Below are 288358 nucleotides of genomic sequence, written 5' to 3'. Positions count from 1 at the left end.
TCATGTAATTCCTTTTTTTTCTTGGTTTTCTTTCGCTTGGATCATGCAGATAAGATCCTTCCTGCACCAGTGCATGTAGGATCTTGCACCCTGGTTCGCTAGTTTGTTTACAACAAATATTTCATTCTTTTTCTTTTACATGATTTAATCCATTTCTGCAAATCAAGCGTTATCATCTGAAGGAGGCATCCCTAATACTGAAAGTTGAATTCTTAAAGATTAAAGATAACTTCAGGAAATAGAAAAGAACGTTGTTGCATATCTCAATTTGTATTTTCACTTCACGATTTAAGGAAAAAGACTAGAAGTAATCTAGAATATTACAGTGAACCGTTTTGAGTTATATTTGTTTACATGCAAAACCCCTTTGACTGAAGAAAGTTTGCTTTACTTTCGAAGATTGTTTTTATCTTAAGAGTTTATTTCTATTTTTGAGATTTAGTTGATTAAAGCATTCTTTTTGTGTGCAAGATTATTTCAGATTCTACTCGCACTTGCAATTATTTTTATAGTTAACATGCTCTTTTATTTTCCCAAAAGCAAATTGGAATATTTGGTGTAGGAAGCTCTGCTATGGTACAATGGCTAATGTCTTGTTACAGGAACAGAGTGCTCCAAGCCTTGAGGCTTAGAGTCCCTATAGGAAAATATAAGTCTTCAGTATAAGTGTAAGTTATACTTCTCACATAAGTTTTGTAACTGCACTAGTGCAAGAAGATTGCAAGAGTACAGGAACAACTGTTTAGTGTGAGAAGGAAAATAATTTAGAAGGTATATCTTTTCAAGGGCCCACTTGTTAAACTACCATCACCTATACTGAGGATAAACATAGAGTGTCACTTTAGAAATTAAGTTTGTTTACAGTAGTGTGAAAGTTCCTTTATTTCATTTCTTTGCAAATGCATTCTTTTACATTCCAACACTAGAATTACTTTGGTGTTAATCGCCTTTGAGATTTTACTGTTTGATTTTGAAAAGTTTCAGTTGAGTAGTAGGAATAGAAATAGGAAAAGTTCATACCACTTCTGGCATTACCTGTGCTTCGTCTCTAAGTTTACGAAACCCCTGGGTTGACAATTAAGTGTTGAAGGAGCTTGCTTAAGTGCAATTCCTACACCCAACATTTTGGCGCCGTTGCCGGGAGGCGATTTGAATTGGTAAGAATTTTCCATTTTTTTGCAATAGGGGTAAGTCTGCTATTTATTTTTCCTGCAGTGTGCTTCTATTTCTTGAAGGAATTTATAGGTGTTTAGTTATTTTTGAGTTGTAACATTTTATTGGAATTTTGTTTTGTCATTTTTTGAAATGAATGCCTAAAAGAGGTAGGGGTCCGAAGCCCACTAGGGCCAAAGAAATACTGATAAATCTGAAATCAAATCTCATATTGGGCCTTCTTTTGTAGGTAGAAAGTCCAAACAAACCCAGACTCATCATGTAGGAACAATCTACTTGGGCTCTGGTAGCAATGGTCTAGGTGTGACACAACCCACAAAGGGGAAGAAGGGGACTATTGGAACCCATAGTCAGCCTTCTCAGCCTGTTGAGAGTGGTTTGCATGGAGGAGAAACAATGGTAGATCAGGAAGACCATGCAGAAGGAACTGGTGAAAATCAGGTAAATGAGGAATAGTCCACTTTTGGATTCCCAATTGTGGATCCTGATACACTAGTGCAAATGAAAAATATTTCACCATCAGCTCTTCCTCATTTATATGGTAAGGTACATGAAGACCCAGACTCTTTCTTATTTGAGTTTGATATTTTGTGTAGAAGTTATGATTATTCATTTGATGCCCAGAAGTTAAAGTTGTTTCCTGGAACTCTGAGGGACGCAACACTCCACTGGTTCATGGGACTAGGAGGAAACACTATATCTTCTTGGGAAAAAATGAAGAGAGTGTTCTTCTCAAAGTATCAGGAATATTGTAAAACTAGAGATATTCAAGATGAAATCTTTACTATTGTGCAAAATGATGATGAGACTCTAGAGGACTACTTGGAGAGATTCCTATACATCCTCTAAAGGTCAAAGCACAAATTTGATCTAAGCACCATTAGAACCTTGTTCTTACGAGAATCATTGTCTATTTTTTGTCCAAAATGTAGAAAAAAAGCATCTTTTAAGAGAATGTCCTCTCGATATTAAAGGAACTAATAAATGTGCAATTTGTACAGAGAACCATGCCACATAAAAAAGTCCCTCCATACCTGGGATGAAAGCTATACTTGAAGGAGGACAACCTGAAGCCGAATCATTGCATGCTATGGGAGCACGAAGAAACTGGCCTCAGGTAAGTGCAGGTATGGCTCCTGAACTCCCACCACTTTTTTTAGTTATAATGCACATTCATATTCCTATCCCAACACTAGCCACTCTCAACATTGGCAGCATGGGAACCAATATCATTATGAAAAACCCTCCCAATCTTGGCAAGAAGGATGGAGAGGGCCAAACCATTCACACTGTTAGCTCTGCTATAAGACTAAGCTTTTGATGGGTAACAAACAGGTTTGGCAGTGCCGGTTGTGCCTTCAAGGGGGTCGCAGCAGTTGGTTTTCCTTCCCTCCATTTTCTTTATAACTCTATAGTTCCCGCTACCTCCATTTTCTCCTTCCCCTTCTTTCTCCTTATTCTCCCTTAACCCTGTTATTTCTGTTTTCCTCTATAATCCTTTATAAACCCCGTATAAACCCTTTTTCCCTCGGGTCCCGTGCGCAAAGCTAAACCTATAAAACCATGGTCATATAACCGCACGCATACAAAAAACATTACCGCCGAGGCCCTCCCCTGTCACATCAATTAAATCACGCGCTTTAAACCTTGGCCGTTCGATCATTTCCTATGAGATCTGATGGTAGTCGCTCTTCCCGACACCGCAACCTGCGCATTCGTTAATCCGTGGGGAAAGTGGTTTTCCTCCGCCACGTGTCACACAAAGACTGGATCGTGCCCTCGCGTATGAAAACCACCCGCCTTCGATAAGCGGTGTGGGGAAACTGCTTACCGCCGTCCGCCTGTCCTCCCGCCCGTTAATTTCTGCGCACCTTTCGTGCCCGATCACCGTCGGATCTACCTGACCACGATCTGACCGCTCACAATTGTCTCCGCCCGCTTCCTCCTGATGGCTCCCTCCGATTCAATCTCCACCGTTCGTTTGTTGGATCCAATGACTGTTGTTTGTTCCTCGACCTGCTCTTGCCTCCACCATATTATCCCTGTTCATAGCCTGTCCTGTGCTCCCGAAAGACGAAGGTGGCCAGCTACCTGTACCCAGCACAGTTAGTCTTCAACCACCGCATTCAAAGAGCAGTATGGCCGAAGGACAAGAAGGACAAGCCTCGAGCAGTTAAAATGTTTATCAGGCATGGAATTTCATCCATATTTCATTCCATCTGCTCAAGAAGGACAACAGAATGTCAGGAAAGGTCAAATTCATTCATTGAAGCAGCAAATTGTATCAGAGACCCATATCAGAGAATTAAGGTGGTTGGTGGTCCATTATGACCCCTCCACGCATAGGATAGCAGATATTTTGTAAACAAACTCTATATATACCCAAAAACAAGATGTAATGAGGGTTGATGGATATTGTTTTGATGTAAAGTTCAACTTCTGGAGACTGTAACTACTATGACACCTGCAGCATCTGGTCTTCATTTTCTGCTAATACAAGCTTCTTTTGCTGTTAATTGCCCACTTTCCACTTCTTCTTTGTTCTAGGCTGTGCCTGTTATGCATTTTTCAGGTGCTCTTGATGTTTAACATTAGAGGGGCTGTCATCCCACCTCTGTGTTAGAATCTTCTAAGTATTATTGAATGTGTATGCAGGTTTCTATTGTTTTAATGCTAGAGTGTTGTCATCCTGTCTATGCATTAGGAAATAGATTTACATATCTTTCTACTGGTTGCAACCGGCCATCACATGGTCTTGTGCATCTGCTGGTGTGGTCAGTATTCTCCATCTTCACCTATTCCTCAAACTGTGAGTAATTGGTGGTCTAAAGCCTTGTATTCTGGGGGTGTTCACCCATGTCTGGGGTTAAGCATAGTAGAAGTGGTTATCTGGCTTGAATATGCATCATTCCTTCCATTCATCCACCATTTTCCAACATTTTTGTTGAGTTTGTAATGTTCCCGAGCATCTCTGAGATACAACCTAGGAGAGTTTCTTGGGGTGATAACATTAATTGGCGCTGTTGCTAGGGAGAGGAGATTGAAGCTCAGCTTCCCTGGGAGAATGACACAGTTCCAGATTTTGATGATAGACAAGGTCTGGGCACATTTCTGGTTGTAATCATCTATCTGGTGACTCCACTGGAGGAAGACCAACATTTGGCGACTCCACATTGAAGTTCTGGCTCAGTTTGTGAGACATACTCGAAGAAATCCTTAGAAATCACCAGCTGAACCAGTGCCTGACCCTGAGAGGACTGTCAAATCGAAGAAAGCATCTCAGAAAGGGGCATCAGGATCAGGCAAGCCTAAGAAATCTCATGCATCTTTGAAAGATAGAGTCATAGCTGAAGATATACAGTTTGAAGATTTAGAACCCAACACTGTTAATAAGGAAATTCCTTCAGAGATTAATACAGCCCCTTGTTCAGTTAGTTCCCTTTTGAATCTTAGTCCAAAGAAAACTTCCCGTATAGTCCATAACATCCCTTTACCTCTGCCCTCCATTTCATTGTTTCATACTGCTCAATCTGTCAGCGTTCCTCCACGTATCCCAATCATGGCAGGCCAGCAAGCACCTACGAAGATAGAAAGAATTGTAGTTTCCAGGTATGGACCCTTGGTCTTGCCCGTTCCTTTGAATCCCATGCCTGTGGGAGAATATCAGAAATATATGCCTAAGTTCACTGGTACAGAGGGAGTAACAACAGAAGAACACCTTGAAACCTTTTACAGTTATGCTGATAATTTAGATATAAGTGAAAATGATGTATGGATGAGAGTTTTTGTCCAGAGCCTTGATGGAGAGGCCAGGAAGTGGTTCATAGAACTAGATCCTAGATCTATTGCTGATATTGAAGCCTTAGATGATGCATTTTGAAGCACTGGGGAGATAAAAAAGACTTGCTATATTACCATACTGAGTTTGGTAACCTGAAGAGAGAAAATGGTGAATCATTGCCTGATTTTAATAAAAGATTCAATCGTATGTATAGTAAAATACCAGCTGAGGTAAATCCTACCCCCACCTCTTCAGAACTCACTTATGCCAATGCTTTTGACTTTGATTTCTACCTGTTGTTGAGAGAAAGAAGATACATGCAGGATGCAGCCCTCGAAGTAGAGTCTAATGTCATGGCTGCAGAAAAGCTCAAAAGTCAAGTTGACAGAAGGAGGCAGAGAGGTCAGGCTTCTACTTCCTCTACATCATCTTCAGAGCCTAAGTTAGGCAAAATGACTAAGATGATAGAGTCATTGGCTGCTGAAATATCTAAGCTGAAGGTTGAGCAGAATTCAGGAAAGACAAGGCAGCAGAACACATTTGCTCCAAGAAATCCAAATCCATTCAAAAGAGCAAATGAACAGTTGCAAATAATTCAGAGGGAAAAAGAAACAAATGAAGAACAGAAAGTTAAAGCCCCCTTCCAAAATGTAGTCATGGAGGACGAACAATTTGAAGATGAGGATGAAATTCACTGCATGGAAGATAAAGGCAGTGCTTCATTTTTGACATTGGCTGCTTATGAAGAATCTTTGATGCAAGAACAAGACAATCAGGGTTGGGACAGAGAGGTTGTTCTACAGACTGGTGAACAACAAAGATACAATTTGAGGTCAAATGCAAAAAAATGTCAAGGAGAATGCTGCCCAAAGAGCTGCTATCAAAACAGAATCACAGAATATTAGACAGAGAAGGCCAGCAGCTGACCCAGTCATCCTCAAAGCTCCAGTTCAAGAAGTAAAAGTTTCTGATAAGTTATCTTCTTCTTTCAGCTTTGAGTTAGAAGTTCAAAAATTGAAGATATCTGTGCCCCTGATAGAGTTGGTGAAGAGTGAAGTATTTAGAAAGCCTATCCTTGAGGCCCTTGAGCTGGAAATCACACAAACCTCTACTGACTCTGTCAATTTGCAAGATGACAAGCCTGCTGTTGAGCTCAGCTCTATGATTGAACCCACTGATAATAATTCTCCATCTTTTTATGTCTCCTTGACCATTCATGACAAAATCCTCCACAACTGCCTGCTAGACATAGGGGCTAGCCACAATTTGATGCCTAAAGCTGTCATGGAAGAGTTAGGCCTTGACATCACTAGACCATACCATGATTTATTCTCTTTTGATTCAAGGAAGGTGAAATGCCTAGGATTAATCAAAGACCTGGCCATTACCTTAACTCAGTTGCCCATGAAGAGTATGATGATGGATATTGTGGTAGCAGATGTGCCTCCCAAGTTTGGCATGCTGTTGTCCAGAGGGTGGATTAAGAGGCTGGGTGGGACATTACAGAATGATCTATCTTATACAACAGTCCCAGTTTTTGGAGGAGAAAGTAGGAGATTGTACAGAGAAGCACAATTGGCATACATAATCAGTGATGAGAACAATCCTACTAATCTTCCCATATGCTGTGGACACTGATTTTGGAGCATGTATTCTCCAAATAGAGGAATCTCAAAAGGCCTCAATCCAGATCAAGAAACCAACATTTCAGGCCGGGGAAGAGAAAGGAAGTTAAGTTTGGGAGATGTTCTTTGATGGAGCATGTTCCAGGGAGACTGCAGGGGCAGGGGTGTTGCTAGTATCTCCAAAACAAGAAAGAATTCAGCTGTCTTTTAAGCTGGATTTTCAAGTCACAAACAATATAGCAGAGTATGAGGCTCTGATATTGGGCCTTAATGCAACAAAAAACAAAGGAATCAGAAACATAAAGGTATTTGGAGATGCGTATTTGATCATTCAGCAAGTAAATAAAACATTTCAGGCAAAGCACCCAAGGCTGAAAGCATACATAGATGAGGTATGGAGAATCAGAGATTCTTTTGATTATTTCTGTATTTCATATATCCCTAGGGCCAAAAATCAGCTTGCCAATTCCCTTACTATTTCTGCTAGTCTATTTATCCCTCCCATGCCTCCCAGACTAGTTTATGAAGTCCAAATGAAATATAGACCATCCTTGCCTGATAATGTCTAGCATTGGAAAGTTTTTGATGATGATGATGAGATAAATAGGTTTCTACAAGTCATTGATGAGTTTTATGAAATGAAAATTGACCAAGATAATGAAGCCTTGTTAGAAAGCCCCAAATCCTAACTTAGAAATAAAATTGGAAAAAATAGCATTGTCCAGCTTCCCAGCAATCATATTCCTAAGGGTTTAATTCCTCTTGAAAGACTGTTTGACCAGAATGATGTGCCTTACAAGGCTGCCCAGAAAAAAGATCAATCTGCAGTCTGTAAGCATGATATAGGAAGTCCACGTCAGCCTAGATACATAAATTTTTCCATCCATTTTTCTGCTGACCAAAGTTCAGAATACTGCAAACTAATGAAGCAATTTGCTGATGTGTTTTCTTGGGAGTATAGTGACCTGAAAACTGTAGGAATTTACAGGGTAAGTTCCTCAGAAAGAACACCAAAAGGACACCGCTCACAACCAGATCACAGATCAATACACCAGTATTTTTGACGTGGTTAAAACCCTCAAAGAGGGAAACAGTCCACGGCCTGCACCAACGTGGCTACTACAGGCAATTTATTAATCAAAGAATGAAAATTTACATAAGCTTCTCTCATGCACGGATTACCCGAACAATGACCCTCCATGCGCTTTAAATAGAACTCATGGACCAATCGGGTGTCAAGCCACGGATCAAGTGTCGGTAATACCGAGGAGAGAGTGAACCGTCGGATCACTACATATCGTGACCGTCGGATTGTAAGTTACAAAATGTACAACGGTAAAGAAACACACTTTACCTAACTCTATACCTAACTCTAAACTAGACCAAGTTGTACTTAACTATTTCCTATGTGTCGGAATATCCTAACATCCCCCCTTAAGAACAACTTGGGATAGGATTGAAGGATTTACAAATATGACACAATAGGAGAAGGAAGGAGGCACTAGAGCCTATCCCCCCTTAGTGACAACTTCCTGAACTCCAAGCATATATCGAAGTTTAGTGAACTTCGCCTCTGTGAGAGCCTTTGTGAAGATGTCTGCAACCTGATCATCTGTTGAACAATATTGCACTTCAAGAACATGGTCATGAATGAGCTTTCTGATGAAGTGCATGTGTAGTTCAATGTGTTTGCTGCGCTGATGCTGGACTGGATCTTTGCATAGCTGAATGGCACTTTGATTATCACACCAAAGTGTGGTTGGATGCTGCTGCTCAAAGCCAAACTCTGATAGGATCTGACGAAGCCACAAGGCTTCCTTACTAGCTTCAACGGCACCACGATACTCTGCTTCTGCTGACGAAAGAGAAATGGCAGCCTGTTTCTTACAAGCCCATGTAATAGGTCCTGAACCAAGAGTGAAGACATAACCGGCAGTAGACTTCCGATCATCAGGGTCACCAGCCCAATCAGAATCAGTGAAACCAACTAATAGAGGAGCTGCTTTGGCACTGTAATGAATCCCAAACTGAACTGTACCTCGAACATAACGAAGTATTCTTTTAGCTGCTTTCCAATGACTTTCACGGGGGTTTTGCATAAAACGAGCAACAAGGCCAACAACAAAGGAAAGGTCAGGACGAGTATGGGTTAAATACAAGAGTTTTCCTACAAGTTGACGGTATAAGGTAGCATCAACTTCAGGAGAAGTACAAGAGACTGAAAGTTTGACTCCAGACTGAAAGGGAGAAGGGGCTGGCTTACAGTCTTCCATGTGAAAATGACGAAGAATATCACAAGCATACTTGGACTGGGAAAGGGAAATACCCTCCTTGGATTGCAAGACTTGAAGACCGAGAAAATAGTGTAAGTGTCCTAAGTCTGTCATTTCAAATTTCCTTTTGAGGCTAGACTTCACATGGTTTATAAGGTTGGGATCACTACCAGTAAGGATAAGATCATCAACATAAAGAACAAGGATGATAAGAGAGTTGCCCACTTTCTTGGTGTAGACAGTATTGTCAGAATGACACCTAGAAAAGCCAGATTCTAAAAGAAAGCTATCCATTTTGGCATACCAAGCCCGAGGAGCTTGCTTGAGACCATAAAGGGATTTCTTAAGTCGACAAACAAGGCTGGAGTCTGTTTGTATGAAGCCAATGGGTTGTTCCATATAGATTTCTTCCTGCAAGTCCCCATGCAAGAAGGCAGATTTAACATCCATCTGATGGACTTCCCATTTTAAAGAGGCAGCAAGGGAAAGAACAAGGCGGATAGAGTTCATTTTGGCAACAGGGGAGAAGGTTTCAGTGTAGTCAATGCCTTCAACCTGTGAAAAACCCTTAGCAACAAGACGAGCTTTATGTTTATCAACTTTCCCATCTGGTCCATACTTGGTTCTGTAAACCCATTTACATCTAACAAGTTTGCGTCCCTTTGGTAGAGGAACAAGATCCCATGTATCATTTGTCAACAATGAATGATATTCTTCATTCATAGCTGCTTCCCAATGTGGATGGCCTGAAGCTTCTGCAAAAGTGTCAGGATCATGATTTACTGGAGCTTGAGCCAGTAAAGAAGAGGCTCTTTCAAACTGAGAACGTGTACGTCGCTGATCTGTAGGATCACCGGCAAGATCACCTGCTGCATCCCGAGTAGCACGGACCCATCTTGGAAGTTGAGGATCCTGAGAAGGTGGGGGAGGATTATCATCCTCACTTTCATCATCTGAAGAAGAAATGTTTTCAAAAGTAGAAGAGATAGGAAGAGGTGGCACATCCGCCGGACTAGGCTCGCAGGCCGATTTATTTTCATCAAATTTTACATCTCTTCTAATGATAACATTTTTGGACTTAAATGGAATAAGTCTATAACCTTTTACATCTTCAGAATATCCAACAAAAGTACATTTCTCACTCTTAGGTTCTAAAGCTTTATGCTTTTCATCTGGAATATGGGCCCATGCTTCACTTCCAAAAACACGAAAGTGACTTACATCTGGTTTAATGGAACTCCAAGCTTCTTCTGGAGTGATATTCTTTAGAACCTTAGTAGGAGTGCGATTGATTATATAATTTGCACAATTAATTGCTTCGGCCCAAAAACTAAGACTGAGTCCTTTAGATTGCAGCATACAATTAGCCATTTCCTTTAAGGTGCGATTTTTCCTTTCAGCTACACCATTTTGTTGTGGAGTGTATGGAACAGTATGTTGCATTTGAATTCCATTTTCGGTGCAAAAGTTGATGAATGTGTTTTTAACATATTCTCCACCATTATCAGTTCTTAGCTTAAGAATTTGATGTCCAGATTGTTTTTCAACAAAGGCTTTGAAGGCCAAAAATGTGTTAAATACTTCGCTCTTGAGTTTTAAGAAGTATACCCAAGTGCGTCTGGAGAAATCATCAATGAAAGTTAAGAAATACTTGCAGCCAGAGAATGAAGCAACAGGAAGTGGACCACATAAATCACTGTGCACAAGCTGTAAAGGGGCTGAGGCGTGCCAAGAGGCACGTTTGTCAAAACTGTCCCGATGATGTTTTCCGAGTACACATCCGGAACAAACACCATCTCTGCAAGATACCATAGGAAGACCTGTCACCATATTTTCTTTACATAGATGCTGAAGGGAGCGATAGTTTAAGTGACCAAATCGCTCATGCCAAAGTTTGCTCACTTCATCATTATGAGCAACAAATACTGAGGGAAGATTTGATGACCCAAAGTTGTGAAACTTATACAACCTTGTGGAATCATCAGCAATACCAGTAGCTAGAATCTGTTTAGGATCTCTTAGATCCTTGATTACAACATCATGAGGTGAAAATTCAACAATTTTACCTTCACCTGAATGAGTTATCTGATATACAGATAGAAGGTTGCAGGATAAGGTTGGAACACATAATACATCATTAAACTGACCATTGTCTAGATGAACAGTTCCAGTCCCTACAACATTAAGAGATCTATCATCACCAACATATATATTTTTGGTGTTACAATCATTTAAAGAAGAAAACATGGCTTGGTTTTTGGCCATGTGATAAGAGGCTCCAGAATCAATGAGCCACTCATGAGAAGGAGAAGAAGAAGATACATTTAATGCATAACCAGACTGAGATGATTGACAACGACATGCAGAAAGTGCCATTCCGGAAGTTGAAGTTGAAGTATGCTCCACATGGATGTTATGTTTCTTCATTGCGGCTTCCAAGGCTTCCATCTTCTTAAAGCATTTAGATTCTAAGTGGCCATCTCGATTACAAAAGTTACAATGTCTATCAGTCTTCTTCCATTTGTTTTTATTGGTCTTATCATTTTGCTGAAATGATCTTTCATTTTGAGGCTGACTTTGCTTAGGACCCTTGTTTGGTTTAGGACCATTCTTTTTAGGATATGACTTCTTAGGATTCTTTGAATTTGGTTGCTGATGGGCGGCTAACGCTTTCTTGGAAGAGTTTCCAAGATTAAGAAGACCAAGGTGTAAGAGTTTTTCTTGTTCTCTTATTAAGGAATCACAAAAGGAGTCAAAGGAAGGGGCCTTGTAGTCTTTTCCTTGACAAATGAAAGCTTCCCTTGTAGAATGGAAAGTGGAAACAAATACAGAGTAGGCTGGTCCCAACTTAGTAAGGATGGAATAAATAAGGTTACCATCTTCTTTCTTAACCTTAACACCTTCCAAGAGATATCTAAGGGTCTTGAATTTGGACAAGAAATCTTCAATGCAAGAAAAATTATTAGGATCCAAAGTAAGCAACTCATTTTCAATTTGATGGGCTCTAATTTCATTTTTAATCCCAAAAACTTTAGCGATTTTTTCCAATGTTTCATGAGGAGTCTCAAGTTCTGCAATATGGAATCTAAGATCAGGAGAAATAGACATCCCTATCAAACCACGTGCTTGATCTTGTCTATTTTCCCATTTTGCAGCCTTGTCTTCATCTTTTGGTTTCTTCTCTTGGTCTGTGGCTATTCTGTAGAGACCTTTGCTTCTAAGTAAATCTTCCATGTAGGCTATCCATTGGAAGTAGTTAGTGCTGTCAAGAATGACTTGGCATGGACTTTCCATTTAAAAAAAAAAAAATTGAAGCTGAAGATGTTGAAAGTAAGTGTTCCAATGGATAGATCTCGAAAAATTAGGCAGTTTTAAAAAAAACGGCTCTGAAAAATGCTTCTGGATGAAGAAGTTATGGCTTTTTGAAAAAAAATTGTTGAAGTTGCCGGCAAAGTGCGCGAATGTGCGGGAATGAAAAAATCCGCCCCCACAAAATGGAGACTTGAACCCAAGACCTCTACTCTCTTAAAATGAGAGAGAGAGAGAGAGAGAGAGAGAGAGAGAGAGGGGGGGGGGGGGGGGGGGGGGGGCTTGGTTTGCGTGCTTGCCTTGAGAAAGCTCTTTTTCCCTACAAAACACAAAACACAAAACCCAACACAAATATGCAAAGAAAAACGAACCTTGCGGCTCGAAGTTAGCTTTAGCCAAAAAACTAGATATTTAAAAAAAAATCTCAAAGTTAGATTTAGCCGAAAAACTAAATATTTTTCTCAATGTTTCTGATTTTCCGAGATCACACTAAGGTGCAGGGAAAAGAGCATATGCATGAGAAAAATCCTTCCTTTCTGTTTCTGATTTGCCCAGATCGCACAGAGTCGCAGGGCAAAGAGCATACGCATAAATGAAAGGTATAGATCCGGTTAAAAAAAAGGCTAAATAAACCGAAACCGAAATAAGGAGAGAGAAAATAACAGTAAACTGCAAAAACAATGTATACCTCCCGATCTGAAAAATGACGCAGCTAGGGCTACCGGAAACCTTTTCGCGTGAAACGAAAGGGGTTCCTCACTGGAACAGATGCTCCGAATGCAACAGAGCAGTCCTCTCAGCCCGAAAGCAGTCAGAAACAGTAGATCTAGGAAACAACAGCCGCATGCAGTTCTACCGACTTCAGATTTGGATCACCAACGGACGGGGCCCTCAAATAGCTCTGATACCATGTAGGAATTTACAGGGTAAGTTCCTCAGAAAGAACACCAAAAGGACACCGCTCACAACCAGATCACAGATCAATACACCAGTATTTTTGACGTGGTTAAAACCCTCAAAGAGGGAAACAGTCCACGGCCTGCGCCAACGTGGCTACTACAGGCAATTTATTAATCAAAGAATGAAAATTTACATAAGCTTCTCTCATGCACGGATTACCCGAACAATGACCCTCCATGCGCTTTAAATAGAACTCATGGACCAATCGGGTGTCAAGCCACGGATCAAGTGTCGGTAATACCGAGGAGAGAGTGAACCGTCGGATCACTACATATCGTGATCGTCGGATTGTAAGTTACAAAATGTACAACAGTAAAGAAACACACTTTACCTAACTCTATACCTAACTCTAAACTAGACCAAGTTGTACTTAACTATTTCCTATGTGTCGGAATATCCTAACAAAAACGTATGTAAGAAGATAATCCAACATAAGATCCCTCTGGAGAAAGACACTATTCCTTTCAAATAGAAGCTGAGACCAATAAATCCTATTCTTCTTCCTCTAATTGAAAAAGAAATTAAAAAATTGCTGGTTGCCAAGATTATAGTTCCTCTTAGATATTCTAAATGGGTAGCCAATCTAGTAGTGGTGAGGAAGAAAAGTGGAGAAATCAGATTGTGTGTTGATTTTAGAAACTTGAACAAGTGCTCAAAGAAAGACAATTATCCCCTACCGAAGATGGAGCATTTGCTACAGAAGGTCTCAGGAGCCAAAGTGATGTCTTTCTTGGACGGATTTTCAGGTTTTGATCAGATTGCTGTGCATCTAGATGACCAAGAAAAGACTGCATTCACCACTCGTTGGGGCACTTTTATGTATGCCAAGATGCCTTTTGGGTTGAGGAATGATGGAGCTACCTTTCAGAGAGCTATGGATATAGCATTTGTGGGAGATAAGGATAAATTTGTCCTTATCTACCTAGATGACATAACTGTATACTCCAGCAGCCATCAAGATCATTTGGAGCATTTGAAAAAAGTGTTTCTGAAGTGTAGAAGGTTTGGGATTTCAGTCAATCCTAAGAAATCACAATTTGCTTTAGCAGAAGGCAAGCTGTTAGGACATGTTGTTTCTGCTGTAGGTGTCCGAATTGACCCAAAAAGAGTAAAAGCAATACAAACTTTGTTTGTCCCGAGATCAAAGAAGGATATTCAGTCCTTTCTGGGAAAAATTAATTTTGTCAGGAGGTTTATACCAAATTTTGCAGAATTAGTGAAGCATATTACCTCCATGTTGAAGAAAGGGGCATAAATCAAATGGACTGATATAGCAAGAAAATCATTTGAGTCTATTAAAAAAGCTATTATGGAAGCTCCCACTTTAATAAGTCCGGATTACAGCAAGGAGTTCCATATATTTTCATTTTCCTCTGAAGATACCATTGCAGCAATTTTATTGCAAGCAGACGAAGAAGGTTCAAAGCATCCGGTGGCATTTTTCAGCAAAAACTTAAGGGATGCTGAACTGAGGTATGACATTATTGAAAAACAAGCATATGCCCTTATCAAATCCTTGAAAGCTTTCAGAGTTTATATCTTGCATTCCAAGATAATTGCATATGTACCCTCTGCTGCAATAAAAGATGTCTTGACACAACCTGATGTTGATGGAAGAAGGGCTAAATGGATTGCAAAATTAATTGAATTTAATATAGAATTAAAGCCCACAAAGCTGGTCAGAGGACAGGGTCTTGCCAAGTTATTGGCTGAAGAAAATTGCAGATCATTGGATATTGATTTCCTGTGCACAATTGCAGAAATTGGTCAGACAGATAAAGAAGAGAAAGCAGCTGAACCAGAGAGAAAGCAGTCAGTGGCCGAAAATCTAGCTTCTTGTGATTGGTATTCTACAATAATTAATTTCTTGTTGAAGCTAGAAATCCCTTCAGGATTTACTCAAAGTCAAGCCAGAACTATTAAGCTTAGGGCAGCTAAATATTGCATCAATGAAAATCTGCTCTATTGGAGGGATCCATCTGGAGTGCTTTTGAGGTGTCTGGACAAGGAACAGTCAATAGAATTCATGCAACAGTTCCATTCCAGTATGTGTGAAGGGCACCATTATTGGAAGACTACAACCCATAAAATTCACAGAGCTGGGTACTATTGGCTCACTTTATTTTCTGATATATTTTCATTTGTTAAGTCTTGTGACAGGTGCCAAAGATTTGAAGGAAAACAGTAGTTGAAGTCCCTGCCCTTAAAACCAATATAGGCAAAAGGACCTTTTCAGCAGTGGGGCTTGGATTTTATTAGAGAAATCAATCCACATTCTAGTGGCCAGCATAGATCGATATTAGTAGCCACTGATTATTTTACCAAGTGGATTGAAGCAATTCCTACCAGAAACGCTGATCATAATGTGGTCATGAAGTTTTTAATTGAAAACATCTTTACCAGGTTTGGTTGTCCACATAAATTAGTTACAGACAATGCAGTAGCCTTCAGGGCAAAAGAATTGGTGGGAATGTGTGATTCAATGGGTATTAAACTTGTTCATTCCACCTCATATTATCCTCAAGGCAATGGTCTAGCAGAATCTTCAAATAAAAACCTGATAAGGATAATTAAGAAGTTGCTGGAGGACAATAAAAGGAATTGGGATGCTAAGCTCAGATATGCACTGTGGGCTGACAGAGTAACCATTAAGAAATCCACAGGAAATTCTCCATTCAGGCTGGTATATGACATTGAGGCTGTATTTCCCATTCAGTTAACTCTCCCTGTGGCAAAATTCCTTCAAACAGAACAGAATGAGGAAGAAAACATGGCAAAGAGGATCAAAAATTTAGCAGAGGTACATCAGATTAGAGAACAGCTGGTTGAAAAGGCTGCAACACATCAGAAAAAGATCAAGGAAGCCTTTGAAAAGAAGGCAAAAAAAGATAATTTTCAGGTTGGTGACTTGGTTTTGAAGTGGGATGAATTGAAAGAAAAGAAAGGCAATCATGGGAAGTTTGATGCTTTCTGGACAGGCCCTTTTATTATTTCACAGATTCAAGGGAACAACACCTTCATACTAAAAAGTATGGGAGGAGAGCAGTTTTTGATGGCCCAGTTAATGGGTGTTTTCTGAAGAATTATTTTGTTTAAGGCTCTTTGGCCTTAAGGGTTGTAAATATTTGGTTTTATCAGTTTTAGTCAGACTCCATGCCCAATGGAACACTAGGAATTTTTCTAATTTGTTTTTATCAGGAAGGCATTGATCTGCAGGTTCTTGAGACCTCACAGGGAGGATCTCATCCCCAGAAGGAGCCAGTGTTAGCTCTGCTATAAGACTAATCTTTTGATGGGTAACAAACAGGTTTGGCAGTGTCGGTTGTGCCTTCAAGGGGGTTGCAGCAGTTGGTTTTCATTCCCTCCATTTTCTTTATAACTCTATAGTTCCTGCTACCTCCGTTTTCTCCTTCCCCTTCTTTCTCCTTATTCTCCCTTAACCCTGTTATTTCTATTTTCCTCTATAATCCTTTATAAACCCCGCATAAACCCTTTTTCCCTCGGGTCCCAAGCACAAAGCTAAACATATAAAACCATGGTCATATAACCGCGCGCATACAAAAAGCATTACCGCCGAGGCCCTCCCCTGTCACATCAATCAAATCACGTGCTTTAAACCTTGGCCGTGTGATCATTTCCTGTGAGATCTGACGGTAGTCGCTCTTCACGACACTGCAACCTACATGTTCGTTAATCCGCCGGGAAAGTGGTCGGATCGCGCCCTCGCGTATGAAAACCGCCCGCCTCTGATAATCGGTGCCGGGAAACGCCTTACCGCATCTACCTGTCCTCCCACTTGTTAATTTCCACGCAAATTTTGCGCCCGATCGCCGTCGGATTTGCCCGACCGTGATCCGACCGCTCACAATTGTCTCCACCTGCTTCCTCCTGATGGCTGCCTCTGATTCAATCTCCGCCGTTTGTCTGTTAGATCCAACGGCTGTTGTTTGTTCCTCGACTTGCTCTCACCTCCACCATATTATTCCTGTTCATAGCCTGTCATGTGCTCCCAAAAGACGAAGGTGGCCAACTACCTATACCCGGCACAGTTAGTCTTCAACCACCACATTCAAAGAGCAGTATGGCTGAAGGACAAGCCTCGAGCAGTTAAAACGTTTATCAGGCATGGAATTTCATCCATATTTCATTCCATCTGCTCAAGAAGGACAACAGAATGTCAGGAAAGGTCAAATTCATTCATTGAAGCAACAAATTGTATCAGAGACCCATATCAGAGAATTAAGGTGGTTGGTGGTCCATTATGACCCCTCCATGCATAGGATAGCAAATATTTTGTAAACAAACTCTATATATACCCAAAAACAAGATGTAATGAGGGTTGATGGATATTGTTTTGATGTAAAAGTTCAACTTCTGGAGACTGTAACTACTATGATACTTGCAGCATCTGGTCTTCATTTTCAGCTAATACAAGCTTCTTTTGCTGTTAATTGCTCACTTTCCACTTCTTCTTTGTTCCAGGCTGTGCCTGTTATGCATTTTTCATGTGCTCTTGATGTTTAACATTAGAGGGGCTGTCATCCCACCTCTGTGTTAGAATATTGTATTATTGAATGTGTATGCAGGTTTCTGTTGTTTTAATTCCAAAGAGCTGTCATCCTATCTGTGCATTAGGAAATAGATTTACAGATCTTTCTACTAGTTGCAGCTGACCATCACATGGTCTTGTGCATCTACTGGTGTGGTCAGTATTCTCCATCTACACCTGTTCCTCAAACTGTGAGTAATTGGTGGTCTAAAGCCTTGTAGTCTGGGGGTGTTCACCCATGTCTAGGGTTAAGCATAGTAGAAGTGGTTATCTGGCTTGAATATGCATCATTCCTTCCATTCATCCACCATTTTCCAACACTTTTGTTGAGTTTGTAATGTTCCCGAGCATCTCTGAGATACAACCTAGGAGAGTTTCTTGGGGTGATAACACACACCATTCCTGTCCTGCACCTATGCAACCATACCCACCTACATATGCACCTTACCCAATGCCACAACCATCATTACCTCAGCTGAGTCAGCCAATGCCACCATTGCCTTTACCTCCACTGCTTTGACCTCCTCAAATGCCTTCCCAAGCTTTACCCAACCCCAATAAAAAAGTGATGCAAATGATCCATTCTATGAACCTGCTTTCCTCATCTAGATATTAGTCCATGCTAGCTGGAGTCAATGATCTCCAATTGAGATTGGGGAAGATAGTAACTTCAGAAAATAAAAAGCAGCCTATGGTGATTATCAACGAGAAAGGTGAGGAGGAAACTCCTTACCATTCTAAAAAATATGTCACCATCCAACATATCCCTGTACCTTCTGAGCCTTTTCCATCTTCCAACTGACATCCCTATCGGGAGAGGTTAGTTGTGGAGAAGAATGACCCCATTCCTGAGTCTAGCCTGACCTTTGAGCTTAGAAACCTTTTCATAATGGTACCTTTGCTCCAAGCTATTAAAGTATCCCCATTTGCACAAAAATTATTAGGGAGCTCTATCTTAAGAAGCTAGGAAGGAGAATATTAGAACCTCAAACTATTCAATTTGTTGGTAGAGAAGTAGAGTTAATGACAGGATGTATGCACATGGAGAAATATACCGACCCCGGAAACCCTGTTTTCTTTGTTCAGATAGGTGATGTCCTTGTCTCCAATGTACTTATAGACCTGAGGGCGTCCATTAATGTTATGACCAAGCAAACCATGGATCAACTTGGATTGGTCCATATTCGTCCTACTCCCACTATGCTTGAACTAGCAGATAGATCTAAAATCAAGCTGGAAGGGGTGTTGGATGATGTGGTCATTTCTTTAGACTCTTGGGAATACCCCAGAGAATTCATTTTGCTTCAGCCAAAGAATCCTATGGGAGGACATCCCTTGAGCTTGGGATGACCATGGCTTGCTATGACCGATGCTTATATTAGTTGCCGTTCTGGGGACATGTATATTTCCCATGGATATTCTAGGAATAAGGTCACCTTGTATCCACCTGCTCGATCCATTCAGGAGCTTCGAGACACTTTATGGTTAAAATATAGTAGTGATGAGGAGACTTATCCTATTTCCTTGATACATCAGAATGCTGAGTTCTCGCGGGAGGGTGAGATTCAAGACTTCTTGAACAATCTAGACACCATGCCCAATTTTGAGTCAATGAGTCAGATTTTTATCTAGATTTTCAGGACAGTCATGACTCTCTACCTCCCTTGCCACCATCTCTAGCAACACCTCTGTGTACTCTTGAGCCTGATACCACTCTTGTTGAGATTAGTCCAGGAAAATCCTTACATATCAGTTCAGACTTGGATTCATCCTAGCAAGAGCAGCTTGTGAATTTGTTGCGAAACCATCTTGATGCCTTTGCATGGGGCTATGAAGATATGAAAGGCATCCCTCCTGAGAATTGTACCCACCATATCTATATTCAGGATGGATCCCGACTTGTCTGACAACCCCAAAGGTGTATGAACCCAGCTCTAAGAGATGTTGTAAAGGAAGAATTGCAAAAATTCTTGGATGCTGATTTTATCTATCCTATTTCTGACAGCCAGTGGGTCTCTCCATTGGTATTAGTCCCAGAAAAAGATGGGAGATGGCGCATTTGTATTGACTACATAGAATTGAACAAAGCTACTCTCAAGGATTACTTCCCCCTCCCTTTCATCGACTAGGTACTTGATACCCTTGCTGGTAAGAAGTACTTTTCTTTTCTAGATGGCTTTAGCAGTTATAACCAGATACAGATTGCACCCAAGGATCAAGAAAAAACCACTTTTACATGTCCATGGGGTACATTTTCTTACCGAGTGCTTCCCTTTGGGCTATGTAATGCCTCAGCTACCTTTCAAAGGGCAGTCTTGGCCATTTTTGCTGACCTTGAGTGTGTGGAAATCTATATGGATGACTTTTCTGTGTTTGGTGATTCATTTCAGGAAGCCCTCAAAAATCTAGAAAAAGTGCTTCTTCGCTGCCAAGAAGCTCATCTTGCCTTGAGTGACAAAAAATGCAGATTAATGTGCAAGGCAGGAGTGGTTCTTGGCCATCTTATTTTTGACAAAGGTATCTAGGTTGACCCTGCAAAAATAGAAATTATTTTGAGTCTTCTTGTACCCAAAACTCAAAGGGAAGTGAGAGGTTTTCTAGGACATGTGGGCTACTATAGGAGATTCATTGAGAATTTCTCAAGGATAGCTACCCCTCTTTTCCAACTTTTGGCTAAAGATAGTGAGTTTTCTTGGTCCATAGCTTGCCAACAATCCTTTGAGACATTGAAGGAAAAACTAGTTCAGGCACCAGTTTTGAGAGGACCAAACTAGTCCCTGCCATTTCATATTTCCTCTGATGCCTCAGATACTACTATTGGCGTAGATTTAGGACAAGAAGAAGACAAACAATCTTATGCTATTTATTTCATTAGTAAAAACTTGTCACCCGCTGAGCTAAATTACCAAGAAAGAGTTTTTAGCTGTAATTTTTTCCATTAATAAATTCAGACATTATATTATAGGATATGAAGTATTGGTGCATACCGACCATTCCGCAATTAACTATTTGATGAAAAACCATTAACTAGCGGTAGAGTGACTAGGTGGTTATTATTCTTGCAGGAATTTAATATTACCATTATTGATAGACCGGGGAAATATAATGTAATAGTAGATTATATTTCAAGATTAAATAATCTTGGTGAAGCAATTCCTGTTGATGATGATTTTCCTGATGAAAATCCTTTTACTGTGTCGACCAAATCCCTGTGGTTTGCTGACATAGCTAACTATTTAGTCACTGGAAAATTACAACCTCACTTATCCGCTTGTGAAAAGAAGAATATCACTGGAGCATATCTTATTATCCGTAGATGTGTAAGAGAGGAAGAAGTGTTTGATATTTTAAAATCTGCCCATGATGAACCTTGCAGAGGTCACTTCGCCGATAAGCGGACTACATACAAAGTGTTACGAGCTGGCTATTTTTGGCCCTCCTTGTTTAAGGATGCCAAACAATATGTCAAGCGATGTGACAACTGTCAGCGAATTGGCCAACCTAATCAAACCAATGAAATGCCTTTATGTCCTCAGGTTATGATTGAGCCTTTTGAAAAATGGGCCATTGATTTTGTAGGACCAATAAATCCAACATCATTAAATAAAAAACATATTTTGGTTTGTACATATTTTGTTACTTTTCTTTTGCTATTGAAAGATTTGTTATTGATTTTCTTTTTGCTGAAATCTTTACTAGATTTGGTGTGCCTAGAGAAATTGTTTCTGACAATGGACCACAATTTATTTTTAATATGGTACAAGGTGTGATGGAGCAGTACAAAATTCAGCATAGGAAATCTACACCGTATCACCTGCAAGAAAATGGTCAGGTGGAGTCCACAAACAAGGTGATTGAGTCCATCCTCACAAAGACAGTAAATATTCATAGAAAGGATTGGACTGAAAAATTACCAGAAGCCTTGTGTGCATATCGAACCACTTGGAGGAACAACACAGGACACACACCATATGAGCTAGTGTATGGGAAACAAGTCCTCTTGCCGATAAAATTCCAGATCAAGACTTTCAGGACCACAGTCCAATTGGGGCTAGATCTCTCTGAAGCACAACAACATCTTCTACAGTTGAAAGAGTTAGACGAATTTCGAAGGGATGTTGTTCAGCAAAACATCTTGATTCAACAACAACCCAATAAGTGGCATGAAAAGTATATCCAGAAGAAGCAATTCCAACCAGGTGATTGGGTACTCCTTTACGATTCTAGATTCAAATATTTTAAAGGGAAATTCCATACACGATGGATGAGACCTTATGAGGTGGTTAAAGTGTTTGAAAATGGACGAGAGAAATTAAAACTATTGATGGACAGAATTCTGTGTTCCTGGTAAATGGGCATAGATTGAAGGTGTATTTTCAGCCCCTTACTAAAGGAGATTTTATGTAGAAAGTCCAACAACAATCTGAAAAGGAGTTGGTAGGTGGCAACACCAACCTGTTTAAGATTTGATTCTTTCTTTCTTTTCCTCATTGGATTAATAAAAAAAAGTATAATTTTTTTTCCTATAATTATGAAAATTAGTTGATTGACATGATTGCAGAAGGATCAACCTGAAAACCAGCATGTTGACAGGAAGATCGAAATTTCAATAAAAAGGGAATGTTACTTGATTTTTTTAGATATGATGGCTGTCACCAAGAAGAAGTAGGCTTAAGGAACCCAACCCTTACCCAAGTTTGGGGTAAATAGCATGGAAATTTTTACCCAAGTAAACGCTTAATTCCCGCTGCAATTACTTTTTCCGGCACCAGTGAAAGTAGATCTTGAAGATAAAATTATGCCTTTATTCTATTTTCCCGTTTCATAATCTCCCTTGGTAGTATTATTCTTGGAATCCCTGTTATGAAATTCCTTCCCATTCTAAAAATTACCCCTTCCCACTTCTTTGTTCCCTCATGGATCAATTGCAGGATCTGATACAGTCAGATCAAAAGGCATGCTCAAGAAACACCAAAGAATGGCGAATAAAACTTCTCTTGTATATTCAGGAATTTTTTTAAAAGTCCAACCAAAGAACTAAGTTCTATCATAATTTTTTATTATTATCCCCTCTTTCTTCGATGCTACAGAAATCCCTGGTGCAGGAACACACATGATTGGTGCAGGCAAGTTCAGTGCAAGAACATTGCAGTGCAAGTAGGCTTAGTGCAAGCACGTTGCAGTGCAAGAAGGATTAATTCAAGCACAATTAGTGTAGGCATGTAAACAAAGTGCAAAGAGTTTTTTAAACACAGTACAAAAGAACTTGATGGAGAATGTTTATTGAGAAATGTACATTTTTTATTCCTGCAGATGAATAACTACCACAATGATAGATCATAGCATTGTATTATTTAATTTTTTGTTTTATCATTTACTAATTTAGGGAGAAATCATTTAAGTACAAGATATTTTAGGTTCTAAAGTCTAATATTTTTAATGAGTACCGAAGTACACCTTATGTGAATTATGAGGCAACCGGGGATAGTACAGATCCACCTAAAATCCTACACTTACCTCCATTGAAAAGATCCTCCATCACTCGCTCATGATAGCCTTACCTCATAATCTGATCCCCCACGACTGTTACACTGCCACCGCAAAAATTTCAGCCTCCTCCAATTATCATTGCCTACTGTAGAAGATTGATACATGTGTGCATCCGTCCCGAAGGGGAGATTTTAATGATTGAACGTGATTGGATGGAAGCGATCAACAAGACGGTGGAACGGTCAGATCTCCATCATAAAATTCTCGGCAGCTCCCTTGCACTCCGCAGTGTGAAATCTTCCCAAGGCTGTGACAGAGAATTGAGGTGAATTCAACATAGAGATGGTGCCTGTGAGACATGAACCATCATCTGTGAAGGAGATAGAGAAAACGACCGAGTATCAAGGTAGTCTTACACTATTGCAAGAATCAAGATTTCTCCCATTTTTGCAGAAATTCAATGAGTTCGATACGGCCGTGGCTTTGGAATTTGTAAAGACATTCGAGGAGGGCTGAGCTAAAGTAGGCTCACTGGAATTTGAGGTCACAGGGAATCTATAGCGCAAGCTATAGTCTTGTCGACTGTGGGTGAAAAATGGTTCAAAAAGGAGAGGACCAAAAGGAAAATATGGCGTCAATTTGTGGTCGATCAAAAGCTCAAAGCCGAATGGAAGAAAGGGCTTCCGCAGAGCGCCATGCTTGAAAAATAGCGAGACCTCCTGTACATATTACAAAAATTTTTGACCTACAAGGGACGTTACACATTAAAATTCGTGTACCATATCAGGTTGTTGTTGCATTTTGAATTAGGGAAACACATCAATTTCCCTTATTACCTGCTCTGAAGTTTAGAGAAAATGGTGAAAGGAGTGTAGAACGGGAGTGCCAGCCGGGTTGTAGATAAAATGTACCATCATGGGCTCATTGCAAACCTGGTCAAGAAAGAGCTGGAGGCTAAGGGAATAACCTAGGAGGTTTTCTTGAAAAAATATCGAGAAATAAGTGCAGGGGAGTCAGCTGGAAAAATTGCAGGCAAGAAGAGAAAAGCTGAGACAAAAAGTAAGGACAAAAGGGTGCAAGTAAGGGAGAAATCTGTTGAAGAAACCTTGTCTCAGTAAAAAGAAGAATGACTAGGACCTCAATGAAGCTAAGGATTGTCTCTTCAGGGAAAAGTCACTCTTAGTCGAGCTCCCCAATTTTGATTGAAGAAACACCCCAGGCTTCACCTAGAGATCATAACCTCTCGGTTCTCGCAGATGCAACAAATCACACAGTGGGGAACGAAGAAGATGCAGAGAACGAGGATGACATACTCTTGTTGGCCTTCATTCATAATTTGAAGAAGAAAATAATGACAACAAGTGCAAGTAAAGACTCGGCAGAGGGTCAAGTAGATGACGAGGCACAACACATAGAAGCCCTCGACAATTTTGATGAACAAGGTATTGAAGCCCTTGACAATTTTGATGAATAGGGTACTGAAGCCCCTAACGAGATGAATGAATAGGGTAATGAAGCCCATCCTGAGTTGGGTGTACAGGGCATTGATACCCCTGATGAGTTAGACGCATACGGGAATGAAACCCTCGGTGACATGGAAGCCCCTGGAACTGGAAACCCTGGTGATATTATGATGCAGACGCTAGATGACCAAGATGACTTTGATATTGGCAACGACGATACATGTTTCAAATCAATTGCAGAGAAAGTGCTCGCACGAGATGTGCTGGAAACAAAGACCTCTACCCTCTATCTGAATAACTGGATAGTAGAGCTCAAGCAACAAATTCATGATTTGGAGGCACTAAACTAGGTCATGAAGGAGCAGACTTGGTAGAAGCAAGGCAAGATAGAGTTGGCAGAAGAGGTCAAAGAAAAAAAACGTCAAGTGAAGATATGGAAGTTTCAGGCTTATAAATGTTACAAGCGCCTCAAGAAGGTGACCAAACAACTTAATAAATCCCGAGGAAAGAAGACAAAGGTAGTGAAGGTAGGAATCAATATCCAAGTGCTGGATTGAAATATGGCTTCCTATGTTGAAGATTTTTGCAACAGGTAAAGGTAGTGTGAGGACACACAACAACTTAGGGATGAGAGGATGTTGGTAGGTAGAAATGCCCCATTTTTATCCCCTTCCTATCACAAAACCACAATCATTAACCTCTTTTTTTCTACATAAACCTCCTCATTCCTGCACTAGTCCAAGAATACTGTCCATTCCTACATAACTTCATATTTCATGTTTAAGGTTTATTAGGTACTTAATCAATCATTTTAAATAGATTTTGTGCCTTTAATAATTTTTGTAACTTATATTTACTTTCCTAAATTATTTGATAAGCTAAAGTATTAATCGTTATGGTAGCTTGATCTAGTGCAGGAAGATTCCTGCACCGCCAGCAACTATCCATTCCGTGATCTCGATAACAATTCGATCACTTCACGCAGGCATCTTGGTCCACGTCATCTAGTTCGGTTGTGGTCATCTGGAGTTGAACTCAAAACAGGGGAAAATCAGGTATATGGACGAGGATTAGTCTACGACCATGAATAGTTTGCACGTTATTATAGGCATCGACTTAATTTTGTAATTTTGTTTTTTATTTTATTTCACCCAAAAGGCTTGATTTGGAATGACTATAATTTTTGGTTACGGCCACAGGTTGAAGGGTTTTATAAAATGTAGATTTCAGATAGAACTAAGCTAGCAAGCGATAACATTAATAGATCATTGTAATTTTTGGTTTATTTGTAATTTTGTTGTCGCCCTCGTTCTGGGCTGGACTTGAACTCAAATGTATATTTTTTGATCGGAATTAATACAAGGAGTTGCACCATGATTTTCTCATTCTGCGTTATAATTCTTCATTGATGTGTTGATAACGTGCTGAAGGTTTTCGTTTCCTAAAACGAGAAATGAGCTGGTTGGCTAGGGCCCAACCAACCCAACTCGTTTACCCTCTTGCTTTGTTATCTTAAAGGTGTGTTAACTTTATTTATTTATAGAAGCGTGGTTTGAATCTTGATTTCGTGCTTGCTTACGAATTCTGATTTGTCTCATTAAAACAGTCAAGTGTGAATGGATCTGTTGTGTGAAAGTTAAATTCACTCACTTCATGTAATTCCTTTTTTTTCTTGGTTTTCTTTCGCTTGGATCGTGCATATAAGATCCTCTTTGCACCAGTGCATGTAGGATCTTGCACCCTGGTTCGCTAGTTCATTTACAACAAATGTTTCATTCTTTTTCTTTTACATGATTTAATCCATTTCTGCAAATAAAGCGTTATCATCCGAAGGAGGCATCCATAATATTGAAAGTTGAATTCTTAAAGATTAAAGATAACTTCAGGAAATAGAAAAGAACGTTGTTTCATATCTCAATTTGTATTTTCACTTCACGATTTAAGGAAAAAGACTAGAAGTAATCTGGAATATTACATTGAACCGTTTCGAGTTATATTTGTTTACATGCAAAACCCCTTTACTGAAGAAAGTTTGCTTTACTTTCAAAGTTTGTTTTTGTCTTAAGAGTTTATTTCAATTTTTTAGATTCAGTCAATTAAAGCATTCTTTTCGTGTGCAAGATTATTTCAGATTCTACTTGCACTTGCAATTATTTTTATAGTTAACATGCTCTTTTATTTTCCCAAAAGCAAATTAGAATATTTTGTGTAGGAAGCTCTGCTCTGGTACAAGGGCTAGTGTCTTGTTACAGGAACAAAGTGCTCCAAGCCTTGAGTCTTAGAGCCCCTACAGGAAAATATAAGTCTTCAGTATAAGTGTAAGTTATACTTCTCACATAATTTCTATACCTGCACTAGTGCAAGCAGATTGCAAGCGTACATGAACCACCGCTTAGTGTGAGAAGGAAAATCATTTAGAAGGTAGATCTTTTCAAGGGCCCACTTATTAAACTGCTATCACCTATACTGAGGATAAACATAGAGTTTCACTTTAGCAATTAAGATTGTTTACAGCAGTGTGAAAGTTCCTTTATTTGATTTCTTCACAAATGCATTCTTTTACATTCCAGCACTAGAATTACTTTGGTGTTAGTTGCCTTTGAGATTTTTCTGTTTGATTCTGCAAAGTTTTAGTTGAGAAGTAGGAATAGAAATAGGAAAAGTTCATACCACTTCTGGAATTCCTGTGCTTCGTCTCTAAGTTTACGAAACCTACGAGTTGACAATTAAGTGTTGAAGGAGCTTGCTTAAGTGAAATTCCTGCACTCAACAAAGAGCATTCTGATATATAACCAACTAGCACAATCGAAAGATTTTGAGAGGTATACCTTGAGAATCATACCTTTCAATTTCTTTGTCTGTACATAATGCAACACCTCTTGTGTAGTTCCAACAACTTCATGGATCTGACGGTCCTGAAGGAAAGCGAATTGTTCAGAGGAGATATGTGAGGATAAAATGGGACGAAGGCGATTAGAAATGATCTTATAGATATAGTTATAGAGGGAGATGGGACAGAAGTCTTCAAAAGAGCCAGGGTTATCACATTTAGGGATGAGCGCAATGAAAGTGGTGTTGTAAGCTTCATACATCTGCCTAGAGATTTTGCAGTCTTCAATGACCTTGAGTAGGTATTCTGCAAGATGTTTGACAAAAGCAATGTAAAACTCAACCGATCAGCCATCTGGTCCTCGACTCTTGTCTCTCTTGAACCATTTCAAAGTGGCTTTGAGCTCCCCCATAGTGACAGCCGTTTTGAGCTCCAAAGCATCCTCCTGGTCCACAAATCGGGGAAACAATTGTGCCACTCTGATGATTTCAACCAATGATGCATTGGGGGGAGCTTTGTGTTGATTTGGGGTAGCATCAGATTTTCTCTAGCCATGAAATTTGGTGTAGAGGCTAGGGCACATGAGATCTCCAATACCCAGAAAGGGTTTGGGAAGATTATAAACAGATCAGGAAATATTAAAATAATTAATATTTTTTATGGAGTCCCTAAGTCTAAACTTAGGGAAAATAAAACATTAATGTGTATTAATATGAATCTGTGTTAGAGTGGTCCAAAAGATATGGATCAAGCTAGATCTAATCTTAGCCATTGATTAGGGACTTAATCTCAGCCGTTGAGATGTCAATAGGAAAAGTATAAGAGGAGGCTTGAGGGTCACTTGGAGAAAACACCAAAGTGATTTGTAATTCTATTCTCTACATCAAGGTTCGCTAATAGAGATAAAATCAGTGATCGAGAGAGCAGCTGAGGGGCATTGAGTACAGAAAAATAGGGAAGGCAAGGAGAGTGACGTAGAGCCACCAAGGGCTCACACAGAGGTAGCCAAGTGCTGCGCAGAGCACCAGAGGGGCTAGCATAGCTGATGCAGAGGCTCCTAGAGCTGACGCAGGGTCTCTTGCGGCTGGCGCAGGCAAGGGAAGGCTGACGTAGGGCCAATGTTGGGCTAGGAGAAGTTGATGCAATCCAGATTGAGCAGACGCTCAGGTTGCAGAGTAGTTTTGCATTAAGGAACTGCCAGAAGGATTTTTTGGGGTTTCAGCCAGGAGATTTCTCTCAAACTGTGAGGTATAGCTGCTAAGGAAATTCTTTGTTGGGTAGGCCAGTTTCAAAACCCATATTGTACTTTGATATTGCTTAAAAAGAAAACCCTTAAATAGTTGCACCAATTTTCCCACGTTGGGTTTTTCCGGGGACATCAATCCAAAAATAATGGTGTCATGTGGTGTGTTTGTTCTTGTTTCTTTTAGTTGTTGATCTGTAATATGTTGAGCATGCACTAATGTTTATTTTCAGTATTTACATTGTAAATAACTTGTTAAGGAAGATAACAAGTAGGTAGGATAAATCAGATAAAGTGCATGGAGGGTTTCTAACTAAGTAAACTCAAAAACTTCAACATGGTATCAGAGTGTGATTGCAGATCACAGGAGGACTAAGAGACATTAGCCAAGCAGAGCAATAGCATCAGAAAACAACTGTTCCGAGATGACAAAAGCTGTTTCTAGCAATGCAAAAGCTAAGAAGTGTGATGCAGATCTAGCTAGAGCCACACAGAAGAAGTCGAGAGCTACGTAGAGCCTCAAAGAGGCTAGCGTTGTTGACGTAGAGGGCTAGAGGGCTGACACAGGGCATCCTAGGGTTGACGCAGACCCATCCGCGGTGACGCAGAGCCAGTGTGAGGTAGAGAGGGGCTGGCGAAGTTCACAGAGAGGCAGTTGCTAGGGTCTAGAAGGCTGCAAGAATATCGCAGAGTGGAGCTGGTGAGGTACTGCAGTCAGAACAATACCTGACAGAGCAGGGCCAGAGGAGTTGTTACCGAGGGTTTCTAGCCGAGGAACCCAGATCAGAAGTGTAGTTGCACAAGTAGATCAGAATATGAGACATCTCGACAAGCGGCATAAGGATTTATAGGAGGGAAATCAGGACTTAGAGGTAGTCTAGAAGAGGACTTCCAGACGGGAAGTAGAGACTCAGAGGAGTCGAACAAAGAATTTCCAGGATGGAAGTAGAGGGGCATCGTGGCACTACACAGTGTAAGAGACTAGGATAGGCTGGACGAAGGATCGAACTTCGCAGTCTGGAAGGCCAGAATCTTATCAGTGCTTGACAAGAATCATGTCAAGAACTTCGCCTTGAAGGTTATAGCTATCCCAGTTGACCTCAATGATAACGACAAGTACAAGGAGACAATGGTGAGGGCCAAGAGCATCATCCTTGACAGGGTCAAGGACCATGTAGTTCCACACATTTCCAAGAAGGAAATGACATATGAGATGTAGGAGGCCCTCAAGAAATTGTACTAGCGTACTTCTGTGTAGAGAAGAATGCTACTTGAGAATCAGTTAAGGTCTTATCATATGAAGAAGGGAGAACTAATTGACACCTTCTTCAGAGCACTGAATGAGATCCGAGATCAGTTGACTGCTATAGAAGCCACGACAGATCAGGAGTTGATGGTGAGGACAACCCTGAATGCTGTCTCAAAAGAATGGGAAGCATTTGTCCAAAGTATATTGGCAGAGGGACACTTCCACCTTGGGATGCTATGTGGGCAGCTCTTCACCAAGAAGAGATCAAACGACAATCAAAGACGGGTAGTAGCAAGGGGATCAAAGTCAAGCAGGAGGAGGAAGATGTGGCCCTAGCATCTGAGGGAAAGCTGGAGAAGTGAAAGAAGAAAGATCTCTTCAAGATCAGGTGCTTCCACTGTGGGGAGCTGGGTCATTATGCGACCCAGTGTCCAAGGAAGAAGAGTAAGGGAGTCTTCCAAGACTAAGGCAGTGCTAGCACGGGTAGAGAATGAAGTTTTGATAGATGATGGGTGTGCCATGAGTTCACAAACACCACTTGAGTAGAAGTGGGGAGACATCTAGCTATATTCAGGTGGACTATAGGCGATGAGGGTAGGATCCTCGAGGTACAGAACCTCTTGGATTAGACCTTGCTACGGGAGCCCCGACAAGGAGTAGTAAGATTGACTAATGTGGGTAGAGACGGATGCGGATGGAGCGGCAGAGAGAGCTATAATGCAGTGGTCCCTAGACAGCATAGAGCTTGTAGGCTGCAGTAGTACGAGAGGCACATGAGTGTTTCATCAATGCAGGAAGGCACAAGAGGTGTGAAACGGTGCGAGACGCAGGGAGTTGTTGCAACTATGCAAAGGTTAGAGAGAGGGAGTACTTGTTAGCGGTAGAGGGAGCTTCAACATCAGTGGGTGCTTCTAGCCCAACATGGAGGTCAGATTGGGAGATCAATTACTTACTTCTTAGTAACTAAGTTGCAGTGCAGTAGTGGGCGGCAAGATGCAACTTGATGAGAAGAGGTGCAGTGCGGATGTAGTGTTGGGAGAAAGGACTAGCAACAACACGGATGCAGAAGGAGCTATCGTACAGATGCAGTAATGGCAGTGGCAGAACCATGGGAAACAGTACAGGAGGCAGTAGTGCAGAGGATGTTGGGCAAGAAGGCCTAGCATCAGCATAGGTATTGATGTCAGATGATTTGAGTAATACTCAGTGAGGAGTATTGTTAGAGCACAGTCCTCGCTAAGAGGGAGTGTTTATTTGGGGTAGCATAGGATGTGCTCTAGCCATGAAATTTAATGGAGAGGTTGGGGCACATGAGATCTCCAATACCTAGAAAGGGTTTGGGTAGATTCTAAATAGATCAAGAGATATTAAAATAATTAATATTTTTAATGGAGTCCTTAAGTCTAAACTTAGGGAAAATAAAATATTAATGTGTATTAATATGAATCCGTGTTAGAGTGGTCCAAAAGACATGGATCAAACCATATCTAATCTTAGCCATTAATTAGGGACTTAATCTTGGCCTTTGAGATGTCAACAGGAAAAGTATAAGAGGAGGCTTGAGGGTCACTTGGAGAAAACACCAGAGTGATCAATCATTCTATTCTCTAGAGTGCGGTTTGCTAAGAGAGGTAGAGTTAGTGATCGAAAGAGTGGTTGAGGGGCATTGAGTATAGAAATATTGTGTTAGGAGAGCAGCAGAACAACCAAGGAGAGTGACGCAGAGCCAGCAAGAGCTCACTCAAGGCCACACAGAGGTAGCCAAGTGCTGCACAGAGCACCAGAGGGGCCAGCGTCGCTGACTCAAAGGCTCCCAGAGATGACGCAAGGTCTCCTCGGGCTGACGAAGGCTAAGGAAGGTTGACGCAGGGCCAACGCTGGGCTAAGAGAGGCTGACACAGTCCATATTGGGCAAACGCTGGTATTGCAGAGCAGTTTTGTGCTGAGGAACTGCTAGAAGGATTTTCCGGGGCTTCAGCCAAGAGATTTCTCTCAAACTGTGAGGTATAGCTGCTAAAAAAATTCTCTGTTGGGTAGGCCAGTTTTAGCACCTATATTGTACTCTAATATTGCTTAATAATGTTGAAAATTTTGCAACAAGAAATTCTTGTTGAGAATGCAACAAGATGTTGGAGCTTAGTGGAAAGGAGTCGCCTTCACTAAGTGGGCCCGCAGGAAAATTATGGCGCAAAGTCTATTTTTGGATCACAGCAGGAGTGATCATAGCAGGAGTGATCACAGCAGGGGTGATCACAGTAGGAGTGATCACAGCAGGAGTGATCACAGCAGGAGTGATCACAGTAGGAGTGATCAGAGTCTATTTTTAGACTGCTAATCAAAAATAGAAAAGTCAAATATTATTGTCTCATAATAATATTTGGACTATAAACTTGATCTTATTCTCTTGGAGCACTTCAGTTTGAGCTACAGATGTGGCACATGCAGCTGTCAGAAGGAAGTACGCTTTCTTTGTGGGTCAGTTGAGTTGTTGCATGCATGACTTCAGTTAGAAATCAATCAGTTGAGTTTGGTGGAGTTGATTGTGGAGTTGATGGAGTTGTGTTCAGTTTGACTTGGTTAAACTAGTTGTAATTAGTCTAACTGCAAATAGACTAATGATGAGTTGTTAAACTAATTATTAACTCATAATGCAACTATAGAATACATTAGTTAACTCAGTTGCATGTCAGTGCATGTTCAGTTCAGCAGGGACAGGTGTTAGAGGATCAGATTGCTATCAGTTGTGACTATAGTTGTGCATGAGGATTTGCACAATCAAAGGGATTGAGTATGCCAATGAATTGGCCAATACCAAGTATTATAGCCTCTGCTCACGTCTTTCCCAGTGTGAATGATTCATTGGAGGTTAAATACGAGTTTGGTAAACCATTCCCATTCATTCTTGAGCAGGTATTGAGCTGTGGAGGCAGGCAAGCAGTGGAATAGATTTGGAGATCAGATCTGAGCTGTATTGTGTGTCGCATGTGGAGATAGTACTGATTACTTGTGAGGAGTATTGTACTATGTATTGTTACATGATTCAATCACTATAATATACAGATAGTTGGGGTTTTTAGCGAGATGCTTTCCCCGGGAAAATACTGTGTTGATATGTGTGATTGATGCTTCTATGTACGCCTGTGAATGTTTCTGCTTCTGTAAATTGATGATCAACGTAGAGGAGCTTATGTATTGTGTGTGTATTCTGCAATAGTACATGATCAGGATAATCTCCATTGAATATGCGTTAAATTATTCAAAATTTCTACATGGTATCAAAGCTGCTTGATTTGTAGAAGAGATTTTTACAGGATATCAAGCGAGGATTGATCATCAGATCTATTATTCAGAAAGTGTTTACATTTTATTTCTTCAGGCAGAGTCTGTAATCGGGCCAGGCAGCCTCTAGATTCATCCTTATTTTGGAAGGTGAGATATCCGGTGAATTCCCAGACAGTCAATCTCTGTACTAGAAATACTTTGTTCTCACGAATTCTAGATCGGAAGTGGTTGAGTTTTTGAGCTGGTGGAATTCGAATTTAATTCCAAAGCAAGAGATAAAACTCAGAAACATTAAGTGTGAGAATGGATACAGTATTCCCAGTATCTCACAAAGTTCACCCAATGCCGAGATGAGCTGGGAAGTGTGGGGGTGACTGTCGGATGAGGATGGTGAGTCTAGCACTCCTTGGCCTTCCTAAGAGTTGGCATAGCTAGCAGGACTCGGTGAATGGAAGGGAGAAACTGACAGGATGGGAGAGACTTTGGTCAGATCTTGTGCAGGAGGAGATTAGACGGAGCACCAGAGACGGTTCTTCATCCATGCAGGATGAGGAGAACTGTGCCTTAGTGAGTAATGTAAAGAAGGGGAAGGAGAAGGGTTCTCTTTCCGAATCCAGTTCTTCCATGGTGGGAAGTGGTTGGTTTCTTGACAGTCGAGCTTCTTTCCACATGACCGGTGACAAAAGTTTGTTCAGTACTTTGGAGGAGAAAGATCTCCAGATACTCATAGGGATGGGTAATGATGAGAAGTATAGTGTCTCAGGTGTAGGCACGGTTACTTTTCAGAGGGAGCATGGAGCTCACCTTACCTTGACCGCTGTCAAGTATGTACTAGGACTGAAGAGAAACTTGGTGTCGATCGCGATGCTGGAAGACAGAGGCTATGATGAGGTCTTCAGTAAGGGAAAGGTTTTCCTTAGACACATCATCACTAGACAAGTGAAGCAGATTGGTTCACAAGTCAAGAACCTGTATGCTCTTGAGGTTCAAGATGCATGCAAAGCCTTGAGCAGCGAGGCAACTGATGGAGACTTGGTGGTTGAGAGGGAGCGTATATTACCTCTCAACATGCAAAGCCAGAAGAAGTCTCAGACGATTGTGGAGGAGCCACGATTGGTGCAACAGCTTCAGGAGGTTGTGGAGCAGCCACAACAAGGGAAGCTGAGAGGAGATCAAGTAGAGACATCTACTCATGCAGAGACCTCCATTAGGGGGAAACTTTGAGCCAGGTGGGCTGAGGGATCGCATGCAGCCATACCTCCAGGTAGGAGGTGGGGTGATGTGGATTGATCGTCCCAAGGAGGAGAGGTAGGATCCTTGAGGTACCCAACCTCTTGGATGAGACCTTGCTACGGGAGACCCGATGTGAAGTAGCAGGAACTAACTGATTGGGTAGAGACAGATGCGGATGGAGCGGCAGAGAGAGCGATAGTGTAGGGAATCCCACGACAGCACATAGCATGCAGACTGTAGCAATGCGAGAGGCACAAATATTTTGCAAAGTGCTAGGTGGTACAGAGAGGTGTGCAATGGTGCGAGATGCATGGAGATGTTGCAGTAGTGAAAATGTCAAAGAGAGAGCACTTGTTAGCAGCAGGTAGAGCTTCAACATCAGAGGGTGTTTCTAGCCCAACAGGGAGGTCAGTTGGGAGGTGCAGTGCGGATGCAATGCTGGGAGATAGAACCAGCAGCAACACGGATGCAGTCAGAGGTCAAAGTGACAGAGGCTAGAGCAGTCAGATACTGAAGAGCACAAAGATGCAGAGTTTTCAGTTGACAGAGGCAATAGCAGTCAGAGACTTTGATGACAGAGCAAGTGGAGTGGGCAGATGTGTTGCATGCAGAACATTCCAAAGTTACATGATCGGGTTTGAGAGGAATCCTTTCTTGTTGAGAGGGAGTGTTGAAAAGTGTGCAACAAGAAATGCTTGTTGAAAATGCAACAAGATGTTGGAGCTTAGTGGAAAGGAGTCGCCTTCACTAAGTGGGCCCGCAGGCAATTTATGGCGCAAAGTCTATTTTTGGATCACATCAGGAGTGATCATAGTAGGGGTGATCACAGCAGGAGTGATCACAGCAGGAGTGATCATAGTAAGAGTGATTAGAATCTATTTTTAGACTCTAGTCAAAAATAGAAAAGTCAAATATTATTGTCTCATAATAATATTTGGACTATAAACTTGATCTTATTCTCTTGGAGCACTTCAGTTTGAGCTACAGATGTGGCACATGTAGCTGTCAGAAGGAAGTATGCTTTCTTTGTGGGTCAGTTGAGTTGTTGCATGCATGACTTCAATTAGAACTCAATCAGTTGAGTTTGGTGGAGTTGATTGTGGAGTTGATGGAGTTGTGTTCAGTTTGACTTGGTTAAACTAGTTGTAATTAGTCTAACTGCAAATAGACTAATGATGAGTTGTTAAACTAATTATTAACTCATAATGCAACTATAGAATACATTAGTTAACTCAGTTGCATGTCAGTGCATGTTCAGTTCAGCAGGGACAGGTGTTAGAGGATCAGATTGCTATCAGTTGTGACTATAGTTGTGCATGAGGATTTGCACAATCAAAGGGATTGAGTATGCCAATGAATTGGCCAATACCAAGTATTATAGCCTCTGCTCACATATTTCCCAGTGTGAGTGATTCTTTGGAGGTTAAATACGAGTATGGTAAACCATTCTCATTCATTCTTGAGCAGGTATTGAGCTGTGGAGGCAGGCAAGCAGTGGAATAGATTTGGAGATCATATCTGAGCTGTATTGTGTGTAGCATGTGGAGATAGTACTCAGTACTTGTGAGGAGTATTGTACTATGTATTGTTACATGACTCAATCACTATAATATATAGATAGTTGGGGTTTTTAACGAGATGCTTTCCCCGGGAAAATACTGTGTTGATATGTGTGATTGATGCTTCTATGTATGCCTGTGAATGTTTCTGCTTCTGTAAATTGATGATCAACGTAGAGCAGCTTATGTATTGTGTATGTATTCTGCAATAGTACATGATCAGGATAATCTCCATTGAATATGTGTTAAATTATTCAAAATTTCTGCAAATAACAAAACTCTCAGATAACTGCATCAGTTTTCCCACATTAGGTTTTTCCGGGGACATTAGTCCAAAAATAATGGTGTCATGTGGTGTGTTTGTTCTTGTTTCTTTTAGTTGTTGATCCGTAATATGTTGAGCATGCACTAGTGTTTATTTTCAGTATTTACATTGTAAATAACTTGTTAAGGAAGATAACAAGTAGGTAGGAATAAATCAGATAAAGTGCATGGAGGGTTTCTAACTAGGTAAAATTAGAAACTTCAACATGGTATCAAAGCGTGATTGCAGATCACAGGAGGACTAAGAGACATTAGCCGAGCGGAGCAATAGCAATATAAAACAACTGTCCTGAGGTGACATAATCTGTTTCTAGCAGTGCAGTAGACAAGAAGTGTGACACAGAGCCAGCTAGAGCCACATAGAAGAAGTTGGAACTGCGCAGAGCCTCAAAGAGGCCAGTGTTGCTGACTTGGAGGGTCAGAGGGTTGACATAGGGCATCCTAGGGTTGATGCAGAGCTAGTGTGAGGTAGAGAGGGGCTGATGCAGTTCATAGAGAGGCAATTGCTGGGGTCTAGAAGGCTACAGGAATATTGCAGAGTGGAGCTGGTGAGGTACTGTAGTCAGAATAGTACCTGACAAAGAAGGGACAGAGGAGTTGTTACCGAGGGTTTCTAGCCGAGGAACCCGGATCAGAAGTGTATTTGCACAAGTCGATCAGACTAGGGGACATCTTGACAAGAGATAGAATGATTTCTAGGAGGGAAATCAGGACTCAGAGGGAGTCTAGAAGAGAACTTCCAGACGAGAAGTAAAGACTCACAAGAGTCAAACAAAGAACTTCCAGGAGGGAAGTAGGGGAGCATCATAGCTCTACATGGGGTAAGAGACCAAGATAGACTGGACAAAGCATCGAACTTCATAGTTTGGAAGACCAAAATATTATCGGTGCTTGACATGAATCATGTGAAGGACTTCACCTTGAAGGTTATAGCTATCCCAGTTGACCCCAATGATAACGATAAGTACGAGGAGGAAATGGCGAGGCCCAAGAGCATCATCCTTGATGGGGTCAAGGGCCATGTAGTTCCACACATTGTTGAAAAGGAAATGACATATGAGATGTGGGAGGCCCTCAAGAAATTATACTAACATACTTCTGTGCAGAGAAGAATGCTACTTGAGAATCAGTTGAGGTTGTATTAGATGAAGAAGGGAGAATCGATTGACACCTTCCTTGGAGGACTGAATGAGATCCAAGATCAGTTGACTACTATAGAAGCCACGCTGGATTAGGAGATGATGGTGAGGAAAACCCTGAATGCTGTCTCAAAAGAATGGGAAGTATTTTTCCAGAGTATATTGGGAAGAGGGACACTTCCACCTTGGGATGAGATATGGGCAACTCTTTGCCAGGAAGAGATCAGACGATAGTCGAAGATGGGTAGTAGCAGTAAGGGGATCAAAGTCAAGCAGGAGGAGGAAGATGTGGCCCTAGCATCTAAGGGAAAGCAGGAGAAGCGAAAGAAGAAATATCTCTTCATGATCAAGTGCTTCCATTGTGGGGAGTTGGGTCATTATGCAACCCAGTGTCCAAGGAAGAAGAGTAAGGGAGAGTCTTCCGAGATTAAGGCACTGCCAGCACGGGAAGAGAAGGAAGTTTTGACAGACGATGACTGTGCCATGAGTGCACACACACCACTTGAGAGGAAGTGGGGAGACATTGATCTGTAGTCAGGTGGACTACATGCGATGAGGGGTAGGATCCTCAAGGTACCCAGCCTCTTGGAACTTGCTACGGGAGCCCCGACGAGGAGTAGCAGGACTGGTTGATGTGGGTAGAGATGGATGCGGATGGAACGACAAAGAGAGCTATAGTGTAGGAGTCCCGAGACAACATAGAGCTAGTAGGCTACAACAGTGTGAGAGGCACAAGAGTGTTGCACCAGTGCAGGAAGGCATAGAGAGGTGTGCAGCGGTGCGAGATGCATGGAGTTGTTGCAACAATGCAAAGGTCAGAGAGAGGGATCACTTGTCAGCGATAGAGGGAGCTTTAGCATTAGTGGGTGTTTCTAGCCCAACATGGAGGTCATATTGGGAGATCAGTTACTTACTTCTCAGTAAGTGAGTTGCATTGCAGCAGTGGGCAACATGATGCAACTTGATGAGAAGAGGTGCAGTGTTGGGAGAAAGGAGAACCAACAACATGGATGCAGAGGGAGATGCCATACAGATGCAGCAGTGGCAGTGGTAGAACCATGGGAAGCAGTACAGGAGGTAGCAGTGTAGAGGATGTTGGGCAGGAAGGCCTAGCATCAGCACAGGTACCAATGCCGGATGATTAGAGTAATACTAAGTGAGGAGTATTACTAGAGCACAGTCCTTGCTAAAATGGAGTGTTGATTTGGGGTAGCATCAGATGTGCTCTAGCCATGAAATTTGGTGGAGAGGCTGGAACACATGAGATCTCCAATACCCAGAAAGGGTTTGGGTATATTCTAAACAGATCAAGAGATATTAAAATAATTAATATTTTTAATGGAGTCCCTAAGTCTAAACTTAGGGAAAATAAAATATTAATGTGTATTAATATGAATCTGTGTGAGAGTGGTCCAAAAGACATGGATCAAGCCAGATATAATCTTAGCCATTGATTAGGGACTTAATCTCGGCCGTTGAGATGTCAACAGGAAAAATATAAGAGGAGGCTTGAGGGTCACGTGGAGAAAACACTAGAGTGATTAGTCATTCTATAATCTAGAGCAGGGTTTGCTAAGAGAGATAGAATCAGTGATCGAGAGAGTAGCTGAGGGGCATTGAGTATAGAGAAATAGAGAAGGCATAGATTATGTTAGGAGAGTGGCACAACAGCCAGGGAGAGTGACGCAGAGCCAGCAAGGGCTCACGCAGGGCCACGCAGAGGCAACCAAGTGCTGCGTAGAGCACTAGAGGGGCCAGCGTAGCTGACGCAGAGGCTCCCAAAGATGATGCAGGGTCTCCTGGGGCTGATGCAGGCCAAGGAAGGTTGACGCAGGACTAGTGCTAGGCTAGGAGAGGCTGACACAGTCTAGATTGGGCAGACGTTGGGGTTGCAGAGCAGTTTTTTGCTGAGGAACTACCAAAAGGATTTTCTGGGGTTTCAGCTAGGAGATTTCTCTCAAAATGTGAGGTATAGCTCCTAAGGAAATTCTCTGTTGGGTAGGCCAAGCTCGACAACTAGATTGTACTCTAATATTGCTTAATAAGAAAACCCTCAGATAGCTGCACCGGTTTTCCCACATTGGGTTTTTTCGGGGAAATTAGTCCAAAAATAATGGTGTCATGTGGTGGGTTTGTACTTGTTTCTTTTAGTTTCTGATTTGTAATATGTTGAGCATGCACTAGTGTTTATTTTTAGTATTTACATTGTAAATAACTTGTTAATGAAGATAACAAGTAGGTAGGAATAAATCAGATAAAGTGCATGGAGGGTTTCTAACTAAGTAAACTTAGAAACTTCAACATGGTATCAAAAATTGATTGCAGATCACAGGAGGAATAAGTGACATTAGTAGAGCAGAGAAATAGCAACATAAAACAACTGTCCTGAGGTGATAGAAGCTGTTTCTAGCAGCACAGAAGCCAAGAAGTGTGATGCAGAGCTAGCAAGAGCCCCACAGAAGAAGCCAGGAGTTGCCTTGAGCCTAAGAGAGGCCAGCGTTGCTGATGCAGAGGGCTAGAGGGCTGACGCATGGCATCCTAGGGCTGACGCAGACCCATCCAGGGTGACATAGAGCTAGTGTGAGGTAGAGAGGGGCTGACACAGTTAACAAAGAGGTAGTTGCTAGGGTTTAGAAGGCTGCAAGACTATTGTAGAGTGGAGTTAGTGAGGTATTGTAGTCAGAACAATACCTGACAGAGCAGGGCTAGAGGAGTTGCTACCGAGGGTTTCTAGTCGAGGAACCTGGATTAGAAGTGCAGCTACACAAGCTGATCAGAGCAGGGGACATCTTGACAAGCGGCAAAAGTATTTCCAGGAGGGAAATCGGGACTTAGAGGGTGTCTAGAAGAGAACTTTGAAATGAGAAGTAGAGGCTTAGAGGAGTTGAACAAAGAACTTCCAGGGGGGAAGTAGAGGAGAATCATGGCACTACATGGGGTAAGAGTCCAGGATAGACTGGACGGAGCATCGAACTTCGCTGTCTGGAAAGCAAAAATATTATCAGTGCTTGACAAGAATCATGTCAAGAACTTCACCTTGAAGGTTATAGCTATCCCAGTCGACCCTAATGATAACGATAAGTATGAGGAGGCAATGGCGAGGGCCAAGAGCATCATCCTCAATGGGGTCAAGGACCAAGTAGTTCCACACATTACCAAGAAGGAAATGACATATGAGATGTGGGAGGCCCTCAAGAAATTGTACCAGCATACTTCTGTGCAGAGAAGAATGCTACTTGAGAATCAGTTGAGGTCGTATCAGATGAAGAAGGGAGAACTATTTGACACCTTCCTTGGAGGACTGAATGAGATCCGAGATCAGTTGACTGTTATAGAATCCACGTCGGATCAGGAGCTGATGGTGAGGACAACCTTGAATGCTGTCTCAGGAGAATGGGAAGTATTTGTCCAGAGTATACTGGGTAGAGGGACACTTCCACCTTGGGACGAGATGTGGGCAACTCTTCTCCAAGAAGAGATTAGATGGCAATCGAAGACGGGTAGCAGCAACAAGGGGATCAAAGTCAAGCAAGAGGAGGAAGATGTGGCCCTAGTATCTGAGGGAAAGCAGGAGAAGCGGAAGAAGAAAGATCTCTTCAAGATAAAGTGCTTCCACTGTGGGGAGCTGGGTCATTATGTGACCTAGTGTCCAAGGAAGAAGAGTAAGGGAGAGTCTTCCGAGACTAAGGCAGTGCCAACACAGGTAGAGGAGGAAGTTTTGGCAGACAATGACTGTTCCATGAGTGCACACACACCACTTGAGCATAAGTGTAGAAACATCGAGCTGTATTCAGTTGGACTACAGGCGATGAGGGGTAGGATCCGCAAGGCACCCAACCTCTTGGATTAGACCTTGCTACGGGAGCCCTGACGAGGAGTAGCAGGACTGGCTGATGTGGGTAGAGACAGATTCAGATGGAGCGACAGAGAGAGCTATAGTGTAGGAGTCCCAAGACAACACAGAGCTAGCAGGATGAAATAGTGTGAGAGGCACAAGAGTGTTACACCAGTGAAAGAAGGAATAGAGAGGTGTGTAACGGTGCGAGATTCAGGGAGTTGTTGTAGCAACGTAAAGGTCAGAGAGAGGGAGCACTTGTCAGTAGTAGAGGGAGCTTCAACATCAATGGGTGTTTCTAGCTCAACATGAAGGTCAGATTGGGAGATCATTTACTTACTTCTCAGTAACTGAGTTGTAGTGTAGCAGTGGGCTGCACGATGCAACTTGATGAGAAGAGGTGTAGTGCAGATGCAGTGTTGGGAGAAAGGACCAGTGACAGCACAGATGCAGAGGGAGATGTCGTAAAGATGCAACAGTGCCAGTGGCAGAGCCATGGGCAACATTACAAAAGGTAGCAGTGCAAAGGATGTTGAGCAGGAAGGCCTAGCATCAGAACAAGTACCAATGTCAGATGATCAGAGTAATAGTCAGTGAGGAGTATTGCTAGAGCACAATCCTCGCTAAGAGGGAGTGTTGATTTGGGGTAGCATTGGATGTGCTCTAGCCATGAAATTTGGTGGAGAGGTTGGGGCACATGAGATATCCAATACCCAGAAGGGTTTGCACAGATTCTAAACAAATCAAGAGATATTAAAATAATTAATATTTTTAATGGAGTCCCTAAGTCTAAACTTAGGGAAAATAAAATATTAATGTGTATTAATATGAATATGTGTTAGAGTGGTCCAAAAGATATGGATCAAGCCAGATATAATCTTAGCAATTTATTAGGGACTTAATCTCGGACGTTGAGATTTCAACAGGAAAAGTATAAGAGGAGGCTTGAGGGTCACTTGGAGAAAACACCAGAGTGATCAGTCATTCTATTCTTTAGAGCGGGGTTTACTAAGAGAGATAGAATCAGTGATTGGGAGAGCAGCTGAGGGGCATTAAGTACAGAGAAACAAAGAAGGTAGAGATTGTGCCAGGAGAGCAGTGCATCAGCCAAGGAGAGTGACGCAAAGCTAGCAAGGGCTCATGCAGGGCCACGCAAAGGCACCCTAGTGCTGCGTAGAGCACTAGAGGGGCCAGCATAGCTGATGCAGAGGCTCCCAGAGCTGACGCAAGGCCTTCTGGGGTTGATAAAGGCCAAGGAAGGCTGATGCATGGTCAGCACTGGGCTAGGAGAGGCTGACACAGTCCAAATTGGGCGGACGCTGGGGTTGCAAAGTAGTTTTGTGCTGGGGAACTACCGGAAGGATTTTCCGGGGTTTTAGCCAAGAGATTTGTCTCAAATTATGAGGTATAGCTGCTAAGGAAATTCTCTATTGGGTAGGCCAGTTTCACCACCCAGATTGTACTTTGGTATTTCTTAATAAGAAAACCCTCAGATAGCTGCACCGATTTTCCCACATTGGGGTTTTCTAGGACATTAGTCCAAAAATAATGGTGTCATGTTGTGTGTTTGTTCTTGTTTCTTTTAGTTGCTGATCTGTAATATGTTAAGCATGCACTAGTGTTTATTTTCATTATTTACATTGTAAATAACTTGTTAAGGAAGATAACAAGTAGGTAGGAATAAATCATATAAAGTGCATGGAGGGTTTCTAACTAAGTAAACTTAGAAACTTCAACACTTTGTAGAGATGCTTGAAGTGAGATGTGCAAAGGGAGGCTAAGTGCTGAAAGGAATTCTCTCTGATGCCCTGTTCATTATTCAAGTGCCAAATGGTATTAATTTCTTTTTGTCCATTAGAAAAATTGTGATAGAATGTTTTGTTATCATCACCTTCAAGAAGCCAAATGGCTCTACTTCGCAGCCTCCACGATTCCTCTTTGTCTTTCAGGATTTTTCCTCTCTGTGCTACTAAGGTTGTGAGCCTCTCCTTTTTTTCAAGTGTTGTGTATCCCCTTCCATGCTCATCCTCCAACTCTGCAATGTCAGCTTTAATACCTCTCAGGGTTTGTTCATCCATGAATCTCTTGTTGTGTGCCCATATTTTTGATAGCCTCTTAAGCTCGCTTAGATTGTTGCAAATTCTTCTGCTATATTCCCACCCGCAGCAAGAGGGTGGGACTTCCAATAACTAGTTACCAGTTTAATGTAGTATGAATCTTTTAACCATGTTGAGTTGAACTTGTATGGTGCTTTCGGTTTGATCATACCACCTCTGAATTCAAGGTATATTGGTGAGTGGTCTGATAGTCCCCCCGAACCAACCCATTGCCTATAGTTAAACCCCATACCCAGCAGTCTCTCTTTAATGAGGAAGCGATCTAGTCTTCTAGCCAGCCTATCCTCCCCAGTCCTTTTATTCCTCCAGGTGGGTTGTAATTTAGCAGAAGGGATATTGATTAGGCTATGGTCTTCTAGTACATTTTCGAAGAAATCTGATAGTGGGTCAATCTAAGCATGATGATCCCATGATTTTGAATATCTAATAGAGAAATTAAGATTTCCTCCTATGATAAGGTTATCCACTTGTAGTAGATTGGAGCTTAACAGATGCTCCCAGAAGGATCAGTTCTGGCATGGACCATATACATTGATGAGTCTAATGTTAATACCTAATTCAGATGAGTAGATATCCACCCCAATATGACCAGTTCCTCCCAAAATGTTACATAGCTTGATAGTCTTGGTATTGTACCCCATCGCAACTCCTCTTGAACGCTCGATAAAGTCAAGGGAATGAAACAACCATCCGGGAAGCATGGATTCAAGGAGGTGAGTGATGGGTTTTGCTAACCCCAGGGTTTCCTGAAGGAATATGACATCTACCAACTCAATACTTAGAAGCCTCCGAAATGCTAGTTTTTTTCTTGGGACTAGCTAACCCATGACAGTTGTAGGAGAGAAAATTCATGAGGGAGATGTCCCTAGGGTGTTTTCTACTATAAGAACCTGGTCTATGGCTAGCTGATGACCTGAGACGACTTCCACACCCGCCTTCTCTTTAGCTTTAGAGAGAGAGGAGGGTCAACCCTAAGGAGGTTTCAGAGGGATGGGAGGGGATACGATATCAATGCCAATCGTATCAAGAGTCTGTGACCGAGATAGAGATATGAGTGAATAGTTGTGAGAGTGAGACCCCTTCTTAGATTTAGAGAATAGGGTAGGGGGGGTGAGGCTGCAGAGAGCAGGCCAAGGAACGAAGAGTTAGGCAGGAAGATACAATACCATGATGATCAACAGAGGATGGTCCAAAAAAACAAGACGAAGTAATGAAATTCAAAGAGCAGGGAGTAGAGAGAGGCAACCCGAAGATAGCACAACCGCCCTAGCCCTGGTCATAGGAGGAGAAGGAGGCCGAATGGGAGAATTTCCATGCTTCTGCGGATTCTCCTTGCCCACCTTTTTCACTAATGCTTCAATGCTGATTCACTCTTAAAGTACCTGGGTTGCTTTGGATGGGATTGTCTTCCCTTGGTTTGTTGCTTTAGCTGTCCCGTTTAGAGGGAAATCCTTACATAAATGTCCCACCTTGTTGCACCTCTTGCACTTGAAAGGGACCCACTCATAATCAAGGATCTGTACTCGAGGGTAATGTTTCCAGTGCAGGGTAATTTTCTCTTGCATTCCTTCCCTAATATCAAGATGATCCAGAATCCTTGCATACGCCATGAGCATTCCCGACCTAGGTGCATCGGGAATGCTCTGGGAAGTTTACATCCTTTAGAGCATCCTCTACCTCTGTGCAAGGAAACTAGAGAGGAAAGGCAACAAATATATGCTCCTTAAAGGGGAAACCATAGTCCAAGTTTTTGAAGTAGTTTACTTTTGAAAATGGGTTGACAGTGAGAAAAATTTAGAATAGTTAGCCTGCCAGCATTCTGTCGCTTGCTCATGAACCAGCGTTGACAAGGAACAAAAGTTGAATTGGTGAGCATAATGACTCTGTACCAAATTCCCATGAACAAAAATAAAATTATGATTTTATGACATTAACTGGTGAGCTAAGCCAAGCTAAAATTTACCAACATGTTGCGTGCCATGGTGCTTGAGAGGTTATCGCTTGCTAGCAGAGAGACCGCACTAGATCTACATAGATGCCATGCTAGAATAGACATGAACTTGAGTGCTTCCATGAGCTTGCCCATTGCTGGAGTTCACTGGAATTTCTTCCAAAATGTAACATCCATAGGGACTAGGACAGGGAGGTGAAGTGGGGGGGGGGGGTTAAATGTTAGATGGGAGGCGATATGCATAGACAGGGGAGGGGCCATTGGAGCTTGATTGACAGGTGGAGAAGATGATCCAACTGGAGGGGAGCATGAGGGTGACAAAGCAAGATGTTATGGAGGTTGATGAAGCCTTGAGTTAGCGAGAAAGGAGGTTATGGAGGTTGACGAAGCCTTGAGTTGGCGAGCAAGGAGGTTAGGAGGGCCCAGAGTATTGGAAAACCTTTGCAAGTCTCTTCTTCCTCCATAATAAGCACTTATCTTCTAATGTGAATTGGAATTCCATAGTCAAAAAGAGTAGTGACGGGCTTCATCAAAGGTGGTGGAGGTACGTCCACAACCTCTTCCCCTACCTGGGCACTGTCCCCTGCCTTTGTCGCGATTCATGGTTGGATGACAGGAGTCAAATGAAACAAAAGCAAGAGATGGAAGGAGTGGAGTGAACCTTGGGAAAAATGATCAGGGGGAGAAATTGCCGGGAGGACATACCTCTTGGCATTTTAATGTTGGACTTGAAAAGTGAGAGAGCAGGGTACAGGGAAAAAGTGTGTCTACAAAGGAATTTTTGATTCATGGATGCCACTTGTTGGGAGACCCGCGCCATGTGGTGAATGCCACTAATTGGATTGGGGGTCATGTCAATTATTCATCGAACACCTGGATCTAGGGGATATTTAATATGTTACTAATAAATGTTTGGTTTTTATTTTTATTTTTTATTGAGATATACATAATTACTTAAGTATAGGATAAAGATTAAGGTGTAGGGTTTTAGATTAAAGGGTTAGGGTTAAAGGCTTAGGGGTTTACATTTTGATAATATGGGGTTTAAGAGAAAAGTGCTGTGGTTTGAGGATTGATATAATTTTATATTTAGAGTTAAAAGAGTAAAATTGTAGGTTAAAGGTTAAGGAATAAGGATTTAAGTATTAAGGGTAAGGCTAAAGGTTTAGGGTTAATATTTTTGTGTCTTAAAATATAATTCTAGAGTGACGAAATTCAACTATTTATGATGGATTCTAAATTCTTAGAGTTAAGGTCTAGGGATTAAGGCGTAATGTGTAAGGTTAACTTTTATGATTTTTAAAGGATGTCATTGAATAATGGGAAAACACAACTCAAGCATATTATAGTGATGTTGATTCCATTGCATGTAGCGATAGTGGCTAGGATTTATATTTGGTCACTTGTAGAGGTGACTTTGGTTCCATTCTAGGTGATCCTTTGAGTTTTATAGCCCCCTCTTTGGTGAAGGTGGGATCCCCATCTGTTATTAGAAATGCTTAAAGCCATAGAATTTCTCACTCTGAGACAACTAATGGTAAAATTTTGTGCCATTTCAAGGGCTCTTCCTTTGGTGTGGCTATCATTTAAGGCATTTCTTCCAAGATATAGTCAAGGGAGATACCTTTTTTCACACTTTATTGGTACAAGAGGCTCCCACTTTACATATTCCCCTAATGAAGGATGTAGTTATAAAGGAATATCTTTATATATCCAAAGCTTTATTTTTCCATTTAAATTGTGTCTATCATCATTTTTTCGATATACATGCTTGGATCTATAGATTTTAGAAGCTTGTTCTAAAATATGAAGCTTTTATTCACCCTTGTGAAACAAGGTATTTTATTCTTTAGTTCAATATTCCTGAAGATAAGGGTTTAATTTATAGTTATAGCCCATGGTTTTTGGGTAGAGATTGTTTATGCATGAAGACTTAGACTTACTCCCTTAAATCATTGCATGGTGTCTTAATCTCAGATCTTGTTTGGTGAGGCTACCAAAATTTCCCTTGCATTTTTGGGGTTTACCCCCTCTCCAAGCCATTAGTAATGCTCTAGGAAAGTTCCATTTTATAATATTTGAAATAAATAATTTCAAAATTTGTGCATATGATTGAATATGTGTAGGAATGGACTTCAACAAAGAGTTTTCAGATCAAATAAAATTGACATGAGAAAAATCCTCGAGTAATCAAAAGATGGATTATGAAAACATTTCTTTAGGATGTAGAACTTGTTATGAAACATGCCATCTTACAATTGAATGTCCTAATGGACCTAGGAAGGTTTGAAAGCACTAGCATAAATCAACTTGGCGGGTTGACTCTATGATAAAACATTGACTTATTTACAAGGAAAATTCTCTTAATCTCTACTCACTTGATGAGTGATCCAAAGACACCTTATTGAAACACAATGCAAGCCTACCATGGAGGAGAAATCTATTTTCAACCCTTTTTGGAAGAGCCAAAATTTAAAATAAAGGTTACTAAGGACATATTAGTGATTTCATAGCAAACTAGAGACCCTCCTATAAAATAAGAGCATTGTTAGCGCAAGGTTCATACAAACTTGGGTTTGGCACGTAGTGTCAGCCAACAAACCCACTCAACACCAGCCCTTTTAGCGTCACCTACAGAGTGGATGAGATCTCAACCGAGGTGCCATGGGGGACTGCTTAGTGCTAGAACCATGTTTTTGTAGTTGGATGAGATTGTTGTGTTTTCATGACAGTAGTGGCTTAAATTATTGCGTGAAATTTGTGACATATAATAAACAAACATGTGACAACCATTCCGAGATCCTATACTGCGTAGGTCTCACAAAACTTTATTCTAACTATTCAATTTACTATTCAACGTCTATAATGGTAACCTGGCAAGAACACCACACTTATACCAAATTCTCTTGCTGCACAGGTCATTAGAGAGTACTGAATTAACATTATCAAACCATACAAACAATAGTGAGAAAATAATACATCCATTCATAAAAAAAGGTAGGGGAAATCCATTAGTTCTCCATTACTTCATAGTAGAAAAATATGTGCAACGAAATACAATAGACAATCTTACAAACCCGACTCACCAACATTACCATCATCAAAGATAACACATTACATGCTTCTATGTCGCAAACTATAAAAGAATATGAACATAATATCTTCCTATGACAAGAATTAACCTACAAACTCCATCCACACTTAAGTTGAATAACATCCATAGACATATGAAACAACAAAATAACTACAATCGATTAACAATGGCTACACTAACAAAAGAATGCAATTTTGATGAATCTCCAATTCGCTAACCAACCCATGAACTATGGAAGTCGGGTATTCTTATCGTTCCTTAGTAGTTCCTTGGTCGTCCTTGTCCCAATTCTCATCCAGTTCGGTTGTTCTCCACATCGATTAACTGTATGGATATTTTTTGACAACCCTTTTCCAACTGTCCCACGCTTTCCAACTGATAGTTGCTATTGGCTTAGAATATATGCTAATGGGTCTTCCTCCACTTCGTCAACCTATATCCTATTGCAAATATGTTCTATGCCTTTCATTATGGTGAACTCCCTCACCTTCACCAAATGTCTCTAAATGCTAAGTGTCAAGATTTGCTTTGCATGTGTGCTTGTTTACTTGGCACTATGACAATCTATGTGCAGTGCCTTCCTGTGCTGCATCTAGTTGTGCTGCACTAGACTCTATACTTTGCACTAGGTTCCATCCTTTTGCTCCATTCTCTTCTACATGTGTTCCCTCACACTACTACAAAAATTCAAAAATTTCGGTCTCCAACAAATCCCCAACATAAAGTTGTGGCTCATCTCGAGCCACTCAACCCTTCTTCTATCTCCATGGGTTCAAGAATACTGATGTTCCCTGAGGTTAACCTTATATTCCCATAGGAAAATTTTCATGGGTCATCAGATGCCCTAGTTGTTGTTGGAATCCATCTCCACATAATAAGGGAGTTCCATACCCATCTTCCTATGGTTCCTATTGAGGAAAAAGAGTGTGATCTCCCACTGCTTCTCCATATGGATTTGTATGATTGTCTCTGACCTTTTCCTTCTTCATGCTTCTCCTCCTTCTCTTTAATTAACAATGTTTCCAATAGATTGGTAAAGACCTCGACTTTATATATATCCAATTGATACCTAGAGGGTGTGTAAGTGGCCACCAAATTGGGCACACTTTGCTTGGTACACCACTCCCCTAGGAGGTATTAGTCTATGCCATTTCTTGTCTAATTGACAAGGAAAAGGTTCTTTCTTGGGGCTTCTCATGCCATCCTTATATTCATCAGAAACAAGTCCCATTCCATTGTTGCATCCCCCATTACAGTGACTACCTTGACACTGGTATATTAGATATGTTCGCACTGCCCTCCCATAAACAATGTCGGGTTAGCTTAACTGGTGCAATAAAAATATGCATTTTAAAACATATCTTTGAGTGGATGGGGATTCCTTCATCCGAGGCCACTTGGCACAATTAGGGTTCTATCCATACATCGAATACTCCATCTACTATTTTCCCTCTCTCTGATTCATGACACTATCTAAATTTCCAGTGATGCTTGGTGCTGTATCAACATGGGATAAAAAATCATCTTCATCATGTCCCCTCAGTTAATTTTAAATTCTTATATTCACTCTCCAATACTAGCATGGCTCCATCTCCCCCTTGCACCATTCTTGCACTATTCTTCCTCTCACAATCTTTAGTCTCTCTAGTTATCTACACTCTTAAATATCCTCAGACTTCCTCTATTGGCTCATTGCCACCCCTACCTGCTTGGTCGAAGTTTTATAACTATATTTCTTGATGTCTCCTTCATCACACAATCATTTCACTGACCCCTTCCATCACTGTCTGCAAATCCGAATCACTGCACCCCTAAGCTAAACTCATGTTTTATCTCTATTATTTAGCTTGAAGAGATAACATGCATGTGCCCATTCTTGGAATAACACCAATTCATTCCAATTATGTCTAAACCACCTCATTGTTAACCCCTTCAATCTCGTTGTCCCAACACCCAATGGTTTGAAAGGATAGTTTGTGTGTTCTCGTTCGCTGCAAAAATCTTATTTGGGATAAATCCACCACTTTCATTCAATTCAGTAGCCATTGCTAATTTGGGGATGATCATTTTTTTGCCTATGCACCTGATTACTGTCATTTTATTTTCCGTTGTTGTGATTCTTACTTGATCCCGTGGATCGATTAATTTCCTATACATTGCCAATATTGTGTCGAGGATTAAAATAAGGTTTTTTTGTCTAATACTATAATACAATTTCCGAACCCCTATGTGTAGGTTTTCTTTGACTAGGATGTCTCCAACACTACATGCTGCATGCTATGGCACTGATATCGTGAACACTTCCCTTGGTGCATAATATTTTTTCCACCTCATGTAGTTTGTTTATTCTGCGACCACCCAACAACTCCTATTGTTGAAAACAAATGATAAATTGCTAAAAACTTACTTCAATAACCAACTACAACTTAAATTGAAAAAACAAACAACATACTTTATTTATGTACAAAAGGTAGAGTTCCCATGTTCCCTTATGTATGGTGCACAAGAGTTTGGTTGTCCCTGTAGAACTTCAACCGTATCCCATTAAAAAATCCTTCTCGTGGGGTACCATCCATATTTTTTTGCTGCACAGTTCTTGCATTAGTCACTTGTTGGATCACATATGGCCCCAACCAATGCATCTAGAATTTTCGTGGGTGCTTACAAAATTTGCTATCATACACCAACACTAAAATCTAGGATAAAACATTTTTTGTTGGATTCTCCTGCCATGTGATGCTTTATCTCTTGCTTTCTGCACCTCCTGGTGTAACCTAACTATTGCACGGTCTTCTTCTAGCTACATAGCTCCTACAATATCTGCTCCATTGTGCAAGGTTTTTTTCAACTGTGTGGCTGTTCCAATACGAAAATTGGGTACCAAAAATTCCATGGGAATTACCTCCTACCCATACACTAATAAGAAATGTGTATTTTTGGTCAAATTCTTTCATGTGGTCCTAGATTCCCACAAGACCATTGCTATCTCCAAATCCTAATCATTTCATTACACATTGCATACCTTAGTGAGCACGATCTCTAATACTTTGTTAAACGCCTCCACTATATCATTATCTTGTGGATGCTGGGGAGTGATATTTTGATGGTAAATATGAAACTCCTTATCAATTATCAACCGTGCAATGGTATTATTCAGAAAATGAGTTCCTTGGCCACTAATAAAAATTCATGGACCCTCAAATCTAGTCACTACATTGTCAAATAGGAAATGCATAGATGTCTCTGCACTACAATCCTTGAATAACATGGCTTCTGGTCAGTATATCAAATAATCAATAATAGTAATTATGTACCCTACACCATTCCCCCTTGTAGGTGGGCTAATCAACCCCACAAAGTTGATTACCCACTTATCAAATGGATGTGAGGTGAGCTGGGGAACCAACGGCATATCATCTCTCCTAGAAGGTTTCCCCACTTGCTGGCATATGTCATAGGCCTTGAAAAATTCTTTGGTGTCGCCATGTAAGGTAGGCCACCATAGTCTTGCACACAAGGTTTTCCGTACTGTGGCATTTGTCACATAATGTCATTTAGCAGCACCTATGTGTGCCTCGAGAAGTAACATGGGCTGCTCGTGTTCTAGCGCATATTTTTTTAGTATCCCATTTGCATCTAGATGATATAAAAAACCTATGATGAGCTGGTAATCAATGAAATTTACCACCAATTAATTCCTCTGAATGAAAGTATACCCCTTTGGTGCCATCCCTATACTAAAACATATTGCAATTTCTGCAAAATGATCATCTACCATAGTCACAACAAAAAACTACACATCTAGCAGATTGTCTTCTAGATTCTGTGCATCCTCTCCTATGGTCATTCACTACAAATGATCAAGGCATGTGTTCAATTTTCACAGATTGTCTTCTAGATTACATGCATCCTCTCCTATGGTCATTCACTACAAATGATCAAGGTATGTGTTCAATTTTCCTAGATTGACCACCACTTGCAAATCATATTCTTGAAAATGCAACAACCATTTGCAAACCCCCCTCCCCAACATGGGCTTGTTGAGGAGGTACTTTAGTGCAGAGTGGTTCATGTACAGTTTGAACTTGCTACACAATATACTTCTTTAAATTTTAAACTGTATACACCATCGCGAGTACCTCTCTTTCCATTATGGTGTAGTTTTGATCTTCTATAGACAATTTCCTACTAGAAAAGGAGATGGGATGCTCTATTTATCCATCTCCATGCTGTGCTAAAATCACACCCAATGAAATCAATGAACAATTAGTGTGCACATGGAATTGATTATTCCAATCTAGGAATACCAGAATCGACGCGGTCACGAGCTTCTTTTTTAAGGTATTCAAGGCTTGTTGAGACTCCTCATCCCACTAGAATGTTGTCTCCTTCTTCAACAAATTTTCCAATGGAGCATTAATTCATGGGTATCCTTGAATAAAATTTCGGTAATAGCCGATATGTCCTAGGATAGATTGCAACTTCCTGACTAATGTATGTGGTGGTATATCCAATATGAAAACAAGATTGGCTATATCCACTAGTAAGCCTTGCATGCAGATTACACATCCCAAAAAAATGCCAAAAGGTGTGAAAAATACACACTTGATATTTAGTGAAATATGCAACTCTCTGCACCCGTCCAAGATCAACTGCAGAACCTAAATGTGCCTTTTTAAAAGTTTGAATACAATCCATTCATCCAATTAAACTTCCAAGAAATTGTGGATGAATTCTTTGAAGGTTTTGACCATTATGCGCGAGAAGATAGATGACACATTTTTCATGTTGAATGGCAGGACAATATATTGAAAAAATCCTCATTCTATCATGAAGGTGGTCTTATGTCGATATTCCTTTGAAACCTTCACCTGATGATATCCTAAAAATCTATCGGTGAATGAATAGGTCTCCTGTCCACCCAAGTTTCTTCAATATATCATAAGTAAATGGAGTAAAAAAGGGACCATGCATGAAAGCATCATTCAGCTTCCAAAGGTCCACACAGATTCTTATTTCTCCTCTCTTCTTGTTATGGACTACCATAGGCTTGATCCACTCTGACTCCACATGCTCAATGAACCCTGGTTGTAACATTTTTTCCAGTTCTCGTTTGACCTTCTCCTTGTATATTGGATTCAACTAATAGGGATGTTACTTTACAGGCTTTGCATCGGGCTTCAATGGGATTCTCATCTCACCTAACTCTTTAACAATTCCTTTAATTTCATCAAATGTGTTGGGGAACAAATCTTGATACTCATGCAGTAAATAACTGATATTTGCTATGGTTTGATCATCCCAGTAATCTCTTATGACCATTATTTTAGGATTATCGTTTGTCCTACTATTTTCCTTCCTGGTTTTTATAAGCTGTGCATAATCAACTGATTGTAACTTTGGTCCACTCACTGCATGCTCCAATTCAACTTTAGGAATTTGTATTTTTCTTGGGTCGTCATCATCCTCTTCTAGCTCTACCAAATTATAACACCATGAATTTTTAGACTTTATATAAGTGCTTATGCTTAAGACATAGTCGTACATTTCTTAGTAATATTGTTGGCTCTCCTATGGTGAATATATTCTACTGCAATAACTTCAAAGCCTTGTTAAGTGCTGGCCTTTTTTTCTTCAAAGCCAAAAGTGGAATTGAAACTTTGTGCCATCTCATTCCATTCCACTTTTCCTCTATGAACCTCTAGCTCAATATACCAATTCATGGGGATAGTGTCTAATGTATGTAAAAATTAGTGCACGGTATACATTCTCGACTCCATGCCGCAACACATTATTTCAGGTGAGGCCTTGGAAACTCCATTCTCATGTACTTGTCTCCTGAGACTTCTGTATTTATCCCAAACCTAATGCACAATAGCTATCTACACTACTCCCATCCCTTGATCTGACTCTTATGTGTGGTCCTCCACCTGGATGGGGTTGCGTGCAACACAACATCTAGTGCAGAAATTCTCAATCACTTTGATACAGGGATTTCAAATTCTTGCAACTGTTTTTTTACTTATGTTATTCGATCAAAGCAAGGCAAGCTATGCACTTCTATTCCTATCCAGTGCACTTTCCTGGTGAGGTGCGCACACCTTTGAGTACTTACTTTGTGCAATATGCTTTACCATTTTTACAGTGCTAGTAGCTTTGATTCAAAAGTGTAGGATCCCATGCTATGCCAACTCAAAATTCGATCAGAAGTAGGATTCACATAATCCTACCTATAGGATTTAACGTTGTAAATATTATATATTTCTTCTTGGTGTATCTCCCCTTAACCGGTTCAATGTACTGGTCTCCTTCCCGCGGGTCCAAGGAAGCTATTGCTTGAACTTCCCCTCCCTCAAAGATCATTTGCCTCTTCTTTAGGTTGATAATCACCTGATTTTTAAATTCCCAATCAGTCCCCAAGGGAGTAGGGCATGGATCAGTTTCATCCACAATTTCAATAACCTCAAAGTCAAAAATACTTCTAACTCCACATATATCTATCGACACACTCATCAATCTACGTAATAATCATAAATATGCGATGTTGATTGGCTAGCCTTAGATAAATAGGAGAATATTTCATCTTTGGACTTCCCATCATCTTCCATTTGCTCGTCGATAGAATATTCACATCAGATCCAATATTCAATATGATAATGTCCATCTCATAATCTCCCCCCTATGCGGTAAACCTGGATTTCTTGCTCGTTCTCTTCCTTCGCACTACTTATTTAACCACACATGGTGATATTTGCACTAAAACCACCTCAATATCCTTGGTGCAATGTTCTACCATTCTCCTAAATTTCTTCATTGCTTGTTCATTCCATACCAACTCAAAGCAAGTCTGCAGTAAGTTATGTGTTAGAGTCCTATGCTATAGTAACCAAAGTTAAGTTTGGTCCTTTTATTATTTTGGTCAATTTGTAAAGTGTTTCTATGATCTCATAGAGATCATGTCTTAGTTTCAATTTAGGATAGGATATACTAAAGTTTTGAGTGGTGAAAGAAATCAAGTTATCAATTTCTTAAAAGGTCTAGGTTTAGTAAGTCCAGGGTTAATGTGTCACCCAAGTCATAGATAAAGGTAATAATGGGTTTGGTTTTTCATCATTGGGAAAATTTAGTGGTGTCTTTTCAGTTAGTTGCATAGTCAAATCATATAGTACATCATATCCTTGTTACTACTTGTAAGTACCAAAGGTGTAAAGTTGTTTCTGCGCTTCTCCCTTGCGCTGCGTTTGAACATTTTAAATGAAAAGTCATCATTGCAATTAAAGGAAGTTATGGACCGCATGGAGGATTATAAAGACATGTTTTGGCTTTCAAAAATACATCGAGCATGTTACTCATCCTCCCGAGATGCCATAGATATCAAACAAGAGCTCGCTGTGTTTGGCTGTAGGCGATCCACAACGATTCTATATAGTGAGGGTTTTCTCACCACCACGACCACCTTTAGGTTTCAAATTTTTCTTTTCTGGAATTATTCGTGTTGTGTATTGCTCAAATTATCTTAAACAGTTGAGGAGAGCACCCAGATGGTATTTTAACCCTTAGAATCTTAAACTTGTTGTGCTTTCCTCGACATGCCTGTGTTTTGGTAATTTCGATGCGTGAATAAATACTTGTTGCGTTTTTGCGTGTGACAAATTTCTTGTAGTTTAATCTTTTAAACATAAGATTTTTCCATTCAAATGATCACCAAAAATTATCATTCAAACCCTAATTCCATTATTGTTGCATTTTTGCTGGGCTAAGATTTTGAGTGTTGTCACTATATTTTAAAACTCTAGAAGTTTTTCATTGTGAGTCATGACAACACCAGATAGGAAGAAAAGGTACAAAGAGGGTGACATAGTAAGCTTTGAGCCTCAATATCTTACCTTGGTGAATTTAGATCTAGCTATCAGGGTTGCATTTGAGCAGACTAGTTGCATCAAGTTTTGTGAAAAGATACAAGGTTATAGTGTTCAGGTGACTAGATAATTTGCTTTAAACTTCACTTGTGTGGAAGCCAATGTTGGAGTATTAAGGTTCCCAATTTAAGATGTTATTATCTCAAAAACTATAAAGATTCCTTTTCATGGAGAAAAATGGTTCAAGGGCATGGCATTAGATATGGTCAACTATAAAGATTTTCTAAAGTTGAAGTATAAAAACAAAAAACATGGGGTTATCGTGCCAAAGGAATATCTTCTTGAACCCTAAAACAAATTACTCAAGGTGATTCAAATATTTTTCACTTGTGAAGGAATATTTGGGAGGGTTTATCAATACCACTTCAGGCTGTTGATTCATTTCACAGGTAAAAATCCTTTAAATTTACCTTTTTACTTGTTTAGGAGCATTGGTAAGATGGTAGATAAGGTTCAGGCTAAAAAGAGTCAAGTGGAGCCTAGTCTCTTTCATTTCTCCTTGATCAAATTGTTGGTGGTGGAAAAGCCAAGGAAGAAAAAACAGTCATGACAAGAATTTTTAGATTCATCCAAGTTTGCAGTTGAAATTTCAAATATTCTCTGGAGAAAAAAATATACACCCTCATCAGTGGAAAAGGATGTTCAACCAACAGTAGAATGCTAAGTCAAAATACCATAGACTTCAGTTGACCAATCCGATAGGAAAAATGAAAAAATATTCATTTCTCTCCTGAGGTGGTGGAGGTTTCTAAGAAACCACACACAAGAGCTGCTACAAAAATATTACCCATTGAGAAAATACCTGAACAACCTACTGAAGTTCAAGACACCATATCAGAGAATATTGATTTAGATGACAAAGATAAAGAGATTATGGAACTGCAAGAGCAGTTGAAAAAGGCCCATTTAGTTATTGCTCAGATTCAACATGATAATAGGGAGTTGAAGAAGAATATTTTGGAAAAGGAATCCAAAGCTGATGAAGTAGAACTAGTAATTAAGACAAATCCACTTGCCACCATATCTAAAGGTAAAAGGAAGGCAAAAATAAAGGACATCCAGGAGCTAGAGACCTCATAATCAAGGATCCATGTAACCAGATCTTGAACTGGGAAATTAGAGCTACAGAAAGAAAACTCAATGAAATAAAAGTCAATGCAAGAGAAGAAAAAGACTGAATTGGATGAGGGATAAAAAAATTTCAATAGGCTAAGGAAGCAATTGAAGAAAGCTCAAGATGAAATCATCAAGCTTAGAGAACAAGATGAAAGGGCTAAATAGAAGATACATGATCACCTGAATAGTTATGGGCCAACACTATTTAAAGCTATGGATATGTTGAGGAGAACTCTGCCCCTACATAAACAACTCAAGAACATTTACATGCAACATCTCACCTTGAAAAAGGAGTCGAGGGATACAAAACAAGAATTACAAGGGGAATTGCAGGGAAAAAAAGGAAAGAAGAGAAACGTTGGACTTGTTAGTTGAGGTAGCTAAGGTTTGATTTTGACAAGTGATGGTTCAAGAATAGGGGTTTACAGTTTGAACATATGTCTTCTAATAGGTATATCTACACAATCAACAATTTAACCTTTCAACTTGACTCCAGACCTCTTGAAATCTGTTCATATGGTTATGAAAAGTGTCTTGAAGTGTTTTGGAGATTCAAAGTTTCATCCTTATGCCAGCATTCAATGTATTTTTTTAAAGTTTCCTCTAGTCAAAATAATTTGCTAATTTGTAGAAGGTGGTTCTATATTCGTTGCTACAATCAGAAAATTATGTCTTTTTGGGGAATTCAGTTCCTAAAGGGAGGATCTAATATTGTTGATGTATATATGATGTAATTTTGATTAAGAAAGGGTTGGTCAGTGTATGATAGAGAAAATACATTGTGCATTGAACAATTCCATTTGAAAATTTCAGTGAATGATGAAGGCCGAGGTCTACTTGTTCAAGGATTCCTGTGTCAATCATTTATGGTGATGTTTATCTCCTGTATCTATTATTTCATATCTTATGTTATGGTAAACTTAAATGTTATGTCTTCAGTTTTTTGTTAAAAAAAATCATTTTAGAATTCATTTTCAAGTTCTCTGTTATAAGTAACTAAACATTTCAGTTTTTTTCCTCCACCATAATATCTAAAATTCATCCTCAACTAGATGCTTTAGATATTATCAATTTCATTATTCCTCTACTCACATCTCTACAACGAAATTTGACAAAGACTCCATAAATAATTTCCTACCTTGCCCATGTCTAAGGATTCTTCATTTTCCCATCATAGTACTGAAAATCATTAGCTTAATTTGACTCCATTCCCAATGGATTTTCCCTATCCCCTTCCATAAAACTATCAAAATTATTCTACCTTAATTTATAGCCTAGCCTAAGATCCAGAAGATTTCATAAGAGAGATCTCTCTCTGGGTTTGGAAGGGCCAGCTTCCATCCATAAAGATTCGTTTGTGATTACCTTTGGGTTCCTCTCATCATCCTGGAGGAATTACAAAGTGCTAACATTATGAACCATATCTACCTCAATCATGGGATCTCTATGAGCAATGTGATCATGTACAACTAGAATTGCAACTTCTTAAAGTACCTCCAGGGTATCCCATTCCATGATGACCATCTTCCTTTAGGATTACTTGTAAGTTGCCTTCTCTTTGGCTGGATTGAACCGTGGAGGAGGTTTGGGCACCTTTCTAACCTAGTACGGTTGTTGATCCCCATGTCTTGCAACATCAAATATCATCCTAATGCCTCCTCGTGTTACTACACCAAATTGTGGCTGAGCTCTACGAGGCTCGATCACTATCATTTGTACATTCATCCCCTTCTTCTCCTACCACTTAGCAATTAGTTGTGGGGAATTTTATGTTGCATGATCCAATGCTCTACAATAGGTGCACATGAAATAGGTGTTAGGGAGATCCCACACAAGGTGTCCCTGCTGTCCAAAGTTATAATAAGAACAATTGGCCCCTAACCTCTTCCAAATCCACCTCTTCATTTTTCTATTTCTCTAGGACCTCTAGCTACCATTCCTTTTCCTCGGCCATACTGATTGTAGGGACCTGCTTGATTTTACCTTGGTTGATTGAAACCTGTTGTCACAACTTCATTTCCCTCATGTCCCTATAACTGAAATGAATCAAATGTATGCTCACGCATAAGATCCAATGCATGGAAATGGTGGATATCATGTCCAACTAACTTACAAAATCACATAATACATTGCACACAGTTTCCTCATATTTCTGCATCATTGGGAAGTTCTGTGGGGTATGGCCCCACACTCAATAGATATTGCACCGAAATCCTCTACCCTACACCAATAGATTAGCTGCATTTTTTTCCATGTAATATGTTAATACTTTACACTTGTTCCTATGGTGACCTTCCATCATGTAGGTTGTGCACTACACCTATTCTCATTTATCTTTTCTCTTTTTTAAATCTTGAAACTATTGGGTCAACACAACAAGCTGGGACTGCACTTGCACCATGCCATTATTTTCTCCATTCTTAGCTGGAGAAGCTTCTAACTTCATCACAATATCCAATGCTTTTGATTGCAAGCTGAAATGCTATTGCTTCAAAGAAATTCTAATGTGTGGAAGTAGTCTAACAATAAACCACTCCTTGTGTTGCGCATCCAAGATCTCAAATGTCAACCTATCCTTCAAGATCTTTAATCTTTGATCGAAATCCCAAACAAATTTGTTCGAGCCTTGTTTAATTTCTTTCAACTCTATAATACATTAAGAATCTGAATTTGGCTTATGAAACTCCCTGGTCAGAGCTTGCATGATCTCATTTAGGGACATGGTCTATGTTGAGGAAAATTAATTACCCATCATTTAATTGTGAACCCGGGGCTTTCGTAAAACTTGTGAAGCATGCGTGCACTGTATATGCTAGAAATTAACTTTCAATTTAGATCAATCTAATTACAAAACCAAATAATGACAAACCAAATTCACCTATTCTAATTCAACACTCAATTCAAAAGAAATTATAGTACAATTATAGTATAGCGCACAGAATTGAAATCTTAATATTTCAATCTTACAAGTACTGAAAAGCACACCACTCTTTCAGAAATGAAAGCAAAAAAATCATTCTTAACCTCTCACACAAGAAAAGATATGAAAGCAAATAAAAACAAATGTTCTTAACTTCTAGGTAGAAAGCAAATAAAAACAATTACTCTTAACCTCTCACACATGAAAATATATGAAAGAAATAAATCTTAATCTTTGAAAGCAATAAATCTTAATCTATGAAAAACAATAAATCTCACACATTGTAGGTGGCCAATCCAAAAGCATGAGAGATGGAAAGTTGAGAGGCTCCAAATGCAAGCATAACCAAATCAAAGTGAACATCACTCATGAGCATGGTACCAAATCCAAATTCTATATTCAAAACATGAGCATTTCCCCAAATTTACACATGCCTTTAAAAGGAGAAGACTCTCCTATTTATACAAAAACATAAGAAGATACCTCATTAATGGAGCTCCATTATTCTCTCCCTAGATCCCTAGAAAATTTGATAGAGTTACAACTCAAATAGGTAATGATGAGACACATATCCTCTTTGACCTTTATCCAAATCTTCTTCCATATCTTGAAGATAATTCGAATTTGAGTATTGGAGGCCACATAAGGGTGCCTTGGAAGCTTCCAAATGACCTACACATGTCATGAAACTCAAGCCACTTTTAAGTATTAGCAAGTATATGCCATTTTTCTAAATTTTAACTATTTAATTCACTTATAATACTAGAAATCATTAACTTTTGGAAAACACAAAGGTAACCAATATAATTATTAAAATGGAGGCTAATGAAAGGTTATATGGTAATGGAGTTGTGACATGTGAGTGAAATGGTGGTGATAAAGGTGAAAGTGGATGATATTTTGAATACATTTTGGAGACTCTACATCCCCCCCAACTAACGTTATTGCATGACCTCATGCAATATACTGCATTGGTTAATCATGATTTGCTTTTGAATGAGCTTGGATTATATCATATGCCCTTAAACTTTGCATTTGATAGTATTTGACAATTTTATTTCATTTTGCAAAGTATTCCTTGTCATACATTGAATTGCAACATGTTTGGTTGGTTCTTGTGTGACAACCAAATCTTAATTGGTATTGGTTCTTGTGTTTCAATACCTTGTTTCTTTTTGTTGCAACAAGATTCATTGAACATGTTTAAGAATGCATAAATCAACCATATAATATGCTCATCATTTAGACATTTATTTGCAAATCACATAACTTTTGAACCATAATGCAATCATAATTGTTTCGATCAAGTATGTTAGGATGAAATGAAGTGAAATGGAATGAAGTGATATGGATGTGATAATAAATGGATGTCCCTTCCCCCCAACTAAAGGTGTTTACGGTTTTTTTCAAATGAGAAAGGAAATATGGTGAAGTATTTTCCAAAAATTATAATTTTAGTATTCAAGGAATTTTATGATTAAAAGCTAGAAAAGAACATACCTTTACTTACCTAGGAAGTGGACAAATTGTGCATATGTAGAGAAGTTGTAGCTGCTGCTGGATCATGGAATAGAATGTAGAATTTCATCTTCTTCTTGGTTGCATAAATAGTGGATGAGGTGGTGAAAGTGGATTCTTTATTGCTACTATTAAATCTGCTGTATCCACTACAAAATGTTGAATTATATGGTATTCTCCTGCTACAAAACCCGATGGTAAAATTCTAGTCATGCGAATGAATGTGTTGCTGTCGAGCATGAAGAGAAGTCATTGGATTACCGGCCATTGATGAATGCCATTAACCAATGCGAGACAAACTCGCCATTAATGTCAACAAGTGCCAAGGTACCTAAGTACATATTGCAAAGTGCGAATAGATGAGTTGATGTCGAGCCACTTGCAAGATCCAACGATCAAGGGACATTGATGTATTCCCATGATTGTCAGCGAGAGAACTTGTCATTGATGCATACAAGCCTCAAGGTACTAATAAAGACTCTAGCTCTGAACCTAGATAATGTGTTGATGTCAATAGGCCAAGACTTGCTAGAAGGGAGGCATTAATGAATCCTCCATCATCTAACACGAGTATGAAATGATGATATTGGAAGGACTATGAATGGAAATTTTTGCAGTGGATCAAGGTTTATTTAATGGAAAGGAAAATGAGAAGATGGTAAATAAGCAAACAGAAAGCAAAAGGACAAATCAACATTTAAGCGAGCTGAATGTCTCTATTAATGGGTTAATGAATGGAAATTATGGAAAATGTAAATGGAAAATGTAAGTGGAAACATGAGACTCTTTGCAAGGAAAATGGTGATGGTGATGCTTAGCGAAAAGGCTTGGATATCTTGTGAGTTTGGAGAGGAAAAATGATGGCATTTATGGATGATAGAAATGGATTCAATTGGTTTATGTCTCTTGAAATTGGTTGTAGAAAACCAATCATGCATAAATTGGCCTCCTTCAATTCTTCGATTGTCCTGGAACCTGAAAACAAACATGGCACTAACATTGCAACAAACGTAAGTGTGTTCAAAGAGAAGTGATCAATTTCTCTAGGTACATATGAAAATTTTTCATAATTAACAGGTTCATGATGTGTGTTCATTTCAAATGGTTAGTCCAATTTCATAATTGCGATAATAAATCCAATTTCTAAAATGATGATATGCACAATTTCCTCAATCATAGCATTTTATAAAGATAAAGAAATATTATTTGCAAATGCTTGATGATTCCTGCAAAACAATCTTGGATAAAAAATTCATCAATCGATCCTGCAGATAAAGTGCCTTCATAGTTATTCTTTTTTTCTACATCATGCTTGAAAACATAATCATTAGACAAAACCAATAAATTTTGATGATGATTTTCTGATTAGAATGCATTGTTGACAAGTAGATCATTGAGTTAAATACATAGTTGTAGAATTGTGGTTCAACTGCAGAATTGTGCAGTTTTTGTAGCTAAAATTTTGAATAGACAATTAAGTACACACAACTATGCATTTTTGTTATGAACAAATAACTAGTCCAATCTTCAAATTGATCAATACTTCTTCCAGAAAAATTAGCAAATAGAACATTTTATTTTTATTTTTATTTATTTTTCTTTTTAGTGCTTACTTCGACAGGTGTGTTTGAGTGGACTATCACAACAACTTTTTCTCAATTTTCTCCAGTCACTAAATGAATTTCAAATCAATTTTTTTATGAAAATTTTCCATGGCAATTTTCTTAAAAAAAATAATAAAACACACAATCTAAAAATTAATGAAATATTTACAAAACTAAAAAGTAAAATAGATATACACAAAAGAAAAACAAAACAAGAAAAACTTACATACAAACTAAAATATACATACGAACAAACGTAACAAAAATCATAACAAAACCTATAAATGTACAAATATTATAAAAAAACAATTCATTAAAAAAATAAAAATAAAAAAATGAAAAAAACAAATATTATACAAAACATATACATGCATTTTAAAAACATAACAAACATTATACATAACATATAACATTAAAAAAACATAGCTTAACAACAAAAAAATAAAAACAAACATTCTACATAAAAAAAAGAACATTATATACAATATAACATACGGAATTTGCCATTATCAAAAAAAGGTTCAGCAAGGTTCCGATCAACAAATCACATATATAATGATTTGTAGCAGATGGGCATGATGAAATCATGTCGTTCAAAGAAAAAATGAATTTCAGCAGATTAAAACTTGTTCATAAATCAAGATCTACTTTAAGCAGTCGAACAATATGAGAAAATGACGAACAATGTGAGAAAACAGTGATCTAGAGAGAGAAATAAAAACTTGACAACCTTTTGATCGAAAACCAATCTCCAACTGCCTTTGCAATTGTTTGGGAATGTAATTCTAGAGAAGTGTTTGGTGAGTGCCACAAAACTTACAAAGTGGTTTGGCAATGTGCTAAGCATGAATTGATAAACAACCCTCCGGTCTGTTTGCTATTCATCATTGCTAAGGCATTGATCACATTATCCATGGATTCTTGCATTATATTCAATTGTCATGGAGCACAATGCGTGATATTCATTCTGCAATTCTGCCAATGATTGCCGGGATCTGCTACAATAGGTGCCACTATGCTTCTCATTTGCGATGAATCATATGTTGTGTTTAGAACAAAAAGAGGGGTTTTGATCGACTGTAAGAGGTATTATGGGAATAAACACAAAGTTGCAAGATTCATTGTTAATGTGCAAGCAACTAGCAGATGTTTTAAAGATCCATGAAGTGTGACTATATCATTGAAGTAAGATCTGAACTAATGTCCTCATGACAAATACCCATCAATGAAGCGGATCTACCTCTTGTAAATCAGGAAAATCAGATCAGGGCCGCAACTCCTGTCTGTGTATTAATTGAAAACCGTTTTTTTCTCACGTAATTTTCCAAGTAAGGCTCCAGAGAACCCTAAATATCTCCCAATCGGTTACGAATTTGAGAAAATCGTTCCTAGGTTTTATAATTGACCCCGTTCTGAGAAAAACCCACATTTTAGTTTTTTGAAATTTGTTTTCATTTGGCCAGAAATCATGTTTTAAAAATGACATTTTTAAGCTGCTACGCATTTCTGGAAAATGCTCAGGTATTTCTTCCAGAATGACTGCTAGATCTGGAGATTTGGCATGAAATGAATACTCCTCAGCAGCTGACAAAGGTGGCACCCCCAATCTGTTCCTTCCTGATCGATCTATCAGTAGGATGCCAGCAATTGTGCCCAATGCATTCACACAGCAACAAAAGCATTCATGGCTCCACTACGACTCAAACCAGTCCAAATTCATATGATTTTTTTTTTTTATTACAAACATCAGAATTTCTCAATGTTTCTGGGCAACTGACCCCTAATGTGTACCTTTCTAATGGCCACTAGTAACCTTCAGAATTCGAGATATTCATCTTGGAACTTCACAACCTTGATATGCCTCCCATTTGGGTGGACTCTGAGAGATATGCATACCTCAATGTGCCCACCATTCGAGTCTGCGATTTGGGTGAACTCGAGGGAGCAGTTTATTTGGGTAACAAATGTTCCTCTATGGCTGATAACCTGAATGACAGAATGAAATTTTCAATTTCTCAGATTCTGACACCGTAGAAGGATTCCCATGGTCCTATTCTCAGTGGAACATGGAGGCTGTTTGCTTACATGAATGGCCTATTTTGAATTGGAGATATGCGTCGTCGATCTTCGCAATTTTGGTGCAAATGCATATTGAATTGCAGGCAGAAGTTGAGCTACAGATGATTAACCAAATATGCAACAATTTAAAGCAAGATATAATTTTATTTCATTTTTTTTTAATGATGAATTTTGGATTTTGGATTTGATTTTTAAGCTAATGTAATTTTTTTCTTTACAGGTCACATGAGAACCTAAATTGTCAATTCTTTTGGGAATGAAAGACACATAAGAGAATTGATTTCAGAATTTTCATTTTCCTTATTCAAAAACATATAGATATATATATATATATTTAATGAAAATCTAATATGATTTTTTTTATTATTTAAAATCAAAACATGATTTTTTTTATTGAAAATATTTGTGATATTAATGAAAAAAATGCAAGAAAATAAATAAAAACCTAAAGATTTTAAAGTCTAAAAAACTTTAAAAATGCAATCAAGAACTTAAAAAAAAATGTAATCAAGCTTGATTTTATTTTTCCTAATTTATCTACTTGAAAGATTATTTATTTATTTATTTTATTTATTATTATTTTTAAGTATATGAATGTTTCCAATGGAGCCATTTATGGATTAGACTTTCTAAAATGTTTATCTCCAAATTTGCAAAATGCACCTGATTGTGTATGAGGACATGAGAAATCGTTTTAACCTTTATATTTGCCGCAAAGATCTCTTGAAGAACGGATGAATGTCATGGCGCAATTGCGTTTCGATACCATTCTTCAATGTAGTCCTTGTGCTCCAAATAATGTTTAATCTGCATTCTACATCATTTGTCCATAAATGGTTAGTACATTTTTTTTATTTTTATTATCTTTTATAAAAATGATATGCAGCTAAATGATTTATGCATCTACATGCTTTAATTATGCATTTAGAATAAAACTGAAAAAAATGAACTCTAGACTGAAATCTAGTGTAGAAATTCCCATCTGTAGATCACCTGGTAATGCAATATACTAAAGCAAAACACTTGATCTACTTCTATAAACAATTTAGCAGAAGCTTAATCGAACTGAGAAACATCAATAAGAACACATATAACTAATATGGAGAAATCAATCACACATAACACAGAAAAATTTACCCGGGGAAAGTCTCAGCCTAAAACCCTAACTCTGTATTATCATACAAGTGGAAATATAGCTAGTATTACAAAAAGAATCAGCTCAAAAGCTATCCTGCTCTCTCTGCAATACCTCTGCTACTCATAGACAGTTAAAGGCTTCTCTCTATCCTCTGGTCTGCCCTCCAAGCCTCCTATTTCTTTGCGCAATTTTGATCGGGGTCCAGTGCAACCACTTGTGTGAATTGGCCTCTTCACACACTCACTAACCTCTGTTCCAACTACACAGTCCTGAAGGAGATAAATCCTCATCATCGATGAGCTTCCTTTAGAAGAAAAATATTCATCCAACTGATAGTACACTGTCCCTTCTTTGATCTCAACTAGATCTCTATTTGAACTGACATGCATGATTTATTCATGAGAGAATATTCAGTTACCTGAAGTGCATCAGTTATATGCTAGCATGCATTAACTAACTGAAATTACTTAATTTAAACAAGCTGTTTAAATCAAATATAACTGGACTTGACTCAGTTAATTGAGCCAACTAATTACATCTCAAATTAGAACTCATACTTATCTCTTTAACTGATGGATAAATTCCCCAATTAATGGATAAATTGTTGCATGTCCTCATATAGACTTCATATTTGATTTTTCACAACTAATTAACTCATGGAGAATTAATTAATTTATTTTTAAATAGCTGTTAAGTTCAAATTCGAATTTTACTTCCTATTTTTAGTCCAGGGACTGACTAAAATAGGAATCCATCCTGAACTGCTAAAAATAGAATGCTATTTTTAGCACTTCCATTTTTCATTCCCTATTGCTCAATCCAGCACTGATACCCAAATTGCTATTTATAGCAATGCTATTTTTAGCAATTTTTTGTTGCCATTTTCAACACTCCCTCTCAACAAGAAAGGCTTCCTCTCGAACTCGATCCTGTACCTTCGGAATGTTCTGCATGCATCACTTCTACCAAGTGTGGTTGCTCCAGCAAATCTAGGAACAGAAAAAACTCCCAACTGATCTCTCTGTTGGGCTAGAAATGTACTCTGATGCTGAAGCTCTACTTGCTGTTGACAGGTGCTCCCTCTCTGACCTTTGTGCCACTGCAACATCTCCATGCATCTCGCACAATTGCACCCCGCTCTATGCCATCTTGCACTGGTGCAACACACTTGTGCCTCTCGCATTGCTGCAGCTTGCTAGCTCTGCACTGTCTTGGGTTTCTTGCATTGTAGCTCTCTCTGTTGCTCCATCTGCATTTGTCTCTACCCAATCAGTCAGTCTTGCTACTCCTCATCGGGGCTTCTGTAGCAAAGTTGAATAAAAGAGGTTAGGTACCTCAAGGATCCTGCCCCTCCTCCTTGGGACGATCACTCCACATCGCCCCACCTCCTACCTAGAGGTATGGCTGCATGTGATCCCTCAGCCCACCTGGCTCGAAGTTTCCCCCCTACTGGAGGTCTCTGCATGAGTATATGTCTCTACTCGATCTCCTCTCAGCTTCCCCTATTGTGGCTGCTCCACAACCTCCTGAAGCTGCTGCACCAATCATGGCTCCTCCACAATCGTATGAGACTTCTTCTGGCACTGCATGTTGAGAGGTAATATACCCTCCCTTTCAACCACCAAGTCTCCATCAGTTGCCTTGCTGCTCAAGGCTTTGCATGCATCTTGAACCTCAAGAGCATACAGGTTCTTGACCCCTGAACCAATCTGCTTCACCTGTCTAGTGATGATGTGTCTAAGGAAAACCTTTCCCTTACTGAAGACTGCATCATAGCCTCTGTCTTTTAGTATCGCGATCGACACTAAGTTTCTCTTCAGTCTTGGTACATACTTGACATCGGTCAAGGTAAGGTGAGCTCCATGCTCCCTCTGAAAAATAACCATGCCTACACCTGAGACACTGTACTTTTCATCATTACCCATCGCTATGAGTATCTGGAGATCTTTCTCCTCCAAAATACTGAACAAACTCTTGTCTCTGGTCATGTGGAAAGAAACTCCACTGTCAAGAAACCAACCACTTCCCACCATGGATAAAACCATGCATGTGAAGAGTGTGAAATCCCACTCGAACTGTGAAGCAAGTGCCTCACCTTTAGATCCTTCCCTGGATCCCTTCTTGGATTTCCTCCATGGACAATTTGTAGAAAAATGGCCCACTTCATGACAATGAAAGAATCGCACTTTCGATTTGTCAAACTTCTTCCCACCATGGGAAGAACTGGATTCGGAAAGAGAAACCTTCTCCTTCCCCTTCTTCGCCTTACTCGTTAAGGCACAATTTTGTTCATCCTCCATGGATGAAGAACCATCTTTGGTGCTTCTTCTTATCTCCTACTGCATCAAATCTGATCAAAGCCGTTCCCAATTTGGCAGTTTATCTCTTCCATTAACTGAATCCTGGTAGCTATGCCAGCTCTTAGGAAGACCGAGGAGTGTAAGACTCACCATGTCATCATCAGCTATCACGATCCCTACACTTCCAAGCTCATCCCTGCATGTGGTGAGCTTGTTCAGATACATAGAGATCGTGTCGCCCTTTTCCCACTTGATCTTTTAGAGTTTGTCCTTCAGTGCCAACTTCCTCTGATCACTACTGTTCTGATAAATATCTTTCAATGTTTTCCACATCGAAAACGGAGTCTCCTTCCCATGGAGGCTTGAGACAATGTGATCTCGATCTCCCTCCAGGAGGATTCTCCTTGCTTTAGCCACACACTTTTTCCATTCCACAAGTTGAGTAGCATCAGTCGGCTTTTGGACTTCTTGATCAATGAAGTCCTTTAGACCGTTATCTTCTAATATTTCCTCCATGTGATCCTTCCAAGCTATATAATTCGAATTTCCATCAAGGGCATATTCGAGTCTCAAACCACTGAACTCCATCGGTGAAATAGATGTGATAAGGACTCAATTCAATATTCAGAAACCACAAACTTCAACTTCTCCATTCTTGTATATTGTTCTTCCTTGATCACATGTGCTCCGATACCATGTAGAAATTCCCACCTGTAGATCACCTGGTAATGCAATATACTAAAGCAAAACACTTGATCTACTTCTACAAACAATTTAGCGGAAGCTTAATCGAACTGAGCAACATCAATAAGAACACAGACAACTGATATGGAGAAATCAATCACACATAACACAGAAGAATTTACCCGGGGAAAGCCTCAGCCTAAAACCCGAACTCTGTATTATCATACAAGTGGAAATATAGCTAGTATTACAAGAATAATCAACTCAAAAGCTATCCTGCTCTCTCTGCAATACCCCTGCTACTTGTAGACAGTCAAAGGCCTCTCTCTAACCTCTGGTATGCCCTCCAAGCCTCCTATCTCTTTGCGCAATTTTGAATGGGTCCAGTGCAACGACTTGTGTGAATTGTCCTCTTCACACACTCACTAACCTTTGATCCAACTACATAGTCCCGAAGGAGATAAATCCTCATCATGGATGAGCTTCCTTTATAGGAAAAATATTCATCCAACTGATAGTACACTGTCCCTTCTTTGATCTCAACTGGGTCTCTGTCTGAACTGACATGCATGAGTTATTCATGAGAGAATATTTAGTTATCTGAAGTGCAGTAGTTATATGCTAGCATTCATTAACTAACTGAACTTACTTAATTTAAACAAACTGTTTAAATCAAATATAATTGGGCTTGACTCAGTTAATTGAGCCAACTAATTACATCTCAAATTAGAACTCATACTTATCTCTTTAACTGATGGATAAATCCTTCAATTAATGGATAAACTGTTGCATGCCCTCACATAGACTTCATGTTTGATTTTTCACAACTAATTAACTCATGGAGAATTAATTAATTTATTTTCAAACAACTGTTAAGTTCAAATTCGAATTTTACTTCCTATTTTTAGTCCAGGGACTGACTAAAATATGAATCCATCTTGAACTGCTAAAAATAGAATGCTATTTTTAGCACTTCCATTTTTCATTCTCTGTTGCTCAATCCAGCACTGATACCCAAACTGCTATTTATAGTAGTGCTATTTTTAACACTTCTATTTTTAGCAATTTCTTGTTTCCATTTTCAACAATGAGTTCCTATGTACACTTCCCCGACAACGATGCCAAAATGTTGAGGAAAATTAATTACCTATCATTTAATTGTCAACTCGGGGGTTTCGTAAAACTTGCGAAGCATGCGTGCATTGTATATGCTAGAATTTAAATTTAAATTTAGATCAATCTAACTACAAAACCAAATAATTACTAACCAAATTCACTTATTCTAATTCAACACTCAATTCAAAATAAATTATAGTACAATTATAATACAACTCGCGGAATTGAAATCTTAATCTTTCAATCTTGCAGGAATTGAAAAGAACACCACTCTTTCAGAAATGAAAGAAAAAACAATAATTCTTAACCTCTCACAAAGGAAAATATGAAAGAAAATAAAAACAAATGCTCTTAACTTCTAGGTAGAAAGCAAATAAAAACAAGCACTCTTGACCTCTCACACAGGAAAATATATGAAAGAAATAAATCTTAATCTTTGAAAACAATAAATCTTAATCTATGAAAAAAAATAAATCTCACACATTGTAGGTGGGAAATCCAAAAGCACGAGAGATGGAAAGCTGAGAGGCTCCAAATGCAAGCATAACCAAATCAAAGTGAACATCACTCATGAGCATGGTACCAAATCCAAATTTTAGATTCAAAACATGAGCATTTCCCCAACTTTACACATGCCTTTCAAAGGAGAAGACTCTCCTATTTATACAAAAACATAAGAAGATACCTCATTAATGGAGGTCCATTATTCTCTCCCTAGATCCCTATAAAATCTCACAGAGTTACAACTCAAATAGGTAATGATGAGACACATATCCTCTGTCACCTTTATCCAAATCTTCTTGCATATCTTGAAGATAATTCGAATTTGAGTATTGGAGGCCACATAAGGGTGCCTTGGAAGCTTCCAAATGACCTACACATGTCATGAAACTCAAGCCACTTTTAAGTATTAGCAATTATATGTCATTTTTCTAAAGTTTAACCATTTAATTCACTTATAATACTAGAAATCATTAACTTTTGGAAAATACAAAGGTAGCCTATATAATTATGAAGATGGAGGCTAATGAAAGGTTATATGGTCATGGAGTTGTGAAATGTGAGTGAAATGGTGGTGATAAAGGTGAAAGTGGATGATATTATGAATACATTTTGGAGACTCTACATTCTACCCATATGGAGTCACATTTTTATACTTCATGTCCCAAGTTAATGCACGGTCCCTAAAGGTAATTTCCAACTATTCAATCTTTGTTGGCTCAGGACTTGATTTGTTGTCTAGATAGTTGAACAAATGAAAAAAAATTGTTCTGGATCCTCATTCCCACCACCATGGAACATAAGCATCCTTAGCTATACTCCTTCCATTGTGTTTTGTGTAGTGTTTCCTGGTGAAGGGCTGCCAGACACACCTCTTGTGCCACTAGAGAAATGTGTGCTATTCTGCACAACATATTGAAGTAGAATATTTTATGATACTCTCCTACTACCTAGCCAGTTCCATTATTGCTACTACCTCCAAACCCTTGGCTATGATTACCATCTAAAGTATTCATCACAATATGTTGAGTACTTACCTAGATATTCATAAAAGCACATGAGGTCATGGGTTTGACACCATACATGGTTTGAATCTACTATCCAAGGTTCATGAACTATGTATTGCATGGGCTAAGTTTCTGGTATTCCTCCTCCCCTACTTCAGTGTGTAGTTTACCAAACTGTGTTCCCTCATAGCTTTGATCACTTGCACTGCTTCTCATCCTTCGTTGCCATTTTCTCTCCCTCTCCTTAAGCTTCTCCTTGTGGCAGGCATTGATGTTGATCATAATCCTCCCATATCAATCCATCGAAACCTCCAACCACTCCTTAATGTGCCACCCTAAAAATTCTCTATCTCTGATCTGTCTCTTCATATTCACAACCACAGTCATGTACTTACTATCTACCTCTACCGTAGTGTTTCCCACTATTTATCCACTTCCTCTTCCTTCAAACTACCCCCTAGTTCTCCCCCACCATCCTCCTAGTGTTTGAGTGGTTTAGCTTCTCATAGTGTCAGATTCCATAGGCAGGGTTTCGTGGTCAGACAATAACATCTTGAATAACAACGACAGTGACCGATTGAATCTTCCTCATGGACCCTGCAAGAGTTTCCTTTGTGCTATGTTGTGCAATACTATATCTTCTATTGCAAACTTGACATTATATCCTTCCAATACACTTTCAAACCAAAAATTCATAACACGAGAAACTTTATTACTTACCACTTGCAACTGATGCACCTCCTCTAGGGTCCACCATCTTGGTTCATCAGGGTGATAAATCATATTATTATCTTTGAATCACTAAATACAATATGTAAAGATAATCAGGAAATCCGTAAAGAATATTTCATGGAACTTGGTGAACATGTACTTCTGCAGCCAATATTTAGTACTAATCCTTCGATATTTGATATCAATAGCTGCAACTCGTGTTTCTTATGGTTAAACCAATAGGTGAATTCCTCTTTCGTCAGATTCCCTAGTCTCCACATTCTTGTTACAGAGAAATCCCGCCATGCAACGATCCCAGTCCTATTAGTGAAACCATTTGTTGGTGCAGGTTTGGACAAACCTAGGTTTGGTGCAAAGTGTCGGCCAACAAACCCACTCAACACTAGCCCTTTCAAAATCACCCATAGAGTGGATGACGTCTCACCTGAGGTTCCATGGGGGACTGCCAGAACTAAGCTTCCATAGTTGGATGAGATTGGTGTGTTTTTGCGATAGTAGTGGCTTAAATTATTGCGCAAAAGTCATGAAATCTAACAAAGATACATATGCTATCCATCCTGAGCTCTTATACTGCACAACATCTCATATAAATTTATTCTAACTATTCAATTTCCTATTCATCATCCATAATGTTAACATGGAAAGGGCACTTTACTCATACCAACTTCTATTGTTGCACAGGTCATTAGAGAGTACTGAATTAACATTGTCAAAGCATACAAATAGTATCAAGAAAAAAATACATTCGTTCATAAACATAGGTAGGGGCAATCCATTAGTTCTCCATTAATTCATAGTAGGAACAATGTGCTCCAACATATATTCTTACGAACCCGACTCACCAACCTTATCCTAAGCAAAGATAACATATTGCATGCTTCTATGTTATAGAGTATCAACGAATCTAAATAAAATATCTTCCTACAACAAGAATTATTCTACATGTTAGCGCTTGAGATTTCACCCTAGGCTGAGGAAGGTAAACCTTCAAGGCAACATCAAACCATTTCACCTCGTAGCTAGCCCTACGAGGTATGAGAAGGCTCTCTCGGGTCAGATTTGATAGATCTTATAATATAATTAGGCTGACCAAATAGAAATAAAGATTTTAGGCTAGTAAATTGATAGGGGGTTTGATTTGATGATTTTTGGGGGTTTTGGTGGCAATTGGTGGAAGTGCCATTCAAGGTGCGGGGATTGAGCGCAGTTTTCACAGGGGAATCTAAGGGGCAAGGTAGGAAGCGAGTGCTGATGCTTTAATCTGATGATGGATGATCAGAGATGATAGAGGAGGAGCTAAAGAGGGCAAACACACAATTTGAATCCTCTCTAGACAGTAGAAAACATTAAAATTGAACAAACTAAAAAGCTGAGCATGCTAAAACATGAATTCAACTTTACCACTTCATCTGTCCAATTTAGAAGCACAAGAGAGATATGAAATACATAAACAAACTTACAAGAACATGTAGAGAACACACCATCAACACATCAATCCACAAGAATCCTCAAAGATGACTGTAAAACCCTGGCTTTCCTTGCCTCAAATTGCAGAAATAGATGCACAATATACAATAAATCTTCCTTCCACAAGAGTCCAACCATCAAAATGAGAAGGAGAGAGCATAATATAGACCATCTAGACCATCTAACTCCTTTCCCCACCTCTAGGGGTCGAGCTCAGCTTTCTAGGAGCAGTTTGAAAAAATTCTAAACTAAGAACTAGAAAATAGGCAGCCAAACAACTTGCCTCTATTACTTAGCTAACTCATCCATGCATTAATTTTTCACTTTTTACATCAAAGAAGCTTCTAGAAGAGTAAAGAAAGATAAAACCTATCAAAGTGCCATGAAAATATTACATTCATCCATCATCTACAAGTAAAAATGGTCAACCATAGTCAAAACAGTGTTTTTTGACCGAAAATGGCAATTCTGGCAAATCTGGAAGCTCTGGTCGCGCCCCTGGAAGTTCTGGTCGCGCCCCTTCACAGCTGTTTTTGAGTGGGTTCCACTGGTCCAAATCAGGTGCAAGATGGCTCATTGGAAAGCTTGGCCTGTCTACTTTCCATCCCAAGTGGAATTTCTGAATTTGGTGTTGATTTGACCCCTCAAAAACCATTTCTCCCAAGGTCACTTTCTGCAACTCAAAAAGTGGGCAGAAAGTCATTTTTTAGGTGTATTTTGAGCTTTTGGAGGCTCAAAACTCAAAATCAGGCTTCTCCCAAGTATTGGTAATTTTTATTTTTGAATGCCCTTTCCAAAAATGCCAAGTTTGCAAAATTCCGAGCAGCCCTTCAAACTGGTCTCACCCGGGGTGAGACCAGTTCTTGGGAAAAACCTGTAATTGGCACAAAAAATTCACAAATGACAAAATTTTCTCCAAATTTCTTGAAATTTGGGCTGGGAGTCCCCAATCAAGTACCATGCTCAGTCAAAGAGGCTTTGGCCAAAATTTGGAGTGGATCGGGCGTTTTCCTTCGTTTTTGTGCTTTGGCCAACCGTCCTTGGAGCACCTTCGTTCTCGCCGGTATTTTTGACATTTCTCTCAAACCATGACACCTGTGTAAAAAGTGAAAGAGGTTTTTCTTCCTTGGCATGTTGTGGAAAAAAACCTCTCTCAGTTTTGCAAAATTCATCTTTGATTGCTCAGAAACAACTTTTGAGTGAAACTTGTCCCGATGTGTGAAACAAGGGATTTTGTCGAAATGGAGCGAAATGAAGGGGATAGAGGGCTTCTAAATTCTTGGGGAAATTTTTGGGAGTGGGGAGGGATGTTAGGAAGTAGGGGAAAGTGGAATCTTAGAGATTGAGTGAGGGGAAGGGGTCGAAAAGGACAAAACACAGGCCAAACCTAGAAAATTGCCATGTTGTAGCTAGAAACTAGGGTTTGTGCAAAAATGAGGAATTTGGCAGATCTAAGGGATGGGAAGTGTTTGATAAGGTACTTTAAGGATAGGGAAAGGTGTATGAACATCAGGAAACAAGTTTTGCCGGTGATTTGACCGCCCAAGAGAAATTGCTTTCAAAACCCTAGGAGAGGGAAATGAGCTTGCCTAGGCACAACTGAAGCATGAACATGGTGTAAAATGACCCATTAGACACTGACATGATAATGACAACCCTCTGAATGATGATAGGCTCAGCTGAATGATTACTGTTGTGGGGAAAAGTATCCGACTCGGATGACCCTATCCCTACTCTAAAGGTGACAGTCTTTAGCAACAACTGAAAGTAAAGCTTTAATGTTTTCCTTTATGAAAGTACAGAGAGAAGGAAGAAAAGATTAACCAACCGGTGTCTTTCGCTTTTGTCGATCCTTATCCTCTCTCTTTGTCTCTTGTTCCCAGCTCCTTGCTCCCTTCGCCGGTCCAGCTACACACAGATCCTGCACAACAGAGAGAAGAAAACTACAAGATACATGTACTCATAACTGATGCATGGATTAGAGTGAATCAAATATACAAGTAAATACAATACATCAATGCAATACAAGTATATAGGAGAACATTCAAAGCTTTATTGATAAAAGTAACAGGGTTCTGAGAAGGTTACAACCATCAATGGCTCCAATCCAGCAGCACCTCCCCAGCAGCAAGAAATCTCCTCTTCACCTCTATAAAACCAATCACCCAATAGCTCTAACTGTAAACCAACAGCACTTCCTTGCTTTGCACAAAATTCCAGCCTCCTTAGACCTCATAGAAGAGCTCTATATATAGGATAGAAGAAGAGAGGATGAGTCAGCTTGAGACTGACATAAAGCTGCCTTGTGTCCTCTCCCTCTTCAGTTAATCTTCAGTTCTTGAGTCCACTTGGAGATCCTTGCTTACACATGGAGATCAAGTACCTCTTACTCATCACAGGGCGAATCCTTTGAACCAAGTGTCAGTTTGGAAGCTTCCTGGGCAGTTGACACCTTGCAGAATGACTGTGCCACTTGGCCAATCTCGCCCAGCGCAGGTAGCCTTCATTGGATTTGACTTTCAGCGCAGGTACAAGGAGGAGCAGTTGCATTCCAGCGCAGATGCTCAGTGGAGCAGCTGACATGATCCAAAAATAGCCTGTTTTTGAGTGTTTTCAGGTGGAGAACTGATGGGAAGTACTGTGGTTTGCTGACCTTGTTCTTCTAGGGGTAAGAACAACATGTTTAGGGACTGAGGATCCCTGTAATTATCGACATTTCATGCTCCATGTTACGAGGCACAAAAATGTCTATAACAGTTGCCACCTAAAGTATGAGGCCGTTTATCGGGTGAAATGCTTTATCTAGAGGGTCCGAAGTTCATTCCAGTGCTGAGGAGGCGCCCTGTAATACAATACAATACAATACATTATTTTTCATTCTGTTTTCATGATCTAGCTGAGGTGGGCATTCCCACGCTCAGCTTTATAAATACATTTTGGTACATAGAACAGACGATCGTCTGATGGTAGACTGATAATTTTCTGCTGAAATTATCATCCTTTGAGTAGGATGATCATCTGCTGCAATGATGTACATGACAAATGCTTTTATATTTCCTGAATATGTATCGCAGCCCGGATGGATGAAACTAGATCCGGGGTCTTCAAACTCGTTCGATCTTCACTCTAAGTACAAGTCGATCCATGTGAGAATTTCACTGAAGTCGAACATGGAAAGACCTCGCTTGATTACCGGCCAATAATGAAAACCGTTAACAAGCGCGAGAGGAATCACCGATAATGATAATGACCCTCAAGGTACTGCAGTACAATTCACGTGGCGTGAATAAAGGACTTGGCGTCGAACGCCACGCAAAATCTTCTGGTCGAAGGTCATTGATGTATACCTGTCGCCGGAAGTGAGAAACTTGCCATTGAGGCATGCAAGCTTCAAAGTACTGATGGGGTTGTTCCTAGATCAACTTCTTGGATAATGAGCTGAAGTCGACAAGAAGCGACCCGTCAAAGGAGGGCCTTAATGAATCCCACATCAATGACACGGAACGGAGCTAATGATTTTAGCGGAGGTGAAAACAAACTGTGATATATGATTCAGGGTGGCGATCATGAATGGATGAAGGATAATGTATGGCAGTGGATGGGACACGGTTGACACTTTCAGAATGACCCCTCTTGAACATATAACGACACTGATGCGATGGATCGGTAGCATTACCCCAAATGTGGATGGTGTGGTGAAGACCATGGTGATGAGACCGGTGAATGAAACAACCCAACCCGATGTGGAACGGAGGAAAAGTGTCATGTTCAAGAGTGACTTGCTACCATTAAGCTTTGATGTTCTCCCAATTTTTCCCCAGTCATTTCTGACCAGTACCTCTTTATTTTTGTCAAGCTTGAGGAGGATAACATATGCTTGTTCTATAACCTGCCCTTCGGGCAAGCCCATCGCTATGATTTAACGAGCCTAGCGATAGGGAAACTCGTTCTCATCTAAAGACAAGTTTGTCGCTATTTAATCATTTTAACGAGTCTAACGACAAGGAAAACTCGGTCCTTTTCATTTTTAGAGAGTCTGAAAAGGTACAAAAAGTTAACTCCATAATTCCTTTTTCGTCATCTAATCCCTTAAGTCCGAAAAAGTATAAAACAATACAGAAGGGATGAGTTTTCGATTGCTTTAACGAGCCGAACAAAACAAGCGCTCGATCTTTTTGTGCAATAATCCCTCAGGTCCAAAAAGATTAAAATCTATAGGAGGGATAGCTCTTCCGGTCCTTTTAACGAGCTGGAAGGCCAAAACTCGGCAAACTTTTCATATTTTACGAGTCAGTGAAAAGAGCTCAAAGAAGACTCGTCTTTTGAGGAACGAGTGATAAACAGGGATAGCAGCAGATTCCAGGTACAGGTTGGAATATTCCAATCACGGCAGTGTCACAAGGATGGCTAGGTGAAATCACTCTTCGCAGATGTTCCTCAAAAGGGGTAAACACACAAATGGAAGTGAATGATCGGCCAAATGACGGTGGAGGTGACGGTGCACAAACACGACCAAGGCTTTTATGGCTGATGAATTTACGATCTCAGAAGGGTATTTACAGGTTCATTTTTTCTGAATGAGCTTGAACTCTAAAGGAAAGCCTGCTCATAAACTTATGTTTATTTTTTAACGAGCATGAACTATGCGCTAAAACTGCTCGGATCTTGCGTTTATTTTTTAACGAGCATGAACTATGTGCTAAAACTGCTCGATATACCAGTCATAATAAGAACGCCCCCTGTGAGATAGCTATTTTTTAAGGAGCTTTATCTCACGAAGCTATGCTCCAATTTGGCAAGTTTTTACCTTTGCCCCACAGGCTTTCTTCATGCAAGGTCGGAAACGGCTAATCCTACGAGTTTAAAGGGTTAGACCTACAGGTTTAAAGGGAGGACCTAAAAATTTAAAAAATAAATAATCGCTCCTTGCTTACATTCCAAAAGTTTGCATGCCCCCAGGTATAGGATAGAATTTCGAGGCTGCCCCTCCTCTCCCCTACCTCTGATTTTCTTTGGGTGTTCACAGCTACTTGTCATCTTGCTAATCTAATGTTAACGATACTAGTCTTCTCGTTATTTTAAGGGGTCTTATGCGGTACTCAGGCTTCCCGTCGGCCCAACTTTTAACGAACAGCTATTTGTGACAAGAGAAGAACACTACTCAAAGACAAAACATTGGTATTAATTAGGGAGGCTTGCTTCTTTCTTATTATCCGAAGAGGGTTCTATTCGCTACCGCAAATCAATCTCTTTCTTCGGCGATGTCTAACATTAGGTTACTAAAGATGGTGGCCACTTGATGTAGCAATAGAATCTCTTTCTTTGGAGACTGCCCCTACTTATCCTTTAAAACATATGTTTTAATGGGTGAGGCTTGACTTCAAAGATGGTTACTACTTGATACAGCAAATGGTCCTCATCCTCGGTATCCTGATTATCTAGACAAGGGGAGCGAGAAGCAGATTATCTCACTCGCATAACTTTGACAAAAGAATATTATTCTAGAACAACCCCTCTTCCACCGCCGGACGGGGTACGGACTAGTCCATTCTTCTGCGGAAATTCTTCCTTATACCCAGGGTTTCTTCTGCCCGAAGCAGACCAGGGTGCATGCCCCCTGGGTTCCAGTCTTTCTTTCCGAATCACTCGCACTCATCGGGAAGGAGGACTGGGGGTGGAGGCGAATCTTGAGTGAACAGACCATTTAGGATTGGTATTTGACTATTTGCGATGCGAGATCCCGGAAATGAAAGTTGGTCTACGAGCTTGACCATCCTTCCTTCGTGTGGAAAACACATTACTCTAAAGAGTGAGGAGACTATTGCTCCCATGCAATAAATATAGTCGCGTCCAAGGAGTAGGTTATAATCCAAGGGTCCTTGGACGACCAACACGTTCATATTAACGGTCTTCCCTTTCAATGTAACAGGTACATTGGGGAGGATTCCTAATGGTCGACTGGTTCCTTTATCAAAACCTGAGAGATTTCTTAACTCAGGTAAAAGCGCTGGGGAACCCAGTGCTTTCCAAGCAATAGAGGAAAGGATACTCACAGACGCCCCTTCATCAATGATAGTACCAGCCATAATCATTCTATAGATCTGGACAATGATTCTGAATGGTATACTGGCTGGTAACCGGGGTCTGCCTAGTTGATTCCAATCAAAGGATACAACCAGGTTGCTTGGTGGTGGGACCGAATATACGGCCGGGTATGACCCTGATGATGTTCCTTCCTGCGATAAAGGAATGGGCGCATTGCCCTGATGCTCATCAGAGTCGGTGCTGATGAAAAGAACCTGGATGGTGTCATCCTTATTCTCTTCAGTGAGGGTGTCGCATGAAGCTGACTCTTTGGCGACGGTGTCATTTGAAGACGGGTCTTCAATGACGGAGTCATTGGACGATGAAACCTCTGAAGGAAGAACCGGGTCAACTGCCGTTTCGACTTTTAGACTTGCGTCTGGTCTGGATTCAGTAGGTTCATTCTCAATGACCGACACTTCAGCTGACCACTTGAGCGGGTCAACTGGATTTTCAACTATCGAGGGATTAGGCGCGAGTTTTTGGTATCCAGGAGGAAGTCGCAACGGTGAAACCGGGCGATCTTCCAAAACTCTCTTTGCCTCATCTAAGAATGGACATTTGTGGATGGCATGATTGCCTTCACACAATAGACAGGGTGATCTTGGTCCCCTTCTTCGTCCTTCACTCTCGTTAGTTGACGGACTGCAATCAACATGACAACCAGAGGTTGATGCTACCGGATTGTGCAACCTTGGGGACCAGTCCCTTAATATTCGGGGAATACAAGGACAATCACGATGGAAGTGGATCCCTTTGCAAATGACACATGGCGATTTAGGCCCGGTCGGTGCAGTGTGTGGGTTTTTGTCAGCTTTCTTCTGCTTGCCCCCAGTCGCCTTCGCCAGAGGCTCCTTCTGCTTCTTTTCTCTCTTCTTCTTTTCCTTCTTCTCCTTGGGAGGCTGACTCTTGCCAGCTCTACCTTGCGAAGATGAAGGATCAGAGGAAGTATCGTAAGAAGTGGAAGGCTGGTGGGTAGTTCTAGATTGTTCTGACTGTTGATTCGACTGCTCAGGATTAGTGGCGATCTGGACTACATTAGTTGAAAAGAGCCATACAGGTAGGCCGATTGTCAATCCTGGAAGTGACAATGTTGCCATATGAGGCGCACCAACATCTCCCCAAGAGGAGAAGGGATTTGGACTTCCGCCAAGGTTACTTCCTTGGTTGGTGGGCTCCATACTTTTCAACTGAAAGATCAACGTGGGAATAACAGGTGATTATGTTCCGCTTAAAATAAATTTTATTAACGACGCTTTTAGACACAAACTTGCTTTTTCATGTTTTAAGAGTCGAGAAAAAGCTAAAGATGACTCTAGTCGCCTTCGATGTATTAACGAGCCCGAAGTGACAAATGCTCGGTTGGACTTTTTCAGTTATAGAGTTTGAAAAAGGCCAAAAGAAACTGCTCTGGAGATCTAGGCAGAGGGTGTGCCAAACCTTTCGCGAAACCACAGAATACGTTTTACGGTACGGGTGGTCGATCTTCGTGAATGCTGTGTTCACTGCATCGCGATCAGTAGGGCGGCCGACACGGTTTCCTAAGGATAAAGGATAAAATCCTATAGGGGTCTCCCAATATACGCGACGGTACGCGGGAGCTCAAGTCCGTGTTAGTGCCACCGACTCTCAGGAGGAATCACCCACCTTCGTAGAGATCGACAGTCACTATGTTTAACGACGCCGGAACACGTCTCTACCTAGACCTCTAGATGTTTGCGTTAAGTTACAAAGCGTTGGTATGTAAATTGGGTTTATTTTAATGTTGATCTTTCTTAACAGTTTGCCTTTCAGGTTCGCCACGAGATGTATATATACAACTTACTATATGCAATCTAAGAATGAGAAGCAAATCTTTTCAATCTTTCAACTTTGAAAACCTTAATCTACTGAGGGAAAAGAAAGACACAACTTTTTCCACAGATCATAGAACACACACTAAAATGCACATTTTCCTAAATCGCCAAGCACACAGTCAAATGCAAAATGCACAATGCATGTATTTCTTTTCGTTATCCTTAATGTTGATGTAAGACAGAAAGGAAAACTGTTGTATGACTTTTGAATCTAATTTCAAGCGAAAAATAAACAAGCTTGTCCAAAATCAAAAGACACCTTAAGATCGACTTGTTTAGACACTGGAAACGTATAGATTCAAACCATAAAGTGAAAAACAAACAAACTCAAACAGCCATGAACAGTAATAAAACTAGCTCTTAAGATCATAAAGACACTCTTACAGTTCAGGATCTAAGAGGTCACCGCTATACTGGTTCGTTTTTCACAATGGGAAACTGTAACTGAAGCAAGAAATACTGAAAGAACAATCACAGTTTCATCACACAACTGAGGCGGAATAATTTCAAGGAAAATGGTTTACAGTAAGTACAATGACCAGCAAGCAATCAGCAAAAAATCAATGAAAACAGGGCTCAGACACTAAGGGAAACCTCAGCAAGACACTGGCTAACTGGACCAGCGCAGGCTCTGGTCTGTCAGTTTGATTCTCAGCGCAGTTCCCGAAGGGAGTACCTGCGCTGAAATGCAGACTGCCTGTGGACAGCCTGCACTGAGACACGAGAGTTGCGTTTACAAGGAATTCCGGGTCATAAAAAGCTCAAAAATGCACTGTTTTTGCTGAAATAAAAAGCTATAGGTCAAGTACAGGTTAAGGGATGATCAAGAGGATGAAAAGCTATCACAAAGAGTAAAGAGTCTTTTGTAGATCAGCTCTTCAAATCTTGAATTTGCTCAGTAAATGAGCAAGAGCAGCAGTCCCTCTACTTCGCTTTTGATATAGTCAAAAGCTTTTCGATTTGGTACTCTTTTCTTCAAGAAATGAATAGCAAAATACTACAAACACCAACAAGATACTAGGCTCCCCAGCGGAGTCGCCAGTTTGTTGTGGGGAAAAGTATCCGACTCGGATGACCCTATCCCTACTCTAAAGGTGACAGTCTTTAGCAACAACTGAAAGTAAAGCTTTAATGTTTTCCTTTATGAAAGTACAGAGAGAAGGAAGAAAAGATTAACCAACCGGTGTCTTTCGCTTTTGTCGATCCTTATCCTCTCTCTTTGTCTCTTGTTCCCAGCTCCTTGCTCCCTTCGCCGGTCCAGCTACACACAGATCCTGCACAACAGAGAGAAGAAAACTACAAGATACATGTACTCATAACTGATGCATGGATTAGAGTGAATCAAATATACAAGTAAATACAATACATCAATGCAATACAAGTATATAGGAGAACATTCAAAGCTTTATTGATAAAAGTAACAGGGTTCTGAGAAGGTTACAACCATCAATGGCTCCAATCCAGCAGCACCTCCCCAGCAGCAAGAAATCTCCTCTTCACCTCTATAAAAGCAATCACCCAATAGCTCTAACTGTAAATCAACAGCACTTCCTTGCTTTGCACAAAATTCCAGCCTCCTTAGACCTCATAGAAGAGCTCTATATATAGGATAGAAGAAGAGAGGATGAGTCAGCTTGAGACTGACATAAAGCTGCCTTGTGTCCTCTCCCTCTTCAGTTAATCTTCAGTTCTTGAGTCCACTTGGAGATCTTTGCTTACACATGGAGATCAAGTACCTCTTACTCATCACAGGGCGAATCCTTTGAACCAAGTGTCAGTTTGGAAGCTTCCTGGGCAGTTGACACCTTGCAGAATGACTGTGCCACTTGGCCAATCTCGCCCAGCGCAGGTAGCCTTCATTGGATTTGACTTTCAGCGCAGGTACAAGGAGGAGCAGTTGCATTCCAGCGCAGATGCTCAGTGGAGCAGCTGACATGATCCAAAAATAGCCTGTTTTTGAGTGTTTTCAGGTGGAGAACTGATGGGAAGTGCTGTGGTTTGCTGACCTTGTTCTTCTAGGGGTAAGAACAACATGTTTAGGGACTGAGGATCCCTGTAATTATCGACATTTCATGCTCCATGTTACGAGGCACAAAAATGTCTATAACAATGACATAGGCTGACATTTGGGCAAACTTTGAAAAGAGTGAAAGCAAACCCTAGACCTAATACCTAGTGACCAAATTTTGCTTGAAGACTCACTGAAATGACAAAATTTGACCTTGACATTTCAAAATCACTATGTAAGAGCACATTTGATCACTGGAGGAAGGCTGTAAAGACTGACACTAACACTACACACTCCATCCACACTTAAGCTAAATAATAGTAGCAAACATACAAAACGATAAAATAACTACAATCGACTAACAATGGCTACACTATCAAAATAACACAACATCAATGTCTCTCCAATTCGCTAACCAACCCTTGAACTAGGGAAGTTGGGTCTTCTTATCGGCCCTCAGTGATTCCTTAGTCATCCTGGTCTCAATTCTCATCCAGTTCAACTATTCTCGAAGTCAAAAAATGGTTTTGATATTTTATGACAACCCTTTTTCAGCTGTCCCATGCTTTCCAACTGACGGTTGGTTCTGGCTTGGAATATCTTTTAATGGGTCTTCCTGCACTATGCTAACCTATATCCTCCTACAAATATATTCTATGCCTTTCATCTTGGTGACCTCCCTCATGTTCATGTAGTGCCTTCGTACACCGCATCTTCCTATCCAATGCTATTGGATTAGGGGGTCTTGATCCAGTTTCAGAGTTAGTTGCACCAACCAACAAAACCCTACACTACTGGCCCTTTCAGAAACAACTCACATAGCACAGGCTGCAATATCACCTGAACCAGTATGGGGGGGTGTTGGAACCAAGTTTCTGCATCTAGAGATCAGTGCGATGTCTTTTAGCACCTAAGATTTTCCTTCGCGCAAATTTGTAAGCCCTTACATCTCGGTACTGCAATTCTACTGAAACAACCTCCATACCTTCGCGAAGGTCTACGATCGACTTTTTCAGACCCTTATTAGTTGATTTAAGAACATCGGGATGAACATCACATTGCTCCCCAACGATATTATTCACATGCTGCATGCAAGGGTGACAGAGGAATTGAGAGCTCTGGAGCAGAAGTTTGTTGAGAAGAAGTAGGCCTTGGAAGAAAAGGAGACATTGCAGGCACAAAGTTTCTAACTGGAGTCCGTAGTTGCAGAGGCATGCAGAATAGTTCCTGGGCTTCACATTCCCAAGGACGCACAACCAGAAGCAAAGATCAAGAAGTTAGCCACTGGTGTGCGCGAGGAAAAGGCAGAGGTTGGCCAAGTTCAATTCGATCTCAACATGAAAATAACTGAGTTGTAGTTAAAGTTGCAGCCCAAGACTCCGCCCGAGGTCAGGGAGCAACGCAGAGCCTCCATAAAAGAAGGGATGGCTACCTTGGATGTCACCGTCGCTAAATGTTTGACATTATTTGAGCAGGAAATGGAGTTGGTGACAACTTTGTAGGAAGACTCGAACTCCTCAACAACAGAAGCATTTGTTGGCTTAGGGGGTCCTGACCTAGGTTTAGAGTTAGTTGCGCCAACCAAAAAACCCTACACTACTGGCCTTTTTGGAAACAACCCGTGTAGCGCAGGTTGTAGTCTCACCTGAAGTAGTATGGGGGATGCTGCAACAAAGTTTCTGCATCCAAATATTAGTGTGATGTATTTTAGCACCTGAGATTTGCCTTCACGCAGATCTATAAGCCCTTAGGGCTCGATACTACAATTCTTCTGAAACAGCCTCTAGACCTTGGTGAAGGTCTGCGATTGTCTTTTGTAGACCCTTATCAGTTGATTTACCCACTTACGCGCATCGGAGAACAACCCTTAATTAGTGTTCACGTAGATCTACTTAAGTTATTCAGTAAACATAAAATAATTCAACACAATCCTCGTGGAATTACATAACATGCATTGCGTACATCTATTAAAGCTTATTCAAATGAATCGTGCATCATTAGATCAATATTTCATACACACAGTATTCATTCACAACATATATTGAAAGTGGAAATAAACAACGATAAACAGATATACACAGAATTTCTTTAGTAATCCTCTTTATTTATCTTCAGTTTAGGTTTACAGACTTGACACTGCCCTATGCACTCAGCTGCAGGGGTCCGCACACTTAGCTGCAGACTCTACCTAGGCCTTTACGCACTCAGTTGCAGAGCCTTTCTCTCCTATATGACCCATTTCTTTGTGCTAATAATTCTCTTTTATTGGCCTATTACATCCTCCATTATCCCTTAGATTCTCTAAGACACAGCTACTTATAGCCTTTCACATACAATCCCATGGTCCTCGGACCATGGGTGGGTCTCAAAGCTGACTCAAATTTTACATAAACAAGGGGCTAAAACCCCTTTGACTCTTTACCATCTACCCACTTTTCATCCACAAATCGCGGAGACTTTACATCACTTACAAAAAAATACATCAAACTTGGGTTATCCTAACCCAAAAATTGACCTAGGGAACCCCATCCCAATAGGCCCCCAACACAAATATCATGACTCGCCATCGAGTCACTCGACTAGTGTTGCGATATTGCTACGAATATCCCCTAGCTCCACCTAAATTACAACAACTTCGGTAGTGATCTTAGTGGCTGCCTACTTGACCTTCTCAACTAGATTCTCTATAGCTGTCCTTCTGCAACCACCTTCATTATCTGCTGCGTCTACTACAAGCCCATTAGCTTCTCCTGAATTTTGGTCGTGACCTAGAAAGCATCGTCTAACCAAGGCTGCTGTCTGGCCTTAAGAAAGGCCTCCTTCTTCTGTGCCAGCTCTACTTGTGCAAGGAGATGCTTCCCCTCCTGCAATTTGGCCAGGCGCTACACTGGTGCAATGGAGCGTGCCGTTGCCCTAACTTCATCATACTGCTTCTGCAGTGCCCTGACCTCTGTATTCAGTATCTGCAAGTTTTGGTCTTCCTACACAAATGTCACCAACTCCATTGCATGCTTAAACAAGCCATCCCTTTACAAAATAAGGGGCTTTGACTTTCCAAAAAGGCCCTTTAACTCTTAACGTTCTGCATTATTCACACTCCACTCCTCAAAATGTGGAGACTTCACAATATTACATAAAAATTGATTCAAACTTTAGAAAAAAATTAGACCTGTGGGTCCCCATCCCAAGAACTCCATTTCGTGGATCACTATCAAGTCTTCGATTTGCTGGGAAATTTATTAGTCCTATAGATGCTTGCATTCTTCTTCAAGTAGTTGATTATGTTATTCTTCTTTGACTTGTTTGTTGGAAATAATACTGAGAAGGGGGCATGAATTAGTATTAGCAAGTCAATAATATTTCATTTTAGATTTATATATGCTACTTCAGTTAATCAAACTTGCGTGTATACACAACTGTATTTAAGGCAACTAGCGTATACCCTTCAAACTTATAACTTAGTTAATTCATCATATGTTAATCTTTAATCTATGCATCAAAACCATATAAACAGTAACCAGGTGCAGTGAAAACAAAATAGACAATCACACACATGAACACAAGATATAAGGTGGAAACCCAATGTGGGTGAAAACCACCTACTACAATCGTCACTATCTTCTTTTAATAAGAAACTTCCTTTTACAATTTTTGTACTGGTGCAGTCTTATACCAATACGCAGGCTTCTACCTGCGGAAGGCTACAATCTTCTCTCATTCTACATCTTCTCCTGGAAGGGAGCTACAACCCCCTAGCTCTTGTACTAGCTGATGTGTTTACTAGTACGTAGGTGCTTGCCTACAGAAGGCTACAACCTTCTCTTTTCTTCCAGGGACCACGTTTCATAAATTTTCAGAATGGATCCATCAATAACATCAATCAAACATCAAATATATCTTCATCATTCAATCTCCTTTGCACCAACCAAAAACGAATCAATCAATCACTTCTCAGAATGCTATAACCAGAATATAGTAACAGTAACCAAAACCCAAGCTAGAACCTAGAACACTGCAACAACAAACAGAAGTAGCTAAAGCATATTTTATTAGGTATACGCTACTTCAATGTGTCGAACCTGCATACATACGTCGTTTTCTCAAGGTGAACCTGCGTATACGTTGTTTTGATATGCAGAACCAGCATGTATACGCGCCTTTGCTAAAGTGAACCTACATACAGATCTGTAAATGATGATTTAAATTTTACAACAATTCCAGACATCAGTTATACCCAGATCATCATATTTATAGATTACAACATGTGCCAGTTATTCAGATAAAAGATCAAAACCACACAAAGATACTTCTCTTCAAGCCTTAAGATCTTGACCCATCAATAGAACTTATCCTTCATCAAGCGCTCAGGTTCATCCTTGATTCAGATCCAGCTGTGCACCATAACCCAATAACCTGTATTCTAGATCTTGCTCTTCATTAGATATTCAATTCATAAGTGCCTTTGCCTAATGATCTTCTCCTCCTTTTATAGTCTTAGGCCTTACTCAATACCATGGTCCAAAACCACTTAGAATCAATACCTTGGACCAAATACCTGGGGTCAACACTTCGGACAAGATACCTTGGACCAATACCATGGATCAAAATACCATGGACCAAATACCACGAACCAAAACTAAGTTTTCCAACATGTACACACCTTTCCTTTCGTGAAAGTGCATGTGTACGCTATACACACCTTTTGGTCTGCGAACCCGTATGTACACATGGCTTGGTCAATGGGGAACCTGCATATACCTCTCTTTCTTCATTCTGTGAGCCTGAACTGTGATCTGTCATCTGTGTGAGTTGCCATCAAGGACAACACCTGTGTCATAGTGCCAAATCTGTATCATAATGCCAACAATCTCCCCCTTTGGACTTGATGGCAACCCCAAGTCACTCTCCCCCTTTGTCATCAAGGGCAAAGGGTTATGCTCCCCCTGAGTACATGCTGAATTCTTTGATATGCTGAAGTGTGTTGTCCATGCTCCCCCTGAATATAAGCAAGGTCTGCAAAAAGATGACTCTATACATACATCATAAATGACCTTCCTATCACTAATGACTCATACATACATCCATCTCCCAACCAAGTGGGGATATACCAAGTTTGACTCATCCACCCAACCAAGTGGGTATATACCAAATGATTATACATGTCAGAACAAGAACATTACATCATCCATCCCATGCATAGTGGGGAAACAAAATAGGTCGTTTCATGACCTTGACAATAAAAGATATACATGACATAGAGACCAAATATCTAAAACAAGACTATGATAGTTATTAGCAACTATCATCAGCAACATCTATCAATCACCATCCAAACCAGCAACCATGATCTCCCCCTGAACCTGTTCCACCTGAATAAAAAACAACTGTGAATTTGTACCAAGATCTTCTAAGATAATGCCAACAATGCATTACTATAAGTATATGCTCCCCCTGAACCTGTGCCAGATGATCACTGTCAGACCCATATCAAACTCCTTTCATCCACTGTTTTTCTTCAAACCAACATATACACGACTGTATCCACAGCAACCGGCGTATGTACGTGGATACACTTCATGAAACTCGCGTACAACCACTTTTCTCTAAAATAGATAAGTTTTAACAGCAAGATGATGCATCAACTACTCCCAGCTTTTGTCTGAGATATTCAAATGTCTCTCTGGGCAGTGGTTTGGTGAATATATCAACAACCTATTCTTTGGAGGGAACATACTCCAATTTTACCTTTTGTTCAAGCACTTGTTCATGTAGAAAATGATATTTGATGGGTATGTGCTTGGTGTTGGAATGCATGACCAGATTCTTTGAAATACTGATTGCACTTGTATTATCACATAGAATGGAGATGGGTGGAGTACATGTGATTTGAATGTCTTGCAATGTTTGCATCATCCAAAGGAGTTGTGTGCAGCAAGATGCAACAGCCACATATTCTGCTTCAGCTGTAGATAATGCAATTGAACTTTGTTTCTTGCTGAACCAAGACACTAATCTGGAACCCATATAGAATGCACCACCACTAGTGCTTTTTCTGTCATCCATGCTTCCTGCCCAATCTGCATCTGTATATGCATGAAGTGTAAGATCTATATCCCTAGGATACCATAAACCAAAATTATGAGTTCCTTGAAGATATTTGAAGATCCTTTTGACTGCCTGAAGGTGTGATTCCTTTGGATTTTCTTGGAATCTTCCAACTATTCCCACTGCATGCATGATGTCTGGTCGGGTACCTGTTAGATAAAGCAAACTGCCAATCATGGATCTATAGGTTGGTTGATGTACTGTTGCTGATTCATCATTTGAGCTGAGACTGCATCCTGTTACCATGGGGGTACATACTGGTTTAGAATCTTCCATGCTGTATTTTTTCAAGATCTGCTTGAGATACTTGGTTTGTGATAGAAAAATACCATCTTTATTTTGTTGAACTTGTAGGCCGAGAAAATATGTGAGCTCACCAAGCAGGGACATTTCAAATTCTTGCTGCATTACCAAAGCAAAGTTTTGACTCATGGCTTCTTCATTGCTACCAAAAATGATATCATCAACATACACTACAAGTATTAGCAATTTATCATTATCAATATTTTTATATAGATTGCTATCTACTGATCCTTTTGAAAAACCTTGTTGATGGAGGTATTTGTCAAGACGGTAATACCAGGCCCTTGGAGCTTGTTTTAGACCATAGAGAGCTTTTCTGAGTCAACATACAAGTTTTGGATAGTTTCCAAGGATGAATCCATTTGGTTGCTCAATATATACTTATTCTTCTAAGTCTCCATTAAGAAAGGCATATTTTACATCCATTTGGTATACTTTGAATTTCTGAAAGCTAGAAAGAGCAAGGAACATTCTTATGGCTTCAAGTCTAGCAACAAGTACAAAAGTTTCTTCAAAATCTATACCTTCTTGTTGAGCATATCCTTTACAAACAAGTATGGCCTTGTTTTTGATAACTTCACCATTTTCATTCAGTTTGTTTTTAAATATCCATTTGGTTCCTATGATATTCTTATCATGAGGTCTAGGAACTAATTCCCAAGTATTATTCTTTTCAATTTTCTCAAGTTCTTCATTCATGGCCTTGACCCAACATTCATCTTTGCATGCTTCATTTACATTTTTATGTTCGATGGAGGAAAGCAATGCTATATAGTTTGAAGCTTCTGTAATAGTTCTTCTTGTCTGCACACTTGCCTCTTTCTATCCCAAAAATTTGAGTCTTTGGATGATTTTTCTGAACATACCTGGATGGAGTCTTTTCTTCTGCCATTATCTGTTCTTCTGGTGCTTCATTGGTTTCTTCTTTAGAATTAGTCTGATTTGATGTGGAAGGATAATCCTCATCTTCTTCACACTCTTCAGTTTTTACCTTCTTTGGATTTTTGCCTGCTTCATCAACCACAACATCAATACTTTCAATAATTTTCCCAAGTCTTTTATTATAACACTTATATCCTTTACTTCGAGAAGAGTAACCAAGGAGAATGCCTTCATCTGCTCTAGGTTCAAACTTGCCAAGTTTTTCATCAGTCCTTTTGATGTAACATTTGCTTCCAAAAACTTTGAAGTATTTTACAGTAGGAGTCTTACCATACCAAATTTCATGTGGAGTTTGAGCGCTGTTTACTCGAATGTTTGCTTTGTTGAGGATAGTGACAACAGCAAATGCAGCTTCACCCCAGAAGGTTGCAGGAGTTCCAGACTCATCTAGCATGGCACGAGCCATTTGTTGAACAGTTCTGTTCATCCTTTCTACCACTCCATTTTGCTGAGGAGTCCTTGCGGTGGAGAATTCTCTTTTTATTCCATGTTCTTCACAAAATTCAAAGAATTCATCCGAGGTAAATTCCCCTCCTCGATCAAATTTGAGGCATTTGATTTTGCGATCTGATTCATTTTCAACCAAAGCTTTGAAGGCTTTGAACTTTTCAAATGCTTCATCTTTATGCTTTAGAAGTCCTATCCAACACATTCTGGAAAAATCATCAATGAACAATATAAAGTATTCTTCTCCACGAGGTGACTTTTTCCTTGATGGACCACATAAATCAGTATGAACAAGTTCAAGAGGCTTACTAGCTAATCCTTCCTTCTCAGGGAAATGTGCTCTGGTTTGCTTACCAAATTGACATGATTTGCATATTTTATTTTCTGGAATGCTGATATCAAGAAGATCACGAACAACTTGGAATTTGCATGCTTTCCTTATTTGTGGGAAGCTTAGATGCCCCAATCTTCTGTGCCATAGCCAATGTTCATCATTTTTGCTTAGATAGTATTGTTGTTTTCCTCCCTTGAGTATGTATAAGTTGTTTGGAGTTCTTATGCCTTTGATCACGATTTCTCCTATATCAAGCTAACGAACAACACATCCATTTGATCGAAATACTACTTCATTTCCTTGATCACACATTTGACTGACACTCAATAGGTTATGCTTTAGACCATCAACATACATAACATTCCCATATTTAACCTTTTCTTTTAAGAGAACAAAACCTTTACCTTTTATGACAGTAGGAGTGTCATTTCCAAATGAGACCTTCTTTTCCTTTTCTAAGGCATTGTATGACTAAAGTTTTTCTTTATCACCTGTCATGTGTTTCGAGCATCCACTGTTGATGTACCACTAATTTTCTTGTCCTTCTGCATACAAGGCTATACCACATCTTTCTGTTTGTGGTTCTTTCTTTCTCCATATTTTGGGACTCAATGAAGTTTTCTCCTTCTGAGATGTTTCCCGAAATTTACTCCTGCATTCAGAATCTTCATGACCGAAGTTGTTACAGATAGAGCATTCTATTTCATTTTCAAGAAGTGAAAAGTTATTGTAGGTCCTTTTCATGATCCCTGTCACATTTCTTTGATTTCGTGCTTCTCTAGTCATGATGGTCTTGTAGGCAACACATTGAGCAGCTTTGTGTCCAAAGTTATGACATGAAAAACATTGGCCATTAAAGAAGTTCCTACGATTATCGAATCTACTGACCTAGTGATTGTAGTTTCCATTGACATTCATTCTTGAAGCAAATTGAGTATGATTTACCTGAGGTTGGTTGTAACTTCTGTTCATCCTTGAAGTAGATTGAACCCGATTTACTTGGTGAACTGCTTTATGCCTTCGCTGACGATTGTCAAACTGTTCACTGCTCTTTGCTGCATCAAGATAGCTTTTAGTGGAGGTTGACGACTTCTGTGCTTGAGATGCTTCTTCAGTATATCCAAGACTTGTCTTTATCAGAAGAGAACACCACAGTTTGATAATTTCATCTAAAGTTTCTTATCCTTTAGCAAATTTGAGATTGAGAGCTTTTGTTTTCTCAATATCTTTTCTTAGACCCACAATTTCACATTCTAGTTTTTCATTGTGTTTTTCTCTTTCAGCAAGTTGGAATGTCAGAGTATCTATAATCATATTCTTTTCTTCTAAACAGATTTTGAGTTTAGAGATTTCTTCATAAAGATTATCTTCATCTAAATCATCTAAGAAATCATCATCTTCAAAATCCATCAGAAGTCTATAGTCATTATTATCTTCATCACTATTTGATAAACCATCGCTATCTTCATGCGTATAGTAGCTCTTCTTACTTACACTTTGTTTTCTATTCCATTTTGCTGATTCCTTACCTTTATCAAGCTTATCTTTATGAGGACATTTGGCAGCATAGTGACCGACTCTTCCACAAGCAAAAAATTTGAAAGGTAGTTTACCTCTAAATCTTCCAGAACCCCGTTGAAGGTTCTTGACAAAGTTTTCTTCTTCCTCTTCTTCTGAAATATGTCCTAATTCATTGAGTTTTTCTCTTCCTGAAGCTTTGAATGTGGCTTCTCTCATGTCTGATGGACCTCCTTTTCTCATTTCGAAAGAAATTAAGATTCCGTGCAGCTGTGTCATAGTGATACTATGAAGATCCTGCTTTTCTTCTATGGCAGAAACTTTTGATTCAAACTTAGTAGACAAGGATATTAAAACCTTTTCAACTAAAGTAACTTCTTTTATCTCTTCACCCAAGTTCTTCATGCAATTAACAATCTCATCTATACGTAAGAAGTAATTAGCTACACTTTCGTCATTGTGCATATTGAGAGTTTCATATTGAATCTTGGGAGATTGCAGTTTTGCACGTTTTACTTGATTGTCTCCTTCATAGCTTAGAATGATCTTGTCCCATATTTCCTTGGTGGTTTTGAGCTGCATAACTTTGACAAATTCTGATTGTGACAAACTCCCCAATAATGTATTGAAAGCCTTGGCATTGGTTTCATATTGCTTTTTACCTGCCATATCTGTAGGAATTGCTGATGGAAATTTATATCATCCTTCCACGATTTCCCAGACATCTGTTCTAAGAGATTGAAGATAGGTTGTGGTTCTTACCTTCCAATAAACAAAGTTTCTCCCATCAAAGATTGGTGGTCTAATGGATCCCTCTCTTTTGTAGTTACTCATGATGATAGATCTTCCTTCAAGCAATTAAGCTTCTTCTGAAGGACCTGCTCTGATACCAATTGTGGAAATAATACTGAGAAGGGGGGAGGGGGTGAATCAGTATTAACAAGTCAATAATATTTCATTTTAGATTTATATACACTACTTCAGTTAATCAAACTTGCGTGTACATACGCAATTGTATTTAAGGCAACTAGCGTGTACCCTTCAAACTTATAAATTAGTTAATTCATCATATGTTGATCTTTATTCTGTGCATCTGAACCATATAAACAGTAACTAGGTGCAGTAAAAACATAATAGACAATCACACACATGAACACAAGATATAAGGTGGAAACCCAATGTGGGTGAAAACTACCTGCTGCAATCATCTCTATCTTCTTTTTAATAAGAAACTTCCTTTTACAATTTTTGTACTGGTGCAATCTTATACTAGTACGCATGCTTCTACCTACAAAAGGCTACAACCTTCTCTCGTTCTCTAGCTTCTCCTGGAAGGGAGCTACAACCCCCTAGCTCTTGTACTAGCTGATGTGTTTACTAGTAAGTAGGTGCTGGCCTACAGAAGGCTACTGTTAGAGTCAGTCTGGTCAGCCCTCCGTCAGAGATCAAAACTCTTTGTGCATTTCAATTTTAGGTGTCCCGCTCCATTCACTCAGTTGCATTTCACTAGGGACATGCCATGATCTGATGGAGAAAGTCATGCTAAGTCATTTTCCCTCATGTCTGGCCCCTGCTGGCTCAGGTCCTTGTCCATAATCACCGAAGCTCATGACAGTCCAGGTCTAGTCCTTTACAGGACAAAGCCATTTTTATGTTTGGGTCTAGGAATTCATGAATTTGGTCTTTGAAAACATGTCCAGAAAAAGCCATGCAGGCCATAGGGAGGCCTTACACAGCTATGGTTTAGAAAGCTTCATCATCACCTGAAGAGACTTCGACTCTTCTTCAAAACTCTGTTTTGAAGAAAAGTCAAACAAGGTCAATTATGACAAATTTCTTTCAAAAACTCACCAGTTGACTTTTCAAATGCAGTTATGATTTACATGGCCCAATGCTCTGTTGTACAGTCCCTGCAAAGAGGTGCCGAAAATTTCATCATTTGAGCCAAAATGTCAAAGGGAAAGTGAAAATCAGTGTGTTTAAAGGTCAATGAAAAAGTGCAAAACTCAACATTAGAAAAGGGGTTTTCAAAGAGACAACAATCAAATCCATCTCCTCCAAGGTTATAAATACATGTTTTGACCCAAATCAAAAGCATTGTGCTCTTGCAAGACTTGGAGAAAGCATTTCAAAGGCGTGAGGGTGAGATTGGAGAGTTTGAGTGATTGGAGGCAGGTTTTGGGAGCGCGTGACGCATATAACTAGGGGTGCGGCGCATTCATCGGGCACGACACACACGCAGCGAGCCCGCTGTTGAAAGAATACACAGGCACGGTGCATACAAGGTGCGCGGTGCACTGGGAAGAGCGCGCGACGCACACAGTCCAGCGGCCAAGAAACGGTGCCAAATCACTGCAAACCTTGGGGAAGGCTATCAAATTGAGAGGTAAGCCTTATAACATCGCCTGCTCATCAAATTGTGTCAAGGATATGGTGTTTGTGAAGAGGTTAGAATGTCACCCAAAATGCATAATGTCACCCATGAGAAAATCAACAAGAAAACGAAGGCTGAGGTTATAAATTTGTGTTGATATTGCCAAGGTTTCGCTCCACCCACTTATTCCCCTCACCTATCATTTTTTCCCCATCCTCCCTTGTCATTTTTCCTAAACCCCTGCCCTAAGTCACTACCATACCCTCCCCCTATTCCTCCACTATTTGGTTAATGCAAAATCACCATAGGACCAGCTTACTGGGCAAGCAAAGCCGTGGGAGAGGGGTGTGTGGCCGAAGAGTCAGAGAGTTAAACAATTAGGAAGAAATTTGAGGGTTTTCATAGTGCGCGACGCACACACCAAAGAGCGCGGCGCACTCATGGTGTGTGGCGCACACAGGGCCCGCCCACTGTGTAAACATAACACTGGCGCGGTGCATACCCGCTGCGCGGCGCATACCCGCCGCGCGGCGCACTTGGCATAGCGCGCGGCGCACAGAAATTCAAGGCCCAGAAACTATCCAATCTGCCGAAAAACTTTTGAATGCTCACCAAATTGGAAAGGTAGGCCACCTACCTCAATTCTTGCATCCAAAATTGAAAGAGATAGCATGGTTGTAGGGGTAGGAATCAAATGCAAAATTTTTTGTAAAGCAAACAAAAGGGAAACAAAGAAATCATTGATCCTAGGGTTTATGCTACAGTGACAAGGCTGCCAATATGTTTCAAACCCTACCCCATCAACCCTATACCCAAAATACTCCCAAATCCATGATAAATCTCTCCCTTTAAACCCCTATCCCTATTTCATCATTCCCCTCCTAATACTCCTTGTTTTATTGTCCCCTTGGTGGCAGATTTTCAGGGCAACTACCAGCTTCATTGGAATTCAAGGGCAACATAAAATTCAGGGTACAAACAACAGTAGTGGCATCAGAAGTTGCATTAGAATATGAGGAGGAGACCCACAGTGACACAACTTCGAGAGAAAGGGCCCAAAGGAGACATCACTGGAGTGGCAGACATCTTAGAGACGAGCCAAACACACTCACCGAGTTGCAGGAATGCCCTCTTGCTATGTCTTGTTTCCAACACTTAGCATGTTTCGAATTTTTTCAGAGGGTGGCGAATGTCAGAGTTCATCATGAGTTGGCCCGAATTTTTGCACTTCACCTACATGGAGGACAGTCCATCTTGGCTGGGGTCACTTTCAGATTGACACCCGAGACCATATCAGTGGCGACATGCATACCCAACATTGGAGAGCAGTAGCACAAAAATAAAAAGGTGGAGAGGCATCACTATGAGCCTTACATCAAAGACAGCTATTTGAGCCAACTCACGAGAGTGTTTCCGTTCATATTTATGAAAGATGAGTAAGCCCCGCTCATGAAATTGATCATGAAGTACTTCAGTTGCGAAGGGAGGTTTTCTTGCCTCTATGCCTATCACATCAGGTTGCTCATGCACTTTACCAGGGTGCGGATGATGAACCTCCCATTTTTCATCTGCGGGAACATAGAGAGGATGAGGAACTTCATGCAGCACAAGACCCCTCGACAGTAGCTCAACAGTGTGTATCACTTTGCCCTTATCCGGATTTTGGTAGACCATCAGTTGGGATTGCAGGGTATTGCTTGGGAGGACTTCATCTCCTGTGACTTTTTCAGCACTCCACAGGTAGTTTCAGAGGTAGAGCATGAGGTAGGGGGCCCATCTCATCAGTATGAGCGACATGAGACTACCACTATGCCAGTATACATCGCCTATCAGAAAGGCAGTAGACCCTTATTTGCAGTAGGAAAGTGAGTGTTATCTCCACCCGGGGTGGAAGGGGCCTCGCTTCCTACATCAGCACCATAGAAGCAGGGTAAGGGTAAGGAGCTAGTGCAGGAGGAAGGACCATCAGGTGAGCGAGAGACCGAGTTTTTTCTCCTCCAGGATGATGAGACAGATGCTGAACCAACAAATGAGGAGCTCACAGAGATCATCCAGGAGCAACAGTCAGTGATTGACTCCTTTTCCCTTTACTTGGAGAGGGCCAAATGGAACATGAACTACCTGGAGTGGAGGAACAAACAGCTTGAGGACCAACAGACGATCATGGAGCTTCAAAACATTTGTGAGCATCGCCAAGCTACTCAAAGGAGAAGAGTTCAACCCACATCACTGGAACAGGCGATCAATGAAGATCGAGAGGCCTATCTCAAGATCAGGAACATGCAGTTGGAGAGACTGTTGGACAACGTCGACCAGGACCTTACTCTATTGAGACATATGGCTTTCCGTTACAGGGTGCGAAACATGAGTGCACAGGCCCGGATAAGGAGTTTAAAAGCAAAATTGAGGAAAGCAACAAGAAGGGAAAAACGGGAAAAGGAGCAAGATAGGCTTAGAATCTTAGCTGAGGCTTCCCTAGCTTAGCATGGCACCCCATAGAGAACTTCCAGCCCAAATTTCAAAAAATTTTGGTAAATTTTGGTCACAGGGAAATTTTTTGGGCAAAAAATAGGGATTTTCTCCCTGTGCGCCGCGCCACTGGCGCGACACTAAACTTCTAGGGCTCGAATGGAGAAACCACTTGCATATTTGGATTCAGTATCAAAAATTACGACTAATGGTGTCCGGGAAAGAGATTTGGGCAAGGTCTAGGTCTCCTAAAGGTCAAAAAACACCCGAAAATGGCCTCTCTGCCACTTTTTTGACACACAGAAAGCAGTCTTGGGAGAATGAAGATTTGGAGGGGAAAATGAGCACCAAATTTGGAAATTCTAGTGGGGTTAGAAAGTAGACAGGACAGGATTTCCAACAAGCCTACTTGAGCACATTTTGGACACTTGCAAGTGCCCTAAAACAGGCCCCAAAGTAGCACGATGCATAGAGAAAATGGCGCGATGCACAGAGGAAAAATTGCCAATTTTTTTCCGTTTCGCGAAATTTCGGTTCGCGACTTCTCCAAGTGGGCCCGGTCATCTACACTTCGGTTTTTTGGCACCAAAGGCAGAATTTAAAGAGTTTTTTCTCCAGATTGGCTTCTATCCAAGTGGCGAAGGAAGGTAAACGGTCACCCAATGCCAAATGTCATGTTTGCAGCGCTGCTCCTGTAGCTGATGGTTGGCTCTCCATCTCCATTTTGTAATGATTCGAGTAACTTCCCAACCGCTGGGAATTTTATCTCTTCCTCACACATTCTATATATTGTATGCGAGTTATTTGCAAAGGGTTGGTTGGCTTGTAACTTCTGGGAGACTGTGGGAAAGAAACTTTGTTTCTTCACTGTGTATTTTTGACAGAGAATTAATGAAAGGCAGCGGCTCTGTTTCATGAGATTCTTGTGGTTGTGAGTGTAGCGAATGTGTCTCTTATGTTTTCATATGTATTTCGTTATGTTTCATTATTCATTTCATGTTCATTTCCAGTGAAATTTTCTAAGTGAGATTAGGTAGAATTCAATTTTATTGCTCTGCCTGTGGGAAAATTTCATGTTCAGTGTTATTCTTATGTTGAAAAGGATTCATGTTAGCATGCCCTTTCACTTTCTTCAGCAATCTATTCATGCTGCGGTACCTCAAACTAGCTTTGTTACATTTTCCGCCTACCTTGCCTCACGAAATAATCTGTGCCTTTGTATTAAATTCTCTGTTTGTTGCTAAGCGCTAGTCCCATAAACATCCCAGAAGCTTGGTCATTCATAAAATTGTTTCCAGAATCCCTATTCACTTACTAGCCTAAGGTAAATAGTTCATTTTAAGTCATCTCAGACCGTTTTCGATTATCTATTCACTGAGCGTGACTCGGAGAGAGCCCTCTCCTGCTCTGGTAGGGCTAGCTACCAGACTGAGCGTGGTTTGTGGTTACTCTAATTTTTGCCTTCCTTCACCCTAAGGAAGATTTAGGTGCTAACATAGTGGCGACTCCGCTGGGGAACTAAGTTGAAATCAAATCCCCTTGTTTCATTATAATTCTAGGCTTCCGGATGATGAGCTTAGGATTGGAAAGGTTGAGTAAGTCGGTCGTGTCCTGTGATTTTTCTCAATAGCATGCTGGCTTCGAGGCGATATACCAGAGCCAATCCAGACCCGGATCCTCCTCTTATTTACAAAAACCCTAGTTTGATCCCAAGACTCCTTCGCCAAGAGAGCACCATAACTCCCGTCTTCAAATCCCATTCATGTCCTGACATTTTTGAGTATCTTGAAGAGCTTGAGTTTGACGAGCGATTTGAAATATCACTGTTTGAGTCTAAATTCGAAAGGGTTGTTGATTATACTGTCCCCAGTCTACAATTTCTTGTAGACTTGAAACAAAAAGAGCTAATAGATTAATTGATAATTACATTGCAACACAGCCCCAAACTCCAATTGCAAGCCCCTTGCAAACTGTGCACACTCCTCCAACACCTCCAAGACCAAATCCACCAAGAATGATGGCTGCCCGTTTTGCTCCTCTTGTTCTGCCCCAAGTTCTAGATGACATGCCAACGGATTATCAAAGCAAAATCCCATTTTTTGATGGCACTCCTAACAACATTACTGCTCAGCAACATGTAGACAAAATGGCAGACTTTTATGAACTTCATGAGATCGATGCGGAGAACGTGGCAATGAGGCTCTTTGTACAAACATTTGCAGGTGATGTGAGGAAGTGGTTCAGAGGTTTGACGGATGTAAGTATCACTACCTTGGCTGAACTACAAATAAAATTTTTGAACCGGTGGGAAGTGAAAAAGAATCCCCTTCAAATTCTGGCCGAATATGAACAAATCAAACGGAATGCCGGTGAGTCGGTCCAAGATTATTGTGTTAGATTTAATGCAGTCTACAACGAAATTCCAGACCATCTAAAGCCACCTGTGGGACTAGCAATGATGAAGTTTCCAGATGGTTTTGATGCTAACATGGCATACCAATTAAGAGAGAGAGAACTAGCTACAATGGAAGACATGCAGAAAATCACGGTCAACGTTGAGGAAAATCTGTTGTCCAAAAGAGCTAGAGCGAAAGCAGAGAAGAAAACCACTGTGAAAGAAGAATCTTCTTCAATGGATCAGTTGCTCAAAAAGGTAGAGCAGATGCTTGAAAGGGTAAAACTTGACAAGCCAAAGCCACAAGTTAGGAATCCTAACTTTCGTGGTCAGCAGTAGCCACAATATAGGATAAGACAGAGAGATCAACGAACTCAAGAGCAGATAGCACAACAGCCGGTACAAACACCTTTTCAGCAGAATTTTGTACATGGACCGGAGTTAGATGAGGACGGGAATGTAATAGGTGAAGAAAACCACCTCTTTACTCCAGATGAGCTGCCTACTTACATTACCGAAGAGGAAGAATGTGCAGTGAATTCAGCTGCACACCAAGACACTGATTTTATTCTAGCTAGCGACACCGTGTTGGAAGAAGAATCAGAAGAATATCAAAGGGGGTATATGAATGCTCTGTCCGCACAACAACAGTGATATTCACTTAGAAACAGAGATGTGCCGGCCAAACCAATTCAGAAAAAGAAGGAGGGTGAAACAACAAAAAATGATTCATCAGCTACACAAAGAAAAGGAAAGGAGGTGGTTGGTCCGGAGAGCAGCAAATCAAAATCAGCAGAACAATCACAGCAACCTGCCACATCAAAAGAAAAGGAAAGGAAAGAGATCCCAGTCAAAGAGGTAGAAAAAACTCCCGCTTTTAGCCTAGAGGATGAGATTTCTAAGTAACGGTATCCATCCCCTTGACTGAAATAATGAAGAACAACAGTTATAGAGGACAAATTTCTAAAATGTTAAATTTGGACCCAATGTCCGACATGGTAAATGTAGAAGATGATCAGCCTGAAATGATTTTTGGACCAACAACGAATGGTGAGTCTCCTGATAGCGATGTGCCACCCTTCCATATCAGTTTATAATTGCATGATTTTGTGTTACACAATGCCATGTTCGATTCCGAAGCTCCTCACAATCTCATGCCCAAGGCTATCATGGATAAGCTTGGTCTGGACATCACCCGGCAATATCATGATCTCTATTCATTCGATTCCAGCAGAGTAAGGTGTATAGGACTCATCAAAGACTTAGTTGTGAGTTTGGATCAACTTCCTATGAAAAATGTTCTGATGGATGTGGTGGTAGCAGATATTCCTCCAAGGTTTTGCACGCTTTTTTCCAGGTCTTGGGTAGCGAAATTGAAAGGGACAATACAGTTGGATTTCTCCTATGCAACAATCCCGGTGTTTGGACAAATGAGGAAGTTATATCGGGAACAAAAAATGAAATATATGATCACAAGCAAGGAGAAACCTATAAATCATCCTATTAATTATGTACATACAAATTTAGAGTCTTTTGTTTTGTTTTCAGATAGTTTAAATGAGATAGATAGTCAGATAGTAGAAGCAGATGACATTCCAGAAATAACAGAAAATTTCAGAGAAATTTTGAAGAAAGAAAGACAAGAAAAGCAGGAAAACGTTGGGCAATCAGCTGAAAGTGATGGACAGCAAGCAGACAAGGCACGAAAAACAGATTTCCAACACTTACAAGAGGAGGAAGAAGGTTTGTGGACCATGGATTTCGATGGAGCAGTAGGGAATGATGGTGCTGGAATTGGAATTTGGGTACGCAGTCCTTTCTCCATCCCAAACAAAGTGCCTAGCAGTGTGAGAGTTTTCTCTTACAAGCTGGCCTTTGAATGTTCAAATAATGAAGCTGAGTATGAAGCTCTGATTGCTGGCCTGAAGATTCTTAGAAAGCTGAATGCAAAGAGGATTTCGGTATATGGTGACTCCGAGTTGGTAATAAAACAGGTCAGAGGTGAGTATCAAGCAAAACATCCTAGGATGCGGGCCTATCGTAATGCAGTTTTAGACATCTTGAAGTTATTTTCAGAATACACCTTGACATGTGTGCCTCGTATACAAAATAGTATTGCTGATGCTCTTGCCAAGGCAGCGAGCAGCTTGAAGATCCCCATGAACTCCAGCAATAAATTTGAAATCCATGTCAAGCATCGTCCAACCATTCCAGACAATCAATGATATTGGCAAGTGTTTCAAGATGATGAGGAGATTAAGGATTTTCTGCTCAACAAAGGCAAGTTCAAAGAAACCTCAATTGATGTAGAAAACGATGAAGGCAAAGGGAATGGTACAGATGAAGTGCAGATCAATCAAATGGACGTATTGCAGCTGAAGAATAACATCATTCCTAAAGGCTTGATACCTCTAGAGGAACTTTTTGATCAGGATGATGTAGCCCGCAAGCCAACATTGCAGCCGACAGAGAAGGGTGTAGAAGAAGTCAACATCGGTACAACTGCCAATCCAAAGTTGGTAAAATTGTCCAAAGCATTACCGCCAAAGATCAAGGACAAATACATCAGTTTGATGGCTTCATTTGCAGATGTATTTGCTTGGGATTATTCTGATTTAAAGACCTATGATACAAATATTATTCAGCACACAATACCTATCAAGCCCAATCAAAAACCATTTAGACAAAAGATGAGAAGGATAAATCCAAAGTTGCTGCCATCTATCGAAAAGGAGGTAAATAGGTTGTACAAGTCAGGTATCATTGTGCCTATCAGATTTTCAGATTGGATATCTAACTTAGTGCCTGTACGCAAGAAGACCGGTGAGATCCGCCTATGCATTGATTTCAGAAATCTAAACAAGGTCTCATTGAAGGACAACTATCCACTGCCCAAGATGGACCATATACTTCAGTGAGTAGTGGGGGCATCTCGTATGTCACTGCTTGATGGTTATTCCGGATATAACCAAATTTCTGTCCATGAAGATGATAGAGACAAAACAACATTCACCACTCCATGGGGAACCTTTCACTATGCCAAAATGCCCTTCGGTTTAAAGAATGCAGGCACCACATTTCAGCGGGCAATGGACTTGGCTTTTGAAAATGAGAAGGATGTGTTTTTGGTGGTGTACTTGGATGATTTGACGATATTTTCCAAATCTGATGAAGAGCACATGCATCACCTAAAAATTGTCTTTCAAAAATGCAGGAAATATGGTCTATCGCTGAATCCTAAGAAGAGCTTGTTCGCCATGGAGGAAGGAAAATTACTTGGGCACATCATTTCAAAGGATGGCATTCGTATAGACCCAGCACGTGTGCAAGAAATTCAGCAAATCGATCTGCCCAGGAACAAAAAGGAAATACAATCATTCAATGGTAAAATGAATTTTCTGCGTCGTTTTGTGCCTAATCTTGCAGAACACTTAAGAGAAATGACCAACATGCTTAAGAAGGACAGCCAGGTGAAATGGACAGAGGAGGCTGTAAAATCTTTCAACTTGGTCAAATTGGCCCTTTCTTCAGCTCCAGTTCTAGTCAGCCCAGACTACACTCAGGATTTCATATTGTTTTCATTTGCTTCTGAGCACACTATGGCAGTGGTATTATTGCAGAAGAGAGATGATCATGAAAGACCCATTGCATTCTTTAGCAGGGCTATAAGGGATGCAGCTTTAAAGTACAACATCATTGAGAAGCAAGCCCTGGCATTGGTGAAGGCATTGAAGGATTTCTGGGTATATATCCTACATTCTCACATTCTGGCCTATGTTCCTAATACTGCTGTAAAAGATGTTTTAGTGCAGACTGATCCGGAAGGGAGAAGAGGCAAATGGATTGCAGCCTTGTTGGAATATGATGTGGAGATAAAGCCTACAAAGCTGGTCAAAGGACAGGGGTTGGCAAAGCTAATGACCGAATCAAACTTGCATGCCTTGGACATAAATCTGATCGCCGCCATGTCCGATGAGAATGAGGAAGGAACATCAATTTAGGTATCCAAAACGTTTGCTTTGTCCCCATGGTATTCAGATATAATATATGTGCTGAAAAATCTATCACCACTGCTCGACATGACTAGAAACAAAGCGAGAACACTCAAATTGAAGGTTGCCAAGTTTTGTATTTTGAATTCTGCACTGTATTGGAAAGATCCTGGTGGCATTTTGTTAAATTATCTGGTGGAAGAGGAGGCAAAGAAATCCATGGAGGATTTCCACAGAGGAGAGTGTGGTGGTCATATTTTTTGGAAATCAACAGTGAACAAAATTTTGAGAGCAGGGTACTACTAGCCTACTTTGTTTGCTGATGTGCATAAGATGGTCAAGCGCTGTCATAAATGTCAGATTTTCGAAGGAAAACAAAAATTACAGCCTTTGCCACTTAAGCCTATTGAAGTGAGTGCTCCCTTCCAGCAGTGGGGGTTGGATTTCATTGGGGAAATTCATCCCGCCTCTTCCGGACAGCATAGATGGATCCTTACAGCGACAGACTATTTCACAAAATGGATTGAGGCAGCCCCTACCAGACAAGCCACGGACACAGTAATCATTTCATTTCTCAAAAATAACATCTTGTCTCGCTTTGGTTGTCTAAACAAATTAATCACCGATAATGCAACAACTTTCAAATAAAAAAGGATGGTAGAATTTTGTCATAAGTATCACATAATTTTGGGTCATTCAACTGCCTATCATCCGCAAGGCAATGGATTGGTAGAATCTTCGAATAAATCTTTGGTCAACATCATCAAGAAGTTGCTAGAAATAAATAAGAAGAGCTGGAACAAGAGGTTGGTCCATGATCTTTGGGCAGATCGGATCAGTCAGAAAAATTCTATTGGTATGTCACCGTTTGAGCTTGTTTATGGAGTTGACACAGTATTCCCCGCCTCTCTTGCTGCCCCTGTGGTCAGAATTCTTCAGGAGGCCGACAGTGAAGAAGATCCCATGCAAAGAAGGTTGAATCAAATGATCCACTTGCAGCAAACAAGAGAAGAAGTTTTCGATAACACATCCAAGTTGCAGGAGAAGATAAAGAAAATCTATGACAGAAAAGAAAAAGTAGAGAAGTTTCAGTTGGATGATGTGGTGCTAAAGTGGGATGCAAGGAATGAAGAGAAAGGCAAGCACGGAAAGTTTGAAAATATGTGGAAAGGTCCTTTCAAGATTGCAGCATATAAGGGTCAGAATGCCTTTCTTCTGAAGGAAATGAATGGGGAAGATTGTCCTGGAGGGCCGATCAATGGTCGGCTGCTCAAGTGGTATCGCTGTTGATCTATTAATGCTACTTCCACTGTCATTGTAAAAACCATTTTTATTTCAGTTTGGTTTCAGTCTGTAAAGTTAGTTTTTAAGTTATTTCAATGTCAAGTAGAGCCAATTTCTTGGTCATTTCAGTCTCATAAATAAGTCAGAGTCCTGTGCTATTTATCGAAATGATGACTCCATAGCCCAATGGACAAAAGGCACTGTCTAGCTCCTCCAGAGATCTGTTGTTCCTGGCACCTCCAAGGAGCTACCATCCCCCATTGGAGCCAATGTTAGAGTCTGTTTGGTCAGCCCTACGTCAGAGATCAAAACTCTTTGTGCATTTCAATTTTAGGTGTCCCGCTCCATTCACTCAGCTGCATTTTGCTAGGGACATGCCATGATCTGATCGAGAAAGTCATGCTAAGTCATTTTCCCTCATGTCTGGCCCCTGTTGGCTTAGGTCTTTGTCCATAATCACCGAAGTTCATGACAGTCCAGGTCTGGTCCTTTACAGGACAAAGTCATTTTTATGTTTGGGTCTAGGAATTCATCAATTTGGTCTTTGAAAACATGTCCAGAACAAGCCATGTAGGCCAGAGGGAGGCCTTACACAGCTATGGTTCAGAAAGCTTCATCATCACCTGAAGAGACTTCGACTCTTCTTCAAAACTCTGTTTTGAAGAAAAGTCAAACAAGGTCAATTATGACAAATTTTTTTCAAAAAATCACCAGTTGACTTTTCAGATGCAGTTATGATTTACATGGCCCAATGCTCTGTCATACAGTCCCTGCAAAGAGGTGCCGAAAATTTCATCATTTGAGCCAAAATGTCAAAGGGAAAGTGAAAATCAGTGTGTCTAAAGGTCAATGAAAAAGTGCAAAACTCAACATTAGAAAAGGGGTTTTCAAAGAGACAAAAATCAAACCCATCTCCTCCAAGGCTATAAATACATGTTTTGACCCAAATCAAAAGCATTGTGCTCTTGCAAGACTTGGAGAAAGCATTTCAAAGGTGTGAGGGTGAGATTGGAGAGTTTGAGTGATTGGAGGCAGGTTTTGGGAGCGCGCGGCGCATATAACCAGGGGCGCGACGCACTCACCGGGCACGACACACACGCAACCAGCCCACCGTTGAAAGAATACACGGGCGCGGTGCATACAAGGCACGCGGTGCACTGGGAAGAGCGCGTGGCGCACACAGTCCAGCGGCCAAGAAATAGTGCCAATCACTACAAACCTTGGGGAAGGCTATCAAATTGAGAGGTAAGCCTTATAACATTGCCTGCTCATCAAATTGTGTCAAGGATATGGTGTTTGTGAAGAGGTTAGAATGCCACTCAAAACGCATAATGTCACCCATGAGAAAATCAACAAGAAAACGAAGGCTGAGGTTATAAACTTGTGTTGATTTTTTCAAGGTTTCGCTCCACCCACTTATTCGCCTCACCTATCATTTTTTCCCCATCCTCCCTTGTCATTTTTCCTAAACCCCCGCCCTAAGTCACTACCATACCCTCCCCCTATTCCTCCACAATTTGGTTAATGCAAAATCACCATAGGACCAACTTACTGGGCAAGCAAAGCCGTGGGAGAGGGGTGTGTGGCCGAAGAGTCAGAGAGTTAAACAATTAGGAAGAAATTTGAGGGTTTTCATAGTGCGCGGCGCACACACCAAAGAGTGCAGTGCACTCATGGTGCGCAGTGCACACAGGGCCTGCCCACTGTGTAAACATAACAGTGGCGCGGCGCATACCCGCCACGCGGCGCACTTGGCATAGCGCGCGGTGCACAGAAATTCAAGGCCCAGAAACTATCCAATCTACCGAAAAACTTTTGAATGCTCACCAAATTGGAAAGGTAGGCCACCTACCTCAATTCTTGCATCCAAATTTGAAAGAGATAGCATGGTTGTAGGGGTAGGAATCAAATGCAATTTTTTTTGTAAAGTAAACAAAAGGGAAACAAAGAAATCATTGATCCTAGGGTTTATGCTACAGTGACAAGGCTGCCAATATGTTTCAAACCCTACCCCATCAACCCTAGACCCAAACTACTCCCAAATCCATGATAAATCTCTCCCTTTAAACCCCTATCCCTATTTCATCATTCCCCTCCTAATACTCCCTGTTTCATTGTCCCCTTGGTGGCCGATTTTCAGGGAAACTACTAGCTTCATTGGAATTCAAGGGCAACATAAAATTAAGGGTACAAACAACAGTAATGGCATCAGAAGTTTCATCAGAATATGAGGAGGAGACCCACAGTGACACAACTTCGGGAGAAAGGGCCCAAAGGGGCATCACCGGAGTGGCAGACATCTTAGAGACGAGCCAAACACACTCACCGAGTTGCAGGCATGCCCTCTTGCTATGTCTTGTTTCCAACACTTAGCATGTTTCGAATTTTGTCAGAGGGTGGCGAATATGCCAGAGTTCATCATGAGTTGGCTCGAATTTTTCACTTCACCTACATGGAGGACAGTCCATCTTGGCTGGGGTCACTTTCACATTGACACCCAAGACCATATCAGTGGTGACAGGCATACCCGACATTGGAGAGCAGTGGCACAAAAAGAAAAAGGTGGATAGGCATCATTATGAGCCTTACATCAAAGATAGCTGTTTGAGCCAACTCACGAGAGTGTTTCCGTTCAGATTTCTGAAAGATGAGTATGCCCTGCTCATGAAATTGATCATGAAGTACTTTAGTTGCGAAGGGAGGTTTTCTCACCTCAATGCCTATCACATCAGGTTTCTCATGCACTTTACCAGGGTGCAGATGATGAACCTCCCATTTTTCATCTGCGGGAACATAGAGAAGATGAGGAACTTCATGCAGCACAAGACCCCTCGACAACAGTGTGTATCACTTTGCCCTTATCTGGATTTTGGTAGACCATCAGTTGGGATTGTAGGGTATTTCTTGGGAGGACTTCATCTCCCGTGACTTTTTCAGCACTCCACAGGTAGTTTCAGAGGTAGAGCATGAGGTAGGGAGCCCATCTCATCAGTATGAGCGACATGAGATTGCCACTATGCCAGTATACATCACCTATCAGAAAGGCAGTAGACCCTTATTTGCAACAGCAAAGCGAGTGTTATCTCCACCTGGGGTGGAAGGGGCCTCGCTTCCGACATCAGCACCACAGGAGCAGGGTAAGGGTAAGGAGCTAGTGCAGGAGGAAGGACCATTAGGTGAGCGAGAGACCGAGTTTTTTCTCCTCCAGGATGATGAGACAGATGCTGAACCAACAAATGAGGAGCTCACAAAGATCATCCAGGAGCAGCAGTCAATGATTGACTCCTTGTCCCTTGACTTGGAGAGGGCCAAATGGAACATGAACTACCTGGAGCGGAGGAACAAACAGCTTGAGGACCAACAGACAATCATGGAGCTTCAAAACATTCATGAGCATCACCAAGCTGCTCAAAGGAGAAGAGTTCAACCCACATCACTCGAACAGGCGATCAATGAAGATCAGGAGGCCTATCTCGAGATCAGGAACATGCAGTTGGAGAGGCTACTAGACAAAGCTGACTAGGACCTTGCTCTATTGAGACATATGGCTTTCCATTACAGGGTGCGAAACATGAGTGCACAGGCCCGGATAAGGAGTTTAAAAGCAAAATTGAGGAAAGCAACAAGAAGGGAAAAACGGGAAAAAGAGCAAGATAGGCTTAGAATCTTGGCTGAGGCTTCCTTGGCTTAGCATGGCACCCCATAGAGAACTTCCAGCCCAAATTTCAAAAAATTTGGGCAAATTTTGGTCACAGGGAAATTTTTTGGGCAAAAAACAAGGATTTTCTCCCTGTGCGCCGCGCCACTGGCGCGACGCTAAAATTCTAGGGCTCCAATGGAGAAACCGCTTGCATATTTGGATTCAGCATCGAAAATTACAACTACTGGTGTTCAGGCGAGAGATTTGGGCAAGGTCTGGGTCTCCTAAAGGTCAAAAAACACCCGAAAATGGCCTCTCTGCCACTTTTTTGACACACAGAAAGCAGTCTTGGGAGAATGAATATTTGGAGGGGAAAATGAGCAGAAAATTTGGAAATTCTAGTGGGGTTAGAAATTAGACAGGACATTCTTTCTAACAAGCCCACTTGATCACATTTTGGACACCTGCAAGTGCCCCAAAACAGGCCCCAAAGTAGCGCGACGCACAGAGAAAATGGCGCGGCGCACAGAGGAAAAATTGCCAATTTTCTTCCGTTTCGCGAAATTTCGGTTCGCGACTTCTCCAAGTGGGCCCGGTCATTTACACATTGGTTTTTTTGCACCAAAGGCAGAATTTAAAGAGTTTTTTCTCTAGATTGGCTCCTATCCAAGTGGCGAAGGAAGGCAAACGGTCACCCAATGCCAAATGTCATGTTTGCAGCGCTGCACCTGTAGATGATGGTTGGCTCTCCATCTCCATTTTGTAATGATTCGAGTAACTTCCCAACCGCTGGGCGTTATATCTCTTCCTCACACATTCTATATATTGTATGCGAGTTATTTGCAAAGGGTTGGTTGGCTTGTAACTTCTGGGAGACTGTGGGAAAGAAACTTTGTTTCTTCACTGTGTATTTTTGACAGAGAATTAATGAAAGGCAGCGGCTCTGTTTCATGAGATTCTTGTGGTTGTGAGTGTAGAAAATGTGTCTCTTATGTTTTCATATGTATTTCGTTATGTTTCATTATTCATTTCATGTTCATTTCCAGTGAAATTTTCTAAGTGAGATTAGGTAGAATTCAATTTTATTGCTCTGCCTGTGGGAAAATTTCATGTTCAGTGTTATTCTTCTGTTGAAAAGGATTCATGTCACTATGCCCTTTTCACTTTCTTCAGCAATCTATTCATGCCACGGTACCTCAAACTAGCTTTGTTACATTTTCCGCCTACCTTGCCTCACGGAATAATCTGTGCCTTTGTATTAAATTCTCTGTTCTTTGCTGAGCGCCAGTCCCATAAACATCCCAGAAGCTCGGTCATTCATAAAATTGTTTCCAGAATCCCTATTCACTTACTAGCCTAAGGTAAATAGTTTGTTGTAAGTCATCTCAGACCATTTTCGATTATCTATTCACTGAGCGTGACTCGGAGAGAGCCCTCTCCTGCTCTGGTAGGGCTAGCTACCAGACTGAGCGTGGTTTGTGGTTACCCTAATTTTTGCCTTCCTTCAGCCTAAGGTAGATTTAGGTGCTAACAGCTACAACCTTCTCTTTTCTTCCAGTGACCACGTTTCATAAATTTTCAGAATGGATCCATCAATAACATCAATCAAACATCAAATATATCTGCATCATTCAATCTCCTTTGCACCAACCAAAACTGAATCAATCAATCACTTCTCAGAATGCTGTAACTAGAATACAGTAACAGTAACTAGAACCCAAGCTAGAACCCAGAACACTGCAACAACAAACAAAAGTAGCTAAAGCATATTTTATTAGGTATACGCTACTTCAATGTGTCGAACCTGCGTACATACGCTATTTTCTCAAGGTGAACCTGCGTATACGCTGTTTTGATATGCAGAACTAGCGTGTATACGCGCCTTTGCTAAAGTGAACCTGCGTACATATCTGTAAATGATGATTTAAATTTTACAACAATTCCAGACATCAGTTATACCCAGATCATCATATTTACAGATTACAACATGCGCTAGTTATTCAGATAAAAGATAAAAACCACACAAAGATACTTCTCTTCAAGCCTTAAGATCTTGACCCATCAATAGAACTTATCCTTCATCAAGCGCTCAAGTTCATCCTTGATTCAGATCCAGCTGTGCACCATAACCTAATAACCTGTATTCTAGATCTTTCTCTTCATTAGATATTCAATTCATAAGTGCCTTTGCCTAATGATCTTCTCCTCCTTTTATAGTCTTAGGCCTTACTCAATACCATGGTCCAAAACCACTTAGAATCAATACCTTGGACCAAATACCTGGGGTCAACACTTCGAACAAGATACCTTGGACCAATACCATGGATCAAAATACCATGGACCAAATACCATAGACCAAAACTAAGTTTTCCAACATGTACGCGCCTTTCCTTCCGTGAAAGTGCGTGTGTACGCTATACGTGCCTTTTGGTCTGCGAACCCACGTGTACACATGGCTTGGTCAATGGGGAACCTGCGTATACCTCTCTTTCTTCATTCTGTGAGCCTGAACTGTGATCTATCATCTGTGTGAGTTTCCATCAAGGACAACACCTGTGTCATAGTGCCAAATCTATATCATAATGCCAACATTGTTTTCATGTTGTTTCTTCCTTTTATTTTCTTTGCCTTTCTTCTTCATGTATTTGCCTCTCTATTATTTATTTTTGTTCTTGTTCCTCCTTCTGCCTTAATTATTCCCCCTTCTTCTACTTCCTCCTTCTTTCCTCTACTATATCCTCTTTCAAGATGATTAGATCTTCTTTAAATTTGTAGCTCTGCTCTTCTGTTGTACTGTACGCTACGTTTCTCTTACCCTTTTCACATACTAGGTTTCACCTTTCTGATGGTTCTGCTTCCAGAGTCACTTCTTGTTGAGGAGTAACCTACAATGTACTTGTAAAGCTAATTAGTGCACGTGGCTTAGAGGCATTATAAAAATTCTTTATATTTTCCTCCTTTGGCCTGGAATAAGTCCTGCTCGGCCAAATGAAATGTATCTTTGCACAATGTTGCTTGCAAACACTCCTAGGATCGTATGGGTGGTATTCCATAAGACTGAACCCACATTTCTCTAACTATTTTCCCTCGGTCTCTGCAGCCTTCATATTATTAATCTCGTATGATCCAATCTCCAAATGAAGAGTGGGCCAAGGCGCTTTCTTCTTCCTCTGCAAGACTCCCGATAAACATGTGAGAAGATGATAAGCTAATTTCTTCATGACCAATTTGTCGGTGGTATACCTCAGTAGCAAATGAGAATATTTCTGACCACTAAACACCTTGAGTAAGTGCTATTTGATGAGGTAATCCAGTCAACAACTTCTGTTATTGCTTCCATGGCTTCATGGGACATGGAAGGTGGCTCTTCCTCAAAGATCATCTTGAATAACACTATGAGGAAGTTATCAAAAACTTCTTGATGACTTCTTTGTAGCTAAATTTTGAGAGAGACTTGTAATAAATGTGTACAACAAACTCCTTCAGTGTCCATTTTCAGCTCATGTCATCAAAATAATTCTAAGCACATATCGCATCCAAAAATTAAGTAAACCTATAGAATTTCGCTTGCTTATCCTTAGGAAGATTCTTCGAATTAGTCACATGGATATTTAACTGTTGGTCCAACAAATACGACCAGTTAAATTCCTTCCCTTCATTCACAATATGATGCAACAAATATGTCAAGCCTTCAGGAAATGTCTCAGTACTCTTTTGACCATAGATCCAACAGCATAGAACTATCAATTAATGAAATTATTTTCTAAGATATTTTCTCTTATATGTAATATTGGGTGTCAAGTCAAATTTGGTAGCTCTTTCATCCAAAATTTGATGACATATTTAGTGCTCAAGTAGTTGGTGACTGCATAGAAGTGAGAATCCATGTAAGATTTTTGCAAGGGAAAATTATACGTCAACTGATAGTCATGTGTCATGAGTGAGGAAACACTTTTTTCACTGACATTGTTGACGATAATGCTCTTTGCTTATATGTATGATAGGATCAGATTGATAATGTATGTGCAAGAGAAGACCAAAAACCTGCATGCAATATTATGCAATCCTCACTTCTAGACATTGATATTAATTTGTCTGTCTTCAAGATATTTTACATACTGTGCCATGCTATATCTGAATCTTTCTCAATGAAGAGTGTCTGATCGAACTGGCATGGTGACGGGGATACTCTCAAATACTTCACCGATGTTGATCTCTATGGTTTCTTTTGATGAAGATATATTTGGTTGCATGATGAAAACAACTGATAAAAGAGAGATAAGTTCAAAAATTTGCAGTACTTGTATCACAAGATGCACTGATGGCTAATAGAAACCAGCTCAAGAAAAACAATTCATTCAACAAGATCAAAGAAACAATTAAGTCAATGAAGGGAGGGATTGAACAATTTATGGGTTGAAGGTGATACTATTGGCTCATGAAATTCACATTTCACAATCTTAGTAGGCAAGGGGTGATATAGGGGCTTGAGACTGTGCATTGCGTAGTCTTAGCTGGGAAGGTTGAGGGAAGAGACTGTGCATTGTGCAGTCTCAGTGCCCAGCACTGAGGCTTGAGGCCTAGAACTACGTAATGGAAAATTGGGCAAGCTAGTGACTATGCATTTTGAAATATCAGAGGCCAAGCATGAAGTTTGTGCCTTGAGAATGCACATTGCGCAGTTGCGAGAGGCAATTGTTGGCCAAGTTTGCGCAGATCTTCCTCGAGAGGAGAGAGAAAAGTGATAGATTTGAGTGATGGGTCAAGAAGGAATGTAGATCGGGGTGAGAGAAAGTTCGATCAGTGAAAACTAAGTTCCAAAAACAAGCATGCAAAACAAAAAACAAACATGCATAAAATGACCCAGCAACAACAACTGGAGGTGGGAAAAATACAAGAAGTCAATGTGACACTAGTAAAATGTGAATGATGGACCGAACCAACACTTTTAAAACATAATAATAGTTGAAATACTAGCTACCATGAAAGGAAACATGAATAACAACCCCCATAGAAGTAAAAGAGACAAAAGCAACAGAAAAAAAAGATAAAAATCAACACAAAAAAACTTACTCGGAAAGGTGCTGCAAACTTATCTGAAAGTTCCTTGACCTTGTTGGGGAGGATAAAGCTCCAAGATAGAATGTGAAAATTATCTCTAGAGGCATCTATTATATATATCTATTCAGGTTAGGGTTTATGACATGCATGCTTAAAATCAAGTAAAACACACCATTTGTCTTAAGATCAAAATTAACAACTTAGTGCCACTTACCAGATATTAATTAGGAAATCCCTATTTTCTAGGAATGGTAACTCATATTTTTCTTGGAAAATGCTCATTCACACTAGCAGAAAGAACTATGCAATTCCAAAAAACAAAGAATTGCGGAGTTCACTGCCTCAGTGAATTTCACAGTTTCTGACTGGAGGAGGAGGCTTAGTGCATTTTTTGTCCTCAAGGGATGCATGTCTTCAAGGATTGCATAGTTGTGATCCTCAAGGCATAGTATAGTTTCTAGAGATAGTGGATTGTGCAGTTCCAAGAGAGGAGACTAGAAGTTGCTGCAAGATTAGGGTAGGAGATGGATTGTGTCTGAAAAAGCTCAGTTAACATGAAATCAAGTTAATCAAGTCATCACAAGATCTACATGCAAAGATAAGTTTTTAAAATCAAAAGGAATACTCGATGACAATGAAAGATGGGTCCTTTTGGACAGAAGGTAAGCTCCAAAATCAAGGCATGGGAAAAATTTTGGAGGGGGGTTGTAGCAGCTACAACAAAATACGAGGCTCTACTTTAGGAAGAATTTGATCTCTACTCTAAAGGATATATGTTGGCTTATTGGGGCTTGACCCAGGTTCGGAAGTGTTTTAGCCAAACAAATCTTGTACTACCGGCCCTTTTGGAAAAAATCCACGGAGCGCAGACTGAAGTCTCACCTGAGGTAGTATGGGAGGGTGCTAGAACCAGGTTTTCGCAACCTAGGGATGTCTTGATGAGGTTTGGAGGGGTCACGAACTGATCTACACACTCGCGCTACTCTGCACATTAGTCTGGCCATCGTGTAGCTCTGTGATAAGGCACTTCTTAGATTCCTTATTATTATTGTGGTTATTATAGATCTGATCTAATTCTTAGGGTCTTAATCAAGCATTCAATAGTTATAACCAGCGCACACAACCATAAATCTTAAATATATGCATAAAACCATAACATAAGAACAAACATACAGATCTATGACTAGATGCACAATAATTCAAAAACACTTATCTTATATTAATCTTTTGTTTCAGTACAATCCAATTCCACCCTGCGCACTCAGCTGCAGGGGTCCACGCACACAGCTGCGGACTCTACCAGGCCTCTGCGCACACAGCTGTAGAGCCTACACTAACTACTACCAACCACAACACGGACTTACAGACTCAGAGCAATCTTGCCTTTACAAACCCATAACACTTTAGATCTTAGCAAAAATCTTCCTTTTACCCTTAGAGCCTCACTCTATTTATACATTCCCATGGTCCACGGACCATGGGTAGGCCGACATATTCTATATTATCTTTACATTATTTTCAGGCGGACAACCCTTTGACTTGACTCATTACAATTCGCGCTCCGCGCACTTCGCGGAACTTTTACAATATCAATACCCAAAATTGTGGGCTTTAAGCCCCAAAACCATTACGCGGGGGATCCGCTGCCCAACAGGCCCCCAACACAATCATCGTGACTCGTCCCAAGTCACTCATCAGTGTGGCGAGACGCACTGCCAAGGTGTCACGGTCCACCATCCCTGTGAGTGACGCACTACGTTCTGTTGCTCCATCCTTGCCTCCTGCAAAACTTCTTCAAGCTCCTGCTCCATTTCCCCTACTAATTCGCTCAACTGATGATGCTCATTCTGCTTTGCTCGGTTAACACAAAGCGACCCCTCATAGGATTTTAGCTCTAGCTGAGATGTCAAAGGTGGGAATTCTTTGTGCCAGAGCAGCAAGTTTCCAATCTCTGGTCTAGTATACGCACTGTCTGCTGAAGCTTGTGTTGCATTTTTGCAAGAGAGATGTTGCTGTCCACGAGGTCCCAATCTTCAAGGTGTGTCAGAGACGAACTGTTAACCAGAATTATGTCATTTGTCTCAAGATTCACCATCTTTCCCTTATCTTTCATGGATCACCTGCTAGACGGTGGTTTATGCAGCAACATTTGGAACAGTCCTACTACTTGTTTGAGAATTTCTGGTACATCTCCTACCGTCGGTGTTGAGCTCAGTGCATCGTCCTCAACCGTCGACATCACGCTATCCAGAAGGTCCTGCGTCTCTTTCGGCAATGTTGAGAAGATCAGGCTTACTCCCCCATCGTCAAAGTTCAATGACTCAATACCTATTGGAGGGCACAATAGCTTAAATCTCCAGATACCACAGTTTGTTCGGTGGATGCCCCATTGTGATTTATAGGCCTGTTGAAATTCAAATTCAGTCGTTCCCTCCTTTTCTGGCTCATTAATGCTAGATTTATGGTAGATCGTTCCGAATATGGCTTGTACTTTGTATCTTAATTGCCCGCCGCCTGCTGCTTTTCACCATAACTCGGACATCTTGTCATGAACAGTGAAAACAACGGTTGCTTTCGTATTTATCCACGCAGTAGCGCAGCCCTGTCTGCGCAACTGTAACCCTTGTTACATACCGATCTTGCGCGCGCCCCTATTGTCACACATCTCCCTAACAGACTGTTTTACCGTCCCGTGCTCTCTTTCAACTGTCTGGAGTGGTGAGACTGTGCTTCGGTCGGTTAGTCAGGTAGCCGGCCCCCCCGTGTAGGGCTTCAGGTGACTGCCATTTACTTTTCCTGGGAAGGGCTCCCCATTTAGTTTGACAAGTTGGACTGCGCCTCCGTTTGTGACCTCTTTTACCACATAGGGTCCTAACCAATGCATTCTAAATTTTCTAGGAAATTTTTCGAACTTACTGTCATATAGCAATACTAAATCATTTATTTTGAATGTGCACAACTTGATATGGAAATTGTGCCAAGATTTCTCGCGCTGTCTCTTTACCTGTTGATGGAACCCTGCCAGAAACTATTCTTCTTCCAGTTCTTCCTATTGTGCGAGCCTGTCTTCCAGATCTTCGCGATCTTCCATGCATATCATTGCTATGATCCGTAGATTGGGTACAATGTATTCCATTGACATAACTACTTCCGTGCCATAGACTAACCTGAACGGTGTCTGACCTGTCAATTTATCACACGTGGTTCGGTAGGCCCATAATATGGTAGGTATACAAAAGTCCTAGTCGTTTCATTGCATGTTACACACTTTAGTCAGCGCATGCTCTAGAATTTTGTTAAAGGCTTCTACTGTCCCATTGGCTTGTGGATGATATGGCATGCTCTACTGATGATACACCTGGAACTCTTCGGTGAGTGCGCTGATAGTTTTATTTAGGAAGTGTGTTCTGTGGTCACTCATGAGAATTTTCGGACATCCAAACCATGTCAGCACGTTGTCGAACAAAAATTTCACAGTCGTGGCAGCTGTGCAGTCCTTAACTGATTGTTCTTTCGCCCATCGAGTTAGGTACTCAGTCATGGTGATGATGTAGCACGCACCCGTTTTCCCCTGAGGCTTGATCGGCCCTACAAAGTCTATTGCCCATTTTTCGAATGGTTGCAGTGTCATCTGTGGATTGAGTGGCATCTCATCCCTTCACGATGGTTTCCCAGTCTGTTCACATATGTCGCAGGCTTGTCAGTATGCTTTCGAGTCTTGATGTAGGGTTGGTCACCATAGGCTAGCACAAAGAATCTTCTGTGTGGTTGCCTGTCCCGCATAGTGTCCTCTTGCAACCCCCCAATGTGCTTTTGCGAGGATCTGTCCTCGTTCAAATTCAGGTACATATCTTTGTAATATCTCGTCATTTCCCATTTTATAGAGGTGCCCTGTGATGATAGAAAAATCCGCTGCTCGTATCACCAATTCTTTCTTCTGCTAGACTGAATATCCCTGTGGTGCGGTCCCTATGGTTAAGAAATGGATTATATCTTCGAAGTGGCCATCTGGGACCTGCACTGCATAAAGCTGTGCATCAGGTAGTCCTTCCTCCAAATTTTTTGGCTCCTCGTCAGTCTCAATTCGTGACAGGTGATCTGGTCCTGCGTTTAAGCGTCCCAGTTTTACGATGACCTCGAAGTCATACTCTCGAAACAAGAGAAGCCATTCGCATATGCGCCCCCCCAACACAGGCTTATTCACTAAGTATTTCAACGCAAAATGATCAGTATACATCTTAAAGTGCCCACCCAGCAAATAGTGGCGGTATTTCTGGAGTGCGTATAGCATCGCCAATCCTTCGCACTCAGTAGTGGAATAGTTCTTTTCAGCTTTGGACAGCCGCTGGCTTGCGAACACGATCGAGTGATCGATGCCTTCTGCACCTTCCTACGTAAGTACAACACCCAACGCGATACATGACGCATCAACATGTACATGAAATTTGATGTCCCATTTTGGAAAGACCAGAATGGGAGTGGATGCCATTTTTTCCTTGAGAACCTCCAGACTTTTCTTACATTCCTCATTCCAACAATATGTAGTGTCCTTTTTCAACAACTGTTCCATTGGTGTTGTGATTTGTGCGTAGCTCTTAATGAACTTCCAATAGTAACCAGTGTGTCCCAACGTGGCGCGTAGTTGTTTGACACTTCGCAGCACTTCCAGATTGAGAATAACAACAATCTTCGCTAGGTCCACCATCAATCCTTGTTTACAGACCACATGGCCTAGAAAATGTCCAAAGGGGATGAAGAAGGTGCATTTCTTGAGATTCAGGGCAATCTGGTGTCGGCGGCAAGTATCTAGCATCAACCGTAAGCTTGCTATATGGTTTTTAACTAACCCAAATACAGTCCAATCATCAAAATATACCTCCAAAAACTTGTGTATGAATTCCTTGAATGCGGCCACCACGATGCGCGAGAATATCGTTGGCGCGTTCTTCAGTCCAAAGGGCATAATAGTGTACTGAAAACAACCCCATTCGGTTGCGAAAGTTGTCTTACTCCTATCCTCCGGTGCGATCTTGATCTGATGGTACCCTGAGAAACCATCTGTGAATGAGTAGGCTTCCTGTCCACCAACATTTTCCATTACTTCATCTGTAAACGATGTCGGGAATGGGTCGTGAACACATGCATCATTGAGATTCCTGAGGTCCACGTAGATCCAAATTTTTCCCTTCTATTTTTTCTCCTGTACTACCATAGGACTCACCCATTTGGATTCTTCCACTGGTTCAATTATTCCTGCTGCAAGCATTTTTTCCAACTCTTCACAGACCTTTTCTTTATATTTTGGATTCAACCAGTAAGGCCGCTGCTTAACTGGCTTCGCGTCCGATTTCAAAGTAATCTTCATCATCCCTAAGTCGCCAATGATCCCCTTTAAGTCCGTGATTTTGGTTGGGAACAAATCTTGATATTCACGGAGTAACTCGGCGACCTTATCCACCGTAGCATCATCCCAATAGTCCCCAAGCGTCGCGTACTTTGGCTCTGCATCGGTACCAATATTTACCTGCTTTGTTTTCAGCGGTGCCGTGATGTCGGGGTCCTCAATTGATGGTCTGCGAACTTCACAACTCCCTTCTATTTCTAGAATATTAATGTTTCAGGGGTCGTCATCATCCTCCTCTACCTATACATTATAACATTCGAGTGCATGGCTTAATTGGGTTGACCATACTGGTTGAACTACTTCCTGCGGTTCTTGTGGTATTTTGAAGATAGCAGCCTTCACAACTTGTAGCGTGTTAGTGTCGGTATCTTCATCCCTCCGTCAGAGATCAAATCCTCTTGTTTCATTTCATATTAGGTGTCCTACCCTGTCATATGCATTCCATTAGGCACATGGATCATCTGATGGTAGTGGATTTCCTATAGTTTCCCTCATGTCATCTACCTGCTGATTCATGTTTGTTCATTAAAAATCTTATATAGTCCTCTTTTGTCTTAAAGATTGCAAGAGTCTTTTAGGGTTTCATTGTCATCTAGGTCTAGGGTTTCACTAGGGTTTCATCAAAAAATGTTTCAAGTGTCCCATAACCACTAGCAGGCACATGAGGAGGTTCCAGCATCAATAAAATTCATCATCAAGTGCTCAGAAATGTGTCTTTCCTCAAAGCTCTGTTTTGAGGAAAAACAGAGTATTTTTGCTTTTATTGTATAAATTTATGTAACTTGATTCCTTCCATATGTAAATTGCTTCCCCTGCAACCCTAGTTTCTTTCCTTAGCCCCAGTAGTTCCAACACCTGCAAAACAAGCAAAAGCCCAAGTCATTTAGTTCATCACAAAACTTAAAAGAAGTGAAAAAGTCCATAAAACAGAGTTTGAAAATAAAGTCATTTGCAAAACATTATGAAAGTGGGTTTGGAAAAATTAAAATTGAAAAGCTCCATGTATAAATCATTTCTCCAAATGTTTGAAGCTCATTTGCACTCCAAGAGCAAAGAGAAAACAAAGCAAAGTGGTTGTGGTGAGCAAGTGAGAGGTTTGGGTGAAAATCGCTCCAAGTTGACCGGCGCGGCGCACTAGGCAGGAGGCGTGGCACATTGGGCCGCATTTCGCACTATAAAAAGGTATGGGTGCAGCGCATTGGGTTGGATGCATGCCGCACATAGCCAGAGAGCATAAAAACTGCCAAAACTTGCTCCAATCGCCCAGAACACACGGATTTGTCTCTTTACAAGTAGGTAGAGCCTCCATCATTCTTGTTTTTATCCAAGTTTGGTGTTCGTTTCATGGTGATTGATGAATCGTGAATGGTTAAAAGAATCAAACCCTACCATTTGAAATTCCTCAAAGCAAATTGCTGCCTAGGGTTTTGATTAACTGTTTTGCTACCAAGTCTATCATTCCTCCATCACTCCCTTATCCCATTTGTCCATTGATTTCCTTATTCCCTAAGTTCTCCTACCCCCTAAATTCACTAATCCCCTAATCCCCTATCCCAAGTTCCCTTTCCCAAAATCCCAAATGCACCAAACCCTAGTCTAATCCCAAACCCTAGCCCCTCCTAAATCATTCCCTAGTTCCCTATTTCCCTAAATCACCCCTCCACAGTCCCTCGTTTCACTGTTTTCCCTTGGTGGCAGAGGTCAAACACATCATCAAAGATAGTTTGAGACAGTTTAACATATCAGTGCCTATTTCTCCAAGACAGTTTATCTACAGCAACCATGGCATCTGATCCTTCATATGATTATGAAGAGGAGACCCAAAGTGACTCACCCATAGAGGGACATGCACCCAGGAGGCCTCATAGAGGTGGCAAACATATCAGAGAAGAACCAACCACTCTTGCTGAATTATAGGCCTGCCCTCTTGCCATCTCTTGTTTCCAACATCAGTCATGTTATGAATTTTGTGAGATGGTTGCTAGCATTTAGTTTCATCATAAGTTGGCTCGTTTGTTCGTGCTGTATTTACATGGTGATAAAGCCACTTTAGCTGGTGTCATTTTCACATTAACACCAGAATCCATTTCACTAGCAACTGGTATTCCCAACATTGGAGAGCCATGGAACAAGAGGCAGAAAATTGACTGGCAGCATTATGAACCATACCTTAAGCCCGGCTTTTTGAGACAACCCAAGAGAGTGTTTCCTTTTCGGTACCTCAAGGATGAATATGCTCCTTTAATGAAACTGATCATGAAGTATTTCAGCTGTGAGGGCCTGTTCTCCCACTTATATGCTTATCATATTAGGCTACTGATGGATTTTACCCGAGTATGGATGATGAACATCCCTTACTTCATGTGCCGAAACATAGAGAAGATGACCACCCTTGTGCAGCACAAGACTCCTCAGCAGCAGTTCAACAGTATTTATCATTTTGCTCTCATCAAAATTGTGGTCGTTCATCAGCTTGGTTTACAGGGCATAACTTGGGATGAATTCATATCTCGTGAGTTTTTCAGAGCTTCACAGGGACCTTCAGAGGCTGGGCATGAGACATGTGGACCTTCCTATCAGCATGAGGGCCATGAGACACAGACCGCTAGTGTGCCAGTGTTCATCACCTATTAGAAGGGCACTAGACGGTTGTGAAGTAGCAAAGCGAGTGTTATCTCCACCCGAGGTCAAAGGGGCCTTGCTTCCATCATCAGCACAGCAGGTTCAAAACTGAGGCAAGAGGCCACTATAGGAGGAAGGACCATCAGGTGAGCGGGAGACTGATTTCATCCTCATTGAGGGTGATGATACTGATATGGGCCCGCAAAGCACAAATCTTAGAGAAATCATTAAGGAGCAGCAGGTGGACATTGATGCCTTGTCTACCAACTTGGATAGAGCTCAATGGACTATACAGTACTTGGAGCAGAGGAATAAACAACTTGAGGACCAGCAGGTGATTATGGAGTTGCAAAACATTCGGGAGAATCGCCAAGTTGCCCAAAGGAGGAGGGTGGAGTTCACTTCATTGGAGCAAGAGATCAATGCCGATAGGGAGTCATGGCTTGAAAGAGTCAATATCCACTTAGAGAGGAAGCTGGAGAAGGCCATCAATGAAAATAATATGCTTAGAAACCTGTCATATCATTACTTGTCACGGAACTTGGTGTGCCAAGCGAGAATCAGAGTTTGAAAGAAAAGTTGAAGAGAGCATCAAGGAGACAAAAAGAGGATGAAGGACTTCAGATATTGGCTGAGGCTTCCTTGGCCCACCATCATTCTTGATAGAGAAGACTCAGCCCAAATTTCAAGAAATTTGGAGCAATTTTTGCATTTTGGAAAATTTTTGGCACAAAAATAGATTTTTCTGCCCTATGCGCCGCGCCACGTGGCGCTCGCTTTTTCTAGGGGCCTCCAAATCACAAAAACTCAGCATTTTTGGATTTTTCATGGAAAATTATGCTTGCCTACCTATGGCCAAGAAATTTGGGCAGGTTTTGAGCCCTCAAAAAGGTCAAAAACACTCAAAAAATGACCTTATTGCCCCTATTTTGACACACAGGAAGAAGTGTTGGAGAAATGAATTTTGGAGGTGCAAATGGAGGCCAAATTAGAAAATTCTACTTGGGTTGGAAAGTATACAGGTAGACCTTTCCAAAAAGCACACTTGGAGCGAATTTAGACATCGGGAAGGCCTCCAAAAGTGGGTCCAAACAGGCACTACGCATAGAGAATCAAGCGCGACGCATAGAGGAAATTTTGCTAGTTTGACCAAGTATTACTCTATTTTTCACCCAGCTTTGGCCAGTTTGACTTTGTCACCTTCTTAATGTCAAATTTGTGATGTAATTTAATGTAAATTTGTGGATCATGATGTAAATATGTCAAATTTTCACTTATGGAGGTAGATTCATCTGTTTAAAAGTTGTTTGAAACTGAATGAATCAGTTCCCTTGTTTATAGAGGCAGGCAGTTCTATTGCCTAATTTCTAGTTCTTAGTTTAGAATTAGTTGGAACAACTCCTAAAATGGTGAGATTGACCCCTAGAGGCTAGGATGAGTTATGCTTTGTCTATATTATGTAGTTTTTCAGTCATTATCATGGTTGGACTCTTAAGAAAGCCTTGAGCTTCATTGTACACTCATATCAGCATTTTGGCTAAGGAATTGAGACCAGGGTTTGCAACACTCTTTGGGATCCATGTGGCAATTTTTCTTGGTATAGTGTTTTATTTTGTAATTGTGTATTTGCTTATGTGTTTATGTATGCCATTCTCTATCTTGTTTCTTCTTAACTAAACAAACAACAGTGTAAGTAGAATCCATTGAAGTTGCAGTGCTCTACTTGAGGTTTGATTTAGTTTCTTGATGTTTTCAGTTATTTGGAGAGGATCCATGACTACCTAGCCCTCTTCAGATCCTCACCTATCTAAATCTTTCCATCTCATTCAATTTTAAGTGCCAAAAATGATTGCTTACCTTGCCCCATTGAGACCTCTGCAGGACTGTGCCTCATTCCCTGCACCCAAAATCTGCCTTTGCATCTGAGCCAACAAAATCATCATTTTATTCAATCAAACTCTCTTGCACATATACCTAGCCTAATATCAGAAGATATTTCAGTCATCTCAAGCCCTTATCGATCATTAGTTGCTGAGATCGACTCGGAGAGAGCCATCTTCTGACCTGGTAGGGCTAGCTACTAGGCTGAGCGTGGTTTGATATTGGCCCTAGATCCTACCTTTTCAGCCTGAGGTAAATATAGGCACTAACATAGCATGTTGTCAACAGTATCGGCCCATGGGTCTTCAAATGTAAATGTTAACAAAAATCCTTCGCGCAAGACATCCCACTCGCCCGTACCATGTTGGAGTTCTGTCTCGGTATACCAGTTCCTAGGTATGACATCCAAGGTATGGTAGAATAAGTGCACCCATTCAGGCTGAGGTTCCTCTCCATAGGCCTTGGTCCATTTTATGAGGTGCACGCACAGGTCATCACATCCATCGTATTTATCTGCCATTTGTAGTTCCAGTTCCCCAAACCGTAGCCGCATCATCCTCCTGCAGCCACGCTAGTTTTCAAAAGTGCCTTGATGTGTTCCCCACCAATGCGCAGGTGTTTCTCACAAAACCCATTTTAATGCTTCGAACTGCTATTGCTCCGGTACTACGTTTTCAAACTTGTTCAAGAATTCATCCATCGCTGTCAGTCCATCATATGTCGGTAGATCTTGAGCCTAGGCTTTTATGCAATGCAGCGACCTAGTCATCATGTTGCAATTTAGCGTTGTTACTTCGTTCAACCGATTATGCCAGCGTTCATCTTCTTTGTCTGAATCCAAGGTGCAGGAATCTGCACACTCCCATGATATTCTTCCCTCTGCAGTCGGATTCACCCAATCTTGATCTCGCGCAGTTATCTTGTAGATACAATCCAAGTCATCATCACTTCCCTCATTGCGCACGGGTTCAGTGTAGCACGCTCCTTCGGCTAGATCTAGCGGAATGACTACGCGTAGGGACTTTTTCTCAAATATCATTTTCCACTTCTTTAGGTTGATGACTCCATTCATATCCATGGCCCAATCTATTCCTAGCAATGCAGGGTAAGGGTTGCTGTCATCCACAATTTCTATTACCTCAAAATCCGTTTGTGTGCTCGCGCCTTCGATATCCACTGTTACTCCTTGCAATCTCCCCATGGGCAAGATCTTTTGTTGGTTCGCCATTCGTAATTGAATAGGAGACCACTGTAATGTGGGCCTACCCATGCGTTCCCATGTCTGTTTAGGTAGCACATTCACATCCGAACCCAAGTCCAGGATGACCTGATCCATCTCAAAGTCGCCAATCTATGCCATCAATCACATTTCCCGCCCGGTGCGCAAAGCATGCTTTCCTAGTTTTAGGATCACGCGTGGTTCACCTAACCCTGTGCACCTAGTTATCAGCTCTTGTAATCCCTACACTGCCTTATTGTCACATAGCAGCTTTATGCATGTCTCTAAAAAACTAGTTAGCATAGAGGGATCCATTTCTGGTTGGGTTGATCCTTACTACCTAAAGTAGAGACCTCCGTGAAGCTCTTCTTAGCTTCCATAAATGTCTCCTTTGCGCGTTCCAAGTCGAACTCAGGTTGCTTTGTAGGGGCCTTGTGAACCCATGTATTTTCCTCGGGTTGTTTCCCCTTATCTTCCCCTGTGGCTGTGCCACTTCTGAGCATCATGTTCACGTTGGGGTCTTCTTCGCGTGGTTCAGACCTCATCATTTGGATGTTTTGAGTCGGTGTAGGCTATGCTAACCTTTTCTCGCGTATCTATGCTATCAACATGGGAAAATCTATCATTTCATGATTGAACTGCTCATAGTACGAACACGATATTCTAGTTGGGTTGGTACAGTCGCGAGCGTAGTGCCCTGGTCCTCCGCAGTTATAACAGATTAGCTGTCCGCGGCCCCTTCCTGGCCCCATTCCCCCTCGTCCTTGACCTCGCCCTTGAAATCCAGCACGCACCATCCCCACGGCTGGATCAAGGCCTTGCGTCTCCGTTTGCATCCTGTAGGCAGGTGTCCTATCCATTAACAATTCATAACTTCGACAGTTTTGCTCATCATGGCCTACTGATCTACAAAAATTTCAAAATAGCTACTGGGGGGTCTGTGTAAACTTCTGCAATAGATGACAATTGTCTGTCATGTGTTTTCCTCCCACCTGACATATTGCGCACCAGAGCGCGGGTGCCACACTTGGCCCTGCTTGTGCCTCTGGTCTCAATGGAATTGGTCCCCCCCCTTGTTAAATAGTTCATGAATACCGGACAATGATCCTTATCGTGTCCTTGGCTTTTACATTTTATGCACCACACTTCTTCTCGCGCTTCTGGCCGGGGCACCCTAGCCTGTTTCAAAATCTGCATCTCTAAGCATAGGTTTTGTAGTTGCACGTGGATCTATTAGACTCCCAACCCAGGATCCTGTATCGAAGTTTCATGCAACCTCATCGCTATTTCCGATGCTTTTGCCTGGGTTGAAAGATTCTGCTGGGATAGTGCCATCCTCAGATGCGGTGTCAAATAAACCAAAAACAACGCGTGGTGCTGCGCATCCATTAACATCATATTAGCCTCGCGGATGGTACTCTTCAGTCTCTGGTCCAGATCCCAGGGGGTTTTTCCTGGAAGCATCGCGATCTCCTTGAATCCGATGATCGACTGCATCTCCGATTTTGGCCGGCTAAATTCTTTGTTTAATGCAATTTGGATTTCCGTTATTCCGGCATTCAGATGATCATTCAAGTGCTTGATATACCAAGTTAGCACACGATCCTGCAGTGCACTTACCAATGTGGCCTTCTTAATGTTATCATCCGTAACTCCATGCACTTCCCACACTGCTCTTACTACAAACCAAAACTGATCTGTATCTTCGCTCCCTACTCCTCTGAACACACGCAACTTGATTGCGCTCGCCATGCTAAATTGCTGGTTTAGTGGAGGTGGTGTGGAAAAATATGGGGGTGAAGAAGGTGACACGAGTGGTGGGGTTAGCAGAGATAATAGCTGCAGAATGTGTTGCCTTATCAAACTGATCGTACTCCTTGGAGAAGCCCAAGTGCGCTTTTCTTCGCCTGCTCGCGGAAGTGAAATTAAACAATTGTTTCCTAACCCTTCGATACCTTTGTAGGCCCTTCCACTTCGTGTTGTTCCACTCATTAATGGATTGGCATCACCCATTTTTCACATAACAACATCTTAATCCAGGTATTCAACGATTTGATGTACTTACTTCGCAGTCCCTTGAGAAAACGTCTTTCTACTTCGCTGTAGCTAATAGTTGTGTCTATCGTGAACTCAGTGATAAACCCTCCTATTATCCGATCCAGCCAATGATCTATGGCCTGTGTGATCTTATCTTCAAATGCCTCTAGCCTGCGCACCAACTCTGGAGTCCACACTATGGGTTGATCAAGCTTGCACCTTCCCTAGCTATCTGCTAGCCTTGTGATCCACTCATACAGCTCTGAAGAGAAAGATGCAAAGAAGATCTCGTGAATTTCCGTATATACGTAGCGATCCAACCACCTCTTCTCAGATATCTGTGGGGTTTTGTTTTCCTGTACCATGAACTCGTGAAGCTTCTGATCCAACCAATCTTCAATCTCTTTCTTCATAGGGTTCCAGTGTTCCGACATCAGACATCCCTTAGGCAGATGTCGGTCCCGACAATGGAACCATTTGTTGGCTTATTGGGGCCTGACCCAGGTTCGGAAGTGTTTTAGCCAAAAAAATCCTGCACTACCAGCCCTTTCGGCAACAATCCACGGAGTGCGGACTGAAGTCTCACCTGAGGTAGTATGGGAGGGTGTTGGAACTAGGTTTCCACACCCTAGGGATGTCTTGATGAGGTCTGGAGGGGTTGCGAACTGATCTGCACACTCACGCTACTCTCCACAGCTGTCTGGCCCTCGCGTAGCTCTATGATGAGGCACTTCCTAGATTCCTTATTATTATTGCAGTTATTATAGATCTGATCTAATTCTTAGGGTCTTAATCAAGCATTCAATAGTTATAACCAGCGTGCGCAACCATAAATCTTAAAGATATGCATAAAACCATAACATAAGAACAAACATACAGATCTGTGACCAGATGCACAATAATTCAAAAACACTTATCTTATATTAATCTTCTGTTTCAGTACAATCCAATTCCACCCTATGCACTCAGCTGCAGGGGTCCGCGCACACAGCTGCAGACTCTACCAGGCCTCTGCGCACATAGCTGCAAAGCCTACACTAACTACTACCAACCACGACACAGACTTACAGACTCAGAGAAATCTTGCCTTCACAAACCCATAACAATTTAGATCTTAGCAAAAAGCTGCCTTTTACCCTTGGATCCTCGCTCTATTTATACATTCCCATGGTCTGCAGACCATGGTAGGCTGACATATTCTATATTATCTTTACATTATTTTTGGGCGGACAACCCTTTGACTTGACTTATTACAATTCGCGCTCCGTGCACTTCACAGAACTCTTACAATATCAATACCCCAAATTGTGGGCTTTAAGCCCCAAAATCGTTATGCGGGGGATCTGCTGCCCAACAATATCATGGAGCTATCAAACAAAATCTCAAGCAAAAGGAGAATTTGCATGAATATGAGCTTGAGAATGAGAAGTTGAGCAAGACAATCATAGGTTTAAATTCTCAATTATAAAAGGCTATAAGATTGAATGGGAGGTTAACCAATTAGTTCAATGAAAGAGAAGCCCTTTGTGAGAGATTACAAGATCAAGTTGTCTCATTGAGACAATACCTTGAAAAGGAAGATAAAAAATTGTCTGAATGATAGAAGCTTGAGGAGAGCAAGAAGGCCTTGGATGAGATGCTTTCTAAGCAAAGATAGCCTCTCATCAAGGTTGGTTTGGGCTTCATAGAAGAATCATGCTGCAAGAAAGCAAAGGCTTAAGGGTCAACTACCCAAACAAAGGAAGTTCGAGGTTCCAACAACAACAAAGGAAAAGAAGTTGTTGAACTTCAGCAGTAGAAAGGAAAGAAATAGTAGCAAGAGAATAAAAGGCAGGAACATAATGGTGAGAAGCAAGAACAAGGAGAGTAGCAGAAGAGAGCCACATAATAGCAATAAATAATTTAAGGAAGTAATGTAAAATACCATGGGAGGCACATGAAGAACTAGTAGAGGTCCTTTCCTCCTCAAGGAAAACTCCCTCAAATAAAATGTATCTTCAACCCTCAAAAGCCTTTTTATGGTTATTATTTTTATTGCAAAAGATTTTGTCATAAAGCCATGGATTGTAGATGGCTTGGAAGAAAATGGAGTTTTTTGGGAAACAACAAGGGCAAGCATGCTAGTAGTAGAAATGGATTTAATAAGAATGTTGTCATTTATGGAAATTCCTCTACCCCATTCTTAAGAAAAGTCAAATGATACAACTGTGGTAAGTTTGGGCACAAAATAACAAGCTACAAATATAAGAAGATGAAGCATGCCTCTCAACATGTGCATGAAAATTCAGCAACGCAGATTTCAAAGAAAAAAAGGAACAATAGAACAAAGGATTAAGAATATGTCTTTAGTTCTCTATGTCAAAAGAGCAAGCTGAAAAAAGGAGGAAAAAATCAAAAGAATACCAGGAATAATGATCCTCTTATCCTTGCAATGGACTCCTCTCCGAGGTAGAAATCCAACAACAATATCTAGGTAAAGAAAGAGGAGGTGAAGGAGAAGTTCCCTCTAGCTCTGTGTAGCCAAGAAAAATCCCAAACTGAGGAAAAGAAGGAGACGCTAGAAACAAATTCTGCTATTTGGACTCGACCAAAGAAGATTTGGGTGAAGAAGGACAATATAATCAAGGGGAGAATAACCTCTAGTTATCTTCAGTTAAGGAAGAGAGTGGCCTCAAGGTATAGTTGAGTTCTCATGCTGATTACAATAATGTATTTGTTTATTTCAAATGTATCAGCATTGAAAGAGATAGGAGAGTGAAACAAACATGGTTTCAGGGGGAGTACACAAAAAATTTTATGTTGTGAAAAGAATATGAGCTACAACATAAGTGTGGAATGACAAGAATCCCTTAGACAAGTCAGGTCCACAAGATCTATCCCTACGTAGATGCAAGGAAACAATTGCAGGGAATCATAAGGAATTAGCTCATGGGGAGCTACTTTATTAAGCAACAACAAGAAACATTTTTAGCCTCGGGAAGAAATATTGCATAGGAAATAGAAGGTTTTCATCCTTGGTGAAATACCCTTGATTCATTTAAGTTGTGAATCTGATTTTTCCTAGCAGTCTTATGTTCATGAACCACAATGGGTACAAGATTTGAATGTCCCTTAGCTTTCAATTTGTATTGCTATGTCAATTGGTGGTATGGGTTCATATGGAGCATCCTTTTGTGAAAATGGGAATTTCTTTCTGAAAGGAGGTATTAGAGTTTGCCTAGTACAATATTAAATTTGTATAAATTTCTTGGTGCAATTGGTACTATTTAAGCAACATCGCATATTTGGAGTAGCCTGATCTTAGTGGGGAAGAGTTGGTTAATGAAGATGATTAGGAGAATTGAGAAAATTATTGTTGGCTTGAGGGGGCTTGGACCCAGGTTCAGAGTTAGTTGCACTAACCAAAAAAACCCTACACTACCAGCCCTTTCGACAACGGTCTGATTAGCATAGACTACAATCTCACCAGAGGCAGTATTTGGGGATGCTAGAACTAGGTTTCTACATCCAGAAGGCTATGTGATGTAGTAGTTAGGTGTTTCCTTAATCTAGGTCCATACTTTGTGAACCCTTATCTTCAGAACCACATACTTAAATTGATTTCTACTTAATTAGATCTACGAGCTTCACCTAAGTGTTCTAACATGCATAAGTTAACCTACAAAAGTAGATCTGAACCTTCACGATGCACTTAAAAAAATATCATAGAGAACCAAATTATAGCTAAGCATAAACACAGAAACAGATAAATATACATAGAACATATAGAATTGATTCAAATATGTTTTATTATTCTAGATCTTAAATGAATACACTTCTTCTGACCCTGTGCACACAGTTGCAAGGGTCCATGCACTCAACTGTAGACTTACTAAGGTCTCCACACACTTAGCTGTAGGAGCCTTCCACTTTTCCGGAATATAGAATTACAGATTCAAAATCTTACTCATCAACTATCCATAATCTACCTAATGACTCCTAGATGAATCCCTTTTATATTTTTTACATTACATTACCATGGTCCACAAACCATGGGCGAAGCTCATTGTATAATCAAGACAACCCATCCCTTTACAAGGTAAGGGGATTTGACCTACCTAAAATCCCCTTTGAATCTTAATGTTCTGCATGCTCCACTCCTAAAAATGTGGAGTCTTTAAAATCTTACATCAAAATTGACTCAAAAATTAGACTTAGGGGTCCCCATCCCAACAAGTCCCCAGCAAAAAGACGTGACTCATCTCGAGTCACTCTATTGATACATCTTCGACGCATGATTTAAGGCCACTGAACTCTGCCTTCAATGCTTGAATCTCTACTATGCACTGCGCGAAGACTTGTTGAACCTCCTCGACCAACTTCTCAGTAGTTGGCCCCTCTACTCATAAGCCAATGGTCATATTCGTCTATTGCATCCCTTTCAGTTTACTCTCAACAGACTGAGAGAGTTGACTAGATTCGCCGGCCCAAGGCTGCGTTGTCACTGAAATGATTGAGGCTTTTCATTGCAGCTCGTCTATCGAGTTATGAATAGCCTTCCCTTCTTAGATTCTGGCGAACCATTGCATAGGTGTTAAGGTCTGCGTTGTTGCCCTGATTTCATCAAATTGCAGTTGTTTATCTCGTATGTCTTCTTTAATCTTCTGTACATGTGGGTCCTCCTACAGTGAGGCCCATATCTCCATGGTGTTCTAAAAAATCTGGTTGTAGTCCTTAACTACAGCTTCTAGTACTTCCATACATGCGTTATTAGCAGCCTTGTGCTGCTCTCAAACTTCTAGAGGTGTTGTTGGTTGTATCTTCATTTGCAGCTCTACAACTTGCATCTTCATCTCAAATTTGACTCATTCAACCTTCGCTTTGGACTCCTTCACCATGGTTGCCAACTCTTGGAGCTTCTCTTTAGAATCTTCTTCAGTTTGTATGAGGAGCTCTGGTATCTCAATGCAAGCCTGAGTGATGGCTTCCTCCAATTCCTGCCTGCATGCAACGTTTTCATTCCTATCCCAGATGGCCCTGGTAACTTCATCAGCTAACTGCTAATTGTCACTCTTGATGTCTTTGATTATGAAGAGTGCTTGCTCTTCCTAGATTTTCAATTTGGTAGATACTCCCTGGTGGAGTTTATGTAATGCTTGAATGGACAACACTGCCAAGTTCAGCTCTGAGTTCCTCCCATATTGCGTTGCAACCTGATTCACCACGATAGTAAAGCGTAATGATCCTCCTGGGATGGGAACTGTGTGTACCTTAGTGGTTACCACCAACATCGAAGATAATGATGGTGTCACACTTGTCATGACCATGCTCACTTGATTCTCGCTCGATTGAACTATGCTTGCTTGAATCGTGATCACTTGCACTTGTAGATCTTTGAGGCCCTGTTGGACCTGCATTAGTACAAACTTGTACTAATCCTCTATGTGTTGCCACATGTCCTCGGTGATGAAGTGCATAGTGTCACCAATCTCATCAATGTCCCCCTCATTGAGGACCATCGATTCATTGTTGGAGGTCTTGTCAGAATTCTGCTTCTTGCATGCACCTCAAGTGGTGGGTTTCTTCCTCTTCTTTATGATGAAAGGAGAATCGATATCTGTTGTCTCCTTAAAAGGGTCTTCTCCACCTTGCTCTGGTTCCTCCATGTCTGTCTCCTATTCATCTACGCACTCTAGCTCCTATGCGGTATTCTTCCCAATGTCAATAGTGACCTTTTGAGGTACCTTCTTGGGGTTTTTCATTGGTATACCTTTTGTTTTACTGGTACCTACATGGTATCCTTTAGCTTGCTTGCTGGGGTCTAGCCACATGCTTGACTAGTTAAATATAGCTGAAAAAATATCCTACTCTGTGACCAAATAAGGAAACTCATACCATCTGTCCTCTGCATCTTTCTTCACCTGTATGGATACATTGTGGAAATCTGCTTTGAACTTCGCAAATCTGCGATATTGAGAAAATAACACCGGTGATAGTCGTGGCTTCTCGCTGACTATGGTGTGCAAATCCATCTCAAACAACACCCAAAACAACTAATTCTTGACCACATGAGTGGGATCTTTCGATGCCCACAGCGAAGCATACCTCGCATCTTCACACAAGTGTGGATCAACATTAGGGAACAGTGACTTGTCGGGGGTTCTCCAGGCTATCAAAGCAATCAACAACAACAACCATTCATAATTAAATGGTTTCCCATCTTCCTAGACCTCACGAGAATCATCCAGAAACTCCTGGTAGAGGTATCCTGCCCAATTAAACTGCACCCCTTGTCTGCATTGCACAGCCAACTGAATTAATGGTTTTGGCACCTCATCTTCCCTGCACTTACTCATAATTTACCGGGCAAAATGGATGTGGAAAAGGCAACAACCTTATCATAAATTGAGCTAACAACGTAGTCTCACGACTTATTTATGACATTGAAATATTTCTTCACCTCATTTGCGAGCTTCTTTTCTTGAGACTTGCCAACAAAAGCATTGGTAGGGTCTGCTCCAGCACATGGAGCACGGTAATACTCCTTATCAGCATAGCATCAATTGGGATCCTCTCCCCAAGCTATAAGGCACCATCGTGCACCAAAGTCAGTAACTCGGGCACACATATTGTATTGATGTTACTGTGCCCAAAATGAGGCACAATCAACATGTTCAGTAAACCGACATGCTGAATCCCAACCGTCCATGTCATTGGTTTTACACGTGTTACACCAGCCTCCTCATAGTATACCATCTTCAGGTATTTGCTTGGCTAAAGGGAATTTGGCCCTATCCATCAAATCCCAATCCTCCATCCACAGTTGCGGTACCTGCACCAGAAATACTCCTTCATAAGGCACATCTTTGGGCAACAAAGGTGTAGAAATGGAAATTTTCACAGCATCAGGGTCATTTTTCACCTTAGTAGTTGGCTTTCGTGGTGGCATATATGGAGGTAACCATGAAATTGGCTTGGCCTCGTTGACCCTTACATCCTCGACTCTTGTCCCAAGTTCTCCTCCTCTAAGTCAACCAGTTCCATTGGTTGGTTATTTCTCTCTTTTTCCATATTTTCCTTGCTCTGCTGCTCAGCAGTCACCTTCCTCAATGATTGTCTTACCAATGGCTTCTTCGGTTTCTTTTGCTTCTTCACTGCTACTGCTTCCATTGGTTCTACCGCTTTTGTTGTTGCTCCTGCATATGCGGGCTTCGGCCTTGGTGATTTAAGATTTTTGGTGTGTGTAGGAGGGGTAGAAGTCATGTTTGTTAAACCTTGTTCCATAGATTCCTAGTAGACATCCTGCCAATCCCTACCAAACATTCAATACTTCTCTCGGCTCAGACTTAGACGCAAAAACTCACCATCTTTCTTCAAGAGGCAAAGTTTCCAAATGTAGAGTGGGATTCCATATTTATAACCAAATTCAACTTTGAACGCCTTGAATGCCTTCAGATCCTACTCATAAATGCGAATTTGGCAGCAGATTTTCATATATATGCTCCTTAAATGCACTTCCCCAGCTCCCTTTAATGGAAAAATCGTGGTCAAATCAACTTTAGCTTTTCCAACGATCACATTTTGGGTAGGATACGTTGGGCTGCCCCTTATGGCACAACTACATTGTTGTAGCTTTCTCCACCTTTGCCATCTCCCTAAACATCACGCAACCCTCCTTCTTCGACGAAACCATTTCTCAGCAGAGTAGTTTATAGTCTTGCGCTTTATTTCAGTTGCTTGAAGCACTAAGACTTTCCTAATGTCATATAGTCACCACATACTTGTAGGTGTGGGATTGTCCTATATACCTTCAATATGCTTCCATTAATCCTTCTAGGAAGCAACTCCTGATTCACCTTTCTAAGTTGAACTGCGCCACCATCAGAAATATCCTTGATCACATAAGGTCCCATCCAATGCATCTGAAACTTCAATCGAAAATTTGTGAACATTCTGTGATACATCAAGACTAAATCTCTATTCTTAAAAGTGTGTTGCTTAATGTGGCGATCATGCCATGAATTTTCCCTAGATTTCTGCACCTATTGATGAAAACTAGCCAAAAAAGAATTCTACTCCAATGCAAGTAGTTGTGCTAAGCGTTACTCCATACAATTGCGATCTGCCATCTTAGTTACTGTTAAGATCCTTAAGCTGGGCACTATATACTCCATTGGCATCACTGCAACTTGTCCATATACTAGTCTAAATGGTGTTTTCCTTGTCAATTTCTTGTAATCATCCTATATGCCCGTAGAACCACTTGTATGCACACATCCCAGTCAGTCCTATTAACATTGCAGATCTTTGTTAAGGAATTCTGCAATATTTTGTTAAAATCTTTAACAGTTCCATTCACCTAGGGATGATATGGTGTACTCTTCTGAGGGTGCATTCCAAACTCTCTGGTCAACGTCTTAATTGGTTCATTCAAGAAGTGTGAACCTCGGTCACTCATGAGGATCTTTGGGCATCAAAATCATGACAAAATATACTCGAATATAAAATTCACAACAATTTCCATGCTACAATCCTTCACGATTTGTGCCTCGGCCCATCCGGTCAAGTAATCTGTCATAGTGATAATATAACGTGCACCCATCTTCCTCCCTAGTGGATTAATTGGTCCAACGGAGTTAATTGCCCATTTATCAAATGCTTTCAATGTGACCTATGGATTTAAGGGTAGTTCATCCCTTCATTATGGTCGGCCAGTCCTTTGACACACATCGCAGGTACTACAATATTCCTTAGAATCTTTATGTACCATAGGCTACCATAATCCTACTCGCAAAATCTTCTGCGCAGTTGCCTTACTTGCATAGTGTCCTCCTGCGACACCACCATGTGCTTCAGCCAGAATACTATGTTGTTCATACTTAGGTACATATCAACGAAGAACTTCATCTGATCCCATCTTATATAAGTATCCTGCAATCACTAAAAAATATGTAGCCCTGACTACTAATTCCTTCTTTTTCTGTGTTGTGTATCCTTAAGGAGCTACCCAGTAGATAGAAAATAAATAATGTCCGAAAAATGTTCATCGACAACTCTAACAACGAAGATATGTGTGTGAGGTAACCCTTCATCAATATTAGTGGTTTCTTCGTCGTTGTCGATCCTAGAGAGGTGATTAGGTCCAACACTTAACCTCCATTGCTTAATTATCACCTCAAAATCAACCTCCTGGAAGAGAAGAAACCATCTACAGATCTTCCCCCCAACACAAGCTTATTGACAAGGTATTTCAATGTAGAATGATCCATGTACATTTTAAAATGCACATTTAGTAGATAATGCATAATTTTTTGTAGTGCATATACCATGGCCAATCCTTGTTCTCTGGTTGAATAGTTTTGCTCCACCTTACATAGTTTCCTACTTGCAAACATAATCGGATGGTCAATATGTCCTTCACCTCGTTGAGTTAAAACAACACCCAATTCTATATAATATGCATCTATGTGCAGATGAAATTCTTTCTTTCAATCCTGGAATACTAGGATTGGTGCAGTGATCATCTTCTCTTTAAGAACATCTAATCTCTTCTGACAGTCATCATCTCAGCAAAACGTAGCATCCTTCTTCAACAACCACTCCATTGGCATAGTGATCTATGCATACACATTTATAAACTTCCGATAATGCCCTGTATGACTCAAAATTGCGTGTAGCTATTTCACATTCCTAGGTGGATCCAGATTGATAATTACAACAATATTGGAAGGGTCTACCATCAATCCATGCTTGCATATGACATGTCCCAACAATATTCCATAAGGTACATAGAAAATAGATTTCTTCAAATTCAAGGAAATTTGATACTTCCTACCCATATCCAACATTAGGTGCAGACTAGAAACATGTTTCTTAACTGGCCCAAATATTGTACAATCATCGAAGTAGACCCCCAAGAACTTGTGAATAGATTCCTTGAATGATGTGACTCCCACCCTTGAAAATATTGCAGGAGCATGTTTTAGTCCGAAAGGCAACATTGTATATTGGAATGAACCCCACTCGGTTGTGAAGGTAGTCTTTCTTCTATCCTCTAGCGCAATCTTAATTCGGTGATATCCTGAAATTCCATTTATGAAAAAATAAGCCTCCTGTCCACCAGTGTTTTCTAGAACTTCATCTGTAAAAGGCATAGGAAACGGGTCATGTACGCATGCATCATTTAGCTTATGCAAATCTACACAAATCCTTATATCATCCTTTGTTTTATTTTCCTAGACCACTATCAGACTGACCCATTCTGACTCTTCTACTAGCTCAATTATACCTGTTAGCTCTGCTACAAAATTCAGCTTTGGAAGGTCTAACTTGAGTCTGATGGTGTGTTTGTGCTTAAAGAAAGCTTGTGGCCCTCCTTTTCCTCCTTCCCCTTCATGCTCCTTATTCTCCCTTAACCCCATTATTTCCATTTTCCTCTATAATCCTTTGTAAAACCCGACCATATAGCTTGGCACTTTCTTTTCTCATTGCAGTTGCATTCGCAGCTGCCAGGGGGTCTTTCTTAAGTCATGCATTCTGTATCGCCGATTGCTGATCGCTCCTTTTGGATTCGAGTTGATTATAAACCGCAGTTATTTTCTTATCGGGTCTGGGCTTCATCGCTGATCGGAATAGCATCTATGTGTATAAAGCCACTCCCTTATCTACCGCTAATGCGATATTGCGATCGCTTCACAGCCGTTGATCTACCGCGCCCAAATCTAACGGTCTCTATTGTTTTTGCCCGCGCATTAAACCTTCTGCACCTTTCCCGCCATCCGACCGTCCATCGTGCGATCGGACGAAAGTCGCAAGCCCCGCTCGCGCGTTAACCCGCGATCGCGGTGGTTTTGTTTGCATCACGTCGTCCACACATCGTAGTTCCATTGCGTCGCGCCCCCACGTACGTTTACCGCCTGCCCTCACGAAGCGGTGCGGGGAAACCGCTTACCGCTTACTTGTACGGTCCCTACTCGCTAGCACTCTCCCATATCTGCCACCCGTCGACCGTCCGATCATCCGCCCGATCGCGATCCGACAACCCACCTTTCTCCATCTGCGTCCTCTCTCGATTCCTCTTGTAAACGATCTTTGTCGTTGATCTCTGCGATCCGACGGCTCACATTTGTTGTTGTCGCCTCCTCCCGATAACCCATCCGATTCGATCTCAACCCTCCGCTCAGTTTCCGTGTTGTTTTCGTGCCCCGACTGTTCTTTGCTCCTGAAGGAGGAAGAAGGCCAGAATTCAGCTCCCGGTGTATCAACTCCTCACCAACTGCATTTAAAAGACAAGATGGCCGAGGACAAACAGGATGACCTTGAGCAGTGAAAAGCATTTATTAGGCATGGAATTTCATCCATAATTTACTCCAGTTGCCCAAGAAGGACATCAGAATACCAGAAAAGGTCGATTTTGTCCATTAAAATCAGCAGATTGTATTAAAGAGCATATCTAAATTGTAAATACGATTGGTGGCCCATTAAGATCCCTCCACGCATAGCATTGCAGAGCAATTTTGTAATCAACCTCCATATATACCCTGAAGTAGAATGCAAGAGGTTGATGGATATTGTTTTGATGTAAGGTTGAACTTCTGGAGACTGTAACTACTATGATACCTGCAGCGTCTGGTCTTCATTTTCAGCTAATACAAGATTCTTTTGCTATTAATTGCTCACTTTCCACTTCTTCTTTGTTCCAGGCTGTGTCTGTTATGCATGTTTCATTTGCTCTTGATGTTTATCATTAGAGGGGCTATCATCCCACCTTTGTGTTAGAATCTAGTTAGTATTATTGAATGTGTATGCAGGTTTCTATTATTCTAATGCCAGAGAGCTATCATCCTCTCTGAGCATTAGGAAATAGATTTACAGACCTCTTTATTGGTTGCAGCTGGCCATCATAGGGTCCTGTGCATCTGCTGGTGTGGTCAGTATTCTCCATGTTCACCTAATCCTCAAACTGTGAGTAATTGGTGGTCTAAATCCTTGTAGTCTGGGGGTGTTCACCCATGTCTGGGGTTAAGCATAGTAGAAGTGGTTATCTGGCTTGAATATGCAACATTTCTTTCATTCATCCACCATTTTCCAACATATTTGTTGAGTTTGTAATGTTCCCGAGCATCTCTGATATACAACCTAGGAGAGTTTCTTGGGGTGATAACATTAATTGGCGCCGTTTCCGAGGAAAGGCAAATCAAAGCTCAGCTTCCCTGGGAAAGTGACACAGTTCTAGATTTTGATGACAGACAAGGTCTTGACACATTGCTGGTTGTAATCATCTGTCTGGCGACTCTACTAGAGGACCTACCTGGTGGCGATTCCACATTGCAGTTCTGGCTCAGTTTGTGAGACATACTCGAAGAAATCCGCAGAAATCACCAGCTGACCAGTGCCTGATCCTGAGAAGATTGTTAAGCAGAAGAAAACTTTGTAGAAAGGAGCATCAGGATCAGGTAAGCCTTAAAATTCCCATGTATCTCTGCTAGTGAAGAAATCACCTTCAGAGATTCATAAAGCTCCTTGTTCATTCATTTCCCTTTCGGATCTCAGTCTAAAGAAGCATCCATACTGTCCATCATATTCCTCTGTCTTTGTCATCCTTTTTCATTGATCCATACCACTCAGTCTACTAGTATCCTTCCACTTACCTCAGTCATGGCAGGCTAGCAAGCCCTTACAAAGATAGAAAGAATAGTTGCCACTAGGTATGGACCCTTGGTCTTGCCTGTTCCTTTAAATCCTATGCCCGTGGGAGATTATCAAGAATATATGCCAAAGTTTATTGGTACAAAAGGAGTATCAACAGAAGAGCATCAAGAGGCCTTTTATAGCTACGCTGATAACCTGGATATCAATGAAGAGGATTTGTGGATGAGGGTTTTTGTCCAAAGCCTAGACAGGGAAGCTAGAAAATGGTTTAGAGATTTACCCCCTAGGTCTATTGCAGACATTGAGGCCCTAGATGATGTTTTCCTAAAGCACTGGGGAAATAATAGAGATCTGCTCTTTTATATTGATGAATTTGGGAACTTGCAGAGAGAAGATGGTGAGATGTTGTCTGATTTCAACATCAGATTCAATCATATGTATAGCAGCATGCAAGTTGAAGTAAGACCTACCCCTGCTTCTGCCATGATAACTTATGCTAATGCCTTCTACTCTCAGTTCTGCCTGCTATTAAGAGGAAGAAGATCTGCTTCTTTGGCTGATATGCAAGTTGCAGCCTTTGAAGTAGAAGCAAACATCATTGCTGCAGAGAGACTTGAAGGTGATGCTGAGAGGAGAAGACAGGGAGAAGAACCCTAATCATCCTATGACCCTAAAATAGATGAATTAGCTAGGATGATTGAGTTTTTAGCCTCTGAAGTTTCCAAACTAAAAGCTGAGCAACATTTTGATGAAGCAGGAGCTCATTGTTCCTTTTCTTTTCCAACTCCATATCCATGTAAAGGAGCACATGAACATTTGTAGATTTTGCAAAGAAATAATGTTATAAATGAAGATAAAAGGGTGAAGACCCTTTTACAAAATATAGTCATGGAAGAGGAGCAGCCTAAAGAGGAGGAGGTCCATGGTTTGGAAGCTGCTCCTTTCCTAACCAGAGCTACTTTTGAAGAAGCATTATCCAAAGGCACTGCTTAGCAATTTGTTGTAGCTGCAGAACAACAAGTTGACCAGTAGGGGCAGCCAGCAACAGATCCCTTCTTCCTCTAAGAATCTGTGCTCGATGCTAGCCCAGCTTCCAATGATTGTGCAGATATGCAAATTCATCTACCTGCTTTTGTTCCCCGCCCAGTGATTAAGAAGGGAGAATAATGCTCCCCATCATCTTTTGTCCCTCTGCCTGCTCAAACAACAATCCCTCAAAGTTGCCACTTAAACACTGAGGTAGAACATAATTCAATGCTCAAGGCTAGAGCTGATCATCTCAGTCTTGATATTCTAATACCTGCTCAGATGGACTCCACACAGATTGAAAAGTCAGCTTTCCAGAAGACAGAGGAAGAGGGTGTACAGTTGTGGGATTTTTCCTTGGATGAGCATTGTTCAAAGAAAAATTAAGGAGCATAAAATGTCTCTGTGTCCCCTGCATAAGAATACAATGGTGCATCTTTCATATTAGTTGTGTAGACTACAAAAGACACAAACATGTACAAAACAGACATGGTTATTCAGCAGGTGTACAGAGGCTCCCATGAAGAACATCCAAGGAGAAGAGCACACAGAAGGGAAATGAAATTTGATCCCTATCTACCCATCAAGGTCAAACCTCCTAAACTCTTCGAGGTAGAGGATCAAATAAATCCGGTTTTTCTGATCTATGATGAACCGGATGACAAGAAACAATTTTGATGGCCTAGCAAATGGGCAGTTTTTGAAGTCTTAAGTTTTCAGGTTTTAATGATTGTAAACAGTTTCTTGTTCACATTTTAGTGTAGACATAGTTTAACTCCATGCCTAATGGATACCAGGCACTGTTTTTAAGCTGGTTTTGCATGAAGGCATTGGTCTGTAGGTTCTTGAGACCTCACAGGGAGGATCTCATCCCCAGAAGGAGCCAGTGTTAGCTCTGCTACAAACTTCAACATTGGAAGGTCTAACTCGGGTCTGGTGGTGTGTTTGTGCTTAAAGAAAGCTTGTGGCCCTCCTTTTCCTCCTTCCCCTTCATGCTCCTTATTCTCCCTTAACTCCGTTATTTCCATTTTCCTCTATAATCCTTTGTAAAACCTGACCATATAGCTTGGCGCTTTCTTTTCTCATCGCAGTTGCATTCGTAGCTGCCAGGGGGTATTTCTTAAGTCATGCCTTCTGTATCACCGATTGATGATCGCTCCTTTTGGATTCGAGTTGATTATAAACCATAGTTATTTTCTTATCGAGTCTGGGATTCATCGCTGATCGGAATAACATCTATGTGTATAAAGCCGCCCCCCTGTCTACCGCCAATGTGATATTGCGATCGCTTCATAGCCGTTGATCTGCCGTGCCCAAATCTAACGGTCTCTGTTGTTTTTGCATGCGCGTTAAACCTTCTGCACCTTTCCTACCATCCGATCGACCGTCGTGCGATCGGATGGTAGTCGCAAGCCCCGCTCGCGTGAGCTGCCCGTGTGTTAACCTGCGATCGCGGTGGTTTTGTTCACGTCACTTCCACCATGCATCGTAGTTCCATTGCGTCGTGCCGCCGCGTACGTTTACCAGATGCCCTCTTGAAGAAGTGCGGGGAAACCGCTTATCGCTTACTCATACGGTCCTCGCTCGCTAGCACTCTCGTATCTCTGCCGCCCGTCGACCGTCCGATCATCCACCTGACCGCGATCCGACGGCCCACCTTTCTCCATCTGCGTTCTCTCTCGATTCCTCTTGTAAACGATCTCCATCGTTGATCTCTGCGATTCGACGGCTCACATTTGTTGTTGTCACCTCCTCCCGATAACCCATCCGATTCGATCTCAACCCTCCGCTCAGTTTCCGTGTTGTTTTCGTGCCCCGACTGTTCTTTGCTCTTGAAGGAGGAAGAAGGCTAGAATTCAGCTCCCGGTGTATCAACTCCTCACCAACTACATTTAAAAGACAAGATGGCCGAGGACAAACAGGACGACCTCGAGCAGTGAAAAGCATTTATCAGGCATGGAATTTCATCCATAATTTACTCCAGCTGCCTGAGAAGGACATCAGAATACCAGAAAAGGTCGATTTTGTCCATTAAAATCAGCATATTGTATTAAAGACCATATCTAAATTGTAAATACGGTTGGTGGCCCATTAAGACCCCTCCACGCATAGCATTGCAGAGCAATTTTGTAATCAACCTCCATATATACCCTGAAGTAGAATGCAAGAGGTTTATGGATATTGTTTTGATGTAAGTTTCAACTTTTGGAGACTGTAACTACTATGATACCTGCAACGTCTGGTCTTCATTTTCAGCTAATACAAGCTTCTTTTGCTGTTAATTTCTCACTTTCCACTTCTTCTTTGTTCCAGGCTATCTCTGTTATGCATGTTTCATTTGATCTTGATGTTTAGCATTAGAGGGGTTGTCATCCCACCTCTGTGTTAGAATCTAGTTAGTATTGTTGAATGTGTATGCAGGTTTCTGTTATTCTAATGCCAGAGAGCTATCATCTTGTCTGAGCATTAGGAAATAGATTTACAGACCTATTTACTAGTTATAGCCAGCCATCACAGGGTCCTGTGCATCTGCTGGTGTGGTCAGTATTCTCCAATGTTCACCTAATCCTCAAACTGTGAGTAATTGGTGGTCTAAAGCCTTGTAGTCTGGGGGTGTTCACCCATGTCTGGGGTTAAGCATAGTAGAAGTTTTTATCTGGCTTGAATATGCAACATTTCTTTCATTCATCCACCATTTTCCAACATTTTTGTTGAGTTTGTAATGTTCCTAAGCATCTCTGATATACAACCTAGGAGAGTTTCTTGGGGTGATAACAATACCTACCGCGAGCATCTTGTCTAGCTCTTCTCTTACGTTTTCCTTGTACTTGGGGTTCAGTCAGTATGGAAACTGCTTAACTGGATTTTCATCTGGCTTTAAATTGATCTTCATCACACCCAAATCACCTACTAGACTCTTCAATTTAGAGAAATTTGTTGGAAATAAGTCCTGATATTCATGCAGTAATTCAACAACCTTGCGTACCGTGTCTTCATCCCATCTATGATATATTAGGGATCTTTGCATTATATATTGCAATTTCACGTCGTCCCTTTGACTCATGAATATTGACATTTCACAGATCCTCATCACCTTCTTTCACAATAACATTGTAGCATTCCAAATAATGTTGTAGCTATGCACTCCAGTTAGGCTGCATCCAAGGTATGGGCTCGATTGGTGTTTGCAAGATCACTGCCTTAATCACCTGAAGTGCCCCATCAATGCATTCGAACCCATATTCAAAGATGAATGTAAGCAGAAAACTATCATTCATTTCATCCCAATCATCAGTCTCATGTCGCAACTTCGTCTCCAAATACCATTTCATCGGTATAACATTTAAGGTATGAATAAAGATATGTACCCACCTCGGTTGAGGTACCTCACCCCAAGCCTTAGTCCATCATACCAGATGTTCACGCGGGTCATTCTTACCTGTGTACTTTTCACTGAGGCATGTTATTGCGGAGCCAAATCTTAATCTCATCAGTATACAATATTCCTTCCAATCAACAATATTATCCTTATGGGTTCCCCACCATCTTGCAGCCGTAGCTCTTAAAGCTAAATCTAGAGCCTAGAACCTGTGCTCCTCTAGTACGTCTCTTTCAAAATGGTCAAGAAAAATATTGACATCATTTATCCCATCATAATAAGGTAATTTACATACCTCAGTTGATATACAATGCAAATACTTTGTAAGCCTATTGCATCGTAGTGTAGAGACCTCATGCAACCGATTCTGTTAGTTTTCTAATTCTTCATCTGAGTCTGATTGGCATGAACTATCCTTCTCCCAACTGATCCATCCATTTGTAGTGGGATTAATCCAGTCTTCATCTCACACAGTGAGCTTATATATGTGATCAATGTCTTCATCATCATAGTCATCATAGACTGGCTCTGTGTATCATGCACCTTTAGCTGGATCCAATGGAACAACCACTCTGAGGCCATTCTTTTCAAACACCATGCTTCGCTTCTTCAAATTAATAATAGAATTCATGTCGAAAGCCATATCAATCCTGAGCAAGGCTCGGTATGGATTACTGCCATCTACTATTTCAAGAACTTCAAAATCTTCGAGCACACTGGCTCCCTCAATATCTATAGTCACTCCATGCAGGCGACCCATCAAAATTATATTTTGTTGGTTTGCCATGCGCAACTTTAGAAATATCTTTTATTGTGGCCAACCAATTTACAAAACTTGAAAAATAGTTTCTTTGGTGACTGTACAAACTTTTGCAGCAAATAATAAGTGTTTGTCGTATGCATTCCTGACACATGGCAGATACTACACCAGACACTTGATCGAGTAGGAGACTCTTGTTTGCACTGGTTGGGACCTCCTACAGCTATATAGTCCCAATACACAGGGCACTAATCCTTATAGTGGCCTACATCCTTGTCTTTAGTGCACCAAACTTGAGGGCGTAGTCCTGACTGAACCTCCTTTCCCTTCTTCAGATCCTGCAATTCCATATGCAGGCTTGCTAAATGTGACTAGATTTGTCTAACTCCTATATTCATATCATGGATCGGTGAAGCCTCTAGCTTCATCACGATCTCTAATGCTTCGACCTCAGATCCGATCTTCTGTTGAGACAAAGGACGTCTTAATTGTGGCAATAGCGAAGCAATGTACCATTCCTTATGTTGTTCGTCTGAAATATAAAGATTAGCTTGTCTCAATAATCACTTCAACCTATGATCTATATCACACGTAGACTCATTAGTTGTCTAGTTGATCTTGTATATTTAAGTGACACACTTACTTCTAATTTTGGCTTTCTAAATTCTACATTCAGCACAGCCTTTTTCTTAGCCAATGTGGCATTTAGATTGGTTGTATTATATTTGATATACCATGTAAGTGCTTTATCCTATAGCGCTGTAACCAGTTGTGTTTTCTTCATGTCATTATAACTGATCTACTTCCCCTTCCACATACCATCTGCTACGAACCAAAACTGATCAGGATCCTCTGATCCCTGACCCTTGAATACAGGCATTTTCACTGTATTCACCATACTGAATAATGAAGGTGGATGTGGAGGTGGAGGTGTAGGTGTATGAGGTGGTGATGAAGGTGGAGATGGGGTGGATGGATGCGGAATCCCAAAATTTCCCTAACCTTCTACTTGCGACACACCTCCAGGTGAGTTAGGGCTGGTCCTTTCTGCTTCATTGTCTGATTCTCACAATAATGGACTATACGCACCCTCACTATATTTTTCCCAATCGGATCTGAATATTTTTCCACTTCACATAAATCCAGTCTGACCTCTTTTGAACATCAATTCAAAGGCATAACACCCTTTTCGTACAACAACATTTTAATCCAAGTTTTTAGCGATCTCAGGTAATTACCTCTCGGACCCTTAAAGAACTGGTGTTTAGCTTCCCTATAAGATACAAAGGTATCAATTGCAATTTCAGTGATGAAACTACTCAAAATACAATCGATCCAATATTCGATAGCCCTTGCAACCTTATAATCAGACCCTTCAAGATGCTTGATCAGTTCAGGAGTCTGTTAGTGTCAGTCTTTGCAGCCTTCCATCAGGGATCAAACTTGCTCTTTGCATTTTCATTTTAGGGGTCCCATACTGAAATTTTTACATTATTTCATTAGGTCATGTCACAATGATCCACTGATGGTTGTCTTCTCTTGAGAAAATCTAAATTTCTCCCTCATAGAGTATACTTGCTGACCCTTCTTCAAGTTGTTTTTAGTTAAGGTTTCATGGTCAATTTGCAATCATGTTTCATTAGGTCATAGGGCATGTTTTCATTAGGTCTTAGGGTTTCATTTCCAAGGTCAAGAGCCTGATTTTCTGTGTAAATAAAGGTTAGCAAGGGTATGAGGATGATAAGTAAGTCAAGCATGATGTCTTGTAGGTCATAGTTACTGAATAATTATCTTTTTACCTAATGTAATTTTCACCTCAAAAACATGTTTTTGAGGTGAAAACAAAGTATTTTGAGTTTATTTGTCTTTCATATGTAATTTTAAGTCACTATATGTAATAAATGTTCCCAGCTTCACTAAGGCATCTCTCCTTGCTGCAAGAGAATGAAACACTGCAAAAATCAGTTCAAGTTGAGCATTATCCGCCTGAAAGAGACAAAGAAGAAAAGGCATTAAAACAGAGTTTTGAAGAAGGAAAAGAAACATTAGAAAGTGGGTTTTTCAAGTGAAAAATCAAAATCTACTCCTATTTAAGTTCTCACATTTCATTTTCATGTTCATCATTCTCATTTGGCAAGAAAGGAGTCAAAAAGTGAGAAGGAGAGGCAAGCTTGAGTGAGTTTTGGGTGAAGGAAGGTTGGCGCTGCACTTCTGGAGCAGTGGTGGAGTGGCACTGTGCGTTGGCAAAGCGGTGTTGCGCTTCTGAGGCAGGAAGGGTTGGCGCTCCGCATTTAGAGCTTGGTGCTGTGCATTGAGGCTGGTGCTATGCGTCTGGAAAATTTTTGCAGTGTAATTTTACACTGGAGCTGCGCTTCTAGGGTGCAGTGGCGCTATGCGTCTGTGCAGTGGTGCTGTGCGTTGAGAAGAAGGCTTAGAAAGCCCTCAAAACTTCAAGAAACCTCCAAATTTCTCTCTCTTACCTTCATTACAAGTAAGTTGACCTCCTTTGCTACAATTTTGGTTTGCATATCAACATCATAAGCATCATTCTCCATGATAAATATGAAACCCTAAAAATCTCCCTAGTGATGCCTAAAACCCTAAACCCTCATTGTTCATCCTATCACCTATCAATACAACTCTAGACTCTTTCCCTATCCCTATTTCCATATCCCCTTATCCCTTTATCCCTTTATCCCTATTCCATATCATTTCCATCCCTTTATCCCTCTTCCCCAAGGGAAATTTCTCAAACAAAACAAGCCCTCTCTCTCATTTCCTACTCCCTCATTCATTTTTAGACCATAAATCCATTTCCCATCCCCTCACTCCTAAAACACTTTCACTCATTCCCTTCATACAACCTCAAGCCTTGTAAACATGGACACAGAGGATTGAGACTATGAGGAGGAGGAAAACACAGACAGTGATACCTCAACAGATAGAGCTAGGCAGTAGAGAAAACCACACAAGGGAGGCAGGATTGTCAGAGAAGAGCCATCAAACCTTAGGGAATTGCAGGCCTCTCAGTTGGCTGTCACATGTTTCAGATATCTTGGATGTTGTGAGTTCTATGAGTAAGTAGAGAGAGTTCAACACCACCCTGAACTCACTAGACTTTTTGTAGCTCATCTTCAGGACAACAAGGTGACTCTTGTTGGGGTAACATTGACAGTCTCACCCTCCATCATTTCAGATGCCACCAGGATTCCAAATGTAGGGGAGAAGTGGTGGAAGGCCCAGGACCTGGATGAACACTATTATGAACCTTATATCAAACCCTGGTATAGAAATGAGGTGAAGAAACTTTTTCCTTTCAGATTTCTCGAAGGCAAGTATGTCCCTATGATGAAAATAATCATGAAGTATTTCACTTGTGAGGGCAGATTTTCCAGGTTGTACACCTGCCACATCAGGCTCCTCATGCATTTTACCAGGGTGAGGATGTTAAAACTCCCTCACTTCTTGCTCAAGAATATTGAGAAGATGGCTCATTTTGTCTAGAAGAAGCCATACCCTCAGTCTCTATCACTATTCCCCAAGGAAAATTTTAAGGATGGAAATTTATCTTAAAGTTTAGAAACCTTGGCGAATCCACTAGTCCATCATATGGAATCTATAAAATGTTCGGAGATATTTTTGTAAAAATATTCAAATTTATAATATTTTTATGTAGAATATATATAATTTTTTGGCTATTTTTAGGGTAAAATAATTTCACCCTATAAAATTTGGACAAATCATTTTTACAAAAAACTGGAAATTATAGAAAAAGTATAGAAAATTAGCCCATGGGCGAATATTAGCCCCTAAAATTTTCCCTGCTATTCCATGATGAAGATGATTGTGCTTCATCATCTCAGTCTCCTCAACATCTCTTGGGAGACCTTTATTTCTCATGACATCTCCAGGGGTCCTCAAATTCCTCCACTAGTGTCTCAAGAAGCATGGGGACCTTCTAGCAGTGCTCAAGTGAAAACAGATGAGTAGGCCAAGGAGACTAGAACTACTGAGGTCCCCTTTTACATGACATATCAGAGGGGCACAAGGCAATTATTTGTAGCCTATAAGCAAGTGTTTTCTCAACGGGATGTGGAAGGGACTTTGCCTTCTTCATTGACACAACAGGTAGAGGGGCAACAACTGCACAAAGGGATGGGAAAGATGCCAGAGGAGAGTTTTGATGATGAGGAGGAAAGATACTTTGACTTGACTGAGCATGATGAGCCGGAGCAGCATTATACTCATCATGGAGTGGAAATCATTGACTTAGAGGCTCAAGATGAAGAAACCATAAAATACATCATCATACAGGAAAAGGAGGCTCAAGTACAAGCTTTGGTAGAAAATTTGGAGAGGTCCAAGTATGTCATCACATATTTGGAGAGGGAAAACAAGTAGTTGAGTGACAAACAAGTCCTCATGGAGTTGGAATGCTCAAGGTAAAATGAAAAAGTGGCAAAGAGGCACAAGTCACTTCAACTCCCATTGAGAAGGAGATTGAAGATGATAGAGAGACTTGGCTTGAGAGAGTCAACTTGCACCTTGAGAAGCTACTATAGAAGACCAATACAGACAATCAGATGATCAGACACATGGCCTATCATTATAGGAGCCGAAACAAGATTTGCAATATGAGGGTAAAGAAAATGAAAACTAGGCTTAGGCAGGCTTTGAAAGGCAAAAAGGAGGAGGATAGGCTTAGGATGCTTGCTGAAGTTTCCTTGGCTCATTAGGACACTTGATGATGGTGCTTCTCACCAATTTTGGGTAAGTTTAGAAGAAATTTTGTTACTTGCAAATTTTGAAATTCTACACACAGGAAAACTGCCTAAACGCGCAGCGCCACCGGTGCTGCGCTTTTCCTAGGGGCACCCAATGGGCAAATGGTTTGCATTTTTAGATTCCGAGTGATGAGTAAATGTACTCGAGATATTTTAAAAGTTTTTAGAGCAGAAATGGTCCACCAAAAGGTAAAAAACACCCTAAAAATGACCTTTCTGCCACTTTTTGGACACACAGAAGCAGTCTTGGGAGAATCACGTTTTGAGGGGTCAAATGAGCTTCAAATGCAGAAATTCTAGGTGTTTTGGAAAGTAGACTTGAATACCTTTCCAATGAACTATCATGAGTGCAATGTGGATGCCGGGAAGGCCTCCAAAAGGGACCTGAAAGTGGTGCTACACGTTGGGCTAGTGGTGCTGCATGTAGGGCAGTTTTTGCTTAGGATGGCTATTTTTCCAGTTTTTGACTATGTTCTTGGATTCTCTCTCATGGAGGTTGTTTCACCATTGTAAATGATGACTTGGCATGTAACTATGATAGATAAATAGTAATAGAGGGTAGATTCATTGCTTTAGAAGTCAGTTTGAGCTCAAATGAATCAGTTTTTCACTTTTAGAGGCAAGTTGTTGAAATGCCTATATTCCTGTTTCTTGTTCAGTATTAGTTAGATTAGCTCCTCATCTTAGGGATTCAACCCCTAAGGATGGGAGGAGGTTGAATTCATGTCTATATCTTCTTCTTCTTTCTCATTGTAAAGGGTTGGACTCAGTTGGATGCTCAGACCTTGATTGTACACCATTTTGTAGCAGTTTAGCAGGAGATTAATAAGAATTGCAGCTATTTTTATGGGATCCATGTGGTTTCGAGTTTTAGTACAGTTTCTTCTTATGTGATCATATGTTTATGTGTTTTGTATACTTTTTTCATCATTTCATTGCTTCTAAGTGAATGCTTTCAAGTTGATAGGCATAATTCATTATATCAGTGCTCTGCTTTGGGAAAACATTCACCATTTCATGTTTTCTGCACTCTAGGAAGGGTCCATGGTTTTCACATGCTCTTCTTAGTTTCTCACCAGTCTAAAACATCTCACCCCATCAAGCCCTAGATTTCTAAACCTTATGCCTACCTTGCCCCATTGAACACCCTGCAATTCTGACCTAATTCCCTAGCCCTAAACTGTCCAGCTCCTCCTGATCCGATGAAACCCCTTCAAAATCCAATAAAAATTTTCGAGCTACTATACCTAGCCTAATATCATTTACCTGATCTAGTCATCTTGGCTGAGATCCTTACTGAGATAGCCCTCTCCCGGCCTAGTAGGGCTAGCTACTTAGCTAAGCGTGGTTTGTGGTTACCCTGGCATTGCCTTCCTTCAGCCTAAGGTTCAATCTAGGTGATAACAGAGTCCACATAATAGGATCATCATGTTTCCAAGTAGGTTCATTATCCACTAACTTAGACATCCACTCATGTAATTCACAAGGGAAATATGCAAAGAAAACTGCATGCTATTCTATGTAGAGGTATATTTGCAACCACCTCTCTTTAGACCAGTGCGGGTTCTGATTTTACTTAGCTGCAAACTCGTGCAACTTTCGATCTACCCACTTCTCGAGTTCTTTCTTAGTTGGTATCCATAAACGCCACATCACACATCCCTTAGATAGATCCTAGTCCTAGAAATAGAACCATTTTTTGGCTTGAGGGGGCTTGGACCCAATTTTAGAGTTAGTTGTGCTAACTAACAAAACCCTATACTACTGACCCTTTCGGAATAAGTCCGCTTAGCATAGACTGCAGTCTCACCCGAGGAATTATTGGGGGATGCTAGAACCAGGTTTCGACATCTAGAAGGCTATGTGATGTAGCAGTGAAGCATTTCCTTAATATAGGGCCAGATTTTACCTTCACAAACCCTTATCTTCAGAACGATAGACTTAAATCGATTTCTACTTAATTAGATCTACAAGCTTCGCCTAAGTGTTCTAACATGCATAAGTTAACCTACAAAAGTAGATTCGAACCTTCTCGATGCACTTAAAACAATATCACATAGAATCGAATTATAGCTAATCATAAACACAGAAATAGATAAATATACAGAGAACACACAAAATTTCTTTATATATTCTTTATTATTCTAGATCTTCAATGAATACACTTCTTCTGACCCTATGCACACAGCTGCAGCATTACGCACACTCGGCTATAGAGTTACTAAGGTCTCCACGCACTCAACTATAGGAGCCGCTCAGCTGCAGGAGCCTTCCGCTTCACCATAATACAAAATTACAATCTCAAAATCTTACTCATCAACTATCCATAACCTGCTTAACGACTCCTAGATGACTCCTTTTTATGTCTTTTACATTATATTACCATGGTCCGCAAACCATGGGTGGACCTCATTGTATAATCAAAATAGCCCACCCCTTTACAAGATAAGGGGATTTGACCTGCCTAAAATCCCCTTTGACAATTAATGTTTTGTGGGCTCCACTCCTTGAAATGTGGAGACTTTACAATCTTACATCAAAATTGACTCAAAATTTAGACAAAAATTAGACCTGGGGGTCCCCATCCCAAAAATTCCTAATAGCAACAATAGTGAAGAGTAAGCTAAAATGCATCATTAATGGCTATTATTTTCATGCAACACCAATACCATGAGAAATATTAATTATTATAAGTTTCCTTTTAATGGGTACAAAAGATGCATTGGCAAAAATAGTACTCATCCAACATCCATAAGGTGTCTAGGACCAGAGGATTATCAAGGAGGAGGTAGAATAGTTTAGGGGGAGCATATCACATATGTCTAATTCATAAAGCAACAACAACTATGAGAGAGCTAAACATGGGTGGCATACTTCTAATTCCTAGTTAGATATATCAACCCTTGAGAAGAGGAGTTTGAAAAAGTAGATTGCACATCAACATCTAGACACTCAGTCATTGATTGTGTTGTCATTTTTTTAGCACCTATAGCACAAGTGCTTGAAGAGATATGAAATATTCCTAGAGATAGCCCCAGGATGAAGGGAGATACCAGTTCCTAGTACATCTTAAACAATGCTTGACATATTTATATTAAAGACTTGCAAAACTTTGGTTTGCCACAAATAATGCAAATGGGTTTGATTCAAAATCGTTCGTAAATATACCAAACATGAAGCAAATTGTGTAGAGGAGTATCCAAGAAATAATCTTCAACTCACAGGTGGCCAAATTAAATTAGGAATGTTCAGTGGTGTAATTGTTGAAACATAGGTAATGGGAGAAGACAATAGAAGAGGAGTCCATCATATAAAGCTTAAGTTCTAAGAATTATATATATCAAGGCTCGGAGAGAAAATGAGTGAGAGAGAGAGATGTGAAATGCTAAGATGCATGGATCACTTTTTAAAGACTCAATTTCCATCATGAAATAGGCATTAGCCATCAATGTTTTGACTTAAATGAATCAACATCTGAAGCTAAATATAGCTAGCTGCTACTTGACATTCAATATGTGAATAATTTTAAACATATATGATAATACAGAGAGAGAAGGACATACTACAAATCTAATGAGTTGGAATCACCTAGAAATTTGTATTAATATCTTGAAGAAAACCAACATACAAAAAGCCTCAGATTGGCCTTTAAGAAAACAAGAAAAGGTCTTGTAAGAGAGAAGTATTTCCCAAATATTCTGAACCTTTGTTAAGTGTTTCTTCCTTCCTTTTATAAGGAGAGGGAGAACATAGAAATTAGTTACAAAAATATCTCAAACCTGAGCTTCCAGCTATCTGCATGACTATTAGTCTCAATGTGCAGACTCTATTGCCTCAAATCATTACAATAGAAAGATGTTTTTCTTTAAAATAAAACTGAATAATAGACTAAAAAAATAATTGAATAACAAAACATATGAAAACTGAATGATGATTTTAAAAATATCTCCACACCTCTTCCTCTGATGGCCTCTGATCCAACCATGTTTTTTCCACATTACTCTTCAAACTCTCTTGTTCAGCTCCCTGTCGCTTTCGGTCCCAACAACTTTAATTCTTTACCTACAGGAGTCGGGAGCGATCCCTCATGATGGCCATGACATATTTTGAGTACAACTACCAAATCATCCATCCCTTTCAACTTCCCGTAGAAGATTATCAAAGTCATGACATGCCTAGATACATGGTTGTAATATTATATTGAAGGCTCTCAATATTGGCACTTTATACTTAGAAACATTACGAAAAAGGCAAGTCCCGTGATCTGTGGCCCCTTTTTTTTGGACCCTTTTCAACATTTTTCTCCATAGGACTGAGGGTCGTGACCGAAGTATTGGCCTCGAGGTGCTAGAGTCTTTTGTTCCTGTACAAGGGATATCATCCCTTTGTACACTTCTCTCCACCCTTGGTCCTTAAAGTTCTTCTTGTCCATGGGCCAACCCTGTCGGGATAGGGTCCCCATTAGGGGAATTTTGAGGCCTAAAATGGGCCTCCTAAGAAAAATGTATAACCAAAATAAAATTTATAAGAGCTAATAGGATTCAAGATGATGATGTCAACCATGGGGGATGATTCACCATTTTCGGAGTAAAAAAATAAAAATAATAAAATAATAAAACTACTTTTTCAACTCGTATTTTCAAGTTATCTCCCTAAGGTTTTACACAAATTTCAAGTGGGAGTACTCGTTGGACACAAAATTTAATTCCTCATCCAAGGAGTACCCATGTTGCATACTTTTGATGGACCCTGCTCCACGGAAAATGAGAAATGCACGAAAAAACGTTATTGCAATCACATTTTTTTATATATTTCTCATTTTTCTTGTAGTAGGGTCCATCAAAAGTATGCAACATGGCTACTCCTTGGATGAGGAATCAAATTTTGCATCCAACAAGTGTTTCCGATCAAAATTTGAGTAAACCCATAGGGCGATAAGTTGAAAATACGAGTTGAAAAACTAGTTTTTCTTTTTTCCCTCTAAAATTTGATGATGTAATCTAATCTTATTTTATTATTTCCACTATTATTTTATAATTTCCTTAGGAGGCCCATTTTAGACCTCAAAATTCCCCTAATTCCTGGGGTCAATTTTGCAAATAGCTTTGTTATTTTTGCAAAGTCTCCGCATTTTGAGGAGCAGAGCATGAAGGTCGTTAGGAGTGAAAGGGGTTTTAGGAAAGTCAAAGCCCCTTAGTTTGTTATAAGTTAAGTAGTTTTGTGACCCGCCCATGGTTCGTGAACCATGGTATTGTAATGAAAGAAACTATAAAAAGGAGTCATAGAGAGTCATAGGAGAGAGCTATCCATTGATTATCTATGTATCGACAACTGACCTATGTCAGAAGAGTTTGTTTTTTGTACTTAGGTGAAGGGGAAGGCTCCTACAACTATGTGCACAGAGACCTTGGTAAGTTTGCAACTGAGTGCGTGGGCCCTTGTAGCTGTGTGCGTAGGGAAGGAAGAGTCTATAACAGAAGAATTGAACATAATAAAGACCATTTTGGAGCAATATCTGTGTACTTGTGCATTTATGCTTACTTCTGAATTTACTATGTATCCACTCTATTTACTACATCTACCATAAGAAACACTTAATGAATGTGTGAAAGTAGTAGATTTGTTAGTTTACTTGATGTCATGAATTTTTAAAGCAATCAGCATAGAGTTAGAATATATTAGCTGTAAGTTATTGTAATTTTCTCATTTTAAGGATTATGGTTTGTGAAGGTATACATAAATCCATAAAAGTAACAGAAACCCATAACATAGTCCTCTAGATGCAGAAACCTAGTTTTGTCATCCACCAATACTGCCTCGAGTGAGACTGCAGCCTGCGCTATGCGGGTTGTAGCCGAAAGGGCTAGTAGTGCAGGGTTTTATTAGTTGGTGCAACTAACTCTAAATTTGGGTCCAAAACCCCTAAAGCCAACAAATGGTTCTATTTCCAGGACCAAGATCTGTCTAAGGAATGTGTGTTGTCAAATAAATGGTTCCTAACTAAGAAGGAGATCGAGAAGTGGATATATTGAAAGCTACACGAATTTTGATCTCAAGAAAAAAAGAATCATCGCCTGTCGAAGGAAGAGTTTTTGAATAGACACCTATATATAGACGAACATGAGATTTTCTTCTACTCTTTTCCATGCGAATTATACGAGTGGTTGTCTAAATTAGTGAACAGTAAAGGTATGTGGAAATTGGATAACCCTATTGTGTGGACTCTAGAGTTGGTGAGGCACCTGGAAGCTTCAGAAAACAAGATCGCGAGGGTTGTCAATTACTGGATCGATAGAATTTTGGGCGTTTCGTTATGGAGTTCACGATCGATACATCTGTCAGTTGTAGTGAAGCTTAATACCATTTTTTCAAAGGACCAAGAGGTAAGTATTTGAAGTGCCTAAAAACTTGGATTAAAATGCTATTGTGTGACAAAAGTGTTATGCCATTGAATTAATGTTTAGAAGATACTTTATGGGAACTACGTGAAGTGGAAATACGTTCAGAAGAGATCTAGATTCAGGTGCTGAATACGGTCCTCAGTTGGGAGCACCTGATAGTGACGATGAAAGTAGTATTCTGAAAACAACTCAAGGTGCACTGCAGACAGTAAATTAGGGCATCATGGGAATACTGCATCCATCCACTCCACCTCCGCCATCACCACCACCTCACACACCTACACTCCCACCTCCACCTCCACCTCCACTATTCAACATGGAAAATGTTATGAAGATACCCATATTCAAGGGTTTGGGGACATAATACCTTGAACAATTTGGTTTGTAGGAGATGATGTGTGGAAGTCACAGCATATTGTAGATGATGACCTGAAGAAATTGCAACTAGTCACAACATAGAAAGATAGAGCGCTAAGCTAGTATATTAAATATTTTTCGACTCATCCAAATGTGACCCTCAAGGAAATGAAGGAAGCACTAAACAATGAATTCAAGAAGCCTATGTTTCAATCCGAGTCAGTAACAAAAGTCAAAGAGATCTAGTAGAAGGTGAATGAGTCCACGTGGGACTTTGATCAGAGGTTGAGATTTCTACTCATGCAGATCACAGATGACCAACACAAGGACTGATATATTTCTTCACTACTACCCTATCTGAGATTTCCACTGTCTTAGAAGAAGAGTGGAACACAGACAGAGGTGCTAGATATTTCTATGAAACTGGAAGCCTCACCTATTCATGATACGAATATGGGAGTGCAGAAGATTCAGACACAGTTGGCTAGCCTACATATGGAGCTGCAAAGCCTCAAAAAGGGAAAAGAAGTCCTAAATGAGGTCCGAAAGGAAGTATGGTGTTTGAAATGTAAGGGCCATGGTCACGATAAGGACCATTTCCTGGTGTATCAGAATTATCTTGTTGGGGGAGGACCTATCCCCCTAAAGCCAAAAGACATCGTTGGGCGAAGTACAGGAGTGGTACCATGGCACGTTATTTGTCAGATTACAAGAAAGCACATGAACAATTTTCATTTGCTACAGAGGTTTGTGCAGACTCCCTAGTAGTTGTTCTATAATTTCTATAAGTCTATGGGTCATGATGAGCACAACTGCTGAAGTTATGAATTGATGATTGGAAGAATAGCCACATATAGAGTACAGATGGAGGCCCGTCCTTAAGATGAAGGCATAAATGTAGCATGCAGAGGATTCTAGGATCGAGGAAGAGGAGGAGGAGGAGTAGATGGAAGAGGTCGTGACCAGATCATTTGTTACAACTGCAGAGAACTGGTCACTTCATGCGAGATTGTCAGAATCAAACGCACCCCTCATGTCAATATTGTTGATAGTTTGATCATGTCATAGAATATTGTCTTGTGCTCATTGCGAAGATGCAATAAAAGAAGATGTAGACTCAACAACCTCATCAGAACATCCAAATGTTGAGATTAGAACCGCGCGAAGAGGGTCCTAGTGTTAATATCATCACAAGAAGCAGCATAGCTAGCGGGGAGGATAAAGGGAAACAATCAGAGGAAAATGTATGGGTTTGCAAGGCTGCTAACAAGGAGGTTGGATTCAGTGTAAAGAAGGTAAAGGAAATGTTTATGGAGGCAAAGGGGAGTTTTACAGATGCAGGAGCTTCTACATCATGAACACAAAATAGGCTCACAGAGAAACCTGAAGGAGTCAATACTATGCCAAAAATAGATCCATCATTGTTGGCATCTTTCTTACAAACTACATGAAGCTCCCGAGGGACCAAAAAGCAGTAGAAGGACTACAAGAGTTGATAGATAACTGCACTAGCAAGAATAAGCCACTACTGGAACACCACACAGTACATAAGGTGGACAAAATTAAGAAAAGAACTGGTCGTGAAATGAGATTGACTTCCCAGATAGGAGAATTCGAAATGGACCAGGTAATCCTTGATTTAGGGTCTGATGCAAATGTTCTGCTTAACAAAACCTAGGAAGGAATGGGAAGACCAGTGCTATAGTGGTCCCTGATCTAACTAAGAATGGTGAATCAAAAAAGGATTAGTCCTATGGGGTGCCTACATGGGGTGACTGTGGATATTGAAGGGGAGTGCACCATAACTGATTTTGAAGTCATATAAATAGTGGAAGATAGTAACCCATACCCAGCACTTCTTGGAATTAATTGGGAATTTGATATGAATGCAATCATCAACCTTAAGAAGCGCAATATGACATTTGAAAAGAAGGAACTAAGGGTTATTGTTCCATTGGATCCAACCAAAGGTGCATGATATATTGAACCAGTTCGAGATTATTATAAGGAAGATGATTTAAAAATTGGAATGAGTTTAATGACCAACATCTACATGACTGTTGGCAGGAGATTTGGCCAATGGTCATGTGACATAGCGGTGAGGTGACGTGGAATAGGAGGTGACATGGACGGTTGCAGTAGGGTGTAAGATATGTTGGTGTGCTATGATTGGAGCAAGAATGGTGTGGTGGCATGGTATGATTGGAGTGGGAGCCAACAAGAGAGAGGTGTGATGGGCCTCTAAATTAGACATAAATTAAGGCCCATGCCTACAAATTATGTTGGCATTATGACACAGGTTTGGCATTATGGCAAAGGTGTTGTCCTTGATGGCAACTCAAATGGTAGATCATAGTTCAGGCTCTCAGAATAAAAGAAAATAAGGTATATGCAGGTTCATCTTATCAAAGTCACGTATACACGCAGGATTACTAATCAAAAGTCGCATATGCGTATGCACGCACTTTCATGCATGGAAAAGTGCGTACATGTGGGAAAAATTATGTTTGATCCATGGTATTTAGTCCGACATATTTGAACCTATGGTTTTGGTCCTTGGTATTGCATCCAAATTATTGAACCCAAGTATTGGGTCCCTAGTGTTGGTTCTCAATGGTTTTGGACCATGGTTTGAGTGAGCCTAAGACTATAAAAAGGGAAGGAGATCATTTGGCAAGGGTATTGATTCAAGTATTGAATATCTTAAGAAGAGCAAGATCTAGAACACTGGTGATTGGTTTATGGTGCATTGCTGAATCTGATCCAAGGAGGAACCTGAGCGCTAAAAGATGGATAAGTTCTATTGATCAAGATCTTAAGGCTTGAATAGTAGTATCATTGTATGGTTTTTGATCTGTTGTATTTGGTGCATGATTAGATCTATAAATCTGATAAACTGGGTATATTTGATGTCTGAATACTTGAAAAGAGAAAATTGTCTTTTATAGATCTGTACCCAGGTTCCGCACATCAGAGGCGCGTATACACGCAAGTTCAGCGAAATAAGACAGTGTATACGCTGGTTGGCATTGATACAACTGTGTATGTACGTAGGTTTCTGCATAGTGAAGTAGCGTACATTTCATGAAATATGCTTTAGCTGCTTCTGTTTATTGCTGTAGTGTTTTGGGTTCAGAATTGGTGTCTGGTTACTGTTACTGTTTTCTGGTTACAACATTCTAAGAAGTGTTTGGTTGATTCTATATTGGGTTGTACAAAGGAGATTGATTGTTGCAGATATACTTGATGTATGATTGATGTTATTCATGGATCCAGTTTGAAAATTTATGAAACGTGGTCCCTGAAAGAAATGAAAAGGTTGTAGCCTTCTGCAGGTAGAACCATGTGTACTAGTACCTCAACTAGTACAAGAGCTAAAGGGGGTTGTAGCTCCCTTCCAGGTGAAGCTGGAGAACGAGAGAAGGTTGTAGCCTTCTGTAGGTAGCAGCCTGCTGATGAGCCCCAAATTTGGTAACATTTTGGGCTCATTTGGCCTAACTACCTTTGCTCAATCCTTCATTTTTCATAAGTTATGCATCACTTTTTTGTATGTTTATGTCATTTGTATGAATAAGGGCAGTCACTATTCCTAGGTGGCTAACACGTGCTCATTTCAGGTTTTTTGACACACGATTGGAAAAAAACCGAGCAGATAAGGACCAGGAGACAGCCAAGATGGGGTTGAGGATTTGTAGGAGGGTTGTCCAGCATTAAATGGCCTTCCTCGGGATCTTCACCCCCAACTCCGAGCTCCAACAGCCACCACAACCAGATTTAGAAGGCAGCCAAACGGATTTTGAGGAAGCAGCAGTTCACTCCTAGTTTGGTCAGCCAAGTCCCACTGATTTAGGAGGCCAGCTTGGGGCCTCGTGATGTATAAATGATAAGGCTTTAGCCTTCAAGAAGGACTTTTGAAACATTGTTGCACATTCTGCACTACGAGCTGCTAGCTTTGTTTTTGCTCTTTTGTAGCCATCATTGGCATACTCTTTGAATTATGATTATTATTTTTGAATGGGAAGCAGTCAGATTTGATCTCAGTTTTGAGTTTTTAAAAGGAGCCATAGCTCTCGGGGTTGGGCCCAACCTGAGAGCCTAAGGCCTCCTTCTTTTGTATTGTTATCTTTTCTTTCAGCATTATGGTTTTTCTTTACATGCATTTGAAACGCAGTTTGTTGAGTTAGATTTCTTGGTGTGGTTAAGTAGGTCATTGTTAGAAGATAGAGTTGCTTCAGCTATTTAGAATAGAGTGAAGAGATTGGAGTTGATAAAAGTTCCAGAAAAGGGTTGCCTGCACACTCATTTTCACCTCTTTCTAGGGGCTGGAATTGCAGACAGTGCTACCCACCAAAAACATTGGTTTACGTATTCATGCAATCTTTGGTGCAATATTTTCGTTTGTAGAAGTTGTCCATGCGTTCAGACCTCTTGGAATGTTTCTTTGCTTCAGTACCATACATGGTTTTCCTTAGAAATAACGTTGCTGTTCATTGGTTCCATTAAACAGTTAGGAATGTTTTGATTATGTGCAGGACGTGGATGATTTGGTTCAGTTTACACTGTGCAGTGCTACTCCCTCACCCTCTCATCCTTCTAAGCCTTGCCCAGGCCAACTGCTCATCTCCCAATTAGACCCCTTGTCTCTCAGCTACTCTACTGCCCACGTTATCCTCCCTTTTCGGCCTTCCATTCCCTCTACCCTCCTTCAGACAAACTAGCTTAGCACACCCCCTCATCATCTCATCCCTCTATCACTAAGTCATTACAAACCCCTCTCCTACCTCCCTATCCACCCATGCAGCCTCTTCCACTCACCCATCACCCAAAATCCGATTGTAGAACATCCTGTAGGAATTACTGAACATCCTGTAGAAATTCTGAAACATCCTGTAGAACCCCTGCAAACTTCCTGTAGAAGCTCATAAACGCGGTCTCTTGGTAGCCAAACTTTGTGAAACTCTCTGGAAGGGTGTTAGGGACCCCATAGACCCTCTCTGAACTTTCCCAACCTTTTTCAAGCCTTCCTCCTCTTTGATCCACCTCTGCACAATAAAAAGCTAGTTAAAAGCACATGCATGATAATTCTAATAATTGAAACAAAAATACAAAAGATGTTTTCTTCAGATAGAGGTAGTCTAGACACATGCATTTTACCTTCATAGAAGTAATGGCACCTCTTTCAGTAGTTTGCATTCCCATCTTTGCATCAGTAGGACTAGCTGGTAGAATTAGGGTTTGCTAGGGTTTGCGTTTCTTGTTGGCTTTCAGTTCCTTTCTGCAAATAGATTAGCTTCCTTTGAGTTAGCTTTCGTCCATTAGTTAAAAAGCTTTTTCTAAGAGCTCATAGAAGTTGGCTTGAGCCCCTAGCAGAATTGTGCCAGCTGACCAAGTGACAGCTGCGGCAAGAGCTAGTACTTGTGCATACAACATCGTCGCTTCCAAGTTTGTTACGAACTACCGGGTTGATAAAATTAAAGAAGGAAGCTCTAGGAGTTGTAGCATTATTGCTACAATACTGGAACCCACCATCTTTTTGGCGCCGTTGCCGGGGAAGCGTCAGAGTATTGGTGATTGCTGCTTTTCTTCTATTTTCTACTACAACCTTCTGCTAAGTAGTATTTCATTTCCATTCTGCAATTTCCTTTCTGCAAAAGTAGCATAGACATTTCCTTCTTTCATAGATTAACATTTCAATTCCGCAATTTCATTTCTGCAAGTGTAGATTAGCATTTCAATTCCGCAAGCGTAGCCTAGCATTTCATTCCTGCAATTTCATTTGAGCAAAATAGATTAGTTCTTTCATGCTTTCATTTCAATTCCGCATTTCCATTTCAGCAAGATAGTTAGTTGCAGTTCAATCTGTTTTAGTTTTGTAGGTACCAGAAAAAACCAAAGCAATCAGAAGTCTTTTCATTTCATGCCTCGTAGAAATCGAGATAAAACAGGCAAATTCTTACCCAACACCCCCACCACATCACTGAGTCACCCTTCTCTCTTCTTTGGTGACAGTGATCCAGAAGAACCTATAGGCGAACCTCCTGAGATATACGAAGATCCTATAGCAGAAGAAGAGTTAGAGAACACTCCATCTGAAGCTATGGCTGACAATAGGGGAGAAGATGAGAGAATTGAAGGTGCCTTCCCCATCCGAGAGACCAATGGAGACATGAAAATGAAGAACATCAGCCCCTCCGCTTTACCTCACTTCCATGGACTGACTACTGAAGACCCTGATACCTTCCTGTTTGAGTTTTCTGTCCTTTGTTGAACCTATGACTATACCGAAGATGAGAAAAAACTGAAACTCTTCCCCTCTACCCTTAAGGATGTAGCATTACGCTGGTTCATGGGCTTACCTGGGAATAGTATCACCACTTGGGCCCAGATGCAGCAAGCTTTCAATACCAAATACTGGGACTACTGTAGGTCCAAGGAAACCAAGGGAGAAATCTTTTGGATGACCATGGGGAATGATGAGTCTTTAGAAGATTATGAGGAAAGGTTCCAACTTAGCTATAAGCAGGCTAGGTGCACACTTGACCCTGAATCTCTTAAGTTGGTCCTGCTCTGAGGAGTCCCTGAAGACCTCTTAGATACCCTTCACATGCTAGCTGGAGGAGATATTTACCAACTGCCTTATGAGGACATAAAGACTGTGTTTAGAAACCACTCTAGGGCAGCCTGAAAAAGAGGTAGAGGAAACCTCCTCTTAGCTGGTATTCCTTTCTCCAAACATGAGTTTGCAAATCAATTAGAGGACCTCAAGAGTGAGGTGAGACAGACCATCGCCATGCAACTTGATACATTCCGAATCCAGCAGAAGAAAGAGGAAGCTGAGATGGCTTTGGCTATCTTCTGCCCTAGGTGTACAAGGAAACACCCTAAGAACGAGTGCCCATTACATTCGATTGAGGTATGTTTTGTCTGTGAGGAGGACCACCCCACAAACCAATGTCCAACCTTACTTGGGCTTAAAGCCATGTATCAAGGGACAGAAGCACCCACTGAACCTCTCTATTTCCTCAACCAAAGGAGGCCACATGGACCTAGACCTTACCAACAGGGGATGCAAGGGACACCCCAAGCTTATTACAGCCCCAACCAATCCGCTCCTATGCCTTCCTGGGGACCCCCTATTCATCCTTCCTGGTCTATACCTCCTCCATGGTCTTACCCACCTCAGTACCATACTCAGCCCACTACTCCTTCGTTTCACTCACATGCCCAGCCACAGCCTCAGTGGAATGCACCTCAAGCGGGGTGGAGGACCCAGTACAATACTCCTCCTGCCATTTTTCCTCCACCACCAGATCAACCACAACCATTACCTCCTGCTCCTCCAAGGCAACCCAAAATGCCTACTCAACCGAACCCGAATCCCAACAACCGACAGGCCCAACAGGTATACACTGGGGAAACATCATGCCCTACCTATGCTGTGGAGATCCAGGAGATCAATCTGCCATCTGGAAAGACTCTTCCGGATCGCCAACCTCCTCCCCCAGAGGATGAGGAAGATAAACAGGAAAGTGAAACAAAGGCCATTCCACCCTTTCCTGAGAGACTAACGGCCACCACACAACCCAACCTAGAGGAGGATGAGCTTCTGGGAGAACTCAAACAGTTGTGTGTGAGAATACCACTTCTCCAAGCCATCAAAGATGTACCGATATACAACAAACTGGTTAAGGAAAAGTGTTTCAGACACCCAGGCAGGCGAAAAAGAGATGCTTCAACCATCAATGTCATAGGACAACTGTCTGATCTTATGTTGGGGCAGGCCATCTGCCCAAAGTATCTGGATCCTGGGAGTCCTGTAGTGGATGTCCACATCAATGGCACCATCATACCTCACACATTGATTGATCTGGGGGCTGCCATTAATGTGATGACCAGAGATACGATGCTCAAACTCAACCTTCAGGGTTCCTTGAGAAAGACCTCGACAGTCCTGCAACTAGCAAATCGCTCCACCGTGACTCCCGAAGGGATTGTAGAGGATGTCTTGGTCTCTGTTGACTCTTGGGAGTACCCTGCAGACTTCTTGGTTCTGCAACCAAAGGAAAAGCTTACTGATACCCCCTTATTTTGGGAAGGCCTTGGTTAGCCACTGCAGATGCTTACATAAGCTGTTGTGCAGGAAACATGACCATCAAAAATGGTCCTATGTCCAAGCAGTTAGTCCTGTACCCTCCTGCCCAACCCTTATTAGAGCATGACTTACCACTTTGGTTGGAGGAAGGAGAAGAGGATGAGGTGTACTCAACACCTTTGTGCACCCTAGACACCACTAGGGGAGGCCTCCCAACCGAGGATGATTTGATTGAGACCTTGATCCAGAATCCACCTCCCAGTGCATTGTCCTTAGAGGAATTGGTGGAGGATGCCCAAGCCAACACCTTAGTGGATCTTTGTGTGACCAACCCTGTCACTCCCAGAGTCAAAAATGTGGAGTTCGGCCCTGAGAGAACGTTAAAGATCAGCTCCTCCCTATCTCCTTCCCAGGAAAAGGAGCTGTGTAGTCTGTTGGCCAGTCATCTAGATGCTTTTGCTTGGAGCTATAAGGAGATGAAAGGAATCCATCCTTCGGTCTGTACCCATCACATCTACATCAAAGAAGATTGTAAATTGGTTAGGCAACCCCAAAGGAGAATGAATCCAGCCCTTAAGGACATCGTCAAGGAGGAATTACAAAAACTGTTGGATGCCGAATTCATTTACCCCATCTCGGATAGTGAATGGGTGTCCCCTTTGGTGTTGGTTCCCAAGAAAAACGGGAAGTGGAGAATCTGTGTGGACTACCGAGAACTGAACAAGGCCACCAATAAAGACCATTTTCCTCTACCCTTCATAGATCAAGTGTTGGATGGACTGGCAGGAAAGAAGTTTTTCTCTTTCCTAGATGGGTTTAGCGGGTATAACCAGATCCAAATCAGCCCGGAAGACCAAGATAAGACCACCTTCACTTGTCCTTGGGGTACCTTTGCTTACCGAGTTCTTCCCTTTGAACTATGCAATGCTCCTGCCACCTTCCAGAGAGCCGTCTTGAGCATCTTTTCTGAGCTGGTCCATGATTCAGTGGAAATCTATATGGATGACTTCACTCCTTATGGGTCCAACTTCCAAGAAGCATTGTCCAATCTGGGAAAAGTCCTAACCAAGTGCATTGAGATGAACCTGTCCCTTAGTCCCGAAAAGTGTGAATTCTTGATGACTGAAGGGACCGTGCTAGGCCATACCATTTCTCGCCAAGGATTACAGGTGGATCCCAACAAAATTGCTCTCATCAAGAAGGTTCCACCTCCTCAGAAGGTAAGAGATGTTCGAAGTTTCTTAGGTTTAGCAGGGTATTATAGGAGATTCATTAAAGACTTCAGCAAGCTAGCCTTGGCATTGTTCAGCCTCTTGGCAAAAGATGTTGAGTTTAAATGGACTGACGATTGTCAAAAGGCTCTGAATGAATTAAAGGACAAGTTGGTGTCTGCCCCAATCTTGAGAGGTCCAAACTGGGCCCTACCTTTCCACATCCACACTGATGCCTCGAACAAAGCCATAGGGGCAGCCTTAGGACAAGTTGAACAAAAACTTCCATACGCCATATACTTTGTCAGCAAAAACTTATCCAAGGCAGAATTGAATTACACTGTAACTGAGAAAGAATTCTTGGCCGTGGTCCATGCACTGAAAAAATTTTGACATTATATCACTGGATATCAAACATTTGTACATATTGATCATGCTGCAATTAGATATTTAATGAATAAACCGTATGTGAATGCTCGTATTATTAGATGGTTACTTTTGTTGCAACAGTTTGATTTGACTATTGTTGACAAGCTAGGTAAAGAAAATGTTGTTGCTGACTTTTTGTCTAGATTGGATTTACCTGCAGGAGAGGATGGAACAGTGGATGACCAGATGCCAGATGAACATCTGTTTGCTATTTCAATACTCTCTCCATGGTTTGCTGATATAGCAAACTACCTTGTCTCAGCACAGTTTCCTCCGCACCTATCCTCCAGAGAGAAGAGCAGGATCATACGGAAGAGTGCCTAATTCACTTGGATCGGGGGCAACCTGTTCAAGCTTGGCCCTGATCAGATCTTAAGGCGTTGTGTAAGGGAGGAGGAAGTCTTTGATATCCTCCTAACCTATCATGACGGGCCTTGTGGAGGACATTTTGCAGCCAAAAGGACTGCCTTCAAAATCCTGCAGGCAGGCTACTATTGGCCCACGCTTCATCAAGATGTCAGAAGGTATATCAGCCAATGTGACCAATGCCAAAGAATGGGGAAACCGGCTCCAAGGGATGAAATGCCTCTCCAACCTCAAGTGACTCTTGAGCCATTTGAGAAGTGGGGTATGGATTTTGTGGGTCCAATCAATCCTCCTTCGAGGCAAAGGTCTTACATCATTGTGTGCACAGACTACCTGACAAAGTGGGAAGAAACCAAGGCAATCAAAGTAGTGACAGAAGAAAAGGTGGCCGAGTTCTTAAGAGAGAACATCTTCTACAAATTTGGGTACCCAAGAGAGCTAGTCACCGATCAAGGAAGCCAGTTCACCTCCAACTTAATTGAAGACCTACTTGCTCATCACAAAATCAAGCATAGGACTTCCACCCCCTATCATCCTCAAGCAAATGGGCAGGTGGAAGTCACCAATAGAGCATTGGAAGGGATCTTGACTAAGGTGGTGAGCAGCAGCAGGAAAGATTGGGCAGATCGCCTGGTTGAGGCCACATGGGCTTACAACACCACTTGGAAGACCACAACCGACTTCACACCTTATGAGCTGGTCTATGGGAAGAGAGCTTTACTGTCAATTGAGTTCGAATACAACACCTTGAGGATGGCAGCTCAGCTGGACCTGGATCTCAGCCATGCCCAACAAGAAAGGTTATTGCAGTTGAATGGATTGGACGAGCACCGAATGCAGGCCCTTCTCCACTCAGAAGTGGTTCAACTTCAGAGGAAGGTGTGGCATGACCAACACCTCAATAACAAGCAATTTCAGCTGGGAGATTGGGCGCTGTTGTATGATTCCAGGCATAAGGATTTCAAGGGGAAGCTGAGAACCAGATGGCTGGGACCATATGCAGTGCAAAAATGTAATGACAATGGATCTGTTCTTATTCGGACCATTGATGAGGAGGCCATCCCTATGCTTGTTAATGGGCATCGACTAAAGAGCTACAGAAAACCTCTTTCGAGGCAAGAATTCATCAAAACTGTGGAAAATTCAGTGCTAGTCATAGAGAAGGGTTCTGCCTCTGTTTTGGGCATACCCTGAAGATCTTAAAAAAAAAAAAAAAAAAAAGAAAAAAATAATAATAAAGATCCTTGGGTGAAAACCTTTCTGAGGCTCCCAAGGCAGATGGTAGGGGTGAAAACCTCATTGAGGCATCCCTGCTGTCTTTCTGAAAATGTTTGAAAAAGACCCTTGAGTGAAAACCTCTCTGAGGCGCTCAAGGCAGATGGTAAGGGTGAAAACCTCATGGAGGCGCCCCTGCTGTCTTTCAAAAAAAAAAAAAAAAAAGAGAGAGAAAAAAACAAACAAAAAAAAACAGGGAAAGCAAGTTCACAATGTGGCAATGCATGTAGGTTGCAGGTATTCCATGCAGGAAAAGAGGCCCCTCAACTCAAAGACAAGGGTCCCTACTATGCTACCAGGTGACCTCACCAGCACTCCCTCCAGAAACACTCATCTCTTCCAAGGTCTGGGCATGATTTGATCACCGTTTAGCCTTCTACAGGAAGCTACAGGACTTTCTACAGGAAGTTCTGTATTTCTACAGGAAACTTCCTGTAGAATCTTTGGACGGCCCAGAACCGACTGTGTGGGGAGATCTAACGCCCGAGGTCTGACACGGAGGCATGCAAGCTAATGTTTTCTCCATCACGCACTGCTGTCGCCTCCTTCTACCACCCCAGTTGCCATGCAATGGAAATACCTGCACAGTCAAATCAGAACATTGAATTATCAGAGGAAGCGATTCTCAAATGGGAAAAAAGGATGCAGAGACACCATGCACTACTTATCAAAGCCATCTGAGGGCCTTGCGATCGTGACCGTGATGCCACCGTCTCCACCATTTCAGCATGCACCTGAGGAGGAAAAACTGCTACAGGACATCCTACAGGAATCCCGTAGCAGTTCATCCAGCTAGAGTGTACACCATCAAGGCGCCTGCAACACATAGAGCGGGCACATGCACCATCCGCAGCCAGGTAATAAGCGTCGTAACCAACAGCAGTCTGCGAGGAGGAACCCCCGTGCCTGTGCATGAAGCAGCAACAAGCAAATCCAATCACCCTCGTCCTGAAACCTGAAAATAACGTCGCGGCCGCACAGGTAAGTGCCTCACCCTTTTTTTTGTCAAATTACATGAACAATGCTCTGAAATGTTTGCAAGTGTGGAAATGAATGGGTTGAGCAGTCGGGTAGCCATTCAACTGGCCACCACGACCAGTCAGATGGTCTCGTCAGATTTGGAAAGTGTTGGTCGTGGCAAGCAAAACGGGTAATGGACACATGAGAAGCGTCCAGTCGGGGAGAAGTGGCGATTACGGAAATGGGGGCGGCAAATCTGCAGGGAATGATGCAGAAGTCAGGGAGACTTGCAGTGAAATGAGTAGGTGACGTCGTCCAACGGTCCGGCAGGGACAGCTCACCCCCGCGCCACGAGTTCAGCCGGGATTCAAATCCACCGGCTAGATCGTCACTCCACTCATTTATCACCAGCCGTTTTACAGTCGAGTAAGCGTCCGAATTTCTTTGAAGCTCGTTACTCCAAGTCCTCATCTCGTTCAAACGTCTGGTGGTGGCACAGAAGGCGCAGAACCACTGACGTGCTCTTCGGAACCTGTGCGCGACTTCTACAGGAAGCTGCGTTACAGGAAGCTCGCCGCTACGGAGGAAAATTGATCTATTCACGTCAAAGGTGGCGAATTGAAAAAGGTAAGCCTGAACCTGTTCCTCCCATGCAATTGGTTTGAAGGGTGGCGAAGTCGACGTCCTCAAAAATGTAAAACTACAGTTTGAGCATAAAATTGCAAGCGTCGTCTTCCTTTTGCGTGAAAATTGTCGTCGTAGTATATGCGGAGTTTTCTACAGGATTTGGTTCGTAATTAAGGCCCTGTCGAGGCTCATCTGTAGATAGCCAAGAATTCACGAATTGTGTGCGTGACAAAGGCGTAGTTCTGCGCTCTGTCTCAAGTAATCTGAAAGGCCATCTTTTGATACGCACCCACCACCTCCGGCTAACATAGAAGGCTTTCACCATGCCAGGTGGATTCATCAGAAAGGAACCGACAGACTCAAAGAAGCTATGGGAAAACCCGGAGGTGGTAGAACTATTCACTCGTGCACAATGGATGTCGTTCTGCAACAAGCTTCAAGGTTATGATGATGAGGTGGCAGAGGAGTTCCTGCGAGCTTTGAAGCCAAAATCAAAAACGCTGGCTGTTGTCAATTTCAGGGGTTTGAATCTCAGACTCACCCCACAGTTCATCAACAGAGTCACTGACCTCCCAATGGGGGTACCATGGGACAAGGAGGAGAGGAAATTAGGCTAGAAGGCTAAAAAGGAGTTCTTTCCACCGGAGGAGCAATTCTTAGAGGATAAGAACGGGGTTTGTAGAGCTAGCCTACAGCCGCTTTGGAGTGAGGTCAGCCTCCAAATTATGAAATATATCACGTGTGAAGGATGGTTCAACATCGTATATGGGTACCATTTCCGGCTGCTCACAGAATTGAGGCACCAAATGGACCTACCTTCAGAAAACAAGCTAAGTATTCCTTACTTCCTCCTACAGTCCATGACTGAATGTGCCACCAAATTACGAGAGGGAACGCCAAACCAGGTAGCCCATCATGGGCTCATTAAGCTCCTCATGGAGGATGCACTCCACACATACACCGTCCCTCTCTCGTGGGAAGCCTTCCGAAATCTGACTAAGGATGGCGATATTGAAATGTTGACTGAGGAGCTCACCTCCTCCAGCAGCGAGGAGAAGGAGCCAGTACACACAGAGAAGAAAGGGAAAGGCCAAGAAGCCGCGGCCAAAGCACCGAAGAAAGAACAAAAAGGGAGGCAAGAGAAACCCCAGGTTGCCGAAAAGGAGGGTGACAAATCCACATTGACACCCAGAGAGAAAAGGCTACAGAGTAGGGTGGAAAGGACAGAACAAGTCCACGTCAGTAAAGGCACCTCGAAAGCAGCCTCAACCAAGTCAAAAGGCAAAGCACCCTCAGCTAAACAGGCTAAAACGGTGCCACCTGTTTCTATAGGAAAACCAAAAACGGCTTCTACAGGAAGCCAGAAATCAGCTGATACAGGGCCTTCTACAGGAAGCCCTGAGAAAGGAAAACCAAAGGAGAAGACATCCGAAATTATTGCAAGGGAGGCAGCAGCCGTGCTGGCCACCCTTAGTACACCTCCTAAGCCGAAGGAAAAACGAAAGAGGGAGACCCCTCTGTATTTCAAAGCCAGGAGAAGTGTGAGAATCAAAACGGGCAGGCCCCAACCTCCATCCAGCAGCCCAATTACTATAGAAGATACCCCTACCTCGCCAAGGGAGAGGTCCCCCTCAAAAATATCAGTCACTTATGAGCGGGGGAGCCCAAAGACAACTACTTGGAAGGAGAGAATGGACAGGTTGGCTTCAAAAACCCGGCTACAGGATGCTGAGGCCGTTCTACAGGAGACATTAGCCCGGCTTAAGGAGACAGAGAGGATGGAGGGAGAGGCACCCACATCACCACTTAGGGATGACGAAGTAGAGCCACCGAGGGAAGAAGAGAAAGAGCATATTCCGGAACCTAGTCCCCAACCAAGCTTGAGCTCGTATTATAACTTTTTGGAGGCTGGGAAAATTATTCCACAAAAATTCACAGTGCCGCTTTTCTTTGCGTTGAAGGAAGAAAGAGTGAGAACCCACACGTGGATGAAAATAGCTAAATCAAAAGGAGTGGAAGATATAGGCCCCTTGGAGGAACAACTCAAGGAGGCACGAAAATAATTAGCTATGGCCAAACACGTGGCAAACTGCCAGCGGGTATTCCTACAGGAAGAGAACGAGAAACTTATACTGTAGCTACAGGAACTGAAGAAGGAAAAGGGCACATCCTCAGGGGACACTACAACAGAACATCAAGGCAGAGAAGGACTACAAGTTGGTCTTGGGGAGCCAACCTCGCATCTACAGGAAAGGGAACTGCAAGCACAAATCGAGATACAAGCTCTCAAACAGCAGTTGCAGCAAAAGGAGGCAAAACTGGCTTGCATGGCCAGTTGGGCCATGGATGCTCTACAATGCAGACAGCTGGCCAAATCCTATGGCCTGTACCTACGAGACTAGTGGCTGCAATTTCAGATTAGGCATTGGCACAGAGGGGTATCTCCCAACTCCAAGACCTCCAGCAGTTCACAGCGTTATGCAATAACAGTTCATCAGAGGATAAGGCCAAACTCTCTGAGTTATATCTCCATAATTTGGCCCTTCCTAATGTGACTTCATGGGATCCCAACACAGTTGTAGGGGATATGTAGTTGATGGCATTTGCCTCATGGTTGAACCATGAAGAAAAGAGGGCAGCAGAGGTCAAAGAGGTCATGGACCGAGAATTACATGAGCCACTGCTGATTAGAGCAGAGCCAGGGGATCCCACTGCATTGATATCGGCCCACCAACACTTAGCCACCAACCCTCAAACTTTATTGAAATACATGGATCAATAGGCTCAGGCCATAGCACATTTCGAGGATATGGAGCGACTATTAGGGGACAACTGTGTTCATGCTTGCACCCGCCGATGGAACACATTGTCCCACAGCCTTAAAATCAGAGAATATCATACTCCAACTCGAATGAGGGAAGCTCTAGCACGGGTGCCCCTCTACAAGAAGTCGATACAGAACCTCCAAGCCAGCTGGATTGGCCGCAAGCTAAGCCCACCTCTGCTGTTAGGATTGATGGAGGGCAGCACAGAGAAAGAAGAGCATAAGCAGTGGGAAGAGGTGGAAAGGAAGGCTGGGTTTCATGCCAGTGAGGAGGAGACCACTTCAGAAGCCTGGGATGTGAGGGTGGCGGTGAAAGAAATGAAGGACGAGGAGCTGGATTAGTTGCTCAGGGATGAGCAATCATTTTAGCTGGGGGGTGATGATGAGCCCCAAATTTGGTAACATGTTGGGCTCATTTGGCCTAACTACCTTTGCTCAATCCTTCATTTTTCATAACTTATGCATCATTTTTTTGTATGTTTATGTCATTTGTACGAATAAGGGCAGTCACTATTCCTAGGTGGCTAACACGTGCTCATTTCAGGTTTTTTGACACATGATTGGAACAAAACCAAGCTGATAAGGACCAGGAGACAACCAAGATGGGGTTGAGGATTTGTAGGAGGGTTTTTCAGCATTAAATGGCCTTCCTCGGGATCTTCACCCCCAACTCCGAGCTCCAACAGCCACCACAACCGGATTTAGAAGGCAGCCAAACGGATTTTGAGGAAGCAGCAGTTCACTCCTAGTTTGGTCAGCCAAGTCCCACTGATTTAGGAGGCCAGCTTGGGGCCTCGTGATGTATAAATGATAAGGCTTTAGCCTTCAAGAAGGACTTTTGAAACATTTTTGCAAATTCTGCACTACGAGCTGCTAGCTTTGTTTTTGCTCTTTTGTAGCCATCATTGGCATACTCTTTGACTTATGATTATTATTTTTTAATGGGAAGCAGTCAGATTTGATCTCAGTTCTGAGTTTTTAAAAGGAGCCATAGCTCTCGGGGTTGGGCCCAACATGAGAGCCTAAGGCCTCCTTCTTCCGTATTGTTATCTTTTCTTTCAACATTATGGTTTTTCTTTACCCGCATTTGAAACGTAGTTTGTTGAGTTAGATTTCTTGGTGTGGTTAAGTAGGTCATTGTTAGAAGATAGAGTTGCTTCAGCTGTTTAGAATAGAGTGAAGAGATTGGAGTTGATAAAAGTTCCAGAAAAGGGTTGCCTGCACACTCATTTTCACCTCTTTCTAGGGGCTGGAATTGCAGACAGTGCTACCCACTAAAAACATTGGTTTACGTATTCATGCAATCTTTGGTGCAATATTTTCGTTTGTAGAAGTTGTCCATGCGTTCAGACCTCTTGGAATGTTCCTTTGCTTCAGTACCATACATGGTTTTCCTTAGAAATAACGTTGCTGTTCATTGGTTCCATTAAACAGTTAGGAATGTTTTGATTATGTGCAGGACGTGGATGATTTGGCTCAGTTTACACTGTGCAGTGCTACTCCCTCACCCTCTCATCCTTCTAAGCCTTGCCTAGGCCAACTGCTCATCTCCCAATTAGACCCCTTGTCTCTTAGCTACTCTACTGCCCACGTTATCCTCCCTTTTCGGCCTTCCATTCCCTCTACCCTCCTTCAGACAAACTAGCTTAGCACACCCCCTCATCATCTCATCCCTCTGTCACTAAGTCATTACAAACCCCTCTCCTACCTCCCTATCCACCCATGCAGCCTCTTCCACTCACCCATCACCCAAAATCCGATTGTAGAACATCCTGTAGGAATTACTGAACATCCTGTAGAAATTCTGAAACATCCTGTAGAACCCCTGCAGACTTCCTGTAGAAGCTCATAAACACGGTCTCTTGGTAGCCAAAATTTGTGAAACTCTCTGGAAGGGTGTTAGGGACCCCTTAGACCCTCTCTGAACTTTCCCAACCTTTTTCAAGCCTTCCTCCTCCTTGATCCACCTCTGCACAGTAAAACGCTAGTTAAAAGCACATGCATGATAATTCTAATAATTGAAACAAAAATACAAAAGATGTTTTCTTCAGATAGAGGTAGTCTAGACACATGCATTTTAACTTCATAGAAGTAATGGCACCTCTTTCAGTAGTTTGCATTCCCATCTTTGCATCAGTAAGACTAGCTGGTAGAATTAGGGTTTGCTAGGGTTTACGTTTCTTGTTGGATTTCAGTTCCTTTCTGCAAATAGATTAGCTTCCTTTGAGTTAGCTTTCATCCATCAGTTAAAAAGCTTCTTCTAAGAGCTCATAGAAGTTGGCTTGAGCCCCTAGCAGACTTGTGCCAGCTGACCAAGTGACAGCTGCCGCAAGAGCTAGTACTTGTGCATATAGCACCGTCGCTTCCAAGTTTGTTACGAACTACCGGGTTGATAAAATTAAAGAAGGAAGCTCCAGGAGTTGTAGCATTATTGCTACAATACTGGAGCCCACCACCTACATACTGGTATAAGACTGCACCAGTACAAAATCATTGTAAAAAGAAGTTTCTAATTGAAAGAAGATAGAGACAAATTGCAGCAGGTGATTTTCACCCACATTGGGTTTCCACCTTATATCTTGTGTTCTTGTGTGTGACTGTCTGCATTATTTTTCTGTTCCTGGTTAATGTTTATATGGTTCTAACATCAGCATCTGAAGAATAATTAAATTATAAGTTATACGCTATTTTCCTTAACTGAAGTTGCGTATATACGTTGGTTTCACTAACCTAAGTAGTGTATACAAATCTGTGTTTGAATTGAAAAATAATTGACCTGATAATACTGATTCACCCCCCCTCTCAGTATTATTTCCAACAATTGGTATCAGAGCAGGTCCTTCAGAAGAAGCTTGACCGCTTGAAGGAAGATCTATCATCATGAGCAACTACGAGAGAGAGGCATCCATCAGGCCACCAATTTTTGATGGGAGCAACTTCGTCTATTGGAAGGTAAGAATCACAACCTATCTTCAATCTCTTGGTACAGAAGTTTGGGATATTGTGGAAACAGGATATACATTTCCATCAGCAACTCCTACAGATCCGGCTGGTAAGAAGCAGTATGAAACAAATGCAAAGGCTGTCAATACTCTATTAGGGAGTCTATCTCAATTAGAATTCGTCAAGGTTATGCAGCGTAAAACTGCAAAGGAAATATGGGACAAGATCGTTCTGAGCTATGAAGGAGATGAATAGGTAAAACGAGCAAAACTACAAACTCTTAGAATTCAATATGAAAGTCTCAAAATTCACAATGATGAAAGCGTGGCTAACTATTTCCTACGTATAGATGAGATCGTAAATTGTATGAAAAACTTGGGTGAAGAAATAAAAGAAGTTGTTTTGGTTGAAAAGGTACTAAGATCTTTGTCTCCTAAGTTTGATTCAAAAGTTTCTGCCATAGAAGAAAAACAGAATCTATAGAGTCTTACCATGTCACAGCTGCACGGAATTCTAACTGCTTACAAAATGAGAAAAGGGGGACCATCAGATAGGAGAGAAGCTGCATTCAAAGCCTCAGGAAAAGGAGATTACAATGAGATAGGACATATGTCAGAAGAATAGGAAGAATCAAATTTTGTCAAGAACCTTCAACGGGGAACTAGAAGATTCAGAGGTAAGTTTCCTTTCAAATGCTTTGCTTGTGGAAGAGTCGGTCATTATGCTGCCAAGTGTCCTCATAAAGATAAATTTGACAAAGGTAAGGAACCAATTAGATGGAACAGAAAATAGAATGTAAGTAAGAAGAGCTATTATACTCATGAAGACAGTGATGGACTTTCAATTAGTGATGAAGATGAACAAGGTAATGATGATAGACTTTTGATGGCCTTTGAAGATGATGATTTCTTGGATGCTATAAATGAAGAAGGTCTTTATGAAGAAATTTCTAAACTTAAAATTTGTTTAGAGGAAAAGAATATGATTATAGATACTCTGACATTCCAACTTGCTGAAAGAGATAAACACAATGAAGAGTTAGAATGTGAAATTGTGGGACTTAGAAAGAAATTGAGAAAGCAAAAGCTCTTAGTCTTAGATTTGCTAAAGGATCTGAAACTTTAGATGAGGTTATCAAAGTGCAACATTCTCCGCTAATCAAGACAGGTCTCAGATATTCTGAAGAAACATCTCAAGCACAGAAGCCATCCACCTCCAAAAGTTATCTTGATGTAGCAAGGAGAAGTGAACAGGTTGACAATCGATAGCAAAAGCATAATACAGATTACCAGGTAAATCAGGGACCATTTACTTCAAGAATGAAAAAAGATTACCAAGTAAGTCAGGGGCAATCTACTTCAAGGATGAACAGAAGCTTCAATCAACCACAGGTAAATCATTCTCAATTTGGCTCAAGAATGGATGTCAATAGAAACTACAATCAATTGGTTGTTAGGTTTGATAATCGCAAGAATTTCTTCAATGGCCAATGTTTTTCTTGTCATAACTTTAGTCATAAAGCCGCTCAATGTGTTGCCTACAAGACCATCATGACTAGGGAAGCTCAAAAACAAATTAGTATGACTGGGATCATGAAAAGGAACTACAATAACTTTTCTGCTCTTGAAAATGAAATAGTATGTTCTATTTGTAACAACTTCAGTCATGAAGAGTTTGAATGCAGGAGTAGGTTTCGGCAAAAAAATCAGAACGAGCAAGCTTCATTGAACCCCAAAACATGGAGAAAGAAAGAACCACAACCAGAAAGATGTGGGATAGCCTTATATGCAGAAGGACAGGAAAATCAATGGTACATCGACAGTGGATGCTCGAAACATATGACAGGTGATAAAGAAAAACTTCAGTCATATAATGCCTTAGAAAAGGAAAAGAAGGTCTCATTTGGAAATGACACCCCTGCATTCATAAAAGGTAAAGGTTCTATTCGGTTGAAAGAGAAGGTCAAAGTTGGAAATGTTATGTATGTTGATGGCTTAAAGCATAATATATTGAGTGTCAGTCAAATGTGTGATCAAGGAATTGAGGTAATATTTCGATCAAAAGGATGTATTGTTCGTGACCTTGATACATGAGAAACAATGATCAAAGGCATAAGAACTCCAAATAATTTATACGTACTCAAAGGAGGACAACCACAATGCTATTTAAGTAAGAATGATGAACATTGGCTATGACATAGAAGATTGGGACATCTTAGCTTCTCTCAGATAAAGAAATCATGCAAATATCAGGCGGTCCGTGATGTCCCTGACATTAGAATTCCAGACAATACAATATGCAAATCATGTCAGTTTGGTAAACAAACCAGAGCTAGTTTCCCTGAAAAGGAAGGATTAGCTAGCATGCCACTTGAACTTGTCCATATTGATGTATGTGGTCCAACTAGGAAAAGGCCACCTCGAGGAGAAGAATACTTTATATTGTTTATTGACGAATTTTCCAGGATGTGTTGGATAGGACTTATGAAGCATAAAGATGAAGCTTTCGAAAAGTTCAAAACATTCAAAGCCTTGGTGGAAAATGAATCAGATCGCAGAATCAAATGCCTCAGGTCTGATCGAGGAGGGGAATTTACCTCAGATGAATTTTTTGATTTTTGTGAAGAAAATGGAATAAGAAGGGAATTTTCTGCTGCAAGGACTCCTCAAAAAAATGGAGTAGTGGAAAGGATGAACAGAACGGTACAACAAATGGCTCGTGCTATGCTTGATGAATCTGGAACTCCCGCAACCTTCTGGGGTGAATCCGCATTTGCTGTAGTTACTATTCTTAACAAGACAAACGTCCAGGTAAACAACACTCGGACTCCTCATGAACTTTGGTATGGTAAGACTCCCAGGGTAAAATACTTTAAAATTTTTGGAAGCAAATGCTACATTAAGAAGACTGATGAAAATCTTGGCAAGTTTGAACCTAGAGCAGATGAAGGCATTCTACTTAGCTACACTCCCCACAACAAAGCATATAAGTGTTACAATAAAAGACTTGGAAAAATTGTTGAAAGTATTGATGTAGTGGTTGATGAAGAAGGAAACACTCCTAGGCAAGTAAAATCTGAAAATCTCGAAGATGATGAAGACTATCCTTCAACATCAAATCAGATTCATGACAAAGAAGAAACCCGTGAGGCACCAGAAGAACAAATAAGGATAGAAGAAAAGACTCCATCTAGATACGTTCAGAAGAATCATCCAGAAACTCAAATTTTGGGGCAGAAAGAGGTAGGTGTACAAACAAGAAGAACCCTTTCAGAAGCTTCAAGCTATCTATCATTGCTCTCCTCCACCGAACCACAAAATGTAAAAAAGGGCATGCAAAGATGAATGCTGGGTCAAGGCCATGGAGGAAGAACTAAAACATATTGAAAAGAATAACACTTGGGAGTTGGTTCCTAGACCAAAAGATAAGAATGTCATAGGGACAAAATGGATTTTCAAAAATAAGTTGAATGAAAATGGAGATGTGGTTAGAAACAAGGCAAGACTTGTTTGTAAAGGGTATGCGCAACAAGAACGAATAGACTTTGAAGAAAATTTTTCACTAGTTGCTAGACTTGAGGCTATAAGAATGTTCCTTGCTCTTTCTAGCTTTCAACATTTCAAAGTATTTCAGATGGACGTGAAATCTACCTTTCTGAATGGAGACTTGGATGAAGAAGTATATATTGAGCAACCAGATGGGTTTATCCTTGGAAATGATCCAAAACTTGTATGTAGACTCAAAAAGGCTCTCTATGGCCTTAAACAAGCTCCAAGGGCTTGGTATTATCGGTTGGATAAGTACCTTCATCAACAAGGTTTTTCAAAAGGATTAATAGATAGCAATCTATATATAAAAATTGACAAGGATAAATTGCTAATACTTGTTGTGTATGTTGATGATATCATTTTTGGTAGCAATGAGGGAGACATGAGTAAAAAATTTTCCTTGGTGATGCAAAAAGAATTTGAAATGTCTCTGCTTGGTGAGCTCACATATTTCTTGGTTTACAAGTTCAACAAAACAAAGACGATATTTTTCTATCACAAACGAAGTATCTCAAGCAGATCTTGAAGAAATATGGGATGGAGGATTCGAAATCAGTATGTACCCCTATGGTAACAGGATGCAGCCTCAGCGCAAATGATGAATCAGTAGCTGTACATCAACCAACCTATAGATCCATGGTTGGTAGTCTACTCTATCTAACTAGTACCCGACCAAACATTATGCATGCAGTAGGGATAGTTGGAAGGTTTCAGGCAAATCCAAAGGAAACTCATCTTCAGGCAGTTAAGAGAATTTTCAAATATCTTCAAGGAACTCAAAATTATGGCTTATGGTATCCTAGAGGTACGGATCTCACACTTCATGCATACACAGATGCAGATTGGGCAAGAAGCGTGGATGATAGGAAAAGCACTAGTGGTGGTGCATTCTTCATGGGTCCTAGATTAGTATCTTGGTTAAGCAAGAAACAAAGTTCCATTGCATTATCTATAGCTGAAGCAGAATATGTAGCTACTGCATCTTGCCGCACACAACTCCTTTGGATGATGCAAACATTGCAAGATCTTCAAATCACTTGTACTCCACCCATTTCCATTTTCTGTGATAATACAAGAGCAATCAGTATTTCAAAGAATCCTGTCATGCATTCAAAGACTAAGCGCATACCTATCAAGTATCATTTTCTCCGGGAACAAGTGCTTGAACAAAAGGTCAAATTAGAGTATGTTCCATCTAAGGAACAAGTCGCTGATATACTCACCAAACTATTGCCTAGGGAGACATTTGAATACCTCAGACAGAAGCTGGGGGTAGTTGATGCATCATCTTGCTGTTCAATCTTCTCTATTTCAGAGAAAAGTTGCTGTACGTGAGTTTATGAAGGAGTATCGTGTACATACGCCGGTTTATGAAGATACAGTCGCGTATGTGGCTTGAAGACAAACAGTGGGCCACGATCAGGATGAAAAGAGTATGATATGGGTCTGACAGAGACTACCTGGCACAGGTTCAGGGGGAGCATATATTCTACTAATAATGCATTGTTGGCATTATCTTAGAAGATCTTGGTTCGAATTCACAGATGTTTTGATTTCAGGTGGAACAGGTGCAAAGGGAGAACATGTTTGCTGGTCTGAATGATGATTGACAGATGCTACTGATGATAGTTGTTAACCATCCTAATCTTGCTGTAGATATTTCATCTCTATATCATGTATTTCTTTCTTATCAAGGTCATGTAACGGCCTATCTTGGTTTCCCCACTATGCCTGGGATGAATGAAGTAATGTTCTTGTTTTATCATGTGTAAATTCTTGGTGTATCCCCACTTGCTTGGGTAGATGAGTCAATTCCCACTTGGTTGGGAGATGGATGTATGTATGAGTCTTGGTTGCAGGTCATTTATAGTGTATAAAGTCATGTTTCTCTTGCAGAACATCTTCTTGCAAATCTTTCCTACGGTCAGGGGGAGCTTGGACAACACTAAAAAGTAGAAAATTCAGCATGTACTCAAGGGGAGCATAACCTTTTTCCCTTGATGTCAAAGGGGGAGAATGACTTTGAGTGACTTGGGGTTGCCATCAAGTCCAAAGGGGGAGATTGTTGGCATTATGACACAGGTTTGGCACTATGGCACAGGTGTTGTCCCTGATGGCAACTCAAATGGCATATCACAGTTCAGGTTCTCAGAATAAAAGAAAATAAGGTATACGCAGGTTCATCTTATCAAAGTCGCGTATACACGTGGGATTACTGATCAAAAGTCATGTATGCGTATGCACACACTTTCATGCACGGAAAAGCGCATACATGTGGGAAAAATTATGTTTGATCCATGGTATTTAGTCCGACATATTTGAACCTATGGTTTTGGTCCTTGGTATTGCATCCAAAGTATTGAACCCAAGTATTGGGTCCCTAGTATTGGTTCTCAATGGTTTTGGACCATGGTTTGAGTGAGCCTACGACTATAAAAAGGGAAGGAGATCATTTGGCAAGGGTATCGATTCAAGTATTGAATATCTTAAGAAGAGCAAGATCTAGAACATTGGTGATTGGTTTATGGTGCATTGCTGAATCTGATCCAAGGAGGAACTTGAGCGCTAAAAGATGGATAAGTTCTATTGATCAAGATCTTAAGGCTTGAATAGTAGTATCATTGTATGGTTTTTGATCTGTTGTATTTGGCGCATGATTAGATCTATAAATCTGATAACTGGGTATAATTGATGTCTGAATACTTGAAAAGAGAAAATTGTCTTTTATAGATCTGTACCCAGGTTCCACACATCAAAGGCGCATATACATGCAGGTTAAGCGAAATAAGATAGCGTATACACTGGTTTGCATTGATATAGCTGCGTATGTACACAAGTTTCTGCATAGTGAAGTAGCATACGTTTCATGAAATATGCTTTAGCTGCTTCTGTTTATTGCTGCAGTGTTCTGGGTTCAGAATTGGTGTCTGGTTACTGTTACTGTTTTCTAGTTACAACATTCTGAGAAGTGTTTGGTTGATTCTATATTGGGTTGTACAAAGGAGATTGATTTTGCAGATATACTTGATGTATGATTGATGTTATTCATGGATCCAGTCTGAAAATTTATGAAACATGGTCCCTGAAAGAAAAGAGAAGGTTGTAGCCTTCTGCAGGTAGCAGCCTGCGTACTAGTACCTCAGCTAGTACAAGAGCTAAAGGGGGTTGTAGCTCCCTTCCAGGTGAAGCTAGAGAACAAGAGAAGGTTGTAGCCTTCTGCAGGTAGCAGCCTGCGTACTGGTATAAGACTGCACCAGTACAAAATCATTGTAAAAAGAAGTTTCTAATTGAAAGAAGATAGAGATGAATTGCAGCAGGTGGTTTTCACCCACATTGGATTTCCACCTTATATATTGTGTTCTTGTGTGTGAATGTCTGCATTATTTTTCTGTTCCTGGTTAATGTTTATATGGTTCTAACATCAACATCTGAAGAATAATTAAATTATAAGTTATACGCTAGTTTCCTTAACTGAAGTTGCATATATACGCTGGTTTCACTAACCTAAGTAGCGTATACAAATCTGTGTTTGAATTGAAAAATAATTGACCTGATAATACTGATTCATCCCCCCTCCCAGTATTATTTCCAACAAATTAAACATAAATTAACGCCTATGACCATCCTTCAACACATTAAACCTCTCTTTTTGCATTAGATAATTTATTTTTAACTTTAATATATTCATTAGGAAGGTTTATGAATAATTGCATATTTGTGCCTAATATTATTTATTTTTGTGGAATATTATGAGAATATTGGGTAGATTATGAAGATTTGGAGGAGGACATAATTTAGGGACTTTCTCCCTACTAATAGGAGGATCATTATTAAATAATAAATCAACAAGATATTATGGAATTATGGCACAAATTGTGGAACTCCAATGATTGAGAAAATCTAGGAATGTGTTCCTGCCATTTAATGCAATTTCCTAGTATTGGGAACCAGATCCATAATTAAGGGGATTTGGTGGGGAAAGATTCCTCCATTCATGGGCAATTATTTATAATAATTTATTATAAATACCAAGTCGAATTTTCCTCTTGGGAGAGATTTTCATTAGTGTTCTTGTGGAGAGAACTCATATTTCTGCAGTTCCATTGTATTTTCTTGCAGGGATGCAATTGTATTGATGAAAATAATGAATATTGGTGTCATGTTTAGCTTCTAAATCTTGTTCTCCTCCATAGGTCTATGAGTTTCCTTGGTCTTGGCCATCCCAGGAGCCTCAGATCCCTTTTGTATCATTTTCTTTCCTTCTTTTCACTTATTATTCACATGCATCTCTTGTTTTATTTCTTTCTATTTTTGCATTTAGCATAAATGATTTCTTGTTGTAGGATTGGGCTAAATGGTTGATGTAAGCTCTTTTGTAGGATCACAAGCATCATGTCATCCTTGGAAAAGCTACTTGGATTATCTTTCTGTTGGGGGCCCTGAAATCGGGTCGACAACAAGGGGGATACCCACCCGGTCCGAGAACTTGGTTGGCAGCTCCTTGTCCATTTGGTATAGCGGGTCCGACTGGGGATAATGGGACCAGTTTCCCAATCTAAGGGGTGTGTGTGTGTGTGTAGAGTTTGATGATGCTGATCTAGAAGTCTTTTAAGCTAATTTAATTGTAAATTCTAAACTGACTCTATACTATTGTAATCTAACCAAAACAACACATCTAATCTACGCTAACCCGGGGTAGATTTCCTCTATTATGCGATCTAAAAATATTTCGAACAATAACTAGTAATAAATATCATTCAGCTATCATAAGAATAGAAATCAATTAAGATAAACCATTCTGCATAAAAAGTTAGGCAAAATATTTGTGAACAGCATATCGCATAATAAGTTATTCATATGTAAAGCACAAATAAATGACTCCACCGTACAGAAGTGCCATATGGTAACCCACACATTCATACATTAACATATAAAAAACTCAACTGCATATCACTCTAAGAATATAAGCAGAAATTGGTCAAGAGATAAAAGTACCATTTATGACTGATTTCACTCACAAACTTCAAGCAATAACGATTTATCTCTACTTGTTCTAATATCTACTAAGAGTACAGAAGTGCAACATTAGTAGCAGACATTAAAATGCAAACATAAATAAATCTCGATCCATCCATTCATCAAAAACCCCCTCTGAGGGTGCAAAAGTGCATGTTCTGAGGACAAGTTTTTTGACAAATTTCCGGACCCTTCTCCAAATGCCATGAGAAGGGTTAAATACTACTAACTAATTAATCTTAATTACACAAATTTAGGAAACGGCTTCAAATGACCGCCCTTTTACTAAAACAAATTTATTTCTAAAAATTGAATCTAATTTCTAACCGTTTCTGTATCTGCTCCTTAGTGCTGTAAGCAATGCAACGTTCGCTTGGAAAGGGTCGGCTAGTTGTCTTTTCTTTTCGTTCGAGCGATAAAAGTAGAAATAACAAGAGCTGGCGCCTCTTTCTGACAAACTAGAAGATATTTTCGAAAATCTTCCTTTGGCCGGGTGTATTCGCCGTGTGTATACTTAGTATAACCCAGATTTCTTTCAAACTGATTGTGCTGTTGCTATTTCGGTTTCCGGCCGTGCGAACGACTCAATGAGTTAGGGATTTCGTTTCCTGAACAATCTTCTGTATTGAAAATTGGTTCCGTTCTTTGTTCCAGGCTTTTCTGGAGCGTCCTCCCTCTTTAGCATTTTTCTTTTTGCTTTACCCAGTCTGAGCTTCAGGATCTTTTGTAAACATGCTGCTTTTGTGCGCCTTTGACTCTAAGTCTTGGATAGTCTATTTCCATCAGTATCTTTTGAGTGATACTCTGGAATCTGTGGTCCTGCTGCATGCGGCAACCATTTGCGAAGGCATCTCCTCTCTGTTCTCCTAGTATTGGCGCTTTCCCCTTTTCCTTAGATGTTTCCTGCATACTGATTTATATTAGTTGCTGTCTTACAGTTTACGCAAAGGAAAAGAGAGGTGACGAAAAGATTGTCATGAAAGCTTTAAGTTCTAATGAATGCATAATCATGACACTCATAATGACTTGACTCTTCAAAAAACGTGACACAATCATTCTTGGATACTCAGGAGTACAATCATTAATTTCCCTTAAGGTGCGCGCTCAATTTTGGGTTTAAAGACTATGTCGAGGAAATCTTGCGATGAGTGGTTTCTGCGATTCGCATCGCAGTATCGAGGATTGCGATGTCAAGAAGTGTCATCGCAGGAATTGATAGTCTCATTCATCGCAGATCGCAAATCGCAGGATCGCAAATCGCAGATCGCAAGATCGCAGATCGCGTTTTTCATTCAATCACTGTGTGCTGCTTATGCGATGTTGCGATATGCAATGTCGCATATCAACCGTCGACAATTCCTTAAGATTTTTCATTTAAGAGCGCTTTCAATATATGCGATGCGACGAATTTCGCGTCGCTTCTTCGCAGCTTATTTATGCGCATAGGAAATTCTTTACTCTCTCTTGGCAATGCGATCTAGCTTTAGGGAGTTAAAATACAAAAATTTTGATAAAAATATTTTTTGGATTTTTGTTAAGGGTCCCCCTTTGCTTGGTGTTATTGCTAATATCAAATAAAGAGGGGGGTTGTTGGTGACCACAACAATGGCGATTCACTGTGAAGAACCAATTATCTCTGCTTTTCTATTGAATTTCCACTTCCGAAACAGAAAAATTTTCATATGTCTAAATTTTGTTATGGACAGATAGAGTACGTTACCCCTTATCCTGTCAATGATACTTTGTCTCAACCTTTTCATATTCCAATTGTCTGCTTCCTCAGGCTTAGTTCTTGCATTCGTACCAGACATTACTCAGTCTTTTTAAAGATAAAATAAGGTCTTCTTTGCGTACTGGCTTTTTAAAATATGATCATTTGTCGTAGGTAGAGCCTCTGTTGCCCGCAAGCATCCATAGCCTCGACAACGTTGCCATGTTATCCAGCAATGATCCTTTTTCCTGCTTGAGGTTATTTACAACATTCAAGAGAAAAATCCTTTTTGACACTTTTTCCTTTTTTATTCTCTAAAGAACAATGTCTTGGTTTGGTGGCCAAATTATGACACAGTCATTCACTTGATTTACACTTTTGCTGAACAAGCTGGCTCGTGATGAGACCCCTTGTCTTTTGATTGCAACAATCTTGAGTTGTTGCCCTGTTTTGATAGACAGTATTGGCAAAGTCAGCAAGTTATAATATCTGTGATCATGATAAGCCGGCTCGTGATGAGACCTCTTATTCTTTGAGATATAGTGTTTTCTCGGATTGTTCCTCTGAATGCTGTGATTTCCTTTAGCAGGGAGGAAGTCATTGTTTTTCCTTAAGGAAGCTCTGGACGACAATAATAGAGTTTGAAAACAGCAGCTTTACAGAGAATATTTATTTTATTATTGATACCTTTCATTGTGCTGATATAAAACAATTTTTTACCAAAGGTTGCTTTCATCAAAGTTTTTTGTGGTTGAAACTAACATCATATTCAGGCTAAAGTTAACTCTATTTGTCAATAATAAAAATCAGATTTTTCGAAAAGTTTTGCTACTTGTACAAGCGAAATCAAAATCTGACAGAGAATTGGTGTGCTCTTTCATGAATCCTTTTTGATGATCGTTTACAACTGGTTTTATTTATAAGAAAGAGAAAAGCAAAAGAAAAAAAAAAAAAAACTAAAACTATTCTACAAAATTAGAAGCATGATCTTCTATGGAAAATACATTTTAAGAATCTGTCCATTCACAGGCAGAGAATCTCTTCTACCTGCCAAATCCTGCAACATAAACGTTGATGGGCCTATGACTTCTACGATCTAAAAAGGACCAAGCCACAGCTTCTGAAATTTCGTATGTTTGCCCTTTTCTTCATGAGCCTTATCCCATTTCAAAACTAAATCTCCCATTTGAAAGTTTTTTCTTGTCATTATTTTTGAGTCAAAAGAGGATTTTATTAGCGCCTGGTGATGAGCATGGGTTTTCTTAGCTTGTTCCCGTTGTTCTTCTAATTTGATTATTTCCATTTGTCTCAGTTGTAAGGAGGAAGTAGATACTTCATCGATGTATTGTACTAAAGACAAAGAGGGAATGAATAAGTGGGCTGGAAGAACCAATTCTTTCCCATAAACTAAATTAAAGGGAGAAGTGCCGATTGAAGCTTTCTTCGTAATTCTATCTGCCCATAAAGCATTTACCAGCGCTTTGTGCCAATTCTTTTGGTTTTGGACGACTGTTCTTTTAATAATCCTGATTAGGTTCCTTGCGGATAGTAGTTGGCAGAATAATTCAGTTTGAACCCTCTTTTAAGTGCAAACTCAGTCATTGTATTCCCAGAAAAGTATGAGGCATTATCGAACATTAAGGCCGTTGGCAATCCAAACCTAGTGATGATAAATTGATCTATGAATTCAATAATGTTTTCAGAATTAGCTGTCTTGAGAGGAACTGCTTCTACCCATTTAGTAAAATAATCCGTTGCCGTGAGGATATACTATGCTGCTTAGAAGAGTGAGGAACGATCTCACTTATTATGTCCAAGCCCCATTGGCTGAATGGTTGCTTGATGTTAACCGGCTGTAGTGGCATGGAAGATTTCTTTTGTTTCCCTGCAGCAGTCTGGCAGAGTTGGCATTTCCTTACGTAATTGTATGAGTCTTTGAACAACGTGGGCCAATAATATCCTGCACGTAAGATTTTATGTGCAGTAGCTTCTCCAGCATAGTGTCCACCTGCTAGTCCATCGTGGAGTTCCTGCAAAACCTTTTCGGCTTCAGTTTTCTCAAGACACCTAAGAAGTACAGAATTGTAATTCCTTTTAAACAGAACATCATTTATGAGCTGGCATTGTTTAGCTTTCAATCTCAGAGCTGTTTTCTTGGTGTGGTCCAGGTGTGATGGAGCATACCCGTTCTTAAGATAATAAATGGTGTTAGCATATAATGATTCTACGTCGTTTAGGCTTACCTCATACGTATGTACCTCTTCAGATGAGTTCTCAGGAATTTGCGATGCTCCAGCTAACATCTTGCAGAAACCTTGACCTCTTATGATGTTTGCTGGCTTGATCTCAAGATCGTATTCTTGTAAGGCGGTAATCCAATTTGCTCTCTTTTCGTCCACATCCTTCTGTATCATAAGGTTTCTTACCGCTGGAAACGGTACTACGACTTTGGTATGGGATTTAAGTAAGAAAGGTCTGAAATACTTGATCGCTTTGAAAACAACATATGCCTGTTTCTCCACGTCTGAATAATTGAGTTCAGCACCTTGTAAGTTCGAGCTAAAAAATGCGATTGGAGCTTCCGCCTTCTCTTGATTTGCTTGAGTTAAAATCGCGACATAATATTTCTCTGAGGCAAATGTGTATAAGATAAAAGATTCTGAAAAATTTGGGGTCGCTAAAGATGGAGCGTTGATGATAGCTTGTTTGATCAAGTTGAATGCTTCATGCTCGTCTTGACCCCATTTAAAATTTGAATTCTTTTTTATCATATTTTGTAAAGGAGAAATAATACGTGAAAAATCAGGGACAAACCTTTTTACAAAATTGATTTGACCAAGGAAAGATTGCATGGCCTTTTTGTTATGGGGCATGGATATTTCGGAAATTTCTTTGATTCTGTCAGGTTCAATGTGAATACCAGATTTTGACACTATGAATCCTAGCAATTTCCTTTCACTTAATGCGAAAAAAGATTTCTTTGGGTTAAGTGAAATCCCATACCTTAAACATCGTTGAAAGATTTGTTTCAAGTCTTTGAGATGGTCGTTTCGCTTCTTGGAGTACACTGTTATATCATCCAGGTAAATCACTACAGATTTATTGACTAATCCTTTAAACGCGATGTCCATGGCTCTCTGAAAGGTAGCGTCGGCATTGATCAGACCAAATGGCATCTTCTGATATGCATATGTGCCCCATTTAGTTCGGAATGTGGTTTTTAACTGATCATCGGGATGTACCAGCACTTGATTGTATCCTGAAAATCCATCCAGAAAAGACATTAATTCTGAGCCTGCTACTGCCTGTAATATTTGCTCCATAGGTGGGAGGGGAAAATTGTCCTTTTGACAGGCTTTGTTGAGATTCTGGAAATCGATACAGATCCTAATATCTCCGTTTTTCTTTCTAATAGGCACCATATTGGATACCCATTTGGAATGTCTGACAGGGAAAATTATTCTGGCTCTCAATAACTTATTTAGCTCAGTCTTTATCTGATTTTCTAAGTTGGGGTGGATTTTTCTGAGTTTCTGCTGGACAAGTTTTTCATTGTCAATCATAGGGATAGTGTGTTGAATGATAGAAGTGTCGTATGTCTTCAACTCATCGTAATTCCAGGCAAAAACGTTTTTGTATTGTCTCAGAAGATGGATATATGCTGATTTTTCTTCAGGGGCTAGGCCGCGGCCTAGATTTACGTTTTGTGGCTTCTCATCGGTTCCTAGGTTCACTAATTCATAGTTCAGAGTCGAACTGTAGAGTTTAGAATTGGCAGACCTTTTAAAACGACTTTTCAAATCGTATAAGTCTTCTAACTTAACCACCGATTTAGGTATAGCATTATCAGTGCTATTTTGTTGCATTTGGTGATCGTGATGGTCTTCGTCAATTATTTGGTTTGAGTAGGATCCTTCAGAAGTGAGGAAGTTTACAATGTCAGGATCGTCGTTGAATACTCTCCAGTTGGTGATGTTGTCAGGGATGGATGGTCTAAAGATTAATTATATTGAGAATCTATCTGGACTAAAATCTTCGGATGGAATAAGTCTAGAGGCTACGTTAGCTAACAGGTCTGCGCTCGCATTTTGGAGTCTTGGGATTGACGAAATATTGAATGCTATGAAATGTGCAGTCAGATCTTGTACTAAAGTTTGATAGTGCTTCAAATGACCTGATAGGCAATGTATGGTGTTACGTACCTGTTTGACGACGATCTCAGAGTCTCCAAAGACTTGAAGGTACTTAACGTTCAACCCGATTGCTTTGTATAGGCCTTGTACCAAGGCCTCGTATTCCGCTGTATTGTTTGTGCAATCGAACTCAAGTCTGCATGTAAGCATGGTCTTATTTCCATCTGGGCTAATCAGAACGCATCCTGCTCCTGCTCCCTCGTTAGATTTGGAGTCATCAAAATATAATTTCCAAAACAAAGATGTATTTACAGGGTTATCTAAAAAATTAACACATTTTGAATTATCAGTTTGGGAAAAATTTTCAATTTGGGACAAAACTGAATTTTCTAAGTAAGGTGAGGTATGAGCATTGAAATTGCCGAGGAAAGAATCTACCGAGTAATTACCTGTGATATTGCTGTTGTATGCTATTGCTTCATTCTCTCCTTCCAATTCCATCACTATGTATTTTTGGTGCAACTCTCGTTCAACCTTTATTTGATTCGGTTTACCGTTGTAGGGTAACCACATGTGCGACCAGTCGGTTGAGAAATATCCGTGGAGTTTTTCAGACGAATCCCTGCTAAGAATCAAACCATAGAATTCAGGGATATCAGCTACTAGAATGTTGATAACCTGGCATACCTTCGGGTTAGACGACAATCTTATGGTCACTTGATTAAGTTCACCAATCACTTCGACTTGAGATCGATCAAGTTGAACTATGCGCACTGCGGATTTTTGTGGTTGAACATTCAATTTGGCACATATTGATCTGGGTAAAATATTCGTTGAAGCACCAGAATCAACCAAGCAATTGTGCACGTTTTTATTGAAAATTTCATAAGTGAGAAGAAAAGGAGGAGTATGAGATCTTGATCTTCCTCCAATCAAGGCGATGTCATTTGGATCAATCTTATTGATCGTGTTGGTTGGAGGTCTTCCCATGTTGTGGGAAGCTACAGCTGTAGGTAAAGATGTAGTAGGCACGGCATGTAATTCTTTCATCATTATTTTCTGTTGATGTTTCAATTTGCTCAACTCGTAAAGAGTGATATTAGCCCTAGTCTTTTTCATGTCATCGATAATGTTATACTCCATTTCATCCGACACTATCAGTGTTATTGATGGAGGTGCTTGATCTGATTGGACTGGGCTAAATTGGGTCGCTCTAGCGGTTGTTTTCTTTGTTGTGACCTTATCTTTTGTTGTAGGGCTTGTACCCTTCTGTTTAGGGGTAGTTTGGGGAGGATCAAGTTGATTTTTGCTTCGTGTGCTAACCGAAAATGCTTCTTGATCTTCTTCTTGTGGGAGGATGAAATCCCACATTCCTTGTAGTTCCACAACTTCTTCATCATCGGTCTTCCCTTCAGTGGTATTCTCTTCTTCTTCTTCTTCTTCAGATTCGACGTTTGAGACAGCATTGGGTGGTCTCACATCCATGGGAGGATTTCTTTTAAAAGCTCTGTAGGGCTTTTTTGAAGAAGTTTCTGCTACTTGTTTTTTTATGTCAATCATCTCATTGGACATGGCCTTTAACACTTTTTGTAATCCTTCCAAATCGAAAGGATCTTTCGTTTGTTTCTTCTTAGTGTCTTCTTTGAAAGAGATTTTCTTAGATTTGCGTTCCTCTATTGCAGATCTCTTTTCTTGGGCTACTACGCGTTTTTCTACTGCTAACGCTTCTGTCAAGTTTTCAACTAAGGTCGTCTTGTTTGCCCTATCTACGAAGATAGCAAAGTTTGATGGTAAGGCCGTGATATACCATTCACATCTTACTTCCTCGCTGGGTTGAGAAGGAGCGGGAATTTTGTTGAGGATCTTATTGAACCGTAAATTGAAATCTTTAATGGGTTCTCTAGCCTCAGCTTTAAGATTGGATAGGTCATTAATCAATGTCGCTGTTGATCTGTCATCACCGAACTTGGTAAGGAATTGACTTTGAAAAATGTCCCAACTTGTGATAGACCCGGAAGGTAACGAAAAGTACCATGACTCGGCTGTTCCTTGCATTGTATAGGGAAAAAGCCGGACAACAGCATCTTCGTTGGTATCTCCGTTGAGATAAACAGAAAGCATGAAATTATTGATATGCTCTTCAGCTAGCATGCCTGTTTCTGGATTGAATTTAGGTAGCCATTTCTCAGGATGGGCCGGTATTGGGCTCAGGGGTGGAGGCATTAAAACCGCCCCAGGATTGTTCCATGGAGACTGGGCCATCGTTGAGCTGCTAGTTAATGAAAGTGCAGAGGATGATCCTTGATGCTGAGAAGATGAAGATATTATGATCTTTGATGATTGAAGAGGAAGGGTTGTGGAAGATGGATGAGTGATTTGGGATGAATATGTGGGTGGCTGACTTCGTGGTGAGGGAGTTGAAATGGACGAAGTAGATGAAAGAGTCTCATTGTCAGACTCTGGTGGTGTTTTCCTTGCTCTTTTCCTAGTGGGGAGAGGAAGTTCAGTTGGCTGGATGCCAAACTTTTCACTCTTCAATCTGGTCAGGGGATGAGCAGGATTGTATTGCAAAGTCACGCTGCTTTGAGATTTATCAGACCTCTAATTAAAAATAGAGAATCCCTGGAGTTTACGAATCAAAGTTTGAATTTCAGGGGGTTCAATGATAAGTTGGTCCGATATATTAGGGTATGTAGCAGCGGTGGATACTCGAGCGACTTCAAACTCCGAGTTTAACCGTACTGGAGAAGTCGGGGGAGTTGGTGAGGGTGATTTACTCTCAGAATGGTATTTAGATTTTGATTTAGGTTCCATTCATAGTTCGTGCCCTCCTTCTAGCGCCAAATATGTTGGGGGCCCTGAAATCGGGTCGACAACAAGGGGGATACCCACCCGGTCCAGAACTTGGTTGGCAGCTCCTTGTCCGTTTGGTATAGCGGGTCCGACTGGGGATAATGGGACCAGTTTCCCAATCTAAGGGGTGTGTGTGTGTGTAGAGTTTGATGATGCTGATCTAGAAGTCTTTTAAGCTAATTTAATTCTAAATTCTAAATTGACTCTATACTATTGTAATCTAACCAAAACAACACATCTAATCTACGCTAACCTGGGGTAGATTTCCTCTATTATGCGATCTAAAAAGATTTCGAACAATAACTGGTAATAAAGATCATTCAGCTATCATAAGAATAGAAATCAATTAAGATAAACCATTCTGCATAAAAAGTTAGGCAAAATAGTTGTGAACAACATATCACATAATAAGTTATTCATATGTAAAGCACAAATAAATGACTCCACCGTACAGAAGTGCCAAATGGTAACCCACACATTCATACATTAACATATAAACAACTCAGCTGCATATCACTCTAAGAATATAAGCGGAAATTGGTCAAGAGATAAAAGTACCATTTATGACTGATTTCACTCACAAACTTCAAGCAATAACGATTTATCTCTACTTGTTCTAATATTTACTAAGAGTACAGAAGTGCAACATCAGTAGCAGACATTAAAATGCAAACATAAATAAATCTCGATCCATCCATTCATTAAAAACCCCCTCCGAGGGTGCAAAAGTGCATGTTCTGAGGACAAGTTTTTTGACAAATTTCCGGACCCTTCTCCAAATGCCATGAGAAGGGTTAAATACTGCTAACTAATTAATCTTAATTACACAAATTTAGGAAACGGATTCAAATGACCGCCCTTTTACTAAAACAAATTTATTTCTAAAAATTGAATCTAATTTCTAACCGTTTCTGTATCTGCTCCTTAGTGCTGTAAGCAATGCAACGTTCGCCTGGAAAGGGTCGGCTGGTTATCTTTTCTTTTCGTTCGAGTGATAAAAGTAGAAATAACAAGAGCTGGTGCCTCTTTCTGACAAACTAGAAGATATTTTCGAAAATCTTCCTTTGGCTGGGTGTATTCGCCGTGTGTATACTTAGTATAACCCCGATTTCTTTCAAACTGATTGTGCTGTTGCTATTTCGGTTTTCGGCCGTGCGAATGACTCAATGAGTTAGGGATTTCGTTGCCTGAACAATCTTCTGTATTGAAAATTGCTTCCGTTCTTTGTTCCAGGCTTTTCTGGAGCGTCCTCCCTCTTTAGCGTTTTTCTTTTTGCTTTACCCAGTCTGAGCTTCAAGATCTTTTGTAAACATGCTACTTTTGTGTGCCTTTGACTCTGAGTCTTGGATAGTCTATTTCCATTAGTATCTTTTGAGTGATACTCTGGAATCCGTGGTCCTGCTGCATGCGGCAACCATTTGCGAAGGCATCTCCTCTCTGTTCTCCTAGTATTGGCGCTTTCCCCTTTTCCTTAGATGTTTCCTGCATACTGATTTATATTAGTTGCTGTCTTACAGTTTACGCAAAGGAAAAGAGAGATGACGAAAAGATTGACATGAAAGATTTAAGTTATAATGAATGCATAATCATGACACTCATAATGACTTGACTCTTCGAAAAACGCGACACAATCATTCTTGGATACTCAGGCGTATAATCATTAATTTCCCTTAAGGTGCGCACTCAATTTTGGGTTTAAAGACTATGTCGAGGAAATCTTGCGATGAGTGGTTTCTGCGATTCGCATCGCAGTATCGAGGATTGCGATGTCAAGAAGTGTCATCGCAGGAATTGATAGTCTCATTCATCGCAGATCGCAAATCGCAGGATCGCAAATCGCAGATCGCAAGATCGCAGATCGCGTTTTTCATTCAATCACTGTGTGCTGCTTATGCGATGTTGCGATATGCGACGTCGCATATCGGCCGTCGGCAATTCCTTAAGATTTTTCATTTAAGAGCGCTTTCAATATATGCGATGCGACGAATTTCGCGTCGCTTCTTCGCAGCTTATTTATGCACATAGGAAATGCTTTACTCTCTCTTGGCAATGCGATCTAGCTTTAGGGAGTTAAAATACAAAAAATTTGATAAAAATATTTTTTGGATTTTTGTTAAGGGTCCCCCTTTGCTTGGTGTTATTGCTAATATCAAACAAAGAGGGGGGTTGTTGGTGACCACAACACTTTCTTATTCTCAAATCTAGATTTCTGGAATTCCTTTGTGGCAAAGAACAATGAATTTTTTCTATTTCTTAGAGCATGCTAACGAGCTTCAATCAAGTTGGTTCCACCTGTATTAGATCACAAAAACATTATATTTGATACAAAAATTTACCCCATTGAATTTTCACTTGATTATGTTAGGCATTTGATGGATTTACTAGCTCACTAGCTCACTAGTTCTCGAATTCTAGATTTTAGACTAGTAATTTTTTGCTATCTTTTAGCATGGGTTAACAGATGTCTTTGTGAGTGATTCCACTTGCAATGGAGACCTCAAACATCATATTCAATAAAAAAAATTTCCCTTTCAGTTTGGATTTGATTTTCTTGGTCATTCGATGAATTATATTTTCGTATAGTAAATCTATAACATCTTGTAGTAAAATAGGGGATTCTATAGGAGAACTAGGGGATCCTGTAGGAGAACTAGTACATCTTGCAAGAAATCCTATAGCGGCCTGTTTTGATAATGAATTGAGAAAAATAATCATTGAATCTGGGATTAGGCCCCTACTTGACCTCCAAGCCATCAAAATCATTGTACCCCTCTTCTTCCACACCTGTCTCCCCTGCCAAAGATCAAGGAAAGATTAGCATTAGCATTTATAAAACAAAAATGTTAAAAAAATGAGTTCTTTTATATTTACACATGCACACAACAATTAGTACTCTATAGATCAGATTTCATGCTTAGATTAATTAAAACATCACATGTGACAAATAGGGTTAAAATAGGGTTATTTTGCAAGCAAAGTTTGTTAATAAGTAGATAGAGGATTACATGTTACTTTGCAAGAATTTTTAAATTCAGTCTTTCATTCCTGCAAATAGGCAACATTTATTTTCTCTCATGACAAAAAAGGAAGGACACATTGTATGTCGCACATATAGTGCTGATACCTCTTAAGTTTGTATGAACCCCAGGTTGATAATTAAAGTTGGTAGCCTTGGGAGTTACAGCATTCTTGCTGCAGTACCAAGGCTCATCAAAGGGGAAAATAAAAACTCGAGATGGTTTTTGGGGGGCTCGGTCGGTAAGTGGTAAGGAAGGAGAGGCCCCTGAAATTCCTGTGGGTCCACCATGTAGTAAATGGTAGTTCCAAACAATCTAGTTTTCAAACCCCCACCCCCTTCGCATTAACGTTTGGGAGGTCGGGGGGGCCTGAAACATCATTCCCTGTCATTGATTTTGGCGAGGACAATCTCATTCGTTGAAAAGGGCCAGAACTTTATTACAAAATGACAAAACATCCTATCGATGTTTATTCAACATTTAAGACATATCTTTGATCATTTAATCAAGATTTAAGGATAAACAAAACAACTTAGGTGGCATTTTGGTTGGTGCACTCTTTGGGGATTTACTTATTTTTTAATTTTATATTTCTATTTTCCCCTTTATTGTTATTTTTTTCTTTCTATTTTTTCTATTTTTTATTTTTCTTCTCATTTTTCTTTTCAACAACTAAACAACTTAAAATGAAAAATAACATACAACATCCCACTAGGATAAATGGCTAGACAATGATACCTTGATCACTATATTTATAGGACCCTAACATGATGCATTAAGGATCAAGTTGATATGGTTAGGAACCAGTATACTGCCACCACCTCGGCCTCAACTAGATCTAGGATTAAATAGTTAGAGAATAATGTAGGTATGATGGAGGTGTGAGAGGATCATGACCTCTTGGCTAAATTTGGTGAATTATTGTAGGAACCAGGTAATCCAAGAGGTAGGAAGACATTTATCTTACAGTCTCTATTGGTTTACTTGAAAATGAAACTGTTGTTGGCCAGTTCTTTGGCTACACCACTACAAGGGCAGACAGGGATCGAGGATGTCTTGGGGGCTCTCAAAAGGGATATGTAGTAGGTGAAATATTTTTTGGTACAGTTGAATGCCTACATAGATAGATTGGAATGCAATTTTCTTTGCATAACTATGGAAGATCAATTGGGCTCAAAATTTAAGGATGTTGCATGAGTTGATTCTTTAGATGAGTAGTGGTTAAATTCTTTGTGGTCTTTAGTCTATTTCTGGTATGGTGATGGACAATAATAATAGATAGTAGGGGGATAGGAGAAGTCTCAATGTATCTAGCTCTATTAAAACTATTATGGACATATCACTTTTGGACTGGCTATGATGCAACCAAATGGATAACAAACTCGGTTTCCCCGTAGGAAGGTCAAGACCATCTAATTTAATGAACAATCTTGTAAAACCTACTCTTTTTTTGGCAAATTAATAGAAATATCCACCCCAATTCACAAAAAAATATATCATAAAATTTATGTGTTCTTAATTTTATTATATTGTTTTCCAAAAATAAAAAATAAATTTAATTTTAAATCACATTCATTACAACATCAATATGAATAACTTTTTAGAAAAAAATTCAAAGAAAACTAATAAAATTAGATCACAAGATGAATATTTCTAACTCTATACAAAACAAAATCACATAAATTTTTAGAAGATGATAAATCGATTTAGTTTACCATTTATTTTGATGATATTAATATTTTAAAAAATTTGATATTTAAAAACCAAACCAAACTAAACTAAACAAAATATTTATATTTGATATTTAATAAATATTTGTTTTTAAATATTTTACATTTAGTAAAAAAAATCTTTCGAATACATGTAATATATATGAATATGACTAATTTTTCATAATACGATTATATATATATATATATATATATGATTTTTTCTTTTATTAAAACTATAAAGGATTATAAAGCAACCACACGAAAGTTAATTTTTTAAATCCCAAATATCTACATACTAACCAAGTATTTATAGAAAAACATACTAACCAAAACTCCATTATATGATAGTATTAGTAAGCATAAGTTCATTAAAAAATATTTTTTTATATTTTTTAATTAAATTTGATAATTTTTTTATATGTTTATTATTTATATATTTTGAAATATCATAGTTAAAATATAAATTATTATTATTTTAATTTATTTTAATGTGATATGTATATTATGAATTTTTCTCATAAATTGTTTGTAACTTGTTTTAATAAAAACAAAATTTTAATATAATAAATTGAATTGGATTATTATTTTTGTCATTTTATTTTTATTTGATTCAACTATATATATATATATATATATATATGTTTTAATTATTCAACATTATATTTTATTATTTTTTTGTAGTTTTATATCTTATTATAATATTTTATGTTTCACTAGAGTGTCTATATATTAAAATATAAAACCCCGTTTGTTAATATGTAAAATGCATCTTAATATAACTAGCAATTGCACCACATGTTGCAAAGGAAACGCCCTAAGGTGGTAGCATAGAAAATCATGGCATAGAAAAAAGAAGTTCTAAGTGGTCATTATAACTTAACTTATGAAAATAACATACTGGAAATGATTTATTGATTGTTGTCACATGTGTGTCCTTTGGTAGTGTTGATTTTGGATAAAATTGTTCTGAGAATGTTCATTTCTTCTACAATCATCTACAACAAAACAAAGTACTCATAGAAGAAACCAAATTAGGCAAGATGAGTTCCTCTGTAGCTTGACCATAAAGAAGAAATGAATATGACAAACTAAATAATGACAATGTTGGTTACCCTCAGCTTTCTTCCCTTACCTGAACACCATAAACAATGAATCAGTCACCAACATCAACAGGGTGCATAACAAACACAAACATAATTACTTCAAAGGTTGTGCTAATACGAGCTAAGATGATACCAACAAAATGACATGGGAAGTAAATTGACAATTATCATGACTAGAGTAACAATCACATTGGTAATTTTAAATATTGTACTAATTTTTTTATAAGGTAAATATTGAAATATTAAGAAACTAAACATATCATTTTTTAATTGATGTAAAATTATATTAATATTTAAGTGAAAAAAATTCCACTCTAATTGTCTAGAATCTGGTAGGAATTTCTTGGAATCATAAGTTTGATTTGTAAACTTTCCACAATCTGAGTGTCTCAAGGGTAGGGTGTTGAATCCATATATGTAGTTAAAAACTCATTTTAAACAACCAAATTAAGATTTGGCCAAAAACATCATCACTTTCATGCCAAAACTCCAAAACATAGCATGTTTAGTTAATACATTTTATAAATACTTTTAATTAAAACTAACAAAAGATATATATTCATTAATATTTTTACTGTAGACTCTATTTTCTTTTAATTTTTTGTATATTTTATTTTTATTTTGAAAGAGATATGTGTCAACTTGAGTTAAAGCATGGAATAACTTACACGTCTCTCTTATGAATTGTAGATTGTGCCTCTCGGAAGAACTCACGATCATCAAAACATGAAATAAAAACGTTGGATTATTAAAACATGCTCTAATACCTGTGTAACAAAGACATATTATTAAAAACATAGAAAAAATTTCAAATCACAAAACTAAACATAGATGTGGAGGATAAAGGAGATAAAATATTCTATTCACTTACTACTCCCTACACAAATACAAAGAATACAAATCTTCCCACACAAAGGGCATCCTTGCCTCAGACCATCCTCATAATGTCACAATATGCTTACATTCTTTCATAATGTTAATGCTTCATTTATAGCTATAATACAAGGATTGTTGCAAGTAGCCATGTTTAAAAATTATACAGTAACCAACATGGGGAGTTATATTGTTCTATTAATTGATCTTGGTTTCCAATTTTAGTCTTCTAGATGTTCTAACCATCTTTCTCTCCATAGTTCTCTTCATTGTTAGTGTGAGATTTCTTGGAATGTGTACCAAAAACACTTCACATAAATCACTAGGTGACAAGTGACCTAACAACAAGTTGATGGCATCCTACGATTAAGATATGCAATAAAAATGGAAAACATGCAACAAAAGTATAGATGATCCAAAATAGAAAGCATTAGTGTTGCATTTAATTATGCAAGGAGTTATTGCTTTGTGATCTCATTCCCGATTGAGATCACCATACAAAAAAATATAATGTCTAATAAAATCTAATAACGATCCCCAATCCAGATGTTCATGCATGCAACAAGAAGTCAGATCTATGCTATAAAGATAAGAGATCACACCTGAAATCCTCACTTGTCAGGGAAGGGTTTTGAGTTCGTTGTAGATCTTGCGCTCCAACACGTCTACACCAGATCTCTATCCCTGCACACAAGCAAAAGTAAACAAGGACAACATTTCATCTAGCATGGAAGATCATTATATCAAAAGCAATAGATACGATCATATAAATTACTAAACACCAATTCATGTAAGGAAGGGAACATAGATTTTTATTAACCATATAAATGAAAGTACATCAAATGTATACCTTGAATACATAAGATCCTCTCCTCCAACTTGTAGTATGGACTCCTATCCCAAGGCAATAGATCTTTCACGCTATAGTTTGGATACTCTCCCCTTCCCCTTTACTCTTAGTGATATTATTTAGGCTCATTCTATCCTCCACGAGAATGTGTCTAGAAACCTAAGGGCTTAAGAAGTTAGGAAACTTCTAGAATAATGGACCCCTAGCCAACTCATACACAAGTGGGTCAAGTTGATCTCCTTGGGAATGAAAAACTTTAGAAAACTTTTTCAATATTATGAGCTTTTTATCAATTATCTCAATTATGAAATAAATATTATCTCATAATTATAATATTTTGGAAAAACAATTATGATAAATTCCTCAATTACATAATTTCACCCATTTATCATGGGATAAATCTCACATAAGTAAAATAAAAGGTGAGAAGGGATGAATTTTAGCCAAACAATTGAGGTAAGTTGAACTTAGTTTTCTCTCACTATAATGGAGTGGAAAATAGGGTTATAACAAATTCCACATAATGCATGAGGTCATAAGAGAAACTGATGGCCAAATTGCATTACAATATTACTCAATGCTCAAAATGGGAGGAAGGTGCCAAGACTGCAAACTAGATCGAAGGACTCAAGTGCTGAAGTGTTGAATCTGCTGATAACATCCCTAAGGTGTGCATATCCATGCTCGATGACAAGAAGATACTGAACATGGCCACCATAAAATGCACTACGGATCCATTAAATGCAATGCTAGAACATGGCCATGAAGACATACACAGTGGATCCATGTGACTCAATAGAATGAGCATAGCCACTAACAAATGAAATCATGGATCTATGTCACAGTATACATTAGTAGAACTATCGACACATGACAGACAAAGAAGTGTCTCAAGATAACCCTTAAAGTATACCAATGATACATAGCTCCAATGCAACCTAGGAAAAATGCCATATAAGAGTGAGATGCCCCTAAATCAGGATCTTCGACATAACCCCGATGGTACGAATCTACATCATGCGAATATATAAGGTGAAGTCGAACATGGTAGAAACTACCTGATTACCATCCAATGAGGTAAACCAATAACAAACACAAGGGAATCCACAAATGAGGAAAATGGACCCCAAGGTACCTAGTAAAATCCACTAAGTGTGAATAGATGAGCTAATGTCAAACACTAGTGAACTTGATCAATTAGGAGCCAATGATGTAAACCCACTATCGATCACGAGGAATCCTGCCACTAAGGTTTGCAAGCTCCGAGGTACTACTCATTCCTATATCAAGCTCCTCGATAATGAGTTGAAGTCGACAGGAGAATATCCATCTAAGGAGGACCTTAATGTATCCCCATCAATCGACACGAAACAAACATGGGTTATGTGATGAATGGATGAAATCATGAAGTGATGAAGTACAACTGACATAGGGATGGCTGACTCAAAAAGGTCAATAGGCTACTGCAGATGGTCGACACAGACTGAGACTTCCCTTGAACACATGCTGGCATGACACAAGAGTGACTTGGTAGCATGTCTAATGAGCACCATGTGATATCATGCAACAATGCAGGAGGCATCGAAGCATGCTCCATATGACTGGAAGAGTAACTAGCCGGAGGAGTAAAGAGACTCATATGGATGGTACGACTCCTAGGCAAGCTAAGACCCAACTGTGAGATAATGAGACACACAGGTGCCATGTTCAAGGGCAATGCAACTAACACTACCATTTCAATGACTAATGGAAAAATATGTTTCCCCACTTCTCTTTTTATAAGTTCATTTTTCGTAAAGTTGTCCCCCAAGCTCAAAAAAGAGATAAAAGTATACAAGGGGAACCTCCTAGCCGAAGTAAACTAGAGTATTCATTTTTCGTAACTAGTCTATCCTAGTCCGAAAAAGGGTTAAATTTATACTAGGTAGACAACACTTCAGGTAATTTAACAAGCATGAAGTAGACAAGTTCACTTGGAAATATTCTATAAATTAAGGAGTCTACAAATATCTTAAAGAAAACTCCCCTTGGAGGAATGAGTGGTATATAGGGTAGAAATTGGTTTCGGTAATGTTGTAAATTCTCATGACATAATGAGGGCAAGAGGGTGGCTAATATGACCACTAATTGTAGCGGTTCCTCCAAGAAAGGGTAAAAAACCAAGTGAAAGTGAATAATAGGTCAAGCAGATGATGATGACGAAAGAAACCAAGGCTCATTATGTAGAAGTAGGTTGATAAAAAGTGGCAATCACAAGGGATGAAACGGGTGGAATCCTCCTGAGGTAAAAGTGGTGGAATCATCCTCGGGTAAAGCTAGAAATGATATAAAGAAGAGGACATGTGGCTCAAATTCTAGGTCATGGTTCGTCATAAGGAGGGATTCCAATAAGAGAATAAAAAATGACTGCATGGACACCAACTCGGAAAAGAAGTGCTAGCCAGGGTATCCATCATCATGTAAGATCTACCACCAAGCGACAACATGCATAACAGAAAGTGGCTAAAGTCACAACTTGAAGGGTTCAAACCTAAGGCATAAATTTGGCACTAAAGGTCAATAATGAATCTGTGATGGTGATATATGACCTACCCCTATATACCAGTAAGAGGAAACATACCTCAACCCCAATGGATGTTGCAATCGAAATTCCACCTATCCTGTAAAAACCATCTAGAAATACTAGACCCATGGTTAAATCACATAATGAAAGAAAAAAACATGGAGGTAAAAACAAGATAATGTGTTTTTTGGTTTTTTGAGGTTTATAATTTCCTTTTGGAGTTTTGGCATAAATAAGACATGACAAATACTCCCATAGCACTCCAAACCAAAAAAGAATATGAAGGATTAAACTCGTATGTACAATATGAACGAGCGCAGTAAAGGTACCATACATCTAACTAATGTGAGGCCATGCCAAAGGAAATCAAATTTCCCAATCCATAGATTTTGACCATGCTAGGGACATCTGACATAGTCACACTCTTGAAACTAACCTGAGGACATAACAGAGGATCAAGACATAATGTGGGTACAAGGTTCTCGTCAATAGCTGGTGAGGGAAATTCATTTGCAAGTTAAGTAGTAGAATCCCAAGACTTGACATAGTCCATGGGTGGCACTTCCAAGGAAGGCTAAGGAGATGCCCCCTGGGTTGGTTCAAGATTTAATTTTCCGAGCTCTATGTGTTCCAAATTGGGGAGACTAGAGGTAGAAAGAGGCATAATGGGTCATCAAGGGAGTCATGTGGAACAAGCGGAGGGGAAACCATTATGGGGAAATGAACCTGGTCATATTCCATATTGGGATGGAGCTTCTGACAGGTGTCAAGAGATATTGACGAGACTTCCATAGAGGCAATCTCTTCCACAAGAAGTTGAAAAGGGTGTTATTTATCTTGATCCACTTCCATAATAACATGTGACACCACCCAAGGATCAAGAGGTCTATGGGGCCCACAAGTGTAGGAAGAGATTGCATGCATATGATCTTTGGTAGAAGTAGAAGGAGTGTTGGGCAAAGGGAGTTGAGGAAAAAAACCCATAAGAGATTAACTTTTGAAGAGCCTAACTCTGACACTATGGAGTTTATTAGGGTGTTATCCTATGAGTGGTACTAATTTCTAGTGGTGGAAATATGAGTAGATGTCACACAGAAGTCAAGTTGATCGATGGTAATTATCTTGCCTTCATGAGGAAAGAAAATCAAACAAAATATGGATGAGACAACTGCAGTAATCACATAAAACCAACTATGGCCAAGGAGTAGGTTATAATCTAATGTGGTGTCGATGACCTCGACATCAACATGGATAGTTTTCCATCCTAACTCGATGACAAAATTTAGAAGAACCCCCTTTGGAACAAAGTTGTGTCTGTCAAAATCTTGGAGAGTTGTGTTAGACACTGCGAGTGCCAGAGAAGCTATAGCATTCCAGCAGGAGACAAATATAACACACGTGGAAGAGCCCTCATCCACCAAAGTGCAATGAATATTCCGATGGTAAATACGTATAATGATCTAGAAAGAAATCTGATGTGAAATATGGGGAGAAACTTTATCAGTGTAAAATGTGATGAGATTGGAGTCAGATGGATCAACTACACCAATGGAAGACAAGAAACCTTTGTGTTGCTAAGGATAGATTTGCAAGACCTCCAAAGTGGACATGGCACAAGGAGCTTGGGGAATGTCTTCAACAATGTTGTAGTGTTGAGAAGGCCTGGCAAAAGGATTCTGTCTCATCTTCCGGAGAACACCTTTGGGAGGGTGATAAATGAGTTGCACGACCTTATCCAGAGTGGGAGGTCCATTGGAAGGTAGTGGAGTTGGTGAGTCTTTAGAAGGGGGACTCAACTCAGGAACATCATAAGACTTGGCTTGCATGGTCACATTAACATATTCCTTGCACATGAAGACAGATGAATTATGATAAGATGGCCCCTCGTTGCCCCTTTGAGGAGATCGAGAGGATTGAGCAACCATTTGTTGTTGGGGTTATTCAAGGAATGGATGGGTTAAACCAGCAGGCTTTTGAGTAGACGGTGGTGAAAGAAGCCTATGGACCTCATCCATTCAAGGGCATTCATGAGTAAGATGGTCACCTTAACAAATTTTACAAGGAAAATTGATTTTACAGTGATTTTCACTAGTGCCCCCTTCCTGACTCTAAGGGTTGGGTTGAGACTCCTCAGCATTTTGATCATTTTGTTTATTTCTCTTATTATTCTTTTTACCACCGGATTATTGGTTTTTATTTGGTCGAGTGGACTTCACTGTGAGAAAATCGGTGGACTAATTAAAAGGGGGTGTTTTATCAGAGCCAGACGCACTTGATGGGGCTTGAGATGTAATAATTAATTGCCCAAGTTAGGTAGCAAGTTGGCTCACGAAATCAGAAAAAGACCCAATCACACCATCGGCATGTGGGCTAGGAACAGGTTTTGGAGGGTCAACGGAAGGCCTAGGGGCATTAGGAAGTACTTCGTAAAGAACACTTGTCTATGAATAGATAAGATCAAACTATTATGCACCTAAAATAGCTTTCATCAGTAAGAGGTTGAAAAATAGACACATCCTTGGCAATCTGAGGCGGAGAGATCGAATGAACCATTTACATAAGATCTCATCAGGTAACTTGGTTCTTACTAACCGCTTGTGATGATGACACTCATGAATATGATCAAAGATTAATGTGGTGTCATCTTGCTTAAAATTGGACAAGAGGTCAAAGTCGATATCATATTGAGTGGGTAGCTGGAGATGTGTTAGGAAATTTTGACCAAGGGAGGCAAAGTCATTGTAGGATGAGGTATCTAACTTGAAGTACCACTTTGCAGCATCCCTAGTCAATGAACGTTGGAATAAGTGAAGTCTAAAACAATCATCCACCAAAGAATTGGATGAACACCACAAATGATAATTGGTAATGCGCGTGGATGGATTCTCTCGAGGCTTTCCTTCAAACTTGGGAATATCGAATGGTAATTTGGTGGGGATGGGTGGCCACCAAGGATCATGATGGATGAGGTCATTAGCTAGTTTTTCCAAATCCAGTAAATCGATAAAAGATAAAAAATTATTTTTAAGCTAACTAAATGGGTCATAGGTGGGAGAAGCCCCTGACCAACCGTGTGGTCCCCACATATAAGGAGTGGAGTGATGCACCTGCTGGTGAAGAAGAGGGTTTTCCCCAACATAACACTATTGTGGGCCAGCATGATTGGTAAATGGATGTTGCCCCCTAGGGTAAGTACCGCCAAGGTGAAAAGGACCCCCAAAAGCATGTTTTTTTATGAGGTTTTACCGAGGGATAGAAGAAGGACCACTATGTACAGTAGGACTGACATAAGGAGGATAAACCATGTGAGAAATGGTATTGGTAGCGGGGTTATCCCCAGGCAAACTAACCCCCCCAGTAAAAGTACTTGTAGGTGGTGCCCCTCCAAAAAGTGAACTATACCAAGCTAGTGACATAATAGAAACAATGTTGCCCCCAAGCTGACCAGGAACAACCGGTGATCCCCCCCACATATTACCATAAGTAACCATGCCTAACTAAGGGAGAGGAATATTTGGTTGGAAAAAATGTGGTGCAAAGATTCTTGAACCTACCAGCTGATTAGGCTGAGGCGCCATGGTCGACATAGGATATGGTGTGGGCATGGAAACGTTCAAGAAATTTGTAGGAGTCATAAAGAAACCGGTGGAATGCCCTAAGAATCAGTAGGAGGTGTGGATGGAGGAGTGGGTATAGACACACTAAGAGGTGGTAACGATGTCAGGGATGCTAATATTATTGATGCAAAAGGTAAGGATGTATCAGACTCCGCCATAGGGTAAAATATGAAAAAATGCATGTGAGTGTAGGCAGGTGTGGAACCCTCAGTATTTAGCTGCAATAACTTCGTCCCTAAAGGATTAGTCAACGGTGGATTGGCAGTGGCGTTAGAGTCGTCTACCAAAGTCTCGATAGAAATCAAGTCACTATCTAAAGGACTAGGTATAGATTCAAAGACAATGTGCTTGTCTAAGTCTTGAGAGTTGGTGGGCACTCTTTATGCAGGGGTAACAAGTCCACCTCATTTAGGAGGTAAACTATGAATACGATGTGACCATCAATGAAGAAATTCAGCCAGGGTGATAACTTATAATTTAAATACAATTATGTCAGTACAAACATTCTAAGGCCAAAACTATTGACTCGGACCAAATAGAACACACTAGAAATGTCCTAGAAGATACCACACACAAACCAAAATACAAAGAAATTAGCAGTGGAAAAGTCATATTAGCGACCTACTTCCCAGCCCTTTTATCTGTGAACTCGTTGCAAGTGCCCTTATTAGCCATGGGGCACCCTCTGAGAGGACTGAGAGAGCATGGCTAATATCTGTCCCAGGTACAGAGAAGACGAACCTGACCCTACACCTGTGTATGAGCCCTAAGAAGATAGGCCACTATGGTCACCACGTATAATAAAATGACTTGGGGGGACAATTGTAGGACAAATCCACATGCAAGGGCAGGAAAATTAACCCCCAAAAGAAGCTAAGACTGAAACCCCCTTGAGAGTTTCCTCCCAAGTGGTCCCCAAGTGATAATGACATCATTTGTATGCGTGGAGAGTTTGCTATATCGTGCCACTTGAAACTAGAAAAAAGGGTTGTGTCACTTCACCCAGCCCAAGTGTGACCTCGTGCTTAACCCTCTTGTGAGAAGGGCTTCCCAGGCTACATTGCTGCAAATTTTATTATCATGTTAATTCTAGTGGTTGTTGTTTACACAAGCAGGATGTAGCATGAAATTGAGATGGTGTGAATGACTCTCAGTTAGTCACCCTGATGCAACTATATGCAATTTTTTATTTTCAATTCGATGAATGCTAACTACAAGAGGGTAAGAGCCTTCTAACACACCAATTCCTATTATGATGCACCTTTAAATTTTCTTGAATGCAAATTATCCCAAATTTAATGAATTAATGACCCAAAACAAAATAGGAAGACAACCCAAAACAATTTGAAAAGAAACCAAAGGAAAAGACTCCCAAGAAAGAACAAAAAGCACTGTAGAAGCGTCACAACTAGGAAAAACAAAGGCCAATCAAATAAACACACAAAAAGAAATCAAATCAAAATCCAAAAGTGAAAAATGGAGGGCAATGTCATCAATCTAGGGATGTAGTACAATGGCCCAACAAAGGCCAATGGTCTACAAAGGTGAAAACCCAACCCTAGAGTAAAAACAACCTAAATAAGATCAAATGAGGGCACTACAAAAACAATTAAAACACACTCAAGAGAACTTTTTTAGATGAAAAATTCACAATCGGCCACAACACCACCAAACGTGACCAAAATAACACCCAAAAAGAGGAAACATTGCTCAACAAGAGACAACAATAATGAGTAGAAATGACAAAATTATGTCAATAAGGTGTGGATCAGGACTAAACAGCCATTGATAACACTCAATCAGATCTAGAAGTGTGATGTAGAGGAAAAAATCAAAGCCTCAACCCAAAGCATCCAACAAAATTCAAAAAGAAAATGAAGGGACAAATTAAATGGAAAACCTTGAATAGAAAAGATCAGACCAGACACATACAACAGGCGATCAATAATAGCAAACCATGAATCAGACGGATCTCCAATAAATTAGTGAAAGATGAGAGGGTCTAAGCCCAATCAAGGACAAAAAACCCACCTTGATAACAAGTGACGTATCTAAAGAAAACGGTGAACAACAATAGATCTGGACCAAAACCAACAGATGAACAGGGGTCGAGATTGAGCGGGAACAAGGGTGAAGAAACTTAGAATAGATCAAGGCCTTTTCTAGGGTTTAAAAGCCCGGTCACTGGCATAATATTGGATCAGAGCGACCAGGGTCGCTCTTAGAATATTAGCAAGGTAGTGACTATGGATCCTCGTCGCATGGATGACTCTCTGTGAGAGCAGCAGAGGAAAAAAACATCGACTAGAAAACTTCAATCACCCATAAAATCCAAATACGACATCCATTTTCAGTTATTTGTTTTTGGTTTTTGGACAAAATTCTAAGAGGAATCTAGATTTTTTATCAATTCAATCAAATTATGTACATAAAATTCAAAAATTTGATTTTAATTCCCAGATATGTTCTTCTCTCATACAAAAAAAACAAAAATAAAACTTCAGATCTAAGATCAACTCAAATATAAAGCAAGTAAAATAAATGGAGACAAAAATGAATCCAAAAATCTATAGAGAACTCAATGGGAACAAGAGAAAACCAAAAATCATAAAGAAGAAGAGGATATCTCAAACTAAGAGGGCAAACTAAAAATGCTCACATTGAAAGCACCAATTTTGTTGCATTTAATTATGCAAGGAGCTATTTCTTCACGATCTCATTCCCGATTGAGATCACCAAACAAAAAAATATAATGGCTAAGAAAATATAATAATGATCCCCAATCCAGATGGTCATGCATGTAGCAAGCAGTCAGATCTATGCTATAAAGATAAGAGATCACACCTAGAATCCTCGCATGCCGAGGAAGGGTTTTGAGTTTGTTGAAAATCTTGCGCTCCACTCGAGTGATCCAACACATCTACACCAAATCTCTATCCTCACACACAAACACAACTAAAGAAGGAAAACAATTGATCTTCCACATTGGATCATTAGCTCAAAAGAATTAGATATGATCATATAACACACTGAACACAAATTCATGTAAGGAAGGGAACATAGATTTTTATTAAACATATAAATGAAAGTACATCAAATGCATACCTTGAATAAATAAGATCCTCTCCTCCAACTTGTAGGATGGACTCCTCTCCCAAGGCAGCAAAACTCTCATGCTATTGTTTGGATACTCTCCCCTTTCCCCTTTCCTCTTGGTGAGGTTATATAGGCTAATTCTCTCCTCCAAGAGAATGTATCTAGACACCTAGGGCCTTGAGAAGTTAGGAAACTTCTACAATAATGGACCCTTAGCCAAATCATACACAAGTGGGTCAAGTTGATCTCCTTGGAAATGACAAACTCTAGAAACCTTTTTCACAATTATGAGATTTTTCTCAATTATCTCATAATTATAATATTTTGGAAAAATAATTATGAGAAATTTCTCAATTATGCAATTTCACCCATTTATCATGGGTTAAATCTCACATAAGTAAAAGAAAAGGTGAAATCAAATGCATTTTAGCCAAAAATTTGAGGTAAGTTGAACTTGGGTTTCTCTCACTATAATGGAGTGGAAAATAGGGTTATAACAAAGGAAAAATATCCAATGCAATAACCCAAATGGAAAGAATTTAATTGAATAAATATGTTATTAAAAACACCTGGTAAAGGAGATCTACAGATGGGTCTATAAGTCCCCCTCCGTGGGATGGGTCCTTTGATGTCATTGATGCTTTAGAAAATGATCCTCTCTCAATATGTAAAAAACCCAAAAAAAATGTGGAGAACTCGAAATGAGAGCTCAAAGAAAAAAGACAATAATGGTGACGATGATGATGATCATGGTGAAGAATAAATGAAAAACCCTCCTATTTATAATGAAGTATTGATTTAATATTGAAAATGGAGAATAATAAGATAATATTAACCAAATCAACATGCCTCAATTCACCAACATCTAACTGCTTGAAATACTTTATTATATTTATTGGAAAGGGAAAATATATTTAAAATGGTTAAATATCTTTATTTAGAAATATTTAACAAGTAAAATGATTTATTAACTATTTTGTAAGAATTAAGAATGGTGTGATATTGAAATAATTATTAAATAGCTATTTAATAATTATTCCAATAACATCAATAAGGAAAATTAAATAAATAGTGATATATTTAATTATTCCTACGGAATTTTGTCAAATGTGATGAGGAATAATTATTTAAATAATGATTTAAAACTTATTCCTAGAGAAAAATAAATAAATAATGGTTTATCTAATTGTTCTCATGGGGTTTTAAATTTAAATTAGAAAGTAATTTAATAAAAGTGGTTTACTAGATTATTTTCCACAGTGAAAGTGATTTTACTATGGTAAAATTAAATCTACATGGTGTATTTTAATCCACCTAGTTAGAAACGGCTAGGTGATCATTTTTTGGTGATAACAGATTTCCCCCACACCTATGATTGTTAGGAGAAAATCATATGACCAAAATACGTTGTAGGTTACACTTCTACAAGACACCAAAAGGGGATTCAAAGAGAGAGAGAGAGAGAGAGAGAGAGAGAGAGCATTGAAGCAAGTCAACGATGGACAAATAATGGAGGGGGCAAGACCTACTAAACTGATAGAAGTCTCCTTTTATGTGGGAGTACATGATCTAAAATGAGGTGGGGGGCACATACCCATACCCATCGAGATAACTGTGTATAAATAATAATGGTGATCCAAGCAATGTGGGACTGAGCTACAAAGTACATGATACATGATACATGATACACTAGCATCAATGGGCTAGAAAATAATACAATGAATCCCATATACATAATGCACTTGAAAAAACATAGGCCAGGATTGAATACTATAACATATGAGTACATGAGATATAATTCCCCTTGAGATGACATGGTGAGGGGGGGATCATAGCTAAGGAAGCCCAACTAAATAGGAAAGGGATCTGAATGGATCATTTGAAGGAGACATGCTTGTTGTGGGCGCTGCAATAGGGTGAAACCGAACCAATCACATCTGCAGAACTGCATCTCAGGTTGGATCGACATATGTGGTCATTCAGGCATGTGGGGGGCTACCTGAAGGGCCACCCTCTCATGAGTTCTAGAACATCTCACACACACTCGGGAATCACTAGGACAATCGTCTCGATCACCGAACTGTCAAGTGTACGAATCTCAATCATGCAATAAGGACTTAATGTCGAGAACGTGAGAAAAAACCAAGCCAAATGGAAATAATAAGTCCCTTTGATTGATCCAATGAACTAAACAAAGATGGAAGCTGGAACTAGGGTATATTGTGCTCTAGACAAATATGTTGGAATAAATGTTTTGAGATCGACAGAAGAAGCCCGCCAGAGTTAAGGCAATAAGGAATCCTTAACAAAGGCACGAGGGAATATAGTAGAGTGACTGATGGACTGACACCAGGGATGATGATGGAAGGAAATAATATGAGTGGCAAATGGATGACCTCCCTTGCTAAAGTAAAGGATGTTTGACGTGGCAGCGACTGCCTCGATTCCTGAGGGGATAGTTAATGACTCAAACGGGGGTTCGGTAAAGACAGAGTAGTGTAGCTGGAAGCCAAATATGAGTAAAATGGGAAGGATACGACATGACGATGTATGAAATACTATAACGGGACACAAGAGGACCCAGAAAAAACTCAATAAATACAAGGGTAACTCATATATGATGCTCTAGACAGGGGTGAATTGATGATGCTGCCATGTGGGGGAGGCCTGGAGGGGACCATGAAAACATGAGTAAATGATGGTTACTCATGACGAAAATCAACACGTGAGTCAACCAGTGCAAAGGTAAAGTGGTACCAAAGTATGAGTGGCTCAAATGAAGAAATTTGGTTTTAAGAGACGACAAATTAAGACCTCATGGAAAAAATGGCCTCCCAATGAAGTATCAATTTAGGAAAAACAAAGAGAGACCCATTATAGAACTTGGTGAGAGATATCCAACGGTGCTGATGGTTCATCAAACGGAGCTATGATTTGGTCGCAATGGGTGATAAAAAAACTAGGGTTTTTCCTATAAAAGGGATTTTTTCCTCCAAATCCAATTCATTTGCATAGTGAGCTATGGAGAATTTACAGATGAGGAGAAGGCCCTCAATCATGTGGATATCGTAGTGGACAAACTAACTATCAAAATCAGGATCTGCAAGTTGGGGGTAGGTGGCCTAACCTTACTCATCATTTTTGGTGGATTAGATTTTCATATTAGGGCTTTAGCTCTATGTGGAGGACGCCTTCTCATCCTCATGGTTACAACACACTTTTGGGGGCCAGATCTGCACTTTGGATCACAAGAATGGCACCCATAAGCGCATCGAACACTGTTTTGAGGGAAGAAACTATGTTCTTAGCTAAGAGGATGGGCACGAATGGTGATCTACTAGAAGCTAAAGCTAAGTACTAGACATGAATGCCTTTGAATCTTAACCAAAAAAACATAATGGTATTTTGCAAGTATGGTAGAGTTAAAGATATCATGGCGAGAATGAGATTTTGAGTCCCTCCATGTTGAGATTCAGGGGAATCAAGCAGTGAGAGGGATGTTGGCATGATATGGCATGTTGAAGTTCTTAGAGAACCCTATGATGAGGGCTAGTGAGCCCTTGCTATCGAGGATAGTGAGTTACTGGGACCTAGATCAGGAGGCCTTTGTAGTACAAGGGTACAAGATCGAGATCACAATCCAAGACATATATTTTCTGACAAGACTGCCCCCCTTGGGGGTGGTAGGGGAGATACATGTAGTGTTGCCTCATGGGAGGAATAAAAATGAGTTTTTTGATCATCACTATGTACTGAGCAGTCGTGAAAAGGGCGTGACCATACATATCAATGGCTTGGAGAGGTTAGAGACACAAGCTACAGCCGCAACAGTCTGCGGATCTGTAGTAGTCATGCCTTCCACCATATCACTAGAGCGCAGATGATGTTGGTGGAGAGTGTGTTGGGAGGGAACTACTATGGATGGGCCTAGATGATTTACTATGTTAACAGAGAATAGGTGGCATGAGCTAGAAGATCGATATATAGACGAGTGCATGGGTCTTCCCTCAAAGTAGCAAGGAATCATGTGGCGCATTCTGATGGCCAGTCAGGCATTACAAGATCTATGGGTTGGGGGAATGGAGCCACTATCTTAGGAGCCTCCAGATGATAGTGATTAGGCATAGAGACATGTGGGTCTCCATTTTTGTTTTATGATAACATGTGAATGAGCATGCTAGATGTATTTAGAGTAGTGGACTCAAAACACTGTATTACGATACATATTTTTTATTATTCATCCCTTTTTGACAATTTTGGTTTGCCATTTGTTTATGAATGTCTTCGTACATGTGATAAATTCCAATTTAGAATGTTATTAGCAATGTTATCTACATAGTGATTTTCAGCTCTAGGAACATGGTTGAATGAAATGGATTCAAATTCACTCACCAAAAGCTTAACTTGTATATATTTTCTAAATAGGAAATAATTATGCACATGATAAACAACATTAAATTGCATCAAACGTAGCAAGGAATCAAGACAAACATGAAGGTGAAGGATGCAATGGTTAGGGGCATCAACTAACAAACCTATCAAAGTTGTTGGTATCAGGTCCCCTGGGTCAAATTTTGTTAACTTTTGTTAAATATTGTAAAGTCTCCACATTTTGAGGAGCAGAGCATGAGTAGGGCAAGTCGATAGGAGTCAAAGGGGATTTAGGAAGTTCAAATCCCCTAATTAGTTTGTTAGATTCAAGTTGTTTTGAGACCTGACCATGGTTCATGGAACATGGTATTGTAATGAAGAAGAATATAAAAGGAAGTCATAGAAGAGTCATAAGAGTTAATTAAGAATAGTTCATGATTTGGGTCTAATTTTATCCATTATGTACTTGGGCAAAGCGGAAGGCTCCTGCAACTGTGTGCGCGGAGACCTTGGTAATTCTGCAATTGAGTGCACAGGCCCCTACAGTTGTGTGCACAGGGTTTGAAGAGACTGTATTTGAATATCTAAAGAATAATAAAAGGCTTATTTTGAAGAACTATTTGTGCATCTACGTATTACTGTTTATATACTATATTTATGATATGTTGAATTCATTTAATCAGGAAAAGTACTTAATAGATTCACGAAGATGTAGATCTATTTATTTATATGATTTTATACATGTTTAGCACAATCGACGAAGGACATAAATATGCTAACTATTAATTATTACAAATTCCAGGTTTTAAGGGTTAGGGTTTGCAAAGGTCAAGATAAAGCCCTAAGTTTGGCAGAAACACATCACATATTCGTCTGGATGCAGAACCCTAGTTCTAGCATCCCCCAATACTGCCTCGGGTGAGACTGCAACCTGCACTATATGGGTTGTTGCCGAAAGGGCCACTAGTGTAGGGTTTTGTTGGTTAGCAGAGGTAACTCCGAACCTAGGTCCAATCCCCCTCAAGCCAACAACAACATCATATTCGGCCCAGTTATTGGTGTCATATCCAATGCAAACACCGTTGAAGTGGACTAATGAATGAAAGAGGGTAAAAATGGCCCAAGTTGATGAGGCTATATTCCTAGTGAAGCGACTTGCACCATCAGCAAAACCGATATAAGGTGTGGATTATGGATCCATATGAAATATGAAATAAGGCAATGTGTAAGAATATGGGGGATGAAAACTACCTAAATGAAAGAAGAAAGAAATATGTACACGCATTTCAATGGGAAATGTTTTGGGTAAAATTTCTTAAGGTAGAGTGCATTTCGAGGATTGGGAAGGATTTCTCCTTCTAGATCATCTAACAGGCATGCCCCCTTGCCAAAACACTTATAAATGATATAAGGCCCTAGCCATAATGGTTCAAAATTACCATGTCCTAAGAAATCATGAGCTTGGTCATACACAAGAACAAGGTCGCCTTCATATAACATCTAAGGATGAAATTTTCGATCATACTGAGCTTTGGTGCGATTTTTGTTTGCTTCAATGGTTTGCAATGAAACACGATGGTATTTAGTGGCGTGCTCAAGCATGATGAGTCATTTTTATAAAGGTTGGGTGTCCGGGAGGAGCTCGACGACAAGGTGAAGGGAAGGGATTTCGCACTTAATTGGTAAAGCTGCCTCCTCTCTGAAAACAAGGTGGAAAGGAGTGAACTTGGTGGCGATATTGACAAAAGTTGTATAGGCCCACATAGTAGAGAAGAGAATTAAATTCCAGTTGGTCTTGTGTTTATTTACCGTCCCCTGAATCATAGTCTTAAGGATCTTGTTGACAAATTCAACTTGGCCATTGTGTTGGGGGTAATAAGATGACGAATATTGATGTTTGAAGCCAAACAGAGAGGATATCTCATGCCATATCTCATCTTCAAAGTGTTGAGCATGGTCATAGACCAATTGTTTTGGAACCCCAAATCGAGAGATAACATGGTTAAAGAAAAGAGGGTTGTTGTAGTCGTGGTGTTATTGAACATTGGCATGGGTTCAACCCATTTGGTAAAATAGTCGACGGCCACGATAATATACTTGTGGTTATTAGGGGATGGGGGTCAAAAATCCTTAAAGTCAATAGCCCATTTACAAAAAGGAATGCCTCCGGAAATTGGATGGAGGGTAGCAAGTGGAGCTCGCTCCTTAGCAATGTATAAATGGTAATTGGGATAGTGTTTGACTACCTCAATACAATCGCTAAAGAGAGAAGGCCAAAGAATGCATGTTTTTTTTGGGCAGTGGCCATTCTGAAGTTCTGACCATCACATGCGTCGCCATGGTAGGAATTGAGGATTTACTCAACTTCAGCATGGGTGAGACAACAACGAAGGACAATATCAACACCATGACAATAAATATCATCACCGATGAGAAGGTAGCGAGGGGATTTATGTCGAATACATCGTCGATCATCATGAGTGAGGTGGGGGGTGAATTTCTAGGTTTGCAGATAGATAAGGATGTCACCATACCAAGGGTCATCTAAGGTAATGGTGAAAAAGTGTTCATCTAGAAGATCATCATTTACCAGTAGATCAGGTGCACAAAAAGGAAATTCATAAATGAGTTTAGAAAGGGCTAAAAAATTCTTACTCTTAGGTGTGACAAATTTTAGATTGAATTCTTAAAGGATAACGATCCAATAGGCATACTTCCCTCTAATGATCCGTTGACCCAACGACGAGCCATGGGGTTGGAATTGTTCACAACTTTGGTTGTATGCATAAGGATATAATGTCGAAGATTTTTAACAAAGAACATGATAGCCAACGCTAGCTTTTCTTCATTGGAGTAGGACACGGGGTGATTCGTTAAGTTTCTTTCATGCATAGTAGATGACATGCTCAATACCTATGAAATATTCTTTTATGAGGACCCCAGCAACCAAATAGGTGGACGCAGAGATGCACAAGTTGAAATCCCTCTCAAAGTTAGGTGGACTAATCAAGGGAGCAGACGTGAGAGCACGTTTGAGGGCATCAAAACACTGTTAAGCTTGGTCATCCCAAAAAAATTGAATGGTAGATCTAAGGAGTCTAAGGATCCCATGGGCAATGGTTGCATAGAAACAAACAAACTGACGAAGGAAGTTAGCTTTGCCTTGAAGGCTTTGTAATTGGTGGAGTGTACGAGGAGGAAGAAGTTCAATGATGGGTTGAACTTTGAGGGGGCAAGAGTGATTTCATCTTTGGACATAATGAATCCCAAAAGGAAGTCATTAGGAATGAAAAATACAAACTTTACGGGGTTGAGGTGAATGTTATACTTGTGACATCATAGAAACATGATATTCAAATCATGAAGGTGTTGGGACCAAAGTTTGGAATGAGCTATGAGATTCTTGAGATATGCAAGGATAATATGAGTGAAGTCATGAAAGTAGTAGGACATGGCATGCTTAAAAGTGGCCCCATTATTCTTCAAATTGAAAGGCATGACCTTGTAAGCAAAAGTTCCCCACGGACTAGTGAAAGTGGTTTTCAACTGATCTAGATAAGGAATATGTATCTAGTTGTATCCAGAGAATCCATCCATAAAGAATAGAACCTCGTGCCCCACACACTCTTCAATGACCTGTTCTATAAAGGGTGTGGAAAATTTGTCTTTGGGACAAGCTTTGTTCATATCACGGAAGTCAATGCAGACACAGATGGTGCCTTGTTTCTTGAGAACGAGAACAAGATTGGACACCCATGTGGTGCATTCAATGGGATATATGAAACCATCCTTCTTGAGCTGATCGATTTCATCTTTGATAGCTTCACATTTGGAGGTATGCATAGGCCTTTGTTTTTGGTGGATGGGTATGGCATCAGGCCAAGTGTCAATGTGATGTTCAAAAATGGTGGGATCTATTAGGTTCCTATACCAATAGGAGTCATAATTTTGAATGACTAAGATTAAACCTTGTAATTTTGTACATATCTTTGCTTTTGCAAATGTTTTCCATATTCAAAAAATTAAAAGGTGTAAAGAGGTTATGTCCTAAAAGAATAATCAAAGGACAAAAAGAACTAAAAGGTCAAAAAACATGAAAAAATATGAACCCCAAGAAAAGGAAAAAGACCATAAAAGTGAGTAAGCCAAAATGCCACTCCTCTTTACTTTTATGCATAATAAAAGATTTTGTGCAACTTGTGATCCTTGCCACAATCCATGATAGTCAAAATGTTTAAACATGGCTATTTCATGTTTTCAATTTCATGTCTATAGGTAGAGAATAAAAATCTGGCCAAACAATGCAACCTTGGCAGATAATTAGATAGGTAGAGTAAATAAAAGGAGCTCAACTGTTTAATCTGAGCCCTTGGATGTAATAAGGTTAGATTTAGTTAGTTTACTATTGTAAAGAAAAAGAAAAATATTTGATAAGGGTTTGATAACTCAAATGCATCCTAATAAAGTGAAGTAAAAATGGCAGGAAAAGTAGATGGGTAAGTGGGAGAAAGGTTGCAGAAGTATGATGATCGATTAGACAAAAGCATATTTATCATTCTCATCATAAAAGGTCCAGATATGAATGAACAAATCAAGCATGCAAAGGGATTTCAAAGTCAATTAATTAACTTCTTTCATTCATTTCACCTTTTACTTAACTAATTTCCCATAAATACAGTCCAAAGTGATCAAAAACCTTTAAGTCAAAGAGGCTCAGAGCATTTCTCTGACTTTTGGAGGGACCAGACCCTCGGCTCAATGATTTATGGATATCAAGTACTAAATTCCCCCCAAAAAAATTCATCTCCCTTCATTCCCCCTCATTTCCCTAATAAAACCCCTTTTCCTAAGGTTAAAACACTATTCACCTAGGGAAAGTAATCACCCCCATGTAAAACCCCTTTTTCCCAAAAAAAACCACAAAAACACTTTAGCCAAAGTTATAACGCATATGTGTGGAAAGAAAACAAATCACAGAAAATACATTATGCTTAGCGCAATTCATTTCCGCCATTTTCATATTAACTTCTAACTTTTATATATTAATTCCCATTAATACCCTTTCCAGTATATATATATATATATATATATATATATATATATATATATATAGATATATATATATATATATATATATATATTAAATCCCTTACATTAATATCCTTAGACCTAGTTTTAACTATAAAACTACGAATTTCATCCAAATCCTGACAAAGTTCATTAACTGATTGATTCACGAGTACGTTAAGTAAAACTCCATTAAATCACCTCGATGGCTTAATCCTGTCTTAATCCATCATTAACCCTGATACTGCCACACTTAAGCACCTGTCGGGCCCCCCACTAGCCTCTGTGCAGCTTCCCCGCCTGATCACTGTGCGATCGTCCCCCTCCTCATCCAATGACCCTCATCCATATCGGGCCAACCTGACGTTCGTCCCTTACCCGCTCAAAAAAGGGTTTTTCCACCAGTCCCCGATGTTACGTGTCAGCCGATGAGTGGAATCAGGCGGCCCCTCCTAAAAACCACCCGACGTCCATAAGCGGTGCGATAGAAACCGTTTACCGCTCGCCCGCTACACGACAAAATGCCCACTGTTCACCCTGTACCTGCCAAAATTGACATTCCGTGCATAAAGCCAAAAAGCCCCAAATCATTTGTTTCACTGGAATTTTAACTGTAAACCTTTGTTTGCATGCACGCCACCTGCGAACGTCGAAGCCATCAACCCACGTCCAATTTCACTCCAAAGACGCCGCAGACTGCCCAGACAACCTTGCAGCCTATACAGAACCCCTTCAACCATCTGCAGTCGCCAGCCGCCCTGTTCAGAGCCATTTCTCATTTCCAGGTATTTAAACCAGTATTCACCCACTACCCTGTCAATTTCAAAGAAACCAGTGATTGAGTATTCTTAGTTAAGTTTAAAATTAATTAAGGAATCTCAAGCAACCTAAGCCTACTCTGTGCTGAACCATCGTTTCCCTAAAAACTGTTATAGACAATTTTGTGCCTTGCAGCATCAGGCATGAATTGTCAATAATCCAAGGGATCCGAAGTCCCTAAACATGATGTTCCTACCCCTAGAGGAACAAGGTCAGCAAACCAACAGCTCTCAGATCAGTTCTCCACCTGAAAACACTCAAAAACAAGCAATCCTGAAATCAAAACAGGTGCTCCACTAGGCTTCTGCGCTGAAACTCAACTCCTCCATGGTGTACCTGCGTTGCAAAGCAGGTAGAACAAATGCCACCTGCGCTGAGCGAGATGGGACAAGTGGCACACTGAGTCATTGCTCTGGAATCTTCCAAAAATGACACTTGGATCAGGGATTTCGCCTTGTGATGAGTCAGAGGCTCTGTTTCTCCAAGTGGACTCAAGAACTGAAGATCAACTGAAGAGAGAGAGGACACAAGGCAGCTACACATCAGTTGCAAGCTGACTCATCCTTTCTCAATTCATCTATATATTGAGCTCTCTCCTATGAGCTCAAGAGGCTGGAATTTTGTGCAAAGTAATGATATGCTGTTGGTTTCACTATAGAACTATTGGGTGATTGCTTGAAGGAGGTGAAGAGGAGAAATTCTTTCTGCTGGGAGGTGTTGCTGGATTGGAGCCTTCAATGGTTGTAACCTTCTCAGAACTTTACTTCTTCCATTAATAAAAGCTATTGAGGTTCTTCTATATGCATTTGTTTCAATGATGTATTGTGATGATTGTATATTTGATTTATGCTAATCCTTGAATCAGTTATGAATGCATGCTTCTTGTAGTTTCCTTCTTTGTTATTTTGCAGGATCTTATTGTAGATGGGCCAGCAAAAGAGCAAAGAGCTAGGAGCAAGCAGCAAAGAGAAGAGATTGGAGCAAATATTAAGCGCAAGGCAACGGTTAGTGCATTTCTTCATTCTCTCTTGCTTTCATAAAGAGGTAAACCTTAAGTAGTTTTGTTTACAGTTGTTGCTGAGGTACTATCACCCTTAGAGTGGGATAGGGTCATCCGAATCGGATACTTTTCCCTACAACAAACTGGCGACTCCACTGGGGATCGTATCTGTTTGATTGTTTGTAGTATTTTGCTATTCATTTCCTGAACAAAAGAGTACCAAATCGAAAAGCTTTTGACTATATCAAAAGCGAAGTAGAGGGTAGCTACTCTAGCTCATTTCTGAGCATGTTCATGATTTGAAGAGCTGATCTACAAGGATCCTTGTAAGCTCTTAGTGATAGCTTTTAATCTTCCTTGTCATCCCTTAGTGTGTGCTTGACTGATAGCTTCTGATTTGGGCAAAAACTGTGAATTTTTGAGAAAATTGTGACCCAGAAACTGAGAAAACGCAACTTTCGTTTTCCAAAGCAGGTAGTACACACGCTACCTGCTTTGCAACGCAGGTCTTGAAGGGGCTACCTGCGCTGAGAGCCAGACTGGCTGTGCAGCACCTGCGTTGGCCCAATTTTGCCTTGTGCATTTGGGGTTTCCTCCCTTTTTCTTGCCTGTTTTCACTATAGATTTTGCAGCCAGTTACCAGTCTTGTACCTGTTCTGAAACCAACCTTACTTGCCATCATTCCGCCTCTGTTATATAACGAAATTGTACTTGTTCTTTTGTATTTCTTACATCATTTACAATTTCCCATAACGAAAGTGAACTAGTCTTGCTTTGGCCTCTTAGATCTGAACCTGTGTTAGGCATTTTGCTGGTCTAAAGAGTTAGCTTGTTTGCTGTCCATAGCTGATTAGTCTTTTTACTTTCGTCATTATGGTTTGATTTCATGTATTTCTAGTGATTAAACAAGTAAATCTTAAGGTGTCTTTTGATTTTGGACAAGCTTGTTTACTTTCGCTTGAAATCGAAATCAAAGTTATATAACAACTTTCTTTTTGTAATACATCAACATTAAGAAAGGGAAAAGAAAATACATGCATTGTGCATTTTGCATTTGACTGTTTGCACGCTGATTTAGGAAATTTTGCATTAGTGTGTGCTCTATGATCTGTGTGAAAAGATTTGCCTTTCTTCTCCTCAGTAGTTAAGATTTTCAAAGTTTGCTTCTCATCTTAGACTGCATTCAGGAATTTGTTACATACATCTCGTGGTGATCCTTAAAGGCAAACTGCTAAGCAAGATCAACATTAAAATAAATCCAATTTACTTAACAACGCTTTGAAACATAATGCAAACACATAGAGGTCTAAGCTAGAGACGTGTTCCGGCGTCGTTAAACGTAGTGACTGTCGATCTCGAAGAAGGTGGGTGATTCCTCCTGAGAGTCGGTGGCACTAATACGGACTTGTGCTCCCACGTACCGTCGAGTATATATTGGGAGACCCCTATAGGCATATATCCTTTATCCTTAGGAAGCCGTGTCGGCCGCCCTACTGATCGCAATGTAGTGAACACAGCATTCACGAAGATTGACCACACGTACCGTAAAACGTATTCCATGGTTTTGCGAAAGGTTTGGCACACCCTCTGCCTAGATCTCCAGAGCAGTTTCTTTTGGCCTTTTTCAAACTCTATAACTAAAAAAGTCCAACCGAGCATTTGTCACTTCGGGCTCGTTAATACATCGAAGGAGACTAGAGTCATCTTTAGCTTTTTCTCGACTCTTAAAAAGTGAAAAAGCAAGTTGTGTCTAAAGCGTCGTTATAAAATTTATTTTAAGTGGAATAATCATCACCTTTCCCTCGTTGATCTTCGAAGTTAGTCTATCACCAGTGAAGTTCCTGTAGAATCACTAGGCAATCTATTGGATAGACTCGATATGTCTGAACAACCGTCGACATCTAGGACTGTGTCATCCGACACAGCAACAGCAGAGCCTCCTGCTGCTACTCCAACGATGTACGCCGGTATACCATCTGAGCCGACAAGTTATCAACAACAAGCCGGAGTCCCGTCAGGGACGACGACATGGTTAGTTCCTATTTCTTCATCCGGATTATCATCTGGTATTTCTTATGTTGAAACTCAACAAATTGATCCAATGTGTCTTCAAAGGCCAATTTACCCTTTAAGTACTGGATTTCCACCATATGGAGGGCAGTATGCTCTTTCATTGTTCCCTCCAAGAGAACAACCATATGGGAGTTTACAACAAAGTTCAGGTCAAACTGGAATTACAGCCAGCGGTTGGGTACCGATACTGCCTCAACAACCAGGAGTTGTATATTCAACGCAACCAGTACACCCTGTGTCGAATATTCCCACCATACCTGCTATAGTGAATGCGTCGCAAGTACAAACTCTACCTGTTGTATGTCGACCCCAAGTTTCTCAGGTTGCAATACAACAGCATCTTGTCTCAATGACTCAATCACAACCTCAGGTTAGTGCCTCCTTATCTGGAGCGACTCAGGCTCAAACAAGTACTGTGAGTCCTCATCTTGGTCAATCATCCAGTATTGGTCAACAGCAAATGGTCCAACAACCAGAGCTGGTTCAATCTCAACAAACGCCATTCCAGCAATCATATCAAGGACCTGAGCAACAAGTCTTTGTAAGTAATGGACAACCATACTATAATGGTTATGCCCATCAAACCTTGTCAAAGTTGTCAGCATTATGCTGGTCTGCAAAGACCCATTGCTCAGGCGATACCATCTTATCCTGGATATGCTTCGCCTAACCTGAACCAACAGTTGCCCTTTGTAGCAACTCTAGAACTACCAGATCTAAACCGGCTGACGAATGATTCAATTGCTTATGCCCCTTGGTGGCCAGCGATTCCGCGTAAACTTCCGTCAGACATTCCTAAATTTAATGGAAATCCGGGTGAAGATCCGTCGAATCATGTGATGACATTCCATCTATGGTGTTCATCAAACACCCTGAATGATGATTCGATACGACTTCGCCTCTTTCAGAGGACGTTAACGGGTCCAGCGGCAAAATGGTACATTGAATTGCCTAGAGCTTCGTTCGACAACTTTAGTACCTTAGCCACAACCTTTTTAACCCATTTTCAATTACCAATAAGGTATGAAACGGGAACAGAACTCCTTACCAACTTCAAACAGACAACTGCCACCCACATATCTGATCATATACATGAGTGGCGACGTCGTCGTAGGATGGTAAAAACGTACGTTCCCGATCAGCTATTAGCTGAATGGTTTATCAAGTCATTACTTCCTGCCATCACGGAAGATGTGGCAAAGGGGCGAGTCGTAACGGAAGAGCAGGTTATCGCTCGTGCGCAATATCTGGACTTGGTCTATACTCAGTCCGGCACGCTCTACAACAAAATACCTGATGCCCCTAGACCGGAATTCTCAATTCCTCCTCCTCCTAAATCAAACAATGACTCTCACGCCGGCGATGGCGTGATTGGCAAGCACAAAATTTATAGTCAAAATGCAAATGAAGAACTTCTTGCCTCAGAAGTAAATGCCATGTCGACCGACAAGGGAAAACAACTGAAGCAACCAGGGGGCAAGAAGAAAAAGAATGGGAGAAAAAGGAAACCCCCAGTAGGGTGTCATATATGCGATGAGGATCATTGGACGAAAGATTGTCCACATATAGCTGAAGTTAAGAAACTCTTTAAGAGTTCAAAAACCCCAGCAGTATTGACTGATCCGTTTCCTAATCTAGGTCAAAATCTGGTTGCTAATCAAAATGCTTCCCGATCCCAAGTGCTTATGTTGTCTACCTCAAAGCAACAGAATGATGCTTTGACAAGGAATAAAGATTACAGGAATCCAAAGCTGTCGAACAACAAGGTTAATGAACGACCTAGTAGTTCAACAACAACTTTGACCGAAGTTGTGCCACCCATCGTTCCTGAGCCAATGATAAAGTCGCCAAAGGGAGTAGTACACAAATCGACATTTAATCCTCGTGCCAAAGGAGCACAGAATTATAATGTAGTAGAGGACCTGGCCCGATCGCCGTCCGCTATATCGACAATTGTGGTACCGCAAAATCGCTTCTCCCAAGAGCAAGCTTTATTATCAGCAATAGGTGGAATTGAACCAATGGATTCCAATCTTGTGGCCTTTGATCATAAAGGATATGACCCTCAGTTACCAGCTCAACTAGCTTTCCTTATTCAAGTGAAAGCCCTCAACAAAACTGTTCATCGAACAATTATTGATGAGGGGGCATCTACATGTCTTATGTCGATGAGCTGCTGGAAAGATTTAGGTTCACCACCCTTGTCGAAATCGTCAACAATGTTAAAAGCATTTGATGGACGATCATACACTCCATACGGGATTTTAAGTAACTTGCAAGTTGAACTGGGGGGCAAAACAGTAGGAATTGATGTTGAAGTAATTGATGGAAACCTCGATTACAACATCCTACTCGGAAGACCATGGATCTATGCCATGGCCGCAGTTGTGTCGACCTACTTCAGGAAGATTGCATTTCCGTTCCAAGGAGGAATTACAATCGTCGACCAACAAACGTTTCTCCCCAACAGTTCACAAGTTACGGGAAACATTCCAATGATCCATGGAAGGAATCATTCGCTCCAAAATATCGGAGTAGGTCTCCTAAAAGACCCTGCCTTAATGGGTACTTTTGCCCTGCTGCCTCAAAGTAATCTGGCAGAAGTGACCACAGTGGAATATGAAACCTTCTATGTCTGATGGATTTGGACTTCGAGGATAGTCCCTATCTCAGGTCAACCTCGTTAAAAAATGAAGAACCGAGGACGGTTCTTATCTTGTGTCAACCTCATTAAAAAATGAAACAAATCCCCGAGGTAAACCTTCATTCCAACCACCAAGTTGAATGCAATGAAGCTTGGGGGGCGTGCACATCGATTTGCATTATTATGCTGGGGGCATGCAAACTTATAATTCGAGCAGTTTTAGCACACAGTTCATGCTCGTTAAAAAATAAACGCAAGATCCGAGCAGTTTTAGCACATAGTTCATGCTCGTTAAAAAATAAACATAAGTTGTGAGCAATCTTCCCCTAGAGTTCAAGCTCACCCAGAAAAAATGAACCGGTAAATAACCTTGGTAAATGTAACCTTTGACAGCCATATTAAAGCCCTTGGTCGTGTTCTTGCAGTCTCACCTCCATCCGTTCATTTGGCCAATCGTTCATCTCCATATGTTTGTTTACCCATTTTTGAGGAACAGCTGCAAAGAGTGATTTCACTAAGCCATCCTTGTGACACTGCCGTGATTGGAATATTCCAACCTGTACCTGGAATCTGCTGCTGCCCTATTCATCACTCGTTCCTCAAAAGACGAGTCTTCTTTGAGCTCTTTTCACTGACTCGTAAAATATGAAAAGTTTGCCGAGTTTTGGCCTTCTAGCTCGTTAAAGCAACCGGAAGAGCTATCCCTCCTCTAGATTTTAATCTTTTTGGACCTGAGGGATTATTGCACAAAAAGATCGAGCGCTTGTTTTGTTCGGCTCGTTAAAGCAATCGAAAATTCATCCCTTCTGTATTGTTTTATACTTTTTCGGACTTAAGGGATTAGATGACGAAAAAGGAATTTTGGAGTTGACTTTATGTACCTTTTCAGACTCTCTAAAAATGAAAAGGACCGAGTTATCCTTGTCGTTAGACTCGTTAAATTCATTAAATAGCGACAAACTTGTCTTTAGACGAGAACGAGTTTCCCTATCGCTAGGCTCGTTAAAACATAGCGATGGGCTTGCCCGAAGGGCAGGTTATAGAACAAGCATATGTTATCCTCCTCAAGCTTGACAAAAATAAAGAGGTACTGGTCAGCAATGACTGGGGAAAAATTGGGAGAACCTCACAGCTTTAATGGTAGCAAGTCGCTCTTGAACATGACACTTTGTCCTCCGTATCACATCGGGTTGGGTTGTTTCATTCACCGGTCTCATCGCCATGGTCCTCGCCACACCATCCACATTTGGGGTAATGCTACCGATCCATCACATCAGTGTCGTTATATGTTCAAGAGATGTTGTTCTGCAAAGAGTCAACCGTGTCCCATCCACTGCCATACATTGTCCTTCATCCATTTCATGACCGCCACCCTGAATCATACATCACAGTTTGTTTTCACCTCATCACAATCACTAGCTCCGTTCCATGTCACTGATGTGGGATTCATTAAGGCCCTCCTTTGACAGATCGCTCCTTGTCGACATCAGCTCATTATCCAAGGAGTTGATCTAGGAACAACCCCTTCAGTACTTTGAAGCTTGCATGCCGCAATGGCAAGTTTCTCACTTCCGGCGACAGGTATGCATCAATGACCTTCGACCAGAAGATTTTGCATGGTGGTCGACACCAAGTCCTTTATTCCCACCATGTGAATTGTACTGCTGTACCTTGAGGGTCATCATCCTTATCGGTGATTCCTCTCGCGCTTGTTAATGGTTTACATCATTGACCGGTAATCAAGCGATGTCTTTCCATGTTCGACTTCAAGAAATTCTCACATGGATCGACTTGTACATCGAGTGAAGATTGGAAGAGATTGAAGACCCCGGATCTAGTTTCATCCATCCGGGCTGCGATATATATTCAGGATATAAAGACATTTGATGTGTACATCATTGCAGCAGATGATCATCCTTCTCAAAGGATGATAATTTCAGCAGAGAATTATCAGTCTACCATCAGACAATCGTCTGTTCTATGTACCAAAATGAATTTATAAAGCTGAGCATGGGAATGCCCGCCTCAGCTAGATCATGAAAAAGTATGAAAAATAATGTATTGTATTGTATCTTATTACAGGACACTTCTCAGCAGATTGAATGAACTTCGGATCCTCCTAATAAAGCATTTCACCCGATAAACGACCTCATACTTTAGGGGGCATCTGTTATAGACAATTTTGTGCCTTGCAGCATCAGGCATGAATTGTCAATAATCCAAGGGATCCGAAGTCCCTAAACATGATGTTCCTACCCCTAGAGGAACAAGGTCAGCAAACCAACAGCTCTCAGATCAGTTCTCCACCTGAAAACACTCAAAAACAAGCAATCCTGAAATCAAAGCAGGTGCTCCACTAGGCTTCTGCGCTGAAACTCAACTCCTCCATGGTGTACCTGCGTTGCAAAGCAGGTAGAACAAAGGCCACCTGCGCTGAGCGAGATGGGACAAGTGGCACACTGAGTCATTGCTCTGGAATCTTCCAAAAATGACACTTGGATCAGGGATTTCGCCTTGTGATGAGTCAGAGGCTCTGTTTCTCCAAGTGGAAGCAAGGTTCTCCAAGTGGACTCAAGAACTGAAGATCAACTGAAGAGAGAGAGGACACAAGGCAGCTACACATCAGTTGCAAGCTGACTCATCCTTTCTCAATTCATCTATATATTGAGCTCTCTCCTATGAGCTCAAGAGGCTGGAATTTTGTGCAAAGTAATGATATGCTGTTGGTTTCACTATAGAACTATTGGGTGATTGCTTGAAGGAGGTGAAGAGGAGAAATTCTTTCTGCTGGGAGGTGTTGCTGGATTGGAGCCTTCAATGGTTGTAACCTTCTCAGAACTTTACTTCTTCCATTAATAAAAGCTATTGAGGTTCTTCTATATGCATTTGTTTCAATGATGTATTGTGATGATTGTATATTTGATTTATGCTAATCCTTGAATCAGTTATGAATGCATGCTTCTTGTAGTTTCCTTCTTTGTTATTTTGCAGGATCTCATTGTAGCTGGGCCAGCAAAAGAGCAAAGAGCTAGGAGCAAGCAGCAAAGAGAAGAGATTGGAGCAAATATTAAGCGCAAGGCAACGGTTAGTGCATTTCTTCATTCTCTCTTGCTTTCATAAAGAGGTAAACCTTAAGTAGTTTTGTTTACAGTTGTTGCTGAGGTACTATCACCCTTAGAGTGGGATAGGGTCATCCGAATCGGATACTTTTCCCTACAACAAACTGGCGACTCCACTGGGGATCGTATCTGTTTGATTGTTTGTAGTATTTTGCTATTCATTTCCTGAACAAAAGAGTACCAAATCGAAAAGCTTTTGACTATATCAAAAGCGAAGTAGAGGGCAGCTACTCTAGCTCATTTTTGAGCATGTTCATGATTTGAAGAGCTGATCTACAAGGATCCTTGTAAGCTCTTAGTGATAGCTTTTCATCTTCCTTGTCATCCCTTAGTGTGTGCTTGACTGATAGCTTATGATTTGAGCAAAAACTGTGAATTTTTGAGAAAATTGTGACCCGGAAACTGAGAAAACGCAACTTTCGTTTTCCAAAGCAGGTAGTACACAGGCTACCTGCTTTGCAACGCAGGTCCTGAAGGGGCTACCTGCGCTGAGAGCCAGACTGGCTGTGCAGCACCTGCGTTGGCCCAATTTTGCCTTGTGCATTTGGGGTTTCCTCCCTTTTTCTTGCCTGTTTTCACTATAGATTTTGCAGCTAGTTACCAGTCTTGTACCTGTTCTGAAACCAACCTTACTTGCCATCATTTCGCCTCTGTTATATAACGAAATTGTACTTGTTCTTTTGTATTTCTTACATCATTTACAATTTCCCATAACGAAAGTGAACTAGTCTTGCTTTGGCCTCTTAGATCTGAACCTGTGTTAGGCATTTTGCTGGTCTAAAGAGTTAGCTTGTTTGTTGTCCATAGCTGATTAGTCTTTTTACTTTCGTCATTATGGTTTGATTTCATGTATTTCTAGTGATTAAACAAGTAAATCTTAAGGTGTCTTTTGATTTTGGACAAGCTTGTTTACTTTCGCTTGAAATCGAAATCAAAGTTATATAACAACTTTCTTTTTGTAATACATCAACATTAAGAAAGGGAAAAGAAAATACATGCATTGTGCATTTTGCATTTGACTGTTTGCATACTGATTTAGGAAATTTTGCATTAGTGTGTGCTCTATGATCTGTGTGAAAAGATTTGCCTTTCTTCTCCTCAGTAGTTAAGATTTTCAAAGTTTGCTTCTCATCTTAGATTGCATTCAGGAATTTGTTACATACATCTCGTGGTGATCCTTAAAGGCAAACTGCTAAGCAAGATCAACATTAAAATAAATCCAATTTACTTAACAACGCTTTGAAACATAACGCAAACACATAGAGGTCTAAGCTAGAGACGTGTTCCGGCGTCGTTAAACGTAGTGACTGTCGATCTCGAAGAAGGTGGGTGATTCCTCCTGAGAGTCGGTGGCACTAATACGGACTTGTGCTCCCACGTACCGTCGAGTATATATTGGGAGACCCCTATAGGCATATATCCTTTATCCTTAGGAAGCCGTGTCGGCCGCCCTACTGATCGCAATGTAGTGAACACAGCATTCACGAAGATTGACCACACGTACCGTAAAACGTATTCCGTGGTTTTGCGAAAGGTTTGGCACACCCTCTGCCTAGATCTCCAGAGCAGTTTCTTTTGGCCTTTTTCAAACTCTATAACTGAAAAAGTCCAACCGAGCATTTGTCACTTCGGGCTCGTTAATACATCGAAGGAGACTAGAGTCATCTTTAGCTTTTTCTCGACTCTTAAAAAGTGAAAAAGCAAGTTGTGTCTAAAGCGTCGTTATAAAATTTATTTTAAGCGGAATAATCATCACCTTTCCCTCGTTGATCTTCGAAGTTAGTCTATCACCAGTGAAGTTCCTGTAGAATCACTAGGCAATCTATTGGATAGACTCGATATGTCTGAACAACCGTCGACATCTAGGACTGTGTCATCCGACACAGCAACAACAGAGCCTCCTGCTGCTACTCCAACGATGTACGCCGGTATACCATCTGAGCCGGCAAGTTATCAACAACAAGCCGGAGTCCCGTCAGGGACGACGACATGGTTAGTTCCTATTTCTTCATCCGGATTATCATCTGGTATTTCTTATGTTGAAACTCAACAAATTGATCCAATGTGTCTTCAAAGGCCAATTTACCCTTTAAGTACTGGATTTCCACCATATGGAGGGCAGTATGCTCTTTCATTGTTCCCTCCAAGAGAACAACCATATGGGAGTTTACAACAAAGTTCAGGTCAAACTGGAATTACAGCCAGCGGTTGGGTACCGATACTGCCTCAACAACCAGGAGTTGTATATTCAACGCAACCAGTACACCCTGTGTCGAATATTCCCACCATACCTGCTATAGTGAATGCGTCGCAAGTACAAACTCTACCTGTTGTATGTCGACCCCAAGTTTCTCAGGTTGCAATACAACAGCATCTTGTCTCAATGACTCAATCACAACCTCAGGTTAGTGCCTCCTTATCTGGAGCGACTCAGGCTCAAACAAGTACTGTGACTCCTCATCTTGGTCAATCATCCAGTATTGGTCAACAGCAAATGGTCCAACAACCAGAGCTGGTTCAATCTCAACAAATGCCATTCCAGCAATCATATCAAGGACCTGAGCAACAAGTCTTTGTAAGTAATGGACAACCATACTATAATGGTTATGCCCATCAACCTTGTCAAAGTTGTCAGCATTATGCTGGTCTGCAAAGACCCATTGCTCAGGCGATACCATCTTATCCTGGATATGCTTCGCCTAACCTGAACCAACAGTTGCCCTTTGTAGCAACTCTAGAACTACCAGATCTAAACCGGCTGACGAATGATCCAATTGCTTATGCCCCTTGGTGGCCAGCGATTCCGCATAAACTTCCGTCAGACATTCCTAAATTTAATGGAAATCCGGGTGAAGATCCGTCGAATCATGTGATGACATTCCATCTATGGTGTTCATCAAACACCCTGAATGATGATTCGATACGACTTCGCCTCTTTCAGAGGACGTTAACGGGTCCAGCGGCAAAATGGTACATTGAATTGCCTAGAGCTTCGTTCGACAACTTCAGTACCTTAGCCACAACCTTTTTAACCCATTTTCAATTACCAATAAGGTATGAAACGGGAACATAACTCCTTACCAACTTCAAACAGACAACTGCCACCCACATATCTGATCATATACATGAGTGGCGACGTCGTCGTAGGATGGTAAAAACGTACGTTCCCGATCAGCTATTAGCTGAATGGTTTATCAAGTCATTACTTCCTGCCATCACGGAAGATGTGGCAAAGGGGGGAGTCGTAACGGAAGAGCAGGTTATCGCTCGTGCGCAATATCTGGACTTGGTCTATACTCAGTCCGGCACGCTCTACGACAAAATACCTGATGCCCCTAGACCGGAATTCTCAATTCCTCCTCCTCCTAAATCAAACAATGACTCTCACGCCGGCGATGGCGTGATTGGCAAGCACAAAATTTATAGTCAAAATGCAAATGAAGAACTTCTTGCCTCAGAAGTAAATGCCATGTCGACCGACAAGGGCAAACAACTGAAGCAACCAGGGGGCAAGAAGAAAAAGAATGGGAGAAAAAGGAAACCCCCAGTAGGGTGTCATATATGCGATGAGGATCATTGGACGAAAGATTGTCCACATATAGCTGAAGTTAAGAAACTCTTTAAGAGTTCAAAAACCCCAGCAGTATTGACTGATCCGTTTCCTAGTCCAGGTCAAAATCTGGTTGCTAATCAAAATGCTTCCCGATCCCAAGTGCTTATGTTGTCTACCTCAAAGCAACAGAATGATGCTTTGACAAGGAATAAAGATTACAGGAATCCAAAGCTGTCGAACAACAAGGTTAATGAACGACCTAGTAGTTCAACAACAACTTTGACCGAAGTTGTGCCACCCATCGTTCCTGAGCCAATGATAAAGTCGCCAAAGGGAGTAGTACACAAATCGACATTTAATCCTCGTGCCAAAGGAGCACAGAATTATAATGTAGTAGAGGACCTGGCCCGATCGCCGTCCGCTATATCGACAATTGTGGTACCGCAAAATCGCTTCTCCCAAGAGCAAGCTTTATTATCAGCAATAGGTGGAATTGAACCAATGGATTCCAATCTTGTGGCCTTTGATCATAAAGGATATGACCCTCAGTTACCAGCTCAACTAGCTTTCCTTATTCAAGTGAAAGCCCTCAACAAAACTGTTCATCGAACAATTATTGATGAGGGGGCATCTACATGTCTTATGTCGATGAGCTGCTGGAATGATTTAGGCTCACCACCCTTGTCGAAATCGTCAACAATGTTAAAAGCATTTGATGGACAATCATACACTCCATACGGGATTTTAAGTAACTTGCAAGTTGAACTGGGGGGAAAAACAGTAGGAATTGATGTTGAAGTAATTGATGGAAACCTCGATTACAACATCCTACTCGGAAGACCATGGATCTATGCCATGGCCGCAGTTGTGTCGACCTACTTCAGGAAGATTGCATTTCCGTTCCAAGGAGGAATTACAATCGTCGACCAACAAACGTTTCTCCCCAACAGTTCACAAGTTACGGGAAACATTCCAATGATCCATGGAAGGAATCATTCGCTCCAAAATATCGGAGTAGGTCTCCTAAAAGACCCTGCCTTAATGGGTACTTTTGCCCTGTCGCCTCAAAGTAATCTGGCGGAAGTGACCACAGTGGAATATGAAACCTTCTATGTCTGATGGATTTGGACTTCGAGGATAGTCCCTATCTCAGGTCAACCTCGTTAAAAAATGAAGAACCGAGGACGGTTCTTATCTTGTGTCAACCTCATTAAAAAATGAAACAAATCCCCGAGGTAAACCTTCATTCCAACCACCAAGTTGAATGCAATGAAGCTTGGGGGGCGTGCACCTCGATTTGCATTATTATGCTGGGGGCATGCAAACTTATAATTCGAGCAGTTTTAGCACACAGTTCATGCTCGTTAAAAAATAAACGCAAGATCCGAGCAGTTTTAGCACATAGTTCATGCTCGTTAAAAAATAAACATAAGTTGTGAGCAATCTTCCCCTAGAGTTCAAGCTCACCCAGAAAAAATGAACCGGTAAATAACCTTGGTAAATGTAACCTTTGACAGCCATATTAAAGCCCTTGGTCGTGTTCTTGCAGTCTCACCTCCATCCGTTCATTTGGCCAATCGTTCATCTCCATATGTTTGTTTACCCATTTTTGAGGAACAGCTGCAAAGAGTGATTTCACTAAGCCATCCTTGTGACACTGCCGTGATTGGAATATTCCAACCTGTACCTGGAATCTGCTGCTGCCCTGTTCATCACTCGTTCCTCAAAAGACGAGTCTTCTTTGAGCTCTTTTCACTGACTCGTAAAATATGAAAAGTTTGCCGAGTTTTGGCCTTCTAGCTCGTTAAAGCAACCGGAAGAGCTATCCCTCCTCTAGATTTTAATCTTTTTGGACCTGAGGGATTATTGCACAAAAAGATCGAGCGCTTGTTTTGTTCGGCTCGTTAAAGCAATCGAAAATTCATCCCTTCTGTATTGTTTTATACTTTTTCGGACTTAAGGGATTAGATGACGAAAAAGGAATTTTGGAGTTGACTTTATGTACCTTTTCAGACTCTCTAAAAATGAAAAGGACCGAGTTATCCTTGTCGTTAGACTCGTTAAATTCATTAAATAGCGACAAACTTGTCTTTAGACGAGAACGAGTTTCCCTATCGCTAGGCTCGTTAAAACATAGCGATGGGCTTGCCCGAAGGGCAGGTTATAGAACAAGCATATGTTATCCTCCTCAAGCTTGACAAAAATAAAGAGGTACTGGTCAGCAATGACTGGGGAAAAATTGGGAGAACCTCACAGCTTTAATGGTAGCAAGTCGCTCTTGAACATGACACTTTGTCCTCCGTATCACATCGGGTTGGGTTGTTTCATTCACCGGTCTCATCGCCATGGTCCTCGCCACACCATCCACATTTGGGGTAATGCTACCGATCCATCACATCAGTGTCGTTATATGTTCAAGAGATGTTGTTCTGCAAAGAGTCAACCGTGTCCCATCCACTGCCATACATTGTCCTTCATCCATTTCATGACCGCCACCCTGAATCATACATCACAGTTTGTTTTCACCTCATCACAATCACTAGCTCCGTTCCATGTCACTGATGTGGGATTCATTAAGGCCCTCCTTTGACAGATCGCTCCTTGTCGACATCAGCTCATTATCCAAGGAGTTGATCTAGGAACAACCCCTTCAGTACTTTGAAGCTTGCATGCCTCAATGGCAAGTTTCTCACTTCCGGCGACAGGTATACATCAATGACCTTCGACCAGAAGATTTTGCATGGTGGTCGACACCAAGTCCTTTATTCCCACCATGTGAATTGTACTGCTGTACCTTGAGGGTCATCATCCTTATCGGTGATTCCTCTCGCGCTTGTTAACGGTTTACATCATTGACCGGTAATCAAGCGATGTCTTTCCATGTTCGACTTCAAGAAATTCTCACATGGATCGACTTGTACATCGAGTGAAGATCGGAAGAGATTGAAGACCCCGGATCTAGTTTCATCCATCCGGGCTGCGATATATATTCAGGATATAAAGACATTTGATGTGTACATCATTGCAGCAGATGATCATCCTTCTCAAAGGATGATAATTTCAGCAGAGAATTATCAGTCTACCATCAGACGATCGTCTGTTCTATGTACCAAAATGAATTTATAAAGCTGAGCATGGGAATGCCCGCCTCAGCTAGATCATGAAAAAGTATGAAAAATAATGTATTGTATTGTATCTTATTACAGGACACTTCTCAGCAGATTGAATGAACTTCGGATCCTCCTAATAAAGCATTTCACCCGATAAACGACCTCATACTTTAGGGGGCATCTGTTATAGACAATTTTGTGCCTTGCAGCATCAGGCATGAATTGTCAATAATCCAAGGGATCCAAAGTCCCTAAACATGATGTTCCTACCCCTAGAGGAACAAGGTCAGCAAACCAACAGCTCTCAGATCAGTTCTCCACCTGAAAACACTCAAAAACAAGCAATCCTGAAATCAAAGCAGGTGCTCCACTAGGCTTCTGCGCTGAAACTCAACTCCTCCATGGTGTACCTGCGTTGCAAAGCAGGTAGAACAAAGGCCACCTGCGCTGAGCGAGATGGGACAAGTGGCACACTGAGTCATTGCTCTGGAATCTTCCAAAAATGACACTTGGATCAGGGATTTCGCCTTGTGATGAGTCAGAGGCTCTGTTTCTCCAAGTGGAAGCAAGGTTCTCCAAGTGGACTCAAGAACTGAAGATCAACTGAAGAGAGAGAGGACACAAGGCAGCTACACATCAGTTGCAAGCTGACTCATCCTTTCTCAATTCATCTATATATTGAGCTCTCTCCTATGAGCTCAAGAGGCTGGAATTTTGTGCAAAGTAATGATATGCTGTTGGTTTCACTATAGAACTATTGGGTGATTGCTTGAAGGAGGTGAAGAGGAGAAATTCTTTCTGCTGGGAGGTGTTGCTGGATTGGAGCCTTCAATGGTTGTAACCTTCTCAGAACTTTACTTCTTCCATTAATAAAAGCTATTGAGGTTCTTCTATATGCATTTGTTTCAATGATGTATTGTGATGATTGTATATTTGATTTATGCTAATCCTTGAATCAGTTATGAATGCATGCTTCTTGTAGTTTCCTTCTTTGTTATTTTGCAGGATCTCATTGTAGCTGGGCCAGCAAAAGAGCAAAGAGCTAGGAGCAAGCAGCAAAGAGAAGAGATTGGAGCAAATATTAAGCGCAAGGCAACGGTTAGTGCATTTCTTCATTCTCTCTTGCTTTCATAAAGAGGTAAACCTTAAGTAGTTTTGTTTACAGTTGTTGCTGAGGTACTATCACCCTTAGAGTGGGATAGGGTCATCCGAATCGGATACTTTTCCCTACAACAAACTGGCGACTCCACTGGGGATCGTATCTGTTTGATTGTTTGTAGTATTTTGCTATTCATTTCCTGAACAAAAGAGTACCAAATCGAAAAGCTTTTGACTATATCAAAAGCGAAGTAGAGGGCAGCTACTCTAGCTCATTTCTGAGCATGTTCATGATTTGAAGAGCTGATCTACAAGGATCCTTGTAAGCTCTTAGTGATAGCTTTTCATCTTCCTTGTCATCCCTTAGTGTGTGCTTGACTGATAGCTTCTGATTTGAGCAAAAACTGTGAATTTTTGAGAAAATTGTGACCCGGAAACTGAGAAAACGCAACTTTCGTTTTCCAAAGCAGGTAGTACACAGGCTACCTGCTTTGCAACGCAGGTCCTGAAGGGGCTACCTGCGCTGAGAGCCAGACTGGCTGTGCAGCACCTGCGTTGGCCCAATTTTGCCTTGTGCATTTGGGGTTTCCTCCCTTTTTCTTGCCTGTTTTCACTATAGATTTTGCAGCCAGTTACCAGTCTTGTACCTGTTCTGAAACCAACCTTACTTGCCATCATTCCGCCTCTGTTATATAACGAAATTGTACTTGTTCTTTTGTATTTCTTACATCATTTACAATTTCCCATAACGAAAGTGAACTAGTCTTGCTTTGGCCTCTTAGATCTGAACCTGTGTTAGGCATTTTGCTGGTCTAAAGAGTTAGCTTGTTTGTTGTCCATAGCTGATTAGTCTTTTTACTTTCGTCATTATGGTTTGATTTCATGTATTTCTAGTGATTAAACAAGTAAATCTTAAGGTGTCTTTTGATTTTGGACAAGCTTGTTTACTTTCGCTTGAAATCGAAATCAAAGTTATATAACAACTTTCTTTTTGTAATACATCAACATTAAGAAAGGGAAAAGAAAATACATGCATTGTGCATTTTGCATTTGACTGTTTGCATGCTGATTTAGGAAATTTTGCATTAGTGTGTGCTCTATGATCTGTGTGAAAAGATTTGCCTTTCTTCTCCTCAGTAGTTAAGATTTTCAAAGTTTGCTTCTCATCTTAGACTGCATTCAGGAATTTGTTACATACATCTCGTGGTGATCCTTAAAGGCAAACTGCTAAGCAAGATCAACATTAAAATAAATCCAATTTACTTAACAACGCTTTGAAACATAACGCAAACACATAGAGGTCTAAGCTAGAGACGTGTTCCGGCGTCGTTAAACGTAGTGACTGTCGATCTCGAAGAAGGTGGGTGATTCCTCCTGAGAGTCGGTGGCACTAATACGGACTTGTGCTCCCACGTACCGTCGAGTATATATTGGGAGACCCCTATAGGCATATATCCTTTATCCTTAGGAAGCCGTGTCGGCCGCCCTACTGATCGCAATGCAGTGAACACAGCATTCACGAAGATTGACCACACGTACCGTAAAACGTATTCCGTGGTTTTGCGAAAGGTTTGGCACACCCTCTGCCTAGATCTCCAGAGCAGTTTCTTTTGGCCTTTTTCAAACTCTATAACTGAAAAAGTCCAACCGAGCATTTGTCACTTCGGGCTCGTTAATACATCGAAGGAGACTAGAGTCATCTTTAGCTTTTTCTCGACTCTTAAAAAGTGAAAAAGCAAGTTGTGTCTAAAGCGTCGTTATAAAATTTATTTTAAGCGGAATAATCATCACCTTTCCCTCGTTGATCTTCGAAGTTAGTCTATCACCAGTGAAGTTCCTGTAGAATCACTAGGCAATCTATTGGATAGACTCGATATGTCTGAACAACCGTCGACATCTAGGACTGTGTCATCCGACACAGCAACAGCAGAGCCTCCTGCTGCTACTCCAACGATGTACGCCGGTATACCATCTGAGCCGGCAAGTTATCAACAACAAGCCGGAGTCCCGTCAGGGACGACGACATGGTTAGTTCCTATTTCTTCATCCGGATTATCATCTGGTATTTCTTATGTTGAAACTCAACAAATTGATCCAATGTGTCTTCAAAGGCCAATTTACCCTTTAAGTACTGGATTTCCACCATATGGAGGGCAGTATGCTCTTTCATTGTTCCCTCCAAGAGAACAACCATATGGGAGTTTACAACAAAGTTCAGGTCAAACTGGAATTACAGCCAGCGGTTGGGTACCGATACTGCCTCAACAACCAGGAGTTGTATATTCAACGCAACCAGTACACCCTGTGTCGAATATTCCCACCATACCTGCTATAGTGAATGCGTCGCAAGTACAAACTCTACCTGTTGTATGTCGACCCCAAGTTTCTCAGGTTGCAATACAACAGCATCTTGTCTCAATGACTCAATCACAACCTCAGGTTAGTGCCTCCTTATCTGGAGCGACTCAGGCTCAAACAAGTACTGTGACTCCTCATCTTGGTCAATCATCCAGTATTGGTCAACAACAAATGGTCCAACAACCAGAGCTGGTTCAATCTCAACAAACGCCATTCCAGCAATCATATCAAGGACCTGAGCAACAAGTCTTTGTAAGTAATGGACAACCATACTATAATGGTTATGCCCATCAACCTTGTCAAAGTTGTCAGCATTATGCTGGTCTGCAAAGACCCATTGCTCAGGCGATACCATCTTATCCTGGATATGCTTCGCCTAACCTGAACCAACAGTTGCCCTTTGTAGCAACTCTAGAACTACCAGATCTAAACTGGCTGACGAATGATCCAATTGCTTATGCCCCTTGGTGGCCAGCGATTCCGCATAAACTTCCGTCAGACATTCCTAAATTTAATGGAAATCCGGGTGAAGATCCGTCGAATCATGTGATGACATTCCATCTATGGTGTTCATCAAACACCCTGAATGATGATTCGATACGACTTCGCCTCTTTCAGAGGACGTTAACGGGTCCAGCGGCAAAATGGTACATTGAATTGCCTAGAGCTTCGTTCGACAACTTCAGTACCTTAGCCACAACCTTTTTAACCCATTTTCAATTACCAATAAGGTATGAAACGGGAACAAAACTCCTTACCAACTTCAAACAGACAACTGCCACCCACATATCTGATCATATACATGAGTGGCGACGTCGTCGTAGGATGGTAAAAACGTACGTTCCCGATCAGCTATTAGCTGAATGGTTATCAAGTCATTACTTCCTGCCATCACGGAAGATGTGGCAAAGGGGGGAGTCGTAACGGAAGAGCAGGTTATCGCTCGTGCGCAATATCTGGACTTGGTCTATACTCAGTCCGGCACGCTCTACGACAAAATACCTGATGCCCCTAGACCGGAATTCTCAATTCCTCCTCCTCCTAAATCAAACAATGACTCTCACGCCGGCGATGGCGTGATTGGCAAGCACAAAATTTATAGTCAAAATGCAAATGAAGAACTTCTTGCCTCAGAAGTAAATGCCATGTTGACCGACAAGGGCAAACAACTGAAGCAACTAGGGGGCAAGAAGAAAAAGAATGGGAGAAAAAGGAAACCCCCAGTAGGGTGTCATATATGCGATGAGGATCATTGGACGAAAGATTGTCCACATATAGCTGAAGTTAAGAAACTCTTTAAGAGTTCAAAAACCCCAGCAGTATTGACTGATCCGTTTCCTAATCCAGGTCAAAATCTGGTTGCTAATCAAAATGCTTCCCGATCCCAAGTGCTTATGTTGTCTACCTCAAAGCAACAGAATGATGCTTTGACAAGGAATAAAGATTACAGGAATCCAAAGCTGTCGAACAACAAGGTTAATGAACGACCTAGTAGTTCAACAACAACTTTGACCGAAGTTGTGCCACCCATCGTTCCTGAGCCAATGATAAAGTCGCCAAAGGGAGTAGTACACAAATCGACATTTAATCCTCGTGCCAAAGGAGCACAGAATTATAATATAGTAGAGGACCTGGCCCGATCGCCGTCCGCTATATCGACAATTGTGGTACCGCAAAATCGCTTCTCCCAAGAGCAAGCTTTATTATCAGCAATAGGTGGAATTGAACCAATGGATTCCAATCTTGTGGCCTTTGATCATAAAGGATATGACCCTCAGTTACCAGCTCAACTAGCTTTCCTTATTCAAGTGAAAGCCCTCAACAAAACTGTTCATCGAACAATTATTGATGAGGGGGCATCTACATGTCTTATGTCAATGAGCTGCTGGAAAGATTTAGGCTCACCACCCTTGTCGAAATCGTCAACAATGTTAAAAGCATTTGATGGACGATCATACACTCCATACGGGATTTTAAGTAACTTGCAAGTTCAACTGGGGGGCAAAACAGTAGGAATTGATGTTGAAGTAATTGATGGAAACCTCGATTACAACATCCTACTCGGAAGACCATGGATCTATGCCATGGCCGCAGTTGTGTCGACCTACTTCAGGAAGATTGCATTTCCGTTCCGAGGAGGAATTACAATCGTCGACCAACAAACGTTTCTCCCCAACAGTTCACAAGTTACGGGAAACATTCCAATGATCCATGGAAGGAATCATTCGCTCCAAAATATCGGAGTAGGTCTCCTAAAAGACCCTGCCTTAATGGGTACTTTTGCCCTGCCGCCTCAAAGTAATCTGGCGGAAGTGACCACAGTGGAATATGAAACCTTCTATGTCTGATGGATTTGGACTTCGAGGATAGTCCCTATCTCAGGTCAACCTCGTTAAAAAATGAAGAACCGAGGACGGTTCTTATCTTGTGTCAACCTCATTAAAAAATGAAACAAATCCCCGAGGTAAACCTTCATTCCAACCACCAAGTTGAATGCAATGAAGCTTGGGGGGCGTGCACCTCGATTTGCATTATTATGCTGGGGGCATGCAAACTTATAATTCGAGCAGTTTTAGCACACAGTTCATGCTCGTTAAAAAATAAACGCAAGATCCGAGCAGTTTTAGCACATAGTTCATGCTCGTTAAAAAATAAACATAAGTTGTGAGCAATCTTCCCCTAGAGTTCAAGCTCACCCAGAAAAAATGAACCGGTAAATAACCTTGGTAAATGTAACCTTTGATAGCCATATTAAAGCCCTTGGTCGTGTTCTTGCAGTCTCAGCTCCATCCGTTCATTTGGCCAATCGTTCATCTCCATATGTTTGTTTACCCATTTTTGAGGAACAGCTGCAAAGAGTGATTTCACTAAGCCATCCTTGTGACACTGCCGTGATTGGGATATTCCAACCTGTACCTGGAATCTGCTACTGCCCTGTTCATCACTCGTTCCTCAAAAGATGAGTCTTCTTTGAGCTCTTTTCACTGACTCGTAAAATATGAAAAGTTTGCCGAGTTTTGGCCTTCTAGCTCGTTAAAGCAACCGGAAGAGCTATCCCTCCTCTAGATTTTAATCTTTTTGGACCTGAGGGATTATTGCACAAAAAGATCGAGCGCTTGTTTTGTTCGGCTCGTTAAAGCAATCGAAAATTCATCCCTTCTGTATTGTTTTATACTTTTTCGGACTTAAGGGATTAGATGATGAAAAAGGAATTTTGGAGTTGACTTTATGTACCTTTTCAGACTCTCTAAAAATGAAAAGGACCGAGTTATCCTTGTCGTTAGACTCGTTAAATTCATTAAATAGCGACAAACTTGTCTTTAGACGAGAACGAGTTTCCCTATCGCTAGGCTCGTTAAAACATAGCGATGGGCTTGCCCGAAGGGCAGGTTATAGAACAAGCATATGTTATCCTCCTCAAGCTTGACAAAAATAAAGAGGTACTGGTCAGCAATGACTGGGGAAAAATTGGGAGAACCTCACAGCTTTAATGGTAGCAAGTCGCTCTTGAACATGACACTTTGTCCTCCGTATCACATCGGGTTGGGTTGTTTCATTCACCGGTCTCATCGCCATGGTCCTCGCCACACCATCCACATTTGGGGTAATGCTACCGATCCATCACATCAGTGTCGTTATATGTTCAAGAGATGTTGTTCTGCAAAGAGTCAACCGTGTCCCATCCACTGCCATACATTGTCCTTCATCCATTTCATGACCGCCACCCTGAATCATACATCACAGTTTGTTTTCACCTCATCACAATCACTAGCTCCGTTCCATGTCACTGATGTGGGATTCATTAAGGCCCTCCTTTGACAGATCGCTCCTTGTCGACATCAGCTCATTATCCAAGGAGTTGATCTAGGAACAACCCCTTCAGTACTTTGAAGCTTGCATGCCGCAATGGCAAGTTTCTCACTTTCGGCGACAGGTATGCATCAATGACCTTCGACCAGAAGATTTTGCATGGTGGTCGACACCAAGTCCTTTATTCCCACCATGTGAATTGTACTGCTGTACCTTGAGGGTCATCATCCTTATCGGTGATTCCTCTCGCGCTTGTTAACAGTTTACATCATTGACCGGTAATCAAGCGATGTCTTTCCATGTTCGACTTCAAGAAATTCTCACATGGATCGACTTGTACATCGAGTGAAGATCGGAAGAGATTGAAGACCCCGGATCTAGTTTCATCCATCCGGACTGCGATATATATTTAGGATATAAAGACATTTGATGTGTACATCATTGTAGCAGATGATCATCCTTCTCAAAGGATGATAATTTCAGCAGAGAATTATCAGTCTACCATCAGACGATCGTCTGTTCTATGTACCAAAATGAATTTATAAAGCTGAGCATGGGAATGCCCGCCTCAGCTAGATCATGAAAAAGTATGAAAAATAATGTATTGTATTGTATCTTATTACAGGACACTTCTCAGCAGATTGAATGAACTTCGGATCCTCCTAATAGAGCATTTCACCCGATAAATGACCTCATACTTTAGGGGGCATCTGTTATAGACAATTTTGTGCCTTGCAGCATCAGGCATGAATTGTCAATAATCCAAGGGATCCGAAGTCCCTAAACATGATGTTCCTACCCCTAGAGGAACAAGGTCAGCAAACCAACAGCTCTTAGATCAGTTCTCCACCTGAAAACACTAAAAAACAAGCAATCCTGAAATCAAAGCAGGTGCTCCACTAGGCTTCTGCGCTGAAACTCAACTCCTCCATGGTGTACCTGCGTTGCAAAGCAGGTAGAACAAATGCCACCTGCGCTGAGCGAGATGGGACAAGTGGCACACTGAGTCATTGCTCTGGAATCTTCCAAAAATGACACTTGGATCAGGGATTTCGCCTTGTGATGAGTCAGAGGCTTTGTTTCTCCAAGTGGAAGCAAGGTTCTCCAAGTGGACTCAAGAACTGAAGATCAACTGAAGAGAGAGAGGACACAAGGCAGCTACACATCAGTTGCAAGCTGACTCATCCTTTCTCAATTCATCTATATATTGAGCTCTCTCCTATGAGCTCAAGAGGCTGGAATTTTGTGCAAAGTAATGATATGCTGTTGGTTTCACTATAGAACTATTGGGTGATTGCTTGAAGGAGGTGAAGAGGAGAAATTCTTTCTGCTGGGAGGTGTTGCTGGATTGGAGCCTTCAATGGTTGTAACCTTCTCAGAACTTTACTTCTTCCATTAATAAAAGCTATTGAGGTTCTTCTATATGCATTTGTTTCAATGATGTATTGTGATGATTGTATATTTGATTTATGCTAATCCTTGAATCAGTTATGAATGCATGCTTCTTGTAGTTTCCTTCTTTGTTATTTTGCAGGATCTCATTGTAGCTGGGCCAGCAAAAGAGCAAAGAGCTAGGAGCAAGCAGCAAAGAGAAGAGATTGGAGCAAATATTAAGCGCAAGGCAACGGTTAGTGCATTTCTTCATTCTCTCTTGCTTTCATAAAGAGGTAAACCTTAAGTAGTTTTGTTTACAGTTGTTGCTGAGGTACTATCACCCTTAGAGTGGGATAGGGTCATCCGAATCAGATACTTTTCCCTACAACAAAAACACTGCAAATTACCTCCCCCATTCTTAAATCCACAAGAACTAAGAATGGCTACCCCAATTACCATGGATGTGAGACCCATCTCTACACCCCACTTAGACCTAGACCACCTCCCCCTGCCTTATAGTGATTTTCAGATAAAAGAAACCTCTGTCATAGAGCTTCTACTCAAAATAAACTGCCAAAGTAGGGACAAGTTCTTGAACCATGTTGATGAAATTGGCCTTTGGGAGTCAAATTTTCCCAAGTACCATTTCCCCAAAGTCCACATTTTTCCTGAAATTGTACATTATTTCCATGCCAACTATGTCCCCAATCAAAGAGAAGTCATGTCCTCTAACCAGGCTATACTTTTCACTATTACTGTTGAATCTATAAATGAGATGCTACAACTCCATCCTGGCCAAAACTTGACTCCCCTCTGAATTGGAGACTTATTGGACTTATATCCCAAACTCGGCCCTGCCAGATTGGCCCAATTAATCCAAACCTTCATCGTAGAAGAGAAGTATACCCCCAAAGACCCCCGTCCATATGTAGCAACTATATTTTCTACTTTGGGCAGAAATATTGTATCTATGATATCTTGTGTTTTGGGTTACTCCACAAGTGAATACATTGATGAAATCATCCTAACTTTCATGTCCATCTACACCGCAAGACAACCTCCTGTTGTCATATATGACTATGCTCAGTTCATAGCTGACAGGATGCATGAAAAGTTCCTCAGAATGAGTAATGAGAGAGTCTTCAAATACTTCTTAGTACTATACCACATGTTCCTCTACTTCCAAGCAAATAAATTCCCACTTACCTTGAAAAAGTTGGACACCAAGGGCCAACCAATGTCAGTCATCTTCTGGACCCCATTGATTCATCAATATTCCTCCCCCTATTTATACAATGAATTCATAGATTCCTTTGTCCACCCTGTGATGACCATGCTCAATGGAACCCCTCCACCAAGAATCAGTCTTGAGATTAGGAGAGTCCTTCATCTAAACATCAATCATCAGGTGGGAGATTGGTACTTGTACCAAAACCACACTGAAATCAGGATTTATGGCTGCGAGTTGGCCCCATACAAACTACCTAAATACCTCCCAATGAGGTTATTTTCCTTGGAGTACTATAGGCAGATAATAAATTCAGATGAGGTAAACTTTGTTAAAGCTAAAAAGAAATCCCAACTCAAGATCAAAGACCAATTGGGTCCTTTTATTTGTAATAGCAGAGAAGCTGGAAAGGAGGTAGACCTGATCCTTCAGAGATTAAAATTAAAACAAAGCTTCATATGGAGATATGATCCCTTGGATTTCATCTGCAAAAGAAGGCAGAAAAACAAGATGGCTCCCTATATCCATCATCGCATCCCTGAGATAGAAAAGTATGCCAACCAATTGCAATGGGTGGAAAACACTTTAGAGGACAGGGATAATACTAAAGTTGTTGTGGAAAACACATTAATAGATCTGGAAAAACAACTTGATGAGGGTTCTTTCCTGCAGGTGCCAGAACAGTCAGATAGGCCAGAACAGTCAACCAGGACAGAACCATCAGAAGAACCAACAACTACTTCAAGTGCCCATCCAGTCATGCAAACTCCTCAGAATGAGGAGAAGGTCCCAAAAAGGAATAAAGAAGGGGCTTCCACTTTAGGAATGCCTACTTCTGATGTACAAAAAGAATCAAACAAAAGGAAAAAGCCCAATCCAGCCTCTGAGCAAGAGTTCACTCAGCTGAGGTCACCAACACAGAGGTTGAAAGAAGCAGGCCCACCACTCCATCTAGGAGTATGCAGGAGCCCTCCACATCATAGACTCAGATGTTGATGAGGCAGCAAAGTGTTGAGGTATCTTCCTTTAGAATTCTTGTAGATAAGGACCAAGATATTAAGGAAAAATACAAAGAGATCAAAGCCAGAAATGAGAGGCTTAAGGCCCAAACATATGCCCAATATATGAAAATGACCCCCACTAATCAAACAAGGCTAATGTCAGCATTTGATATCAAAGAGGGGAAAATGCAAATGACTTTCATCAAGCCAACCACTCAATAGCCAAGAGCAGCATCATATTCCTAAAAGGTAGACTTTGAAGTACTGGCAAGGGATATCCATCCCATTGTCCAGATTGAACTACACAAGAAACCAGGGGGGATGATATACTCCACATTAACATGGAAGGCCATTGCTGCCTACCAATTACAGAACTCCCTAAACAATATATCAGCACAATTTCATTTGGAGAAGGCCTCCTCATAGGCCAAGGATAAGAGAATCAAGTATTTAGAGGACTTAGTGATTGATTTGGGACATGATCCCAAAGATGTAAAAGCTACAAAGCAGCTGATTAAAAAGAAAAATGATGACATTGTTGCACTCAAGAAGCAGCTAAAGATACCCCAGCTACATCACCCACAAACAAAGGAAGTCCTAGAAGCATAACAAGGACATGAAGAGCTCATGGACTTGGTTCTGAAGCTGAACGATCAACTCAAGGAGACGGAGAAGGAGTTGGAAACTCTAATTCAGTCAAAGCAAAGGGAATTTGCCATAACTTCTAGAACTGTCATTCTCACGGTATCTATGGCAGTTCCTTCCACACTGGCAGCATCGTTGGCACCCACAGCTCCACCTGCCACAACATTGCTAGTAACAACAGGTACACAGGGAGAGAAAGCAACAAAATTAGTCAAAGCCATGGAAGAGATGTCTATCCAAGCTACAGAGATGAAGAGACTAAAGGAAAAGGTAGCAAGTCTGGAAATTGATTGTAAACTTGCCTAACTCCAGCAAAAATAAAAAACACAAAAGGCACTGAGGATGGTGTCGAGCTATAAAAATATTCTTTTTCACCTCTAATTACCTCACATTAATTTCAATCGAGGAACGATTTGTTATTTCAAAGAGTGTACTCAGTTTGAGGTTGTCATTTTCCAGAGTAATGCTAGTAGTATAGTGCTCAAAATACAAGAGTAAACGGATGCTTGAAACAAGATCTACTTACAACAAAGCACTTTAAAGACTAAATCATGCACTCAGAAAACTAAGCAATTGATTAGTCAAGGGTCCAGTAACAGTAACTCATCCCTCTGTAAACTAATGCAACTAAAGGTAATCAAGGAACAAATCATCAATCTAGGGACTAGACAACAAATGTTAACGCCCACTACAGTTTCAAATCGTTCTGCACACCCAAGGAACAATAACACAAATAACAGGAAATGGAACATCAACTAGGAAATGGGACAACAATTAGAAAATGTAACAACAACTATGTCTGATGAACAACAACACCTTAATCTACAGGAATAAGTGCAACAATCGTATCCTACAGAAATCAGATGGCAATCTTTACTTAAAGAATAAATTAGATAGCACGCAGAAATGGAACAACACTGATTAGCAATGGAATATGGAACAACGCTTTAGAACCAAATATAGATGCACAATAAACTTAACACACCACACACCTTAATACCAGGAAAAACAATAATCTAATCTCGATAATACACTTATCAACCTTAGTTATAAAGAATATGACTGTAATTCGTAATGGAATAGAAATGTCAACTGAATCAGCAATCGCAAGTAAATGTAGTCTTTTAGATGAATATAGTAATACCAATTGATAAATGTTACAGCACAGTTACTTTGTTATTGAACTGCAATAGCATTTCTATAAAGACCAACATTGTTATATCAACAATTAAAGGAACAACAATGCATTACGGAGTTAGAATGAACAATATGACATTCCTGTCACAGAGAATGATATTACTCAATCTAACATAAATTCAATATAACAGAGTTGTGGTGTTAAATAACAAGACACATTAGATTACCAAACAAAGCTGAAAACGAAAACCACACACGAACTAAAGATAATGGTACAAGAGCAAGTGTTCCACCAGGGCCGGGCCCTTAGCCTTTAGGGACACATTGCTTGAGATTATTCCAAGATCACAGATGGAGTAGCAACCAAACTTATATTAAAGCATTAAAACAGAATTACAGTGGATTACTTCTCAACGAGAGTCGATGATCAAAGTTCAAATATAGAACAAAGTTACATAAAACTTAATAGTGGATCCCCTCTCAGGCTAGCAGTGCTGCCCCTATTTATAACACCAAAAGCGGAGATATCAAGGATGTGAAAATAGTTAAAGCAATGATCCCTCAGGATCAAAGGATCCTGAGGGATTCGCCAAGCTGTTAATACTCAGTTATCTGGTTGTTTTCTTGCGCCGAGTCGATATCTCCTTTTTCTTTCCTTGGCTGAGATGTTTTAATTTAGATCACCTTATTTGCATATGGTTCCCCGCCAAAGGGACATCAGTTAGCTTGGCCCTGTCTTTTTCTTTGGAACGATAATATTTAGTTTTTCCCTTTTCCTGCATAAGAAATGGCAATTATTAGTACTTTCGTATTGCATATAAATCCTATATATTTTGTCATGATTTCTCATTATCTACCTAGTTCATGATGCAAAGATGTTACGAGTTCTAAAGAAAAGATGACAAAATGATCAACAAAAACATACCTTCTTTAGTACTCCACACACCCCCCTGCTTACCCTTTTTCATGCCCTCATGAAAACATTATAGTTGACATGTAAGGCAATGAGAGAGTAAGCTGGAGATGGGATTTCATTTGGTGGTCTACAGCCATGATGCCTAACTAGGTGTTCAAAAATATGGCCTGTCTGACCCTCAGGAATTTCATACAGGGCTTGGTATCCAGGTGTAGGATGCCAAATAATCGGACTCTGAAACCTATATCCTAACCAAGATGGCCCTGCCCTCAAGATAATTTCACCATAGAGGTTCAAGCGATCGGCAGCTAACTTAAAGTTCTCATAATTAAATGGTTCCCTGAGTTGAATGTTCGGATTAGAAATCTGATATCGAAATTTAGCAGCATCAACAGAAAGGTCTTTAATAGTGAAAAAGTATTCTATCCCCTGCCGAGTGATTTCTGTATGAATGGGTCCTAATGCTTTAATCACGCCTGGAGTCCTCATGAGGTTCCTATGTTTCTCCCATAACTGTACTGGGTCTCTAGGCTCAGCTCTTACTCATAAGTCTAATTTGTTTTCTTGCCTTTGGAAGGCATTATAGGCTTTAAGCCATTTGATTTGATTGAATCTAAACGAAATAAATGCCTGCAGTTGGATATCCCCAACAAAAGGGTTGGGGTTTTGCTCTGTCTCTTGATCTAGCAAAAGGTTATGCAGATAGAATTCACACAATAACCTTTGAAACTTTACTCTATCATTATTACAACAATTTATAAAATCATCAATAGTATTAATTTGTAGAGAGGCTCCTTCTTTGAAAGCCTTTATTTTCAATTGCAAATATCGTTCCATTAAAAACAAGGTGTAATTATTAGTAGGGGCTCTACATGCTAGGAAGTCAGTGTACAAAGAGAATAAGGTATCCATTTGTTTGATAACTATATCTAACCTACGAGTTACCTTCGCGACTTTTTCTTCTTCCTTTTTCCATCCTTCAAAGGCCCGTCTTTCGGATAAATTGACATTCCTTAGCTGTTGTTGTAATTCTTCATACCTTTCTTGAGGAACCATTTGTTCTGTGAGTTTTTTTGCTGCTTGCTGAGCTTGCATCAAACCCTCTCGTAGGGTTACTGTCCTCGGATCACTATCCCACATAGTAGTGGTGAGCGGAAGGTTCACTTGAATCTTCTTATTGCATTGTCTTGTGTTCATGGTTCGTATTTCTCCAGAGGGTTGTGCCTCTGTCTGAATTTCTTTGTCACAGGCCGATATATCATCTGTTTGTACTTCAACATGGGTAACAACTGAATGCTGTTCCTTTTGATTTTGAACAGCAATCTGGACTTCAACAGGGTTTTGAACAGTAGGCTGGACTTGAGTCCTCCGAATCTTTTTCTTGAGGGGTTTTGCCATAGTGATCACTTGTCTTACCCTCGAGGTCCTTTTTACCCTCTTTCTCATTTTCAAAACCCTGATTTGTTGTCGAAGTTGAGCTATCACATTTAACAATCTTTGTTGTTCCTTTCGTAATCGTTTAATTTCTTCTGTTTCCTCAGAAGGAACAACTGTCTGTTTACTTGGGCCTGGACTGTTATCTTGGCCAATTCCCCGGTTTTATTCTTGGGATGCTCCTTTGTTGTTCTGTTCGGGTTGCTCAGGAGTGGAAACCCTAGCTAGCTCTATTATTTCCTGGGTAGTTTATTTTTCCACCCCTTCTTCTTCATAACATTCTTCCGGTGTAGTTTGGCTAGGAGCGGATTGTTCCGTTTCTGCATCTTCATCACTTTTCTCTCTTGTCATACTTACATCATGAACGGACTGATCCTCTTCTTTCTCTTCTTCGTCACGCAATTCTTCAGGTGTATTTTTGTCCTGAGCGGGTTGCTCTTTTGGTTCTTCTTCAATAGGGAGGCCTAGCGGGCTGAGAGGTTGGGCATATTTGCCCATATTGGCCAAGATTTGGGCCAATTCGTCCTCTTACAATGGATTTTGCACTGGGCTTCCTTCACTTGGCCCTGTCTCTGCCTCCACCTGCCCAAGTTGCTCGATCTCTTCCTCTGTTTCTCCTTCCTTATTTTCTTCCAATTCCTTCTCATTCTCTCCTCCTTCCAATTGCGGGGGTTGCTCGTCCCCAGAATCATCTATTTCCATAGGTTGGTTGGTATTCGTTTGGAGATTTTCCAACCTCCCTCTGATCCATGCCAATCTAACTGAGTTTCTCCGTTTTGATGGTCTATTCGATGTATTGGCATCATGTTTGCGTTTCGAGGCTGGCAGAGTCTGTGCCCCCTCTATTATAACAATTAGCTCTTCCCAGCCGCTTTGTTGCTGAGAAATATTGTGGCTCACTATCAGTCGTATCAGCCCATGGTGACTTACTACCGATTCTACATGTTGTGACTTTTTTATACTTTAGGCAACATCATGAAGCAATGAATTTAAGAATGCAGGTAAGTTCATAGAGCATTTATATTTTAATACAGCTAAAAGTTTTAAATGCCGTGGTCTTACCACATCTTTCCTGCCTTCACAGGTGATGTAGCTCTAGATGATCTTCGCCAATTCTACCCACGACTCTCCTAATGCTGCTAGTAGAACTCCCTTTCCTCTGACTGTCAAGTTCTGGCCTTCATCCTGGAAGATTTTTATAATCTTTTGCAGTCTCTCCTTCTTTAGCGTCCACACAGGTCCAGTGGCTGGCAGTCCCGAGACTTCTGCAATTATGTCATCGGTGACTATTATGTGTTTCCCCCTTACTGTGGAGTGATCTTCTTGCAAGTTCTGCAAGAATTCTATTGCCACGATCTCGTTGGGTTCTTGTAAGCGATTGAGATAGACTAACCGTCCCGCCCTTGCCAAGATTTCCGTGCAGCATCAGAGACTGTCAATACCTGTGGTTCCCTCCGAATTGATCTTCCTCCCATGCTTTTAGCTCACTGTAAAATCGCAGAGACGACAAAGGAACAACAGGTTGTTCAAACTGTTAAAACACAGTGACAATAACGAAATTGCAATGCTCGTTCAAATCTTACTAATTGCTATAGAAAAATCTTAGGAACAGTAAGGCATGCAAATTAAAAAATGAGATACCGTTAAGCCTTGCTATTCCCAAGTAAGAGTTTGCTGAATAATAGCCTGACACATATGCCAGAAAATTATGAAGTCAACCTTCCCCCCTACAATGTGATAGGCCGCCCTCGGCCGTCAAATGAGGGAGCGACGTGCCGATCTGTCCTAGTGCAGAGTCATAAAGGAACAACGTATGCCAACATGCCATGTTTACAAAAGGAGCAGGTTACCGAAATCGAGGTGTATAATGGGATCGCTTAATAAATAAGAGAATGCGGTTACATGATGCGAGGCTGGGAGGATAGGACAACTGATATGCACAACCAGTGTAATGCGATCATTATCGACTTTTCCGTCATGATTGGTTATGATAAGTTTTCATGTGTTGAATGGTTCGGGGCAGTGATATACATAATATTATTTGACAGATTACAAAGGTATAAGACAGAGAAGGGTGTTAGCGATTACTATTGGTGTATATAGAATGTGACTTCAATACCATTAACAAAGCTTTACTACTGACAGGTGTCCATAAACTTGACAGAGTTGTTTGTTTCACCCATGGAACCATGATCCTTTGTGTATGCCTAGGAAGTGTTGTGCAGTGTCAAAATGGAGGTCATTATGCTGGCTTGGTAACCAGTTCAATCATAATGCCATTCACTAGGAAGGAGTGAAAGGTGGGCAGGCCGGCTCGTGAGGAGACCTCCTGTTCCAAGGACTCTTTTTTTTTTTATGTGCCCCTTAGACCATATCCCTGGTGTGGTGGCCATAGTGGGAATGCCACTTCACTTTCTTCCTTATGATCATGATAGGCTGGCTCTTGATGAGACCCCCTATCTTGCATTTGACAACTCATATAAACATCATTTTTCTTTCTTTTTCTTTCATAACGTACTTTCCTATTTATACACAAAGGGTGGTTCAGCACTCCTTAAGAGTAGGAATGGTGGAAGAAGTCTTAACATCTCAATAGGAAAATATGGGCCCTTTGTTCTTATTCCTTAATAATAATCAAAGAAGATTATGGGGATTTAAAAAGAACCAACATGATAAAAATAACCAATCATATCGGTACTAGTAAGATAATGACAGTAAAAGTAATGAATAATTGTGTCCTTTCCTCTTTCCTCCCATCAATTCATAGCAATTTCTTTAGAAAATAGTGATTTTATATAATTTGCTGATTTCGGTATGCTCTAGCTTTGTATCCATTACATGCGTGTATAGTTGTGCTCCAAAAGACCTGAAACAGGAGGAACAATGGGTATCTTTAGATTAGAACAGCAAGGAGAATGAGCATAAGTGAAAGGAAGACGAGAATGTTATCGTTTAAAATGGAAGGGCAAGAAAATACAAGTGTTGTTCCTTTGGAAAAGGAACAACAGAAACCGGAAGTGCCATTCCTTTGGAAAAGGAACAACAAAAAATGAAAATGCCGTTCCTTTAGAAAAGGAACAACAAAAAATCAAAAGTGACATTCCTTTAGAAAAGGAATAGCAGAGGTGCAAGTGTCGTTCCTTTGGAAAAGGAATAGCAAAAAAAACCGAAATGCCGTTCCTTTGGAAAGGGAACAAGAAAACGAAAAGTTCCATTCCTTTGGAAAAGGAACAACAAAAACGAAAAGTGCCATTCCTTTGGAAAAGGAACAACAAAAATGAAAAGTGTCGTTCCTTTGGAAAAGGAACATCAAAAATGAAAAGTGTCGTTCCTTTGGAAAAGGAACAATAAAAACGAAAGGTGTCGTTCCTTTGGAAAAGGAACAACAAAATGAACGGTTAAGCCAAAAGGTGTTGTTCCTTTGGAAAAGGAACAACAAAATGAAAATGTTGTCCCTTTGGAAAAGGAACAGCAGAAACAACCAAAGTGCACACGAATGTTGTCCATTTAGAAAAGGAACAGCAAAAACAATAGAATTGCTGCTGCTTCGAAAAGGAACAACAAAGTGCTAATACAAAAATATGTACAGAAAATGATTTAACAAAACAAAGAAATTATGTACAAAGTGTAAAAACAGATGAATCACTTAATGAATCACAGGTGAGGAAGATTTCTCTTCCTCCCCCAAAATTTTCATGTTAGAGTCTTCGCGTAGTTGCTGGTAGAAGGACTCCCGAGTAAGTGGTTTGCGGTAAAGTCGAACTCGGTGGCCATTTGCCTTGAAGGTATATCTAGATCCGTTAATAGTGATTAGAGTAACGGTGCCATTATCATGTACCTTTTGGATTTCATATGGCCCTAGCCAACGAGTCTGAAGCTTCCTAGGAAAATCCTGAAACCTGGAATCATATAACAGTGCCCAATCATCTTCGCGGAAGACTTTATTTTTAATGAGAGCATCATGCCATTTAGCTCGTTGTTGTTGGATTAATGCAGTGTTTTGAAGCGCAGAGAGCCTGATTTCATCCAGCTCATTGATCTGCTGTAATCTATTAATCTGTGCCTCATTTAGATCTAAGCCAACTTCTTGTGCTGTTCGTAGTGTTTGGATTTCGAATTATATGGGAAAGATGGGTTGCTTTCCAAACAGTAATTGGTAGGTTGAATAGCCAGTAGTGCTTCTCCATGTTGTTTTGTAAGCCCACAAGGCTTTTGGTAGTCTTGTAGCCTAATCGTGTCTATGTGACGCAATGGTTTTTGTCAAGATTGCTTCTATTATTTTATTGCTGCTTTCTACTTGACCATTTGCCTGTGGGTGATATGGAGTGGTGATTTTATGCTGGATATGATAGTTTTTGAGTGTTGCAGCAATCTTGTTACCAACAAACTGCAGTCCACCATCTATAATTATATCTCTTGGAAGCCCATATCGCACGAATATATGGAACAGGAACTGTATGATAGAACCCTTTGTAGCTTTCGGTAATGCCTCTGCTTCAACCCATTTGGTGACATATTCTGTTGCCACCAAAATATATGTTTTTTTTTTCGAGGATGGGTTAATTGGTCCAATGAAATTGAGGGCCCATCGCTTGAATGGTTCAATAACTAGCTGTGGGTTCAGGGGCATTTCATCAGACTGACTAGGGCATCCTTCTCTTTGGCAGCTGTCATAGGCTTGGACGAACTTTTTTGCATCTTTGAAGATCGTGGGCCAATAATACCCTGTTTACAGTACCTTATGTCTAGATCTGCGATCGGTGAAATGTCCACCACGTGGTCCGTCATGACAAGCTTTCAAGATGTCAAAAATTTCATCCTCGCGAACGCATCTCCTGATGTGCATATTTGCACCTGTGTGGAACAGGTAGCCCCCAATCCAAGAAAATCAAGCAATTTGCTGAACAATTTGCTTTCGATCATTGGGGGTCAGATGTTTCGGTAATTTACCTACTGCTAAGTAATTGGAAACATCAGCATACCAAGGTGTTTTAACAGCAACAACAAACAAATTCTCATCTAGAAATTGATCTTCAACTGTCGCTGCATCCATTGGCTTTGGCATTCGCGAGAGAAAGTCAGCTACAGGATTTTCTTTTCCAGGTCGGTCCTTGATTGTAATATCAAATTCCTGCAATAAAATCAGCCATCTAGTGATTCTGCCATTTGTGATTGGCTTATTTGCTAAATATTTTATGGCAGAATAATCTGTATACAAGATAACAGGATATCCAGTAATGTAATGCCTGAACTTATTGACAGCATGTATTACAGCCATAAATTCTTTTTCAGTAACAGTATAATTCAATTAAGCAGGGGATAAATTTTTGCTAATTTAATAAATTGCATATGGTTTTTTCTCTTCTTCCTGCCCAAGGACTGCTCCAATAGCTGTATCTGAGGCATCTGATGAAATTTGAAATGGCAAGTCCCAATTTGGTCTGCGAAGGACTGGGGCTGTGGAAACAAGCTTCTTCAAATCCTGGAAAGCACGTTCACATTTTTTTGTCCAAAGAAAGTCAATATTACCTGTCAGTGCATATAGAGGTGCAACAATATGCGAAAAATGTTTTATAAACCTTCTATAATAACCATAAAATACAAGAAAACTGCATACCTCTGTTTGAGTGGTAGGAGTGGAAATTAAAAAAATTATTTGGATTTTGGCTGGGTCTACCTATATGCCAGCTATTGAGATATAATGGCCTAGAATAAGTCCTTCAGTCATCATCATATAACATTTTTCATGGCTTAAACAAAGCCTGGTAGAAATGCAATGATGTAGGACTTTTTCCAGTGTGTCCAATGCTAGGTCAAAATCATCTCCGTATGGTGTAAATTCATCCATGTATACTTCAAGTCCTTCATTTATTAAGTCTGAAAAGATGTTGAGGATAGCCCTTTGAAATGTGGCAGGAGCATTGCATAAGCCAAAAGGTAGAACTCTATAGGCAAATGTTCCCCAAGGACAAGTAAAAGTAGTTTTGTCTTGGTCTTCAGGGGAAATTTGAATATGATTGTATCCACTGAAGCCATCTAGGAAATAAAAGAATTTCTTTCCTGCCAAAGTGTCTAATACTTGGACAATGAAAGGAAGGGGGAAGTGGTCTTTTTGTGTTTCTTTGTTTAGCTCTCTATAATCTACACAAATCCTCCACTTTCCATTTTTCTTTGGTACCTCCACAAGTGGAGAGACCCATTTACTATCGGAGATAGGGTAGATGAAGTTGACATCTAAAAGTTTTTGAAGTTCAGCTTTTACAACATCTTTTAGATGAGGATTAAGTCTCCTTTGTGGTTGGCGAACATGTCTCCCATCCTTTTCTATATAAATGTGGTGCATACATAATTGGGGATCAATTCCTTTCATATTAGGATAGTCCCATGCAAATGCTTATTTATGTTTCCTCAATAATTGGATGAGCTTCTTTTCTTGTTCCGAAGTGAGGTTGTTATTAATGTTTAAATTATTTCCCGGCTCAATTTGCACAATTTTACTACTTGAAACAAAGGTAGTAGGTATTGTTTGATCATGTGCATCTTTAAGAGGATCTTCTTCGAATTCATTATCAAATGCTGCTTCTATCATGTGACATTGTATGTGGGATTTGGGTTCAGCTTGACTAATAAAATTATTGATGGCACCATATTCTGTTTGGTCTTTGAAATCAAGTGCCTCTTGTATGGTTAATGGAGATCTAATGTTTTCGGTGAGGTATGATACAGGATGCTTGTTAGTTTTATTATTGTGACACTTGGCTGCGTTGGGGGATATAAAGCTAAGTTCTTGATATTTTCCCCTCTGGTTATGGTCATTTTGCCTTGTCGGCAGCCAATATAAGCATCGACAGTTGCAAGCCAAGGTCTGCCTAAAATCAATGGATGTCCATCAAGTTGGTTTTTAGGGTTTATTATCAGAAAATCGACTGGATACTCCCAGGAGTCAACGGATACCATAACATCATGTAGTGTGCCTTCTGGCCTAACCACAGATCGGTCAACCAGTTCTAGTAAAGTAGTGGTCGGTTCTACTGATGTAATACCCAGTTTTTGGCAAGTGGTGGTTGTTAAGATATTAATTGTGGCTCCTAGATCAACTAAGGCATTTGAGAAGGTTTGACCATAGATTTGTATGGTTACTATTGGATTTCCTGGGTCTTCGTATTTAACGGGTGTTTCTTTTTCTGATAATAAGTCAGACAGGGTACCAACTACCTGGACTTTTGGGTTATCTGTTATTTTCCTCCTTGGTTTCTTTATACACAGTTCTTTGATAGTCTTTGCATATATTAGAATATCTTGAATGGCTTGGAGGAGTGGAATTTTTATGTACAGGTTTTTTAATTCTCCCAGAATGTCAAAATCAGGATATTGTATAGGTCGAGGTATAATTAATTGTTTTGGGAATGGGGGAGAGGATGTGGTTGCTTGATTATGAATTTGTTGTCTAGTCACATCCTCTTCTTGTGGCGGTTGTTCTATAGGTAACTGATTTTCAACATGAACTATCTTATCTCCCTTAGTTTCAATGATACGCCCAGATCTTAGCTGAAGATCATTACACTCCCTTAGATCGGCTCCTATTTCTGGTGTTTCCACTATTTTAATAGATTGGACCGGTCTATTATTTGGATTAGGGTTCGGTTGGGCTGGGAGTTGCGGTCTTAGTTTAGACTGGGGGTTATGTTGTAAGGCTGACAATGTAGGTTGAGGGAGCAAGATTTTTCCTACTGGTTGATTCATTGGTCTTTGCCAGTTTGTCTGCCAGGCTTGATTCTGTGAAGTAGGAGGGGTCCATTGTGTTGGATATACTTTATTTTGCCAATATGGCGGGGTATAGGGAAAATTTGGCCAATTGGATTGGCTTGCTTGACTCGGCCACAGAGATGATGAAGGAAATGACTGTTGTGATCAATTCTGGAAGGGAGGTTGACTTTGCCACATTGTATTATATTTTTGAGCATGATATTGTGGAGGCTGAAAAGAAGAAGCTGGGTCTAAAAACATACCTGATTGTCACGGCTGCCACTGACGGCACTGGTTGAGTAGATACACCGATTCTGGCTCTTCTTCTGCTTCCTTGTATACTGCTTTCAATCTAGGAAGTGAGGGACAACTTTCTGTAGAATGATCTTTCGTACAAATGGCACAAACATGGACTACATCTAATGGACATTCCTTATGGCTGTGTTTCTTCCTACATTGGGGACAAAAGATTGCCAAATTCTATTCTGCCTTTGCTTGATTTTGTTTGGCCTGCATAATATCAAGTTGTGTTGTCAGTGTCCCCAGTATATCAGTTTTAAAATTTTCTAATAAATTTCCAATTTCTATACGAGTTACTCCTTCTGCCAAAATTCTATTATCTCTTGGAAACTGATCATGCTCTGCTGGTTTTAATCTTGTGCTGCCTCTCGAGCTCCTAATACATAGATCAATAATGTCAGCAAAATTTTCCTGGTAAATATCTCCTTCCCCATAATATTTAATGTTTCAATCCATTGTTCCTTCATTCCCCTAATTGATGTTGTTTTTAACACGTTATCAGGCAAGGGTAGTGATGCATAAGGAGATCTTTGAAGGTTATATTGGAAATGTTGAACATACTCTTCTAATGTTTCATTTGGTCTGGCTACCATATGAAATATTTCATATTTTAACTCTCTAGACCTGCAATAGTCCTGATATTTTCTTAGAAAAGACTCTTTCATTTGATCCCAGTTATTTATAACACCACCACCTAATCCCATGAACCATCTTAAAGTGGCCCCTTTTATTGTAGAGGGAAATAATTTCAGTTTCTGGGGATCAGTGGTATAATCATATCCCCTACACAGCACATCGAATTCAAATAGAAATGAATCTGGATATTCTTATGTAAGGCCATGAAATGTAGGGATATGTTGAAGAGGAATTGCTTTCATAGGTGCATTAGTTGCAGTATCCACAATGGGATATTGCAGTGTAGAGGTTTGGGTGTTTGGCTGGTTCTGGGCCATTTGGTCGAATATATGCCAATAACCTTCTGGGATATCTAGGAGGGTATTCCTAGGTTGTCAAGGGGGAATGGCTCTAACAGGAATGGCCATGACAGAACTTCCTTTATCTGGGATGATGAGAGTGCTTAATGTCTAGGAGGGTTGAGTTTCTTCAACTTCGTTATAAATGATTTTTGTAGCACTTCCCTTATCTGGGCTGTTTAATGGCTGAATTACCTCACGAGGAGACCATGGTTCTTCAGTTTCTCCTGTCTCCCCTCCTCCTTCACAGAGGTTGTTAAGATACCTTTCTTGCAAATATTTTGGGTTAGAGTTTTCAATTTCTTGAAAATCTTGCTCTTCAGTTTGGCTATGCACCTTAGCAAAGGCTACAGATGGTGATCCTGTGGCCTGAAGGGAACTAGTAGGCTGTTTAGAAGTGACTTTTCTAGGTCCTACTGAAGGCTGGGATTCTTCTTTCTTAAGGATTTCGTCTATAAAGGTCGATCGGCCAAGGGTCATCAGCCCCTTAGCTTTGTCAAGCTTGGGTAGAGGTTTAGGATTCTTCTTTTGCTTTTTCTGCTTAGTCATGCACACAAATCAATTGCTAGGTTCTACCCAAACAAAACAGCAACAAATCTACAAGAAAGTGGGCAAGGGAGCAGGGCTATTACATACTCCACACAGAGGTTCTTACCTTCCATTTTTGAAACCCAATTCTTTCCTAACAGGATTTTACACTACTCTGAAAATAGACAAATGGCTACACTCTTCCCCGGCAACGGCTCCAAAATATCGAGCTATAAAAGGGGTCTTTTTCACCTCTAATTACCTCACATTAATTGTCAATCCAGGAACGATTTGTTATTTCAAAGAGTGTACTCAGTTTGAGGCTGTCATTTGCCAGAGTAATGCTAGTAGTATAGTGCTCAAAATACAAGAGTAAATGGATGCTTGAAACAAGATCTACTTATAGCAAAGCACTTTAAAGACTAAATCATGCACTCAGAAAACTAAGAAATTGATCAGTCAAGGGTCCAGTAATAGTAACTCATCCCTCTGTAAAATGATGCAACTAAAGGTAATCAAGGAACAGATCATCAATCTGGGGACTAGACAACAAATGTCAATGCCCACTACAGTTTCAGATCATTCTTCACACCCAAGGAACAATAACACAAATAACAGGAAATGGAACAACAACTAGGAAATGGAACAACAATTAGAAAATGTAACAGCAACTAAGTCTGATGAACAACAACACCTTAATCTACAGGAATAAGTGTGGCAATCATATCCTACAGAAATCAGATGGAAATCTTTGCTTAAAGAATAAATCAGACAGCACAAAGAAATGGAATGACACTGATTAGCAATAAAATATGGAACAACACTTTAGAACCAAATATAGATGCACAATAAACTTAACACACGACACACCTTAATACTAGGAAAAATAGTAATATGATCTTGGTAATACAATTATCAACCTTAGCTATAAAGAATACGACTGTAATTCGTAATGGAACAACAATATCAATTGAATCAGCAATTGCAAGTAAATGTAGTCTTTTAGATGAATACAGTAATACCAATTGATAAATGTTACAACACAGTTACTCTGTTATTGAACAACAATAGCATTTCTGTAAAGACCAGCAATGTTATATCAACAATTAAAGGAACAACAATGCGTTATGGAGTTAGAATGAACAATACGACTTTCCTATCACAGAGAATGATATTACTCAATCTAACATAAATTCAATACAACAGAGTTGTGGTGTAAAATAACAAGACGCATCAGATTACCGAACAAAGCTAAAAATGAAAACCACACACGAACTAAAGATAATGGTACAGGAGCAAGTGTTCCACCAGGGCCGGGCCCTTAGCCTCCAGGGACACACCACTTGAGATTATTCCAGGATCACAGACGGAGCAACAACCAAACTCATATTAAAGCATTAAAACAGAATTACAGCGGATCACTTCTCAATGAGAGTCGATGATCAAAGTTCAAATACAAAGCAAAGTTACATAAAACTTAACAGTGGATCCCCTCTCAGGCTAGTAGTGCTACCCCTATTTATAACAGCTAAAGTGGAGATATCAAGGATGTGAAAATAGTTAAAGCAACGATCCCTCGGGATCAAAGGATCCTGAGGGATTCACCAAGCTGTTAATCCTCAATTATTAGGTTGTTTTTTTGTGCCAAGTCAATATCTCCTTTTCCTTTCCTTGGCTGAGATTTTTTAATTTAGATCACCTTGTTTGCATATGGTTCCCTGCCAAAGGGACAACGGTTAGCTTCACCCTGTCTTTTTCTTTGGAACGACAATCTTTAGTTTTTCCCTTTTCCTGCATAAGAAATGGCAATTATTAGTACTTTCATATTGCATATAAATCCTATAGATTTTTTCATGATTTCTCATTATCTACCTAGTTCATGATGCAAAGATGTTACGAGTTCTAAAAAAAATATGACAAAATGATCAACAAAAACATACCTTCTTTAGTACTCCACAGATGGGTGAGAGAACCAAAATCCTGGAGAAGGATTTAACAGTACAAAAACCACTAGGACAAACCAAATAAATGCTCTGTGCCAATATCATTAACTCTCTCAAGGATATTTGGCCATCAATTCAAGTTATATTTGAGGAGACAGAACTAATGAAGATAGCTACTGAAGCTATCCAAAAAGTAAAGGAAGAACTAGGGGATAAACCAGAGGATGCCAATCGACTCATCCACTTCCTAAACAACAAGAACAAATATGAGCTCCATGAGCTTAACATAGAAGATAGGACTGAGGCCATTCTGGAGATTAGGAAGGTTCTTTCTAAAAGAAACCTTATGCTTAACTTAGAAAGGAAGTGCCATAACATGAAGGTAGCCATTGATAGGTTCATGTCTAAGTTTCAGATTTTGAGGGAGAAGGGTCTTCCTAGTCCTATGGTCATCAATGAAAAACTCATGCCTCAGCTGGACTATGGAGATAGACTAAGAAAATTGGCTAAGGAACCATCAAGTTCTTCAGCCATTAAAGCCTTGCCAACAGGCAAAGTGTTATATGACACATTGGAGAACTTGTTTTTCCTAGAGCATGAGGTGAAAAATTTGTTCCTCACTAAGTCAAATTTTTCAAAGTAAACAGAGGCAAATGAAATCTACAGAAGGATAATGAATGTAAAACTCCTTGATGTAGAATGGTTAGAAAACATGACAGATTTACTGTAATAAATTTACATCAGAAAGTTACAGCACAGTAAATAAAGGCAACCAATTAAAACAGGTAAAAGCAAAGCAGTAGGGTCAAAGAGTAGCAATGTCAAAGAGTATCAGTTGAAAGATGAAAGTAAAGAAGATTACAACATAGAAATGATACAAATATTAGCCAGCTTAAAGGGCTCCAGCTCAACTGAAACAACCAGCAACACCACAATAAAAGGTATAGCATGAAGCAGATCAACATCTGTCTCTATCTTCATGCAAGAAGCTATTTTTATTCCTTAGATTAAGTCTCAAGTTGTTTTGAGATATTTTGTAAATATTTTTGTATATATACTTCATATTTCGAAGTATGAGGTGTGGATTCTTATACTTTCAATAGAATTTTGTTCAAAGACTATAAAAGATTTTCTATCACTCACTGGGCCAGCATGCTGGATTGATGAATAAAGATCAGATATTTCAAGGGATTCATGTGTAAAGTGGAGTACAAATAAGTAATTCTCTTGTGTTGTTTTATCTCCCTTAAAGTTGTTTCATAATCTTAAATGTTTCAGAAGTCTAATGTTTAACTTGAATATTATTTCAGAATTTGCTTAATTGCACTCTGTCTTGTTGTTCTACATTCTTATTGTTTTCTCTTAAACTATCTTAGCCAAGGAATTCTTAACTACTCCTTAGCTTCTGTAGTTTCTCCTCTCGTATATAGTAAAGGATTCTTAAGTGCACGTTACTCATGATTCACTATTGTTCTCCCATCTTAGCCTCGGTCTGAGGATTCTTGATTTCCCTCTCACCCCCATTAAGACTCATTTCACCATTTAGTCCAAGGATTTGTACTTCACTCTGCTATCTTGCCACTTGAACATTCCCTTTAGTGATTTAACTCTAGCTTTGCTGGCCCTTCTTTGACTCCATTTCCCAATGGCCTAAGGGCATCAACCTATCAGCCCGTTGTAAGGATTCCACCACCAGATCTTTATACAAATAAAAACCCCCCTGAACTCTATAACTAGCCTAATATCTAAGCAAACATAGCTAAATTATATAGAGAGAACCCTCTCTGAGCCATAGGTTGGCTAGAGCCTATGCTTAAAAGTTGGTTTGTGGTTAGCTCAAAGCTTTCCCTTCTTCCAAAACTTCTAAGGAAAATTTTTGAGTGATAACATAGTGGCGACCATACTGGGGAACAAAAACCTCAGTCTCCTAAAAATTTAAGGAAATCTTAATCATCATCTTGAGCCCCTTAAAGTCAGTTTTTACAGAAGTTTTAAAATTTACACTAAAAAAACATTTAAAAAGTTATAATTCTGGCTACCAGGAAAACTCATTATACCAGGGCCAACCCAGATCCAAACCCTGTAGTTATTGTGGATGATCCAGATAGAATTATAAGAAAATCCAAAAAAGAAGAGAGTTCAGCTGATAAAACACCATTAGTTAAAGCTAATTCTTGTCCTGATGAGTGGTTGTTTTTAGAAGATTTACCTTTTGATGTGCAATTTGATCTCTCATTGTTTAGAACAAAATCTAAAAGTGTGCTTAATGAAACTGTTCTAGATCCTAATTTTATTGCAGACCTTGAAGTTCAAAGAGCTAATAGATCAATTGACGAATATATTCTGAATACTCCACTATCATCCATTAATACTGCTCTGACTGCTGAAATTTCTGCTCAATCCTCCAACGTTATTAATACCCCTTCCATCACTACCACACCATCCATTATTTCTACTACAGTTCATTCCACTGGCCCATTCATTCCACATCTCCCTATACAACCTAGAATCCTGTTTCCACCTATAGACACTCCCACTTCACCCATCAGCCCTTCGAGTTCTCTTATAGATACTTCCATCTCCCCTACACACACCACTGTCCCTTTTATCCCAATTTCCATTATATAAACCCCTTCATCCACTGCTAATGTTTCAATTTTAGTTGTAGATATTCTAACTTCCACCGTTAATATTCCAAATTCCACTGTTAATACTCCAGTTTCAATTGGAAATCTTTCATTTTTAATTGTAAGCGTTGCTAGCTCATGCATCTCCACCTCAACCCAAACTAATCATCCCTTATCTCCGAGCCAAGCCAAGGCTTTAGCCATGGCCAATAGATATGCCCCGTTGGTGTTGCCTGTTCAGTTGCATGACCTACCTCAGGACTATCAAAACAAAATTCAATTATTTGATGCTACAGGCCTATACGCTGCTCAGCAACATGTTAACAGAATGAACGATTATTTTGAGTTACATGAAATAGATGATGCAGATGTAATAATGAGTCTTTTTGCCCAAACATTTGCTGGGGAAGTTAGAACCTGGTTTAGAAACTTAGCTACTGGTAGTATTGCAGAAATGACAAACTTTCACAGGATGTTCATCGAGAGATGGGAGAGGAAGAAAAATCCATTGCAGATTCTTTATGAGTATGAGAACATTAGGAGAGGGCCTAAAGAATCAATACAAGACTACTACACCAGGTTTAATAGCACTTACAATGCCCTTCCTTCCAACCTTAAACCTCCTCCAGATATCGCAATGATGAAGTTCCCTGATGGTTTTGATCTAGATATGGCCTACCAACTTAGGGAAAGAGAGCCTGCAACCCTAGAGTAAATCCAAACCAATGCAGTAAAAGTAGAGGCTAATCTTTTAGCCAAAAAAGCTCGATCCAAGATAGAAAAGAGAGTAGGATTTGCTGATGAAGCTTCAATGTCTGATGGTAAAGTAGATCTTTTGGCGAAAACTGTAGAAAGAATAATGGATAGACTTGACAACCTAGATAGAAAAACATGGGATAATCAACAAGTACCCCTAGTTAGGAATGCTAATTTTAGAAAAAACCAAAAACAAAACCAAAACACAGGAAAGAATGGACCTGATCAAAACATTAGACCCCCTTTTCAAGAAAACTATGCAGAATCATCTAATCTTGATGATCCACAATTAGATACCCAAATCAATCTAATGGGATTAGATGATAAAAACCCTGTATTCCTCTCCCAGGATGAGGAAGAATTGCATATGTTACAACAGCTTCAAACCCAGTCTGGAGAGTCATTTGACTATAAACAGGGATATGAATCTGCCATATTTGAAGTGCATAAACAATATAATTTGAGAAGTAAAAAGAATTCTGGTCCTCCTGACCAAACTAAGAAAGCAATGGAAAATCAACCCAAAATAACAAATAAAGTTCCTATTTTGGAGGTACTTCAAATCCTCCCTAGACCAAACCAAAATCCCCCTAGTCCCATCATTGAAGAAATAACTGCCAACCAACCTTCTGTTGAGCCACCATCCACATCAGTTCCACTTAAAGCACCCGAGGAAAACATCCATAATGCCAGATCTGAAAGTCCCTTTAAGGGAATCCCAAATAAACAAAAGGAAGATAATTCCACTCAAAACCCTGTTCCAAAGGTCTACAACCCTTCCTCATCATTCAATTTGGGAGCAGAGATATCCAAGTTGAAAATTTCAGTGCCTTTGACTGAACTAGTTAAAAACAAAAAACACAAATCACAAGTAAATCCGACCTTGAACATTACTGAAAATGAAGACTCAGTTAACTTGTTTGATGATAAACCAGAATTAATATTTAGACAAGACATTAATGGAATACCGCAAGAAGGATGAATTCCACCTTTTTAAATTAGCCTTAATATTCATGACAAAATACTACACAATGCCATGTTAGATTCTTGGGCTTCTCACAACTTAATGCCAAAATCAGTGATGGAAAAATTGAAGCTAGACATTACTAGACCTTACAAATACTTGTTCTCCTTTGATTCAAGTCAAGTAGAATGTCTAGGGTTAATCAAAGATTTGTGTATTACTTTAGTCCAATATCCTACCAAGACCATCCTCATGGACATTGTAGTGGTTGATATCCCACCAAAATATGTCATGTCGTTGTCCAGATCTTGGGGAGCCAAGCTTCAAGGATCCCTCCAATTGGATATGTCATATGCCACAATTTTTGTGTTTGGACAACCCAAGAAATTGTACAGAGAAACTTTCATGAAATACATGGTAAGAAGTCAATATCAACCTCAAAAATATCCCATCTACTCCATGCATTCAGATGTAGACTCTTTTATCATGTTCAACACTGATCAAACACCAAACGAAACTCCTAACAGTGTTGTTGCAGAACCAAAACAAATTGCAGTTTCCACTACTAATGAATCTAAAGAAACTTCAGAATTGAGCAATAAAGAAAGTAATCAGGTTGCTAGAAATAAAAATAAATGGAATACTGATGATGAGAACTATGTACATGAAATCTTATGGCATTTAGAATTTGATGGCTCTGTAAATAAGTTAAGAGCAGGAGCAGGAGTATGGATTTATAATTTAGAAAAAAATCACTCAAAGGGCCATGCCTATAGGTTAAATTTCAGATGTACCAATAATATGGCCGAATATGAGGCTTTGATTCTAGGTCTCAAGGTAGTTAGGAATTTAGGTGCTCAAAGAGTTCAGTCATAGGGGACTCAGAGCTAGTTGTAAATCAGATTAAGGGTGTATATATGACTAAAGACACTAGATTAGGTTATTATAGAGGAACCATTGTAGAAATATTCAATACTTTTCTAGAAACACAACTTGCAGTAGTTCCTAGGAAGCAAAATATGAAAGCCCATAGTTTAGCAATGTTTGCCAGTACCTACAGGTTACCCTTCCAACCTAACCATCAGTACACTACTGAGGTTAGGCACAAGCCTTCAATCCCAAATAATGTGCAGAACTGGCAAGTATTCTCAAATGATAGACAGATAAACAACTTCTTAACTTTAGAAGAAGAATTTGCACATAGTAACATAGACACTGATACATCCATAGATCTTAACTCTAGGGATGAAGTAATAATAAATGAGCTAGAAGGTAATGAAGTAGATAGTTTTAATCCCACTAAATTCACAAGGTCAGATATAGACAACCTAGAACAGGTTGAGATTGATGAAACAATTAATGACGAAAACGAAGTAATTAATCTCAAGGATAATTTCTTACCAAAAGGTTTAACCCCTCTGGAAGACTTATTCGATTCAAATGATGTTCCTAGGAAGCCTAAAATGGAACCATTAAAATCTGATATTGAAGAGTGTAACATAGGCACTGAAGACAATCCCAAGCTAATCAAACTATCAAAGTCACTCCCTTTAATAGAAAAGGTGAAATATATTGAGTTATTGAAAGAATTTCAGGATGTCTTTTCTTGGAGCTATGAGGACCTTAAATCCTATGACACTAGCATCATCCAACACACAATTCCTCTCAAAGAGAATAGAAAACCTTTCAAACAAAAGCTTAGAAGAATTAATCCTATCTTATTACTTCAATAGAAAAAGAAATTAAGAGAATGTATGATGCGAAGATAATTACACTAATAAGGTTTTCTGAATGGGTCTCAAACTTGGTCCCAACCAGGAAGAAAACTGGTGAGATCAGATTCTGTGTAGATCTCAGAAACCTGAATAAAGCATCACTTAAAGACAATTACCCTCTTCCAAAAATGGACCACATATTACAAAGGGTAGTTGGGTCAACTAGAATCTCATTACTGGATGGGTTTTCTGGTTACAATCAAATTTTGGTTCACCCTGACGACCAACCCTAGACCGCTTTCACCACTCCTTGGGGAACCTTTATGTATGTCAAAATACCTTTCGGGCTAATGAATGCAAGAGCCACTTTCCAGAGGGCTATGGATATAGCCTTTTCCAAAGAAATCCATGATTTCCTTGTGATATATCTTGATGATATTACTGTTTTCTCAAAATCAGACAATCAACATCTAGATCATCTAAGGCAGGTCTTTATAAAATGCAGAAAGTATGGCATCTCCTTGAACCCCAAGAAATATTTATTTGGATTGGAAGAAGGGAAATTGTTAGGACATATCATTTCTAAATATGGAATAAGAATAGATCCTGCAAGAATTGAAGCCATCTTACTGATACAACACCCTAGGAATATCAAAGAACTACAAGCCTTTTTAGGAAAGATTAACTTCCTTAGAAGATTTATTTCTAACCTAGCAGAGTTAATTAGAGCACTAAATAACATGTTGAAAAAGGATTCGACCCTAAGTTGGACTATCGAAGCTAAAAAATCATTTGAAGACATCAAGCTAGCCTTGACAAAAACCCCAGTATTAGTTAGTCCCAAATTTGATAGGGATTTCATTTTGTTTTCCTTTGCTTTTGATCATACAATAGCTGTAGTTTTATTGCAGAAAAATGACCAAGGATATGAACAACCCATTTCTTTCTTTAGTAAAGCCTTAAGAGATGATCCCTTAAAATACAACATAATGGAGAAACAAGCATTGACTTTAGTCAAAGTTATCAAATATTTTAGGGTATATATTTTGTATTCTCATATAGTAGCCTATGTTCCCAATTCTGTAGTCAAAGACATCCTGACTTAGGAAGGTCCTGATGGGAAAAGGGGAAAATGTATTGCTACTATCTTGGAGTATGATATAGAGATCAAACCCACAAAGTTAATCAAAGGCCAAGGCTTAGCTAAACTTATGGCTTAGTCGAACTGTCATGCCTTAGACATAAAATTTATTGTTGCACTAGATGAAAGAGAGGAGATGGCGACTCCACCGATCAGTCAAGCCTTTGTTGAATCACCATGGTATGCTAATATCACCTACATTTTACAAAACTTACAAGCTCCTCCTGGATTATCTAGGACCAAAGGTAGGTTATTAAAAATGAAATCTTTGAAATTTTGTATACTTGATAATTCTTTGTTTTGGAAAGATCATGAAGGAATTCTCCTTAACTGTTTGATAAAAGACGAGGCTGAAAAAGTCCTACAAGACTTTCATGCAAGTGACTGTGGTGGACACCTCTATTGGAGAACCACTTGAGATAAAATCTTAAGGGCAGGCTTCTATTGGAAAAATTTATTCTCTGATGTCAAGAAATTTGTGACCTCTTGTCAAAAGTGTGAAATTTTTTAAGGAAAAAGAAAACTTCTGCCCTTACTCCTTAAACCAATCATTGCTGAAGTACCTTTTCAACAACGGGGTTTAGAATCCATTGGTGAAATTCACCCGCCCTCTTCTGCCCAACATAAGTGGATCCTCACAGCCACAGACTATTTCACAAAATGAATAGAGGCCATACCTTCAAGACAAGCCACAGATAATGTTATTATTAACTTCCTTGAAGCCAACATTCTGTCTAGATTTGGATGCCCAACCAAGCTCATTACTAATGATGCAGCAGCTTTTAAATCCAAACGAATGATAAAATTCTGCAATAAGTATCACATTGTAGAAATTTTGAATAATAAACACATATTCAACAGAGATTATCCTGATCATGCACTATTGTGGAATACATGCACAATACATAAGCTCCTCTACGTTGATCATCAATTTAGCAGCATCAAAAACAATGAAACATCAATCACATGCACACATTAACACAATATGTATCCCGGGGAAAGCTTACAACTGAAAACCCCACACTATCTGTATATTAATGATTGAGAACATGTAAAATTACATATTACAATACTCCTCACAAGTATCCAACAATATCTCCACCTGTTACACACAAAAATAGCTCAGATCCGAACAAGTCACAAGTTCAAATCTCCTCCACTGCTTTGCCTACCTCTATTGCACAATACCTGCTGAGAATCACTCACACTGGAAATCACGTGAGCACAGGCTATTCTACTAGGAAAATCTATGCAATACTCATTGGCATAACTCAATCTATGCTTGTGCAAATCCTCATGCACAACTGATAGTCACAACTCACCCTTTCACTTACCTCTAACACCTGTCTCTGTTGAACTGTCCATGCACTGAGTTAAATGATGTATTCTTCAGTTACTTTATGAGTTAATAATTAGTGAATTAATTAACAATCAATTCACACAACTCATCACTAGTGTTTTCTCCAGTTAGACTGAATACAACTAGTTCAACTGAACAAAACTCCATCAACTCCACATCCAACTCCACAGAACTCACATGCATGAGTTCTAACTGAAGTCCTCGATGCAATAACTCAACGGACCCACAAAGAAAGTGTATTTCCTTCTAACAGCTGCATGTGCCACATCCGTAGCTCGAACTAAAGTGCTCCAAGAGAATAAGATAAAGTTTATAGTCCAAATATTACTAAGGTCTAATAATATTTGATTGTTTCTATTTTTAGCCTGGCAATCTAAAAATAGACTTTGATCACTCCTCCTATGAACCAGAAATAGAAGTCCATATATTTTTCCCAATATGACCAATCATCCATAAACAACATTCTGCAACTCATAGACCATGATCCATATGTCTAAAAATAGACATAGTCTAAAAAATAGACTTTGCGCCATAATTTGCTTGTGGGCCCACTTAGTGAAGGCGACTCCTTTCCACTAAGTTCCGTCATATTGTTTCATTCTCAACACACATTACCCTGGGTCATTCTACAACCTACTATCCTCAGGGAAATGGACTAGCAAAATCTTCAAATAAAAGCTTGGTGAACATTATTAAGAGGTTACTGGAAGATAATAAGAAAACATGGAACAAGAAGTTAGTCAAAGCCTTATGGGCTGACAGACTGACCACTAAGAAGTCAATTGGTACATCCCCCTATTAGCTAGTGTATGGTATGGAAGCTGGTTTTCCATCCTCTTTGGGAATATCAATGATGAAGATGCTCCAAGAACTGCAATATGAACCAAATGATATCCAGAGGAGAATAAACCAGACTATTCATCTCCAGCAAACCAGAGAAGAGGTCTACATCAGATCTCAAGTTGTGCCGGAAAGGATCAAAAAGTTTTTTGATAGAAGGACCAAGGCAGATGATTTCTACTTAGGTGATAAATTACTCAAGTGGTACTTGAGAAGGGAAGATAAGGGTAAGCATGGGAAATTTTATTTCCTATGGAAGGGCCCTTATATCATCTATGCTTACAGAGGGAACAATGCTTTCTTCCTGAAAGGACTAGATGGTATTGAAGAAGGAGGAGGACCAGAGGAGGAGGACCAGTGAATGGTCAAATGCTTAAACATTACATTGAACCTAGTTACTAATTTCACTTATAATTTGTACATACTTTACTTTCAAAAGTCTAGAGTTGATTGGATGGCGATTTTTGAAGATGAAGCCCAGAGAGAAGGTCCTAAGCTTTAAAATTTTTACTGTCATAAATACTAATAATGCAGAAACATAAAAGGGAAATGTTGCAAGGTAATATCATAGCAATTCAGAAGGCCATTGATCCACAAAGTTCTTGACATTTCACCAGGAAATTCCATCCCCTAGTGGAACCACTGTTAGGTTCCTATACCAATAGGAGTCGTAATTTTGAATGACTGAGATTAAACCTTGTAATATTGTACATACCTTTACTTTTACAAATGTTTTCCATATTCAAAAATTTAAAAAATGTAAAGAGGGTATGTCCTAAAAGAATAATCAAAGGACAAAAAGGACAAAAAGGTCAAAAAAGATGAAAAAAGATGAACCCTAAGAAAAGGAAAAAGACCATGAAAGTGAGCAAGCCAAAATGCGACTCCTATTTACTTTTATGCATACTAAAAGATTGTGTGTAGCTTGTGATCCTTGCCACAATCCATGATAGTCAAAATGTTTAAACTTGGCTATTTCATGTTTTCAATTTCATGTCTATAGGTAGAGAATAAAAATCTGGCCAAATAGTGTAACCTTGGCAGATAATTAGATAGGTAGAGTAAATAAAAGGAGCTCAACTGTTTAATCTGAGCCCTTGGATGTAATAAGGTTAGATTTAGTTAGTTTACTATTGTAAAGAAAAAGAAAAATATTTGATAAGGGTTTGCTAGCTCAAATGCACCCTAATAAAGTGAAGTAAAAATGGTAGGAAAAGTAGATGGGTAAGTAGGAGAAAGGTTGTAGAAGTATGATGATTGATTAGACAAACGCATATTTATGATTCTAATCATAAAAGCTCCAGATATGAATGAACAAATCAAGCATGCAAAGGGATTTCAAAGTCAATTAATTAACTTCCTCCATTCATTTCACCTTTTACTTAACTAATTTCCCATAAATAAAGTCCAAAGTGCTCAAAAACCTTTAAGTCAAAGAGGCTCAGAGCATTTCTCTGACTTTTGGAGGGACCGGACCCTCGGCTCAATGATTTATGGATATCAAGTACTAAATTCCCCCCAACAAAATTCATCTCCCTTCATTCCCCCTCATTTCCCTAATGAAACCCCTTTTCCTAAGGTTAAAGTACTATTCACCTAGAGAAAGTAATCACCCCCATGTAAAACCCCTTTTTCCCAAAAAAACCCACAAAAACACTTTAGCCTAAGTTATAATGCATATGTGCGGAAAGAAAAAAAATCACAGAAAATACATTATGCTTAGTGCAATTCATTTATGTCGTTTTCATATTAACTTCTAACATTTATATATTAATTCCCATTAATACCCTTTCCCGTATATATATATATATATATATATATATATATATATATATATATATATATTAAATCCCTTACATTAATATCCTTAAACCTAGTTTTAACTATAAAACTACGAATTTCACCCAAATCCCGAAAAAGTTCATTAACTGATCGATTCATGATTACGTTAAATAAAACTCCGTTAAATCACCTTGATGGCTTAATCCCGCCTTAATCCATAATTAACCCCGATATCGCCACACTTAAGCGCCCGTCGGGCCTCCCCACTAGCCTCCATGTAGCTTCCCCACCCGATCACTGTGCGATCATCCCCCTCCTCATCCGACGACCCTCATCCATATCGAGCCAACCTGACAACCATCCCTTAACCACCCAAAAAAGTGGTTTTTCCACCAACCCCCGATGCTACGTGTCAGTCGATGAGTGGAATCAGGTGGCGCCTCCTAAAAACCATCCGATGTCCATAAGCGGTGCGATAGAAACCGTTTACTGCCCACCCACTACACGACAAAATGACCACTGTTAACCCCGTACCCGCCAAAATTGACTTTCCGTGCATAAAGCCAAAAAGGCCCAAATCATTTGTTTTCACTGGAATTTTAACTATAAACCTCTGTTCACATGCATGCCACCTGCGAATGTTGAAGCCGTCAACCCACGTCCAATTGCACTCCAAAGACATCGCAGACCACCCATACAACCTTGTAGCCTATACAAAACCCCTTCAACCATCTGCAGTCACCAGCTGCCCTGTTCAGAGCCATTTGACCTCATTTCCAGGTATTTAAACCAGTATTCACCCACTACCCTGTCAATTTCAAAGAAAACAGTGATTGATATTCTTAGTTAAGTCTAAAATTAATTAAGGAATCCCAAGCAACCTAAGCCTACTTTGTGTTGAACTACTGTTGCCCTAAAAACACTGCAAATTACCTCCCCCATTCTCAAATCCACAAGAACTAAGAATGGCTGCCGCAATTTCCATGGATGTGAGACCCATCTCTACACCCCACTTAGACCTGGACCACCTCCCCCTAACTGATAGGGATTTTCAGATAAAAGACACCTCTGTCATAGAGATCCTACTCAAAATACACTGCCAAAGTAGGGACAACTTCCTGAACCATGCTGATGAAATTGGCCTTTGGGAGTCAAATTTGCCCAAGTACCAGTTCCCCCAAGTCCACATTTTTCCTGAAATTGTACATTATTGCCATGCCAACTATGTCCCCAGTCAAAGAGCAGTCATGTCCCCTAACCAGGCTATACTTTTCACTATCACTGTTGAATCTATAAATGAGATGCTACAACTCCAGCCTGGCCAAAACTTGACTCCCCTCTCAATTGGAGACCTGTTGGACTTATATCCCAAACTCAACCCTACCATATTGGCCCAATTAATCCAAACCTTCATCGTAGAAGAGAAGTATACCCCCAAAGACCCCCCTCCATATGTAGCAACTATATTTTCTCCTTGGGGTAGAAATATTGTATCCATGATATCTTGTGTTTTGGGTTACTCCACAAGTGAATACATTGATGAAATCATCCTAGCTTTCATGTCCATCTACACCCTAAGACAACCTCCTGCTGTCATATATGACTATGCTCAGTTCATAGCTAACAGGATGCATGAAAAGTTCCTCAGAATGAGTAATGAGAGAGTCTTCAAATAGTCCTCAGTACTATACCACATGTTCCTCTACTTCCAAGCAAATAAATTCCCACTTACCTTGCAAAAGTTGGAAACCAAGGGCCAACCAAGATCAGTCATCTTCTAGACCCCATTGATTCATCAATATTCCTCCCCATCTTCATACAATGAATTCATAGATTCCTTTGTCCACCCTGTGATGACCATGCTCAGTGGAACCCCTCCACCAAGAATCAGTCTTGAGATTAGGAGAGTCCTTCATCTAAACATCAATCATCAGGTGGGAGATTGAACCAAAACCACACTAAAATAAGGATTTATGGCTGCGAGCTGGCCCCTTACAAACTACCTAAATACCTCCCAATGAGGTTATTTTCCCTAGAGCACTACAGGCAGATAATAAATTCAGATGTGGTAAACTTTGTTAAAGCCAAAAAGAAGGCCTCGCTCAAGATCAAAGACCAATTAGGTCCTTTTATTTGTAATAGTAGAGAACCTGTAAAGGAGGCAGACCTGATCCTTCAGAGATTAAAATTAAAACAGAGCATCATATGGAGATATGATCCCTTGTATTTCATATGCAAAAGAAGGCAGAAAAACAAGATGGCTCCCTATGTCCATCATCGCATCCTTGAGATAGAAAAGTATGCCAACCAATTGCAATGGGTGGAAAACACTTTAGAGGACAGGGATAATACTGAAGTTTCTTTGGAAAACACATTAATAGATCTGGAAAAACAACTTGATGAGGGTTCTTTCCTGCAGGTGCCATAACAGTCAACCAGGACAGGACCATCAGAAGAACCAGCAACTACTTCAATTGCCCATAAAGTCATCCAAACTCCTCAGAATGAGGAGAAGGTCACAAAAAGGAACAGCGAAGGGGCTTCCACTTCAGTAATGCCTACTTCTGATGTACAACAAGAATAAAAAAAAAGCCCAGTCTAGCCTCTGAGCAAGAGTTCACTGATGACTCAACTGAGGTCACCAACACAGAGGTTGAAAGAAGCAGGCCCACCACTCCATCTAGGAGTATGCAAGAGCCCTCCACATCACAGACTCAGATGTTGATGAGGCAAAAAAGTGTTTAGGTATCTTCCTTTAGAATGCCTACAGATAAGGACGAAGATATTAAGAAAAAATACAAAGAGGTCAAAGCCAGAAATGAGAGGCTTAAGGCCCAAACATATGCCCAATATCTGAAAATGACCCCCACTAATCAAACAAGGCTAATGTCAGAATTTAATATCAAAGAGGGGAAATGCAAATGACTTTCATCAAGCCAACCACTCAACAACCAAGAGCAGCGTCAGATTTCAAAAAGGTAGATTTTGAAGTACTGGCAAGGGATATCCATCCCATTGACTAGATTGAACTACACAAGCAGACAAGGGAGATGATATACTCCACGTTAATAGGGAAGGCCATTGCTGCCCACCAATTACAAAACTCCATAAACAATATATCAGCACAATTTCAGTTGGAGAAGGCCTCCTCATAGGCCAAGGATAATAGAATCAAGTCCTTAGAGGACTTAGTGATTGATTTGGGACACGATCCCAGAGATGTAAAAGCTACATAGAAGCTGATTAAAAAGAAAAATGATGACATTGCTGCACTCAAGACGTAACTAAAGATACCCCAGCTGCGTCACCCATAGACAAAACAAGTCCTACAAGCACAACAAGGACATGAAGAGCTCATGGAGTTGGTCCTGAAGCTGAACGATCAACTCAAGGAGATAGAGAAAGAGTTGGACACTTTAATTCAGTCAAGCAAAGTGACTTGGCACAACTTCTAGAACTGTCATCCCCAAAGTATCTACAACGGTTCCTTCCACACTGGTAGCATCGTTGGCACCCACATCTCCACCTACCACAACATTGCCAATAACAGTAGAATCTACGACAACAACATGTACACAGGAAGAGAAAGCAGCAAAATTAGTCAAAGCCACGGAAGAGATGTCTATCCAGGCTATAGAGATCAAGAGACTAAAGGAAAAGGTAGCAAGTCTGGAAACTGATTGTAAACTTGCCCAACTCCAGAAAAAAGAAGAAACACAAAAGGCATTGAGGATGGGTGAGAGAATCAAATTCCTGAAGAAGGATTTAAAATGGAAGATGTGGGGACTAGAGGAAGAAGGACCACACGATGGTGAAGAGCTACCTGAAGAATCTTCATGACAGATAAGGTTCACATACGCATTGTGAAGGATGGGATACAAATGAGAAGTAGATGGAATATCTACTGATGTTGAGATAGGGGTGTTCGTCAAAGAAGGTTCAACATAATCACAATAGGAGACATCAGGGGAGTTCCAATGAATCAATTTCATGGATGAATATAGGAAAAGAATAGGAGTGGTACTATCTGTCATCTCAACATCAGGGGGAGGGATTATAATGGGTATGGGAGACCTCTTGTTCTAGTGTTGGAGTGGAACCAAAATACGTAGGTAGAGGAGAGGTAGACTCACTACAAGTAGCCTCTAATTCATGAAGCACTTGAAGTGTATCACAAAAATATTCGAGACGGGGATAGTGATGAGAATAGTAGCCATAATTATCACACAAATCACATGGGTGGTTTGTGCATAACGATCCATTCTTATTAGATCACTTGGGTAAGGTGACTTGGACCTCAGGAATGTTAGAATCAGGGAAGGTATCAACAACCACATCTTTAACATGAGGGAGTTCAGGACAATTATTTATGGCATGACCGATAACATCACATAGAGCACAAGGAGGAATAAGATTTGGTGTCTTATGAGGGGCTGGAGTTGTTAGGGGAGCCTTGTCGTTAGCTCCCTTTTTCTGGGCTTTTCCCTTCTTGCCAGGTCCTTGTGCAAGAGGATCGTGCTCCTAATGAGGTTATTGTGGAACTGAAGCAAAGGCAGTGGTCAGAACAACAGGTTGGGTTGGGGTCAAAGTAGTGTAAGGTTTAAGTTGATTGGATGGATTGTTTGTAGAAGGATCGATGTACGAAACTTGGATCCCCAAGGTAATGTTGGGTAGACTCAACATAGCCATGACAGGTGTAGAATAAATTCCAAGAGATGGAAATAAGAACGTTATCTGACCAGAAGGATAATGGCCTGGAGGAACTGCTCCGAGATAATTAAGGCCTGGGGGAACGGTTCTGGACATAAAAGGGTTAGGAGAGACGTCGACAGAAGTAAATGATCATTGAGGAGTAGTACCAGGAGGCTTGGTTGAGTTAGGAACAACGGGTTGTGGAGGTGTGGTCTGCTATGAAGGCATACTGGACCATTTTTGGGTGGCCCGTGATGCTTGGAGCATGAAAACACTAGATGAGCTAGGCTCAAAAGGAGTAGGCAATGTACCATAGTAAGCACCAAGCAAAGTGGAATCTTTGTAGACTCTTAGAGATACATTGGTGAAGGACGAGACATTCGTATTGTCAGCCATGGAGGAAATGTTGGACTGAGGTGAAGTTTGGGCTTTGGGGTCATTGTACGCCAACTGATTGACGGTGACGATCCTTCCATTATGAGGAATGCACATCTTACGGTGGATTTCCGATGCGACAACTGACATGTCATAAGTATAACTGCAACCCAAAAGGATGTTATAGTCTAAGGGAGCATCAATGAATTCAATATCAATACAGACAGTCTTGTTGGCAACAATGACTAGGAAGTTGTGATATAAGCCAAGGGGTTGTAAAGGATGACCATCCCATGCCCGAAGAGTTATGGTGGATGGGGATAGGTCAAGGGAGCTAATTTGCTTCCAAACATAGGTATCCATCACACAGGTGGAGGTTCCATTTTTCGATGATACACCGTTGAATAGTGGTGTTTCTAATGGAGACCGGTATTTGAAAAGTAACGGATGAAGGTAGGGGAGGATTTTCCGACTAGTCAATATGAAAGATAATCATTTGTTCATATTGAGGATGCATGACACTCAAGGAAAATAATAGAGATTTTTTTTGGGATGGGCATATCTAGAGGACTTCCAACATTGACATAGTAGCAGGCAACTGTGCCAAGTCATCTACTATGCTATATGTATGGGCGGATTTGGCAGAAGCAAAATTTCAACATAACAAACCTTTGGGGATCTTGGGAATAATCTCAACCTTAGACTGAGGGATCTGTAAGGTACCATTGGATAAAAATAGAGACTTGGTGGATACTTTGGGTTGGGACTCAGTCGTTGACTTAAGTGGTGGCTTTTCATATTGGCATGATTGTATAAAGGTGGAATTGCTTGATATTTACCTCATCAGAATTCATCATAAGAATTTGAAAATCATGGTGACCAGATGGTGGAGCTAGTTGAGTTGCATGACCTTATGTAGGTTGGGTAGCTATATATCCTTGGTGAGGGAAAGGATTGGTAAGCATTGTCAATTAAGATGAAGCAGCAGGGGGAGGAGGGGTAGTTCGCTACAATCCTTGAGAAGCTGCTTGAGCTTCCCATTATTGCCACATTTGAGGTAAAATAGGACACTCATGGGTATAATGACCATATATTCAACAACAGGCACAAGCTTTGTTTGTACGAAGACCCTTGTTTTTCTTGGATTGACCATCCTATTGTTGGGTTGCAGAATTAGGCTGAGGACCCTAAGAGGCATTGGGTGGAGGATCTTGGTTTCCTTAATTACCTTGAGGCTACTGGTTCTGATTACCATTCCCCTTGTCCCTTTTATTGGGGTTAGCGGGAGTAGTCATGGGGGGCTGGGGCACTGGTGTCGGAGGAGTTGGAGCGCGAGGTAGTGCATACTGATAATAAGGAGATGGGGAAAAATTGGGATAAGCAGGAGGTTCAACAACTAGCCCTAGCATATGTTGATGTAGATAGGGATATGCATATGGCATGCTGGGAGCTAGATAAGGGTTGACTGGTGGAGGACTGGGGCAGGGATAATTGTAAGTGGAATTGGTACCTCCATGAGGTGGACCATAACTCATATGACGTGGAGCATATGGTTGAGGGTGTGATATGGTTTCCACTATGCCATTGACGATATGAGATGCCCTCAGTGCATTAGCAACACTAGGCCGAAGTAGATCAGGGATGATAGTGTAAACATAACCTGACTGGGCATAGATTAGTTAAAATTTTAAGGCTATTTGGAGTGCCTCTTCCTCAGATTGGGGGAAGTGTGACGTGACATATTTAGAAATGGGGGCTAACAACAATCTAAGGAACCAATCCGTATAGACTTGGTATTCAAATTTAGGATATCTAAAGATGCTCCTCCTTTTGTGCCATTCCTAAACATGGTCGGAAAGGCGGGTAGTAGAAGTTTGACGGAAGGAAGTCAAAATTTTGATACTCATATCATAATGGAGAGATAACTAGAAATAGGAAAGAAAATCTATACCGAGAGTCACTAAAGTGGAATTAGTGGCTCTAGGCTGATCAACATACCATTTAGAAACAACTTCAGTGAGTGTGCATTGGAACAAACGAAGACGAATGGAGTCTTCAATAATGGAATTTGATGAACATCACATGTGCAATGATCAAACATGATTAGTGGGATCTTTTACATGATTACCTTCAAACTTTGGGATGTATGAAGGGAGTTTAGTAGGCATATCTAGCCAAGTGGGACCATGGAGAAGAGGATCATTAATAAGCTAGCTAAAATCAAGGAGACTTAAACCAACCATCAAAGGAAGCAAGGGAGTAGGAGTGACCACATCGGTGGGGGTTCCGCTGGTGGGGGAACCTTGGCTGGTACTTGGGTTACCACCATGGATTCCCACACCATCAAAGGATGAACTGGATGAATCAATAGAATCAGAATTAGAATGATGACTCAATGGAGGACTCAGAAGATGAACTCTACATCGATGGGAGTAATATGTCCTAATGGGAACTGAGGGTGAAGACCTCGAATTTAATGCGATAAATGCCTAGGGGGCGTAATGATGTCTAGAAAATAATGATCTAAGAACTAAAGGGTGATTATAGGAATAAAAGAGAAACACACATCAAGAAAACAGCTAGTGCAGTGGTGCCAAGGGTAAACTAACTATGTTAATGATGTTACTCTAATACAAGAAAACACGTCCTATTAAAGAAAAATATCTCTAGCCTATACGTGATATAAATCTTCAAACAATACTATATCTACTGTTTCAGATGACCTTCCAAAGAACTTCTTACTTGACAGAATCTCATCCCCACAAGTAGAGTTGTCCAGAGAAAGGTAGGGTAGAGAACCAGTTGCTTCCCATAGCTAGTCCTATAAGGTGTTGTACTAAGATTGGTCACTATAGTTACATTCGTCCCATGAGGGTGGTCAAGTCTTGAGCTTCTTGGTAGTTAGCCACTGCATGGGGATTCCCTACCATAGGTTGGGTAGCCCTGAGTAGAATCGCTCGCACGATGACCTAGCCTAATCCCCTCTGAATTAGGTTTCTAACGCACTCCGACTTTGGACAGTGGGATGGTAAAGGATTTTAAGATCCCTAATATTTCAAACTATATGTCTCAATGAAAGTGATCAATGGGTGTTATTAGAATCCTATCCCACCAATCCTACACCTACACTACAAAGATTGTTTGGCTCTGGTGCTTAAGTGGGCTTAATCTATGTGTGTTGATTTATTAAGGTGTAGTGTTTCAAGTCTTGGCTTGGCAGTGTTAACCAAGCTCACGTTCGCTTAGGGTGTGAGTGTGCGAAGATAATGTGTCAAGTGGATGAGTTAATTAAGCATCTTTCATGATGCGATGTGCTACCAAAAGTAAAATGATGAGATATTGTAAATAAATATGAAAATGACAGAATACTAAACTACCAATCAAGCACACAAGACCCCACTCGCAAGGGATACTAAGCAACTAAGAAAGTGAGGGATAACAAGATACTCAGAGACATATAAAGAGGCCTAAAATATCTAATGTCATGGGACTGGGATCTAGAGGTACTAATCTGTTGTAAATGGTGCAGAAAATAAGCAAAAATTAGAGGTGAAAAATGCTACAAAGGATAGGTGTGAATCTCTAAAACCTAGGATGCTCAAGGGGATACTAAAGGGGGAAAAGAAAACCCAAACTCTAAAGGGAGAAAAGGTAAAATAAACCCATCCAAAAGAGCTAAAAATTAATGGATCAAAATCTGCAAATTAGTGGTTGATAATGTTGAAAACCCTAGACTCCTCACTCAGTAAATCTCTTCCTAACAATGTGGAGGTATACTCTAAACCCTAGGGTGGTTTTTCCTTCGTCAAAGAGACAACTCAAGTGGATCTAGGCCTTAGGGAGACTGAAAACAAAAGTTAAGTACCCAAACCAATCTGTAGACAACACTCTCAACAATTATGAAAAAAAATTGAAAAAAATCCGAAAAAAAAACTAGAACGCAGGTACTAACCTAGAATAGTAGAAAACACAGATCTTGGTCCAAATAGTGCACTCGAGAGCGTAGTTAAGGGGCTTAAAAGTGAATTTTTCTCCTGGGACTCTCGGTTGGCAGATCTCACACAGATTTTTCCATCTCCTACTTGGCTGGTACATGTGACCTACGGAAAGAACCAGAAAATGACCAGAATCTGAAAATTTGACAAAAAATGGTTTAATACTATAAATAGAAATTGAGAGGCTAAAAATAATTTTAGAAAAACCTTAAATTTTCTGAAACTTTAGTCACCCAACAAAGTGGTTATTACACCAGTGGAGTCTTCATTTGTTGATGACAAATGTAACTTAAAGACCTATTGGAGTTGCCATTTTTTAGTGGGATATTTCTTGGAAGGTGTACCAAAAACACTTCACTTAAGTCACTAGGTGACAAGTGACCCTAAAGAAAAGTTGATGTTTGCTTACGATTCAGATCTGCAATAAAAATGGAAAACCTACAACAAAAGTATAGAGGATCCAAAATAGAAAGCAACAATAAAAATATCCAATGCAATAACCTAAACATAAAGAATTTAATTGAATAAACCTTTTATTAAAAACACCAGGTGAAGGAGATCTACAGATGGGTCTGTAAGTCCCCCTCCATGGGATGGGTCTTTGATGTCCTTGATGCTTCGAAAAATGGTCTTCTCTCTCAATATGTGAAAAAACTAAACAAAATGTGGATAACTTGAAATGAGAGCTCAAATAAAAATGACAATAGTGGTGACGATGATTATGATCATGGTGAAGAATGAATGAAAAACCCTTCTATTTATAACAAAGTGTTGAGTTAATCTCAAAAATGGAGAATAATAAAATAATATTAGCCAAATCAAGATCTAACTGCTCAGAATACTTTATTACATTTATTGGAGAGGGAAAAGATATTTAAAATGGTTAAATATCTTTATTTAGAAACAATTAACAAATAAAATTATTTATTAATTATTTCACGAGAATTAAGTATGGTGTGAAATTGAAATAATTATTAAATAGTGATTTATCAATTATTCCAATAATAAAAATAAGGAAAATTAAATAAATAGTGATTTATTTAATTATTCCTAACGGATTTAGTCAAATGTGACAAGGAATAATTATTTAAATAATGATTTAATAATTATTCCTAGAGAAACTTAAATAAATAATGATTTATCTAATTATTCTCATGGTTTTTTTTTATTTAAGTCAGAAAATAATTTAATAGAAGTGGTTTACTAAATTATTTTCCATACTGACAGTGATTTTACTATGGTAAAAATAAATCTACATGGTGTATTTCGATCCACCTAGTTAGAAATGACTAGGTGATCATTTTTTGGTGACAACATTCACAATTGCACTTCGTATTTGAAAACCACAAGTTACAGTTCTCCTCTACAATAACTCCTACTATTTTATGTAGGCCCTCGTAAACTTTCTTTCAAATCTTTATTTAGGAGTCTTCTTGTTTGTAATATCCCTTTGTAATTTTCCAAGGAAATTGTGTATGTCATCAACCTAATCACAATACTCAAATTCTACATCCTGCAATCTTAAAAATTTATTCAACATTGTTTTAGAGGTCCAAAAAAATCTACAATAGGACCGTGTGATTATGTGGAAATCACAAAGGAATTTCTTGCGTAGAAATAGATTTAAAGATTGAGAATGAAATTTTCTACTAGTCTCTTATGTGTCAATGCCAGAGTTCAACACAAAAACATTGCACTCCTTCAATTGAGTCTAGATTACTTATGAGTTTTCTTGTTTCCATAAAACAACATGCACTTATACAATAGATCTTCCCATCATATGATATCTTCTAATGAATTCCAATACTTGATTCCCAACTTCCCATGGAAATCCTCTTTATTAATTGAAATGTTGAGCTATACAATCTTTAGAGTTGACAACATTTTCTTGAATGACCTTACTCATACCCATGAACTACCCCTTGCTAAAAAGTCTTCCATGGGTTCCTAGAACTCATTTCAACTGTCCCACAAGACTTTTGAACACTTACAAATCTAGTCTAGACCATTTCTGAATTGTTAACACATTTCCAGCAGCTCCATGTTATTTGCATTGAGGGTCATAAACATTGATAAAACTTGATAACAATACAACGTTCCCATTTTATCTCACACTCTACCTTGTTTCACATAACCTGCCAACTAAATCATCGATCAAAATTTCTAGAATGTTCTCACTTGTCATATGGTTGTTAATCTCATTTTTTCCAAGGTTGAAATGCAACAAACTAACCATGATCACAATGGGAAAAATCACTTTATTTTAGATGTTTACACAATCTATATCATAGAAAGCCAATTTTATGAAAGGTCCATTCTTACTTATTAGTAAAGCCACTAAAAACTAGAGTATACACACACACACACACACACACACACACACACACACACACACACACACACACACACACACACACACACACATGTCCAATACCCATTCGTGAGTGGAAATGTGAAATTGTTTCTATCAATTTCAGTACAAATTTTCCCATAACTATAAGGTAACATGATTCCGTCATAGTTTTGATGGATAAACCAATCACAAACACCCACTTTATTCCAATGAAGTAAACACATAAGGCATCCAATGTTGTTGATATTTACATGAAGGGAATGTTGGAATTAGATCACTACTGAGAGGAGGGGTGAATCAATAGTGATAGCAATTGTACATTTTTTAACTCTTTTTCAACTTATTTAAATGATCAACTAATCAACACATATAAAAACACATAAAAATTAAGATAATAAAATACATAGAACACAAGTTATTCTGGTGGAAACCCTTAAGGGGAGAAAAACCACCTTGTTTTTGTTACGTTGCTTCTCTTTCTTCAATTATCAATCATCACATTATTTGCATAACTTAGCTAGCCACTACTAGCTAGGAGCCACTACCCCTACAACATTTTTTTGGCCACCGCCAACTAGGAAGACCCAACCCCCCTATCAACTATTTTCTAGCCACTACTCCTATCTTGGAAAACCATGACTTGTTGGAGGCCCCAACCTCCTCAAACTCTATGGACCATTCTTTCATGCATTTTCAAACTATACCCCAATACAAACAACTAAACTCTCTAACACATCAATAATTCAAGAAACATGCGAACCTCCAACAAAACAACTCAACAACAATCTCTTATTGACCCAACCAATCTCTTCTACAAAAATCAAGTAGCAACCTTGACATGAACTTCACACAAAATCAACATAAACAACATATATAATCAAATCTTGACATCACACTATCAGTACTCTGATCCATATACAAAACTCCACTACAAGCCCTAGTAACACAAGTTAAACATATACCAACACACACATTTAGTTCTTCTCTCTTAGACACTCTTGGGCCCTAGATATGTTATAGAATTTTCTATCCAAACCTTCCATTTATAATCCATATTGTTGGGAATGGGTCCCATACGGTCAATTTTTGGGTTCAAAGCCCAAGTTTTGGGTCAGAAAACCCAAGTTTTGTATAAGATGTGTAGAGTCTCCGCATTTTGTGGTCGCAGAGTGCGAATATGTAAAGAGTCAAAAAGGGTTTCCACCCTTTGTTTAATGTAAGTCATGTCGGCTTTAGGAGATCTACGCATGGTTTGTAAACCATGGGATTGTATAAAAATAAGTGTTAAAGGGTCTTTTAGTGGTACAGTTGAGATATGTTTCGAAGCTTCATGGATGTAATGGGTCTGTGAGAGCTAAGAGCGAAGAGTCTTATCGTAGGAAAGAGGCTTTGTAGCTGTGTGTGCAGAGGCCAAGGGTAGAAGTATGCAGCTGAGTGCGCGGACCCTGTAGCTGTGTGCGTAGGGTAGTTAGCGTCTATAAAGGAGATCTGAACATCAATAAAGATAATTATTCTGGAATTACCTGTGTATGACCTATTTTAATTCTGTTATGAATGCATGCAACTATGTAATGTTGAATACTCGGTTTATGATTAAATGTTGTATTGATGTGTGAATCAATGTGTTTTAATTTGTTGTATGAACGCAAGAAGGAATATCTGTTTACATAAAGATAAGCATAATGCATGTTGAATTTATCCACTACTTAAGCTAATTTGGGTAAATATAGCAGTAAGAGTAATTACAGAAGCACATAAGTGTCTTAATTACCTATTTAGGGTATGCAAAAGACAATCATAGACCTTCATGGAGGTCTAGAGGAATAATAAGGGAAGTACATTGATAAGCCCTAAAAGGCTTATCGATCTGCATGAAGGAAGGGTTAGGGTATAAAGTGACATAACTGCCATCTCAGGGTGCGGAAACTTGGTTCCTACATCCCCCCATACTGCTTCAGGTGAGACTTCAATTTGCGCTCCTCGGATTGATGCTGAAAGGTCAGTATTGTAGGGATTTGCTTGGCTAATTAATGTTGAACCTGGGTCAGGGCCCATCAAGCCAACAAACGATTTTGTTGTCGAGACCGGGATCTGCATAAAGAGATGTGCGATGTCACATCATTGGAATCCAACTAAGAAGGAGATCAAAGATTGGTTGGATAGAAATATCCATGAATTCGTGGCACAAGATAATAGGAATCTGCAATTGATGAAAGAATAGTGGTTGGATAGATATATGTATAAAGAGATACATGATATCTTCTTCTATTCCTTCCCGATCAAGTTGTACGAGTGGATTGTGAAATTGGCAGATAGCCAAGGAAGATGGAAGCTTGATGGTCCAATAGTCTGGACCCCAGAGTTAGTGCGGAGATTAGAAGCCTCTAAAGATAAGAACACATGCATTGTCAATAATTGGCTCAATCGTATCATAGGAGGGTTCATGACAGAGTTTATGGTCGATACCTCAGTCAGCTACAACAAAGCGAAGTGCTGCTTCTTCAAGGGGCTACAAGGTAAGTATTTAAGGTCTTTAAATACCTGGATTAACATACTCTTGTGTGAAAAGCAGGTTATGCATCTACCTTGATGTTTGGGGCTACGCGAAGTGGAAAGACCTTCAGGAACATAGGGAAAACATGCCCCTAATATAGCCTGTTGATTGAACCTCCTCTGAGTGACGACGAGGAAGCAACACAGGCTTCTCTGTAGAGTGTTGTTTAGTTGATAAAGCAAGGGTTCCTGTGAATACCCCATCCATTGACACTACCTCCATCTTCACCTCCGCCGCATACACCT

Source organism: Pinus tabuliformis, chromosome 9 (assembly GCF_031772625.1).
Source record: "Pinus tabuliformis cultivar Carrire ecotype Pingquan chromosome 9, CPIR1, whole genome shotgun sequence".
NCBI lineage: Eukaryota > Viridiplantae > Streptophyta > Pinopsida > Pinales > Pinaceae > Pinus > Pinus tabuliformis.
Note: the sequence above shows the minus strand (reverse complement) of the source record.